The 261023-nt window shown below is 49.3% G+C and overlaps 8 protein-coding genes across 24 annotated transcripts; 3 read left to right on the forward strand and 5 right to left on the reverse strand.

The window, feature by feature from the left end:
- The first annotated feature begins 933 nt into the window (after positions 1 to 933).
- On the forward strand, positions 934 to 32250 carry NECAB2 (N-terminal EF-hand calcium binding protein 2). 2 transcript variants are annotated; one of them, XM_079800560.1, is made up of 13 exons: positions 934 to 1196; positions 3657 to 3681; positions 8517 to 8625; positions 11386 to 11411; positions 11553 to 11650; positions 21376 to 21512; positions 24015 to 24133; positions 24240 to 24319; positions 27419 to 27472; positions 28040 to 28152; positions 30633 to 30710; positions 31169 to 31260; positions 31813 to 32250. In XM_079800560.1, the coding sequence occupies exons 1-13, from the start codon at positions 951 to 953 to the stop codon at positions 31839 to 31841; spliced, it is 1206 nt and encodes a 401-aa protein (XP_079656686.1). In that variant the 5' UTR covers positions 934 to 950; the 3' UTR covers positions 31842 to 32250. The 2 variants fall into 2 exon arrangements, with proteins under 2 accessions (XP_079656686.1, XP_079656685.1); XM_079800559.1 differs by having other exon boundaries at positions 31169 to 32250.
- Positions 21610 to 59769, reverse strand: SLC38A8 (solute carrier family 38 member 8). Of its 8 annotated transcripts, XM_079800553.1 has the most exons (15): positions 58583 to 59769; positions 58043 to 58227; positions 54043 to 54241; positions 50861 to 51002; positions 49925 to 50026; positions 46660 to 46717; positions 42716 to 42830; positions 41270 to 41417; positions 40651 to 40844; positions 39346 to 39397; positions 36785 to 38005; positions 36303 to 36348; positions 35308 to 35429; positions 25070 to 25172; positions 21610 to 22770 (listed from the first exon to the last, which is right to left on the reverse strand). In XM_079800553.1, the coding sequence occupies exons 2-11, from the start codon at positions 58223 to 58225 to the stop codon at positions 37912 to 37914; spliced, it is 1287 nt and encodes a 428-aa protein (XP_079656679.1). In that variant the 5' UTR covers positions 58226 to 58227; positions 58583 to 59769; the 3' UTR covers positions 21610 to 22770; positions 25070 to 25172; positions 35308 to 35429; positions 36303 to 36348; positions 36785 to 37911. The 8 variants fall into 8 exon arrangements, with proteins under 8 accessions (XP_079656679.1, XP_079656681.1, XP_079656678.1 ...); XM_079800555.1 differs by lacking the exon at positions 25070 to 25172; XM_079800552.1 differs by lacking the exon at positions 21610 to 22770 and having other exon boundaries at positions 24383 to 25172.
- Positions 59770 to 67305: 7536 nt separating this feature from the next.
- Positions 67306 to 129960, reverse strand: MBTPS1 (membrane bound transcription factor peptidase, site 1). Its single transcript, XM_079800353.1, has 23 exons — positions 129741 to 129960; positions 115843 to 116327; positions 114611 to 114868; positions 111618 to 111821; positions 109831 to 109941; positions 109237 to 109346; positions 107826 to 107942; positions 107293 to 107360; positions 103433 to 103535; positions 101091 to 101242; positions 97093 to 97254; positions 90729 to 90873; positions 86531 to 86719; positions 85819 to 85991; positions 83387 to 83502; positions 82699 to 82855; positions 81834 to 81958; positions 80866 to 80943; positions 77137 to 77277; positions 74306 to 74437; positions 72732 to 72858; positions 69575 to 69705; positions 67306 to 68195 (listed from the first exon to the last, which is right to left on the reverse strand). The coding sequence occupies exons 2-23, from the start codon at positions 116009 to 116011 to the stop codon at positions 67999 to 68001; spliced, it is 3165 nt and encodes a 1054-aa protein (XP_079656479.1). The 5' UTR covers positions 116012 to 116327; positions 129741 to 129960; the 3' UTR covers positions 67306 to 67998.
- Positions 129961 to 131064: 1104 nt separating this feature from the next.
- HSDL1 (hydroxysteroid dehydrogenase like 1) lies at positions 131065 to 151930 on the reverse strand. The gene is made up of 5 exons (XM_079759575.1): positions 151836 to 151930; positions 141692 to 141917; positions 140636 to 141081; positions 140191 to 140418; positions 131065 to 134381 (listed from the first exon to the last, which is right to left on the reverse strand). The coding sequence occupies exons 2-5, from the start codon at positions 141909 to 141911 to the stop codon at positions 134283 to 134285; spliced, it is 993 nt and encodes a 330-aa protein (XP_079615701.1). The 5' UTR covers positions 141912 to 141917; positions 151836 to 151930; the 3' UTR covers positions 131065 to 134282.
- Positions 151931 to 152190: 260 nt separating this feature from the next.
- On the forward strand, positions 152191 to 177505 carry DNAAF1 (dynein axonemal assembly factor 1; the record flags this gene model as incomplete). Its single annotated transcript, XM_079759828.1, has 12 exons — positions 152191 to 152326; positions 155274 to 155409; positions 156213 to 156304; positions 157858 to 158079; positions 158221 to 158387; positions 161293 to 161414; positions 164627 to 164793; positions 169558 to 169824; positions 172997 to 173106; positions 174975 to 175031; positions 175938 to 176298; positions 177159 to 177505. 12 exons carry the CDS (start codon positions 152191 to 152193, stop codon positions 177260 to 177262), a joined length of 1941 nt encoding a protein of 646 aa, XP_079615954.1. The 3' UTR covers positions 177263 to 177505.
- A 296-nt stretch (positions 177506 to 177801) lies between these two features.
- On the reverse strand, positions 177802 to 187351 carry TAF1C (TATA-box binding protein associated factor, RNA polymerase I subunit C). 9 transcript variants are annotated; one of them, XM_079799965.1, is made up of 15 exons: positions 187211 to 187351; positions 186977 to 187053; positions 184556 to 184750; positions 183228 to 183309; positions 182757 to 183019; positions 182586 to 182659; positions 181738 to 181976; positions 181478 to 181594; positions 181290 to 181407; positions 181133 to 181204; positions 180844 to 180979; positions 180526 to 180669; positions 179649 to 179823; positions 179425 to 179562; positions 177802 to 179347 (listed from the first exon to the last, which is right to left on the reverse strand). In XM_079799965.1, exons 3-15 carry the CDS (start codon positions 184691 to 184693, stop codon positions 178356 to 178358), a joined length of 2688 nt encoding a protein of 895 aa, XP_079656091.1. In that variant the 5' UTR covers positions 184694 to 184750; positions 186977 to 187053; positions 187211 to 187351; the 3' UTR covers positions 177802 to 178355. The 9 variants fall into 9 exon arrangements, with proteins under 9 accessions (XP_079656091.1, XP_079656094.1, XP_079656093.1 ...); XM_079799968.1 differs by lacking the exons at positions 186977 to 187053; positions 187211 to 187351 and adding an exon at positions 186830 to 186944 and having other exon boundaries at positions 182757 to 182846; positions 182922 to 183019; positions 184556 to 184694; XM_079799967.1 differs by lacking the exon at positions 186977 to 187053 and having other exon boundaries at positions 184556 to 184694.
- A 3215-nt stretch (positions 187352 to 190566) lies between these two features.
- ADAD2 (adenosine deaminase domain containing 2) lies at positions 190567 to 196807 on the forward strand (the record flags this gene model as incomplete). Its single annotated transcript, XM_079759760.1, has 10 exons — positions 190567 to 191014; positions 194231 to 194371; positions 194708 to 194758; positions 194849 to 194974; positions 195091 to 195241; positions 195325 to 195492; positions 195616 to 195866; positions 195958 to 196201; positions 196496 to 196616; positions 196703 to 196807. 10 exons carry the CDS (start codon positions 190567 to 190569, stop codon positions 196805 to 196807), a joined length of 1806 nt encoding a protein of 601 aa, XP_079615886.1.
- Positions 196808 to 208438: 11631 nt separating this feature from the next.
- KCNG4 (potassium voltage-gated channel modifier subfamily G member 4) lies at positions 208439 to 221527 on the reverse strand (the record flags this gene model as incomplete). Its single annotated transcript, XM_079760029.1, has 2 exons — positions 208439 to 209209; positions 220775 to 221527. 2 exons carry the CDS (start codon positions 221525 to 221527, stop codon positions 208439 to 208441), a joined length of 1524 nt encoding a protein of 507 aa, XP_079616155.1.
- Positions 221528 to 261023: the final 39496 nt, after the last annotated feature.

Genomic DNA, 261023 nt, shown 5'->3' on the forward strand with positions numbered 1-261023 from the left:
AGCAGGTCTCCAGCCCACTTTCCCCTCCTTTCTTTAACCCTCCCTCTTCTTTCCACTCTCTCAGCCTGCGAATCACCTCCTCTTGGGAGCACGTTCTGATACAAACCCCTCCGTGGGCACCAGGGAAATTCCCAGCTCCTGGTCCAAGGTTCCACCACTTCATAGCAGTTCCGTTTTAATGGTTCATTTATTTGTGGAATCTGTCCAGCTTCTGTCTGCCCAGTCCGCCGTAAGCTCCAGGAGGCCGACGACTCCCATCCCTTTTGCCCATTACTGGGACCCCAGGCCTAGCACGTAGCTTTGGAGTATGAGGGGAAGAGGGTGTTCTGGCGGAAAGACTGGTTCTGGGAGGGGAGGTCTGCGGGAGCCTCATGCCCCCAGGAGGGAAGGATGGGTGCCCCAGAAGTGGTGGTGGAAGCCCGGGGAGTGGGCACCGAGTCTGGGAGCTGGAGCCAGCAGAGGGCGCTCGGGTCTCGTCGGACACCACGCTCCGGCCCCTGCGGCGGCGCCAAGAGGGGCGAGTAGGGGGACATGGGAGGAGGTGCAACGGGAGACTTTGCGGGGGGGGGGGGGGGAGAACCCCCTGCACCCAGACCCCCACCAACCCCGCGACCACTGGGCAGCCCCCCTCCCTGGCCCGGCCGGGATTCAGCCCCCAGATCGGCGACCCCGCGGGCAGCCCTCTGCCGCCGCGCCCGGCCGCTGGGGGGTGGGGGGTGGACACAGGGCACGTGGCTCGGGGTCCGGGCGGAGCGCACGCCCGTCCCCGCCCGGTCCCCCGGCGCCGGCCCGTCCCCGCGCTGGCCGCGGCCGCGGGGGCAGAGGGAGGGAGGGCGGGCGGGCGGTGCGGGCGGCGGCGGAGCCGGGGAGGGGGTCGCGCGGGGGCGGGCCGCGGCGGGAAGGCGGGGGTCGGCGGGCTTCCGGGCGGCGGCGGCGGCGGGCGCGGCGCGATGTGCGAGCGGGCGGCGCGCCTGTGCAGGGCCGGCGCGCACAGGCTGCTCCGGGAGCCGCCGCCGCAGGGCCGGGCGCTGGGCGGGCTGCTGCGCTGGGTGGGCGCCAGGATGGGGGAACCCCGGGTGCCGCTGGTCCCCGACGCCCCCGACGCCCCTGACGCCCTCGCTATGGACCCCGCCGTGGACCCCGGCCCCTGCCCGGGCCCCGCCTCGCTGCGCGGGGGCACCGCTGTCATCCTGGACGTGAGTACGCGCGGGCCGGGACCCCATGCCCCATCCTTCCATGGGGAGACCCCCAACGCCGCCCTCCTTCGTCGCCACCGGGACCCGCGGGGCCCCCTCTTCCTTGAACAGGGAACCCCCCCAGCCCATCCCCCTCGGCAGCGCGGAGCAGGTACCGGCCCTTCTGCGTCCCAGAGCGTGAGCCCCCAGCCCCTCCACATTCCCATCCGTCTCCATCCCGGTCCAGTCTCGTCCCTGGACCTGGACGCACCCCCTCCTTACGTCCCCTCCCTCAGCTTCTAGGGATTCCCATCTTCTCGGAGCCCGGATCCTGGAGCCCCCTCGACCTGACCACCATCCCCCTACTTTGTCTTGGCCAAATCCCCATCTTTCCCCAGCCCTGCCCATCATCCTTCACCACATTCCTTCCCAGGACGGGAGCCCCTGGCCGCCCCCAACCCCCTCCTGCTCTCCATCCTGGGTCCCTGCCTGAGTTGCTACTTTCCTGAGACCACCGTTCTCTTCCTCGCTAGACCCCGAGCCCCTGTGTTCTCACCCCCAAGCCCCTTTCACCCTGCACCCGCTCTTTGCAAGCACAGCCCACTCCCCACCTCTGTCTTTACTTCTCCTTTCCAGAGAGTTGGAACCACCCCCAGGAGCCCTGAGTCTGGACCCTTCTGAGCTCCATCACCACCCCCATGCCACTCTGAGTCCCCTCTGTCCACCCCCCCCACCCCCCCCACCCCGTCCTTTGACTTCCCCTCCCCCATCCTCTCTGGAACCCAAACTGCCTTCCTGCGGGAAGCCTGCCCCCACCTCCCACTCCCCAAATGGGAGGGAGATGCTGTAGGGTGGATGGCAGGGGATGGGGAGGTGGGGTGCCCGGAGGCGGTGGAGGGGCTTCCTGCCCATCCATACCCCCAGAGGTAGACGGCACCGCAGTGGGGAGTGCATGTCCCAGCGAGGGCCCCTGGCAGGGCGGGCGGGTGTTCTGGGAGGGTGTGTGTGTGTGTGTGTGTGTGTGTGTGTGTGTGTGCTTGCACTTGTGCACGTGAGCACGAGGGGATTTTCTCTCTCCTTTCCTGGAACCCACAGCTGGCTCTGGGCAGAGAGGGCTGGGCAGGGCGGGGAAGGTGGAGCTTTGCTGGGAGTGCTTGGGGTCCTGGTGCTGGCGCCCCCAAACACACTCCCACATGCACAGCCCGACACACCCTGGACCTTCTCTCGAGACCCCAGCAGAGTTGGAGGCTGAAAGCCCTGGGCCCGCCCTGCAGGGAAGAAATGTGCAGACCCCTCCCATTCTCTCCTCTAACAGTCCCGGGGGCGGGCTCCAGGGTCCTAGAGTGCTGCCTGTGGGCTCTGAGCCTCCATGTCCTCATCTATGAACTGGGGTGATGAGCAGATGGGGGGAGGGGCCGTGCTGGTGCCGACTCTGGAGCCACAGCAAGTGGTCAAGTCGTTCACTAACTCCCAGGCCCTGGGCAGGCACCTGAGGGTGGAACCCAGCCTCGGAGCAGGAGTGTGGGCTTTGAGGGGGGCCAGAGAGTGCTCCCTTTCTTCCCAGCCCCAGTGGCTCCTGCCCAGTCCCCTGGCATCAGGGTTCAGCTAAGGAAGGGGCTGATGTCCGAGAAGCCCTCCTGAGCCGCTGCTTCAGTGTGTCACGGCCTGGGGGGGGGATAATGGATGCCACCCCATTGCTTGCAGGGGGGCAGGGTCTCTGTCCTTTATCCCAGGGATGCACCAGAGGTGGGTGGTCCTCCACCTTCTCCTTCCATCAGCAGGGCTACCTGCCCCGAAATACCAGGAGGAGGAGTTATCTGGTCTCCAGGCTCAGGCTGGGGGTGGGGGTGGGGGTGGGGGTGGGAGCGTGGGTGGGCCCCTCCTCTTTCCTACCTGATGCGGCAACTGGTTTTCCGAGCTCCTGTCAACCTGCTTCTACTCACTCCCCCGCCCCAAAGTCCCCTCCTGCCTGTGGCTGGTCTAGTGGCCAAGCCTCGAGGTTCCTTTAGCAGACATCTCTGCTCAGAGTAACCCAACCTCCCTGGAGAGCTGTGAGGATGCAAGCCCTGTGGCTGTGGCCACGGGACACAAATTTGGGGTGTGCAACTAAGGGGGCGACTGTGGGTGAAGCCCCATGGACCGATGGCACTGGGAGTGCACCCCCAAGCTTGTGGACAGTGTGAGCCAGAGTGTCCACACGCGTGTGCATGTGTCTGTCGGCGTGGCTGTGGGCAGGCTGGCGGCACAGAAGGGAGAGTGGGCGGCTGCTTCCGCTAGGGAGGCTGGGCGGGTCTCTGCCTGTAACATCCCTCCCTCTCCCACCCTGGGTCCCAGCCGGCGGGGTCTCCTCCCTGGGGAGGGAGAAAGTGGGGGCCCAGTTTCCCAGGCCTCCTGGGGCGGAGGGGACATCTGTTCCAGGTCAGGAGCCGCTGAGGGGGCTCTCTGCCCAGGGCTGACTCACCCCGTCTCTCTTCCCTGCAGATTTTCCGCCGCGCGGACAAAAATGGTGAGTTCCCCTCCCGTGCTGGCCCCTGAGTGGGGACCGGGCCCTTTCTGTCCTGACGCCTCGAGGGAAAGGACCAGGGGTAGGGAGTGGACCTAAGGGTTAAGGGGACAGGTCTCTGAAATCTGAAGGCCAAGTCCCGGTTCTGCTCCGTGCCTCAGTTTCCCCTCTGTACAACGGGACTCCCGTGGTCCCCACCCAGCGGGGATGCCATGTGGATGCTGTGAGTTGATGTCTGTGACGCCAGGGTGTCTTGCCCATGGGAAATGCTTGGCGCTTTAACCCCTATGCAGCCGGGCTGGGCCACCCAGGAAGGAAGCCCCAGCCTCACTCTAGGCCCGTCCCAGGCCCCGGCACACTCCCTCCTCCGGCGGCCTGGTGCAGTGGGTGCAGCATGCTCTAGCCGCGCTGTCGTGGCTCAGAGAGGTTAAGTGACTTGCCCGGGGTAGCCCAGCTGCGTGGAGGCGGTCGCTCTGCTGCAGACTCCAGCCCTCTCCCCACATCACACAGCCTCCCCGACGTGAGAGCAGCACGTTGCTTTGCCATAGAACGCCTGGCTCCCCTCCTGACTGCTTGGTAGGCTCCCGCCTGCGCCAGGATAACCACGCTCCCCAAGGCCCGAACCTCGCCGGTGTGGCAAAGCGCGGGATAACTTCCTGTAAACGCTGCAGTCGTTATTCTCCGGCCCACAGCGGCTCTACGTGGCTTTAACCGAGGCAGTTCCCTCCCCAGGCCTCAGTTTCCCCATCTGTAAAGTGGGGTGACAACACTTCACCTGTCTGCTTGCCTAGGCTGGTGGGAAAACACAGGGAGGTGTGGGGATGGGTGTTTTTGGGGAAAATTAAGCAGTGCTCAGTGTTTGCTTGCTCATTCATTGAAAACAAGCTGATTGAGGATCAAGGTCTCTGCTGGGGGAAAGTGGGAACAGATGGTGCCTGCCCCTCAGGGCCCCGGGCATCAATCCCAGCCCCTCCCCTTCGTAGGCTGGAGTTCAAGGCCACAGCTCTAGCCTGGGTCCCAGCACCCCCTTTCTCCCTGCCCCTGGGAGTTGACCTGCCCCCCATGGTGTGGGGGATGGAACACGAGGCCTTGGGGGGGAGAGGGAGGTGGTGCGCAGGCCTGGCTGGAAGCCAGTGCCCGGGGTCTCCACCCCTTGACCCCCAACCCTGGGAGTGACGGCCCCTCCCGGGCCTCCTGGACCGAAGGACCATCAGAGCAATTGCACATGGAGCAAGGAGAAAGGAAAGAGATGGGGGGGGGGGTGGGCAGGGGCTTCAGTGGGGCTCAGGAAATGGTGGTGGCATCGTGGCCTGAGCAGTGTTAGAGATTAGAGAGGGGGGTTAGAGGCTTGTCCCTGTCGTGGGCCTGGCGCCCAGCACACAGTAGGTGCTTGGTAAGTGCCTGTAGATTTAGGTGATGGGTTTATTCATGGATGCGAGTGTGACGGTGTAGCCCTGGGGTGCAGCAGTGACTGGCTGTGGTCTCCAAGTGGATGTGGGTGTGCGTGCGTCCGTGCGTGCGTCCGTGCGTGCGTGGTGGGTGGCACCCTGGTCTCCAGGCACTGTCGGGCTGTCCTCGCCGTTACTTGTTCCCAGTCAGAGCCCACGGGCCCGCCCCTGAGCACAGCGGGGGGCTCCCAACGTCTCTCCTGCGGGCCCCGCACAGGCCCAGCCTGCTGCTCCTCTCGGGGCCTCGAGTCTTCCCAGCAGCCGAGTGGCCGTGGGGGTGTCCCCAGGGTTAAGGTGTGTGGGATGCGGAGCCTGTGGGAGGGAGGCGGGGCCCCTGCTCTGTCACAGAGACTGCCTGGGTTCAAGCCCTGGCTCGGCCACTTCCCAGCTTTGTGGCTTCAGGCCTGTCCCCAAACTCTCTGGCCTCAGTTTCCCCATCTGTAAGTGGGGGTGTGGAACCAGCCCCCAGCGCAGAGGGCTGCCGCGAGGGGCCTTGGTCTGCCCACAGGTGTTGGGTTCCCTCCTGTGCTGCACAGGCTGCCGACGCCACTGAGCGTCGGGCACGGAGACTTTCATGGACCTTCTCCCCTGGTCTTCTCTCTGCTCTGGCTTAGGAAGCACCGTACCCCTTGCCGCAGCTGACAACAGCAAGGCTTGGCGAGGGCAAGGGACAGACTGCAGGCCCTCAGTTTGGGGGAGGGGAGCAGATGGGTTCGGACTCAGCCCAGCACAGTTTGAAAACGTTGTGTGGGCAGGGATAGTGTGCTGTACGGTGAGTGTGGGTGCAGACCAGCGACACACAAAGGCTCACGCACACACCTGTTGATCACAGCCGCACGCGGGCCCTCCCTGGCTTCCAGCGGAGTAAGATGCCGGGGGCGAAGATGGAGTGTGGGCTGGGGCTGAGGCTGGGGCTGGAAGGGATGGGCCTCAGGATTACAGGAGCATGAGTGCCGTCTGGTCCGTCGGTGGCTCCGAGGACAGAGATCTCACAGAGATGGAGACGGGCAGGGCTGGGGGTGGAACCGGGGGGGGGGGCGGGGGGCAGGCGGCAGGTGCCGGACTGCACGTCTCTGCAGGGATGCAGACTCCTGGCATTTGAAAGGTCACTGTGACTGGAGGCTGAGCTCATGCTAATTGGGAGAGACACCTGCAAACGGCCCGCTGGTCTAATTGGGGGGGTGCCTGGGGGGAGAGGTTGCCTCCCTCGTTAGCTGATCTGGTTCATTAGGGCTGTGGGGGGCACTGAGGTAAATGTCAGCTGGGAGACTCTGTGCTCAGGAGGCCAGGGCCCTCCCTGCCGCTCTCCTGAGCGCAGACAACAGGGCACCTGACAGGCGGGAGGGTGTGAGGGCAGGGGGACCCCCAGCTGTGCCCATGGCAGACAGGACAAGTCAATCCCTCAGTCCATGTCGCCCTGTGGCTGGAGCTCTTGCCACAAGACCCTGCCCCACGTTGGGTGAGAGCGTGGCCTCAGGAGCCAGGTGGCCTGGGTTCGAGCTCCAGCTGTGGGGCCTGGGCAAGTCCCTTAACTGCTCTGTGCCTCGGTTTACAGCTCTGTGAAATGGGGGTGTGGTGGGGACTGAATGAGTGAATACGCAGCCAGAGCCCCACGGGTCTGCCCTGATTCTGCGCTGTGGCTCCTGGTTTTATCACCAATCTTGCCAAGCAGAACTTGGAACGTCTCCTCTCGCCCAGAGGACAAAGACCCGCCGCTTAGAGTTATTTCACAGCTGGCATCGTACGTGGTTGGTTTCTGAGCCTTCTGAGTGGGAGTGTTGGGGGACTCTTACGTTTTGAAAGTTACAAACTCATCCTCCCTCTTGGACACTGAAACCTGAGCCGGGATGGCAGAGGCATCGGGGACCTTGCCTTCCCCACCCCCCCAGGCACCCCAGGCCCCAGCGCTCACACAGCTCACACGTTGGTATCCTTACTCTCTCCGCCCCTGGCACTTGATGATGGGGAGGGAAGTGAGGACAAGTGGGAGGGTCTCCCTCTCCCCAGCTTGTCCTTTAGCCCCACGTTGAGCCCACACAGAGCTGCTGGGAGCAGAGACGGGAGCTCCGGTGCCTTTAAAATGTGAGAACAACTTTGCGCTGGGCTCACGTAGGCAAGCTGTGCCCTGCACGAGGGCAACTGCCTAAAGGAATCGAGAGCCTCAGACCCAGCCTGCATCCGTTCGCAACCATGTGCCCTGACGCTGGGCAAGTCCCTCACCCCCAACCAGGAAAGGGCATCTCTTCCTAGTCCACCCAGAGGTGCCAGGTGGGCCTGCTGGGCCTTGATGGCAGCCTGGCTGGCAGCCGTGGGAGGGGGTCTGCACAGGGGCTGGGGGCTGGGAAGGGTCGTGGGCCTGCCGTCCTCCCTGACCCACACGGCCGCCCACAGGCATGGCTCCTTTAAGAAGAGCAGGCTCCTTGAGGAGGGGTGCTGGCTCAGGGGGTGGAGAGCAGCTTTCAGGCCTTCTCTCAGCAGGTGTGCCCGGGTGGGAGGAGCTGAGGGGGGAACTTGAGGGCTGTTTCTCCTGGAGCCACAGGTCTGCTGTGAGCCCCTCCCTCTGCCCCCAACTCAGAGAGCTTCCCTGCCAGTGTGCCAGGGGGACTGCAGGTGAGAGCAAGGTGAGAGGGAGGGAGGGAAGCGGACAGGTGGCATGCCTCAGCCGTGGTGCCCCTCACAGAGCCCGATGCCCTCCGCACCCCCGAGCCACAGCTCCCGGCCCCAGGGCGGGCGGGCCAGCGCTGGGCCCAGGCCAGGCTCCTCCTTTCCTCGTGGTTTGGCACCTTTAAGGCAGCATCTGTGGCACCGGGAGAACTCCGTGCCAACTGTTGGCAGCCATCACACGTCAGCCCATTCAAAGGTTTGGGCTGGACGCTTGCCGAGTGGATGGGGCACCGTGGAGAGGGGTCTTTCCTCTCCCCAAATCAGGATGTGGGTGCTGGTTGTTGGAGATAATTTAAATGTGGGGAGATTATCGGGGTGTTTGGACGGGAGAGAGAGGGAGACCATCAGACTGCCCGCCTTTGGACCCACCTCTTACAGGTGTGGTAGGTGTGGCGAGACTGTAAACAGTGCCAGCCCAGGTGGTCAGGCGGATCGATTCGAGGAGAGTGCCTGGCGGGCAGGTGCTTGCTGTTGGTTGAATTCCTGCAGAGTGAGTCCCAGCAGACCAGCTGTTTCTTGCGTGTGCTGGATTGAGGATTATCTTAAATAGGTGTGGGTCTGCGGTTTGGGAATTTGCTGCATGAGTCAGTAATTCTCCCTGAACTGGCGCGTACTGGCTAATTTGGGATGCGCTGACCGGACTTCTCTGTGCGTTTGGGAATTGTCTGGATTTGGGGACGTCCCGTCGTCGCTCACACACCAGCTGCTCTCCTTCCTCCTTTGCAGACGATGGGAAGTTGTCCTTGGAGGAGTTCCAGCTCTTCTTTGCAGATGGCGTCCTCAACGAGACGGAGCTGGAGGGTCTCTTCCACACCATCGACTCCGACAACACCAAGTGAGCGGGTCCCCGTGCAGGAGCCGGCGCCCGGGGGCTGGGAGGAGGCACCTTCTGCCCGGGGCCCACCCCTGCAGCCCCCGAGCTCCTTAATCCAGAAGTCAGAGGCCCCGTTGGCAAGCTGGTCTTTTCTGAGCACATGTGGCTAAGCAAAGAGAGAGCCTAGATTTTGCAGAAATCACACTGGATGATGAAGGGAAGTTGGCGGCTCCGTTACCCTTCTGCTAATTCAGCCCAGCTCTGCCCGGACCTGGGGCTTTTTTCCCAACCCAACACAAACACTGTCATCTTGTTCTCTCCGGCTCCCATCTGAAACCAAACGCTAACCAAATGCTCATCCTAACTCTATTTATTTTATTTTATTTTATAAAATATATTTTTATTGATTTCAGAGAGGAAGAGAGAGAGATAGAAACATGATGAGAGAGAGCATCATTGATCAGCTGCCCCCTGCACACCCCCTACTGGGGATCGAGCCCGCAACCCGGGCATGTGCCCTTGGCCAGAATCAAACCTGGGACCCTTCAGTCCGCAGGCCGATGCTCTATCCACTGAGCCAAACTGGCTAGGGCTATTTCTTTTTTTTTAATCCAAACCCGAGGATATTTTTCCATTGTTTTCCTTTTTTAGAGAGCGGAAGAGAGGGAAAGACAGAGAGAATTATCGATGTGAGAGAAACACATTGATTGGTTGCCTCCTGCATGTGCCCCGATGAGGGTGGAGCCTGCAACCGAGGTACGTGCCCTTGACCGTAATCAAACCCGAGACCCTGCAGTCTGCAGGGCAGTGCTCTATCCACTGAGCCAAACCGGCTGGGGCCTAACTTTCTTTTCTTTTAATTACAGTTTACTTTCAATATTAGTTTGCATAAGTTTCAGGTGTACAGCGTAGTGGTTAGAAAATCATATACTTTACAAAATGTTCACCCCAATATTTCCAGTACCCAGCTGGCACCGTCCGTCGTTATCGCAGTGTGACTGATTATATTCCCTACGCTTCATCTCCCCATGACTCCACTTCCTCACCTGAACCCCACTTCTGACTCTGCCTAATTAAACCTCTTCATCAGCTCCGTCGTCATAACCCTAACCCACATCTCAGAATCCGTCTGAACCTCCCGGCCAAGCCATCCCTGAATCCAGAGCAAACGCTGCTGACCCTGCCCGCCCTTCCCGCCTCAAGCTTAATGCCACCTTCTCCTTTCCCTTGGGTTCCCCTTCACCCCACACCTGGTCACCTTCCCCAGGCCTCCTTCCGGGGATGAGGACCAGAGTTCCGGGGTGGGGGTGCTTGGGGCAGATTCGATAAGTTGGGGGCCCCGGAGACAGGCCAGAGATGTTGAAACAAGAAGCTGCCCCGGGGCTCATCATGGACCAGAGGTTGGGGCTGAGCGTCGTGAGGCGGAGGCCGGGACCGGGGCAGGTGGAGCCGGGGCAGGTGGAGCCGGGGCAGGTGGGACCGGGGCAGGTGGAGCCGGTGTCATGTCAAGGGAGGCACCTGAAGGAAACAGCTTCCTAGCAAGGACTCCAGAGAAGGGCGTTGTGCCTGGATCCAGGCGGGGGGGTCTGGGGGGGGGGGTCCCTTCCACCCGGGAGCTTGGAAGGGCTGAGACCCATTGCTGATGCATTCTCATTGGGTCCCCCTGTGTTGGGCCAGCTGGGTGGGGAGAAAGGGGTGCAGGTTTTGTGCATTTAACCTTGAGAGCACCTGAGTGGGGAGCGAGCGGGAGGTCTCACCGTTGGGGAAGGTCGGTCTCTCGAGGCCTCGGTATTTTCTCCAGCGCTCCCCAGAGCGGCAGCTGTGGGCTTTCCCTCCTGGGGGTGCTGGGTAGGCTGTCTGTCCGGAACGGTTCCCACAGGTCAGAAGGCTCGGGGAAATGCTAGTTTAAGCGCAAGTAATCTGGCTTCTTTTCTGCAAGACTTGTCAGCACTTTTACTAGGACAGCGAATCGGGGAACCTCCAGGACGGCTCACACAGCCTCTGACCCCGGGTCTAGCTGGTTTGGACCTGGGCCTTGCCTGAGCCCCATCCCGGTCCCCGCAGCAGGCAGGCGTGCACAGGCGCCTTTTCCCCGAGGCGTGTGGTGGAGCCTGGGTTGGGAGGACTCAGGTTCTAGGCCAGCCCCCCCCCTCAGTGAGGGAACTGGGGCCCAGAAAGTGAAGGTTTCCAAACTGCACCGACACTCGGGTCCCTGGGCGCCCACTGGGCACACTCCTGCGTCGCATCCGTGTTCCCAGGCTGCTTCGCTGGCTGCACCTGCACCCGCTCAGCCTCCTCCTGGAAGGACAGGACCCTTCTCCATCCAGGCTGTAGGAATGGGGTGTAGCCTGGGGTGTGGGGTTAGGGTGAGGACAGGACGCTGTCCCAGACCCAGGACCCAGCAGGCAGGAGTGCCCAGCCTGTAATAGCCCCCCCTCCCTTTCGCCTCCTCCCTTTTCCTGAGCCCCATCCCGGTCCCGTCTGCTCATGATGTGATCCGCAGACTGTGGGAGCGGAAACAGGGCGGGTGGGGTGGGGAGGGGGTCCGATAGACTGAGGTGCCGACGGAGCCCGGCTTGATCCTTCGGAGGGGTTGGTGCCATTGACCTGCTGCACCCTAACTGTAAAGTGGGGCTCGCAATGCCAGAGCATGGAATGAAGAGAGAAGGCACCAGGCCTTCTACCAGCTGCGTGGGCCGGGCACGCTGTGGAGGGAGGGCAGGAGGATGGGACCCGACAGGCCGGCTTCTGAGTCCCCCTTCCCCTGTTCTCTCTCTGCAGCCACGTGGACACCAAGGAGCTGTGTGGTAGGTACCGGGTTAGGCAATGCAGGGACCAAGAGGTGTGGAGGGAGGGGAACTGGGGAGCGGGAATGGGGGGCACAGGGGGAGTGGTGAAAGGGGCAGAATCTTCCTGTGACCCCTGACCTTTGCTCTCCCCTGCCCCAGATTACTTTGTGGACCACATGGGGGACTATGAGGACGTCTTGGCCTCCCTGGAGACCTTGAACCATTCTGTCCTGAAGGCCATGGGCTACACCAAGAAGGTCAGCAGGTGTGGGTGCCCCCGGGGGTCCAAGCTCTGGTTTCAGATGTTCTCTGGGGCATCCACACCCACGGGTGCCTGGGTTTGTGATGACGTGTTGGGCGGGCCTGGCTCTGGGCGGGCTCCGCCTGGGTCTCCTAGAGGGAGCTGCGGTGGGCTGTGAGGTGAGTAGAGCAGCTCCGAGAATGGCCCTGTCCACCCAGGGTCTCGTCTGTGGTTTGGAGGGTGAGACCCTTTCCCAGCATCGGGCGTGGCCCTCGGCTGGGGTCCCGGGAAGGCAGCAGCAGGCAGCCAGCCCTCGGGCCGTGGACAGCGTCACGCAGCAGGGTTACGAGAGGGGAAGGGGAAGGGCGGGTTCACATGTGACCTTGACCGAGGAACCGGATGGTGTCTGGTGTGAGAACACGTGCCCAGGCCTGAAGCCGTGAGCTGGGCAGAGGGACCACTGTGAGTGCAGACCCCGAGGTGGCTCCGAGGTGGCTCCGAAGTCTCTGCCTTTGGTCCTGTCTCCTCGTCTGGGTGTGTGACCTGGAGGAGGATAGGGGCAGGGAGGTCAGGCCAGGTGTGGGCTGGGGGGTCACTGCGCCTTCTCCACGTAGCTCAGATGGGGCCAGCAGCCCACCCCACCCCAACTGCATTTCCTGCCTGAGTCTGTACCTCCGCTGGCTGGCGGCTGGCAGCGGGGACAGGTGGGCGTGTTCTTTCTGCCTTCGCGGAGAAGAGACGCACGATGGCCAGGATTAAACGCTCAGTCTAATCCTCACAGCAGCCCCATGGGTGGCTGCTCTCACTCCCCCCATTTCATAGCTACGGAAACCGGCTCAGAAAGGTGAACCCAGCAGAGTGGCAGCCAGACAGCCAGGCCTGCTGGCTGAAATGAGAGGGGAAACTGAGTCAGGGACCTGTCAGGAGGTACAGAGCACAGCATGGGACTTCAGGCTGCCCACGGGGTGACTGGAGTGTTAGCCAGGGGTAGGGGTGGCCTCTGGGGTACACTGACCAAAGCACGCAGGGAGGGAGCTTGGAGCAGGCCATGCTCTGAGGGACACCTAGACACCCAAGGGCTTGCAGGACCCGTGGGACCTCAGAAAAGGCCAGCCCCATCTGCTGGGTGGGGACGGAGCTAGGCTGATAAAGTCGGCCAGACCTGCCTGAAGGACCTGGAGCCACTCACTTTCTTTTTTTTACAGAAAGAAAGAGATAGGGATAGAGAGTTAGAAACATCGATCAGCTGCCTCTTGCACCCCCCCTACTGGGGATGTGCCCGCAACCAAGGCACATGCCCTTGACCGGAATCGAACCTGGGACCCTTGAGTCCGCAGGCCGACGCTCTATCCACTGAGCCAAACCGGTTTCGGCAAGGAGCCACTCACTTTCTTTCTGAGCCTCAGTTTCTCCATCTGTGGAATGGGAGCATTCCCTTTGTAGGATCTTTATGAGGATTGCATGAAGGAAGGAAGGTCTCTAATTGCTTAGCATAGGGCCTGGCGCAGAGCAAAGGTGACTGGTTTTTATTATTAGGCTCCTGTTGTATGCCCAGGCACAGGTAAGACCATTCGGTACGTTCTTCAAATGCTGCTCCGTCTCTGCTCTGCAGAGTATTAGAGAATCCCTTTCTTCCCGGAGCCCGAAGTAGCCACGCCTAACCCCGGGCCTCCACCACCCACATCCCAAAGTCATGCTGTTTGAGTCTTGGTGTTTTAAAGTGTCTTTCAATGACACGTAGAAGCGACTCCTTTTCATTGTTTGTCGTGTAGACTGTGTGATATTTGAAGGTATCAGGGCGGGCGGTGGGTAATGGGGAGCATGGGAAGAGCCCAGACTCTAGAACCCGAGTCACCCAGACGAGGGCGTCGGCCCAGCCCTGCTCCCAGCAGGCTGTGTGAGGTGCGCCTGCGCCCAATGGGACTCCTGCCTGCAGCCCCCTCCTCCGGCCCAGCTTCCTCGCGTGAGGGGCCCGGTCTCCGCAGGGCTGCCGAGAGCTGTTGATGCATTCACAGCTGCTGCTTGTCCTTGGTCATAACTTCAGGGATGTGACCTGAGCCTCCACGCAGGGGAGGATTTTCGCGTAGACCTGGACCAGTTTGGAGATTTCACGCTCAGAAACCACGCGCTCTCGTGCAGTGCAGTCCTGGGACGCGCGGCGCGGCGTGGTGGTGGTGGTGGCAGCGGGTTGTTGCCGTGGTGACTGGCATTTCCTTTTCTTGTGCGTTTTCTAGCCGATTTGTGTGTAGAAATGCGGCTCACTATTTCAGATGCACCCGTTGAGTTTAGTTGGCTCGTTGGCTTTTGTTGCTACGCAGTGGGAGCATCAGCGTTCCTCCTGTGTCTCCGTGAGTCTCTTGCATTTGCCCCAAACCCTAAAACGTCCGAATGGTGCTACGTCAGGCACCCTCGTTTGGCTTCTGATTTCCACGTGCATCTCCCTCGTATTTCGCCACCAATTATTATATTAATACCAGCTCTTACTCTAGGATCCCTGCAGCCTGCTCAAAAATTATTTTTGCGTTCCCTTCGTTAAATGCTGTCTTCGGAGGTGGTAGTGAATTTTCTGAAATGCCTTTTTTGTCTTTTAAAAACGATGGTATGCGTTTTCTTAAGCTGTTGATGGTGTGGATTCTATTATTAGCTGCTCTCCTATTGAACAGCCCTTAGCTTCCTCTGATAAACCCTCAAAGAGGCATTATTCTTCTATCACATCGCTGGTCCTGTCACCAGCTGAGCGTTTATCTCTGTCTCTACTGGGACTTGAGAATCGATGATAGTTTGGAAATGAACTGTAGGTGGCTTTGAATCAGTTTCTCAACAGAATTATTTTTCTATTCGAAAATAGAATTTATCTGTGAGGCTTGGATCCAGGTACTGAACAGGAGAGGGGATTGTTTTAATAGTTAGGTTAAGGTCAATACTAGTTTTAGTTAAATTTTATTTCCATTGATTTTTAAAAAAATATCTTTATTGATTAAGGTGTTACATATGTGTCCTTATTCCCCCATTACCCCCCACTCATGCCCTCACCCCCCTCTTGTCTGTGTCCATTGGTTAGGCCCATATGCATGCATACAAGTCCTTTGGTAGATCATCCATTGATGTTTTTAGAGAGAGTGGAAGGGAGGGGGAGAGAGAGAGAAACATGGATGTTAGAGAGACACGTTGATTGATTGCCTCCCACACGCACCCCAACTGGGCTGGGAATCGAGCCTGCAACTGCGGTACATGCCCTTGACTGGAAATCGAACCCATGACCCTTTGGGGCCTGGGCCAGCACTCTAACCACTGAACCACACCAGGGCAATTTTTTTTTACTTTTTATGTCCATTTTAGTATAGACATGATCAGTTTTACACAAATTATGTGTTGTATATTCTTAGGATTTAAAAAAAAATCTAAAACATTGACACAAAATATCTAAAACATTGACACCAACTTAATGCAGAATAAGTTGAATAAAACATCTGATATAGCTCAGTTCTTGTTTCCATTTTTGTCCTATTTTGCTACATTTTAAAAACTTACATTTGACAGAGTTTTGCTCATTTTCATTAGTAATTTTAATAACCAGCCCCTGACACATTTATTTAAATTTCACGATGTTTTCTGCTGTATTTTCAGTTTTTATCATCATTTTCTTCTTTCTCCCATTTCCTTAGGTTTGTTGTTGCTATTCTTTTTTACATGTGAACTGCAATGCTTAAACTTTTTATAATAAAGTTTGAATTTGCACATTTACCTTTGAATGATATTTTCACTGCAACCATAGATTTTAATGTTATTCTCTAACAGGCTGCACCCTCACTTATTACATGGTGTTAGGATAAAACTGAGTGGTAAGGTTTCCACCCTATTTTTTTAAATGTGTTGTGATTTATTTTTATTTATTTTTTAATCCTCATCCATGGACATGTTTTTAATTGATTGAGAGAGAGAGAGAGAGAGAGAGAGAGAGAGAGAGAGAGAAACATCGACTGTAGTTTCCCGTAGGTGCCCCTACCAGGGATCAAACCCGAAGCCTAGGTGTGTGTCCTGACCGGGAATTGAACCCTCTGGTGTATGACGACACTCCAACCTACTGAGCCACCCAGCCAGGGCGTGCTGTGATGTCTTCATGGTGTATTATTTAATTTACTAGCGGCCTGGTGCACAGAATTCGTGCACGGAGGAGGGAGGGTCCCTCAGCCTGGCATGCATCCTCTCGCAATCTGGGGTCCCTTGGGGGATGTCCAACTGCCAGTTTAGGTCTGATTCCTGCGGGATCAGGCTTAAACTGGCAGTTGGACATCCCTCTCGCAATCCGGGACTGCTTGCTCCTAACCACTTGGCCTGCCTGATCGCCCCTAACTACTCGCCTGCCTACCTGATTGCCCCCAACCACCTCTGCCTCGGCCCCCGTGGCTTCGTCCGGAAGGACGTCTGGAAGGTCGTTTGGCTGTCTGGTCTAATTAGCATATTCTTTTATTATAGATTTTTATAAGTATCTTATGGATGCTTGAGAAGATGTGGCTCATACTTTCAGAATGTACAGTTTGAAAATAGCTATCCTTTCCTTGTTATGCTGTTAACGGACAACTTTGCAAAAAAAGTAAAATCTTGTTTCTGGGACAAATATAAAATGCACACATGTCCAAGATCTTATTTAACTCATTCATTAGTGTGAGAACCGGTAAGATGTTATGGCTCATTTAAAGGAAAATTCAAGCAGCACACACCGTGGGCAGCCAGGAGCTCTGAAGGAGCTGAGGAAGTGTGAGAGCGGTCAGTGTCCTAGGGCAGCGGCCATGATGTGCTGCAGACAATCATGCGTTTCTGTGGATGAGAACTTATGCATCATTATCACTTTTTTTTTTTGTCTTCAAGTTTTAAAAGTAGCTCCAACACAAGGAAGATATCGATAAGCCAGAGGGTGTATAGACGAGGAACCCAGTAATCTTTTCAGCCCATTTTAGAGACTTGTACCCTTTTTCCTGACTGTCTTTTGCATCCTATTTATTTTTGTCTAGTTTATTTGTCCTATGGGATAATGATGAGCTCATTTTTCACACTACATTGTGTTTTGTCATTTATCTTTATATGTTTAATGTTTTTGCCCATATTACTTGATACCTATAGAACTTTGGTACAATATTTTAATTATAAAAATGGTACATATTCAACAGGTACATTTTAGGAAGTAGAGGAAAGTATAAAGAAAAATTTCAAGTCACTTCTAATTCCCATTGTCCCTAATTATTATTAACACTTTTGTTTATTATCTTTGAGCCTTTTTCCCATGTGTATTTCTTCAATATATTTAATATTGTTCTGGGTATAAAAAATTTATTTTCTGCTTTTTTTAACCTAATATTTTTTTAACACTTTCCCCCTTAAAACTGTTCAGAAGCATCAATTTAAATATTCCTATTTAAATTTACTTACTATTCCTCTTTTGTTGGGCATCTTGGATTTCCAGGTTTTTGATATTATGAATAATACTAGAGGCCCGGTGCACAACATTCGTGCAAGAGTAGGCCTTCCTTCCCCCAGCTGCCAGCACCGGCTTCCCTCTGGCACCTGGGACCCGGGCTCCCCTCACAGCCCCGGCTTCGTCCGGAAGGTCGTCTGGTCTAATTAGCATATTACACTTTTATTAATACAGATTGGGACATAAATATTTGCATTATTTCTTAAGGATATATTATCAAAAGTGCAGAATCACTGGGTCAAAGATATGAGCAGTGTTGAGGCTCTTGATGCAAGGCAGAATTGCTTTATGAAGTGATGGTACCCGTCTGAATCCCCATGGCCAGCTGAGCGCCATCCTCTCCCACTGCTCAGAGGTTTGCTGCTGTGTCCTTGTTATGCGTCGTGCCTTTTGTGCTCATGTGCCTACCCTTCCGTGGGATCCTTTCTCACTTCCGTCCTACGGCACGGTGATGTCGCAACTCCTCATTCATCTCAGATTCGGTTGCAGCGTCTTAGCGCAGACTTCTCTTCCTGGATTCAGTGGCTTGCGGGTGCCTCCACCTGCGTCTCCTTGAATCAGATCTGGGGCTGAGTCTCCACAGGGGCATTCGGCTGCTTCTTTGTTATGATCTCTCTGGTCGGACTGCTGCCAGCATCCTTTATGCTTCCCGCGTTTTTATGCTTCCTTCTTCTCTGGCATTTTACCTTCCGATGGTCCGCTTTGTTTATAGCATTGATTACGATTTCAAAGGTGAACATTCTAGTTTTCATTTCCCTAGTGACTTCTAAAACACACAATTTTAACATTTGTAACTCTTTAAAAAATTTTAATCCTCGCTTGAGGATATGTTTTTATTAATTTTAGAGAGGGGGAAGGGAAAGAGAGAGAGTGAGAGAGAGAGATTCATGTGAGAGAAACATTAATCAGTTGCCTCCTGTATACACCCCGACCGGGAATGGAACCCACCACCTAGGTGTGTGCCCTCACTGGGAATTGAACCCGCAACCTTTTGGGGTACAGGACAGTGCTCCAACTGAGCCACCCAGCCAGGACTCTAATTCTGTCTTTAAACCTCACTGATAACAACACTTCCTATTCTCTTTTATGGAATTAGGGAGATTTTTGAGATGTTCCATTGTTTTTCCAGACTTTCACATTTTGTTGACTTAATCAGTGTAATTAAAATGTAATGATTAGTGATTACTGCTTTTACTTCATGACTTCTGTGACTTAACTGCTTCATTTGGGTGATCACCTTCACCTCACACCTTCCCTATTGCTGCATTCTATCTCTGATGCAACCTAGATGGTTTGGGAGAAATTCCTGGGCACTCTTTGCAGAAAATCTGGGCAGGTTTCATAGATCTGCAGATTTCTGAATTATCTCCCTATTACTCTGCAAATGAGGAATTTGTCCATGTGATGCAAAGTTCCTAGACCTGACCCTTCTCCTCTGGAATATGGAGCGGCCTCTCAGCTGAGACATCAGTTGTGGAGGAGAAATGTGTAAAAGCTGCATTCCTACTCCTTTGAAAATAACTTGTCTTTGGAATTCAGCTTCCCAGTTACACTTACTGGTCCCTGACCAGACACACCCTCAGCCCCTGGTCTGGGTGCTTCTCACCCACTCACTTCAGCTCGTTTTTCTGTTTGATGACTCTGGCAGCCTTTCTCTTTGTTTACACTTTTTACCACGGATCTTCTTGTTCGTTTGTCCAGAGCCCATTGATCACGGGGTTGGGAGTTCCCTGTCTGCCAGGAAGGATAATCAATCATTGCAATGCATTAGGCTACCAGAACTCACCTACTAGTACTTTCTGCCACAAATTCATTCTCTGTCGGGGCCTCTCTCCAGCGTGCCGGGTCTGGTGGTGGGCCCAGGATGTCCGCCCCCTCTCCTCCCCATCTGTGTGCCCCTCCTTTCGGCCGCCCTGCACCCCATTCCTCTTCCCCTGCTCCCTGCCTCCATTTCTCCGTCTGTCTCCAGCCCTGTTTCCCGTTGTGCAATTATTGCTAATTAATTCCACGTCAGAGTGATGGATGGTTTCATTTGCTTCCTTGTTTCCCTTGCCTTGCCCGAGGAGGCCGGGCAGAGTTCCAGGGTTCCCTGGGGCAGGTGGCTCTGGAAGGTCAGGTCTGCGGAGGCGGCGGGAGGGCAGCGCCGGGGCTCGGGGACCGGCGTCGCGCAGCACAGCGTCGTTTTGATTGTTACCGTCCTTGAGTGACCCGGCTGAACCAGAGTGCTCTCCCTGCCACTCTAAAGCCTTTGCAGCCAAAAGAAACTCAGCTGGTTCCAGAAACCTTGAGAAATGTCTTAGCTGCAGACTCTTAGCAAAAGTCTCACATTTCAGAGCAAAACTTGTAGAAAACCCTCCTCACCCACCTTTTCCCCGATGTCTCTCCTTGAGGCCTGTCTCCCTCCCTCAGCTCCCCCCAGACTCCCCTCTCGCCCTCCCTCTGAGACTGAGGCTCGGGCACCCTCTTTGGGGAGTCAGTTTAAGCTCTCTGGGTGCTTTTGATTCTCATCTATCATTTCTCTGATTAGCAGTGTGCAGGCCCAGGAGCCCAGAGTCCTTCTCGGAGAAGGAACGGGGAGAGGAGGTTGTGAGTTCTTCTCCCCTAATGCTTCATCTCTGTCAACAACAACATCAGGAACAATACCACTGTCACCATCACCACCACCATCATATCACCACAACCACCACTGTCACCATCATCACCATTATCACAACCATCACCCTCACCACTGTCACCATCATCACCATTATCACAACCATCACCCTCACCACTGTCACCATCATCACCATATCACCACAACCACCACTGTCACCATCACCATTATCACAACCATCACCCTCACCACTGTCACCATCATCACCATTATCACAACCATCACCCTCACCACTGTCACCATCATCACCATTATCACAACCATCACCCTCACCACTGTCACCATCATCACCATATCACCACAACCACCACTGTCACCATCACCATTATCACAACCATCACCCTCACCACTGTCACCATCATCACCATATCACCACAACCACCACTGTCACCATCACCATTATCACAATCATCACCCTCATCACTGTCACCATCATCACCATTATCACAACCATCACCCTCACCACTGTCACCATCATCACCATATCACCACAACCACCACTGTCACCATCACCATTATCACAACCATCACCCTCACCACTGTCACCATCATCACCATATCACCACAACCACCACTGTCACCATCACCATTATCACAATCATCACCCTCACCACTATCACCATCATCACCATATCACCACAACCACCACTGTCACCATCACCATTATCACAACCATCACCCTCATCACTGTCACCATCATCACCACCATCATATCACCACAACCATCACTGTCACCATCACCATTATCACAATCATCACCCTCATCACTGTCACCATCATCACCATTATCACAAACATCACCCTCACCACTGTCACCATCATCACCATATCACCACAACCACCACTGTCACATCACCATTATCACAACCATCACCCTCATCACTGTCACCATCATCACCATCATCACCACCATCATATCACCACAACCATCACTGTCACCATCACCATTATCACAACCATCACCCTCACCATCATCACCACCATAACCACCACCATCCCCACCATTATCATCACAACCATCACCATCACCACTGTCACTACCATCACCACCACCATTATCACAACCACCACCTTCACCACAGTCACCATCACCCTCAACATCATCACAACCATAACCACCACCATTATCATCACAACCATCACCACTATCACCATCACCACTGTCACCATCACCCTCACCGTCATCAGCACCACCATCATATCACCATCTTCACTAACATACCATCACCACCACCACCTTTATCATAGCAGCTACTGTTTATTGAGTCTTTGCTTCGTGCTGAGGCCTTGTGCTGAGCATTTTATGTACATGTTGTCACTTAATCTTCACCATGACCTTGTAAGATAGCTACTACAGTGACTGCTGGTATGGCCCTTGAGGTCACAGAGCGAGTAAGAGGTGAAGCCAGGGCTCAAACCTTGGCCTGAGTCCATGCCCCTGCCTTGATCCAGGAGCTCGACAGCCTCCCAGATACAGAAGGCGGCAGTGGCGTGGGCTTCCCCCTTCCCACTTAAGGCAAAACACGGACCCCAGGTGCCCCTCCAACTGGGCCAGACCCCACACCGAGTTCCTCCCGAGCGCTTAACCCTGGCTGTCTCTTCTCTCCCTCCACAGGTGTATGAGGGAGGAAGCAACGTGGACCAGTTTGTGACCCGCTTCCTCCTGAAGGAGACGGCCAGTCAGATCCAGTCGCTGCTGAGCTCCGTGGAGAGTGCAGTGGAGGCCATTGAAGAGCAGACCAGCCAGATCCGGTGCGTCCCGGGGCCCTCGCGGGGTCACATGGGGGTATGCCGTGCACGTACCAACTTGCGACTCGGGGTAGGGGTATTTGTGTACTTGAGAGCTGGGTGACTTTGGGCAAGCTGCTATACCTCCCTGTGCCTCTATTTCCATGACTGTAATGTGGGGACAATTATATACCCACCTCCTTAGTGCCTGTGAGGACTGAATGAGATATATATGCTTAGAAGAATGCCTGGTGTGCGTGCAGTACCTACATACAATACATACTACTGTTTCTCAGACTCTCGTCCATTTTGCCACGTCCCCACACCACTCACATTATTCTTTACCCAAGACTATTCTATTGCTTGACTTACTTTTGAAAACTGGAGGTAAATTTTGGAAACTGTATGTGGTTACCATAATTGGAGAATGTGCCATAAGCGAAGTCACTGTACAACAGCGCCTGCTGTCAGCTGGAATCCTGAGGCCGGCTCCCGCTTTGTCAGCAGCTGGGACACCGTCCAGGGCATGGGGACAGGGTGGCACCAAGTCACCTTCTCAGGAGGATTGAAAGAGAAATGGAGCGATGGTGTTATTGGAGTATCATGTAAGGCCTTGTTTGCGTGTCCTTGAAGCCATGGACAAGCTTCTGCCCCCCCCCCCCCCCCCGCTTTGCTGGGGACACTGTGAGGTGGTTCGCCTAGAGGAGGGGTGTCCTCCTGTCTGGGCAGTGCCAGTTCTGGGCCGTGAGTCCTTGCATTGACTGTCCCGAGTTGAGACAGACTTCTCTTTGCCTGCTCTTTCCCGAACAGCTGATGTGCCCGGCAAACGGGAAATAAAGGCAAACAGATGGACAGGAGAAGGGCCAGGTGTCTGGTCCAAGCATCACTGACCCTTGAATTTCCGTGTGTGGCCGCGGGTTTCCCGGGCCGAGGCCTGGCGTGGCAGGGTGTTGGTCGCTGTGTGGGGGTGGAGTGTGTCTTACAGTCGGTTGGTGAGGAGCTGGTCCCAGTCAGGTGTGACTGCAAAGCTGCTCAATAATACGGTTCCCGAACTGTGTCTGCTCGGAACACCTGCAGCCAGTCACCTGGGAAATGGGGACGTGCAGGTCCGGGGCCCCGACGGGCCCGCCGGAGTGGCATCCTGGGAGCTGAGCCCAGAGCTCTGCACTCGTGATCGTTCTTGTGCTTCTGAGGGTCCCGAGTTAGCCACACCCCTGGGCGCTGACACTGAGAGTTCCTTCGTTTTCTGTCACTGTCCTGATGAAAACTCGCCGTCTCTGTCCTGCTGGGGAACAGATACGATGGCTGCACTCTGCTCGTTCCATCTCGTCTGCCCCCATTGGGGCCTCACTGTGGAATGTCGGTGGTGGGGCTGACGCGTCTCGTTGGGAGACACATCTGCTCCACACGCGCTCCCACCTCCGGCCCCAAACCTCAGCTAGTTCAGCTCCCCTGGGCTGCAAGGCCCCATCCTGCTTCCGGCCCGGCATGTCAGGTTCCCGGCACAAGCTGCTGGTTCAAACCCTCCGCCCAGGGACTCCCGCTGCCCGGTTCAGGGTCCGAGGGCCCCATTTAATTGGCTGCTGGTTGTAGAGCCCCCAGGATCAGACCTCAGAGACTCCGCCAGTCTTTCTGGCACTGCAGCGAGGGGGTGGGGGGGAAGGTTGCCCTCTGCAGGGGGCTTGTGAGCTTGCAGGTTCACAAAGACTTGACCGCACAAGGCAGGCGCCGAAGAGCCGGGACCGCGCGTGGTGGCCGTCCACAGGGAGTGTGCGTGTGCTGTGTGTGGACACGCATGTCAGTGTGTATTTGTATGCCTGTGGTGAGTTTCCAGCATCTCTTCGCCCATGGGTGTTTGACCTTTGCCAAGCATTGGTTGAGTCCCTGCTGTTGTGCCAGGCACAGAGCTTGGTGAGCTGAGTGTGCCTGTCAGGGCATGCGGGGGCTGTGCACGTGTGGGCACGTGTGGGCGTGGTGGGGGTGGGGACAGGCGGTCAGGTCCCTCTGTAGGACCTGCTGTTCTGTCATATGCCTCCTCTCAGCCAGGTCGTAAGGCTCCCCTTTTCAGAGAGAGTACAAACCCAGCCCCCTCCCCCGCCACCCCCAACTCTCTTTCTCTCTCTCTCTCTCTCACTCTCTCACTCTCTCACTCTTACACACACACACACACACACACACACACACACACACACACGGCACCACATTGGCTCCTAGTGAAGCAGGCAGCGGGTGGGGAGCTGTGAGCCACTGGGTGGGGAGCAGGGGCCTGGAACCCAACCTCCTGGGAACGGGGCCTGGGCTGAGGCCTAGAATGGGGCTGAGTTCATATCTCGAGTCCCTCGGGCTGCGTGGTCTTGGCCAACTCCTTTCCTCCTAAAACAGAGGCATGAGGACCACCTCGGGGGTGCTCCCTGGGGCGAGCTGCGCGTCTCCGCCCACAGTGGGTGCCCGTTTGTCAGAGCTGCCCAAGGGCTCCGGGCCCTGCGGCCGCCCTCACCGTGTGTGTCTCTCCCACGCGCACTGCAGCCAGAACCACGGCAAGCCCGGCCCTGGCGTGGTGCAGGCCTGGTATGGAAGCCCCAGTGCCCCCTGCGTCCCCAGCCACAAGCTCATGGCCGCAGAACGAGAGAGGAGCGTGCCTTCTGGTGAGAGCAGGCGGTGGCCCCGACCGGGGCACTGGGTGGGGTCCTGGGGGCTCCCCTCCCCAGCCTGCCCCTGCCCAACATTGGTGTCTCTGTTCCTCTTTCTCAGTCACCTCGGACCCCAAGGAGGAGGGCCTGGGAGCCCAGATCAGCCGTTTGGCGGAGCTAATAGGACGGCTGGAGAGCAAGGTAAGGTCGCTGGCCCCCACCTCATCCCCCCATTCCCCAGCCCCCGGGAGGCCTGGGTGAGGCCGAGAGTTTGGGGCAGAAGTCAGGGAGCCTTGGAAAGGCATCACCCAGTGGAGCGTGGGGATGGAGACTGAGATGAGGACAGACCCCGGAGCTGCGCCCAGTGCGCAGGCTCAGGGAGAGGTGCCGGGGGCAGGAGGAGCTGGGGGGGGGGGGCGGGCACAGGAGGGGCATCGCAAGGAGCAGACCGTAGCCAGCAGCACCGTGGGTGGAGGGGACAGAGCTCCGAGGAGCTGTAAGGGCCTGAGGGATGGTGACGGCCCAGCAGAGATGAGCAGTCTGAATGGCCAGCAGCGGGCGAGCTTTCCAAGGCGATGTGGCACGTCCACGGATAATAGAAAAGACTCGGCCTCACAGAGCTGTGCTTCCAGAGACCAGGTCATGACTCAGTGGGCACTCACAATGCGCTGAGCCAGTTTCCCGGGCTGCCACCATCACGTACCATACACAGGCTGTGCTCAAACATTTATTCCCTGGCAGCTCAAGGCTAGAAGTCTGAGATGGGGGTGGAGGGGGGCAGGGCTGCTTCCTGCTGAGGCCTCTCTCCTTGGCGTGCAGACCGCTGTCTTCTCCCCAGAGGACACATGGAGTCCCCTCTGTGTTCCTCGATGTCCTAGTCTCCTCCTCTCGTAAGGACACCAGTCATACTGGATTGGGGTCCACCCCGTGACCTCATTGTTACTTAAATACCTCTGCGGTGACCCTGTCTCCACATGGAGTCACATTCTGAGGTGCTGGGGATTGGTCCTTCCATTTGGGGAAGACACCGTTCAGCCCATAACATTGACCATTCCTGGGAAGAAAGAAAACGGGTTGCCTTCAGGTTTACCAATGGACTCAGATATCAGACGGCCCTGTTTGAAGCCTGGCCACACCACTTAGCAGCTGTGTGACCTTGGGCCAGTGGCCTACCCTCTCTGAGACTCAGATTTCTCCTCTGACAACAGAGAAGAGAACTAGAATCGCACCCTCACAGGGTTGTCCTGAGGAGTAAAGATAACGGTGTCTTTAATGCCTTAGCACAGAGCCTGCCGTGAAGCTAGTATGTGACATTAGCAATGCTAGCGATTATTATTAGTCGTTCTGGTGCTAAAAACTATAGAGATGTACACACCACACCCGTCTATCTACATAACCCAATTATCTCAGAGCCCTGGGTTGCAGCCATTTTACATTTCCCTGACTTTTCTGAATTTCTTACATCTTTTGCAAAAGGGCAAAAAAAAAAAAAAGTACTTTGATGGGTTTGGGGGTTGGTTCTGAAGTATTCATGGGGGCAGGAGGAAGCCTTGGGGGGCAGAGGGAGGCCTAGGTGGGAGGCGGGGAGTTGGAGGGAAGTGGCAGCTACCCCACCTGCAGGGCTGAGGCCTAGGTGGGATCTCCCCCTCTTAGAGCGAGCTGCTGGGTGGGAGCCAGCGGTTCCGTGGACCCAGTGGCCCGGTTGTCATAACAACTCCTCAGGCGCCCCGAGCGGGAGGCTCTTTGAAGTTTATTTTTAGCGCCCTGGTCGCCTTAACAACAGGCAGGGGCAGGCTGGTAACCGCTGAGCACCTGGGCGTCCTGGAGATGGGGCGGGGCCCTGCTCGCCGGCCTCTGATTGGCCCAGGCCCCGAGTAGGGGCCAATCCAGGGCCGCCTCCGGGCCCCGCCCTCTATGGGCCAACCAGAGCCACTCCCGGTTCTGCCTGGGCCTGGAGGGTGGAGCGCTGGGGCGGCCGGTCTGGGAGAGGGTGGGGCAGACGTGGGTGCCACTGAACCTCCCCCACCCTCCCCTCTCCTCCTCCTGTGGCCCTGCCAGCTGGAAAAGCCACAAAGCCAGCTACAGCCCCTGCCCTCCAGGAGCCCATTACACGGTTGTAAAACAATGGAAACAGACTAGCCCCTGGCGGACACCTTGGCTGCCCACTAAGCCGGTGTACACGGCGTGTCCTGGAAAGTCAGCACCGTCTCCAGGGCACGCGGTGTGATTTACAGGGTCTCGTGCAAAACGAGCTCGCAGGGCCCCTTGTTCAATTAAGAATTTCAAGGTGGTACCTGCACAGGTCACGGGCCAACACATCTGCCAGTCTGCTTCCTCAAAAACCAGCGATGGGCACACACGTGCTCTGAGAGAGGAAGAACACAGGCTGTCCTCTGGGGAGGTGGATAGGGATAGGCACAGAGGTGGCGTTTATTGGGGTGCCCACGTTAAAGGGAGCAGAACCGGGATTCTGTGTCAGGAGGAGAGAGGCCCCAAGTTCAAATCCAGGCTCAGCCCCTAGCCAGCTTGTGTGGCCTCTGGAGCCCAGGGCTCTCTGCTAAGCAGTGACCACTGAGCATGCCTGAGCGTCCGGCCCTGCTCTGGACGCTAGCATGTGGCCATAAACAGCAGGCACGGGTTCTTGCTCTCCTGGAGCTTACAGTGCGGCGGGGAGTCTGGGAAGTTAAATACGGTGTATTTGTAAAGCATTTAGCCCAGGGCTGCGGAAGGCCAGTGAAAACAGACACCCCATTTAGACCATTCGATTCAAGGGGCATCAGGGGTTAAGATTGGGGGTGATTTGTAAGTTGATGGGAAATCTCAGGGCTGTTGCTGGCGATTATGGCAAAAGCCCGGCATCTTGGATTTGGGAATCTTGAGTCCCATTGCTCTCTCTCCCCCAAGACACCCTCCCCCATCCCCCCCACCCTGGGCCGGAAAATGGAGTCTCCTTCATGGCTTCTACAGTAGATCTGCTTGGTCTCTGTGGCTCCCAGTGCCCCCAGATGCCAGGGCCAGAAGGGATCTCCCCCACTTCCTGTGGCTGGCCTCCCAGCCTGGCTTCCTGGGTCCCCTCTGAGCCAGCATTGTGCATGGAGGGTGGAGTGAGCCCTGTCCAGTGAGGCCTGGCCCCTGGGAGCTCCCACTAGCCTGGGGACTCGAGCCCCTGGGACCTTGGTGTGGAGGGGCTGGAGCGCTGCGGTGGGCCTGGGTACTCTGGTATGATTGTGGAGATCCTGGAGGCCTCCCTGATGGAGGTGGCCTTTGTCTCCAGCATCATTTTAGGTTTTGTTGTTTCAGACCCTCTGGTTTGACCTGCAGCAGCGCCTCTCAGATGAAGAAGGCACTAACATGGTGAGGACCCCCTCCCCTGAGGCCTCCCTTCCCCACATGTGGCCCAATCCCTGCCTGAACCCAGGATTCAGGATACAAGCGGCTCAAAGGCCCTGCCACCCCACCCCCAGGGAGCAGATGTGGGGCGATGTGGCCCAGCACTTGGTCACCCTCTCCTTCCACGGGTGTTCCTTGAGATACCAGGGCTTTGGTAAAACCAAGTGGTCAACAGGACAGTGACATCAAAACACTGATTTGATTGGAAGTGAATGTTGCTGGTCACTGGTTTGTTGTGTCTCAGCCCTGGATGCCTTACAGGCAGCCCTGCACCTCGGCAGAGCCTCTTGACACACCCTGCCAGCTTTTCAGCATTTGTGGGCCTACTACCTGCATTTGGCATTTTAGAATTCTTGTTCCTTTTCAGCCAGTGTTCATGTGTAAGAATGGAAAGCGTGTGTGCATGGGGTTTTGTTTTATTTTGACCCAATTGTCCTGTCCTCTCAGGAGGGAGGTGTGGGGAGGCTGGGGTCCTGCGGGGAGAGGGCTGTTAGGGAGCCCGAGGAAGCTCACTCACCCTGCACCCCACAGCATCTGCAGCTGGTCCGGCAGGAGATGGCCGTGTGCCCTGAGCAGCTCAGCGAGTTCCTGGACTCGCTGCGACAGTACCTGCGGGGCACCGCTGGAGCCAGGAGCTGCTTCCAGTGAGTAAGCTGTGGGCGGGGTGGAGGACAGGGCAGGACCTCCGAGGACAACCCATACCCCCGGGAAGGCCTAGCAGGGCAGTTAGGAGAGCGGGTCAAGTCCTAGCTGAGGCTCTTCCCACTGTGCAAACGTGGCGAGTGACTTCGTCTCCCAGGCCTCAGCTTACTCATCTGTAGAATGGGAGCACTGACTGGACCCACTCCCTGTGGCTGTTGGAGGTGTAAATGGAATAAGGAATGGGAAGGGCTTAGGCCAGTGCCTGGTGAGCAGTTGGAGCTGCGTAATGTCAGCGGCTCCTCTTACTATGTGGCTGCCCCTCAAGGCCTCACCCTCTGGTCCCTGCTGCTGAGGCCTGCATTGCTGCTCGGCAAAGCTGAACCAGGTGGCCGTGGCCATATCAGATTGGGCCACAAAAGATGACAGCCCTCACCCTCACATGGGTTGGTCCCAGAGGGCTGTTGGCCCTCTCCTGGCCCAGGCCCACCCACCTGTGCCCAGGAAGTAGCCATGGCCTCTGTGCCACTCTCTGCCCCAATGCTCCCTGTCCAGTTTGCTTTCTGCACCCTGAGAGCACGCCCCTCCACCCTCTCCCTGGGGGGCCAGCTGGGGTACAGCGTGAATCAGGCGCTGCTCTTACTCGTCATGTCGTCTAGGTGGCGGGAGAGGGCAGAGGAAGAGGGGTGGTTCTGAAGGGTGATGGGTGCTGTGGAGGCCAGGAAGCAGGGTCCCTCCAGAGAAGGAAGGGGCTCTGGGGAGGGGAGAGGCTGCGTGTGCACCGAGGCATTCAGACGGCAGAGTCTGAGGAAGGGCAGTGTGGGCTGGAACCAGCTGGGGCCACTGCCTGGGAGGCAGCAAGGTGCCATGTTTGAGAACAAGCAGGTATGTCTGGACAAGGTGACAGGGCGAGGGCCGGGGGTGGCGGGCAGGATGCACTCCCGCGCTGCTCGTCTGGAGTACAATGGACCGTATTGGAGATGTGCCAGCAGGAGAGAGACTGGCCTCTTGTGTGCAGCAGGGGCCAGGGAGAGGCCCTGCGGTCACCCCGGGAGGGGCATGGCCTTGGTGACATGGTTAGAGCTGAGAGCTGTTTTGGAGAACAGTGAGGGGTGTGGGGCGGAGACAAGGCATCTGAGATTGTCTGGCTTCAGAAACCCGATAGAGGTTGGTGTCGTGTGATGACCTAGAGGAGTCAGGGAGGTCAGGCGTGCTGGTGTGGGGGAGTCACGTTAAATTCGAGATGCCGCGTAGGAGTGTGGAGATCCTGGAAGGGGGCGGGCTGGGAGTGGTGGGCGCGCAGATGGCACGAAAGCCACAGTAGCGCTGTGCTCACGGCGGGGGATCAAAGGGTCCAGGGCTGGGTGGGGTGGAGCGGAGAGGGGCCTAGCTGCCCCTCCTCTGCACACAGGCAGCATGCAGTAGGGCTTCACACTCTGTCCTTCCTGTACCCCATGCCAGCCTGCTGTGTTTTCCTGCCCATCCAGACACCCCACCCCCAAAACCCAATCAGTGCCTCATGCTGCTGCAGCTACAGACTTAGACCACCAAGCTGCTCCGATGACCTTCATCTGTCGCAAGGGCAGGCCCACAAGCAGCGCTTTCTGGATCTGGTGAAAGGCCAGGGCTCCATCTGATCAGTGGGCGGCACGCATCCCCGGTCCCCGATGCTCTCATCAAATTACAAGCCCGCAGGCACCTGTAATTTGAGCTGGAGCCTAATGAACTAATGATACTATTAGCAGCCTTGTTTCCCTCCCCGCGTCTGTCCTGGTGGCAAACCTGGGATTGCCTGTAATTACACAGCAGCCGCCACCAAGACAGCTCTCCTCCGAGGGCTGCGGGGTTCTGTTCTGCTGAGCGTGGGAAAAGAGAAGCCGCTGGGGGCAGGCGGGAGGCCAGAGGGGCGGCACTAGTGCTGATGTAATCAGCGGTCAGCCCTCCGGGCCCCCAGCTCTGCCTCGTTCTAGGGAGCACCCCCAGTCCTATGTAAATCAAGGTGAGTGGGCTGCTGCCCTCACAGAGGTAATGCGGGAGTGACCTGGACCTGCCCCAGCCTCAGCCGGCCAATTCTGACTCACAGGGTTAAGGATTTAAATGAAGGAGATTGTGAAGGAGAAAAATATTCAGCCTTTAAAATGACATCTCATTGTAATTCATTCAACAAACATGAATTGGCCACTGTCTGGGGCCAGGCCTTGCTCGGGTGGTGGGACAGGTGCTGGCCCGCAGGCGCTGGGCTGTTCCCGTCAGAAAGGCAGCAGCACTGTGGCTCACGGCCTTGGGCGGGTGGCAAACTGGGTGCCCCAGCTTCTGCCAGGCGCTCATTTCCAGGGTCTGAGGGTATCCCGTAGCCTGGCTCTGGGGGTGTCTTGCCCAGACTCGTTTGAGGGCAGTGGTGGGGGACAGCGGGATGAGGGAACCGAGTTCCAGAGGAGGGCAGCCCAGGCTAATCCTGCCTCCAACCTCGCCCCTCCCCTTGTAGCATCGCCGCTGGGAGGCTGTCGGACGGCTTCACCTTCGTGGTCTACGAGTTCTGGGAGACAGAGGAGGAGTGGAAGAGGTAAGCACGCAGGTCCCCTAACACCAGCCCCTTTCCTTGTCCCAGACAGTGTAGAGGGGAGGGGAATGGGAGCCCAGTCCCAGCAGCAGCACCACCCAGAAGGCTGGCCTCGTGGGCTTCCTGTGCCCTGGAGCCAGGGGGAGGCAGCATTTCTCAGTGTGGGTGTGACCCCCTCAGCTGGGTCCTGAATGCAGGTCCCTGGCCCTGGGATCTGAGGCCAAGGCCACTCCTGTTTGAAAGCTGCTGCCCCAGGGGATAAAAACCCAGGAAAGCTCTCATTAACGATGCTCACTGAAGCAAGAAACAGGCTCTTCTCCCTCCCAAACCTGCCCCACAGCTCAGCCTTCCTGGGGCCTCGCCTTCTTATCTTCACATGATGGCTAAACCCCAAGGCTAAGCCCACATCAGGTGGTTAAGCCCCCAGCCTCAAGGGCTCACCAGTGCCCCATGGGTTACAGGCACCTGCAGAGCCCCGTGTGCAAGGCGTTCCGGCACGTCAAGGTGGACACGCTGAGCCAGCCGGAGGCCCTCTCCAGGATCTCGGTGCCAGGTAGAGGGCAGGTTGGGGGAGGCCTGGGATAGCACTGGGGATGCCCCAGTGCCCACAGGAGCAGCAGCCTCCGCCAGGCACAGAGGGCCGAGTTAAGGGCAACGCCCAAATCTTCCAATGACCCTTTATTCTGCCCCCTTAGCTGCCAGGAGTTCTAGTCCACAAATGGGTGCTCAGCATCAGTGCCCGGTGTGCAGAGGGTCCGAGAGGTGAGGAGGGCAGGGCAGAGACACAGGTTGGCCTACAACCTTGGAACAACGGGAGAGGCCACAGGACAGGGCCTCAGGCAAGACCGGGGCCGAGGTCACAGGAGGTGGGCCCAGAGCCCGTGTGTTGTGGGTCTGTTCCAGAACCCTGGCATGGATCCCCCAGTCCAGGGCAGGCCCCCACCTTCACAGCCCAGCCCGCCCAGCGTGGGCCTGGGAGAAGGAGGGATGTGCTTGCCGGCGCTGCCCTCCTGCCCTTCACTGCAGCGCCCATGGGGCACGGGGGAGGGGCTACAGGTCCCCAACAGCCTTCTCTGCTTAATGTCTCTCTCCTGCCCCTCACTAGCTGCCTGGTGCACGGTGGGCCGAGACTGACCTGCTCCCCAACACCCTGCGGACGAGCCTGGCACCCTCCCTCTCTTCTTATAAAGGTCGCCCCCTCTTTTCTAGAAACTTTGGTATATGAGCGGTCTTTTCCATATACTTCCAAACAAGAATGTATTTTCCCACTGTTTGAAGTGAAGGCGAACTCCCTTTCCTGGCATTCTCAAATGCCCCCCCCCCCCCACCACCACCACCGGCCTCACTCCTCGCAGGCCACACCTCTCCCTCCACCTCTTCCACTCCTGGTCTACATTCCTCTACCTGGTAGGAGTCAACACCCTGTAGTGCCCAACCTAGGCCTGTGCCGAGTCTGCACACGGCAGTAGCACCCACACAGCCAGTGCCATACTAGGCCAACAGCCGCCGCTGGGATTAGCACAAAATAAACTCCCGTTGGGAACAGCCACGTGCCGTGCTTCTACTTGTTTTCCAGTGGTAACAGCTGGAGGAGTGAAGCCATGGGGATGCATGGGGCCCTCATTAGCCATGTCACCCTGAGCCTCCGTTTTCTTATCTGCGAAATAGAGGCACTAACCTTATTTTGACAAATAAGTCTGTGCCTGGCACCAAGTCAGGGTCCTCCAGACCATCCCCAGTGCCAGCCGTTCACTAGGACTCATCGAAGCCAGGAGACCACGGTCACAGATGATGGCAGCAAAGGGAAGCGTCAGGCGCGCGGGACAGGTCCAGGAGACACCAGGCGCAGAGCCCACACTATGTCCTCCCAGTGGCAGGTATAGAAAGCGACTTTCTCCCTCCCTAACGGGTGACGCTTTGCAGAGTATTGCCAACCAGGGATGCTCATGGAGCCGCGGTGATGGGAGCTCATTGGGTCCAGCCCCTCAGGCTGGTGGCACAAGGCCCCAGGTACACAGAGGCGTTCACATCAGGAAGGACATTCAAGGTCCAGAGGTGACCTCCCAGGAGCTGGGCACAAAGGTCAGACCTCAGGGCACAGTTAATCGTGCCCACCTATCCATCAGCTCTCCCAGCAAGACAGGAGACCAAGGCCCTGGATGTGAGATAACAGTTAAGTCCTATTCTGGAACCTCTGTGACACGCCTGCTTCTATTTCCCTGTCCTGGTTATCAGGAAAGGCTCATACACAACCTCAAGGCGCAAAGGAGGCAGAATGGAGAGCGGGCAGGTGGGGGACAGACACTATAAGAGCAGCAGAGGCCTGGGGAGGAGGGGGAGGGAGACAGGCCTTCACCTGGTAGCTGTGAGTTGGGCCCAGTGGGAGCCCTGGGGAGGTGGGACCACGGATGTGCGTCTTTCCACCTCCTGCTCCAGCCTGGAGCAGCCAGCCTGTGAAACGTGCTGTGATTAAAGCCATCACACTGGGCGAGGTCCCTGCCCACGCTGCCTCCTCTGGCTGCCTGGAACCTTGACACCCCTGCCACCTCCTCCTAAGGTTTGATGCTGACGGCTCACGCGATAGCAGTAACACAAAACACAACATGGGCTTGTAGGAAGAGTGAAATGCAAATTTAGGTCCCAGCGGCGCATCTCTGAGCCAACTTTTCCTTGCAACCAGCCCCTCAGAGCCTCTCTTCCTCATCTGTAAAGTGGGGAGAAGACCCCTAGTCTCAAGATAAGGAACTGCCTGGCTCATGATAATGCCACTGCACTAGGCCCTGCTGGCGGCATCGGCAGGCATAAGAGCTGCCCCCAGCCAGCCCACCTCACCCAGAAGCTGGGGCTGTTCCAATCAGCTCAGCTATTTAAAAAGTACTCTTCACAGGGGGCTGAGGCTCTTCGGGGTGCAACTGAGGAACACTGCCAGCTGGGCATGTTCCACTTCTTCCACACATCACACCGCCCGCCCGAGCTCTCCCCACGTTGTAGCATCTCTGTGATTGCAGCCCACAAGCAACTTGGAGCCTCCTTGATTCTGAGTGGGTGGAAACAGGCTCTGAAGAGAACAGATTTCAACCCTAAAAGGTATGAGAGCTCCCACTTAATTTACACTACGGAGTCAGGCACTTGGGCGGCAGTGACTCCCTCAGTGCTGCCTACGCCATCCTATGATCAGCAGGTGAGAACATGGAGTCAGAGAGGGCAAGCAACTCACCAGAGGTCACACAGCAGGTATATCCAAACCCAGAGCTATCTGTCCCCAATCAGGTATCCTAACCCCTGCACCACACAACATAGACATGTGGGGAGAAACAGCTCTAGATGAGTACATTAAAATCCCAGTCAGCTTCCTCAAACAGTTCGAGACAGAATTACTATATGACCCAGCAGTTCCACTCCTGGGTATGTCTGTATGTATGGTACCCAAGAGAATTGAAAAGACGCATTAAAGCAAACGTGCACAAATGTTCCTGGCAGCACTGTTCCCAACAGCCAAAAGGTGGAAACAACCCGAGGCCTCCAACTGCAGGAGGAGAAACAGACGGTGCTCAATCCGCACAATGGAATATTATTCCGTCATGAAGAGGAAGGCAGCTCTGACAAGCTGCAACACAGATGAGCCTTGGAAACATTCTAAGTGAAAGGAACCGGACACAATGGCCACAGATGTGTGATCCCATTCATACAAAATGTCTAGAAGACTTAAACCCAGAGAAACAGACTCTTGGTTGCCAGAGGCTGGGCGAAGAGGAAGTAGGGCGTGTGGCTTCTTTGGGATGGTGGAAATGTTTTGGAACTAGACACAGGTGGTGGTTACACAATGTTGTGAATGTACTAAATGCCACTGAATGGTACACTAAAGTGGTTAATTCTGTTACATGAATCTCATCCCAATTTAAAAAAAAAACCCCAATCAACTCACCTACCCAAACAGAGAAGTTTACCACCTGCATTCAGTGGCCGCTCTGCACCTTTCCCATGTCCAGGTCAAACCCCTAACCTTCCTCAGGAGGCACGAGGCAATCCTGGGTGGGAGGTGGGTACCCCGGGCTGCGTCCCTGCGCAGTTCCCGGGGCACCTGGGCCAGTGGAAAGGTGCTTCCCCAGGAGCCTCGGAGCCCCTGCAGCCCATGCCGTTCCGAGAGAACTAGTCAGCTAGACTACAAAACGCCCCTTGGCCACGTTCACATTCGTTATGAGACACGGAGGTCTCTCCCCTCAAGCACAGGTGTGACCACTGACCAGGAACTGTGACAGGCCAGGCTCTGTGCCATGGGCTTTGCAGGCATATCCCAGCTCCCCCTCATGGCCATCCTGGGCAGGTGTCAGAGGAGAATGAAGAGGACCTCAACCAAGGTTCCGGAAGGAAGAAGGGAAGAGGGGGGCTGCTCACCGGGGACTGAGGAAGGATGCTCAGGCTGAGGAGGAGGGGGACAGGCCTGGGAAGGGGCGGGCAGGCAGGCAGCTCAGGTCCTGGGCTCGGAGCCCATGCGTGAAGTCCATGGATGCCCTTCAGCCCTTCCTTCATCTGGCGGCTGTTGGAAACTTGGGGGCAGCACTTAGCATTGGAGCAGGACAGCCCACGGGAGAGCGCATACCTTCCTTTCCTAGGTCCGACATCAGAGGGGGACATCCCAGCATGCATTTCTTAGACTGCATTGTGTTTTTTGCATTATGATGGCTGATTTGAGGCTCAATCCTATGAGGATCACATCTGTACCTGTCACAGAAGGAGAAATGATTGTCCCCAGCAGTGATGTTTGTCACCCCTTAAACAGCATCACCTCATCTCTTTGTAGCAGTTAATGCCATTCCACTTCCTTCCTGATGTGCTTTCCTGCTTTTTGGATGAACTTAGTGTCCTCATGTTTCCCCTTTTCCCTTGGCTGCCAGGAAGCTCAGTGTTTACTTGCCAATGTCAACGTAGGTTTTCTGGAAATAAAACTATTGTTTGGCTTCCCCACTAGCTGCTGTAGATACAGTATCACCTTTAATCCTCACGATAAGCCCACATTGCATCATATACAATAAGCCTGTTCCATTTTGCTGGTGGAGAAACTGATTCTTAGGTTTGTAAACTTCCCAAATCTTGAGACATCAAATGTTTAAAACTTAGTAGTCTAACTCCAAAGCCAATTCATACACTGGCACAACCCATCCTGCTTTGATCTTCTCTATGACTCTGTGAATGGCCCCAGCACAGCCCAGCAGTGTGGCCAGCACCGAGGCACTTTTAGGAAGCACGCAGGGTGCAACCAGTAAGCGACTGGCCATCTGTTCTCACTGCCAGCACTGGGAGGCGAAATGCTCCTTTAAGCAGTTCTGCCCTGACACATGTCCTTGTCCGGGAGGCCGTGGTGGCCAATGAACACAGGCTGTGGCAGGGCGAGGTGGGATGGGCACAGGGTCCTGTGTCCCCCGCCCTGAGTCAGAGTCTCCACCAGCAGCCAGAGTGGAGGAGGGCAGAGGGCCCATCCCTGCCCATGGGGTCAGGCACAGCAGTCCCCACCCCCTTGGCCATTCGAGGAGTGAAGTGGAAAGGAAACAGATGAGGGAATTTAACCCCAAACTGGTCCCGACTCTAACTCTGTACCTTCAGGACAGGCAGCCTTGATTTTTCCAAGCCTCAGTTGCCTCACCTGTGAAATGGACAGGTTTGAAAACGTTATGCCAAGTCAAAGAAGCCAAACACAAAGGCCACATAGTACACAAGTCCATTGCATGAGGCGGCCAGACAGAAATCCGTGGAGACAGAGAGCAGATTTGTGGTTGCTGGGGACTGGAGGGGAGCGGAGCGGAGGGGGTGGGGTGGGGGGGTGGGGGGGGGTGGCTGCTGACAGTGCAGGGTTTCTTAGGGGTGATGGATTGGAATTAGACATCAGTGATGGCTACACAACTCTGCGTCAATTAACACCCACTGAATTCTACATTTCAAAAGGGTGACTATTTTAGTATGTGAATTATGTCTCAAAAAAATTAATGCAGGTGGACAAGCTGGAAAAACACAAAAAACGGTTCTATCACCACCACCCTCTCATGGTCACGTACACATTGCACGACACAAAGAGAACCTACCCTCGGGAGGTGTCCTGGGCCGGCAGCCCCGCACTGCTGGCTTCTGTCAGGCGTCCGAGGGGGAGGAGTGGCCTGAACCCAGCAACATGCTGGGCCCGTGCAGGGTCAGCGCCTGGGGGAGCCTCTGGACCTCCCCACCCGTCTCCTCTCCCCTCCCTGGCCCCAGGGCAGGCCCTCCGCCCCCATCTTCAGCCGCAGGTGTGGCTCCTCACTGCAGAGCTGGTCTGGGTCGGAAGGGAGCTATGGAGCAAACGGTCCGCTCGGCTTGTAGGCCCTTCAGGTCCAGCCAGTGGAGGAAAGGGCTCTCCCCATTGGAGCGTGGGCCAGGGGCAAGGCTGTGTGGCCAGTTCGGGGCACTCATCGCCTTGGGCATCTCCCACATTCCCTGTGCCCTGGCCGCGGACCAGCCTGAGTCCACCGCCATGTCCAGTGGATGCCACCGGAAATCCCTTTGGGGGCTCTCTGTGTGCTACCCTCACCCCATGTCTTTGATCCTGGTGCCCCAAAGCAGGGATGTCTGGGCCTCAGCCCCCTGAATTGAGTTGTGTACCCCAGAAATATTAAGTTCTATCCCTGGAACCTATGAATGTGACCTTATTTGGAAACAGGATCTTTGCAGACCATAATTAAGTAACTTAAGATGAATTAGGGTGGCCCTAATCCCATGACAGCATCCTTACAAGAGGAGGAAAATTTGGACACAGACACAGAGGGAAGAAGGCCATGTAGAGAGGAAAGCAGAGATAGAGGGATGCGTCTACAAGCCAAGGATTGCTGGCAACCCCTGGAGCTGGAAGAGGCAGGAAGGATCCTCCCCTGGAGCCTTCAGAGGGAGCGTGGCCCTGCCCACACCTTGACCTCTGGACTCTGAGAGAATAAATGCCTGCTCTTTCAAGCCACCAGCCTGTGGTCATTTGTTAGGGCAGCCCCGGAGACTGAAGCATGGACCAGAGACCAGAGACCAGAGACCCTCAGACAAGCAGAAGCCCCAATGAGCACCTGAGAAGGCAGAGGTACCAGTTTCTCCAGCATCTTTATGATGGGATTACATCGGTCGCATGCGGGGACCAGGGAGCGGCACCAGGGTGGCCCAGGGAAGCCCCCCGCCTGCCCAGGGTGGCCGCCCCTCATAGGAGCTCCAAGAGGGCTGCCACTGTGCTCTGCCCAAAGATGAAGGTGCCGATGAGCACGGACACTACTCCCCAGACCTCCAAGCAGCACCTGCCAAGTCAACAAATCCACGTCAGCACGCATGCCTCGGGAGTTTTGCATAGACAAGCCAAGCACACAGAGAAAACATTTTTTGAAGCCCAGTAGAGTCATCGATTTGGAAAAAAAGTCCGGGTATCCCTCCCCTGCCTGTAGGGATGGGTTCCTGAAACAACAGGAAAGAAAGAACCTGAGTCAATTAAAAAACCTCCACCTGTCCTCTCATAACCTCAGTCCTGTTCAGTTTTTTATCAAAGCCAAAGAAATAGGAAGAGAGAGACACTAGTCTCAAACTCCCTGCCCATCCCTGTTCCTTTTGGGGTGGGAGGGGCGAAGCCCCCAGAAATAAGGGAGACGAAGAAAGCCCCATGTCACACAGGATTGGAATAGTGGCGAGGTGGATGAGCGTGCAGGAGGCAGAGGTGGCTAGAACTGGCCGCCACCAAGGCCACATCTCGAGCTTCATAATGTAACCAAAAGAGAGGGCGCAACAATGAGATGAGAATGATGATAATAAGATCTCCACACAATGGCAGGGCCGCCAGAGATATTTCTGGCCCCATTAACAAAGGCCACGAGGACCCGTTGTCATGGAAAGACCATCTCTAGTCAAGCAGCATCTCAGAACGGCAATTTGGTGCCATAAACATCCACCCGTCAGAGCGGGAGAGCGAGGTGATGGTGACGGGGCCGCAGCGCTCTCAGAGCAGCTCTGATGGATCAGAAGGCCCTAAAGCGGTTCCAGAATTAACAATACCGTGAAAGCCCATCACTAAACTATTGTGAGCAGCAGGACTTCAAAGGGCGTAACAGGGAAGGGCCGTGCGGGGGCCACCAGACCATCAGGCCAGCCCTAAGCCCAGGCAGGTGTAGGCACATCCAGAAAAACCCTTCTCCACCCAGAAGGAAACAAGCCGAGCTAGGCTTTGGGACAGCCAAGCTTGGGGAGTGGGAGACAGAGCCCCGGCCTGCAGGTGGGACCCAAGGCCATGGCTGCTCTGACTTACGAGCGTCTGAACTGGGCTGAATGGTGGTCCCCAAATTCACATCTACCTGGAACCTGTGAATGTGACCTAGGGTCTTTGTCAGGAAGACCCCGAGTCCACATAAAGCTCCAACCACAGACCACAACCCTCAGAGCCGAAGGGAAAGATAACAGGCCATGTGCTGCTGGCCTGGGTTCGAGTCATGGCTCAGACTCCCTCTCCCTGTGTGCACAAGGCCCTAACCCCATGGCCAACAGTTTTCTCATCTGCAAGACGAGGGGTCTCCCTGGCCCCGGCAGCACTCACATTCTCCTCACTTGGGGCCCTTCCAATGCCCACGTTGCACCCTCATTGGGGGACACTTACTTGACTCGTGGTCCTATGGGCTCGGTGTCGATGGCACAGATGAGGCACAGACCTGCAAAGGAGACGGGTCCCCGGCTCTTCATTATGGAACCTAAAGCGGCCCTGAGCTCTCAGAACTCAGCCAACACCAACAGGGACCCGAGAGGCCAGCTAAACCGTTGCTCAAGGCCCCCTGGCTCACCCTGCTCGGGGTGAGGGGCACAGTGCAGTGGCTGAGGCCTGCTGTGCATCCCAGCTCAACATCTCCCTGAAACCTGGGCCCCTGAGCCTCAGTCTCACAGATGACACTGACGCACAGCTGCGTGCCAGGGTCTCTGTGAGATGTTCAGGGCCACACTCGGGCTGACACCTGGGATGAGTTCAACAACTGGCAGCTTTTCTTCCTTTCTCTCCTCCCCCCGCCCCCCCCCCCCCCCCCCGCTCCAAATAATTCTGCTGGGATTTGAAGCCAGACAGCTCTGCCTAAAGCTCCATGGCATGTCCCCATCCCAAACCTATCCCTGCCAGTCCTTCCCAGCACGAGCTAATGGCACCACCCAGGTCATGGGCACCGAGGCCGACGCGTGTATCTTTCAGACCCCAAATGAGCATGCCTGCGGCAGCAGCTGGACCAGGAGGCCAAGGGGGCACGCTGACCGCAGCACTGTCATGTGAAAGCGCTTCCCAGAGCCGGGGCAGCCGGGCTGGGTTTCCGCCTGAGACCGCAGCCCCTCCAGGGCTCCTCCTGGTAGGCAGAAGGGCTTTAAGGGCGATGCACGTGTGGCCCGGAGGCCTTGGCCTCCACGGTTCCCCCTCAGGACATTTCAACATTCACAAACATTGGGAAAGTTTCCTACGAAATTGTCAGAAACTGCCTTCCAGGTCGGGGGGGATAAGGTGGGACAAAGATTTCATGGGTGCCTTTGGACCTTATGAATGTCATGTAATTGAAGACATTTTTAAGAAATAAAATGAAGTCCTGCAGCGAGTGGCAGCAGTGGGAGGTGGACTGGGCCTGCTACACGCTCGCCATGCCACGGGGAGGCCCCCAGGCCTCGATCCCCATCTGCAGGTGGGAGTAACGGAGCCCCCATCAGGAGGTCAGGAGTGTCAAGGGCACAGAGGTGTTTAATGAGGGAAGTTCTATAAAGCCGCCAGCCCGTGCCTGGCCAGGAAACCGGGCTGGGAACCATCCTGTCTACACAGGGCTCCTGCCTCCAGACCCCTGACCCCCAACACAGGAACTCCCTGCTGAGAGGAGCGGGGTGGGGGTGGGGGGGGGGGACGGGGAGAGACAACAAGCAGCACCGAGAAGTGGCACCTCACCTGGGAAGATGAAGATGAAGAAGGAACTGATGCCGCCGATGATGCCGATGATCTCGCTGAGGTCCGGCAGGAACAGGGCCATGGCGAGCGTCACGGTGACCCACAGGACGGTCAGCAGCCCCGAGGGGTTGGCCAGGGCCCTGGGCCCACATGCCTGGCAACAGCTCCTCCTCCAGAAATCCTGCATCACTGACCTGGAGGCCACGCCAGCACAGGCACACACGGCTCCGGGCTCCAGCCCTCTCACCTGCCTGCCTTCGGGCGCCCTAGAGGCCCCACGCCATGCATGCCCTGCACACCTGGCCGGGCTCCGGTTCCACACCAGGCGCGACTATTCCCCAGGCACCGCGCCAGCCCTCGGGCGGTCAGTCCGGGTCAGGCAGCCGGCAGCGAGGGGCCACGCAGTGGGTGGTTAAGGGCCGGCTGGAGACCAGGCTCCAGTGCTGACGCTGCTCCCGGGTGATGCTGGGCCAGTGACCTAATTACCTGACCCGTTTACTCCTCTAAGAAGCAGAGATGGCGGCCGTCCCACAACACACTGGCTAGCAGTGCCTGGCACGGCTAAACCATGATCAGTATCAGTGCCCTGCGCTGAACACACCCACCCCGAGCCGCTCACCTCCCCAGGAAGAGCACAATGGGGTAGACGGTCACAATGGAGACGGCGAAGAGGACTCGGGCCACGATGATGACCCCGTCGTCACCCGGGTAGGACATCAGGATGTCGGCGGAGACTTCAGTCCCGAAGGTCAGGAAGCCATAAACGCCTGGGAGGGAGGGAGGTGGGGCAGGGAGCTGATTGGAAAAGGCTGGGCCCCTCCCAACTCTGACACACCCACCGGCTTCTACCAGCTGTAAGGCTTTTCCTAGGAGCCCACAGAAGGTTCTGGAAGAGTTCTCTGTTCTGCCATTTCCCAAGGTGTTCCCATCCTCAGCCTATGGGAGACTCTGTTCCTCCGACTCAAAACTCCCTCTGGGCAAAACTACTGCGAACCCTTCTTCCAAATAGCCCACCAGGGGCCTGGCCATGGAGTGGGCACTGCAGGGGCACACAGCGCTCTGAAAACGGTATCAGTGCCTTTCATGCCCGTCATCCCACTCCGACAGCACCTACAGAAAGCCGTTGGCAGTGCACCCATTTTCCTGATGGGGAAGACCAAGACCCCAGGTGTCAACAATCACACAGACAGCACAGAACTGGGTACAGGGCACCAGGCCCCTTGCTTGCAACCCAATGCTGCCTCTCTCAGCCTAGTCACCTGCCCTGCCCTGAGACACCCATCTCTGGCCGAGAGCTATGGCTCCCTTTAATCTCATGATCCTACTGGCCCTCGACCTGAGCCATCTGGATGTGACTCTTAGTGGCCAGGCCATGGCCCTCCTACGCAGGGGCCACAGCCTGACGGGGACCTCCCCTGCTTGGGGAGAGGTCGCCCAGCAAGTTTTTTGAAACCATGGTGTCCAAGGCTTCCCAAGTCAGAGGCCCCAACAGGCAGACGAAAAAGCCAGCCTCTGGGCTGGAGGAAGGCGCCCAGAAGCCAGCCTGAGCCTGGACCTGGGCTGTGCCGTGGGCATGCAGTGACCTTGGGCAAATCACAGCCCCTCTCTGAGCCACACTGCCGCCACCTTTGAAGACCCTTCTGCGTACATCACAGGTTTGTGAGCACCCGAATCCATCGAATCCATGAGAGCACTTTGCAAACCGCTACCCAGATGTAATGCGATGATACCATTGTTATCACTGTCCCATCAGGCAGCAGCAGGCGGGGCAGAGAGCAGGGAGGGGCCCTGGAGACAGCCGGGCCAGGGTTAGGGTCACAGCTTTGCCACATGGAGTTTGGAGACCTTGACCAACCCATGACCCTGCAGGCCCTGGACCTTCTGAGCCTCAGTTTGTTCATCTATGAAATGGGGACTTTCCTAGGGGGTGTTAAGGATTAAATGAGAGAAGGCACCCAAACTGCATAGTGCCGTGCTTTGCACACTGTAAGCTCTCTATAAATACTCATCATTATTCCCATTTCTCCTGCCAATCCCTACCCGGGTGCCCCAGGCAGGGCCTTACCTGTCAGCGAGTAGACAAGGCAGCAGGCCAGCAAGGACAGCACGGAGACCAGGGCCCAGTGGGACAGGCTCTGGTTGCGCATGCTGGAGTAGATGGAGACTGCAGCTTCGTGACACTAGAAGACAGGCGGGCGCAGTGGGTAGCTGGGCATTAGACTCACCCAGAACAATCTCAAAAGTGTCAGTGTCCCAAAATACAGGGAACCACCCAATGTCCACCAGCAGTAAGAGGCTTAAATAAATCACTAGATATTCATTTGGTGGAATATTACATGGCAACGAAAAAGGATGAACACACTATGCACCTCAACAAGAAAGGACCTCACAGCTTTGATGTTTTTGCAAAGGAAGCCAGACACGAAAGAACATTTTCCTGTACATGAAGTTCGAAGTACAAGCCAAACAAGCCCAAACAGGGGCCCTCCTGGGCATTGTAGGATATTGAGCAGCATCCCTGGCCTCGACCCACTAGATGCCAGGAACATCTGCCCCCAGTGTTACAACCAAAAATGTCTCCAGACAGTGCCAAATTTCCACTGGGGACGGGGCACAATCACCTCCACTGAGAACCACCACTTATGGCGACACAGGCAGAACAGTGGTGTGGGTGGGGTGGATGTCACTCGGTGGAAAATGTCTCGAGGGAGCCTTCCATAGGAGCTGGCAATGTTCTCTATCCTGACTGGGGTGGTGGCTGCACGGGAGCACACATACTTATGATTCGCGTATTTCATAGTATGACTATAGCGTCATAAATGCAATATAAAGTACATCTAGCCCATGCCAAGAGCCTCTGGGCAGGGGTGTCTTACAGGCAGCCAGGAGGCCCTGACGCGAAGGCAGGGCTGAGAGGCGCCGTTGTATCTGGATGTGCCCTGTGGGTTTGGGACCTTCCCAGGCTCCTGGGTCAGGGTTCCCACTGTCACGTCACACGCTCACTCACTTCTGATCAAAACCAAACATGCTGATCTACTCCTGCCCACTCTCCTGGCTCGGGCCCACCCCTCTCACTGAGCTAGGCCCACCTGTCCTGCGCGGCCACAGGGCCTTTTCTCCAGCCGTTTCCTCTCCCTGGGATTCTCTCCTGGCCTGGCAGCTCCTTCTCATGCCTTAGGCAAGCCTCCCAGGCAGTTCAAGTTCCTCTCTCATGTGTTCCCCCCACCCCGGCCAAGTTCCTCTCTCACGTGTTCCCACACAACCACCCCTGCCAAGTTCCTCTCCCCACCGCCCCACGTGAGCAACTTTGGGTTTGCTTGTTCAGCATCTACCATCAGCTCCCTGACATCAAGGACCACATCTGTCTTGCTCAAGCCAAGCAGGGAGCCTAGTCCACCGCTGAGGAATGCTCCAGGGGTTACTCGCTTACCCATCCCTTTATGTAATCCACCCGGCAACAGGGAGGCTGCCCCTCCCAGCCCAAGCTCTCCGGGACTCAAATCTTACAGTCTGACTCAGTGCAAGTCTGGGTACCACATAAACTAGCCCAACATGGTCCCCAGTGAGCTCACATGGACCTTCTAGGACAGACTAGCCTCGGGGCACCAGTGCATCTTCGGCTTTCTTTCCTGGGACTTCTCTGGCCTCACAGGAGCCCTCAATCCCTGGGGACCCTCAACCGCGGGGCAGGGAACTCCGTGGATCAATGCTCCCCCTGCCTGTCTCCCAAACTCAGAAATGGGGAAAATGCTTGGCGGGGTCTGGATGAGCCCTGCCCTTCTTTCTCTGTTTGTCCTAAAATTCCTGGGTCACGTTTCTCTTGGTTTCATAGGGAAGCTACAACAGGTCCCCCCGGGATGGGGAGGGGAGGCTGCCCTGCCGGCACCACCTGTGGGAGGGGCTGGCTGTGCGCAGGCTCGCTGAGACAGGATGCAGGGCAGAGGCGCCCACGGTGGCTAAGAAGTGGAAACTGCCTGGTGTGCATGGCTGAGGAATGGATAAGCAAACGGTGGAATATGCCTCAGCCATAAAAAGGAACAGAGCACTGACACATCCACCAGGTGGACACGACGCTGTGAGAGCTGTCTCAAAGGACCAGCGTCGTGGGATTCCATTTACGTGAACCGTCCACAGCAGGCAGGCAGAGACAGCAAGGAGACTCATGGTTGCAGGGGCTGAGGGAGGGATGAAGGGGGTAGGGTGACTGGTAACAGGTTCAGGGTTCTTGGGGAGATGAAATGGTCTAAAATCGACTGTGGTGATGGTCGCACAGCTCTGTGAACACACCACACCCCTGGATCTTACACTTCAGGTGGGTGAAATGCATGCTACGTGAGTTCTATCTCAAGAAAGCTGTTGTTTAAACAGCAATAGAGAAGTCCCCAGTGCAGCCGGGATGGCAGGAGCTGAGCCCGCACCCACTCTGCTCCCGCAGGCCCCTCTTACCAGCTCCGTGCAGCTGGTGGTGGGGCTGCTAAATGTGGGGGTGGTGTTCGAACCAGGCCAGGGCTCCTGAGGACAAGGAGACCTCCCCTCCTCGCACGGCCCTCCAGTCTTGCCCCCTCTCTTCCTATTTCCTGCCCTCATCCACACAGACCCTGACAGCCCCTGGCCTCTGGCCTCAGCCCCACCCACACCCTGCAATTCACATCTTTTCCCAAATCTCCATCCAGCATCCCTGTCCCTGGAAACCTCAGCCAGGCCTCGGTTGCTAGGAGAATGGAATGAGGGAGCTGAGGCAAAGGTGAGGGGAGCACCCCCGGGAAGCATCTGAAAAGCAGCCCCCAGTGGGAGCCTGCCACACCATATGGTGCTCAGACACTGGAGAGAGGGCGTTAAACCACATCCAGACAAACAGCTGACAGCAACATCACTGCTCTAGATCTTTCAAAATATTGGGCGTGCAAGAAAAAATGTGAGAATTTCTTATAAATGGCTTGCTAAGCCCCAGAAGTGATACCATCAACTCATTTATAAGAAAGAGAAATGGAAATGTTTCAAGATTTTTTTCAAAAATGTTTCTCAAAGAAAATGCAAGATGAAGAACAGCAACAGGAGCCAGTTGGTGGCTAAGGGAAGAAAAACCTCAGGGTAGGAAGCTGAGATGTTGTCACTCCTGAACCACCTCCCCTGCCAACTCGACTTGGCTTTGGGGTGGTTTTGCTGTTGGCGTGGTGGGTAGGTTGTTAGGAGAGGCAAATCTTTCCTAAAATAAACACTGAAGAATGGAGTCAGCTGCCACCTGCTAGGAGCCTGGAAAACCCAGAAGGCAGGGAGCAGAGCCCACGCTCTCCGCCGTACCCTCCAGCACCCCAGGGACCCCACCTAGCAGAGCCCTTTACAGCCCTGCAGCCCCACCAGGCATGCTCTTCCCCTCCCCCCTCTCCCCCCTCCCCCTCACCTGTGCTGTCTCCTCTAGCTGGACCGCCCTCCCCTTCACCTGGTGCCTCCCACACATTCTTCAAGATGCCTTTCAGACATCAGTGCCTGAAAGAGGGTGTCTCTGGCCCTGCCCACCCAGGGCTGTCAGAAGCCCCTCAGCTGGACTGCACACAGAGCCCACCCTCAGTCCATGACTCTTCAGACGTTCTGCCCCCACCACACAGCCCCCTGCACACCTTCCAGCCCCCGGCCTCCACGCCTCCAGAGGCAGGATGCTTCCTCACCGAGGCCCCTGGGACAGAGATCTGCTGAGGACATGGCCAACTCTGGGTGTCCTGGCGTGGCGACAGTCCTGCGAGGGTTTTACAGATGGAGGGACAGGTGCTCAATTCCCACTCTGCTGCTGCTGCTGGCTGCCAGTGGGGGCCGGGTTCCCCAGTTCAACAGCAAGTCACACCTCACTGAACCCAGATTCCAACACACAAGCAGTCTCTGGAAGACAGCCCATCACATCCTGGAACAAGCCTTCACCCCTCTCTCCTGCCAGGGAGGCCACGCTCTCCCACGGGAGCAGGGAGTCACCACAGCCCGCCAACGCTACGCTCGCCAACACAGAGCTGAGCTTACCTGAAATCCAAAGCAGATGGTGGGGAAGACACTAAACACAGAGGTCCAGGAGGAAGGACTGCAAACAGACAAGAACAGGTGTTTATTACAAAAAGCCAACTTCACAGCCACGTTCAACTTGAAGATGAGTTTTAAAGACCAGAAAGGTGTCACTGAGCATGACTGTAAAATGCATTTTTAATTATTGCGTCCACTCCCAGGTCTGGGAGATGGAAAGAGAGGCATGCTCTGTGTTGCACTTTCTAATTACATGTGAGCTGACATTTTGGTAACTTGACGTTCTCTGGGCTGGCAGAACTTGGAAAGGGCATGATGAGCAGGAACTCCCAGCCTCCCCCTGAGGCTGCTTGTTCCCACAAGGTTAGGGCTGGGGAGCACAGGCAGCCTCCATCAAACAGACCCCAAAAGTGCAGGGATGGTTTGACCTCCATCAAATAGACCCCAACAGTGCAGGGATGGTTTGACCTCCATCAAAAAGACCCCAACAGTGTAGGGATGGTTTGACGTCCATCAAACAGACGCCAACGGTGCAGGGATGGATTGACCTCTGCCCAAGTTCCAAAAAGGACAGAGGTGTGCATGGGCAGAATTTTCAGGACGGTGACCCTCAAGCTTCCTTTGGCAAGCAGCTCTATGTGCCAGCATCCAGCACCTTTAGGAACATATAGTGAAGTGGGGGTGTAAATAACACCTGCTACAGAATCAGGGTTTCCTGGTTGTGCCAGAATAATGGCCCCCAAAGAGGCCCATGTCCGAATCCCAGCAACCTGGGAATAAGTGAGCTGACAGGTGTGAGTAAGGGAAGGACTCGGGTGGGAGGTGATCCTGGTTATCTAGGCCCAAGGTGTCACAAGAATCCCTGAGATGAGAACCTTTCCTGGGGGTGGGCAGAGGGGGCTGTGACTACGGAGATAGGGTCAGAGAGAAGGAATGCTGCTGGCTTTAAAGACGGAGGCAGGGCCATGAGCCACGGAGAGTGAGTGTCCCCTAGAAGCTGGGCAAGGCCAGGAAACAGATTCTCGCCCAGAGCCTCCAAGAGGAATGCAGCCCTGCCAACACCTGGACTTTAGCCCCGTGAGGCCCGTTTTGGACTTCTGACCTCCAGAGATGAGAGAGTAAATCTGTGCTGTTTAAGCCCCCAGGGTGGTGGTAGTTCGTTACAGCAGCCACAGGACACTTGCTCAGTGGTGACTCCTGTTCTGGGCTGCACACGGTTGACTTAACTCTGAAGGCTGCTCATGGCACCTCCCCACCAGGCCGGGCTTCCCACACTTTCCTCAACACTTTCCTCAACAGCCAGGCTTCCTGTTCACCACCAGAGTGCCCATGTAGGCACGACCCCATCTGCCTGCCTGCATCCCCTGGGCCCACATGTGCAGGCCCCGGGAAAGAGACAGTCTGAGCTCTAGCCTGAGTCCCCAGAGCACAGGACCTCCCCTCCCCCTGATTCGAGGCTGCAGATTAGCAGTGAGCCTGGCCCTCTCCTCATTGGTTCTTCCTTCTCTAAGAGATGTCCATCAGCATAAAACAGGGGCTGGGGCCTCTGTCCCTTATAGCTCATGCCCATTCCTCTCCTCCCCTCCTCAGAAGAACTCTTTCCTGCCTCCTTCCTTCTCTCCTGAACCCAATCCACCTGGGCCTTCACTCCCTCTCCTGCCCTGACCAAGTAATGCCACCAGCAGCTTCCAAATCGATGTCCAGGGCTCAGTCCATTGTAACCAGGAGCAACATTTAGCAATGATCATACCAACTTCCTGAAATTTTGTCCACTGACACCTGCGACCCACCTACTATTATCCTCTATCCTGGTTGAATACTGTCCCCCCCCCAAATTTACATCCACTGGGAACCTCAGAGTGATGCCTCATTTGGAAATAGGTCTCTGTAGATGTAATTAGTTAAATTAAGATGAGGTCACAGAGGAGTAGGTTGGGAGCTAATGCAATGACAGGTGTCCTTATAGGAAGGGAAACAGACACCCAGGGAGAGGCCGCGTGACGATGGAGGCAGAGACTGGAGCGACGCGTCCACCTTTCAGCCAAGGACCACTGGCCACCCCAGGAGCTGGACGAGGTGGGCAGGGCCCTCCCCTGGAGCCTCCAGAGGAAGCCTGGCCTGCCCCACCTTGATTTTGGACTTCTGGCTTCCAGAACTGAGAGAGGACAAACTGATTTTGTGTTAAGCCATCAGGTTTGTGGTCATTTGTCACAGCAGCTCCAGAAGGCTAACACATCTGACTCCCCACCCCTCCGCAGCTCCTCCTCCTCCCCCGACCTCCCAGTGCCGGACAGGGCACTGTGGATTCTGAGTGCACCACCTTGCCCAGCTCCGGGCCTTACATGCCATCTCTGGGCTGACACCAGCCACATTGCTCCCTCCAGCCCAGCCTCTCTCTCCCTGAACTCCAGACGCAGGTCTGACAAGCTACCTGTACCTTCACTTAGGCATTCAAACCGACTCCAACCTCACACCTCCTGCCTCTCCCCCAGCCACCGGCTCCTCTCTCCTCCTCTGTCCTATGATACAGCACCGCCACCTTCCTGGTGCTCAGGCCAAAGCTCAGAGCCACCCTGGACTCCTCTCTCTCATGCTCCACTTCCAAGCTGTCGGCCAGGAGGGGCCACATAATTTGCGGGGCCCAGTGCAAAAGGAACATGGAGGCCCCTTGTTCAACAATGATTAAGAACGTTGGGATGGTGGCAGCAGGGCATTAAACCAAGTGCAAGGCCCTTCTGAGCGCAGCCCTGGGTAACTTCATAGGTCACATGCCTACGGAGCTGGCCTGTCACCCGAAGATCCGATTTCAAGCCCCTGCTGTGCTCACACCCTGAAGCAGCTGCCAGCAAAACCCTTCCTCAGTGAGGCTCCGCGTCCCCACAGGACACCCGCCCCCGCTCCTGGCCTTGCTCAGGCTGGTGGGGTCACACTGGCCTCTGTCACTCCTGCTCCCTCTGCCCAGGCGTCGGCATCTCGCTGGCCAGTTTCACTGGCTCCAGGCTGCGGGGACACTGCTGCGAAAGCCCAGGAGCCCCAGGGTGGAGCGGGCTTAGAGCTGTGCTCCTTGGCCGGCCCCTGGTTCTTACTAACCACAGCGTGTCCATTCCGGAGGGGAAAGGGGCCTTCGCTGGGACCTCAGGCATCAGAGACACCAAGGATTTCGCCGAGAGGAGCGGGGCTCTGTGCTAACAGTGGGGAGAGGTGTCCTTCCTGCAGGATCCCCTGCAGCACCCCGGGAAGCCATGGGAGGCCATCCCCTCAGACTCACCTCAGCGCAGGACGGGGCTCACGAGCAAGGCCCTGGGGCCCCAGGTAGTACTGTGCCACGATGACCAGGGCCAGGTAGCAGGCGGCCAGGGTGCCTAGGAAGCTAACACACAGACGATGCATGACCACCAACACAGTGGGGTCTGAATGCGGCTCTGCCCACACAGGCAAGGTACCAGGCAGTTCTCACGGCTCTGCACCTTGGATCCCTCATCTGCACGGTGGGGATGGTGGAAGATCTTTCAGGCAGGAGTGTGCCCAGGCCCAGGGTCAGATTGGGCCAGTTCCTAACTGGCCGCACCTGCGAGGCTGTGATGAGCACCGGCACCCTGTCTCTCCAACAGCCACACAGCCCCGGAAGTGGCATCTAAGTCAGGACACTGGCTATGGGGAGGAGGACCCCTGATTCAGTTGGGCGTGACAAGAGACTGGAGGGCTGGGGCACCTAGGGGCTCTAGTCCCCTACCCACTGTTTCTCCGTTTCCAAGGTAAGACGTCCATTGTTGCTCTGAACACAACAGGGAAACACAAGTTGCAAATTTGCATGAAAACTTTTGCCAGACTCTTTTCTTCAAAAATATACGTAAAGCCACGGACCACAAAACGAAAAACAGTATGTGTATGTCTGTCTCTGTGCCTGTGTGTACGCATGCGTGGGCATATGAAGTCTGTAATAGTGAAATAAAACAGCAGCAGCAGGTTATGCCATGATGGTAGTTTTCTCTCCTGCTTCTCTATATTTCCTATCACACACATATGTTACTTGCATAATTTTTAATGTTTTCCCCCTTCTCCAAATGGGAAGGCCAATGCTAACAGCTCCCCTAGCAGAGGCGGACAGAGCCCCCCCCCCCCCCCCCCTCCCAAATACCAACACCAACCACAGTGGGGAACCAGTCAAAGCCGCTGCCCTGCCAGGAAGCCTGCAGCTCCGTACCTCGTGACTTTCTGGAACCCGATCTCCCTCGGGGCAGACAGGGGCAGGATGACCAGCATGGAGAGCAGGGTCAAGGTGAAGCGCTGGTCCGCATACCACGGCGGCAGGGTGGGTGGCACACTGGGCAGGAGGAAGTCACACACTGGTGGGAAGGCGGGAGGAAGGGGGGGCCGCGGTGAGCCTGTGGCTCTCACCCAGCAGTCAGAGCCCTGCCCCGAGCTCCCAGCTCTCCATCCCTGGCAGGGGTTGCCATGGGCACTGTCAGCCCTGTGAGTCTAAAGGGATGGGACAAGCGTGATGGGGACCCCATCATGTGCCACCACAAAGGAAAGATCTGGCTGCAGAAACTCATTCGACAGATGCTCACTGGGCTCCTACCAGCCAGGCACTGCTCCCCGTGCTGGAATCCAGCCACAAGTGAGACAAATGACCTGCCCTGAGGCACCTGGGCCCTTATGTTCTTGTAACAGAACCTTTTGTTTCTGCTTAGGAGCTCAGTGGGTGTGTGGGTTTAGCAGGGGCCAGGGTGGCTTTTTGGTGCTGGGCAAAGCCATGTTCTCTGTCACCGCTGCACAACAAGCTACCCCAACATGGCCTGGTTCGTCCACTTGATTATCTGCCAGGAGCAGGATGTGAAGAATGAGATAGGGCTGAGCTGGCTACTTCTGCTCCATGTGCAACCCATGGGGGTCACTTGTGGGTATTTGGCTGGTGGGAGGGCTGGTCTGGAGGGTTCTCGATGGCTCTCCCCACATCAGGTGCCTGGTGGGGACACCTGGGCTCAGCTGGGCCTTCCCTGCAGTTTTTGGGCCTCTCCACATGGAACCCCTAGTCCATGGCAGCTGGGGGCTCCCGGAGACCCAGGGAGAAATTGCCCATCCTTTTAAAGGCCAGACCTGGAATTGGCATGGTGTCACATCTGCCATCCTCTACTGGGCCAAGACGCCACAGAGCCCACCCTGATTCAGGGAGGGGGCACAGACCCCACCCACCTCTCAGTGGAGGGAACACTAAGAACCTGGGACTGTTTTATTCCACCACATACGATGGAGAATTTGTAGTTGGTATCAGAGGCAAGACAGATGGGTGGGGGAAGGGAGAGCAAAGGGGAGATGGCAAGGTGGCTTGAGGCTGGAACCTGTGGGGTGAGAGGGCCCCGACAACCCCACTGGGGGTGGCTGAGAACTGACTACTCGCACTGCCCTTTCTTTGTCCTCCCCAAATGCTCAATAAAGCCAGCCATGCAAACAAATAAATGCCTTATGAGAATAGCTTACTCTACTGAAATGACGCAAGGGGACGGTTCCACATCGAGGTCACTGTACAGAGATGCCCATGCAGGAGGGGAGGCAGGTTTTCTGGGCCAGAGATGCCAAGAGAATGCATGCACCAAAGCTGCAGAGATCTGGGTGCGTGTCAGAGCCCGCGTGGGCGAGCCCTTCCACTCCACTGATCTCCTGCAGCCGGAACCCAGCTCTGACGCCATGGATACTGACTCCTGCCTGAACCTGCACGTCCTGGGTCATTCCTTGACGCCCTCAGTACCAGTCACTTAGAGTCAACTCATCTGTACCCAATACATTCAGTGACTTCCCCAACCTCTAGGTAGTCCTCCTCCTGAGAAGCCTGGACTTGCTCCAGAAAGACCCCCCCCCCCCCAAATACCTAACCAGAAACACACACAATGCCTCTCCTCTCCAGTCAAAACCTCCTCCCCCTCCCCCAGAACCAGGTGGCCTGTATCTAATCAACTCTAATCACTCTGGGCTCTACAGCTGAGCCTGCACGCAGCTTCAGAATCTTCCTCACACGCCAGTACGGCCGGTGACCCGAGGTGAAACTGATGTGGCCTCGACTTGCCACTTGGAAGCAGGGCATTTTGTACCCATTTACCCACCGTAGGCTCAGATCTACCAACCTCAATGCTTTCTGGGTAAGAGTGCAGCCCCAAACATAGAAGCCTCTAATCTCAGCACCCCAGAGCCAGGGGCCTTTTTATTCACGGTTAAAGTGACGGAGAAACATCAAAACGTCGGAGCGAAATCTAACCATATCAATAATTACATTCCAATTAGAAGTCTGTCTGAGATGTCAAGATGATTAAAAAAAAAAAAAAAAAAGTAAGATCCGACCATATGCTATCTACGAGAAATGCATTGAAAAGCCTACATCACAGTTTGGTTCACAGAGCATGAACGGGAAGAGAAATACTGCATAACCACTAATCTGAAGGCAGCTGGAGGGCCTACATTTATAGTAGAGAAGGGTGATTTAGTGACCAAGTATCACCAGAGACAAAAGCGGGTATTTCATAACAATAAAAGGGTAGTTCGTGGGTGGGTGCCTATGACGGACCTTCAAGGACCATGAGGTGAAAACTGGACAGTTAAAAATGAGAAAGATAAAATCTTCAACTGTGATTGCATGTTTAACACCCTCACTCAGACGAATAGAATAACTAGACCCAAAAAGTCAGCAAGGCTATGAAGACCTGTTCAAAGCTGTGGAGAACCTTGACTAGATGGAGATTTCCAGAACACTGCACCCCACACAAAATGCTCACCAACACAGAACATCTGGGGCCCACAGATAAGTCTCAAATACCAAGAAAATGGAAATCACCAAGTGTGTTGTCTGACCATGATGCAATGAAGATAGAACCCAAAAAGGGATCTAAAAAAAGTCCCAAATAATTAGAAATCAAACCACACAACGTTAAACATCCTGTAAGTCAAAGAAATCACAGCAAAATTTAACGAATGTTTTGAATGGAACAAATATGAAAATAGAACATATCAAAATTGATGGGGATGCAACTAAAGCTGTGCTTAGAGGGAAATTGTTAGTGGGGAACTAGAGGCCCAGGTGCATGGGGTTTAGTCTCCAACGTTCCAAAACTCAAGGTGTTATTGGTTCTCCCCCACAGGGGCTTCTTTGCAGTGGGCCCCACTAGACAGCCAGCCACAGCCTGCCCCTGCCCCCCACCAGGACTCTCCTTGTGCTGGTAATTACTAATTCCAAGTCTCCCTTCTCCAGGACGTTAGGAGCTCAGGGGTGGTCTCGGTCTCTGCTGTCCCTCAGGGTCCCGCTCGGTGTCCCCGTCCTGTTCAAAACCAGGAGCCTCAGGGGGCATAAGGAACACCGAACCCTGAGGCCACCCCACCTCCAGTGCAAGTACTTACGCTTCTCCAGCTGGTCCCCGATCACCCTGAGGAAGGCCACCGAGATCATGAGCAGGTTGACGATGAAGCAGGCCTCACACAGCTTCCCGACGGCAGGTCCACACAGCCGTCCAACCACACCCTGGTAGGTGGCCTGGCCACTGACGGAGGCGGCATAGCCCAGGATGACCAGCCCACTGATCAGGAAGACCAAGGAGACCTGCAGAGCAGGACTGTGGGCCAGGGTGCTCCCAAAGGCCACACCCAGCCAGCTGCCTCCACGGGGCCTCTCACCTGTAGAAGTCACGCTGCCTATGGCCTGGGGCCCCTCCCCTGCCCTGAAACTAGAGCTGCAGGGCAGGTGGACTGTTGAGGCCTTGCTGGCGGTCAGTCTGGGATTCATACCACTCTGCCCAGATGGACAAATGAGGTATCAGAAACCCAGATGGTGCTAAAACTGCATGGGCCACATGTATACAAGGGTCATCCCCTGAAGAGGCACAACAAATGCACCTCTATCAAGACACAGAACATTCTACCACCCTGACATGCCCTCCTGTCTGGTCCCAGTCACTTTATGCCCCAACCCTGTCCCCAGAAACCACTGATCTAATACTTTCCTACTTTAACGTATTTTGGTATCTGGCTTCTTCCTCAGTGTCATGCTTGTGAGATCCAGCCACACTGGTGGTCACATGTTGCTCCTATTTTTGCCGAGTGCCACCCCTCTGTATGGATGCAGTCACAGTTGCTTCTTCCAGCCTGCTGCTGACAGGCACCTGGTGGTTCTTAGTCTCTGGCTACTGTGAATAAAGCGCTGAGCAACCGGAACAAGGCCTTTTGAGGATGTGTGTTTTGTCTTCCTGGACATGCACTCAGGAGAATCGCTGGGTCATAGATTAGACCCGTTTTTAACTAAGAAATTGCCAAACTGCTTTCCCAAGTTGCCTGTGCCACTGGACACCCCCACTGGTGCATGGGAGCCCCACTTGCTGCATGGAGCTAAATGGTTTTGAGCCTCTGCAGGACCGATGGCTGCCTGCCCCAAACTGATCTTGGTCTCCAGGCCTCCACACCCCTGCCGGGAACTGGGGAAGAAGAATGCTGAGCTGGGACATGCTCAGAGAGCGCAGGGCCCTGACAAGCAGATTAATTCTGTGTTACTCCAGACGCCACAATACAGCTGCTGAGGAGGAGCATCTAATTGGACTGTGAGAGAGGAACTTGGAACTTCCAAGTTGGGAGGAACACACGGCTTCCCTTCGATCCCTGAACCTTGGCCCATGCCGGTTCCTCTGCCTGGAACACCCTCCCGCCTCCACCACTTCCCCTCACCTGGGGAACACCTAATCTTCCCCCTCCTCTCCAAGGCCATTTCCCCCAGAAAGCCTCCCAGACACTTTACCCTAAGGTGGACTCAGCCCCCCATCTTAGGCTCTCATAGAACTATGCTTTCTTGGGTACACTGTGCCTGCTGTGGGCTGAATGGTGGTCCCCAGAAGACAAGTCCACACCCTCACCTCCACCACCGGTGCAGGTGACTTACTGGGCAGTCTCTGCAGATGGAATTAAATAAAAAGGGATCTTTGCAGGTGTAATTAAGGACCTTGAGATGGGGTCATCCTGGACCGTCTGGGCGACCCTGAAATCCAATGACAAGTGCCTTAGACAAGACAGAAAACATAAAAAGAAGGCTCCGTGATGATGGAACAGAGGCTGGAGTGATGTGGCCACAAGCCAAGGGATGCCTGGGGCCACCAGGAGCTGGAAGAGGCAGGAAGGAGGGAGCAGAGCCCTGCTGACAGACTGCGTTCACAATTCTGTGTCCAGGATTGTGAGAGGATACATTTCTGCTGTTCTAATCCACTCAGTTTGTGGTCCTTGGTCTAGTAGCCCAAGGACATTTGCTTACAACTGAACATATACTACAGGGCAGGGGTCCTCAAACTTTTTAAACAGGGGGCCAGTTCACTGTCTTCAGACGGTTGGAGGGCCGGACTATAGTTTAAAAAAAAAAAACTATGAACAAATTCCTATGCACACTGCTAAGTCGGCTGCTAAGCAGGACAGGCAGCGGCGGCAAAAACACCCGGCGGGCCGGATAAATGTCCTCGACGGGCCGCATGTGGCCCCGCGGGCCGTAGTTTGAGGACCCCTGCTACAGGGTCTCCAACATCTCTCACCCAGAGCCTCTAAGCTCTGTGAACACGGGGGCTGTGGCATTTTTTGCTCACCATTTAGTCCCCAGAGAAGTGCTGACACATAGCAGGCACTCAGTAGACAGGCACTTGAGGATGAAGGGAAGGGGGGTGGGGAGAATGCCTCTGCCAGTGAGGCATTCCGGGAGGGACCCTGGCAGACAGCAAAGAGCCCTTATTGCTCATGCCCAGGCTCCGCCTCTGCAACTTCTGAGGGTCAGGTTCATTAAATCTTAGTAATCCTCCAATGCTAACGGGTCATGAGAGACCTACCACCTCTCGCACCACTGACCTCCTGGTGGTGGGAATGTTTAATTGCTCCCCAAGTCCAAGTTGGCCCCTTGCAGAGGGGATAGGGTAGAAGTCTCCCAAGAGGAGGGGAGAGGCGGGGAGGGTCTGAGTGCACATTACCAGTCTGATTCCTTCGCTTGTCCAGGGTTTCAATTTATTCAAGTCTTTAGACCACACTGTACAATGTGCAAGCCATACTAGCAGCCTCCACGTCACCAGGAGCTCATCAGGATGCACAGCCTCAGACCTGCCCAGCCCTGCTGAGTCAGCATCTGCATTTCAGCAAGGTGCCCAGGAGTGCTGCAGGGGTGTGAGGAGTGGGGGCCACAGCTCTGCTTCACAGCCCTGCCTGCCACGGAGACTGGGCACCTCTGTGCCCAACCACACCCCCTACATTAACTCCTCATTGTCTGAAAGGACAGCCTTTTGTTTTGTTAATCTTCACCCTAGGATATTGTTTTCCATTGTTGTTTTTTTAGGGAGAGTAGAAGGGGAGGGAGGGAAGGATGAGGGGGAGAAGAGTGAGAGAAAGAGAAAGAGAGAGGGAAAGAAACATTGATTGGTTGCCTCATGCACCAGCCCCAACCGGGCTGGGGATAGAACCTGCAACCCAGGCACCTGCCCTTGACCCTTCAGTGCGAAGGCTGGCGCTTTAACCACTGAGCCCACTGGCCAGAGCTGAAAGGCCAGCCTTTCTGTTGCACCCATCCAAACAGTTATGTTGCACCTCTCATGCACCTGGATAAGTCCTTCCATTTCCACTGGGGCACAGTGCAATGTCACCCCCTCAGAGTCCTCTAACCACCTGTCATGTTGCTCCACCCTCTGTCATGTGACCCTCCTAACACTACCCACTGTCTGAAATATCTTATTTGATATTTCAGGTATCTTGTCCCCAGCCCTGTGGCCTACACACAGAACAGGGCCAGTAAGAACAGGACCATTATCAGCTGGCTGCCATGGAAAAGCATTTGGGATACCTGTCAGAGCTTACCACAAAACACGGGCTCCTGGCAGCCAGGAAAAGAATCATTGCAAACAAGATAAAGCTGCGCTAATCAGTGGTTCTTCTCTGCTACAGCCGCTCAGCCCTGACTTCCTGGAAAGGGAGCTCAGCTGGAAGGCAGGCCCTGGAAGTGGCTGCCGGCCTCTGATACAGCAGAGGGCCTGGCCCAGCTCGGGTGGGGGTGTCCCAGCCAGTCCTGGTCCTGACCTGATCTGAACGTGGACCTGAGACCAGCGGACAAGTGAGGTCAACTGGCCAGGCGATTGCTCAGAGACCGAGTGTTCTCAGCGCTTTCCCAGCAGAGATGTCAGGTTCATTGGGTCCAGGTGCTGTGCCTGGCAGCAGATTGGGCAGGTAGAGGATGTTGTGTGCCCAGGTACAGTTATCTGCTCCCCTCCTGAGCTCAGCGGGCAGAAAATCAAACCCCACAGATGTACACAGTTTCTAAGACAGGCAGCTCTGCTACTGAGGATGCTACCTGGATCCTGCCCGGGGAGACCCCCCAAATAGCTTCCCAGGGGCTTACCAGCTCTACCAGGAAGGCGGGGACCACCCCACCGGCCTTGTGGAAGGCCCAGGGGAAGTTGAGCAGGCCGGCCCCCAGCGCAGATTTCAGGAGGATGAAGACAGCGCTCAGTGAGGACAGACCCCGGCTGGCGGTCACGGGCTTTTCCAAAAGGCCTCTTCCTCCAGGAGTCTGTCCCTCCATGGCTAGAAGCAGCAGAAGGGTGGAGAGAACAGTCTTCACACTTTCCCGTTCATAGCCAGTATCATTCTCCGTTGTCCCAGCTACCACATCTCCCTCTTCCTGCACCTCTGCTGCCCCTTTTCCTTGCTCACTCATTGGCCCATCACTTCTCTTCCTCTTTCCACCTCCAGAAATGTCGCCCCTGCCCCTCCCCCTCTAGCTTTCTACCAGCTTATCCTCACTCCTGCTCTCCAACTAAACTGAAGGACCCCTCCTCCCTCCCCCTTCCTCTTCTAAACCTTGAACTCCTTCCTGCCCATCACAGCCCTCGGCTCCCTCCCCCCATTTCCCCACCTCTCAGACAGCCCTAGTCCTTACCACCAAGTGCAAACTTCAAGGTGAGAGACAGGAGGGACGGAGACTCAGGCTCACTCCAGGTGGTTCCGCTGCATTTCTTGGGCCCAGAGGGGTGGAAGAAGGACGATTCCAGCTCTGCAAGGGCAAGTCTTGAGTGAGTCCTGAACTAAGGGAGCCCTAAAGAGCATGTGTTTGGGTCATGTCCCAAAACCTAGGGGAGGAGGGACTTGAAGTCAGGGCCATCTGTCCCAAGAACTTGCAGCTTCTGAGACTTCTGGCCTGAGGAAGTCTGAAGGCTCCCTCCCCTCCTCCCTGAAGGCGGGGCTTTACCGACTGCGGAGTGGGAGAGGGAGATCAGCTGGGAGAGATCAAGGGGCACACCTGATCTCATGCAGTGACCTGGGTCAGTTTCTCCAATGGCTCCTCCCTCCATGCCTGAGACCCCCAGTATGAGGGGGGAGGAAAGAGCTCGGAGTGCAGCATCTGTCACCTGTTAGCAGTGATCTCCCCAAGCCCATCTGCACAGGTCTGTGTGTCCGCCTCACCAGGGGGTGCAGGAAGCTGTAGAGGGAGGCAGGCAGAGGCCCAGGCAGGCAGCAGGTACTCCGTGGAGAAGCTCTCCACTGACCGTGCACAGAATCACCTGGGGGTCTTGTTAAAACGCAGATTCCTGTTCATCCCATCTTGAGAGGAGTGGAGAATCACGTTTCTCACAAGCTCCGGGAGGCAGGTGCTGCTGGTCCCCGGGCCACCCTTTGAGTAGAGACCACCAATCTGACCCCACACATTGTCAACTGATGGCAGAGTATAAAAAAACGGCCCTGTTCCAGAAAATGCAGGCCTAGGGAAGTCAGATCTTGAATTCAGATGTGACTGTTTATCCCTGGTACCCAAGGCTCAAAACCCTGTGTGAGGGTGTGTTAACACACAGATTGTGGGGCCCCATCCCTAGCGTTTCTGATTCAGTGGGTCTGAGAATCGCCTTTTCAACACCAGCTCCCAGATGGTGTTGATGCTGCTGGGCTGGGGACCCCACTTTGAGAACCGCTGCCTCATATTAGAAACATCTTCAATGCCCAGGGCCTCACCCAATCAGCCCTTATCTGTGGGACACCAGATCCGCCCCACACTTTTTCTCCATGAAGTTTCTAACTGTGTCACTTCCTTGGGGCCCACTCTCTTCATACCTTTTCAGGCTCCGCACAACAGGTGGTCAATAAACGCTTGACCTGCAGTGTGGCTGGCCTCCCAGCATGCACCAGTGAGAAGGGAGCAGGATCATGGCTGAGGAGCTCAGAGCTGGGCCATGTCTCTGGCAGTGTTTACACTGGCTCCAGGGGAGCTGCCTCAGCTCACAGAGCAGGAACTGGGCTCAGGCAGGGGAAGCCAGTGGCTCAAAAGGTCATCACTGGCGCCCTGGCTGGGTGGCTTGGTTGGTTGGAGCATCGTCTGTACACCAAAAGGTTGTGGGTTCAATCCCTGGTCAGAGTGCATAGGGGAGGCAACTGATGGACGTTTCTCTCTCTCTTCCTTCTTCTCTCTCTAAAACAAAAGTAAAAAATCAATGAAAGAAAAGGTCATCACTGCCAAGTGACAGGACAGGGTTTTGGCCCTGAGTGGGTGTCATCCCAGCCTGCAATGCCATGATGTCTCCCACACCATGCCCTGACCCTGACAGTGCCCTGGACAGGAAGGGGTGAAAGAGTGAGTGAGTGAATAGATGGCAGGATGAGAACACAGACTCCAGAAAAGACAAAAAGGAACATCACATACTTTCCCGGACAGGTTAATCTCCTGAGTCGGCTGTCACAAATAATTCTCACTGGTCTGGAGGCGAGAAGTCTGAAGTCCAGGTGTCAGCAGGGACACGCTCCCTCCAAAGGCTCTAGGGGAGGGACCTTCCTGTCTCCTCCAGCTTCTGGGGGCTCCACAGGTTCCTTAGCTCGTGGCCACATCACTCAAACCTCTGCCTCTCTCTTCAAATGGTCTTCTTCCTGTGTCTGTATCCGTCCTTTTTCTTATAAGGACAGTGGTGATTGGATTTAGGCTCCCTCAGATAGTCCAGGATGATCTCATCTCGACATCCTTAACTACACCTGCAAAGACCCTTTTTCTAAATAAGATCACATTCAGCCCTAGCCGGTTTGGCTCAGTGGACAGAGCATCAGCCTGCGGACTGAAGGGTCCTGGGTTAGATTCTGTTTAAGACCACATGCCTGGGTTGTGGGCTCGATCCCCAGGATGCGGCGTGCAGGAGGCAGCCGATCAAATGATTCTCTCTCATCATTGATATTTCTCTCTCTCTCCCCCTCTCCTTTCCTCTCTGAAATCAATACAAACATATTAAAAAAATAAATAAGATCATATTCATAGGCTCTGGGGCACGAATGTATCTTTTAGGGGTCACCATTCAGCACACCATACCCCACAGATCTGGGGTCTGATTGTGCTCGCAACCACTCAGTCAGACAGTAATTCGACAAACACGGATTGATTGATTGAGCACCTATGCATGCCAGGCTGGGAGAGGAGAAAGAGTGGACCATGAGACTCCAGGAGGGAGGGAAATCGGGAGGAGCTTCTTAGAGGAGGTGCCAGGAGGGAAGACATTGGCGGGGGGGGGGGGGGGGGTGGCGAGTGCCTGTTCGAAGGCTCAGCCCAGGGAATGAGCCAATGCTCCCAGGAAGGCCGAGGTGTTCTGAGGTTGGGGTTCCTTGGGTGGAGAGCCAGGTCAAGGCACCTGGGAAAGGACTTTCTTACTGCACCAGGGTCTGAGGCGGGCCTGGGGCATGGTGGGGAGGGAGAGGCTGTGGCAGCAGGTGGAGGCCTGCAGCAGCAAGGCTGATATAGGCTCTCCCAGGCCTTCCAATGTAGCCCCAACTTCTACTTTCCCTCCCAAAGCTGCCCCAAAGCAGAGAGAGAACAGCGGCTGTGGCTTTGTACTCCTTAATCTCAGCTCCCGCACCTGCCTGGGTCCCTCATTAGCTGCCCATTAATGTGCATGACTTAGAAATTGGCCACTGGGCTGTGAAATTCCACTCAATGGGAAAACCTCTTAATTCTGAGGGGCTTTGCTATGCTCTCTGCCAGCATCCCAGGGCTGGGTGACCTTTTCGTAGCAGCAGAGAAGCGCCCTGTGGGGCCCATCTGTGTGGGCGGCAGGTGCTCCCGGGCACAGGAAGGCAGTGAGGTGGCACTCGGGTGCCCTAGGATGAGGCAGGTGGTGGTTTAGCCCAGTGCCCGCCCACACTCAGGAGCCATCTTCCTTCTCCGGTGTCACCCTACCAGGGGAGCAACTGTCATCAAGGGTTGTTCCCTCGGTCCATCCTTTCCTACTCCTCAGAGTGCGATGGGTCAGAGACAGGTTAGAAAGTTCCAGGAGAAAGTGACCTCAGCTTGTTTCCCAAGAAGTGTGATAGAAAGTTCTGGAGACAGGTCTCAGGAGCCAGAGTGCCTGAGACTGAAGGGTGACCTTGTCACTCACTGACTGTGACCAGGGCCTCGCTGGTCACCTGTGAAGTGGGGTGATAACACTGCTACCCTGCAAAGCTGTGGGAGGGTTCCATGAGAACGCTCACGACCCAGAAGTGGGCATGCCTATTAGCTGTTGTTGAAGCAAGGGCACATCACATTCCATTTCTGACACTTATGTGTTTTCCCTCTGCCCGATTCTGAGCTTCGAGAGCAGCGTTCTGACCCCTGGCCACACAAGAATGCCCAAGGACGTCTTTAACTGCCAATGCCGGACCCACCATCAGGGCTGCAGATGAAGTTGGTTGGGCAGGTGGGCTTCGAGTTTCTGTGAAGCTCCCGGGACATGCTAACGTGCTGTGGAGCACGGCAGTTCTGAGCAGGTAGGGGCCCTGTCTGACCCTGTCCCTGAGCTCGCAGTCCCCTCTTTTCCCTGCAGCTTTCTGCCCAGCCGGCCCACTGAAGGCAGATTAATAAAATGCTGTTGGGAGTAAACCAGACACCGAAGGGGTAAAGCCTCAAGGTCTTCAGATGACAGGAACCGTGGACTTTTAAAGGCAGCTCGATCTGTGGCCGTTAACCAGGAGGGACACAAGTCCTCCTGCGAGAGACATGTGACAGCTAAGGGACAGGGAAACCCAGCGGGGTCAGCCCCTGGAGATGTCCTCGGCTGAATGGCCTGGCAAATGGGACTTGGTAAATGAGAGCAAGTTAAGGATCCTGAGATGGGACAAGTGTCCTGGATGATCCAAGTGGTCCTTAAAACAGGAATGTAGGAGAGGTCAGAGGTCAGAGAGGAAAAGGTGAAGTGATGACAAAAGCAGAGGTTGGAGTGATAATAAAGAAAGGGGTCACAAGCCAAGGCATTTGGGAAGCCTCCAGAAGCTGGAAAAGGCAAGAAAGCAGGTCTCCTTTGGAGCCTGCAGAGGAAGCATCCTTACTGACACCTGATTTTAGCCCAAGGAGAATTTTTGGACTTCCCACCTCTAGAACTGTAGGAGAATCCATGTGTCGTTTTATGCCACAAATTTGTGGTGATCTGTCTCAGCAGCAATTGGAAACGGACACACCAGCACCCTGAGCTCCCCACCCCGGGGACTCAACAGTAGGGGTCTCTTCTGCAGAGCCCAGTCTGGAGACTCCAGGTGAGACACGGCCAAGTCCTGCCGTCCCCTCCGTATAAAGAGGGGCTGGTGCCAGAGCTATGACCCGAGTCCTGCTCTGGATGAAAGGGTACTTGCACCGGGAAGGATAAGGCAGTGTCTTCAACATTGAGATGCTGACCTTCCTCCTGCTCACTGCATCCTGAGGACACTCCATGGAGGTTTCAGCGGCCAGAGAGAGGAGGAGTCACAGGCCTGGAGGAGGGCCAGCTCTGGGCGCAGAGCCCCTGCAAGGGCATCACCTGGGTCCTGACCCCCAGGAGCCTCTCCAGGTCTCCAAGCCCGGGGCTTCCATCCTGCCGGTTCACAGAATCCCCTGGGAAAACTTGGTGGCCAAATCCGTAGAACATAAAATTCACCATTTTAAAATGGACATTCAGTACATTTGCAATGTTGTGCAACCACCACCACTATCCAGTTCTAAAAATCTTCATCTCTCCCAGAGGAAACCCATACCTGTAGCTATTCTCATCACCCCCTCCCCCAACCCTGAACAACCACAGATATGCCTGTCCTCATAGATGGGCTCATACACTGTGTGGTCTTTTGTGTCTGGCTCCTTGCACTTGGCATGTTTTTAAACTGGTCCATTTGACAGGTGAGCAGACGCAGTGCAATGGTTGCTGGGCAGGTTCACCAATGGCAGGGACCATTCCCGCTCCCTCAGGTTCCTCGTGCACAGGGCTTGATCCTGTAAGAGCACAAGATGGACAAGTGCACGTACAGGGAAGGTCTCAGACCTGCGTGGTCCTGGCACTGGGTGGGGCTGAGGTGGTGCAACACCTTCAAGCTCCTGCAGTCAGAGCCCCTCCTAACTTTCCAGGAAGAGAGTGGTTAATGGTGAGTCCTGGGGCCCAACCTCACCCCCGGCCCCTCTTGGTTCCCAGGGCCCCCATGGTCTATCTATGATTGCTATGGGTTGGTTGCTTGTGTGTTGTTGTTTTTTGTTATTGTTGTTGTTTAAAATATAATTGTTCACTAGGACAATGAGAGGACACGCCGGAAGAAAAGGTTCCCTGAAGCAGAGAGTTGGCTTGGCCCAGGCCCACAGCCTTCAAGTCCATCTGTCACCAAGATCTACCACTGACAGGGCTGACATAACTGAGTGCTGGCGTGCCAGCACGTGGCTGTGGGATGGCACAGGGCCTGATCAGTGAAGGCCCACGAGCAGGAAGTGGCCAGGCTGGAACTGGACCCAGGGCCAGAGCCGCAGTTCAACACCTGTGCCCTGCCCGGTAACATCCTCTCTAGAACACTCCTCCCAGGTGGGCCAGGTATCCCATGGCAACCACCTGACAAGGCCTTTCTCCTTGGACAGCGCTCCCACAACTCTACTCTGTCCCAAGACCCCCTGTCCAGCCATCCTCCCAATGTGTCACTGTCCCTAAAATGAGGCAGACACGGACATCATGCAGATGCCAGAAGGAGGGACAGAGGTGGGCACTCAGGCTTTGTGCCCATCCTGCCTGCACTGCTCACTGTGGATTCTGGAAGGTACTGAGCCCAGCTGCCGCTTCCTCTGTGAATGGGGCAGTGATGCCTACTCGCCCGTGTTGGCGCACAGGTGAAATTAGTGCACATACTACACGTAGCGCAGTGAGTCTGGCTCCCAGCTCCTAACAGTACCAGACAGGGAAGGAGCCGCCTTCGGTTCTGTTACTCCTCTATTAACACAGCCTCTTTGGCAGGCACATCACACTGCTGCCCGTTCCAGGCACCCTTTCTTTGCCCCAGGGCTTCAATACTGCACAGAGCTGCTCTTTATTCAAAGACCAACCAGCCTTTACGTGTTGCTACTGAACTTCACCGTTAGATTATCCCTCATGCAGGTTCTCTTCTTGGAGCTGCAGTAACCACAGGTCCCTAAACATCTTGCTATCTTAACAACTCTTCTGTTCTTGACTTAGCCTTACTGTCTGGGTGTCTGTGCTTGTCCTTACCTGTCCTCTCCTGTCCCAACTACATGACCCTACAAATGTGCACCAAGACAAATACGCCCTGAGTGTGCTCGCTCCTGGGGTTGGCAGGGCCACCTCATCTAAAGAGCAGGACCCGTCTCTGCAGTGAGCAAGCAGGGCAGTGAGCGGCCTCGGCTCAGGGAAGCGGGGAGGCAGAAGAGCCAGTCCCGAAGGCAAGTGACACATGTAGACATACACCTCAGGCAGGAACAGGGGACACCCGGGTCCAAGCACCATCATTTGGAGGTGAGGCATCCAAGTTCGAGAGAGACTGGTGAGCCGGAGGCTGCAGCCAGCAGGGACTACAAACTCAGTGCTGCATGGGGACTAGAACTTCATTCCACAGTCACCCCGCTATGGTGTTTGGATAACTGTACGATAGAGATGGAGAAGCTTTGCCTAGTTTACATGAAACTTTCTCTAATTCAATCATTTGCCAACATTAAAATGGGAGGTTTCACAGATTTCAGGCTTCTCTAGAAAACTTAGGATGTGCTATCCCCGAGACAGGGCCTGGGCGCTCCAGCCTGTACCAACCCTGCAACCTGCTGTTTTATGCTGGGGCCATGTCCTCATTCCCCTGTGGGACAAGGATGGGCCATGACTCTGGCTGTGGAGGGTAGGCAGGGGGACCAGAAGGCTCCATAGCAAATAGTGAACAAGCCTTTGTTTTGATACGTGGGAGCGACACTCAGATCCACAGCCCATCTCTAAGGGCAGCATGCTGTTCTCAGGGGTGCTTGGGATGGGAAAGCTTTGTGGGGCCCTCGGCAATTTCTCCAAAGCCTCAAACCAATAGCAGCCACAGAGTGCACTTAAAAGTGCAAGATCACCAACGTGACTTGCTAAGGAGAACCCATCATAGGAGCTGAGCCTAATAGTTGCTCCCTTATCCCTGGGCCTTTTTCTCCCCAGAACTTCATCGGCACCTTGATCCCACATGGCCTCTACCACCTCCTTTCCAGTCCGTCTGTCCTCACCTGTGATGTGAAGGCTGATGTTCAGCTAGTCAACATAAAGACTGGTCAGGCAGGGGTTAAAAACAGGTTGCCTTAGACTGGTTTCTTAGAAATGCCACCTAGTAGATAAAATGGACTTCATCAAAATGAAAAAAATGTTATGCCTCAAATGATACCATCAGGAAAGTGAACAAAACAGACAGAATGAGAGAAAAGACTTGCAGTCATGTGTCTTTGGTAAGAGACTTGTATCTAGAAAATATAAAGAACTCTTACAAGTCACTAATAAAAGAGCAGCCCAATAAAAGAATGGGCAAAGGCTCTGAATAGACATTTCTCCAAAGAAGATATACAAATGGCCAGGAAGCACATGAAAAGATGCTCAACATCATTAGTCTTTAGAAAAATGCCAATCAAAACCACAATGAGATACCACTTCACACCACTAAGATGGCTAGAATAAAAAAGATGGACAATAACAAGTGTTGGTGAGGATGTTGAGAAACTGGAACCTTCATCCACACTGATGAAAATGTAAAAAGAGGCAGCCACTTTGGAAACAAAGAGTTGGGCAATTCCTCAGAAACACAGACACAGGAGCTATATGATTTTACTCCTAGGTATCTACCTAACAAAAATGAAAACTTACGTCCACACAAAAACTTGTACACAAATGCTCAGAGAAAGCGTTACTCACAATAGCCAACAAGTTGAAACAACTCAAATGTCCATCAACTGAGAAATGGATAAATAAAACGAGGTCTATCCATTCTGCCATAAAAAGGAACAAAGTACTGACTTGCTCTCATGAGTCTTGAAAACATGCTAAGTGAAAGAAGCCAGTCACAAAAGCTATATGTTGTATGGTTCCATTTATATGCAATGTTCAGAATAGGCAAGTCCGTAGACAGCAAATTAGTGGCTGCCATGGGCTTTGGGGGAGGGAATAGAGGTTGACTGCTAACAGGGTTTCCTGTGGGAGTGATGAATAGGTTCTAGAATTGTGGGGGTGTTGGTTGCATGACCTTGTGAATATACTAAAAACTACTGAATTGTATGTATACTTTAAAAAGGAGATTTTTATAGTACGTGAATTACATTCAACAAAAATTAACAGGCTAATACAGAACCCATTCCAGGCTATCATCCAAGAGAAATGGGACAGGAGAAAACAGAGCCCGTGACACAATCCCTTTTAGCTTCATACAGGTAATGCATATTTATTGAAAATTTTCTTCACCGACAATGGTGAAATCAAGACCCCAAATTACAAAACATGATGGCAGTTGAGACTTATAAAAATAAAGCGAAGGTCTATGTTTCACAGATCTGTGCAATTGCCTTCAAATCTCAGTCTGTCCTTTCATCAAAAAGGAGATCACGGAATCTGTGTTATTCCTCATGATGGAATAGTAAAAAACTGCATTCCGTTGACAAAAAAAATAGCTTTGCTTCCAAATAGCACAAGTCTTTAAAGTGACTTTTCTCCAACAATAAATATAGAAAATAGCCGTAATGAGCATTTCTTAGCTTGGTCAGAGTTGTGTCGTTGTTGAACAGTATATCCTCCCTCTTGGGCTTGAGACCCCGGACCGCCTTTGCTGTCCTCCAAGTCTTTGGTGCATGCAGCGGCTGGATGAAGTCCACCTGAGGCTGATCCACAGAATCCCTCCTGAGGGACCCTGGCCCTGGGACACATTGAGATGTACACGAGCCTCCATGCATCACAAGGGGAAGCCTGTTTAGACCAGCCTCTCAGACCCTTGCAGCTGAAGACTAAGGCCCTGTAAGCAGACGGCTCCTCTAGAAACATCCCAGCTCCGCCTGCCCACCAAGACTGTCAGGAAAGGCTCTCTCTGGCTCTCACAGTCAGTAGTCTGACGTCGTCACACAGAAGGGGTCTTTGGTGGGTGAACCTGCTGCATGAGCTGTGGGCGCTTCACCCTGGGTTTCCTCCGCTTCGGTCTGCTTTTGGCCTTGTTGATTTGTACCACAAAGAAGGCCAGGACCACCATGGCTCCCAGGAAGGCAAAGACGGGAATGGTCTGGCCCACCTCCTGATTGTAGCGGCCAGGCATGATCCCTGCAAGGGGACAGCGGTGAATGATCAGTAACACCACAGCCTCTTCTCCCAGGAGAGGCAGGCTCATCAGGAACAAAATGCTAACTAATTTCATTAGCTGGCCTTGCAGAGCAAACATAATTTTTAAACCTTAGCTAAAGTAACACAGGGAATTAGTAGAGAATGAATCAAAGCAACCTGCAGGTGCGTTCTCAGATTGGCAGCTTCTAAGTGTGGGTGTGGGTGTGGGTGTGCGTGTGCATGACTATGGGGGGGGTGTGTACAGGGAGGTCTGTGCTCACCTCAGACAGAGACCAGGACTGGCCTTTCTCCTGTCACAGACACTCTATAATAGGGCAGCCCAGAGCTGCTTTTTGTTCAAAAACAACGGAAGATGGGTAAGTATGGATGCTGGGGAGGAGAGAGGGTGCTTCCTTCCTAGCTGAGAGGAAGGAAGAGAGAGGAGGCCATGCAGGAAGTTAAGGATGGCTGGCTGTGCCCCAGCCTCCGGGGAAAGCCTTGCACAGATGGGACACGTGGTCAGAAACTAAGAGGGGCCACTGGAGAATCCTCTCTTTATAGTTAGAATGACTCTGTAACTCAGGAATGCTGGGGTTCAAAATTATTATCTTCAGTGCATCCCAGGACCTGCAGGCAAGGCCCTCCGAGGCTTGGCATCACCACACAAAGCTCCCAGAGTTGAACTGAATGGGCTGTGGTGCCCCTTTCGGATACCCAGAATTTCTGGCCAATTCCTGGAACCAGAAGAAACCCCGCGTGGGAGATGTAAACCCTTGGAGGAGCACAGGCATTTCCAGAGCGAGAGCGCCGCCTGCTCACTGCTGAAGTGACTTGGTACCAATTGTCCCAGGTAAGGGAGAACCTGTTCCAGACAGACCAGTCAGGCCAAAGCCATTATCTATAGTGGGTACACTGGATGTCACTTAGGGTGAGGGGACAAAATCAGCTCAGACCCAGTGAGGTCTGACCCAGGTGGAGTAGGGCAGAGAATTGGTAGAGACCTCTGGGCTGAGAGCTCAGGGGCCAGGGTGGCTACAGCCGCTGGCTTGGACAAAAAACCAGCTGATGACAGGCATCCCCTGTGGTATATTTTGTTTGTAGAATCTAAATAAGAATCTGCAAGTTACTCTATTGGAAAAATTTCAAGTGTAATACTGAACTATCATAAAAGAAATTCAAATCTGAAAATCCATGATAGAGTTTTCTGAGAGAGAGGATAGTGTGCTACTTTGTTAGGCCTGCGTATGGCCTTATTGATTCGTTCCACCATAGCTTTCAAGAAGGCAAAGAATGGAGCCATCCAGCCCACCGCCTGGAGGGAGAGCCTTTGAACAACTGCAGTGTGACTTAGCACAGTAAGGAAGCACCTGAGAACTGACCTCCAGGAATGTCCCAGGCACCACTTTCTCCGGGAGACAAGGGCCTCACTTGAGGACGATTCGATCGAAAGTTGGGTAATACCACTTTGTCCAGGTCGATGGAGAGTAACTTCTGATGTTTCCAAAGATTACTTCGGGAAAATGGATTAAAACAAAATAAAAATAAGCAACTGTACTACCCTAGGAAGCTTACCCAATACCTAAGAAACAAAAAGTGATTTAAAGAGAAATTTGAAATGATGTCCATCTACATCAACCTCAATGCAACTGCGTAACAGCTGTAGAGACAACTTCCAGGTTGAGACAGAAGTGTCAAAATCAAGTCCATGCCCATGAGGTTTTCATATCTGAGCAGGGAGCGTTTCTGCTGGGTTTGTAACACTGCAGCCTGGGAAATTCAGAGCACTGGGAGAGGAAGCACCATGTTAACCTCTGAAAGGTGCTCGTAGGGGGTAGGAGCTAAACCAGGGCTTCATGGCCACAGGCAGGACTACAGGCACCTGAAGGTCTCTGCCACGAGACACTGAAGGCGGGAGCTATTTTCAGATAAATGCAAACCAACGCAGCAAAGGTGGCTACACTGGTGCCGGAGCCAGACTCTGTCTCTTCTTTCAAGGGCCCCATCATCAGGAGGGAGAATAAGGCAGACACAGGAACCCAGGAGTTGAGAGAGGCGAATGGGGAGAGCACCTGCCTTGCCCCTGGACCAGGACAGCGAGGAAAGGAAGCACGGGCTGTGAAATGTGCTGGATTCGTTACAGCAGCGCTACTATTAATTCTGAGATCAGAAGGACTTGTTCAGGCCAATATAACTTAGACCTGAAGCACAGAGAGGCTGACATGCTGCCAAGAGCAGTAGAGAGCTTGGGAGGACACCCAGATATAAGAGCAAAGAGTGCCAACAGAAAAATGTGAAGACTGTTCTGGCCAAAGTGAGGGACAGAATGAAATATGTTCGTGAATTATGAATTCCTACTTTTCTGCTTCTTATTCATTCCTTTACTTTGGCCAAGTAAAAGCAAAGATGTTCAGTTCTATCAGCAATCACGGTGAGGTCAGCAGAAGCTGCAGACACTAGGTCTGTGGAGAGGGTTTCTGTATAGGAAAGAGATAAACTACTATCGTGTACTTCCACCTGGGCGGCTGCCTGGAAAATGCCAATGAGTATTACAACCTTTCTACTTTGTATGATTTAACTTTTCACTTCAGGCTCAATCAGTCTGAAAATTAAACTGACAGTGTTAAATTATAGAATCAATGACATTTAAGCTTTATGACTCTGTAGCTGAATATATATGGGGCTGTATTTTAATTCTCATTGGTGACATCCTGTTCTGGAATTTAATTATTTGGTGATGGCACTTTATAGTTATGCAACTGTGGTAACAGTACACGACGCTACCATTGAGAATTTTAGTGTTCTGATGGAGGGAGCTCCCAGTGGGTGTGACACGCATGCCACTGCTCTAAGAACCCCTATGCTCAGCAAAGATAAGGAGAAAAAGAGCTCACGTTTCAGTGATTGACCTGAAACAGGCACTCGGCATTGACAATGGACACTGGGCCTTCCAAGGGCTCTGGGCAGCTGTCTGACATTATCCAAATTTCTTCAGAGACTCAATGCAGGTCTATGTCTCTGAGGACTGAGACTAATATTCAACAAGATGTGAAATGTGAGCTAAAGGTGAAGCCTTGTGAGTGTGTGAGGAAGGAATTCCTGAGCGAGAAGGTGAAAATCACATTCTAGGAGCTGCACATTATTGGCACCCTTGATGGGCCAGGTTGGCGTTGATGGATGGGCAGAGACTAAGGATGTTGTTATCCATTTCTCAGAGCCAGCATCGTGAAGAATAATTGGGTTTTGGGAACTTTAGCCGACAACAACTGTCCAATGAGTATGAATTGCTGATCACAGCTGGAATTAAAGTCTGGTCAGAATGCTAGATAATGGTGCGTTATAAATAGATGACATGTAAAAATGGAATCTTTTCAGAAAATTTTAAATGACAGGGTGCTAACTAGAATGAAAAAGTACCAGTAATTACAGCTTCAGAAGGAAAACTGCTGATGGGAACACAAGGTGATGATGCTATCATCCCACTGTTTTCTATGGAGCACGCTTAACAAGGCCATATGGTCAGTGAGTGCTGAACCGTGCTGCTGCTCATGACAGCAGGAGAGCAGAGGCGGCTCCGAGGCCTTGTGCAGGCCTCCTCCTTTTGGTAGCTTGAAGCATAGATGGTGGTCCTCTGTCCCCTGCCACATGCCCCCTAGCCCCACCGACATCTGTATACACTGAGACCCAAGCAAAGTGGGCAGCCTGGTGGGTGAGAGAAGGCAGAAGCCTCCCTAGAGGGAGAAGCTGCCTGAAGGGTGTGGGGGAGCTCCAGCCGCCAATGTGCGTGCGGTGTGCTGCCTGTCAGGGGAAGACCGTTTCTCACGGCACCCCTCAAAGGAGAGGGAGGGGGAGGACTACCCCATGTCCTGTGCCCGGGACATGGGCCCCTTTCACTATGCCAGGATCCTCAGTCAGGAAAAGCCCCGTTCTCGTTGACAGAGCAAGATACTGTCCATGGATAACTCCAACTGGCTTCCAAAAAGAAATAACGCAAGGTCAAGTTCGATAGTAAGATAGAGAAGCAGGCAGATCAATGTCTGTGCATCACACACAGAAGTGTACCCACAATGACCCTGTTGTGGTAGGAGGTCACTTTACCAGGCAAAGGGAGAACGGCATAGATGCACATTCAGCCAAGCTACAACCAAGGACTGGATCTACCACAAGCTGTCCCAGCCCTTTGGGCATGACAAAAGAAAGGACCCGTCTGTATTTCAGAATCAACATCGCAAACAGGGAGGACTCACCCCCTGAACCCCAAACCCAGAGCTTCTATTCAAGTTAAATCACTATCGGATCCCAGCTTTTAGAGCAAGAATCTACCAAACCTAAGGAAAATGCTAATTACCCAAAGTACTTCTTTATGCAGATACCACCAGAGAGCACAATTCTAAAGGTCACTAATTTAAATAACTACCACAAAGCAACAAGCTAGAAGAGTTGACAAAAATGCCAGGAAAATTCCATTCTCTTATTTTAAAAAAGGTAATGAATCACAAATCCTGCAGAAGGGGTGGAAAAGCACAGGAAGACACTAACCTGGGAGCTGTCTCATTTAAAGGCTGTGGCTTGGCCCATGACAGGTGTGGGCAGGCAGGCAGAGCCCGAGGCTCCGGGCCTCCCAAACGGGCCTCCAGGACCTTGGAATACCGGTGCAGGTGGTTCCCTAGGCGGCGTCAACCAACAGCAGGAACCGATCGATGTTATGAAAATGCCAGGGGAAAAATGAAGCTTCATTACTTATCTGTCTGCTTTCCTGCCAACGTGCCCACGTGTGCTCTGTTAACCTGTCTTCCAGGTGCTTCAGAATTAAGACCTGACTGGGGCCACCCGGTGATGTGTGCTCATTGCTGAAGGGGAGTAAACAGAACAGCCGTTCCCTTTAAAGTGGCCACGCGGTACGCTTGCAGTGGCTGAGCAACATTTACTAACTGTAATTACATGTACCAGGCTATACTTGAGGAATCTAACCTACAGATATTCTTCATAGAAAATTCTTTCTCTTTTGAAGTATTTAATTTTCAGGCCAAAAAAATCTGCATCTTCAAAGTTCAAAACTACTTTTATCTGTGCTGTCCAATACTGTAGCCACTGGCTATATATGGCTACTGAGCAACTGAAATGGGGTGTCACATATTTAAATAATACTGTGGTGTACTAGGCTAAAGTATTTTATTAAAGTGAATTTCACCTGTTTCCTTTTACCTTTTTAATGTGGCCACTGGGGAATTCAGAATTACGCCTGTGGCTCACACTGCACTTCTGTGGACAGCGCTGCGAGGATCACAACATTCGGGCCATGAGAGCACGCAGATCAGCCCTGCCTGCTGTACACCACGCGGGCGAGGCCGCAGGTCCCACGGAACCTTCTCTTCAGGCTCCACTGCATAACCACTGGTGGCCTCGAGCAGTTACTTGAATTCCCTCAGCTCCTGTTTCTTCATTGGTGAACTGGAAAGAATACTATCTATTTTCACAGGGTTCTGAGAGGACCCACTGAGGGAATCTGTAAAGCACCCCAGGCCCGGTGCCTGCTACCTAGTGAGAGCTCAAAAACACTGGCTGTTGCCTGATTGGCGTGGCTCAGTGGTTGACCGTCAACCTATGAACCAGGAGGTCACGGTTCGATTCCTGGTTAGGACACATGCCCGGTTGTGGGCTCGATCCCCAGTGTGTGGTGTGTAGGAGGTAGCTGATTAATGATTCTCATCATTGATGTTTCTCTCTCTCTTTCCTTCCATCCTCTCTGAAATCAATAAAAAACAAAACAAAACAAAAATCGTTGGCTGTTCCTCCCTGGGGAGAAGCCAGGATCTTTGTCTGTGAGAGTGGGATGATAAACATCAACTTGGAGCACTGTGAGGACCCAGGAGTGAGCATGGGAAAGCACATGGCACCTGAGGGCCTCAGTCCATGTCCCTTCTGTTCACAGGAGAATGACCCTGCCCGCAAGTTAGAGCCACTGGCCCCTACTCCGTTCACAGTTGTTAAGAAAAACAACCAGAGGTACCCTTAACTGGCTCCATTTTCTGGCAGGCATGACTATTTCCTGAAACAGCCTGAGCCAAGCTTCACCCAATGCCCCCGCACTGAGCATCTGTCAGCCCACTCACCTTCCATCCTCTCTGGAGGGGTCGAGCCCGCCCCGCTGGGAGGGCGCTGCCGATTCCCAGAATGACTGAGGCTGGGAGGTGTCACCCCATACGACGTGTACTGAAGGAGCGCATCCAGGAGCCAAAAGCAGTCTGTGGGTTCAATAAGCATACTGCTTAGGAATTAGATTTTTTTTTAAAGGAATTTCTACAGGAAAATAAAAGCCCCCAAAATGAGGGGGTGGGGAATGAGAGGGGAGAAGATTAGATCAGAATAAGCCTTATACTTAAGAAACATGCATTCTCCACAGTCAGCGCCAGCCACAGAGGACAGCAAGAAACACGACCTGGCCGTGGGCTTCACGCCCTGCCCCAGGGCTTGGGCAGGGCAGCAACAACGGGCACTGGCTGGACAAACTGTTAGAGCACCACTGGGCTCCGGGCCCTCACGACGAGGACAGAACACAGCTCATTCAGGAATGGCGAGACCACATGACACCCACTGAGAGAAGAACCACCCAGAGTCTGGGCTCCAGGCAAGAGGAGAGGAGAGTAGGGTGCTGAAACTTGTCAATGCCTGAGGCTGTCCTGGGGGAAGGACCCTGATTGTGAGGGCAGAGCCAGGACCACCTGTGCACTCCACAGGGACGTGGGTTTAGAGACTGCACTATGAGTCAGTGGGCCCAAACCACCAAGTTTAAGAGCAGAAAGTGCTCAGTGATTCTGGGAGACACCACAGGGAGTCTAGGTGCTGGGCTGTGACCAACACTCCCATCAGAACCATGTGGATGGCTGCTGTCTATCTGGAAACTGAGATACTGCTGTCTCTACTCCTGGGATCACCACTTCCGCACTGTACTCCCCACAGCGGCCACTCCAAATCCCATCAACACCAGCTTGACCAGACAAGACTCACGAGATGACCCACCCAGGAAGCACTTCTCCCACTGAGAGCACTTCTGGTGGAGTGCTCAAAGCCCCGAGGGTCCCCTACGCTCCCTTCTGAAGTTTAAAGACCAGGACAGTTCTCCCAAGCATTGAACATTTTAATAAAGAGTCATACCAGGAGATTTCAGGTCTTAAAAAAGATCTCTGTGGAAATAAAACATTAATCTTCTTTTAACTGTGACTCTAATCTTCACTTTTGATTTTTAACAAGACCAATCTGATTCTAAGGGTTTACATAAAATGCTAAGAATTTAGTCAACTTCAATTTTAAGTCAGAGGAGAGGTGCACCACACAACTCCCAATTCATGCCCTCGTGGCCTCATTCTTCCCGGCTAAGCCTGTTCACTGTTCGCCAGTGTGACAGTGTACCTCCTCACCCTCCCCTCCGCCGGTTCTCCAGTCATAAGATTAGGTTTTAATCCTGGTTTTGTCATCATCCCACCAGGCAAAAAGATATAACATTTTCACCATTTCACTTCCTCCTTTACAAAAAGAGGAAAATAAACTGTGTTCAAGCTCGAAAACCCCAAATTTGGAGGATGCATAGAGAGATGCTGAAAAAGAGGAGGGCTACTAAGGATTACTCCCTGCCTCTCTGCCCTCAAACCACATACCTGCTAATGAACCCAACACTCCCCACTGGTGAAGACTCATAACAGCCAAAACGACCTGGTTTGGAGGAGAATCAAGTGCTGGCCCTCCAGAAAAAGTGGGTCCGATCCGAGAGGGGCACCTGCATGTCAGTGCCATTAACGTACAGACCCCAGAGGGGGAGCTAGTAGGGCAGGCCAGGTAAGCCAGCAAAGGGTCTCTCCACTGAAACTCAGTGGTCTTGGCACCTACTGGACCCAGGACAATTGACATGGAGGAGAAGGCAGTGAATGAATGTCATTTTGCTTATTAAATGCACCCAGACTTATATACTTACTAGAGGCCTGGTGCACAAAATTCGTGCACTGGAGGGGGGGTGTCCATCAGCCTGGCCTGCACCCTCTCCAATTTGGACCCCTCCAGGGATGTCCGAAACTGGCAGTCGGACATCCCTCTCACAATCCGGGACTGCTGGCTCCCAACAGCTCACCTGCCTGCCTGCCTGCCTGATTGCCCCCTAACCACTCCCCTGCCGGCCTGACTGACGCCTATCTGCTCCCCTGCTGGCCCGATTGCCCCCAACTGCCCTCCCCTGCAGGCCTGGTGACCTCCAACTGCCCTGCCCTGCTAGCCTGGTCGCCCCTAACTGCTCTCCCCTGTGGGCCTCGTCGCCCCTAACTGCCCTCCCCTGCAGGCCTAGCCCCCCCCCCCCCCCAACTGCCCTCCCCTGCTGGCCCGATTGCCCCCAACTGCCCTCCCCTGCAGGCCTGGTGACCTCCAACTGCCCCGCCCTGCTAGCCTGGTCACCACTAACTGCTCTCCCCTGTGGGCCTCGTCACCCCTAACTGCCCTCCCCTACAGGCCTAGCCCCCCCCCCCCCAACTGCCCTCCCCTGCAGGCCTGGTCACCCCCAACTGCCCTCCCCTGCAGGCCTGGTCCCCCCAACTGCCCTCCCCTGCCGATCGGGATGCCCCCAACTGCCCGCCCCTGCTGGCCTGGTCACCCCTAACTGCCCTCCCCTGCTGGCCTGATTGCCCACAACTGCCCTCCCCTGCCAGCCATCTTGTGGCGGCCATCTTGTGTGAGGGTGTGATGGTCAATTTGCATATCACCTCTTTATTATTTAGGATTAAAATAGTCCAAGCAATCAAAGCAGCAGGAACTTTCCCAACTGCACCTGTCTCTCATGAGCAGGTTTCTGTTAATTTAGCAGCATCTCATCTGTGCTTTTCCAGGGACAAGGAGGAGAAAGGATTTGAATATCAAAGTCATGAAGCACAATCTACTTTTCAGCCACACCACCAATTCTCACCCTTCTGTCGGTGACTGTCATCTAAGCAATTGGAGTCTCCATACAAGACAATCCGGCCTCCGCCCTCAACTGGAATCTGATAAAGCCCCAAAATGGGGACATTTTCAACAACTGCTGTTTCCTGCTTTAAAACCTCCAATCCTGAAACAACACAAAAACAGCAATGAAAAAATTTATTGAGGAATAAATTATTTTCCAGTTGCCACTTAACTTGATATGCGACAAAGAAATCACAGCAAAACCCACTCTTTAATCACAGCAGTGCAAACTTTCAGCATAGAAAAACAAGGCCTCAAGTGCCACTAATTTGGGTTTTAGCAAAACTCACTTATATGTGTATGTATGCATTTTGAATAATTATTCATTCCAATGAGTTAAATCTGAAAAGAAAGAAACATTGGAATTAATAATTATTCAAAGTGTGTATACATTTTTGGGGACACCCTATATATCCATATCCATCCTCTTTCATTTTCACTTGAAATGGTGGTAATAGTATTTATAATTTGAAAGGTTTCCCTTTTCCCTTCTTATATTAAAAGCACAAACTTTTGTCCTGTCTTCTCATGCTGAAAGGCTTATGTCCGTGGACCACATCCACTCGGGGCAGCTGGCCAGGCAGTTATAGATACATCTACAGACATTGTCAGACACTGATATCCAGTTTCATGTCTTACTATTGAAAGCTAGGACAAACATAACTAATTAAAAAATATATGCCCACAATATTTTAAATTTAGATTTAAGGTATTTGTTATATTAATCCATAAATACAAATGTTCCAGAACAGAGCCTTCTTATCTCTGACCAAACAGATGGCACAATTTACAATGTTTAATGAACCAAAAAGTCAAAAATGCATAAAATGCCACAGGCAGCAACTGCCAGTGACATCATCGCATAATCTAGGAGTCTCTAACCCTGAAGCAAACACGTTCCCTGGCACTAGATGATGCACATCTTCATCAAAAGCCTGTATTTACCACGTTGGTAACATCGAAAATGTCTGTGGCTACAAAAGCGCAGCATTTCCTGCTCTCTGTGTGTAACTCCACGAGGAACTGAGTGGGAGACAGCAAGGTGTTCTTGGGGGAGAGGGAGACAGCACAGTACAACAGATGAGACGGGGGGGTACACTGTGTGGCCTCTGGGTTTCACAGTTTTGTTTCTCACAATAAGATCCTTTGTGATCCAGCATAACCCAGATTTTCAAATTCCTTTTGTGTCCAAAAGATTATTCAACCTAAAGCCTGTGTGAAGATAAAAATCTCCTTAAAAAGGATTTCAAGGCAATTTTTATTTTCAGGCCACCAGAACCCCAAAATGAAGTACGTGCCCTTAAATCTACTTTTGATTCCTCTCCAACAAAACAAGGCACGAGCAGCCGACCACAAGACCACTGCTGTCCTCCCTGTTTGACCCCTACCAGAAATGACACTGCCCTGTGAGAAGCTGATTTCAGAAAGAATCACTAACCCATGGTAAACTGTGCCAAGTGACTGGGAGACATGATTATTTATGAGCTTAAAGTTAAAATAGAACCCTATGAACACAGACCTATTGATTGATCTAGCCTGGATGAAGGGGAAAAGCCCTTCTAGGTAAGACAAAAATAAATTTTACCTTGCAGTTGCAAATAAGATGAGTGAGAAATACTTCCTGCCTTCTCATCATTTTCAATTAATGAAACTGTTCCTAACTTCCAATTACAGAAAATGGCAAACTTTACAATGAAGGGGCTTTCCATTCTGGAATTTAAAAAAATATCAACTCGCGTGAGAAAATGAATCCTTCCTGTAAATTTCCATAAGCCTGTCCTGTTGGGTACAGAACAGTCTCAAACTCTTGACTGAGGTGAGAGAGACTGGAGTGCGGGGCTGCAGGAAGACTGCTGGACACCAGGGCAAGTAGATGGCTTCCCGCCTTTGGGAAGGTCAAGGCAGTCCAGGTTGCTCTGGCTCCTCCCTGGTATGCTCAGGGCACTAACACAGTGTCTCAGATACTAAAGTGAGGGGAGTGCTCGCTTCGGCAGCACATATACTAAAATTGGAACGATACAGAGAAGATTAGCATGGCCCCTGCGCAAGGATGACACGCAAATTCGTGAAGCGTTCCTTATTTTTAAAAAAAGTAATAATAAAAAAAAAATAAAGTGAGGGGAACTGTATCATTTGCCTTCTTCGGTGATGCCTGGCTACAATTAAAGAAAAAAACTGAACTCCCCTGGCAATGGGCAAGAAGACACCTGATTGGTGGTGTTGCTCTTTTATCAATCAGAGGCAAAGCAGACGTACAGTCCTTAGTTCATCCTTGCTTGATGTTTGTGTCAGTGGCCAGAGCTGTTTTATGCCTGAGGCACATAAAATTATAATTCCTAGGTCTTGGAGGGGAAAAGATCAGAAACACTGGTATCATAATAAGTAGATTATTGTTTTTTTGTTAATATATCTATTTGCTTTGCTTTAATTGTGGATTACCTATAGCTAAAGCACTTTCCCCCCCATTTTATTTATTTTTTAATTGTTTAAAATATTACAAATAGCAGTACATATGTCTCCTTTTTTTCCCCATTGACCTTCCCCCAGCCTCCTAAGTAGATTATTAATATTAACTGAGAATTAGGAGGGGATGTAGTTTTAAAGTTTGTGGAGATGTGATTATTCTAGTAACTTCTAGATAACAGTAAATAGGTAGTTCTAGCACAACTCCATTAAGAGTGAACATGTCACCTAACAGCTTTTGTGGACATGGATATATGTCACTCTGCACATAAAACTGGATGCTATGAGAATAATAAATGGGTCACAATTGGCTTTCAGAAAATTGGGAGGGGGTCTAGTATGGTAATACTGGAATTATTTCAGAGGGCAGTTACTGTGAATCATATATTCTCAGGAGCCAGAATGTGTTCAAATCCTGAGTCTCTGCCATTTAACTCTCACTGTGGCCTTAGATGCATTTACCCTGCCTGTTCTCGCCTGAAAAGGGAGTTTTAATGATAGTGCATGAGTTGTTGCAAAAAAGTAAAACACGAAAAGCACATAAAATGGGGCCTGGCACAGTGTAGCTAATAATATACATGAGCATTTATCTTTTTCTGGGTTCAGGAAAAAAAAAAAAAAGAAAGAAAGAAAGCTGAAAAGGAAGATCTTTTTTCTCTTCAAATTCTTAAGGGAATTGTAAGAGAAGACCCTGTAATTAATATTCCTTACCTTCATACAGTTAAAAACATCAAAACATGGTCAACATTTTTCTAAATTTCAGTAATCTGGCAATCACAGAATGCTTTATAAATGGTAACACAAATTTTAAGCAATTTTAAAAGTGGTTTTAAAGAATATCTACAAATATTCAACAGCCCCTCTCCTATGGGAAATTCAATTTATTTTGTAGTGGTCAGTATACATATATTCAAATTATCAGCAAGAGGATGTCTTATCATATCTTTGCATCTCCCAGAGCCTCTACCCAGAAGTTTTGCTTAAAGTAGGTACCACACAAAATAATAAATTATAAAAACAAAACAAAACTGCTAATGGGTATATGGATTTCTTTCCGGGGTGATGAAAATATTCTGGAAGTAGATAGTGGTGATGAATGCACAACTGTGTGAATACACTAAAAATCACTGAATTGCACACTTTAAAAGGGTAAGTTATAGGCAATAAAACTGTTAATTAAAATAAAAAGAGAAAGAAGGAAACCAAAGAGCATGTGAACATTCCTTACCTTGGTCTTTAAAAGTGTGTGTTATCACTATGCCATCTTCTGGAAATTTAGCGATGCTGCACCCTGATGCATAATACACTAGAAAATAGTTGTTCAAAGTTGTGTGAACATAGAAACATGGAGCATTTTATTAACAGCTATTCATTTACCTAAAATGCATTCTTTAGACATTATATGTTTCCTAAACTTGTTTTTAATCTTAGGAGAAGAATTGCTATTATTGCCTGGTGATACTTAAACTAAAAGGAATGACCTTAAAATTGAACTGAAAAAAAAAAAATACTATTAATATAAAGTTTCTGAATAGATTTCAGAAGTCAGAGTTGTCACAGACTTGAAACAACTAAGACAGGATGAGCAGAATCAGTAACCATAGTGCTCAACATATTGTTCTAGCCCAGCTGGTGTGCTCAGTGGTTGAGCATTAACCCATGAACCAGGAGGTCAAGGTTTGATTCCTGGTCAGGGCATATGCCTAGGGTGCGGGCTTGATCCCCAGTGGGGTGCATGCAGGAGGCAGCCGATCAATGCTTCTCTCAGCATTGATGTTTCTATCTCTCCTTCTCCCTTCCTCTCTCTGAAATAAATAAAAAACTTTTTTTAATAAAAAGATAATGTTCTAGAAACTAGCTCCCAAAACTAATCTATGAGGAAACGTCTTACATGAGATTTGCAAAGTTATGTCATAAACAGAATTGTATAAATAATCAGGAACCTATGAGGTATTCCCTATTTGGCAAAATACAGGCTATAGAGCACCTTACAGGTGGCACTAAAACTAGCGGTACTTGCATAAAATATTTCATTTTGAACATTTGGGCAGAACTAGAGTAGCTAACACCTCTGGGAAGACACTGAAGCATTCTCTCCACAGAGCCTCCCTGCTTCAGGAACCACACCACCTCTCTCTGAAACATAGGCTCTCCTAGAATAATGTGGCCTATGAAAACACAAACACAGAACCTTACTGTCATGGCTCGCCAGGGTAAAATCCCCTTCGTAGAGGCCATCGCTGAACCCCATATTCCAGACAGACAGAAGTTCATTCAGAGCTGGGATATTGGCTCCCCCAGTGTCCGGCATCCACCACTGCCTGTGAAAGTGACAAGGAGGCGCCAAGAAGGAAGGAACTGAAACACTGTGTATACACTTTCTCTCCTCCCAACAAAACTGAACATGCCAGATCCAGCCCAGCCACACTAAGGGTGCAGCTGAAACTATGCCTGGGTCTGAGCAATACCATAACATAAATGCTTCAGCCAGTGTGCAGAGGAAATTTATTTCATAAAATGCAGTCCACATGACATAAAGGCACTGCATATAAAGACCAGACCTCGAGGGGTCTGTGAAGGAAAAAGAGGTGACAAGCTTATAAAATTCATCACAGACTGAAGAAAAAATTCAAACTTTATCACAGGAGTGACATATTCATAATACTTTGGGAATCTTTGATTAATAACTAATTTAATATGTTTTTTTTTTAATAACAGGTGCTTTTGTGCATTTAAATTCATACAGATTCAGTAACAGAGCAACAGAAGAATGGAAAAGAACTAAACAGAAATTTAAAGCTCAAGTATCTATGATCAACAAGGAATGACGAAGCCTTTAAATTAGTACCTGGAATCAATGAGCATTTTACTGACTTTACAAGCAGCTTTCAGGAACATCGCTAGTATGTGAAGAGAAAGCTTTCTCTAACCAAGTGTCTGAACCTGCCTCTGACATCTGAAAAGACCACCAATGGGCCAAAGGCACTTGAAGTATTTGCTAGGAGGAACTTAATTCCCCAAAAGTGAAATTTCTTATCCAAATACCAACTCATATCAGTACCTCGTGTTTTCATCGTAAAACTTGACTTTTCTCATAACAGACGTGTTGTACCAATCACTGAAGACAATGATTGAAAGGCCATTGTCTACATCCCGCCGCAGTTTGGCAACCTCCTCGGGGAAGTACTCCTCTTCACTGTCCACCATGAGCAAAGTTCCTGAGGGACAAAATGCCAAGCTCTGAGAAATTTCACCTCTGGACGACAGGATGTCACTGTTTCAGAAACACAGTAGTTTACTGGCATCCATGCCGCAAGTTACTAGCTTCTAACATTTTAGTTTGTAGCCTCTGATCCATTTTAGAAGAGGGTGAAAAAGAAAGGATCGGGGCCCTGCAGTACACAGACACCAGCTAGCAGTGGCCTCTGTTTCATCTGTGATGTCCAACACAAAGGTATTTCCCTTACTGGAGAAGAAGCCAAATACAGTGCTAGAGCTTCTTTTAATTAAAATATAAATAAAATAATAAAAGTACATTCTGACAGTATCGCATTTTAGCTGAACGTGACCACCATCACCACTAAGTAGGAATGTGTACCGCTCTGCTTGGTGCCTCTACTGGGACCAGGAGACCCCACACATGTTCCCTTTGCTGGCCTCTCATTTAAACCGTAATTCGCCTTTCAAACGTTTCACAAACACCCCACAGAGAGGAAAGAACATGTGGCTGGCACCCCGTTGTTGCTCACCATATTGGTTAGCGTCAAAGCACGTGAAGGGGGAGCCGAGGACTTCGACAAAGTAGCCCATGCTTCTCAAGTGTTGGTACATGTCCCTGAAATTGGTGTGGATGTGGTCGCCATTCCTGAAAAACAGCAAGCCCCAGCACTAAAATGATCAATTCTCCTTGTCATAAAGGTAGCCACAGGTTAATTCCTGAACCCCTCGCCTCTGCAGGAGCACAGCTCCATCCCCAGCAGAAGTAACAGGAAATTGTGCTCAAGGCACAGGCACGAAGGGATAAAACAAGAAGAAGGAACGCACTGCCCAGCTGGCGTAGCTGAGGTTGAACATCAACCCAGGAACCAAAAGACCGCTGGTTCGATTCCCAGTCAGGACACATGCCCAGGTTGCGGGCTTCATCCCCTGTAGGGGATGTGCAGGAGGCAGCCGATCAATATGTTTCTCTCCCATAACTGATGTTCCTAACTCTCTCTCCCTCTCCCTTCCTCTCTGAAATCAATAAAAATATATTTAAAAAGAAGAAATGCACTGAGGCATCACCTTAGCGGTGGCATACATGTGAATGGTCAGCAACCACCAGCATTTGACAAATTCGGCATGGGAACGCAGACATGCTGGGCCACACCACACAGAGCAAATGAACTAAGACGGTGACAAACAGTTAATCTTACATCACTACTACTGCTTACCTTTCCATCCTTCATCCTCCTCAATGTGCTCATTTCCCTACTGTGTACTCCGTCAGCCGCCTACCCAAATGCCCCAAGAAACACCCAGGGTCATTCTACCTCCCACCCCGCACCTCACAGCCTGACAGTCTGCCTCCTCAGCAGGGCGGAACCCATGCGTTCCTCTCCAGGACCATGGCCATTGCCCTGGTCTACCAACTTCTCTTCATTTCTTGTCTACTTGCCTCTGGTCTGAGCCCCTCCAATCTACCTTCCAGAGACATCTTTATAAAGAGCAGCACTGATCTTATGTGGGAACCATGCCAGGTCCCCGGATAGTCAGGCCCATGGGAGCACAGAGGCCTTGTTATCAATAGAGCAGAATGGCCAAAGGCCACTCTGGCCATGTGCCTAAATGAGATGTTCAAGGACTCTGAGCCTGAGACTCCTAATCAGGCCAAGATACCATGAGCAGGCGCAAGGACACATGGTACACTGTGCCCTTCAGTAGCCATATGATTGATGTAACTATTGGCATGAAGCCTTCATTGTCTAAATAGTGTAAAAGTAGGTTACTGACCAGCTAGTTGGCTGGAGTATGTGAAGAAGTCTGCTACAGAGAGCCGGGGGGGGGGGGGGGGGGGGGAGGAAGACAGGAGAAGCTGCTGAGCCAGAGAGCTTAGGTACCGCTATGACACAAGGCAGTGAGTCTAGGGCATCATGTGGCTGCTCAGATACTGTGGGTACAGAGACTGATGCTACTTTATAGAAAAGATATGTATTAACCAGCCGGTGTCCAGCTGCCTTCTGCATAGACTTTGCTAGGAGGACTGTCTTGTCTGATGGCTATGTGGCCACAGGCTTCTGCAATAAAGACTCGTTCTTATACACCCACAACTTCTCATGGCTTCTCTGTCTGCCCCGCCACCGGGAATTGACCTGTGTCTCTGACACTTGGCAAGCAGAGGTAAAGAAGGAACTTGAACTAAGTTCCCAACAGTTAGTACAGTGGGCAGGGTTCAAGGAAGAACCAGCCTGGTGTGGTTGGGAAGAATTTAGAAGAATACATGGACTCAGAACAACTCAAAGTCACTTGGAGCTCGTGCAGGGCTCTGGCTATGCTCTGACACCTTATAAGTGTTCTCCTCGAATCTTTCAATCATTGTTGCTCACCATTTTCAGGGTCAGCCCAGCTGCCCTGGAGGGGCTGTGAGGGGCAGGGCCTGGAGGCCTGAGGAGGACACATCAGGAAGTCTGGCATGTGAAGAAGTATGAATAGGCAGCCACGGGAGTTTTAAGCAAACCGTGATAGAATTTATGTTTTTAGGTGACCAGGGCTGCTGAGTGGACAAAGGGATTTAAGGGAGCAAAAATGGTAGCAGTCAATCAGGAGGTGACGGATGCAGTCCAGAGGTAAGAGATGGTGGCCTGAACAAGAGTGGGAGCAGAGGTGGCGGCCAGACAGGGAGGAGTCAGGACATGTCTGGAAAGAGGACTAACAGGATTTGCTTAATGATTCAACAGAGGGGAAGAGAGCAATTAAGGATGAGTTCAAGGTTTTTTACTGCACAGTTGTGCAAATCTGCAGGGAGACTCACAGGATGCCCTAAGACTGTGATGAGGACCTGCAAAGTCTGAGGGTCGAGGAAGTCAGGCTCAGTGAGGAGTGACGTCTGCTTCCCGCAGGGACAGCGACCTCTAGGCCTGCTGTGGAAGGACGGGGGAGGGGGGGGGCGCGGTGATGAGGGTTGCGTCTGGTGGCTGCTTACCAGTCCAAAGGGTCATTTTTCATTCTCAGATTATCCCTGGGGAAGTAGCCGGGCGGATAGCGGAGGTTGTGGTACTGGTCCCAGAGAACTCTCTTGCTTCGAGGAGGAGCAGGAATTATCTTCACCTTAATTGGGAGCTTCACTGTTGAAGTCTGTTCTGCACCATTTTTTGACTAAAAAAAATACAAGAAATTTGAAGTGCCCCTTTGGCTCAGAAGAAACTTTCAGGTTTGGGGATTTAGTTAAAAAGTCCATTCTATTTATCATTTTAACCCTAACAATTTGAATACAAAAAATTCCAATAACAAATGTAGAAAGGAACCTTCATGTATCACAATTAATTCCATTCAAGACCTTGAGTTTGAGACTTAAAATCTAAATCACCCTGTTTCTGAAGCTACACAGGATTAACCCCTGCATTCCCTTTCAGAGAACACATATTTTCTATAATCATTCTGAGCTTGAAATTTGGCATGAAATAGTCCTATGTCCTGTTGCTCAGCAACACGACTGAAGGCACCATCACTCATTAGTGAGCTGGCTTTTAAACTCCAGCTGCTGTACAGGCCCTGGAATCACTGATCCTGGCCTTCAAGCCTAATCACACCAACTGTGCTTCCAATCTGAGCCCATGGGCATTGAGCCTGTGCCCCTTCCTGGCAGGCGAAGGTGAAAGGTTAAGAAACACAAGCCCCTCTCTGCACGCACTTACTTCTACCTCTGCTGGGGAAGCTACCGTGATCATGACGTGCCCCTGTGCAATGCCTTCCCAGGAAGCCGCTTTCTTGGTGACAGAAATGGAAATGGCCAGGTAGCCTGACCAAGGCCATAACACCGAGGAGTAAGAGAAAGCCACTTCGATGTTGTCTCCATTCTGTGGCAAATAGGGCTGCCAGTCAGGCTGCAGGAGAAAAACAAGCCAAGGCTAAGGTGAAATGCTCAATTCCTAAATTATCTACAGCAGTTTTTTTGTTTTTTTAAAATATACTTTGATTTTTTACAGAGAGGAAGAGAGAGGGATAGAGAGTTAGAAACATCGATCAGCTGCCTCCTACACACCCCCTACTGGGGATGTGCCCGCAACCAATGTACATGCCCTTGACCGGAATCGAACCTGGGACCCTTGAGTCCGCAGGCCGACGCTCTATCCACTGAGCCAAACCGGTTTCGGCGATCTACAGCAGTTTTTGAAAAATACTTCATATTTTAAAAAAGGCAAAATGAAATTTGTATACAGACACTAAGCAACCTATAACCAAAGTAGCCTATAGAATGTCTAGAACATCACCCACTAGAAATGTATAGAATCCATTATTTCTGACAGCCTCCAATTTTTTTTCTCTTTTTCTGACAGCCTCCAATTTTAAAGAGAATTTTTCCCCAACCTTAAAAAAGAAATAAGGGACACATATTTCTATCACATAAAAGTTGACGTACAGGTTTAGTGAATTTAAATAAATTAAAACTCTCAGGTTGGAGGTTAGATCCCAATTAGTTGTATGCTTAAAGAATCACATTAGCCCTAGCTGGTTTAGCTCAGTGGATAGAGCATCAGCCTCCGGACTGAAGGGTCCCGGGTTCAATTCTGGTCAAGGGCACATGCCCGGGGTTTTGGGCTCGATCCCCAGTAGGGGATGGGCAGGAGGCAGCCAATCAATGATTCTCTCTCATCACTGATGTTTCTCTCTCTCCCTCTCCCTTCCACTCTGAAATCAATAAAAAAATATTTTTTTAAAAAAGAATCACATTAACTTAAAGGAACCAAATAATAAAACGACATGGATGCAAACTGTCCCCAAATTCTGAAGCCAATGATTGGGGAGGTGAAGTTTATGGGACGCCCAGAGGAAGAGCTGGCTTGTTGTCAGAATGCCTGCCCCTTTAGTCTCTTCCAGGTATGAGGAAAGTGAAAAGGGAAGCATGAGAGAGACCATCTGGAAGAAACATAAATGAGCTCTAACATTCTAATATTTCAAAATTTCAATAACCAATATTTCAAACTAACCACAATTACTCATTTCCCTCACAAGCCAGATAGTAACAATACTCCCCAAATGAGTCAGCATATTTAAAAAAATCTGAAAAAGGAGAAAAATATTTATAGGGTACAGCATGCAAATAATAAGAAAAGGGATTTTTAATAAATGCTCTTGAGATGACTGGTTAGCAATTGAGAAAAAAGTTAATTTTCATCTATCTCTTATATCACATATCAAATTAACACAGATTTAAAAGCTACATGTCTAACAAGCATAAAAGTCAGTAGAAAACGAAATTGAAAATTTTAATTATATCTGTGGAAACATGTTTCTAATGTTTGAAACAAAAGAAAAGATAAAAATTCAACTGAATGGAAACGTGAAACCTTTACAGAATTTCCATCCCAAAATAAAACCACCACTCACATTAAAAAGAAAATTAAACAATAATTTGTGTAACTTTTTGCATAAAATACAACAGTGGTTAATTTCTCTATGATATGAAGGTCTTCTTGCTCAGATGCATAGGGAAAATCTAAATTCCAGTACAAAAATGGGCCAAGGCAATAAAAAGCTAATTCACACAAGAAAAAATAGAATTAGCATTTTCCAGGTTTACTACCTGGAGATATTCACCTCACAAACGTAAAGTTAAAAGATGAACCACCTAGAACCAAACCAAATATCCATAAAACAAATTGAGATCCATCCACACAATGGACTATTATTCAGCCATAGAAAGGAGTGTCGCATTGATACATGCTGCCACACCAATGAACCTTAAAGGCATCATGCCAGGTGAAAGGCCAGTCACAAAAGACCACATATTGTCGGATGCCATTTAAATAAACTATCTAGAATAGATAAACCCAACGAGACAGAAAGGGTATTAGTGGTTGCCAGGGGCCAAGGGCAAGGAGAATGGGGAGTGACTACAAATAGATGTTTCTTTTTGGGGTGATGAAAATGTTCTAGAATTATATAGTAGTGATAATTGCATTACTACTTGTGAATACACTAAAAACTGAATTGCGCACTTTAAAAGGGTAAATTTTATGCTATGCAAATTTTATTCCATTTTAAAAAAATCTCATGGAATTAAAAAAAAAAAGTACCACCCAGTGCGGACATGGTGGAGACAGCGCCCTCTACAGTCTGAGATGATGTATCTCCTCTTGGAAAGAATTTGGTAGTATGTACCAAGAGCCATAATAATGTCCATGCCCTCTAGATTCCAACCCAGGGAGATTACATTAAGGAAATAATTCAGAAGAAAGGGAAATCACATATACAAAGATATTCAGTGAAATGCTTATATTGGAAAACCACCTATTTTTTGTTCATGCAGGGGGAAATAGTAAGCAAATTATGACTTCGTAGTTCTATGTAATATTAAACAACCACTATAAGTACATGGGTATCTATATACATTTTTTAATGTTTTCAACATAATGAAAACTGAAAAAAAGGATTAAATTTTTGCCTAGTGCACAATGATAACAAAAAATATGTATTTCAGGTAAGAGCTGGAAAAGAGTATTAAAAAAAATAGTGGCTATGACCACTATGCTGTGCACCTGAAACTAATCTATATATATAAAGAGCCAGAGGCCATCACATCTGAAACAACCGAACGGACAACCGAACAGGCTGAGTGGAGTGATAAAGCCAGCAGGGGGTTTAGTGAGGGATGACCAAACAACTGAGCATCAGGCTGTGTGGGGCGACCAGGCCAGCAGGAGGGTTAGTGAGGGACGACCAAATGACTGAACAGCAGGCTGTATGGGGCAACCAGGCCGGCAGAGGGGGGCAGTGAGGGGCGACCAGGCTGGCAGGGGGGGCAGTTGGGGGCAACCAGGCCAGTTGGGGGGCTGCAGGTGGGGGCAACCAGGCCAGCAGGAGGGCAGTTGGGGGTGACTAGGCTGTTAGGGGGGGCCAGTGAAGGGCGACCAGGCCGGCTAGGGGTGCAATTGGGGGCAACTAGGCTGGTAGGGGGTCAGTTAGGGGTGACCAGGTCGGCAGAGGGGGGCTGTTGGGGGCGACCAGGCCGGCAGGGGTGGCAGTAAGGGGCGACCATGCGGCAGGGGGGTGGGGGAGGCAGTTAGCCGTGACCATGCTGGCAGCGGGGGGTGGGGGGGCAGTTAGAGGCAATCAGGTCGGCAGGCAGAGGTGGTTAGGGGTGATCAGGCTGGCAGGGGGGCCAGTTAAGGGCGATCAGGCAGGCAGGCAGGTGAGCAGTTAGGAACCAGCGGTCCTGGATTGTGAGAAGTATGTCCGACTGCCGGTTTAAGCCCGATCCCTGTCAGACATCCCCCGAGGGTTCCTGGATTAGAGAGGATGCAGGCTGGGCTGAAAGAACCCACCCCCACCCCTACCCCGTGCACAAAGTTTGTGCACCGGGCCTCTAGTACAAAATAATACTGAATGTAAATGGTAACTGAAAAACAAACAAACCAGCTGGTATGCAAAATTTTTTTTAAATGCCTATGTTACTGTGCTGGGGCTGAAAGTTATTTATCTGTTCTCTTTCCCTATCCTTTACTGTTAAGATAATGTTTATGCAGTAAGTATAAAAAAATGATAAAAACAAAATTGAAAAAAGGCCATACTTTCTAGATCTTAAGGCCCATTTGTGCTTATTCTCACAAGTGAGCCTTTAATTATAGGTGGGAAGTAATAAAGATAAAGGATCATATGTAATTAGTCGATTCAGAAGCTAAACTCAAGATGTCAAAGTAAAAAAATAGCAAATGGGTTTTACTAATTTATCCCTGGACTTGTGTATAAAAGACTTAGGGGAAAATAAATTACTGCTTCCAATACCCTGGCACTCGACAAGAGAATCTTTCCTGTTTATTTTCAGGAGAAAATGCTAAGGCACAAAGGTCTGGGCCAGGTCCAAGTTCACTACAAGCCAGAGAGCAATTTCACCTTGTCTACAATTCTTCCGGTGACACCCATGCCGTTGAGGATCGTGACATTGACGATGGTCGGCATTCCTCCATAGTAGATGGGCTGGGAGCAGTAGGGCCACATGTAGGGACACTCAGTCAGATCTATGTAGCTGGGGCTCAAACTGAAACAAAGAACATGGTGTCAGAGTAGGACATGTTAGAAAACAACACTGAAGCGACACACTGTAGGAAGAGGCGACAAGGCCCTTAGAAGGGCCACAGCAGGCATCTGGGAACTTGGCTTTGAAATGCTCCCTGTGCTGAGCAGGCCTCTGGGCCAGCTTGCCCAGACCGTCTGCACAAACAACGGATGGAGCGGAACATTTTCTTCCTTCTGCAAGTCGAGAACTCCAGTGGCAGTGGCTGTGGCTGGCAGCCCCAGTGAATGTGTTGGACTCAAGCATCTCAAATCACTGGGGCAAAGACGAACTTTTAAATAAATGCAGCTGTGACAAATGGGTGGTCACTTGGCAAAAGATAAAATTAGATTCATACCTCACACCACACACAAGAATAAACACCAATGGATTACACCACACACAATGGATCAGGGAGTCTCAAGTAAATAAAAGAAAGCAAACAAGTATTAAAAGAAAACCTGGGTAAATTCTTTCACCCCAGTGCAGAAAATGGCTTTCTGTGACTCAAAATCCAAGGACAACAACAACAACAGACTAATAAAGTTGGCTATTTAAAAAAAAACTGCCTGGCAAAACACTTCACACAAAATTGTAAGACAACCGACAAACTGTAAAACACCTGCAAATATGTATCACCAACAAATGGTTACTAACCTTAATATATAAAAAACCCTTAACAACTGAGGGACAAAACCCCCCGAGAAAAAAAGAGGAAAAGTGAACACACACTTAACAAGAAAAGTGTAAATATGGCTGTTAACCATAAACAAAAGAGTTCAAATTCACTCATAATTAGAGAAGATATGGAAATTACAACAATATTGAGAGAGCATTTCTCACTGATCAGGTAAAGTAACCAGCATGACACAACATTGTGCTGGTGAGGCTCTGGGGAAACAGGCACTCATGCCTCGCTGTGAATACACACAGACACAACCCTCTGGATAGGAATGGAGTGACACCTCACAAAGCTCCTTAACCCAGAAATCCCACTTGTAGGCATTTTCTCCAAAAACACAACCTTCAGCAAAGCTAAAATACTAGACACAAGGTTATTCAAAGCAATAATTTACAAATGCAAAATATTGGGAACAATGTAAATGCCCAAATATAAATAAGTGGGTGAATAAACAATGGTACATCCACACTATGCAGCTGTAAAAAGACAATCTCTATAAATCAATACAGAGCTATTTTCAGGTGCTATTAAGTGACAAAAACAAAGTGCAAAAGAATATTTGTAGTAATGCTCTCCTTCCTGTAAGAAAGGGTGGGCAAAGTAGGTTTATAGTTGTGAGTGTGCAAAACAGTCTATTCCTACATTATTTATTATTGTATTACTTCCTATAAGGACAAGTGTAAACCTACTTTTCCCCACCCCTGCATATATGTATCTGCTCATTTATGCAAAGAGAAATACAAGACAAACCAACATCTGAGACTGTTACCCACACGGATGGGTGGGGACAACGTGGAGAAAATGGAACAGAGGTTATAAAGGAAAGTGACATTTGTGTGCAGTTCTGACTTTAGAGTCATGGTAATACATCACATACTCAATCCATAAATAGCTGAAATCAATCAGGAAGTGGGGGGGATCAAAAAAGAGATACAAACACTAACAGATGAACTCAACTATATTAAAACTGAAAAGCAAAATTAACCTAACTTTGGAAAATAATATGACTATATTCTGTAAAGCTAGATAAAAAAACCAAAAAACAAAACAAAAAACTACACATAAATACTGTACTCTGGTTAATAAATTTGTTTTTTGCAAGGGCAAATACTAGGATTGAGCCAGTAAGTAAACATATGGATAATGAGAGCCACGTTTCTTGCTGTTGGAGAGGACTTACAAATCAGGAGAGGAGACTATACTGAGAACCGTGGTGCTGGCTGGGGCCAGAAGAAAGATGAACTCATGTTTTTAGTATATCTACAGATAGCTATATCAAGAAACAGGCACAGATGTGTGAGTACATACAGACATTTCTTATCTCTGCTGGAAAGGCCTAGAAACAACTATGAGCACAGCTGAGAGGAGCACACCTAGTGCCCAGGTCTTGGTTTCTAAATACCACTCTTCAATGAAAGGACCCAGGCTGCTTGGAGAGAGAACTGAGACTGAGGCTGATATGGAAATGCTATGCTGCCAAAAAGTAAAAAAAAAAAAAAAGAAGAAGAAAAAAAGTGCTCAAAAAAATGATAGAGACATCGAAAAAGACACAGGAGCCAACTAGAAGATGCTCCCAATAGCCAAATCTGGGACAATTTAAACAAGAAAATGTACAATGATACTGGACTGTAACCCACAGAGTCAAATAAATATCTGTGTTTCCATACTGATATAAATAATTGAATAAATAAATGGGAAAGAAGAGATAGTTCTTCCTTATAGCAGAATTCCATTTAATGAATGAGAGAAATAAAGTCACCATGAGGCAATTTCATAATAATCACTGCAGCAAGAACCATCAATGGATGTTAAAACTAGTGAGCGAAGTATGTTAAGAAACAAGGTCATCTGAAAGCGCAGGCCCTTAGTAGTTCCAAAGCAACAACAAATAGTAACTGCAGTGGAGAAACCCAGCAGTCGCCACCTAAGGCAGACACTGTGAGCCATGCTGTTGGATCTCCTGCCCCCGAAGCACAGCTAGGACAGCTCCAGTTGCCGCCCCTCTAGATCCTCCACCACCTCTGTGCCAAGGCCCTACTTCCCCAATGACTGGGTGGGACTAGTGAAGTCCATCCCTGTGGGACACACGTTCCTCTAACAGGTGACTTTGGTTCAAGGACTCCCATCAGGAGAAACATTTTAGACCTGTGCTGCAGTCTGAGGGTCTTTCTCTGTAATCCTCCTTCCTCCCACCTCCTTTCACAGGTGTCAGTCAGCATGGCAGCCCAAGACTCTTCCTGCCGATTCCTGCCTCCTTCCCTTTATCCTTCATAGGCCCTCACCCCAATGGGTCTCCTGGACAGCTAACCCCATCTTGGGGTCTGCTTCCTGGAGGGCCTGGACAGACACATCACCTAAATTAAATCATGCAAATGTACTCCACCAGAAATAAGAGGAAGAAAACCGAGGAAGTGTCCCTGAATGGAGGAGACCAAGGGGACGTGACAACTAAATACAATGTGGGATGCTAGACTGGATCCTGGGCCAGCAAAAGGACAGCAGTGGGACAATGGAGAAAACTGAATGCAGTTTATACGTTAATCAATGGTAATATATCTTTTAATTTCCAGGCTTTGAGGCTTATACTACAGGGTGGGGCAAAAGTTGTTATAGTTGTTCAGATGGAAAATATAATAATGTATAAACCCCATCTAATAAAAGAGTAATATGCAAATTGACTGTCACTCTAACACACAAGATGGCTGCCCCCATGTGGTCAAAGATGGCTGCCCCCATGTGGACACAAGATGGCCTGCAAGGGAGGGCAGTTGGGGGCGATCAAGCCTGCAGGGGAGGGCAGTTAGGGGTGACCAGGCCGGCAGAGGAGGGAAGTTGGGGGCAACCGGGCCTGCAGGGAAGGGCAGTTGGGGGGGACTCAGGCCTGCAGAGGAGGGCAGTTAGGGGCAATCAGGCTGGCAGGAAAGCAGTTTGGCATCAATCAGGCTGGCAGGGGAATGGTTAGGGGGTGATCAGGCTGGCAGGCAGAAGTAGTTAGGGGCAATCAGGAAGGCAGGCAGGCAAGCAGTTGGGAGCCAGCAGTCCTGGATTGTGAGAGGGATGTCCGACTGCCCGTTTAGGCCCGATCCTACTGGGATCGGGCCTAAACGGGCAGTCGGACATCCCTCGAGGGGTCCCAGATTGGAGAGGGTGCAGGACACCCTCCCCCCACCCCGTACACAAATTTCATGCACCAGGTCTCTAATACAATAATGAACTGCTTCACATACTCACAAATATAAACATACTTTTGCCCCAACCTATATGGCTATATAAGACTAGAGGCCCGGTGCATGGATTCGTGCACCAGTGGGGGTCCCTCAGCCTGGCCTGTGCCCTCTCATAATCCAGCACCCCTTGGGGGATGCTGGAGAGCCGGTTTTGGCCCAATCCCGCAGGCCAGGCTAAGGGACCCCACTGGTGCATGAATCCGTGCACCGAGCCTCTAGTCTTATCTAATAAAGATGGAATATGCAAATTGACCGTCACTCCACAACAAAGCTGGCAGCGCCCACAGCCAATAAGGAGGGAATATGCAAATTGACACGACAAAGATGGCAGTGGCCAGGCTGGGCCACTTGTGTTGTCGCCATGGGCAGTGCATGCACGCAGGTGTGGAGTGGCCGGGGCAGGATGCTTGCTATGGACGGGGTGGGGGGGCCGGGGGGTGGAGGGAGCTACAAGAGGGCGGCAGGGCCGGAGCAAAGGCGGAAGGTGGCGGCCAGAGCTAAGGCCCAGGTCCCAGAGGGAAGCCAGTGCCGGCAGCCAGGGGAAGGAAGGCCTATTCTTGCACAAATCTTCATGCATCGGGCCTCTAGCATGCATATAAGATCTTTGGTTAATCCCGGTTGCTTAGGCTTTTATATATAGAGACTAGAGGCCTGGTGCACAAAACTCATGATGCTGGGTGGGGGGGAGCCTTCAGCCCGGCCTGCACCCTCTCCAATTGGGATCCTTCTCATAATCCGGGACCACTGGCTCCTAACCGCTCACCTGCTTGCCTGCCTGATTGGCCCTGACCCCTCTGCCTGCCTGCCTCTCTGATTGCCCTAACTGCTCTCCCCTGCCAGCCTGATAGCCCCTAACTGCCCTCCCCTGCTGGCCTGATCGCCCCTAACCGCCTCTGCCTCGGCCCTCGCCACTTTGGCTTTGTCCGGAAGATGTCCAGTCTATCCAGTCTAATTAGCATATTACCCTTTTATTAGTATAGATGTTTAACATTAAGGAGAGTTGGGTGAAGGATTTATGGATCCTCATATACTATTTTTGGAACTTTGTTGTAAATCTAAAATCATGTTAAAATAAAAAGTAAAATTTCTTTACCAAAAACACATAACCTCAAGCTAATCATGAAAAAGTATCAAATAAACCCACATTAAGAGACTGTCTATAAAATAAGTAACCACACTCCCAAAGGAGTTAGAATCATGAATGACCAAACTGTTAGAGGCCAGAGGAAACCAAGGAGACATGACCACTAAATGCAATGTGGGGAACAAAGAACACAAGAGAAAACCAGCGAACTGTGAACAAAGCCTGCAGGTTAATGACAGGACAGCATCAGTGCTCATTTACCAGTTAAATTATGGTCACCTAAGATGCTGGCATTAGAGGAAGCTCAGCAAATAGTATATGAGAACTCTGTATATTATTTTTGCAAATTTCTATAAACCTATGGTTATTTCAAAAAAAAAGTTTGAATTGGAAACCATTGTTTTAAATCATTCACATTAAAAATAACAGAACAGCCTTGGCTGGTGTTGTTTAGTGGTTAGTGTTGGCCCATGCACCGAGAAGGGTTGCAGGTTTGCTCCCCACCCCTCGTCAGGGTGTGTGCAGGAGGCAACCAATCAACATGTCTCTCTCACATCAATGTTTCTTCAATGTTTTTCTCTCTCTCTCTCCCCGTCCCTCTCTCACTGAAAAAAATATCCTCATACAACAACAAATACACTGAGTAGCCAGATTATTATGATCTCTGAACGCATAATAATCTGGCCACTCAGTGTGTGTGTGTGTGTGTGTGTGTGTGTGTGTGTGTGTGTGTATGAGGCCCAGTGCATGAATTCGTGCATGGGTGGGGTCCAGCCAGCCTGGCCAGGGGGAGGAGACATGGGTGGTTGGCTGGCCTGCCTGCTGGTTGAACTCCTGGTTGAGGGGACAATTTGCATATTAGCCTTTTATTATATAGGAATACACTGAGTGGTCAGATTATTATGCATTCAGAGATCATAATAATCTGGCCACTCAGTGTACATATATATGTATATGTATATACACACACATGCACACACACACACAATAAATGAATAAATAAATAAATAAATAAATAAACAGAACATCAGGAAGTGGACAGCAGTTCAAGTTTTGGCAGCTGACACCAAGTAGAAGTGGCACAGTGAAGCTCTCCATGGACTGACTGTTGTGTGTGGTTCCGGTTTGGAGGCTAATATTTAGTGTAAAGGGAAAAACACCCTCAGGACCCAGCGAGGAGAAAGGCCTATTCAAAAATTAAACATACTGACCTTGCCTGTGGTTTGTAACTGTTGAGGATTTGATAGGCTCTAAGGAGATCCAGCTTGCCATGGCCTTGCTCAAACATATTGACCCCAGGAAGTCTCCGGGCTGATGCAATCAGGGCCTGCTTCATACTGGCTGGATTCACCAGTTCACGTTTCTGGACTGTGCTGAGGAGGAAAATCATGTATTTGCTCATTTTCTCATAAAAGAGTAAAAATCTGATTACTCCTAATTTGCAAATGTGCAAATGTGACCTCCAATCTTGTTCTGTCTATAATGAAAGTTTCTTTGGTAGGGCCCATGCTAAGATGAGGATACTGTGTGATCATTTCTGTACCAGACTTGGGAGTGACCAGTTATTAGCCTTCCACATGGCTTGTGAGAGCAGTGACTCATGGGGCTAGTACCTGTTTATACTAAATGGATCAGAAAAACATATTTTTCCTACTAAGTCGACCTTACAAATTATAGGAGGCAAGACTAGGTAAGAGGTAGTGGCTCCTCAGGTGAAGCTAGGAGGAAGAGGACAAGCTGGGAAAATGAAAGGAAAACATACAGGTCCTAGGAAGGGAAGTTAATGCAGGATGGGCAAGAAGCACAGCAACTGAGTGAAGCCCACTGCCTCCACAGCGAAACCCTGCCTATTTTGTTTTGGAAGCCACCATGTGATGCATCACTCTGGTGGATAAAACCTGATAGGAACATGCAGACCGGAGGCCACCTTGAGAGTTTCATCATCAGGATGCATCTGGACACAATGAAACTCAGCTCTATTTGGCTAGAAGCTTAGCGACACCTAAGCAGCATCAACCTCTTAAGAATGCTGGCACTAAGACATTCATTGTTGTATACCTATGTATTATAAACACAAGTGAATTTTAACTTCTAAATGTAGGTAAGAAAAAAGAAAAACTTACTCTAAGTTCCTAAATCTTTTTATATGGTGGTTGGTCTTGGAGTATAGGCAGGTTTTTCTAACAGGTTTAGAGAGGAAATCTGACATAATGAGAAGAGGACATAAAGTAGGACCGATTCTCAACAACAATAAAAGAACTACTAAGAGCTCAGCTATAGGTCAACAACCTTCCCCTCTTCCTGCTGATAGAGCAAGACCAAAGGTTAGGCTCTCGTTCTTTACGGAGCACCAGGGAGGCCGGAGCAGCAGGAGGCCGGAAGCTGAGGAAGCGCTTCCTTGTTGCTCAGTATCTGTTCTGAGCTATTAGTCAGGCCATAAAAATATTTCTGAACCGTCACAGTGGCATTTTCATCTGCTGCAGGGAGATGAGGGAAGTGAAAGCTTTCCTTGACGCTGAAAATATCTGCACTTAGAGATGCCACTGGAAATGGAAAACACATCCTCCTCATCTCCCCACTCATTTCACAGGAGGGGGATTTGACAGACTGAATAGTGGAGCCCAGAACCACGTTCCTGTTAACCATCATGGCAAGTGGGAGCCATACATTAGTTTCATAATCAACAGGAGTGGAAACAAGAGCCCTAGCTAGCGAATCCAGAAGCCTAAGGGAGCCAGGTAAATCCACAGTTGGCATGCCCTTCCCTCTTCTTTCACTGTATGTAACACGAGGGTGAGAAAAACAACTAGAAGAGAAAGAGAATGTTTCCAACAGGCATGTGGTTATTTTCCAGGACTACTCTCACCAATGTCAACAATCTCAAGAATGTGGCTCTGAACTATAAGGGAAGGATGGGAAAAGGAAGAAAGAGATAAAGACCTACTTTTTATGAAGGATTATTAATAAAACACATCTCCGGCATTAGAAGCTAAAATCAACATAAATTTACTTGCTTTTAAAGAGAATTTTAAATATAAAAACATTTAGTATCCTTTGCCTGTTTTAATTTTAAAATCAACAGAGTATAACTTTGAAAACTGCGGAGTTTTGTGTTATTGCAACACAAAAGCTCAACTAATGCCTCACCTAGATAGAAAAAAAATTTTTTTTGGGTGGGCGTGAAGGTGGGGAGGTAAAATACAAAATAAGTCCTAGCTCCTAAGACATCTTCTTATAATTTTGAGAGTAAGCGTATCTGACTAAGTTAGAGCACGTGAGCATCAATTCTAGTCGATTATCTTTGAGAACTTTCAGTTTCATGAACTACAAAATGAAGGGTCGATCATTAAGCTCCATCCCAACCATAGATGGGATTCAACAAGACAAAGAGCATAAGTCAATTACACAGAGAATCTTGTCTCTCCCAAAGGAGTGGTGACTGCCAGTCCCACTGCCTGGTTTGACAGCTCCTTAGCTAACAGAGAACATTAAAAAGTGAATCTCCAGGAAATGGAGGATATGGCACGAAAATACCTCACTTTTTGATCCCTGCCTGATATACACACTTGTTTGGATATACTAGGTATACCAGTTAATAATGCAGATTTTGTAATCAAAGAAAACACAATAATTTCAAGAGAAACATCAAAAGTGCTTTATTCAAAGTAATGTCCATCACTAGCTACACATTTCCCCCATCTTTAGGTAATTTGTTGACACTGTCCCAATAGAACTTTCCTTGTTTTGAGGCAAACCATTCAGAGACCCAATTTTCCACTTCTTCGTATGTTTTGAAGTGCTGCTCAGAAAGTGCGTGTGCCATCGATTGAACAAGTGGTAATCTGAAGGAGCAAAGTCTGGTGAATACAACGGGTGGGTTAATACTTCCCAGGCAAGATCTCTTAATGTGTCTTTAACTGGTTTTGAAGTGTGTGATGGTGCGTTACCATGAAGCAAAATTACTTTGCCGTGTCTTCTGGCACATTCTGGTCATTTCACATTCAAAGCGTGGTTCAAATTGATTATTTGTTGTCAGCAGTGATCAGTATTAACGGTTTCACCTGGTTTTAGAAGCTCATAATACACCACACCTTCCTGATCCCACCGAACGCAGAGCTTTGTCTTCTTTCTGAAGCGATTTGGCCTTGTAGTCAATGTTGATGGTTGACCTGGATCAACCCATGATTTTGTGCATTTGGGATTCTCAAAATAAATCCACTTTTCATTGCCAGTCACAATTCGATGCAAAAAAGACTTTCTTTCGTGCTGTTGAAGCAACATTTTACTGATGACTTTTCGGTTTTCCATTTGTCTTTCGTTCAGTTGATGCGGCACCCATTTTTCTTCCTTTAAAATCTTTCCCATTGCTTGTAAATGATCTTTCTGCAAATAGTTTTTGAGTTTGACACGCATCTTCATCCAATAATGCTTGTAATTGTTGGTCTTCAAACTTTTTTGGTTGACCTGGACGTTCTTTGTCTTTCACATCGAAATCATCACTTTTAAAAGAGTTTAAACTAGCATTCACAAGTATCTTCAGATGGAGCATGTTCACCATAAGGTTCCCAAAGTATACGATAACTTCTTCTTCAAAATAATGAATTAAAACTTCCCACAAATGCTCTCTTTTGGCATGAAATTCGACATTTTTTAAGCATAAAAATATTTATGATCTTAACACCTTCAGCAAATTTGACATATGAAGTTTTGAAGCTTGTTGTCAATACAACAAAATAGCATACATATCAAATCGCATATATATCAGCATATGTGTAACTCCATCTATTGAAAAAATCTGCATTATTAACTGGTACACCTAGTAACAAGTACAGATGTAGCACAAAAATAGTATAAAAGCAAACAAAATGACACTGTACTTTCCTCTCAATTTTGCCGTGAACCTAAAACTGCTCTTAAAAAAAAAGTCTTCAAAAAACAAACAAAACAGACTTCAAACATAAAAAAAGTAACAGGTATTACTAGTATGTCCTTATGTATTGCTTTATGGTTTAGCATTTACAGTGTGTTCCTACGTATGTCCACTAACTCACAAGAATCCTCCCTCAAAGAATAAATCCTGACCTCTTTTGTGGAGATGAAGAAACAGATGGAGCAAGGTCACATGATATGCTCTAAAATTCTAAGTTGGTGACAAGCAAGACTCAGCTGGTCTGCTGGCACCACCTTCTCTTTGCTAGGCAACTCTCACCTTACTAGCAAGGTGACAGCTCCGGCAACCACTGGAGAAGCCACGCTAGTCCCGGAAAGGGCCCGGCAGCCCCCTTTCATACCGGAGCCCCTCACTCCAGCACCATAGGTGACAATATCAGGTTTCACACGGCCATAGCCTCCTGGTAGCTCCTAGAAAAAAAAGGAGGCTGATTTCTACCACAGCATACACACTGGCACATAGAACAGAAATAAGGGTTACTTAAATGGAGTGTAACCTTAGTAAGATACTGGTTTTAGTCTGAAATTCACTGCAATACAGAAAACAAGCTTAAATGATAATGAAGAAAATACAATTATTTTTGGAGTGTTTTATAATAACCAGGGTAATAGTAATGCCATAGAGCAATTAAAAAGTAAATATTTTAAATTTTGTTAGCACGCAAAACTAGAAACTGAAAACTGATTTATTGCTAAATAACTTAAAAATTAGAAATATCTTAGAAAAATCAGACAATCAATACTAAAAATTAAAAGAAAAATTTTCTTTATAAGAAAAATGTACATAATATAACTGAAGATTTTAATCTTCCACCAGAGGGGAAAGAAGAAACCATTCAGAATGATAAATGTAACTGTACGAGAAACAGATAAGATTTTAATGGAATATCCTGAAATTTCATAGAAACAAAGGCAAAATGAGAATTACAATAGGATCTTATATTCTGTAGAAAGAAGTAATCCAACTGAAGTGAAAATAGCTTTCATGGCAGTGAAACATAAATGGACTTACATCCAGCTATGTGGGACACTGTGTAAAGATACCTTCAACTACAGCTCTGTAAGTAAGTGACTGAGGAACATTTCTAAGGGCATGACAATGCATTATAATTCCATGAAAACATTTCCGAGAGAGCCAAAGAGACATCAACTGGTGGAGGCGTTGTTTCCAAGTATTTAGCCATACAAAGAAAGTGCTGAGGGAGTACAGATGAATGAATATGAAACATATCCCTGACTTTCTCAGGGTGGGGTCCACCCGACTGGTGACAACTGAACGTCATCAAGAAGAAGGCATCCGCCGAAACCGGTTTGGCTCAGTGGATAGAGCGTCGGCCTGCGGACTGAAAGGTCCCAGGTTCGATTCCGGTCAAGGGCATGTACCTTGGTTGCGGGCACATCCCCAGTAGGGGTTGTGCAAGAGGCAGCTGATCGATGTTTCTCTCTCATCGATGTTTCTAACTCTCTATCCCTCTCTCTTCCTCTCTGTGAAAAATCAATAAAATATATTTAAAAAAAAAAGAAAAAAGAAGAAGGCATCCAAGTGCATATGGCATGGGCCCACTGTGGGGCCAACTGAAAATGGTGCCAGGAGAGGTGATGCTATAGAGCAGTGATGGGCAACCTTTTGAGCTTGGTGTGTCAAACTTAGCCAAAAAAACTGAGCATATCTCGGGTATTGTGTCACTTTGAGGAAAAAACATTATTTCGCAAATGTTTCATCCTCAGGAGCAGCAAATGTTTCATCCTCGGCATGCGGCAGCCTCAGCAGCCGCGTGTCATCAGAAATGGCTACGCGTGTCAGTGCTGACACGCGTGTCATAGGTTCACCATCACTGCTATAGAGGGAGAAGGCTACCCCATAAAGTGGCGCCAGTGCAGACAAGGCCACCATGTTCTCAGGAGGCTGCGAGTCTTTTCTGGGACTTCCCAAGACCTCAAAGCTTGGCACCCTTGAGCTAAGAGCACCCAGAGTGATGTGACCCTGAAGACCCTGTGAGGCAGGCAAGAGTGCCTATTGCTGCCTGAGGAAGCATCTTACATCGACTCCACCACCGTTCTGATGGGTAAAGGAGGACGGATTAGATGCATGATTAAACCCAGAGTAACTGAATTAATTAACTTGGAGTTATTTCCATTTTGTCCAGCTAAATACAATTACTTCTGCATTAGCAGAGTTGATATTAAATTCTTCTCACTGGCTTCTCGTTTCTTAAGGCCAAAAAAAATCATCTCACCTAGCACCAAGGAGGACTGCTCACCTTCCTATTACTTAGGACAAGTGGGCATGAATCCAATTGACCTACAAAGTGAGTCACTCAGAAATAGTAAAACTGAAGGAAAACCAGGAAACACCATTCAGAACCTGTCCCTGCCTGCTGCACCATAGTCAAGTGGCAGGCCAGATCAACGGGGCCAGGTCTCTTGTTCTCATGGCTGACAAGTATATATATCAGCATATGTGTAACTCCATCTATTGAAAAAATATGCCATCCATGCACGTGAGTGTTGGGCTTACAAGCTTTTCTACCTGTGCACTTACAAATACACCCAAAGGCTCTGAGACAAACAGTTCCTTTAGGCACATGAAACAAAGCCTACCCAGGTAGTCATTCCCCTTGAAGAGAAGCGGGCGATGTTATCCTCAAAGTCAATGCCACCTACTCCAATCACATCCATTTGATCAGCAGGGTTATTCAGAGTGCTAAATTGAGGCACAAAAACACAAGGAAAGAAAAATAATTTTAAGTGAATAATTCAAAGGCAAATCCTCCCAGAAAAATCTAAGATGGTATAAGACTCTTCTGTGTCAAGACTCGCGGCTGCGTTGGACTGCTGCTACTTACAGCTGTCCGGTGGAAGGCCAGGCTCACTGCCACCCTCACAATGACCACCCTTTCTTCCTTTCCTCCCTGTCAACGTATCATACTTTGGCCCAAGGCTTTCTTTTTCCTTCACGACTTCTGACTTGAAGGAATCCCCCTTCTCTAATTTCACAAGATTTAACACTATGATCATTCATCACCTACTTATACATTCTCACATCACTTTCAAATTGTTCCAAGCGTATTCATCAGCCTCCCCAGTTAGATCCCACATTCCTCTGGGAAGGAGCTGTAATCACACATTTGCACCTGCCACGGTCAGGAAGTTAGTTTTCAACTGATCGTTTACAGGGTGTTCCCCTTTCCTCACTGGGAATTGTGGAAATGATAACCATTACTCCATAATCTTGAGCTCCTCAAAGGGAAGAGGCAGAGAAAAACCGTGTAATTCTCTTCCATACCTCAGGTGTACTAGATCTGCAAAGAAATTATAATGAAATTGATAACGACAAAAATGTTTAAACTATTAAATCCAGATGCAACTAAACTATTTGAAAATATAAAACAACCACTTATGAAAATGCATTTCCGAGCTTTATCTATTTGGTAGTTCTGCTACCAAAAAAACAAACTCTGACAATTCAATAACCAAAACTGATTCCAAGTGGCTTCACTGAAATTAGTAATAAGATTTTAGGGCATGTGCTTTTGACCAGTTATTTAAACCACACTGAATCAACCCTGGCACTGCCTTTTAGCCCACTGGCCAATGACATGCTATCAAGTGGTTGTTCAGAGGCACCAACAGTGATATTTTACTGTCTGATGCTAAAAATTTATAATTTCTATGAAATCAAGGAGCAAAGCTTAGAAGTCACTGACAAAACTTCCCACTGTAGTTGACGCAAAAAAAGCCACCCTCTGACCCTCCCTCTACCTGTCAATCCCTATAATACTTAGTGTGCTTTATTTAAACCCTTAAACTAGAAGGGAAAACTTCAAGAAATCTTAGTTGGTGATGAAAGGGGAAGCTGCAGCTGCAGACCCCTGCACCGTGAAGTTTAGGTGTCAAGGGTGCAGGACCCTGAGAGAGCTCACAGCAAGGGGATCTGGAGATGCGAGCATTATTTGCAGAGTGACTGGCAGCTCCATGCCTGCAATAAGTGACCCAACAATTTGCGTACAATACCGTCATCGAACTACCCGATGCCCAAGCAGTAAGCCAGAACCACACAAGCTATGCTACCCTGATTACATGCCATTCCCATCACTACTAAGCAGCTGGCAGATCCGGATCTGTGCAGCTCTATGGGCAGACACAATGAGCAACACAGGGCCCTCCTCTCCAGGGTTCTTCTCTAATACATTGGAAACTAACAACTCCTTGATTACAAGCTACTGAGTGTGTGTGACTGTCCAGAGAAGTCACAGGATTTCAGAAGAGCGATTTGTGTCTGGCAAAGTAGTCAGAATGGCATGTGGAGGAGCTGGGAGCCCACAGGTGTGAATAGAAGTAAGGCAAGCTAGGAAGCTCAGCAGCAGGAACAGGTGATGGAGACTGGAAAAAACATGGTCTCTAGGGAGACCCAGGAGGAGACTGGAGCTGAGGAAGGTGTACACACAGTAATGGAAAATAAAGCTGAGCCCATAACTTCAGGTGACAATGGCGAACTATGCCAGAGGGTCACAACAGGCCCACCACCTGTTCTTATAAGTAAAGTTTTACTGGAACACAACCACAACCTTTCATTTACACATTCCAAGGCTGCCTTCACACTACAAGGGCCACACTACATGCCCGCAAAGCCTAAGTATTGATTATCTGATCCTTTACAGAAAAAGTTTGACGACTGCAGTCTAGAATACTGAGGACCTTGAAAATCAAGAAGAAAAATTCAGATTTGATTAGGCAATAATCCACTGCAAAATCTGGGATAAGAAAACTGCCAGAACATGGATTTTAACAGTAGAAACACACAAAAAAGGAAGAAAAAAAAGAGCCACTACTTATAGAGGCCCAGTATTTGTGGTACTTTCCCTGTCTAATTTTACCCTCCAAACCACCAACTGGTTCGGGTGTCATGCCCTCCTGTGACAGGTGAGGAGTCTGAGGCTCCAAGAGTGAAGGTCCCATAGCCTACAAGGGGCAGGTGGGACTAGTCTGGCTCCACACCTGCACTCTTCCCACAACCCACGTCACCCATGCAGGAAGAGCTGTGGTGGGAATAGACTGAAAGGCAGGAAGACAGGCTAGGACCCCACCTTATAACCGGATGGGGATGACTCTGAACTGATAAGGGCTGGCCTTGGGGGGAGACATCAGAAATGGGAGAAGTGGCAAACTTGAGAAACATTTGAAAGGAAAAACAAGAAAACTTGATGAGATTACTTAGAAATTGGTGTTTTTCATGGTAAAATTATAGTTACGCCACCTATGACTCAAATATTACTGATGACAAAGAAAAATCCAATACCCTGGACCCTTTACAAGAAGATCACTGACTAAAGAACTATTGGGTCAGAAACATGACTGCAAATATGCATGGTTTTTGGCCTATAAAAACATTAATTTCACATATTCAGCCTAACCCTATGCCCTGAACCCCTTGCATAAGCTCAGCCAGTCCTCAAGGCCACCTGCTCTCCCAGCAGCACTCCCAGGGATGTGGCTGCGAGGCAGTGAGTGAGTGTTTCTGAGGCCCAGGCACACATCCTCGCTGTGTGCACCATAGACACACACGCATTCGGGAAGGAACACACACATTCGTCTCTACTTCTACCGGGTTATGACACACTAAGGGCAGACTCTTTTCCCTTTGTGGTGATCTTTCTGTGTTTTCTTTTCCCTTTGTGCTGATCTCAAACTCTTTTTCGCTGCACCGAACCATACACATCTTAGTAACCAATAAAAGTGGGTGACAAATCCTACTGCAAAAGAATTTCAGCACAAGAAATTATTTATATACATTACCAAGAGAATAAAAATTGGAGCAAGAGATAAAAATAAAATTGGGATCTCTAAGCCAAAGTTTTCTGCTTGTGATTCAGTGACTAATGTTCTGTATCTCGTGCTGCTTCGGTTCACCACGCCAGCACAGCACAAAGGGACTTTTCCGTGACACTGTTCTCTGCTCTCCCCATCTGATCCCTCTTGTCAACCCCAAGAGCACCACCATCTGTGTCTATTATGTTGTTTTCTCCCATGTGAGTTTCGTTTATTCCTTATCTTTCCTAGAGAGGCAGACCTCTCATCTATCTACCTCCTCACCCCTGTGCCTCCTACGGAGTGGGTCTCCATAAATACTGCAAATTCCTTTCATTTTCTAACAGAATGACTTTCCTGATTTTGAAGAAAAAAAGTAAAATAAAAACATTAGGCTTCCAAGGTTCTATTTATCGCAAAGTAAAAGAGAAATTAAACAGAAACAAGACTGGCCTAGAGTTGATAACTACTGAAGCAAGTGGTGGGAACCTGAGGGTCATTACGCAGCCTGTTTTTTTGGTATGCTGAAAATTTCCATATGCAGTTTTAGATAGATATAAAAAGGTACAAATACAAAAACAGACAGACAACAGTTTTTCAGTTATTTCAGAAGGGGAACCACCTCTAAATTCATCCCTATTGGGGATACTTACCCATAAAGAGGCCCATCATTGCCGATAGCAGAAACCATGATTACGTTGTTAGCTGTTAATTCCCACACCTACAAAATTAGCAAGCATTTATTTATGAAAGAACACCACTTTTAAACAATCAATGGATAACTATCAAAAAAATAACCACAACTTTGAAAATTCGTCCTAAGAAAAGAAGGGTTCCCCCTGAAAATGTACCAATAGACCCTTATAGGCATGAATGTGTTTGGTAACTGGTATGTTAGCAAGAATAAGAGCCAGGACATAGGACTATGCAGCACATGGAGCAGACACCGGCTTTCCAGGCATGTTCAGAAAACATGAGTTATGTGTTTAACTGAGGAGTCAACAACACACCATGTCCTACTATCCAATGCAAGTCACTAAACCTCACGTCATCAGCCATCTGTCCTTACAAGGCAGTCACCTTGTGGGTGGCAAACCAGCAGCACACCAGGGATAAAGCATTCAGAGTTGGGTTTGTGAAGGGAGCCATTACCAAGTGCAACGTTCTATGCAGTGATATGACCAACCTTGTCGACAAAGGGATGGTCCATGAAGTCAGGGCCGCCGATGCTGAGGTTGAGCACGTCGATCTTCTTTAAAATGGCGTAGTTGAAGGCATCCAGGAACCAGGATGTGTAGGACACCTGGTTAATGTTAAGACAGTCTTTCAGGTGTTTCAGTGAAAGTGTCAAAGTGTACAACAGAGTTTTTAATTTTAAGGGTCAAGTATAAATTCTTAGCAGCATGAAGTATTAACTTAAATTGCAGAAGTAAATCCCAAGAATAAATAATGCTCCGAAATATAAACTTCTACATCCAGAAACTCTAAGACTTCAGCGAGAGAGCATGTTCTGAGGGCACCTACCTCTCCAGGTCTAAGGTACAGCTCCTTACCTTCAAGTACACCTCCCGAGGCAAAACCCCAAACTTTTAACTGCCCCTCTTACAAAACGAATGATCCTAAGACACTTGTATTAAGTCAAGTTTATTAAACTAAATAGTTTAATGTATTTGTCTACTAATCTTTATTGCTAAATATGTTGAAGGATAAATGGCATCAACAGAAGTTATTTCATAGAACTATTTATTTGATGTTCAATTCCTCCTAGTTCCCTGACAGAAGTTAAATTACTTTGTGTATCACCATTTAGGTGTTTCTATAAAATACAAAATTAAACTTACAATAAAAAGAATGAGTGTAATAATTATCATGTTTTCTAAAGGCTTTTAAAAATAAGACTACATATTTGTATTTGCTCGTATATGCAAAAGAAATTCTAGGAGGAGGGGTATAAGAAATTAAGAAATCCTCACATGAGAGACGGGGAAGTAAGGGGAGCACCTGCTGGATGGGGACAGGGTTGGGAGATTTCCCCTGCATTGCCTTTACACAAATATATAAAACTATGTGCTACCTAACAGAAATTAAATGTTAAAAATAAATACTAGGACCCTCTCCCTTTCCTAGAAATCGTTTCCTAATGAAGGGTAAGGGGGAAGGCTGGTAAATCCACATTGCTCAACATGATGCCAAATGTTGGGCTACACAGGTGACCCTCAAGGTCACATCCAGTAGGGATGAAACACACAAACGTGATTATTCTCTCATGTAGAAAGTACTAGAAATGTGCCCAAGATGCAGTGGCACAGGAGCCGTAGCCAGGCCCAAAGGAGAGGAAGAAACAGGCAGTCAAGGAATCCCTCATGCACAGGTGCCTGAAGCAGGGTCTTCAGGGTTCCAGTGAGGCCATGAAGGGGTGGTGCAGAAGGGCAAAGCCATACCAAAGGGACAGTGGAGAGACAACATGGCACACGTGGAACGTCTGCAGCAGCTCAGCTCGCTGATGTGTTCAATTAAACCAGTATGTGTTTTCTGGAGTTTTAAATTTTTACATTTTAATATCAATTCCTTAAGTTTCAGGGGTCTTCAACACCTACCTGGTTGTTGGTAAAGACCCTGAAAATATGAAGTTCAGCATCTGGAGCAAATCCCTGGCATTCCCTCATGCTGGCTATCACACCTGCCACAAAAGTGCCGTGGCCCAGCCCTGTTGCCCATAAGAAAAAAAAGTCAAATAAAAAATAAAGGAAAAAAAAGTCATAAAATTGCTGGTAATGTGTGACAACGTGCAATATTTCAAACCAATTCAAAGAGGCTCATTCTCCAAGTCCTAGTATAGAACCTCTGTCCCTCGGTACTGTCTTCCACTCAGAGGCCACACCGTACCTGTCTCACTTCTGGATCTAGACAGTCCCGCTCTTTCCCCAACAGGGAGCTTCTCCTCCACCAGGCACCCCTCTCTCTCCTCAAATACCACCTCCCAACATCCTAAGACGTTTAGAAAAGTTTCCTCTAAAAGGCACAGTAACAACTTGAGTTTGTCTGAATAACTATTGCACACAAACTGTTAAATCATTGACACTCAGAAAAAAATACTTAACTGCTAAAATGGGGGATGGGAGTCCTGCATGAAGCCCACATGTGACCAGAAAATGCCTCACGCATGCTCTCACCACTGTGTGGCCACCTACCATCGTCCAGCGTTCGCTCGTTGGTCCAGTTGGTCCTCTCCTTCACATTTTTGAAGTGGGGATGCTTCTCACTTAGGCCAGTGTCAAAAACAGCAACCCTTACGTTAGCACCTTATCCCAAAAAGCAAGCAAGCACAATCAGGTTTGAGAAATCATCATTTGAATTTTTGTCTATAACACACATCCCTCCTTGTGACCCATGGAGAGCATGTCATCAAGGGCCAAAGTTGGCCCAGAATCCACAAGGTAGGGTAGATGCCCCCAGGGTCCTGGCTGGGGAACACCATCATCTGCTGCCAAACAAGACTTGAGAATAAACAAAAATATCTCGCTGGACACTCAACTGTCACCAGTGCTCAGGAATGAACCACTTCTCCCCGCTCCTCCTCCGATGATGGATTTCCCCTTGCGGTAATTCCCTCCAAGTCTGTCCCCTCACCTCTTTAGAGAGGCACTCACAAAGCACACACCTCTAGGAGCGGGGGAACTATCCTGACTCTTGACAAGGAAGTGACTTATTCACTGCTGCTCACTCATGAGAACAAACTCTGCAGAGAGGAGCTGTGAACACGCATGGGTAATCCCGTTTCAAGAAAAAAACACGTTTTTATAATAGTGAGTTTATTTCAGATACTGGCCAAAAGCCATCTGCACCCATGTGAAATAATAGATGCTATCAGATTAAGAAATTCTAGAGAACATATAGAAAAAAAAAAAGATAATTCTATTGTTTAACAGCTAACAGCTGTAATGAAAGCAATGTCTTTCTGGAATGAAAGTTGTGTTTATGTATCAATACTACCTTAAATAATCAATTATAGTGAGATAACCATCAAAATGCATTGCTTACTTTTAAAAAAGGCACACATAAAATTGGAAATGATTTGGTTTGGGGAATAAAAAATGTGTTCTGAAGATTAGAGAATTTCTTTTGTGAAGGAGTTTTCACCCTCAAAAGATAAAACCAAGCGAACACAATCATTTTAATAAAATGTCAGTCCACCAGGTGTTAAAAGTTTAAGTGTCTCAGGCATTCTGAAAGGCAGGAGGCTGAGGAAATCAGAGGGGAGGTAAGGGTCTCCCAGTCTAGGAGATATGGGGAAAGACACCTAGGCAAACTGTGCTGTGCTGGGGGCTAGGGAAATGGGCTTACATTTAAAAGTTACGGTCCAAAGCTTCACATTAATTGAAATAGAAATTTTCTGCCATGATGAATCAGTAAGAAAAAAAAATCTTGTTGGATGTAAAGGATGTGAGTTTCTTTCATAAAATATGGTCATTATTATTGTTTCCTGTTCTGAAATAAACGATCAAGTGCGACAGCCAATTACTTAGCCATTCTGCACATAGGGCACCACACTGGAATGATAAACTCCTTTTCATGAAATCGTACAAATCATGAAAAGTTAGCTATCTTAAATCTCATCTCTTTCCCCGAGAGATTATAGAACTTTGCTGAACTACCAGTCAGCTCCAACAGTGGACAGTGCTGTGTTTGTTCACGGATCTGTCATGAGAAAAGAAATGCTTTGCAATCTACCCCGTCTAACCTCAGAAATGGTACAGGAAAATAAGACACAAAAAGTGAACAGAATCAAACAATTATAAAAGCAACAGCAACAGATGCCCAGCACAACAGGAGTCAAAGATGAGGGGCAGCTATGTCCAGCTCAACAAATAATGAGATGCATAGGTGCATGAGGCCACCTGGCTTCTGCGCTAGGCACTCGAGAGGGGGGCCTCCTGGACACCAGACCCTACCCTGCTTCCAGCTTCATGGCACACACCTGTATATCCCATCTGCCAAAGCACGTCTGCCTGCAGTGTCTGGGCAACCTGGCGTGGGATGGCTCTTAGCAACCGTCGACTCGAATGTCTTCCAGTAGCATGCCAGAACCCAGAGCCCAGGGAGAGACTGGCTCTTCGCAGGGGACGGGACGACTGCCACTTCTGGCTCCATCGGGTTTCATTACAGGGCACTGTGGGGTCAGCTAGAGCCAAGAAAAGAAAAACACTGAAATGACACGATACTTCAGAGAAAACAATCATTCTAAACAGCAATGATTACCTTCTGAAATCCTCTTTGAAGGAAAATGGGGTTCTCTCCCTTTGCTAGAAGGATTTTCTCAATGCAGTTATATTTATAGCCTCTTATTGGCCATCATTTGGTTCCCAAATAGTTTTTTTACCTAACATTTTCTAACCAATGTAAAGCAGAAAGATTGATAAAATAATCAATTTTTAAGCAATAAAGTTAATTGTGATACTAACACTGAAGATTTTTCATCAGCAACTTGTTCTCGCTGAACCAGAAAAAGGGGGAAAGTTGAAGAGAATGGCCACTACTCAATCGTGAAGTTTTACAGCACTTGATTTCTGGGACAGGAAAGAGCCATGTTACCTCATTACACCCATCTCTGGCCAAACATCAATAGGACCTTCTTCCATCTGTATATTTCTCGATATTCTCAGTATGCTTACCTACTAGAATGCCACCTTTCAAAAAGCAAAGAACTATAAAGGAGTCAGGCGCATTTCTGAGGGTGATGGAACTAAATTATATCTTGATTTTGTTGCTGGGTACCTGACTGTACACGTTCATCAAAACTTGCCAAATTGTTAACTAAAAAGCAAGGACTTGACTATCTGTAAATACTTTGTTTTTTAATGCTATAATGAAGAAAAAAAAAATGTACTTCAACTCAGTCTTAAGAAGAGCAAATCTATAAGACTCCTGAAGTTCTGTTTCTAAAGCAAATTACTATAATTTTTATCCTGGTCTTACCAGGCTACACCCAAGAAAGTATAGGGGAACTGGAAAAATATATAGTCATGTCAATTCCACTAAGTAATTATTTGCACAGTCCAACTGCAATTATTCTGTACTAAACCTCCTGTGTTGATTCTGTTCTCTAAGTCAACAGCACAGGACAATACCGGAGGTACTCACTGAAGAAGAATATTTAGGACAAGGGAGGGGCCTCTTCTGTGTTATGTTAAGTACTGAATTCAGTTTGGCTTTACTCTTTTGAGTACAATTTAGAAAAACTGAAAAATACTCAAAAGAAAGCAATTCAAATGATGAGGGACTTGAAATCATGTCATATGAGTAAGTGTTGAAGGAAGTGGAGATTTTTATTATCCTGTACAGAGGCAATTCTCAAGAGGAGATAGCATGAATATCTTCAAAATACATCTTTAAGTTCTATCTGGTAGAAAACAGATTAGCTCTGTCTTAGGGTTCATGGGATAGAGCCAGGGATGAGATCCAGAGTAAGACAGGTGTCAGCCTAAAATAAAGCAAAGCCTTCTAACAACAGAGCCAGATGAATAATTAACATTTAATGTCTACTTACAATACCCTAAAACCTGATGAGGTCTGTTCACATCCACTATTGCATTTCAGCTTCATAAGAACCCTATGAGGTAGACAGTATTATGTCCTTTTTTAGGATAAGAAAAGTTGAAACAAAGAAAAACTGGTCACTGCACAAAGTCACGAATAGCACTAAGAGAGTGGGCCCATGGGGAAGTAAGTTTTCTCCTAAGTCAAGGATAGTTAAGCACAGCATTAGACAGCCACGGTGGAGAGGCTATAAAGAAGCCTAACGATCACATTCTATGATTACTGTGCTAAAATTGGGCATTCCCATGTTTCCTAAAATATTCCGAAGCTTTTTAAGATAAAATAAAAAGAAACAACATACAATATTTAGCTAATTGTACAAGGTTTGATTTGTTTTTATCTTCCTGGATTGTTTTGAGGCTATTGCTTTTTAAAGAGAAAAAGCACCACAAAACATCTGGACTAATAGAAAGAGCTCTGAAGAAGTCAGACACCTGAGACTGGGATGTGGCTGGTCAGACTATGCAAATTAGTTAGCCTTCTCTCCCCTGTGTGTTTTTTTAAAACTCAGAGGCTCTCAGGCCCATTATATGGCAAAGGAACAAAAGCAAAATTTCATTTATTTTTCCTCTCAATGAAAGAAATATTAATAGAACTAGACATTTGTTACTTCAGTTTATAACAGGAAAAACACACACCTTTTCTTTGCTAATACACATGCTTTGAAAAATATTATGTAATAAACAGGCAATTAATTTTTGAGGATAAACTGTACCTTGACAAGCCCAAGTTGTAAAGGTGTAGGAAAGAATAAGCCCTCGAACTGAAAAGGAAATAACTGAATTCCTTCCATCTTCACACCTGCACAACTTAGGACTGAAATAAACTCAGCTAAGGCAGGATCATGCATGGTCAGGAGGCTCTGAGAAAACCAAATGAAACCCAAGGAAAAGACATTTTGCGAGATGCCATGAAAGAAATGAAAACATACTGACAGAAGCAAAATGCAAGCAAGGAGGAGACTCATAAAGGCACCAACTTTCATTTCAGAGTGTGAAAGGACATCGCGGCCTCAATGTCTGAAGGCTCTGAGACAAACCTGGGTGAAAAATTACTCCCAACAGAAACAAAAATCACTATCATCCTCTACTGTAAACTTTGATTTTTTTCTTTTCCTACCAGAACAACATGAAAGTCTCTTTTTTGTTTTTTAAATTCCTGCCAAGAAAATGTTCACAATTGAGGAAACTAGATTAGATGACATGGGTGTTCACTATACTATTTTTCAGCTATTCTACCAGTTGAGTTTTCAAAATAAATTCGAGGTTGGGGAGTGGGGGAGGTGGAGCACAACATGGGGGAATATGTACATTCTCTTTCTAAATCCAAGTGAAACAGAAATTAATACACATTAGCCTGGATCTCAGTACTCACACTCTGTGTACTTGAGGGAACGAAAGACTTTCCGTTGGGGTGTTACCCGTTTGATGTTTGGATGATCTTCAAGTGTTAACAGCCCCGCTCTCTGTTTTTCTTTTATCTGAATCACCTCAAAATCACTAGGGTAGTCACTGGATGGATTATTTCGAGGAATAATTCTCCAATTGTTTATTTCACTGCTCTTCAGGGCACTTGAAATAAATGAATTTCTAGCTTTGGCTGTAAAGTATCCATTGAAAGCCACAATATATTCTGAAATCAATGACCACAAATAAATATAAGAATTTATGTACACATATAAGATTATATCTAATCTAAAATGTCCCTGGTAAAAGAAAACTTACATATTTTAAAACCAACAGTAAAAAGAGCAGTAAACAAAAAGACTGGTTTAAATGTTCTGGACAGCAGTTTCTAGAACTTTATATTAAAATAATCTGTATGAATCCCCTGATTACAGACTACATTACTCAAAATCAGATACCTGTGCTATTTTTTAAAAAGCAAATATTAACAGAAGTTTGAATATACAGCAAAGAAATACATGTAAGTTTTTCCAAACAAGCAAAAGGAACCCAGAGAAGTGAAGGTTCAATTTTATTTTACTGAAAACAATAACAAAATTTGGAGATTATACAAGACTATTTGCTAGTTATCACATCTGCTCACTTGTACTTCAGTACATTAAACATTTGGCACCTCCAAACTCCCAACCCTCACCAGTTACAATGGCACCTGTTCCATGGAATCAAGGTTTAGGAAAAGAATTCAGAACATCCATTTTCTTGCTTCATATAAGCTAACTACACTGCGGAAGGAAACTTCAGGAGAGTGTATATAATATCCAAGTGCTATGCACTCACCCTATCTGACCTTTATTGTGAAAAGAAATGTGTGTTTTTTAATGTTTTTTGTGTGTGTTTTGCCATAAAAGCTAATGTTTAAAGTAAGTTTGAAACAAATAGCATAGATGGAATCCCTAACATTTAAAAGAATATCATGCCCGGCTGGCGTGGCTCAGTGGTTCAGTATCAACCTATGAACCAGGAGCTCCTGGTTTGATTCCTGGTCAGGGCACATGCCCAGGTTGTGGGCTCAATGCCCAGTGTGGGGTGTGCAGGAGGCAGCTGATCAATGATTCTCTCTCATCATTGATGTTTCTATCTCTCTCCCCCTCTCCTTTCCTCTCTGAAATCAATAAAAAATATTAAAAAGAATATCATTACCAGATTCCACAACTGTTGAAGAGAATTCCACCTTCAATGTCAGGTGGGAACAGCCAGGACACGGGGCCTTTTCAAAAGATCTCTTTTCCAGTCTGTCACCCAGATGTTTCTTCCCACAAAGCAAAACCACTAGCAGAAGCAGCCAGATGTTGACAAGCTTCATGGTCATAAGTGAATATGGTCATAAAATCGCATAAATTCAAATTACACTTTTTTCTTCCTTGATTATAAGTTAATTTTTGTTTCAGCTAAAAGCTGAAACATTACTGATCAGCCATTTTACAGTCTTGTCCAATGTAAATAAAAGTTAAATTTCATGGCCTTTTGTGATTTGGCCTGAAAAGAGGCTTTCATTTCTTTCTTCGTTTCTTCTCCATCTTGGACATTAGGCTTCTGTCATTCTAGCCCAGACAACTGAGTCCTACACTCCATTGGCACCACAGAACCAAAGTCCAAGGGGATGAGCAATCACTCTGCGAGCCAATCTACAAAACAAAACAAGCACAGAGACATTAGTAGCAAACTGACAGACTAGTTAGGATTTAGTTATAGGTGCAATTTAGATAAGAGGGTCAGAAAGATATCCCAGTTATAAGGCAAGATAAATGTATGACACAACCACAAAACACATTACTTCACTTTTAGTTACTTCTCATCTCTTTCAGTTTCAAAACAAGAAAGGATAAAATAAGTGAGAAAAATGAAGAAAATTAAGGATAAGAAATAACAACAGGAATATTAAGCATATTGGCCCTGATCATCCTGGCAACCAAAGAGAAGTAGAATCATGATACTTTGCTTATCATGTTTTATTTTGCTTCTTTTTAAGATTCTGTATTTTCCTATCATTTGCAACTCTTCAACAGGCATTTTCCTAATCAACACTTTAATTCGCCATGAATTTCAGTAATTTTTCAGGCAAAAGCTTGGTATCCTTACTTTCTAGTGTAAAATTAATACCTAAGAACAAACTAATTTTCATTCTTAACACTTTTAAGAGACATTGTGCTTTAAAAGTACTCAAGTTACACTTCTTCAGATTTTGAAATATTTTCTGCTAATTCTATGAAAGGAGGATCGAAGGGTTTTTACTATCATTTAATTTATTTTACTTAATACCTCAACTTAAAGAAATTTAACCTGCTAAATATGTTATAAAACCAGATTATCTTTTCATTAGAAGTAATATGAGTGGACAGTTAGTGAAGTAAGCTGTTGCCAAAGAAAATGTTATGTGAGTGTTAAATTACAAATACCTTTCAAAATATTTGAATGGTTAAAAAAAGATCATTCTTCACAATAAAAATAGAGCAGCAGTAAAAAACAATGCTGGCTGTAGCATGCCCAGAAAAATCAGTTGCATCGATCACACCAGAAACATAAATAGCCCAGCAAGGGGAAGACAAATGAATGAGACAAGATAGGCCTTATGTTGTTACTTGAAGACTTAGGACAAGGAGTTAGCCCCCTTTCAAGAGAGGTCCGTCTAGCTATTAAACCCATCTTCTATCAGACACTGGTGCTACTGAGTAACAAGGAGTTTGTAGTTTCTGGGACTATCCATATGTGCTTCTATAAACAGGTAAACACTGAGCAAGGAGCAAGAGTCTAAAGAATTTTGATAAGGTCAATAATTAGTATTTTCACTGCTGTAATAACAAATGATCCTGAAAAGGTCTATCTCTGAAACTAAAGACTAATCTTGGTGACAATGAGCTCATCAGATAGAAATGAAACTTTAAAAGTTATTTCCGTATCAACAGTTAGAACAAGTATGCCAACCACAAGAACAAAGAAATTAAAAACAGACAAGAATAAAAAGACCAAAGAAAAGAAGTAGGGGACACCAAAAGCCACTCTAACATGTTTCATAGTAATATGCTTGGGAGTGAGCCCCAACTGCTTTTGTTTATACTAGTATTAGACTAGTGGCCCAGTGCACGGATTTGTGCACATTGAAAGGAAATTAATTAGAAGAAATATTTTAATATCGCTATTCACCCTTTCTCTATAATGGAAGTGTCAGAGATGAAAGAAAATTAGTAAAATGTATGAAAATAATATATAAATTGATTAGTAAACAATAACAAAATGATATAACAAAGACATGATATAAAAACAAAAACATGATATAAAAACATTGGTAAAAAAAAGACTGATAAATTGATTAAAGTTATTCTAATATCTCCCTGTATACCACATTAAGAGTAAAAACACTTTCAGAGCGCTTGACTAATTTCCCTTGTGATGAAGTACTTACAACTTTAACATCACATGCTCTTTGAACTCAAGAGAAAGCAACATATAACTGACCATGTTCGAAAACAGGTTCAGGTAGGAATATTCCTATTCTGTCTAGAGTTTGTCCTTGTGATTTATTAATAGTCATCACAAATGCTGGCATCACGGGAAATTGTCTTTGAATTAATTTAAATGGGAGGCCAGTGTCAGACGGGGACACCGGCTTCTTTTGGCTTCAGAGGTACGTTGTGCCTAGTTGTTCTTCAGACATATTCTGTCCATGCCGCTGCTTTCTTTCAGCTTCAGAATGTCAACAAAAACAACCAAATTCACAATCAACAATGACAAATCAAAATACACATGTGCGATTGGTGCCAGCAAGAGCTTTATATGTATTGTGCATGCAAGAGTCAACCTTTATTTTTAAATTGCCAGTGTGTGTCATATGTACTGGCTGGCTGGTCGGACAGATGATAGGTGACTTAGCCTTTTATATATATAGAATAGATATTTGTAGTGATGGAGTATCACAGAATATAACTACATTGAGCATATGTTGCACCTAATTATAGTATTACTGGTCAAAGAAACTGAAGCTAATAATCACTGGTGATGAGTGTTCATATCATATTAAATTACCTTATAGTTAAAAGATTTAAATGGGTCTCTCACTTAAATAAACAAATCTATTAAAACTCTTCTGCCTCAAGCTAAAGAATGTATGACCTATTTGGGCTATATATAACACAAGTATTAATTAGTGATAATAGAAGCAAGTCTTAGACCTAACTGTGTCAGATCCACTGTAATTAAATCTGTTCCCCCCAAATTCAATGCAGCCTTATGCAGAAGAGATGGCTGATGTTCTCTTACAACTGAGGCAGGAGCCTGACTTTAAAAAAAATGTCTAAGGTAATCAGTTCTCCCCCAAATAGAAAACAAAACTTTTTAGGCTTTTGGAAAACAGGACATTGTAATAGCATAAGGCAGTCTACCTTAATTTATTCATTCAATCATACAAGTTTATAGAGTGTTAAGCAGTTTTAAGACACCGCCTTGCAGAATAAACAAGTATTGTTAGTAAGTGAAGGACACAGTCCTCCAGGCATGACCCACCAAATAGGCCAACCATAACTGCAAACAGCTAAACATGGCATAGGAAAGTAAAGTGTCCAAGTTGAAGCACACGGAGAGTGCCAGGGACACTGGATTGAGGTTCTTCCTCGTGTACAGGAGGCTTCTGTTGATGAAGAGGATGGCAGCTGGCTCTGATGGAATCTGAACTGGTAGGGCTGGAAGTAGGGAAATAAGGAGGGGCAAGGGGCATCCTGAGCAGAGCTCCATCACAGGAGAGGAAAACACAAGCCATGCACAGAATCAACAGGTCATCTGCATGAGGGGGAGGCAATGAGATGCCAGTCTGGAGAAGCTGAAAGATGAGGGGCAAGGACCTCAAGCAGGTATGAAGTCCGAGCCAGAACATCCAGCAAACAACTGGAAATATAGTCCCTCTGCATCCAATGGGGGTGAACTAGCAGAGATAAAACAGAGCCAGGTGGGACTGCTGAGCAATTTTGTTCACTCATCCAACGCATTTACTGAGCAACTCTGAGGAGCCCGGCACTGTTCCAGACGGTAGGAATAGAGCAGCAAACACAATAAACAAAAACATCTGACCTCATGGAGCTGACCTTCCATTGAAGGGAAACGGGCAATATACAAGATAATTAAAACATACAGTAATAAGCTAGTAATAAATACTGTACTATATTTTAAAGGAGAAAAAAAGAAAGAAGGGGATATGACATTATGGCATGTCAAAGGAGGGGCTGAACTTTTAGACAGAGTGCTCCAGAAACCTCTGAGCCTCTGATGGAAGCGGGAAGCTCATCAAGCCCCGGGAGAAAGAGAACTGCAGGCACCGGGAAAGCAAGTGCAAAACCATGGGGCAAGGAGCATGCCCAGCTTGTGTAAAGAAAGGCAAAGAGGCCAGTGTGGTTGGAGCAGCATAAAGGAAGGGCAATCAGAAGATGAAACGAGATGACAGGAAGGCAGACTAAGGAGGGCCTCGTGGGTCAGAGAAAGGCCTCAGTTTTCACCACGAATGGGAAGAGAACACATGATCAGAGCAGGGAAGTGACACAGGCAGGAGCAGGGAAACAAATGGAAGATGCCTGTAAAGATGGTTGCTTGGGCCACGGGGGGGCAGGAGAGGTGATGAAGATGATGAAGGTGGTCACATTACAGATGTGACAGCAAAGTTGACAGAATCTGCTGACAACCAGATGTGGCAGGTGTGCAAGTAAGGAGCCAAGGGCAAGACCAAGGCCTCTTGCCCCTAATTGAACCTGAGATGGAGAAGGCTGCAGGAAAGCTGGTTTGGGAAATACTAGTAGGAGGTGAGTTCTGAACATATGAAATTTCAGGAGCATTAGAGTTGTGCTCTAATGGCTTAGGGCAGAAGGGAACAGGGAGGTAAAAAAAAAAAAAAATTCAGTGAAAAAAACTTTCTATATGAAGAGTGGTCAAAAAGGGCCACACTAGTGAAAGCCAGCCTACTCTAGTCTTCAAACCCACCAGGGCTGGAAGGAAGATAGCCTCAAGTAGAAAAACCCTGTGGGATAAATGATATGGTTGGGAATGACAGGGACAAGGATACACCTGTGTGGTTTTTTTTTTTTATCTAGCTGATCTGCTTATGTACGTTAAAGGTGAACTAAAATCTGGGTTTTAAGGAGACACTCTCTTCAAAGAGCTATAGATCTTAAGTTATGAGAGATACCAAGGTTTCTATGGTCTCCTAATCCCAGAATAAGAGGGCTTCAAAATTTAAATTTGCTTTGAGGAAAACAAAAAACACCACCAGGGAGCTAAAGGCATGGGCACTAGGGTTGCAACACAGGCCACTTACAACCAACATCTGTGCCTTTGGCCTGTTTGTTTTAAAGATGGCCAGTCTCTAATGACTCCTCTACTGGGCCTTTAAAGGCACAGACTGCACTTTCCCATATCTAAAGCACCTATTCACATGTTTCTATGATGGATCCTTCCTGGCTCTCATATATAATGCAAACGCGGTGAGCACTCTCCCCAAGGCAGGCTCCCCATCTACTGGCAAGCAAATAAGGAGCAACAAGTACATATAAGGCAGGGGTTCTCAAACTTTTTAAACAGGGGGCCAGTTCACTGTCCCTCAGACCATTGGAGGGCCGGACTATAGTTTAAAAAAAAAACAACAATGAGCAAATTCCTATGCATACTGCTAAGTCGCTGCTAAGCAGGACAGGCAGCGGTGGCAAAAACACCCAGCGGGCCGGATAAGTGTCCTCGGTGGGCTGCATGTGGCCCGCGGACCATAGTTTGAGGACCCCTGATATATAAGGTAAGCATAGAGTATATAAACAGAGACACATTCAATATGGGGGGGAAACACTCTTTAAAAAAGACTTCTAACTTTTCCTTTTCTTCCCTTTCTGAATAATTCAGCTGAGGACAAGAAGGTTGGCACTGGTAGAAGTGCAACAGTGGCCAGTGTGGGAAAATGGAGTCTAAGAGGATCAGAAAGGTGCGTGTGGGGGAGAGGCACCTGGTAAGGGTTGTCAGAGCCTGAATGGGGTGATGGCAACAACAAAAGGAAATTGATTTGATCAAATAAATAATTTACAGGTAGTGGGAGGCAGCTTTCTCAGTCAAAGAATAAAGTCACAAATATGAAAAGGAGTGAAACTTGAATGAACCACGCAGGATCAGACTAAAACTGGAAGTACTGGTATGAACTCAAAAGGTTTTCAATATATAGACAGATGTAGAAGCAAACATATGCAAATGTGTGTTTGCATGTGTACACACACATACATTCCCTAGCTTTGTCTCCTGAAAGGACACTGGAGCAGTGACATCCCAATAGGAGGGAGCCCACCTAGTGCCCAGCACTGGTCTTCTAAACACCATTCTCACTAAAAGAAACCAGGCTCTCTGGAGGAGGAGCTAGTACCAGACTAGGCAGGTTAAGAACAGATGAGTCTGGAACATCTTATTCTTGCAGAAAGGAAGAAAGTGCTCAAAGAATTATGGGGATGTGTCAATGGGATACAGAAGCCAGCTTGGGATAATCTGAGCATCAAAATAAATAATGAATGTAACAGATCCTAACCACTGAGTAAAACAGGAAAACATGAGTCCACAATGACATATATTAATAAAATAAATTGAAAATTTAAATGATGAGATATTCACATAAACTCAGAATGCCTCCCAACAAAATTCTCATTTACAAAGGGAAAAAGGGTAAGTTTATGTGGAGAAACTTCATCAAGTTAACCAGCAATGGGACACAAGGAACAGGGGCCACTGAGCAGATGCGCTCAAGAGCCCTGTGGCCAAATATGCACAACCTCAATCGGATCATGAGGAAGTATCAGAACCCACACCAAGGGACAGTCTTCAAAATAACTGGCCTAGAATATTCCTAAGTACCAAGGTAATGAAAGCCAAGGAATGGCTTAGATATGGCTCCAGATTGAAGGAAAGTCAAGAAACATGACCCCTAACTACAACTTAAAGATTCAGAAATGGGCCTCTTTGCTGTATGGACATTATTGGAACAAATAGCAAAACCTGAATGGGGCCTGCCTATGATTAGATAGCAGTGCTGAATCAAGACTAATTTCCTGCCCTGTAGGCGTGGCTCAGTTGTTGAGTGTCAACCCATGAACCAGGTCAGGGCACATACTGGGTTGTGGACTCGATCCCCAGTAGGGGGTGTGCAGGAGGCAGTAGATGGATGATTGTCTCTTATCATTGATGTTTCTATCTCTCTTTCCCTCTCTCTTAAATCAATAAAAACATTTTAAAAAGACTAATTTCCTGATTTTGAAGGCTGTGCTATGATTATGTAATAAGGTCCAAGCAATCGCAGGAAATGCCCACTAAAGTATGTGGGGATAATGGGCACCAGGCCTGCAACTTACTTTCAAATGGTTCAAAGAGGAAAGGTTTTATACTGTTCTTGGAAACTTTACATTGTTTCCAAAATATGCAAATAAGTTCTATATTTAGTCTCAGGTGCTAGAAATGCACTGAGAAGGGTGGGAGTACCAAATTTTAAAATGTGGGGAGTGCACTTACAAGCTTCTTATATTAGACCAGACCATATACCATGTTAAAGAGATTAACACACACATCAACCGTTACACAGAATGATATCTAACAGATGGGATTGAGCTAATCAAAGTGAAATTAAAAGTATTTCTCAATCTAAGGAATTGAGAGAACTCCTGAAAAGATCCATCATAAAGTAAATTTCTGTTAAAGTGAACCTCAATGTTTCTATAATCCTATATAATAAAAGCCTAATATGCTAAGTATCCAACTGTTCGTTTGACCATTCAACCAGTCACTATGACACGCACTGACCACCAGGAGGCAGATGCTCCGACTGGTAGGTTAGCTTGCTGCTGGGGTCTGGCAGATCAGGACTGGGCAAGAGGGGCCCTGAAGCCCTTCCGTGGTCCCTCCCCTGCCCCGATGGTGCACTGGTGGGGTCCCTCAGCCTGGCCTGAGGAGGATTGGGCTGAAACTGGCTCTCCGACATCCCGAGGGGTCCCGGATTGTGAGAGCTCACAGGCCAGGCCAAGGGACCCCACCAGTGCACAAATCCGTGCACCGGGCCTCTAGTCCTATATAGTAAAGAGCTAATATGCAAATGGTCATCATGCTCTCACACCGTAACGGCTCAGACACTCAACACTGGGGAGAGAGGAATGGGGACCAGCCAGGCACAAATGAGCTCGCAAGAGAGGAATGGGGACCAGCCAGGCTGCGGCTCGGGAGAGGAACAAGCCACCTGCCCTGCAGTCCCGGGTGCCAGAGCCTGCACCTGTGGCCCGGGAGAGGAACAAGCCGCCCGCCCTGTGGTCCTGGGTGCCAGCACCTGCGGCCCAGGAGAGGAACAAGCCGCCCACCCCGTGATCCTGGGCGCCAGCGCCAGTGGCTGCAGCCCAGGAGAGGGACAAGCCACCTGCCCCGTGGTCCCAGGTGCCAGTGCCTGTGGCCTGGATGAAGCCACCCACCCACCCAAGGTCCCCTGCGGCTGCGGCTGGCCTAGGCAAAGCTGGCCTGGGTCCTGGGTGCCTGTGGCCAGCCAGAGGGAGGGAAGCCCGGGTCCCGGGTGCCTGCGATCAGCTGGAGGAGAGAATTCTGGGTCCCGGGTGCAGGGCAAGGCAGAGGCAGTTAAGGGCGATCAGGCCAGCAGGGGAGCAGTTAGAAATGATCAGGCCGGTAGGGGAGCAGTTAGGGGCGATCAGGCAGGCAGAGGTGGGTAGGGGAGATCAGGCAGGCAGGCAGGCAGAGGGGTTAGGGGTGATCAGGCAGGCAGGCAGGCGAGTGGTTAGGAGCCAGCGGTCCCGGATTGTGAGAGGGTGCAGACATCCCCCAAGGGGCCCTGAATTGGAGAGGGTGCAGGCCGGGCTGAGGGACGCCCCCCCTCCCCCACCCCTGTGCAAGAATTTCGTGCACCGGGCCTCGAGTTTCCTTTATAAAACTCTAATAACATTTTAACAGACATAAATTGAGACAATCAGTATAAAATATAATCATGTTGAAGAACTCAACCCAATAAAATGTGTACTCTCATATGTTGCTAGTGAATGTAAAAAAGTTCTTACTACCTTTTAGAATGATATTTTGCCAGTGTGTATTTAAAAGTCTTAAAGACGAATGTAAAAAATGTTGGTCTAATAAATCCAGTAATAATAAAAAGGAATACTTACTGAGCTTTTCTAAGTAATTTGCATGTATTAACTCATTTAATTCTCACAACAGCCTGTTACTACCCTCATTCTCAGATGAGAAAACTGAGGCCCAAGGTAGCTCAAAACCTTGCCTGGAGTCACATGGCCAGTGAATGGGAAAGCAGGGCTAGGAACTGGGGAAATCTGGCTTCAGAGGCCACACTCTTAAGAGGTAGGCTACAGTGCTTTTCTAAAATCTCCTTTAGAAATTCATTCCATATATGTGTGAATCTGAAAGCATACAATGATTTATGTCCAAGGATTATAACTGGGGGAAATTAGAGACCACTTAAAAGTATAATAGGGGACTAGCTAAATAATTATGGTTCATCCATATGATAGAACTAGAGGGCCAGTGCATGAAAATCATGCACTGAGGGGGAGGGGTCCCCTCAGCCCGGCCTGCACCCTCTCGCAGTCAGGGACCCCTCGGGGGATGTCTGCCTGCCAACTCCCTGGGCATCAGGCCGAAGTCGGCAGTCAGACATCCCTTTTGCAGTCCGGGGCTCTCCCCTCGTTCCTTATCGCCTGCCTGCAGCAGAGGCCGGAGAGGCTCTCGCTACCACAGCTGCGCTGGCCAGCCATGAGCCCGGCTTCTGGCTGAGCGGCGCTCCCCCTGTGGGTGCGCACTGACCACCAAGGGGCAGCTACTGGTGTTCAGTGTGCATCATAGCGACCAGTCATTCTGCCATTTGGTCAGTTTGCATATTAGGGTTTTATTATATAGGATGTTATGCAGCAATTTCCAATTATGTTCCTTAATTATATTCCTTGGGAAAGCTGAATAATGATCCCCCAAAGATGTCCATATCTTAATCCCCAGGACCTGTAAATGTTACTTTATATGACCAAAGGGAGTTTGCTGGTATAATGAAACAAAGGATCTTGAGATGGGGAGATGAATCTGGATTATCCAGGTGGGTCCATGTAATTACAAGAGTCTTCGTAAGAGGGAGGCAGGAGCTCTGAGCTGGCAGTAGATGTGATGATGAATGAGGCTGAAGTAATCAGAGGAAGAGGTTAGGAGCCAAGGAATGCAAGTGCTTCCAGAGGCTAGAGCCAAGGAATGCAGGTGCCTACAGAAACTGAAAAAGGAATGAAGCCCTGCTGACATCTTGAAGTTAGCCCAGTGAGACTGACTTCGAACTACTAACCTCCAGAACTGTAAGATATTAAGTTTGAGTTGTTTTAAGACACTAAGTCGGTAGAAATCTGTTATAGCAGCAAAAGGAAACTAATATATTTTCCAAAGAATATAGGAAAATACTCATTAAATAAAACTGTTAATGTACAATGTGATCCACACTTTGATTTTTATATATGTATCTATGTGCACAGGAAAAAAGAACATGAAAAGAGGTCTACCAAAGTGGTAACACAGGTTCTACATTTCAATGATATGATACAGGTAGTTATTTTCTTCTTAAATTCTATTCATTCATATTTTTACAAAAAGTGTATGTTACACATTTATAATTAGATAAAATATATTACTTAAATACCTTATAAACCTCATAAGATAGAGGTTTATAAGGTAAATATTATCTAGAAAAATATTTTCTGGTAAAGACAGTGGCACAAAGATTTAAAACATTTAAATTTTAATTTTACATGTAATAGAGTAAAGCTTAAAAGGGATCTATTTCCTATGAATTGTTTACTAAAATCTGTGTCTCCTTCCTAAAGTAAGGCTAAGCTTTTAGCTAGTTCATTCTGAACCGGCTTACCATCTGTAGTATCACTTACTCCTAGGGCCTAATTAATTAGGGCTGTTACTGGATCCACTAAATGTTTATTGGATTTAATATCTATCAGTTCTATATATAGAAGATCTGGTTACCTTTCCATACAAAGGTAAACTCTAAAAGATGGTATTTACATAATAATGGGTTTCCATAATTAAGTATAATTATGCCTCTAATACAGGTATAATCAAAATATATTGGACATCAAATACTGAATGCAAACAAAACAGTTCAAATAATACATGCCAAGAATTAGACTTAATGATATATTTTTAAAGGGAGACAAAGTAGAGGAAATGCATTACTTGGACAAGCAATTGATCTTGCTGACAGCTAACATTCCATGAAACTCTGAGATTCTTCTACTCTGCATTACAAAAGAATATAGCTAAGATTATAATTCTGGGTATAGCTAAAGTACATCTGAAATTATTTGTTTACAAATAATTAAAAAACACAATTCAGATTAGAGGAAATTACTTGTATCACCCAATAGTCATCTAAGTATGTAGATATACCTTGCTTTTAATAAATCTTTACTGAATAAACTCCAGAGAAAACGGAATTATGATTAGGCCATTGAAAGGGTACCATTCAGTTAAATTAAAATTTATCTGTAAAAATACCACTTTTGTAACTAATTGCATAGTTGGCTGTATTAGCATTGTTTAATAGGCTAGCATTTAAGTGATGCCAGACCATACTGTCTTTAAAAAGGTGTGTTCTTATGCCTGATAGAACTGGTTCCTCCTAGCTGCTAGGACCTAGCACATTCTGTCCACTAGTAAAGGGTGGAGGGGGGAAGAACACATATAATTCAGCCCAGAGTCAATAGTGCCCAAGTTAAAAAAATCTGGTCTACACCGTCTTTATTGCCTATTCTTTCACACATGTTGCTCCCGTGTACTATTTATTCTCTTTATCCTCATTCCTCTAGTACTGGCTAGCCACATATGAGGCACCCCCAAACTCAGTACTTTTCTCATTTTACTTTAAACTCATTTCTTAAGCAAAAAGACATTGTCAAGATTAATAAATCTAGTTAACAGATTTCTGCAGCACATCAAAACTGATGAGGAAAACAGAGAAGGAAAAATCAACTTAAGTGTCTCTTAACCACCTCCTCAGGCAAAACACTGTAAGAGACCAAGGTCCCCTACCCAAACACCAAATAAAGGTCTAGCTTCACATTCTTAATATTTCAAGTCACCAAGAGTTGGAGTTGTCAAGCCTTTCCAATAAAATATAACCAATGTCTCAACTCTCTCCTAGTGCAAAGAGGTAGTTGCAAATCCCCCCGCCCCCAAACCCTGCTTAAAGCACTAATGGGAGTCTTGCGCAGTTCACCTAAGTCTTCAGCCCTCCTAGTTCTTGTTACTTTAATTATTTATGCCACAAAAATAAAGAGGTAGCAGGCAAGAACTACCTACAACCAGAATGATAGAAAACGGAATTTTTTTAAAAATGTGAATTTGAAGGGAATGATAAAAACCTCTAGACTAGAAGAGAACCCCTGGGTGCTTCAAAGCTCTTCAAGCACTTAATTAGAATTTCTTTTTTTTTTTTTCTCATAGATTTGATAACAGTTGCTTGGGGAATGCAATGGAGACAACTAGTTGGCAAGAGTCACGCCCCCCACACACACCCCTTCCAATGAAGGCCTCTGGCCATGTGCATCATACACGAGAACATGAAATAAAATTTTATTTGCAAAAGGTGTTCTGCATGAATGAATAAACAAAATGTTTTGTATCCATAAAAAAAAGATTATTACTGTGCCATAAAAAGGAATGGTGACACAAGCTACAACATGGATGAACCTTGAAAACATTATGCTAAATTAAAGAAGCCAGACACAAGGGCCATGTATGATTCCACCTGAATCAATTAAATATTTGGAAAAGAAAAATCTAGAGAAACAGAAAGATTAGTGGTGGATCTGGGGCTCGTTATAAATGAGTAGTGACTACAAACGGGCACCAGGGATCTTTTTGGGGTGATAGAAATGTCCTAAAAATGGATTGTGGTTATGATTACACAACTTAAAATTTGATTTTTTTAAAAAAATCGATGAATCAGTACCTTAAAACAGGTGAATTTTGCGGGATGTAAATTTTACCTTAACAAAGCTCTTACATTAAAAGATAAAAAAAAAGTTTGGAAGAATCACTGTTCTCCAGCCCCCCCCCCCCCCCGTTTTTATACATATACAAAATCAGACCTTGAAGTCAGAGAGCTACTTACTAGCACAGTTAAGACTAAAGGACCATAGGAAACTAAATTCTCCAGAGTTCAACTAAGATCTTATGTCACTCTATCTCTTGGAAGTTCCTTAAGGTAAATGTAAATATTGAACTTAATTTGCATACACAAATAGGCCAAGATTCTCAGTGGCTCTAACAAAAACAAGGGGTAAACACCTTAATAAAAATGATGTTGATCTGTAACAGTCATAGGAAGCACATCATGACAGGGCATGGCAAGACCTGAAGATCCGACAGGTCTGAAAGGCATTCTGGTTCTGAGTAAACCAAAGAACCTCAGGGGCCCCCTTGCCGACGAGCTTCTTACACTGCATTTTTTGAAAATCAGTGGAGCAGTGTGCACAGACTCAGCTAGGGCAAAGAACTGAGGTCACTGAAAATCTGATACCAGAACCCTTCAGGAGTATACCTAGCACTCGGGTATGTTCGGAGGCTGAGGGTCAGAGCCAGAGCCCGGCACAGTTTCACTCCGTTAAAGCTTATTCCACATAAAGAAAATGAAATTGAGCCAGCTACCACACCGTGGAAACACGCAGAAGAGGCCGGGCAGGGAGAACAGCCGTGTAAGTCCAGGCGGGGTCTGGCGAGCGGAGGGGACTGTTCATTTTCTACCGCCAAGCACGCTGTGTAGCCGGTGTGTCTAAATGCCTAGCTTTACCGCACGCCCCAGGCCTGCGCCCCACAACCCGGGTCCGCTCCCTGCCGGTCCAGGGTCGCAGGGAGGCCCCAGCCACCGCCACACCGCCAGCGCAGACCCCCATCCTCGGGGCCTCGGGCGCAAGGAGCACCTCAGAACGCGCGGACAGCCGCGCAGATCGGGAGATGCGGTGACTCAGAGAGCGGGCCTCCTGACGTACCTGCTGCTGCCTCACACTCGGGTCCGGGGGGCCCAGGATAACGGCTTCTCCGCGGCGAACACACCTCGAGTCTCCATTCGGGGCTGTTTACTCCCAACTCTCGCGAGAAGGCGCCATGGGACGGGGAGACCCACGGCTGAGAACACCAGCCCCGCCGGCTGTGCGTACCCTGCGTGAGGCCTGCGTGCGCACTCAGAACGCGGAGGGCCGCTGGGTCTGGGCCGGAAGACGAACGACAGTCTCGCGACGTTTGCGGCCCTGGGGAAGGGGCGGGGCTGTAGGCCGTTTGTCTTGCTCTGCCCTAGTAGCAGTACCTGCCGTGGGATGTGCTGGGCTTTGGGGCCAGGATCTTAAGAGAACAGGCACAGGCACGAAAGCAGCCACGCTGGCCCATGTCCTGCGGACAACAAACCTGACGGAACGGCCCCCGTGGCCAGCATTTGCTATAAACGCCTGAAACGGTATCCAGCGCTCTCCTCCTGGGGCCTATAGGTGTCCGGATCCAGAGCCCAGGCCCGGGCGGCACCAACTCTGCAAACCCCTACCTGTTCACCGACAAGGCAGCTGAGAGCAGTCACCTGTGAGTCAGTCAGTTACCTGTCTCACTCCCACCCTGACAGGCGAACCCCCTGCCCCCAATCTTGTCTGCACCACTCCGGTCTCCTCTCCGCCTTGCCTGGACCAACAATACCTAGTGTTCCCCCCTTCAAAGAAACAAGTATCAAAAGTTTGCCTCTCCCAAAATGCGTGGGTGACTTCAATACTAGGGATCACAGGCTGTTTTCTGTAGAAATGCTGAAGTGGCCCACACTTGGCTTGGGCACAACTGGGGAAGGGAAAACATATTTTAGGTAATGTTTATGAAAAGTGATGTGCTATGTAGTCAGATAAAACTGCTTATGTTTTAACTTTCCACCGCAACATGATAATGCTGCATAGGACCAATATGACCAGAAATATCACAGCATTTCATCTTCCCTTTAACAAACTGTTTTAATATAGTGGATACAGAATCACCTGCTAGCTTTTGATCTTGGGCAAGTTGTACCTCTGTTCTTTATATCTCACCTTCCTACACCCCCCCCTCCCCACCAAGATATTAATACCTACCTCATAGAAGGAGGGTTAAATAAAACATACAAAGCTTGAGTCATAATATGTTCAGTAAACAGTGGTGGTTACATCTAGACCAATCCACACCTGGTGAAACAGTCTCCCCCGTTTTGAGATCCTCAAAGTTAAGCAGAACTCCCTGCTGCCATGATTAATGCACTTGATCTTAAACTTAACTGTTCTAATTTGAGGTAAATTGATTTTGGCCAGGGTTCTTTTTAAGGGCCCTTTAAGTCACTGTACCATTGAATACATAGCCCAGGTGTCAGGGGCTAAGGTAGGCTAGTGCATTGCAAACATCCTTGTCATGTGACAGTGAAGCCCAAAAACAGGGAAGTGAAGAATGCTGCCAGCTCCTTAGAACCCTGTAAACTGAAGGGGACTCAGCCATGAGACAGATGGCTGAGAAATATACCAAGAAAGGATGAGAACCACAGTATCCTGGTCTCCTGGTTTTCCACCACTCCAGGGTTCTAACTTCCGAAACCCATGCTTCAGGTGTGTAATAAAGCATTCGAAATTCCGTGGAAGGTAAATCTTTATTTAAACTAAATGTTATTTTAAAGAATAACAGCTTAGCCAATACTGAGACAGAGACATGGTGAGACTGGTCTTTGTTTCGGAGGGCACACACAAAGACAGAGGACACCACCTAAACGCTCTGGTTCCCAAATGTGACAAGATTTTAAGTAACTTGAGGTTAAAACAAAACAAAAACACTTATCAATAGAGTTGTCTCTCCTTGCTCTCTTCCTGTCCTTCCCACTCTTTCTTGAACTCACTACAATCTCCCTTTCATCCCCACCAATCGATCTCCATGTTGCTTGATATGAAGTGTGTTCATTTGCCAAAGTCAACGGTCAAAATCAACCTTCATCTTACCTTATCAGAAGAATGAGATGAAGAAACCAACCTAATAGTTTCAAAAGACATGCACATGTACAATTTCCTTGCTTAATTACCTGCTCTTACTGAATTGCATCCATAAATTAAGTTCATAAATTAAGCTTTTGCAATTTTTAGATAATTGTTCCTATGGGGGGAAATGTATCCCTCATTCCAGACGATACATTTACAAATACATGGAGCAAAACCTCTTCCAAAGGAAGCAGCAACCACTTCCACTGTTAAATGTTCAGTTCACAGGTTGTTTCAAAGGTTATTTCCCCCATTCTTTTTTTTTTTTATTTCCCCCATTCTTAGTAAGAAAATCCATCTAGGTCTGGCCAGCATGGTTCGGTGGTTGAGCGCTGACCTAGGAACCAGGAGGTCATGATTCAGTTCCCGGGAGGGGCACATGCCTGGGTTGTGGGCTCAATCCCCAGTGTGGGGTGTGCAGGAGGCAGCTGATCAATGATTCTCTCTCATCACTGATGTTTCTATCTCTCTCCCTCTCCCTTCCTCTCTGAAATCAATAAAAAAATTTTTTAGAAAAGAAAAGAAAAAAAAAACCCATCTACAGTGGTCCAATTATTACTCTAAAATGAGCTCTGGGAAAAAGTATTTTAGGAAACATAAAACCTAAGGAAGATTCTTGGTTTTGATCTTTCACTAACTTTGCACCAACAAGCTTATTTACATATGTCCTGCCAAGTAAAGAATTTTTAAAACATCACTGACATGGTTTATTTATTCTCATCATGTAACAATGATTCAATACCTAATCTATAAATATAAGACATTGCTATAACACATAACACAGGTATAAATATGGTACTTTTTACATAACATTGCTGCTGCTTATTACATGTCAAAGTTCAGGTCAATGTGGCAGGAAATCAAATTTTTCCTAGTCTTAATGACCATAATTGTTGGGTGAGGGAAAAAGTCAAATGTAACCAAATAAAGGCTCCTAAACTAACTCCATCAATACCTTTAGTGTTATGTAGTGCCATTAGTGTGTACGTTTTCACATCTGAATGTCTTCCTCTTATGTGATGAAGGCCTGATCTGTAAGTGGAAGAGTTCTGAACTGAGTCCAAGTCACATCTGGAAATACTGAAGCAATGTCACTGGCTAAACATGAGAGCATGCTTAGACCTACTCATAATGGAGCATCATCTCAGGAGAAATCAATTCCATAAAAGTCCTGATTTCAAAAATTTACTAGCTTCTGCATCAGTGTCCCAATATTAAACTCCAAATTTTTACTTTGCACACACTGTCATATTCATAAAGTGATTTACAACTGTCAAGCACTACATATGTGGTCCTCAAAATGTTTGGCTTTATAGGACCTGAACCAAAGACATTTCACAATAGCTTTCAATGCTAACCCATATTGTGTGTGTGTGTGGGGAGGGGGGGGGAGTATGCATAATTATTTTCACACCAATAAAACTATTCACTATAATGCATAAAGTAATTACAAGAACCAAGAATGAGCTTCTAACTTATTTCAACAGATACAATACATATCACACACATTTGTCCATATTTTAACTACTAATTTCATAAATACTTGATGTTTACACCAATAATGCTACTGGAATTAAATAATATTACATAGAAAAGTATATGAAAACCAGATATAACAAGCTCTAAAGGGCTAAATTTTAGTTATAAAATGGGTCATAGGCTAAGAAATCACTACTAATCCACAATAACTATAAATCAACAGATTACTGAAAGTCAGTCATTACACCTCCAAATCTAGGTTAAAAAAACAGAATGTTGTAAGTAATATACTTGGCAAGCCAATAGCACAAAATTGGGTAAGATTGTTTAGTATGAAGAGAAATAATCTAGAATTTTAATACCCTGTAAGGTTCCACATTAAACCATCCTGACAAAAAAAATTTTTTTAAGTAACTTACCCATAAAGTTGCCCAGATACACACATCCATACACATATGGTTCTCTAATGAAATATCAATTGAAAAGCAGCATTTTCATACACAGATTGTAGACAAACAACTAGAGCTACACAATATTAACACACACAGGTTTCTACTGCTAATCATACCAGCCACCTTGTAAAATAATACTTTTAAATAGTCTTTCCTGATGAACATTTGAAAACCAATACTATAGTTCACCTACTGAAATAATTTCCCTTAAAAAAAATCTGAAATTGTAAGAGGTCACAAGTCACGTTATATTTCAGTACCAGATTTGCTGTAGCTCCTAGAACAACATAAACCACACAACTTTTGAATAATTTAGGGGAAAAAGCATTGAAATTTGAGTTTCCTCAATCAGTTCTTGTGCCTCAGTCATTATTTACTCTGTGCCATCCATTTGGCCCTTGAGTTTTTCCACAACATTCTCTACAAGTATTATGTTTGCTTTGCAAATGATGAGCCAACAATATGCTAAGTCATCAGTAATAAAAGAAAATACCGAAGATAAATTAAATGTGTCCTTCCAAATGTCTGAATACTGTAGGTTCCCATGACTTGGCAAAGCTTCCCAAACAATCATCCAGTTTCATGGTTTGCAGGATAAGGCCTCCTTACGTAAAGAACGATTGAGAATATTTGCTCCCCACACCCAGAGCCATTCAGGCATGTACTGTGCAAAAAGAAACTAAAAATGGAAGAAAAAAAGGTTAAAAGATTAGAACCCAAAGTCACTGACACTGAAATGTACAGATCAGCATCTTACTTAATCCAACAAATATCACTGATCACTTTAAATACTAAAAAGGAAAAAGACTTTAGGTACTACTGTACTTAGCACCTCTTTTGCATAAGACCATATGTTAGACTTATGGGAACAGAAACATGATCACCACCCATCCATCCCCTTTCTCTAATGAGGATGGACAGACCTACATGCAGTAATAGGATTCCATCATTACTTGATATGAAGTGTGTTAATTTGCTTAATTTGCTTAAGAATTATAAACTCTTTCCAGAAGGAAAGTAGCTGAAATAGATAAACGCATGTGTGGTTAGTACTATGTGAGAAAACAGGTTTGAGAGGCAAGTTAAATAATGGAGCCAAGTTAAATAAGAAAACTGAATAAAAAAACACTAGGATCCTAGTACACCGTCTTGAGATGTGATGAGGATGGCTTGGGGATCCAGGGAGTCCAGCTGATGTTGTTCTGCTACCAGGTTCTCAACCAGGGCCAATTTGCCCCCCTCCCCCAGGGTTATAAGATTACTGGTTGTCACAACTGGAGTGGTGGTGCTACTGGCATCCAGTGGGCAGACGTCAAGGATGGGCTGAACATCCTATAATGCGTAGGACAGCTCCACAACAATTATCCAACCCCAAATGCCAATAGTGCTGAGGTGGAGATTTGTCAGTATAGAAGTTATACTGCATGAAAGTTCTAACACTTTGCATGTTAAGGAAGAGAGATGGGCAGGCCCCCAGCAAGTGCTGAAATTCTAGTCTAGGTTACCCTGCAGCTCCTGGGAACCACACCAAATAAGGAGGGGGTCCCAGTATGGTGAACTGCAGGAAGACAGTCGGGAACCACAGCTGCTCACAGCAGATTCCACAGAAGCTCCAACCCACCACCTCACAAACAGGAGCCCAGTATTTGGCCTGGAGCCATGGGTAACTTTCTGGGAGAAGGACTAAGGTCTCTTTGGACTTCTTTAAACAGCTAGGATTTCGTGGGGGGGAAATACTTGGATATTCCTCCTTGGAGCTGCTGTCCTAAAGCAAAAGATTCTGAATCCAAGGAGATGAAAGAAGTCAGCTTTTGGTCTCAGAGAAGGATCTAGTAAGTAGTGTCGCAAACACATAGACACCTGAGACAGACTAGATAACTGGATCCCCCTTCAAAGTACATTTTTTTTCAGTCTTTATTCAGTGGAGAAAGAATAAGCATCTAAAAATCTGCTTGTTTTCAATGTCCATCCATTGCCACTGTCTATTGCAAGGGGACCAGCATCAAGGTGTTTTTTGACAGTTTCCTAAGGTGCTGCACTTGGAGATGTCACTGGCTCATCTTGTCTAGCTCATCCCAATGAGGTTTTTAGCATCCTGGGAAGCAGGTGGAAAGAGCTTGGTGGAAAGAGCTAATGGAAGAGAAGGGGAGAATTTCATCCCCTGGGTACTGACAGACAGACTAAAGGGGCTGACTCGTCGCCTATTTCGAGAACAACGGTCACAGGAAAGAATGCCAAGTCTCTGGCACTCCAAACTGCAGAAGAATGCCACAGTGAAGAGGAGGAGGGTGCGAGTGTGAGTGTGTATATGAGAGAGAGGAGGGGTGGATTTCGGGTTCTGTAAGGCTTCGTGCCTGCTCAGGACTCCTGACCAGTCTGTCCAGGCCTAAGAGTGGAGCTGGTCCTCCTCTGCAACAAAACCCAAAGGGCTCTAACCTCTGACACAGTTGTCAGCCTGGCTGCTGGACCCTCACCCACATCTCACTATGCAGCCTCAGGGCCTTCTCATTTCCACTGAGCTCCACCACTACCCTCAATGCCATGTGTTCTCTTCCCAACAGCAACACACAGCGCATGTGTGAACAAACACATCAAAAGTGGGTAGAAATTCAGAAAAGACCATGACCCAGAGAGCTCAGATTCTCCACTCTACTCCCTTTCCCCGGAGCTTTCCTATCACCTGGAACACAGTCTCCATGTTCATAGGCAAGAAACTCACTGCTCAAGTTGTCAAATGAATTGTTTTTTCAGCCACACACACACACCAGCATGTTTCTGGCCTATATGTCAAGGATCACAAACAGAAAGCTATAAAGAAAAGCCCTCCATTTTCTGTCCAGCTTACTATGTGTTCCAAAGGTGACAATTTAATATTGCCTAATGCCACTTCTGGAAATAAGAAATGCTCCCCAATAAACATTAATAACTAGTTAGCAATGAAAACAAATACATTTGACTCCTTTCTAGCTGTTTTTAAAGCCCAAACCATTTTTTTTAACTTTTTGCTTGCAAATCTTTATTAAGACAACTAGCATAATACATAAGATGCAACTGCTACATTATATGAGAAAGCAAATATGTCATGGTTGTGAGTCGGTTCTAACTGCTCCTGTTCAGAAATGCTGTTTCACAGGCATGTAAGGAAATGAAGACTTGTGTAAGGAAGGCTGAGGCAGGGGTCAGGAGTGAGAAAACCTGCTCCCTAACCTCTGTGCAAGCTTTCAAACATAACCTCTTTTCACACAAACTTAGAAATGTTCTCCGTAAAATTACTTTTGATGCCCTCTTTGAAGTGGCTTCAAAGTGGGTAATAGATTCGTAATAGGTGCATATGAATGTGCTGAGTGCTGCTAGAGAAAAGCCACATAGCTGAAGGCACCATAGATTCTCAGGCCCGCCATCACTCGGGCCTCCTCTCTGCTCAGCCATCCACTGATGGGTCCCCAGGCACCTCCCTCCCCTTCCTTCACAAGTATTATTTCAAACCTTACTCTCTCAGCCTTGCACTCCCTCCACCTCACCCTCACCTCACAGGAGCCATCAGACTGGGTTCCTCAACTGCTAAGTGGACTCCCGGCCTCTCCTCTCTCCTTCTTCACTTTCTAGTTGTTTCCAAAGTTCACATCACTTCCCCTCTACTTGTGCTTTCAGCCTTATTCCCCCACTTCCAGGAATCATACCTCCTTTCTCCCATCTTTAAGCTTTCTTCTCCACATACCCCATTCCTCCAGCATTAAATTACAGTCAAGTCACTGCTGATTTGCATAGATTAAATAGCAAACAGAATTCCTTCCTTTGGATCTAATTCACTGCCTGTAGAGCCTTTAAACCCCCCCCCACCAAAAAAATATGTTTATTGATTTTAGAGAGAGAAAAAGAGAGAGGGATATAGAGATAGAAATATCAATGATGAGAGAGAATCATTGATTGGCTGCCTCCTGCACGCCCCCTACTGGGGGTCAAGCCCACAACCTGGGCATGTGTCCTGACTGATGATCAACCACTGAGCCACACCAGCCAGGCTATAGCCTTGTATCTTGAGCACACTGTCTCCATGTCCTCATCTTCTCTATACTCACCTACCCACTGCAGTGCAGCTGCTCCCTAAAATGCCTCCAAAACTGCTTTCATCAATGTCACCGAGGATTTCCAAGATTCTAAACCCAACAGACATGTGTTGGTCCTTACGCCATGGGCCAGATGGCACCACGTGACACTGATGACTATGCCTTCCACCTGAAAACTCTCTCTCTCCCTGGCGTCCATATTCCACTCTCCTCCTCTCCTACTGACCTCGCTGGCTGCCCTTCTCAGTCCACCTTCCCTGGAATGCTGGAGTTCCTTGAGTCTCTGACCAGGCCATCTTTTCTTCTCTACACACTCTCCTTGGATAATATCACTGACCCCATAGCGTATCATCCAGCTTAATGCTGATGACCAGTAAGCCTATACCTCTGTACAAACCTCTCACCTGAGCTCCCACCTATGCAGCTGCCAACTCCACTTCTCTTAACTATTTCCCAGACCCTCCAAACCCAGCATGTGTAAAACTCTTATTTTTTCTCCAAAACCTGATCTCTTCCTCTCATGCTACCCGAGTTAAGTGTCACCACTGAGGTTCTGAAGCCAAAAACCTGAGAATGTGTTTTGTTTCTTCCTTTCCCTCAACCTATCATGTTCAATCTATCGCCTATCTGGTCAAGAAATATGGTCAGTCCATCATTCTTATTTAATTCATAACATATAAGACTAACTGGAATAAACAGCACAAAACAAACTTTACACAGTATGTTTAGCATATTAAACTTCACACAGTAAATTTTTTATAAGCTAAAGACAGAAATTGAAACCTTGACAAAATTTAGCTCTTTGCAATCTGAGAAAAATGAAGTCAGAGGAAATAATTATAAAAGCAAAGTCACGCTCTAGCCGGTTTGGCTCAGTGGACAGAGCGTCAACCTGAGGACTGAAGGGTCCTGGTTTCGATTCTGGTCAAAGGCACATGCCCAGGTTGCAGACTCGATCCCCAGTGTGGGGCGTGAAAGAGGCACCAGATCAATGATTCTCTCTCATCACTGATGTTTCTATCTCTCCTCTCCCTTCCTCTCTGAAATCAATAAAAACATTTTTAAGAGAAAAAAAGAAAAAGAAAAGGTCACAACAGCGGAAGCTACCAGAGGAAACTGCTATGGACAAAACAGCTACTAATGAATCAAATATTTGTTGTAAAACTGGGGGAAAAAATTGATAATGTTGAAAGTAATTTGAGTAAAATAAAAATGAAAATAGAAAAAATTGGAAAATTTTAAGTTTTCTATAGAAAACTATTCTAGGAATTAAATTAGCTTAATAGGATTTCTTGACAGAAAAAAACTCTACATTCTCCAGAAAAGCCCATCAATGTGAATACAGTATAATTGCAATTAAAATGTTAGTGTTTTATAAATGCAGTCAAAATATCTACTGCATCTAAACATCATCTTTATTGTATCTTCATTTCGCAGGAAACTTCATGGTCAGTGGCTTGGAAAATTATTTTAGGTTTCTCTGCTTTTCTCCAGTAATTAAGGACCTGGAAATAACCACTTAAATAAAAATGCTTCTTATTAAAAAAACAAACTTATAGCCAAAACTTTTGAGAAAAGTAAAAATTCACTCTTGATTTGCTTATCTATTTATTTGGTATTGGTAAAGTTCATAATCTTTATTACAGTCCCTCAAATATCTGCTGATAATTTAAGAAAATTCTACATATTAAAGAAAAAAGAATTCTAAACTAGGGTACATCTACTTATTATGCCAGATAAAGAGACAGGTGTCTATTACAATAAATCATTATGAGTTCTCTAATACTTAGAATCAAATTTTCAAATATTTAACAAAGTTATTCTTTAAAACACTAACGACCCAAGTCTTTGTCATGCCTGAAGAAAAAAAAAAAATCTACACTTCTTAAACAAATGAGTCCAAGAATATACTGAGATTACTGAGATGTGACAACTATGTTACATGCAATAGACTTTTGTGGTTTTATGTCTTCTGATCATACTGTTGACTTAGAGGTTCCCACTCAAGCATTACTAGAATGTTTGCATTTTTAAATTCCCATCTAAATTCTTAGTATTTTATACGGCTACCATCTACTTATATTAAAGGAGCACATTTCATCTCTTAGGTATCAAGTAGGTTAAACGTGAATGCTCTAAATAATCCCACAAAAGAAAATCTAGTGACTTAACCAGAACCATTAACAGTATCAGGTTTGGAGCCAGGTCTTTGAGCATTAGGTCACCTGTCTTTAGGCATGGGCCACTTCCTAAAAATAAACCCTTACTTTCTTTGCTGAGGAAAAAAAAAGTGTCAGGTTTAAGAATCAGAATTTGCAATTCTCATCTTTCAGCCGTAGGCTTCAGTCAGATTCCCACGTATCATTTAGGAAGGTTTAAGATTGCATTAACCTAATTACAAAAGTGAAGGCATATTGTTACCTGAATAGAATGGGACCAATATCCTGTGGTCCTCTTCGAAATGCCAAGGGTAGAAACGGCATGATGTGCATATACTTTTGGTGAAGGCACCAACCACGGGCACTTGTGCAGAAAACTGCCAGGGGCAGTCATGTGGGTAGCCACGCAGAATGGGATTAGACTCTGCACAAAGATTCCTTTAGAAGCATATTCATACTGTAATGCTCTGCTGAAGTGGTCTAAATAAGCCTGTTAAAATGGAGCAGAGGGAAAGACTTTTCATTTTATGGAACTTGGAAGAAAATTCAGGAGAAAACGACGCTTGCTTATCATCATTTCAGGAAAAAAAAAAAATACAGCATTAGCAAACATGAGTTGCTGACAAAGAGCTCAACAGATTGGGCCAAACCATTGTAATAAATGTCCTATTGCATTAAGATCTCATTTCTAATCAGGAATACATTACCTTTGAAGCAGAAAAGGCAGCCAGCTGGGGAGTTGGTTTGCAGCAGGAGCCAGAAGAGATGGTGACAACAGCGCCTTTCTTTCTCTCCACCATCCCCGGTAACACTATGTGGGCCATCAGACTAGCCGCAGCAATGTTTACATTTATGATGTCCCAGAGTTTGTCCTCGGAGACCTGAGTGAAATACTGGGGGTAGGGATAAAACACGCCCACATTATTGACCAAGATGCCAATGTCTTTGTCTTTCAAGGCTTCTCGAATCGGGTCGTAGATCTCACGGCCGCTGCTGAAATCTGCCACTATGATATCGGTCTCCACTTTGTAGGTGTCAGCGATGTCTTTAGCAACCATCTGCAACTTCTCTTGGTTCCGACTAATCAGGATAATATTGAGACCACGGCTTGCTAACTCTTCTGCGTAGGCTCTTCCAATCCCATCTGTTGCACCTACAATACAACCAGGAAAAGTGAGCATACTCATTTCATGGTGAGGTTTTTTTAAATACTCCATTTAGCATTTCTGCTTAATCAGAGAAAGAATCACACTAGAAGTAAAGCAAGTTCTAATACTGATCAGTCAAGAACAATGTCATAATATGAATAATACATATTATGTATCAAACACTCTCCCAGACACCCTGACAGGTAGATGAAAAGTTATTTTACATTCACCAAGTTGATGAGAAACAGTAGAAAACTGTTTTCAAACATATATCTGGCTTGAATATGTGCCAGGAAATGATAAATTACAATGATATTTAAAACAAGGAAAGCTTTTCTGAACGTGGTAACTGAGAGCAAAAAGGAAAGCAAGGAGTAGGAAGGTGGGGCTGGAGCAATATGGGGAATAAGAGCAGAATAAGGACAAAAATCAAAGGAAAATTCTTCCAAGGTGATGGCAGTAAGAAAATGTGAACATAATCATAAAAGAGTAAGTTTTGTTTTTTTTAAATCAGCAAGTTCCCAAGACCGGTAGTAACTCCTGGAATAATACACACAACCTAAAACACAAACAGGAGATTTTAGATTAGACAAGGATTGAAATCCCTTTTCTTACCACTCACAACTGCCCATCTTCCATATTGCTTGATCAGATCTGCTCTGCTCACCAGGCGAGGGACAAAGTGCAGCCTGATCAGGCTGTAAAAGTCACAGATGACGGTGATGCTTTTTCTGGCTGTGTACCAGGCTCCCACCAAGGCTAGAGCTTCCACGTAGCAATTACACGACCTGGCGATTTCCCTATACAAGAGGTAGAAGCTGTCAACGGCAGCCATGGCAGCCTGCAGGGAAGGGAAACAGAGTTCTGTGCTTAATAAGTTAAAGGAACGTGCATAGTCTGAGTGAAGAAAAAGAGCTGAGGACATCAGAACTGAATAATTTTGCATTCAAATAACAGTAATAGTTCAAATCCATGTTGCCCATGGATCCAGGCAAGTTATGATCTCATTAACATTTATAGTTTATAAACTTCTCTTCCAAGGAGATTAGTCAACACAACTACAAAGAGTTACCAAATTCCTACTAAAATTCAGGCACTGTGCTGCATGTTGTGGATACAGAGATAAACACAATATGCTCTGTGCCCTAAAAAAGCTTCAAGCTCAGTATGATGACATGCCCAGACTTTAATTCATATAACAGATGAGAAGGATGTTTATTTCTTTGCTTTATTCATAATCAGCAGGTGAAGAGGGCCTACTGCCCATGTAGACACGAAGAAGAAGAAATAGAAGTAAAATTAAGACATGGCCTTGGCTGCAAGAAGTTTACAATCCAGGTGAGGCAAAACTAAGCTTTAATAAACTTGCATATAAATAATATCCAAAAGTGTGTATTTGAAAAGAAATACTCCCCCAACTTAAAGAAGTGGTTTTCTCAAATGAGAATGGGGTAAGCACTTCTCCATCTTACCAGGCTAATTTGTAAACCATTATCTTTGACTGCTCCTTATATTTGAGGAAAGAAAAGTCCAATATAACTCTTACAAGTATCCACATAGCAAACATTGATAGCGCACCTACTATATTCCATGTACTATGACAGATGCTAAGGACTCAAAGATGAGTTAACTGATTGTACCTAGGAGAAGAGATAGACATTTAACGAAACAGTTTTAAATGCCATATGAACTGATATACATATGGCTGCAATTAGAGACAACCTGCAGAGGTAGACAAAGGCAGGCATGACCAAGGTTGATGAACTTCATCCTCTACTCAACCTGTGGAGCCACTGATCCAACTGCACTATCAATGAGGGACAAAATATCAAACAGTCTAGAAGAGACTACAATGAAATTACAGAGAACTCAGATATACACAAGTATAAGAATACAGCATATATTAATACAAGATATATTAATATATCTATAGCAATAAAAGCATAATATGCAAATTGACCAAACAGCCATCTAGACGTCCTTCCAGATGACCTTCCAGACGAAGCTAGGGCTGCAGCCACGGGATCCAGGCAGCCACCCCGGCTGCGAGGGAGGGATCGAGGTAGCCGCCGTGGCTGCGAAGGCCTACTCTTGCACAAATTTCATGCATCGGGCCTCTAGTATTATATAAAAGAAAACTGATTTTAAGCCAGTGTATATGTACATAAAACTTCTGAGTTTAATCTCTTTTATAGAAATCCCATTAAAATAGAAAAAACAAATCCTGAAACTAAGAAAATACCCCAAAATAGCAGCATAACTTGCCATAAGTATAAGGAATAATGAGTGAATTCCCTCCCTTTTTATTACAATGTGAGCTCAACCAAGTTCTCAACTAAGCAGGAGAAAATAACCACAAATAGAATGTGTTTATATAAGAATAACACTGTATTGTGATTAAAAGGCACATAAAATAGTTTAAAATTATTGAATATACCTTAGAACATATATGTTGAATATTAACAGTTCTAGTCCAAATTACAAACCAATAGAACATACAAAGGAAATATGACAGAAAACTGAAGAAATAGATAAGCAATAGGGTTCTTAAATGCCCCACAATAAGGGTATAATCTCTTATCAAATAAAGAGATTTGTCAAAACTAATCAAATACTAGGCCATGAATTGCAAAAAATAAATGCAAAAAAAAATCACTTGTACGCACTAGTACTTTTCAAACAAAATGTAATAAAATTAGAAATAACAAAGCTATGACAAAAAGCTATATACTTGGAATATTAAATCTTTTCTTCTAGGTAACAGGTGGGCATATATCTAAGATGTTAAAACAATGTTTCCAGTGAAAAATTAAATACCACATATCTAGATCTAATGGGTTATAAGCAAAGCAATACTTGTGGGAAAGGTAATTGTACAAAGTGTACATAACAAGGTTCTAACTAAAAAGAAGGTCTGATATGCCTCATGCAATGACCTCATACTAATGGGAAACTGAATTTCTTCCCCTAAAATACAATTTTTTTTTTCAAGAATTTTAAAGATGCCTGACTACAAAGGACTTTCCCAATTTTTTCTGCTCTACTCATTAACAACTCTGGTTTTCGTCTTACCTCCTTCCTCCAGTTCTGGGCCTTCTTACGGCTCAGTCTCTTCTTAAGGCCAATGTGCAAACAAAAAACAACACAAAACAAATTCCTTTCTTTTGCCCTCATAGCTCAGCTGGGAAAACGTTATATAAAACTAATACCAAAGATTTTTAAAATTAAGAAAATGCAAAAATTCTTATGCCATGAATCCCTGTGTGTGTGTGTGTATACAGAAAAATATTTCCTCATCTAAGAATAAGGAAGGCCAAAAGCGTCTGTCTGGTGAAAGGCTTGGCTGGAATGGCAACCAGCTCCTGCACCGTTTTTCTTAAGGAACATTCATCAAATGGGACAAACCTGCTCAATAGCTTAGAGAGAGATGGCACTCTGCTCAGACACCAGGAGCTCAGGACACAATATGCAGGAAGAGGCTGACCGCCCAGGAAAGCAGGCAGACCCGGCCATCCTCTCCCCCTGGTGTCCCCCTGGGCCTCATCTTTCTCTCTGCAAACCACCTTGCTGTGTTCCACCTGCAGAGCACTTGAACTTCCACACGACTGCAGCCACTTGGCATCTCTATTTCAAATTCCTGGCAGAGAGTCTGGCTGGCAGCACTTGTCTTATCAGCTGGCAGAGGTGGCAGGGAGGAAGTATCCTGCGGTATTTGGAAGAGCCCCTTCTAGCCTGTGGTGGGGTAGGTGCTGTAAGAACGAGGAAATGAAAAGAAACTCTGGTACACCTTTCCCCTGTCCTTCCACCCTAGACACTGCGTTATAACGTTCTGTTTTTGAACTACCCCCAGGAGGCCGAATTCCTCTAGGGCGGAGGCCAAATCTTACTCCTCTGTTTCTCCAGCACCTTCCACAACCTCTGGCACAGAGCAGGAGCTCAACACATGTTTGTTGCATTAGACTTTACTACCCAGTCTCAGCTCAGCTCCCAGGCTGTTTTTCCATCTAGCTCTCAGTCTCCACACACCATCTTGTTCCCCAACTCCAGAGGGCACCACCAAACAAACTCCCTTGATCCTTTACAGAAAGAAAAGCCTCATGTGCAAAATCCACCAGAGACCCCCCCCCCCCCCTCAGGTCCAGCAGGAGAGACGCACCCGCATCAGGAGTGAGTTGAGAACAGCGGTGTCAAGGGGCTTCAACCCCAGGTTGGCTCCACTTCTCAACTCTACCTATTCCCATTGTAGCTCCACCATAGACAAATACCTTAAACATCTATTATCATTGTCGTATTTTTTAAAAATCACAGAGAATCAGAGGGCTGACAGCATTCTAGGTCTGGTCTTCAGCCCTGAGGTACAGAAAGGCAACTTGATCATTCCCCAGAGGATAGCTCAAATTGGAAAGATCTGACTCACACCAACCAAATTCACAGAAGACTGATAAATTCAAACACCAATGTATGTATGAGTAATAGACAATAGAAACCTAGACACACAGTCACTGATCTATAGGAAAGTCCATGTGGAATCAAACTACGTGTGGGATGCTGAGGACCTGCCCAAGTAAGCCAGGAGTCCTGCCACCCTGTGTACAGAATTCATTGAAAGATGAACGAAGTGATTCAATGACATGTGGCCGGGTGCTGCTGAAGAAGGTGTAAGACTCTCCTGGGCAGAGAGGAGGAAAGGCCTAGCACCGTAAAAGGTCCAGCCTGCCAGGAAACGGTGACAAGTTCAATGTGCTTACAGCACAGGATGTGCACCTAGGGCTAGCGAGGGGGGTTTGAGGGGGGACCAGATGGTGAAATGCCTTTATGCCAAATGGAAGTGTTTGGCCTTACTCTTTGAGTAAGTCGCTTGGGCCAAAGGAAGGAGCTGATTGGGTTTGCTGTGGAATGTACTGGCAGCAGTGGAGGTGGCTGTAGTAGTGTGGGCAGGACGTGAGGAGTCCTGAACGCTGGTCCATCCAACAGGGATGAAGCAAGGCTGGACTGAGAGCACATGCCATTGTGACTGGTTCCTTTCTGCTCCTCAGACACACCATTTTCATACATTTGTTCACACCTTGATAGACCATAAATGGAAAATAACAGGAAATTATAAATTCCTTATAATCCCTCACTCTTCTTCCCCACCCTTAAGTACATGATGGAAAATAATGTCTTTTTAATAAAAGAAGAAATCAGGACTTCCCCCCAACGCCACTAAATTCCAGGAAAGCTCATGGAAACACAGTTTTAAAGGAGTATATTACACATTTAAGTCTAGAAGCCGATCAAGAAATGTACAGCTGCATATAACTTGCTTTGGGGGTTTGACTAGTTAATTTCTCTATGGATATTTAGTCTAAAACTTTGAGAAATCTGTTACTTAGAAAGCAATACTAAATCACAGGAAAATTCTGGTCCCTTTACAACCTACCTTAAAAGTTATTATAAAGCTTTGTTTTCTTATCTCTACAGAAAACCAAAACATCAAGTGAGAAACAGTAAAATAATAAGGAAAACAGAATGGTCCCAAAATAGGAAAAGAAGGGCAATTCCCTGTTATCTGTCAGGCACTTTTTACTTGGATAAGCGGATACTCATCAGGGCTAGTTCATCACACACTTAAGGGTCTCTAGGTAAACTGTGGACTTTGGGTGATGATATCAAATGTAGATGTTTATCTTTGGTAAAAAGGTGGCATTCTCGAACTAGCCTGTTTTGCTCAATGGTTGGAGCATCGGCCCATGGACTGAAGGGTCCTGGGGTTCAATTACAGTTGGGGGCATGTACTTCGGTTGTAGGCTCGATCCCGTCCAGGGGTGTGCCAGAGGCAACTGGTCGATGTGTCTCTCTCACATCAATGTTTCTCTGTCTCTCCCCTTACACTTTCACAACTATAAAAGTGTCATGGGAAAATTATGGCCAAAACTCCAAGGAGCAAAGTCACCTCCTCAAAACACAACTGCTGTGGCCTGTAACATTAGCTTGGCAATCGAATCCACTAAGGCACACCTTGGAATATTGTGGGTTCGGGTCCACCATATGCCTGTATAAGAACCTTCAGGAATCATGAGTTCTGGGAAAAGTGTCCTGGCTGAGACACAGACATCACCAGGCTATCCAAAGGAATGACACCTGGGGAGGATAGTAAAAGAACCTAAGACAGATTGGCCAAAATATTTCAAAGAAAATAAAGCAAGTATCATGGGAAGAAGACAAAGCAGCACCAGCGAGGTGTTGTGGTCCTCTGAACAATGGCCCTCAAGATGCCCACAGTCTAATGCTCAAACCTCGTAAACAAGCCACCTAATGTAGCAAAGGGGACTCTGCAGGTGTGATTAAGTTAAGGATCTTGAGATGGGGAGATGATCCTGGATTATCCAGGTGGGTCTAATGTGATCACACTTACCCTTATTAAAAGGAGGAAGAATGGTTAGAGTCAGAGATGTGACCACAAGCAGAAGTCAGGGAGAGAGAGATTGATTTAAAGATGCTGGCTGCAGGATTTGAAGGTGGAGAGAGGGGTCCACAGGTCAAGGAATGCAGGCACCTCTAGAATCTGACAAAGGCAAAGACATGATTCTCCCCTGGAGCCTCCAAAGTGACACAGCCCTGCTGACACCTTGATTTTAGCGACGTGAAAGTGATTTCAGGCTTCTGACTCCAGAACTCTAAAAGAAGAAATCTGTGTTGTTCTAAGCCACTAAGTGTGTGGTTATCTGTTACAGTGCCATCAGATGGATGGATGGAATAGGCAAAAAGATGGATGGATGAACGGTCAGTCTAATTTTTAGGACAATAAAGAGACAAGCTGAAAATCCTGCAATACCCTTTAACTCAAAACCTTCAAGGGTATTTAGGAACCAGAAAGTAGCCTCAGAGATTCCTATGATCTTCAATGACTGGGGTAGACCTGAGGTGGTCCTGGCCATGCTCATCAGCAGCCGGTACTGTAAAACTTTCTAGTAAGGCTGCAGGGCTTGGACTTTATTTTCATTAACATTTTGTAAAGGAATCTTACTTCCTTCACGAGTCTGAATCTGCCTTGCTCTCAGCACTCAAATCCTATCTGTCCTTCTAAGAACAGCTCAAGTCCCATTCCTTCTCCCCAGTTCAATCCTAGCACTCACTGACAAGCACCAATGACCCGCCAGGCCCTGAGGGTAAACCTGAGGTCCACACACACGTCTTTCCTTTCCTTCCCAGCTCATCGCAGGAACCCCACCTCTGAGTTCTGTCTCTCTCACCCACATGGCACTTACCACACTGCTCTGCATTCTACTCATTCTACTTGTCTCTATCTTGGTTCCCCAACTAGAGTATAGGACTTTTGAGAACAGGAAATGTTAACTAAAATTAACTTTTCTGTAATTTAGAAAAATTGAAAAACACACACAAAAGTTGTAAAACATTATGCACAGTTCAAAGAACAATAAAACAAAACTCCCACGTAGAACCCTACTTTACAAATAAAGCCCCATCTGCTTCTGCCCTGATCATATAGCCCCTCCTACCATCCTGGGGGTGGGGGGGGGGGTTGGCAAGCACTTGCCAAATTCCGACATAATCATTGCCATGTTGTTGTTGTTTAATAGTTGTACTATTACCCAGCTCGGATTCGATTCTGAAATAATTGTATTCAGTTCTGCCTGGTTTTGAACTTTATACAAAGGAATCCCACTGCATGTATCCTTTGGTGACTTGTTTCTTTCACTCGGCACTGTTTTCGAGATTCATCCTGGAGCTGTTAGGTTACACTCTCACTGCCGCACACCATCTCCTGGTACAAACACATGATATTCACACATCCATTCTATTGCTGACAGGCATTTGGGTTGTTTTGCTGGTTTTTATTTTACAATTATAAGCAGAGGTGCCATGGACATGTTTATGCACATCTCCTGAGCACATGTGTCAGTTTCTCGAAGAGATAAGCCGAAGAGTCAAATTGCTAGGTCATAAGCCATCCATGTAGTCAAGGAGACACTGCGCCAGGGGCTGAACAATCTGCACACCCACCAACAGCATGTTCACACTGCCTCTTCCTCAAAGGCTGCAATGTCCCACGGTTCACCTTGCCTTATTTCTATTACGTTGTCTTTTTGTTTCAGAATTGTAAGAATTCTTTCTATATTCTAGTTACCAGTTCTCTGTATGTTTTGTCTCTTTGTAGCGCATGCAATAAACTGAACGTCTTAATTGTAATGCAGTCAAATGTATCAATCTTTTTTCTGTATGGTTTGTGCTTGTGTTTGACTTCAGAAATCCTGTCTTCGCCCCGGGTTATAAAGGTATTTTCCTATATTATTTTCTAAATGCTTTCACATTTTTGTTCTTCTGATTTTTAAGTCTGTAATCCTCCTGCAGCTTTATGAAGGTGTGAAGCTGGGATCAGACCCATCTTTAATATTCCTCCTCAGGACCTGGCATGGTGCTATTATACAATATTTAATAAATACTGCCTTATATTAAAAGCTCAAATCTCATTCCTGAGGAGAAAAAAACGTAGTAAGTTTCTCAAACTTTGTGTCAGCACTGTGACCAAGTTGGTGTATCATGACGTTTTGGAATTTCCTTACCTTCCTTTGCCAATTTTTAGTAGACCACTAAACTGAATTAACGGGAAACAGAGTAGAAGCTGAGTTAAGTGCTCATTCAAGATCCAATACTCCTCAGTTTCAGGTTTCCACTTGTGAAGTAGGAATTAAAATGATAGCATCTATTCCTAGGTGTGTACCTAAGATAACTAACAACTCATGCTCACACAAAACTTGCAGAGCCACGTTCATAGCAGCACCATTCACTGTAACTAAAAAGTGAAAACAACCCAAATGTCCATCAACAGATGAATGGATAAAGGAAATGTGGTCTGTACACACAATGGATAAAAGAATGAAGTACTGACACATGCTACAACCTGGACAAACCTTTAAAATATTATGCTGAGTGGAAGAAGCCAGACAGAAAAGGCCAAATACCATGATTCCATTTATATGAAATGTTCAGAACAGGCAAATCCACAGAGACAGAAAGTAGATTAGGGTTGCCAGGGCACAGTGAAATGGAAAATAGGGAGTGCCCACTAATGGGGTGCAATTTCTTTGAGGGATGGGAATGTTCTAGAATTAAATGGTGATGGTTGCACACTGAATATGCTTCTATGAAAAGTATACCTACTTTTAAGTGGCTAAAATGGTAAATCTTATGCTATTAACTTTTATCTCAATTAAAAAAACAATACCATGCCCCTAGGCCATTATTGTAGAGATTAAAACCACAAACAACTGAAGACTTCCTGGATTCGAATCGGGGTTCCCAAGCTGGGTGTCTTGAGTGAAGGTGAAGTTACTTCACTTCTGAGCTTTCCTGACATCACCTATAAAAAAGGGGGTAATAGTTCCTGCCTAAGCTTATAACGAGAATTAAATAAGGTCATAGACATAAACCACTTAGAACCGTGACTGAGACACAAGTGATCAATAAGCTTTAGCTATTGGCCACTATAATTAAGTGTTCAATGTTAGCTATTGGCTACTTATGGTGGTCAGGGTTAAAACTGAGAGCTGGGCCTGGCAAGTGTGGCTCAGTGGTTGAGCATGGGCCTATGAACCAGGAGGTCCTGGTTGGATTCCTGGTCAGGCCTCACGCTCAGATTGTGGGCTCGATTCTCATTGGGAGCTTGCAGGAGGCAGCCGATCAATGATATTCTTTCTTTCTCTCTCTCTCTCTCTCTCTCTCTCTCTCTCTCTCTCTCTCTCTCCCCCCTTACTCTCTGAAATCAATTAAAATATATTATTTAAAAAACTGAGAGCTGCCTTTATGCAGAAAGACTCTTAAGTGCTTTATTCCTGTCAGCTCACTTTTTCTCTCATCAACCATATAAGGCAGTGTTATAATCATCCCCAGTTTACAGATGGGAAAACTGAGGCATACAGAGGTAAAGTGACATACCAGGAGCTCTCAGCTAAGAACGGGGCGGTGGGAATTCAGATCAAGGTCTATGAAAGTCCAAAACTCTGGCTGGCTGGCCGCCCCACTGAGAGACCCCCAGGTGGGCATCCTGCTGGCATCACCAGGGCTGCAGGGTTTGCTGGGGCTGTGTGGGGGCTGCAGGTTCCTTTGGGCAAGGGCGGCCTCACTGGTCTCCAGAAACCCTCCTCTCCAGCACCAGTCGGTCAAGCAAGCCTGAGCAAAGGACCACCGCTTTGGGAACTGATGGTGCCCTTTCTTCCAGCGCTACCTTATTCTGAATTACTTCTAACTCAGAACAAAGACAACAAATCCCACTCAAACCAAATCCTTTGGTAATGAGAATAAAGAAGCACGTACAAAGGGGATGATTTTTCAGAGCCTTGTGGGAAGCACCCGTGTCAAGGTCTGGGGGAGATGGGGTGCCCAGCGCTTGAGGTGGGTGGGGCCCTAGATTTGCGGGGGAGCGGGGGAGCGGGGGAGCGGGGGAGGGGTGGGAGGGACGGGCCCAGCAGAGAGGGACCTCTGGAGTGCAACGCCGGGGTGGAGTTGGGGAAGGGCGCTGCGTGGCTGGGGACACGGGTCTGGAGGCAGAGGTGCTGGGGCGAAGGTTTAAGGTCCGCGAGGGACGAAGGGGCCCGAGGTGCGGGCGACGCACAGAGCACGGGTCCCGGGGGGCGTGGTGGGGAGCGGAGGGAGAAGAGGGCCAAGGCCCTGCAGGCGTCCAGGGGCACGAGGCGAATCTGGGGTACGGGCACGGGCGCGGGGTGGGTGGGAGGGGGCGTAGAAGGGGTTGCGGTACCTGCACAGGTGGCGCAGTCTCCGAGCCGCTCCCACCAGACGCGCGTGAACTCCGCCCCCGTCACAGCCACCGCAGCTGCCGCGGGCCGCGCTCCCACGTGACCCGCGCAGGCGCCGGAGGGGAGGGGCAGAGCCGTCAGGAGGTCCGCCCTAGGCGTCCGGGTGTGCGGATCCGTCCGAGTGCGCATGTGCAGCGGTTGCCGTGGAGACCAAGGATGCGTTGGGCTGCCAACGACGCGGGCGCGAGTGCAGGCGGGGAAGGAAAGCCGGACCTCTCAGGTCCAGCTGGGGCCGTAGCGACCCGGTCAAACGGGACTGCCCATTGCTACGGGGTGTTCGGTGTTTCCGGAATAGACATGCACCCCGAGGTCTTGGAGCCCACGGCGGACGAGGGAGAGAAACAGGACTGCACGCAGGAACCGGCTGCGGTGCCTGGCGTGGAGGAGTCTGCGGGTGACCACGGGAACGCAGGCCAAGGAAGCCGCAAGGAAGGTGCTGACCGCTGCTCCAGGGAGGAGAGGGGGGCGACGGGCTGCGCCCAACACCACATACCTGATCTTTACAGCCAGCAATAACAATAATAGTAATAGCAGCTCACACTTATTAAAGGATGCGTGCCAAGCATTCACTGCATTTAAGCCATACACCCGCCCTCTGCAATAGGCACTCCTTTCCCCATTTCATACAGATGAGGAAAACTGGGACTTAAAGAGTTTATAAAACTTGCTTCAAACAGATTACCCTCAGTCAGAATAACAGAATAGACTCAGGCGACAATCTGACGCCAGAGCCCAAGTCCTTACCCAACATACCATTCTCTCCCCTCCTAACTTTTTGTGTTTTGAATGTATCCCTTCATTGCTATCACCATTTAAGATCAAAAGATGCCAGAGCAGGACATCTTAATTGAACTCACAGTGTCCATTCCAGTGCCTGGCTCATGATAGAACCAGTGAACCAAGAGCTGACGGTTCTGGGGTTAGCAGGCGACTCCTTGCCAGTTTCCCAGAATGGGCAGAGAAAACAGGTTTCAGCCTCTGCTCTCTCTTGGGTTGGGGCCCTCAGGGAAACCTATTAGTGACTAGATAAAGAGACCACTTGATTTATGTTTCTTTTTTCCAATAATCGTGTCTCAGATAAACCTCATTGGCTAAGATATTGCTACTGCACAAAGCTTGTTTCATTTTTTTTAATTATCCCAATTCTTTTTTTAAAAATATATTTTATTGATATTTTACAGAGAGGAAGGGAGAGGGATAGAAAGTTAGAAACATCGATGAGAGAGAAACATCGATCAGCTGCCTCCTGCACACCCCCTACTGGGGATGTGCCCGCAACCAAGGTACGTGCCCTTTGATGGGAATCGAACCTGGGACCTCTCAGTCAGAAGGCTGACGCTCTATCCACTGAGCCAAACCGGTTTCGGCTTGTTTCATTTTTTGAACCCAGTCAACAAATACCCTGAGTGGCCAGATTATTATGATCTCTGAACACATAATAGTCTGGCCACTCAGTGTGTATGTGTGTGTGTGTGTGTGTATATATATATATATGGGGTGATATATATGTGGCATATATATGTGGGGTACAGCCAGCCTGGCCAGGGGGAGGGGACTTGGGCAGTTGGCCGGCCTGCCTGCTAGTCGAACTTCTGGTCGAGGGGACAATTTGCATATTAGCCTTTTATTATATAGGATATACACTGAGTGGCCAGATTATTATGCGTTCAGAGATCATAATAATCTGGCCACTCAGTGTATATCTTGAGCATCAACTGTCCAGGCAAGCCCTGTACAAGGAGCTGTTGGAAAGCCATGTTGCTCTGTGGCAAGCCACGTGAGTGGCTTCATATTGCAGCTCTGCAACTGACCAGCTTTATGGCTCTTGGCCCAGATCTTAATCTCTCTGTGAAGCAGTCTCCTTATCTGCAAGCAGAGATATTATTACAAGGATAATTATAATTAGAGGTTCTGTCATAACAGTGGGTCATTAATAAATCATAGCTCTTGTTATTAATATAATCAAGCAATTATGTATTCTTTATTTCACAAACCTTTATCTGATGTTTTATTGTGGCTAAGCATTGTATGCAGTGGGAAATGGGGAAGTGTGAGACCCAGTCCCATGCGTGGAGGATAGGTCCTCATTCAATAGACTTCACAAACACACAGTAGAAGCCAGCGACCCTTAAGATTAAGTGTATTTGAACTGGCCAATTTTGATTGGCCTTTAAAAATATTAAGTGCTCATTTGAATGTGCTCATTTCCACTATTTTTGTTACTTTTTATGTTTGTTACTTTTTATATTTTTTCTTTTGAGAACTTTTTAAAAATTACAGAGAACATTATACCAAACACTCATGTATTATTACCACTAGGAACTGAAAATGATTAATATTTTTATCAATTCACTTAAAGTCTTTTTAAATTAAAAAAAACTCAGATAATTTTCTTTTTTAAAATATATTTTTAATGATTTCAGAGAGGAAGGGAAAGGAAGAGAGAGATAGAAACATCAATGATGAAAGAGAATCATTGATTGGCTGCCTCCTGCACGCCCCATACTGGGAATCGAGCCTGCAACATGGGTATATGCCCTGACCGGGAATTGAACCGGTGAACTCTTGGTTCCTGGGTCAACTCTCAACTGCTGAGCCACACCCAGCTGGGCTCAGATAATTTTCATTAAATTAATTGAGGGGACATTGTTTAATAAGATCATATAGGCTTCAAGTAAACAATTCTATAAGACATGATATATGATTCTATAATACATGATCTGTATATTGCATTGTGTGCCCACCACCCAAAGTCAAATCATCTTCTGTCTCTATATATTTCAGATTGACATTACCAGCCCCCAATCCTAGTCTCATTCCTTTATCCCCTTCTCCAGAATTTTGTATGGATTCCTTAATTTAATACCTCTCTCTCTCTCTCCCTCCCTCTACTATATGTGTGTGTGTGTGTGTAATGTTCTTAATGCATAGCATTGGTTTGTGTGTTTTTAATTTATATAGTGGTATTCTGTGCTTATTATTAAACTTGCTTTTTTTTCATTCCGCAGATGTTTCTGAGAATTAAACCATACTGGTGATGTAACTAACTGCAGTGCATTATTTGCAAGGCAGAATAATAATCCATTGTTTTATTTTAACTAGTTCCTATGGATGGACATTTGCACTGTTAACAGTTTTGGGCTGTTACAAATAATGCAGAAATGAATATCTTTGTACATGTCTCCTTGTTCATCTGTATAAGAGCTTTTACCGAGGACCTACCTAGAAGCAAATATTCCACGATCCTTTAAAGATTGTTATACATTTAATGAGCACTAGTGTTCCATACTGTAAGCAGACAGTTATTAATGATGTTGAAATTGGGAGAACTTTTAAATACATTTCTTGATCTCCATAGACCCAATCACTTAATTTTACAGAAATTAATGATCCTAAGGAAACATGTGCGGGTCCTTCTGACACATCCTACAAAAGTGAGCAGAAACAAAGCGGTGACAGTTGGTCAGACGGTTGCTTAGCACACCAAAGAAATGACAAGGAAGATCATGGCCCCAGGTATGTGGGCACGGTGCTGTCACTTATAGCACACAGTTCCCAAGTAAGAGAGATGGTGTAATCACCCCATTGTTCAGGTAAGAAAATAAGGCTCAGCCCTGGTCCATGTTGCTCAGTGGTTAGAGCATTGGCCCTTGCACTGAAGGGTCTCGAGCTTGATTCCTGGTCATGGGCGCGTACCTGGGTTGCAGGTTCGATCCCTGGTCCCTGGGCGGGGTGCATGCGGGTGGTAACCAATTGATGTGTCTCTCTCACATCGATTTCTCTCTGGCTGTCGCTCCCGCTCTCACTCTCTCTTCCTCCCACACTCCCTACCTTCCTTCCTTCCACTCTCTCTGGGTAAAAAAAAAAAAAATCAGTGGGAAAAAATATCCTTGGGTGAGGAGGAGGAGGAGGAGGAGGGGAGGAAAAGGAAGAGGAGAAAGAAAATGAGACTCATGGCGATTAAATAGCGCAATATCTGTAGTGCTGGAGTCAGGATGGCCTGCCTCTGGGGCACAACTAACCACGATCTATCAGACTTTAATGCCAGACCTGGAGAAAGAAACATCAGTAGTCATGGATGACACAATATTAAAAGTATTTTTATTAGAGCACATGTTTCAGTTTTTAAGAATGCTGAAAGTAATATTAGATGAGGCCTTGAAAGCTATACAAAAAAAAAAAAAAACTTAAAATAGCTATCAGGCTTACAGGATGTTGTGGATTTGGGGGAAGGCATGGATGTGGTAAACAATTTTTGGAATATGTTCCAGAGCTGATAAACTCAGATAAGTGGCTTGTCCGTGTTTCCCATTTAACAGAATGACTAAACACTTCCTGCAGAAGCTCTGCAAGCAGCACAAGCTGTACATCACCCCAGCGCTGAACGATACGCTGTATTTACACTTTAAAGGTAAAGCTTGGGAGAGGCGGAGAGACGCTGGAGGCATGAACAATTACCTGCAGGGATCCTCTGGCGTTCTCAAATTACATTTCAGTAGAAATTTCAGAGGGTTCAGTGGAGATTTATGGAAACGCAATAATATTTCTTTGAAGAAAAAGTCTTACCTTAGAGTTTATAAAGGGCCCACGGGTTCTATGGATACAAAGGAAACACATGGATATCTTTTAAGTTTTCCAAAGACTTAATAATTTTTTTCAAGCCAGAAGCTAGTTGGGTTTGGGAGAGAGATGGTGTGCAGGATCGAAGACTGGCACGGAAAACAAAGGGTGAGGGTCAGGGGGTGCCTCTCAGAATGGAGAGGTATAACTAGAGGCATCCCCAAGGGCTCAGGGTTGGTTCCAGTATCTTCTATAAACCTAACTTTGGGTTCAGAGACAGGGATGTTCCTTGCATTGCTCAAGAGTGATAACTCCCAGGCAGGGCTGAATTGGGGATGGCCCACCGGCCTCATCAGACCTCCGTGTTACTCAGTAAATGTACTGAGGGCTTCCTGTGTGCCTGGCGTTGCTCAGTTCTAGAGACACACAGAGATGGGTGGGCAAAGGTGCCTTTGGTGTCCTGGGGGATGGTGCAGCCACTGTGAGGAGTGCGGGCCAGGGAGGATCACCAAGGGCCCCCGCAGCGCAAATGCCTTCACTGTTTGGAACAACCCCCAGCTAGTTTCCTCACCTCCACATTGTCCCCTCCAAAACTCTCTGTGCTTCGGGGGGGGGGGGGGGGGGGGGGACAGGTCCCAGGGGACCAATATTTAAGAGGAAGGAAGAAGAAGGGGACCCAGTAGGTTGGACCAAGTAGAAGGAGTCAGAGAGGTAGAAAGCTGGGGAGAGATGTGCCCATGTTAACAACTTATCCCCAAACTTAGCAACTTCAATTCATCATCTCACATGTTTCCGGGGGCCAGGAATCTGGGCATGACTTAGCTGGGTGGTTCTTTGCTCACTCTCTCAGGAGGTCACACTCAAGCTGACTGCTGTTTGTTTTGCTAATCTTCAATTGGGCTCATCAAACTGAAAAATGAATGAAAACAAGACCCACAGTTTGCACTAGCTTCAGGCTTAGCCACATCCTGGTGCTCGTAATGTGTCTTCACCAGGATCTCTCTCTCCTTTTCTTGGCCCTGCTCCCCTCTGACCCATTTCGGGCAACTCATCCCTCACCTCCGCCCACTCCCAGCCATGAAGGTGGCTGCTGCAGTGCCCGGCTCCCCTTGCCAAGCCGGCCACTCCAACGTAAAGACTGCCTTTTCCCAGTGGAGCCAGCCACACCCCACCCCAGGATTCATCTACGTTGCCCCGTGTGTCTAAGCATGGCCAGCCCAGCGTGAATCATCACGACTCTGAGAGCCAGGGGGTGGTGACAAGGAGGGATGTTCCTCAAAGCAAAGTAGCAGTACTGTCCTTAGAGGAAGGAGGGTGGATGCTGGGCAGGGAGGCAAAAACAAGGGCGACGCCTGCGTCTCCTATGTGCATGGAGGAGCTTAATGGACACCCCCTTCTCGCCAGGTTTCGATCGCATCGAGAACTTGGAAGAGTACACGGGCCTGCGCTGTCTCTGGCTGGAGTCCAATGGAATACAGAAAATCGAGAACCTGGAGGCCCAAACCGAATTGCGTTGCCTCTTCTTGCAAATGAACTTGCTTCATAAAATCGAGAACCTAGAACCTCTGCAGAAACTGGATGCTCTGAACCTCAGCAACAATTACATCAAGACCATTGAAAACCTCTGTGAGGACGCCCCACGCAGGGTCTTTCCAAATGCCATTATGTCCACCGCTTTCCCTGTGGGGGGGTTCTAAAGTTGTATACTTGTGGGCAAGAAACCGTTTTGTACCATTGTTGTTTACTTCTGCTGACCTCGCCTTCCAGCCTGTCTGCCAGTCCTGAGCACGCTCCAGATAGCCCACAATCACCTGGAGACGGCGGAAGACATCCGGCACCTGAAGGAGTGCCTGAAACTTTGCGTCCTTGATCTTTCCCACAATCGGCTGAGTGACCCAGAGATCCTGAGCATCCTGGAGAGCATGCCTGATTTGGTAAAACACACCAACCTTGCATACCTTAATGTTCTTTAGATGTTAAATCTCTTCTCCTCTCCATCCTTCCCGCCCTCCTTTCCCTTTTCCCTCTCTCCTTTCACACTTTTTTCTTCCTTTTTTTTTTTTTTTTTACTATTTTTATTGATTGATTTCAGAGAGGAAGGGAGAGGAAGAAAGAGATATAAACATCAATGATGAGAGAAAATCACCGCTGTCTCCTGCATGCCCCCTACTGGGGATCGAGCCCACAACCAAGGCATGTGCCCAGGATGGAGCCAAGACCTCCTGGTTCATAGGTCGATCCTCAACCACTGAGCCATGCTGGCCCGGCCGCATTCTTTCCTTCTTTGTGTTTTTAGCTGGAGTATCTTAAACGCCAGAAGCTATATCATTTCACCCACAAATATTTTAGTGTGTATCTCTGACAGATAAGGACCTTTTTTTTTTTTTTTTTTAGCACAAAGTACTGTTATTATATCTAAAATAATGTAATAACTACATTTAAAATGCAGGCCATGTTCATTTTTTCCCATTTGTCTCAAAAATGCATTTTGACCATTGGGTTGTTCAAATCCAAACCAGAACCATGCATCACGTTTGGATTATTTGTCTCTCAAATCTCCTGATCTCTCACTTCTCACTGTTTCCTTTCCCTGTTTCCCCCACCCCCAACCCATTACTCTGTCAAAGAAACCGGCTCCTTCCCCTGCCATGGGCCACATTCTGGGCTTGGTGGATCGCATCCTCGTGGTGTTGTTTAACATGTACTGCTGTACCCAGTATTTCTTGGAGAATGATAATGGAGCCAGAGGCGTCATCATATCCAGATTCAATATTTAACCTTGGGTGTGCTGTTGCATCGCATCATGGGGCATGGCATGTCTGATGGCTTCTCTTTTTGTAATTTTAATATTGATTAATGGGTTCATGTATTGTCAGCCTGACCGAGCCATTATACAGTCCCCATCGGTCTTTCTCCCGATTGTCTCAGCAGCCGCTGATGGGCATTGCCTAGACGCGCTACTTCATCAGGAGTCCGCGATGGTCATTTTCTACTTCCCTTATTCCTTCTGCCTTTTTTATTAGCTGGGATGCTTCTACAAAGAAGAACCTTCCCTCATCAACTAGTGGTTCCCTAATACTATACAGTTCGTACAGAAAAAGCGGGAAAAGTGTCTGCTTCTTTTTTATTGGTTGATTGATTTTCAGAGAAGTGAGTCAAGAACCTAGCAACCATTAAAGGTGACATTGAAGGGTTTTTCTTTTTCAGGATCGTTATGAGCTCATGGATTTATATATACAGTAGTTGATATGATTTAACCCTTGCTATCATTTTAATTTTGGATCTTCAAATGGTCCCATCTTCTGGCCCGGGACAACCTGACCAGGTAGCACCTGTGTCCTTTTGACTCAACCTCAGTGGCCTTTGATGGCTCCCTTGCTTTTTGGGGTGTATGCGTTGCCATGTGTACTAGGAAAAATATTTAAAGTAGCTCAGAAAGCCCTCGAGCTCACTGCTTACTGCTTAGGGCATGGGTAAGTCTGGAAAAGGCGAGTCAATTAAAAGAAAAATAGGTCAGGAATAATTACAGAGGGGACTATTAAAAAGAACTAGTTTAGAATTACTAGCACATGGTGTTAATATAAAGCTGTATTACATTATAATATTTTTTCTCACTTAGCTGCCATAACAGATTATCGTGGACTTGGGGGCTTAAACAACAGAAATTTATTTTCTCATGATTTTAGAGGTTGGAAGTTCAAGATTAAGGTGTCAGCAGGGTTAGTTTCATTCTGAGGCCTCTCTCTTTGGTGTCTTCTCCCCGTGACCTCACATGGTCTTTCCTCTGTGCATGTCTGTGTCCCAGTCTCTTCTTTTTATAAGGATCCAGTCATATTGGATTAGGACCATCGCTGTGGCCTCATTTCATCTTAGTTGACCTCTTGAAAGACCCTATCTCCAAATACAGTCACATTCTAAGGTGCTGGGGGTTAGGACTTCAATATATGAGGCCCATAAGAAAAGCAGTCTGCCTTATAGTTTGTGTTAGGATTGGTTCAAAATATCTGCACCCCATGCAGCTGGAGCATACTGCTCCCACCACCCCACTCCCACAGGAGAGGTCACTTGGAATATGACAAGAACGTGAAGGCAGTATGAGAATGAAGTTGGGGAAAGGCTAAACTAACTAGTATTTACTTTCTCCAACAAAACCCACTTTAGATATGAAAAATATTTCATCAATTTAAGCAATTTTAAATGGTTCACTCATCAAATTAAGCAATTTTAATAGGTTCTCCTTACCTATTTACCTTCTTTGAGTTTCATGGGCAGAAGAGAAGGTGACCGTCTTTAAGGATGGGGATGGCATGCTGTCACTGCACATTTCCTTCTCTCTCGTGGTCCCAACATGACATCCCGGAGACCTGTAGGCCTGTCGAGCAAGGCCCTCGCAGTAAATAAGTGGGCACTTTCCATCCCGTCCCCTTATTCACTGCTCCTTATCTGTCTAGCCGCTGTGTACGTTTCTTAAAATGGGCCCTGGCTGGGAAGGAGAAAAACAATCAATTAGACTGAGATAAATTTCAGTGGAAGAGACTGTGTGAGCAAAGCTAATGTAGTCACCACTCTTGGAAAGGGGCTTAGGAAATGTTTTATAATATTGTTCTGGAAGGACCCTGAGACTGAGGATCTGAAGTTCAAGAAAAGAAAGGGCTGCCCGTTAATCAGGACAGTTCTGATGGCACAACAACGACGACACGCCCTGGCTTCGCTAATACAGTCAGCAGGACATAATGTTGGCACTTCCTTTTTGTTCATTCTTAGAGCACAGCACATATAAAATATTAAAACCACATCCACTTTTTAGCAATTAATTCGGTTCTGCCTGTTTGCTTACAGCGTGTCCTGAATTTGATGGGAAACCCAGTTATTAGGAACATCCCTAACTATCGAAGGACAGTCACCATTCGACTAAAACACTTAACATTCCTGGATGACAGACCAGTTTTTCCAAAGGACAGGTAAGGAAGAGAAAAGCCTTGTGATCACATGTTAATATGTAATAGTTACACATGCTTATTAAACTTCTTAAAAATTGTGACTTTTGAGCATTTTCACCCATCATTAAATTCCTTGGAAATAGGTTTAATAGTTACATAATTATTTATAATAGAAAATTCTCTATTTTTGAGCATTTATTCATAGGTGTGTTTTTTTATAATCCTTTGATAAATATAGTTGCATATAAGTCTCTGGCCTCATTTCTGATTATTTCCTTAAAATGGAATTCAAGGAGTTGTATTATTGGATCAAAGAATGTGGTCTGAGCCTTTTTTAAAGTGCTTATATTTTTAATTGTTTTCTAGAAAGTTTGTAACAACTTACAGCGTCACCAGACATTGCCATGTAAAGGGAATCTTTGCCAGGTGAATTGATGAGTGAAGATGGTGTCTCCTTTTAAATTTGTATTTTTAGACAACTGACGAGGTTGGTTACATTTACCATCTTTGTCAGACACTGATGTTGCCTCCTCTAGGAGCATTCCATTCCTGGCTTCCTCCCAGTTTCCTTTATTCTGGGAGGGATTTTTCTGATTGACTCCTAAGAGCTCTTTTTATATGAAGAATAATAAATTCAGGACTGCCATGTAGATTGTCACCCCTGTCACCTGTGTTTTTAACTGAGATCACTATTCATTCTAACTTAGAATAAAACCTCAGTCAAATGGACAGCTAGAGGGAAGTGCCATCTGAATTTTGAATGACACGACATTTTAAAAGAAATGTAGCTGGTGAAATGTTTTTAAACTCATAAATGTAAGTCAAACCAACAAGTATTTCAAGTAGAAGTGAGAGCCTCCACTCCAATTAGATGAGACAACAAGAAGACCTGCTTCTGGGGAGTTGGGCAGAGATGTGCCCAGTTCCCCAGCCCCCAGCCCTGGGGGTGATGGGGGACACCGAGTGGAGCCCGCGTGCAGACTTGGAAGCCCAGCTCTGCAGCCAAGAGTCATTGTCCCCTTAGGTGCGCTCACTAACCTCCCGAGCCTCCTGTTCCTCCTCTGGAAAACGGGGACATTACCGACCACAGGGTCCGCGTGAGTACCTGTGAGTAACACCTGGGACTTGAGCAGGTACTGGGCGCACAGGAGGGAACCGATGGGCTCAGCTGTTGTGAGGATTCTCAGCCCCACCCTGAAGTAGCACTGACCAGCGGAGAGTGTAAACAGGGGTGCGGGACAAACCTTCACAGTGAGATCCCGCCCCCTGAACAGTGTAGCGTGACTCCAGTTCCGGAGTCAGCCCACCTGCGTTTGAGTCCTATCGCCACCACTCCCAGCTGGTCCTGTTGGGCACTTGCTCTTCCCTCTGCCTGGGACCCGCATCACAGGTGTTGGCAGGTGCCTGCTTGCCTGGGATCTTATTAACATCTCCCATGACCCACAACCCTGTCTAATAGCACCTTTCCTCCTGGTGTGTCTTCAGCCTGGTTTCTTTCCTTAGGACACAGCAGCCTTTGACCTGCTGGTTCCCTTGTTAAGGGTCTGTCTTTCCCCATACAAGGGCAGCTCTAACAGAGAGCAATATCAAATCCTATGTTACTGCTGTAACCCCAGCCCCTAGAACAGTTCATCCATTTAAAGTGTACAATTTGGTGGCTTTGAGTATATTCACACAGTTGTGTCACCACCACAATTGAATCTAGAATATTTTCATTCCCCTAAAAAGGAACCCTTATCCATTAGCAGTCATTCCCCATTCCCCCTCTCCAAGCTCTTGGCAATCACAAATCTACTTTCTATCTCTGTAGATGTGCCTATTTTAGGCATTTCCTGGAAATGGAATCATACACCATGTGGCCTTTTTCGATTGGCTTTTTTCACATGGCAATAATGTTTTCAAGGTTCACCCACATTGTAGCAGGTGTCATTAATTCATTCCAAAATAATACTGGAAGATAATATTCTATTTGGATGGGCCACCTTTTACATATCCATCAGTTAATGGCCACGGGGGTCGTTTCCATTTTTGGGCTCTTGTGACTAGTGCTGCTATGAATTTGTGTGTACAGGATTGTGTGGACATTTGTTCTCAGCTCACAGGGGTAAACACGTGGGAGGAGGATTGCTGGATTATATGGTAAACTATGTGGAGCGTCGTCATTTCCAAACTGTCTTCCCCAGGGGCTGCGCCATCTTGCATGCCCACCAGCGGTGAACGAGAGCAGCTGTTGCTCCACATCCCCACCAGCATTTGGTGCTGACCGTGTTTTGGATTTTAGCTATTGTAATAGGTGTGTGGCGGTATCTCCTTTTAATTTGTGTTTTTCTAATCTCATATGATATGGACATGCTTATTCGTCATCTATATATCTTTTTTGGTGAGGTGTCCAGATCTTTAGGCCTGTCCCCCTTTTTTTTAAGTTTCAAAGTTTAATAGTTCTTTGTATGTTTTGGATACAAGTCATTATTCAGTTATCTTTCTTGCAAATATTTTCTCCCAGTCAGTGTTTTATCTTCTCATTCTTTTAACTTTTGCCAATTGTTATTATTTGTTTATTGATTGATTTAAATCCTCGCCCAAGGTTATGGTTTTTTTTTAAATTGATTTTACAGAAAAGGAGGGAGGAGAGGGAGAGAGAGAGAGAGAGAGAGAGAGAGAGAGAGAACATCAATGATCAATGTGAGAGAGAAACATCAATTGGTTGCCTCCCATATGTGCCCTGATCGGGAATCGAACCCACAACCTTTTGGTGCATGGGACCGCGCTCCAACCAACTGAGCCACACCAACCAAGGCAACCTTTGACCATTTTAAAATTGTGTTATCTTTGTATTAATGAGCTGTAAGTTTCTTTATATATCCTAGGTACAAGTCCCTATCAGGTATCTGATTTGCAAATATCTTCTCATGTTCCGTGGGTGGTGGTTTTACTTTATTTGTGGTATTCTTTACATTACAAACATTTTAATGTTGATGGAGACCAATCTCTCTCTTTTTTCTTCTGTCAATTGTGCTTTGGCATCCTATCTAGAAGGCTGGCAAACCATTCGACTTTAAGGATTAAAATGTACATATGTTAACTTCTGTCCTATGGTCACAGGTCCCATGTGGCTTTGGTGTGACTTTGGGGAAAATAAACGAGTTTGGTGAAACAGTGTTTTGAATTTGCCCTGAACCTATGAAAATTCAAACCTCGCTGATTTCCGCTTCTTTTTCAAATCCTCTAAACAGAGCTTGTGCAGAGGCCTGGGCTAGGGGAGGGTACGAGGCCGAGAAAGAGGAGAGACAGCAGTGGGAGAACCGGGAGCGGAAGAAGATCACAGACAGCATCGAAGCCTTGGCGAGGATCAAGCGGCGGGCCGAGGAGAGGAAGCGGCAGATGGAGAGCCAAGAGAAAGGTATGCGTCCACCCCGAGACGGCCCGGAGCTCTGCTGAGATTGGCAATCCGTGCTGTCCGACTCGCAGTCTTTCATCGCTGGGATTTGGGGGTGGTGGATTTTTGACCATTTACTCACAGACCTGCTGATCCATCTGCACTTGTTCTCCCCCCACCCCCCCACCCCCGCCTGGGGCAGTGAAAAACCCCACCATTCATGTGCAGTTTCAAACCACTTTTAGTGATTAAAACTCAATTTGTTAAACTAGCCCCAGTTTTCCAAATTAAATGATGTATGAGTTTTCTATGACTGCCTTAACTGGGCAGGTGACAGGAAGTCCCGGGCTATGAAGACGTCTGTCTGTCATGGAAGCCTTAGGAGGGCATGAGCTTGGTGGGGGCGGTGGGGGGGGGGGGTTGTAGGGTAAGTGCAGAGAGCTGCTGCCCCAGTGTTGGACAGACCTTCTGTGCGAATCACCTTTTTAAAAACTGAGTTGAAATTCACATAACATCAAATTAGGCATTTAAAATTTTTTTATTGATTTATTTGAGAGAGATATATAGATATAGATATATCAATTTATTGTTCCATTTATTTATGCATTCATTGGTTGATTCTTGTATGTGCCCTGACCGGAGATGGAACCTGCAACCTTGGCGTGCCAGGACAACACTCTAACCAACTGAGTAATCCCGTCAGGGCCAAAATTAACCATTTAAAAATGGCATTTAGTACATTCACAATGTTGCACAGCCAGCTCCTCTGTCTAGTTCCAGAACATTTTCTTCACCTCAGAATAAAACCCTGAACCCATTAGAAGTGATTCCTACTCCCCTCTCCCCCAGCCCCTGACAGCCACCCATCTGTCCAGACATTTCATATCCATGAAACCATACCGCATGTAGCCTTTTGCACCTGGCTTCTTTCTTTCTTTTTTTTTTCTTGTCATTGTTTCGTTTAACTTTTTTTTAAAATAAATCTTTATTGTTCAGATTATTACAATTGTTTCTCCTTTTTTCCCCCCATATCTCCCCATCACCCGGTTCCCTCCCCCCCCCCCCCCCCCCCGCCGTTGTCCTTATCCATAGGTGTATGATTTTTGTCCAGTCTCTTCCCATACCCCCCACACAGACACCCCTTTCCCCCTGAGAATTATCAATCCACTCCCATTCTATGCCTCTGATTCTATTATGTTCACCAGTTTATTCTGTTCCTCAGATTTTGAATTCACTTGATTTTTAGAATCACTTGTTGATAGATATTTGTTGTTCATAATTTTTATCTTTACTTTTTTCTTCTTTTTCCTCTTTTTAAAGAATACCTTTCAGCATTTCATATAATACTGGTTTGGTGGTGATGAACTCCTTTAGCTTTTTCTTATCTGTGAAGCTCTTTATCTGCCCTTCAATTCTGAATGATAACTTTGCTGGGTAGAGTAGTCTTGGTTGTAGGTTCTTGCTATTCATCACTTTGAATATTTCTTGCCATTCCCGTCTGGCCTGCATAGTTTCTGTTGAGAAATCAGCTGACAGTCGTATGGGTGCTCCCTTGTAGGTAACTAACTGTTTTTCTCTTGCTGCTTGTAAGATTCTCTCTTTGTCTTTTGCCCTTGGCATTTTAATTATGATGTGTCTTGGTGTGGTCCTCTTTGGATTCCTCTTGTTTGGGGTTCTGTGCGCTTCCTGAACTTGTAAGTCTATTTCTTTCACCAGGTGGGGGAAGTTTTCTGTCATTATTTCTTCAAATAGGTTTTCAGTATCTTGCTCTCTCTCTTCTGGCACCCCAAAAATTCGGATATTGGTACTCTTAAAGCCATCCCGGAGGCTCCTTATGTTATCCTCACACTTTTGGATTCTTCTTTCTTTCCGCCTCTCTGGTTGGGTGTTTTTTTCTTCCTCATATTCCAGATCTTTGGTTTGACTCTTCGGGTGCGGTGGTCTACTCTGTATATTCTTTATTTCAGACAATGTATGCATAATTTCTGACTGGTCCTTTTCCATTTTTTTGGTATTCTCATTAAGGTCCTTGAAGGTCTCTTCAAGTTTCTCAGCGGTTTTTAGAAGATTCTTGAGTAACCTTATAAATATGGTTCTGAACACTGTGTCGTCCATTAGTTTGCCTTCATCTATCTCTCCTACTTGTGACATACTTTGATGTCTCCACCTTTTGGCTGCCTCCCTATGTTGATGGAGTGGCTTTGTGTGGTCGGTGACCTATAGGGGCCGGTAGCTCAGCTTCCCCAATCACCCTAGGTGGTCGCTCTTGGTACTCCCCTTTGTGGGCTGAGTGGAAAGTCTTGGTGTAGTTAAAAGCCCTGATTGCTGTTGGTACACTGGGAGGAATTGACCTCCGGTCCAATTGGTTGTGAGGGCCTGCTGTGTCTATAACGGAAGAATTGCTGTTCTGGAGACACAGTAGGGCTTTGGTGCTCACTGAGTCTGCCTCTTGAATGTGTCCCTTATGAGAGTGGTTGAAATCTGGTGTTGTCCACACCGACAGAAAAGTCACTCTCACTCTCCGACCGATGGCCGAGAGTCCCGTAGGCATCTGGGTCCCCCGTGTGTCCCCAGAAACTGGAGTTCAGAGTGGTTGGGATTGTTGGTATCACTGGCGGGAATTGATCTCCAAGCCAGTTGGCTGTGAGGATCAGCAGTGTCTCCGCTGGGAGAGCTTCTGTGCTCAGCTTGGATGGGGCAGAGTCTCAGGGTGGCGCAGACAAGCTTTGGTTTCCCGTCTGCTCCGCCCTAAGAGGGGCGGTTTCTCCGTGCCCAAATTAATGGCTGCGCGCCTCTGAGAGAAGGCAGCTTTCGAGCCTCTCCCGCTGCCTAACAGACCAGTTTCTCCCCAGATGGGGCTGGATTTCAGTGCAGACCGGAGGTTTTGTTTTTCTCCCGAACGAGAAATCCAGTCACTGGGAGGGCTGTGCTCAGCTTGGATGGGGCGGAGTCTCAGAATGGCGCAGACAAACTTGGTTTCCGTCCGCGCAGCCCTAAGAGGGTCGGTTTCTCCGTGCCCTAATCAATGGCTGCGCGCCTCTGAGAGAAGGCAGCTTTTGAGCCTTGTCCGCTGCCAAACAGACCAGTTTCTCCCTGACCGCAGCTGGATTTCAGTGCAGTCGGGAGGTTTTGTTTTTCTCCCAAACGAGAAAGCTAGCCACGCAGCGTCTGCTGCCCTCCCTCTCCGCGCGCTGCACTGCGAGCAAGCCTGCCGCATATTCAGCCGCCCGCCCTTTCTGCGCTCACGGATCTCCGCACCTCCACAGCTCCTGAGGCTCAGCGTCCCCCTCTCTTTTTTTTCTCTAGTTGTAGGTTTTCCACTCTGCCAGCTTTCCGGTGGTTCTAGACCGTGTGCACTCTGTTTTCCAATTGTAGTTTCAAAATAGTTGTGGTAGGCAACAGTTAGGTGTTTACCTTATGCCGCCATCTTGGTTTCTCTCTGGCTTCTTTCACTTAGCATGATGTTTCTGAGGTTCCTGCACATTGTAGCATGATTAGCGCTACATTCCTTTTTACGGCTTCACCTTGACAATTCAATTCTGTCCCTTTTGAAGGGTGGCTGACTGCACTGCCTCCCAGATCATTTTCCCTCTGTTTAGCTGGATGATTGTATGAAACATGCTAGACCCTTGAAAGATTCAGGACCACCCTACTCCTGGCTTGGTGGGACCAGGGTAGGCCTGGGAAATGTTCTTGGCCCCCACAGACTCTCTTCTAAGATGCTGGATCCTCTCCCTGCCTTGCCTTCACCCTTACCCTCATTTCAAGATTCTATCCGCTCTTAGGTTTGGTGTAAATGAACCCCCCTCCCTGGCCCACCCAACCTACTGCCCCTAGTCCAGGGCTCAGCGCCCCCTGCCCACACCAAATGCCCCTGGCCAGCATTTGGTGGAGGCTTTTAACAAGTGAGTGAGTCCTGGGTGTGTCCCGGCCCAGCCCCTGGGCAAGCCTGCGGGACCCTGGGGATGGTGCTCGGAGCACCTTAACGAGTAAGCAGCCCCTTCCTTGTCCTATGCCCAGTAGAAGAGCAAGAGTCTCCATGTATGTTTCTAAATGGCATGTATTGTTTTTCATGTAATTACAAAATGTGAGTGCACTACATGAAGAAAAGCACAAGAACAACACAATCTCAGCAAGAATCACTCAGTACCTAGTGTGGGTAGTTCCTGGCTTCCCCCCAGGCATGTAACATATGTGTTTTATAGAAAATTGCATAATTATATTGCTTTCTGCCTACTCGTTTGAATTAGCATAATATATTTTCCATAAAATATACTCTCTCCTACAGCATGTTATTTTTTTCTTTTCTCAACTTTTTAATGTAGATTTTTTTTTTTCCATAAAAGCTTGAAGAATAGTAAAGTGAACAGCTATATTGTATCTTTAGGTCAGATGGTTTTTAACATTTACACACACACACATACACACACACACACACACACACACACACATTTTTCTGTTCTGATGAACCATTTGAAAGTAAAGGCAGACACAGTGACCCTTAAATCCATGTACTTCCGCGTGCATCTCCTAAGAACCTCCTGCACTCTTTCCTTAATGCCTGTGTCCTATTCCGTTGGATGGCTGAGCTAAGTGATCTCGCTCATAGACATTCAGCTCTATTTAGCAATCAAGAAAACCATGAACACCCTGCAGGCAACTCTTTACTGGTCCCTGGCGGTTTCCTGGGCTCACTCTCAGCAGTTCACTGCATGTCCCCAGGAGACGTGCAGACACCCTGTCCTCCCAGGACATTTCCCAGTTCACCTTTGGACTTCTGTTGTCCAGGGGAGGTGCCAGTGCCAGACAAGAATGAGGACGTGGATGCCGATGAGAAAGGGAAGGAAGAGCCTCATGAGGATGGGGAAAGGCAGCAGAAAATGGAGCTGTTTGTCAAGACAAGCTTTGAGGCCAAGGATGAGCTCTTCCCAGAAAAGGTGAATGTGTTAGAGGAGCGGCCTGCAGATGTCAACACAGAGATTGAAGACCAGGACCCAGAGGGGGTGCTCCCAGCCGAGCCCCCCGAGCCAGCAACGCTTGTAGCTACCTTGGAAGGTAATGTTGTTATAGGACACCAGAAACACCAGAAAAGATGTTACTAGACAGCCCCCTGAGTCAAAGGTTCTTGTCATGCTCATGAGAAAGAATTCCAAAGAGTGACAGCAGCGCAGTAGTAAAACAAGCTAATGTGTTAATGAAGCAAAGCAAGCAAATTTATTAAAGAATCAAGGCAAGCAAATTTATCAAAATACACCTGGCATAATGCACAGGTGGGCGCTCAGCTAATCTGAGTGTGAACTTGGTGTGGGTTCAAGGGGTTTATACCCTTCTGTCTAAAGGTTTCAAGGTTCCTCTGCTGGATATCTTGGGCACAGACTAGATTTCAAGGTCCCCTTTTACGTTGTTGTGGCTTTTCCCAGAATTTATGAGAACACCTGGCAAGTCCTGAGACTGCTGACTTCTTTGTTCAGTGAGGGAGATAAGCTCTCCCCCCACCCCCCCACCCCCACCTTAGCAGTTCCAGGGTGATTTAAGCTCTGTATTCTCTGGTTAGGGAGGGCAGGTATTAACCATTTATTCTCATGTCCTTGGTGAGGATGATAAGGTCTTACTGCAAGCTGGCTGCAAGCTGCCCAAACTGTTTGGCCTTGTTTAATTTTCTTGTCTCAGTTTCCCTATTCCCGTGGTTGGCAAACTGCGGCTCGCGAGCCACATGCGGCTCTCTGGCCCCTTGAGTGTGGCTCTTCCACAAAATACCACGGCCTGGGCGAGTCTATTTTGAAGAAGTGGCGTTAGAAGAAGTTCAAGTTTAAAAAATGTGGCTCTCAAAAGAAATTTCAATCGTTGTACTGTTGATATTTGGCTCTGTTGACTAATGAGTTTGCCGACCACTGCCCTATTCCACTAGCCCAGGAATATTCCTAGCTTCTTGCTATCCCATTACAATGTGATCAGAACAATCCAGATGCTGGCTCGGGGCAGCACTCCCAGAATCGCAGCCTCTGAGTCATGCATCTGTGGGATCAGGGCAGGTTTCCGCTGCTGGTTGCTGTTTCTATAAGATAAAGTACACACGTTGTCCCGTTATCTACAGCAGTGCTGTTCATAGACGTGTAACAGGAGCCGTGACTACATTTCCTAGTAGTCACATTAGACAAAGTAAAAAGAAATGGGCGAAACACTAACAATATAGTTTATTTAACCCATTATATCTAAGATATAGTAATTTAAATCAATATAACATTATTTATGAGATACTTTACTTTTGGGGAGCACTAGGTCTCCAAGTCCAATATGTTTTTGACACTTACACAGCACATTGTAATTCAAATGCTAACTTTTCAACGGTTAAAGTGAAAGGAAGTCCTACTAATAGAAGGGGGTTGTTTTCTACTGCTTCAGCTTTTAAATTTAATTGAAAGTACAATGAAATAAAATGTAAAATACAGTTCCTCAGGAGTACTGGCCACATTCAAGCACTCAGTAGCCATATGCTCTGGCTACATCGTGTGTGATGCAAGTCTAAGGAAAGGAACCCCTGGCAGGTTCTAGCCAAGATCCCCGGGCCCTTCCGACTACCAGATAAACCCAAGACTCGTCTGGGATGCCATCCTATTGCTGTGGTGTCAGTAAGGTTGAGCCAGACCTGGAACTTGTCCAGTCCACAGGGCCTTGAGGGACGGGTCATTCTGTCCCCAGCCTGTGCAGTACTGGAGGTCTGTTTGGGGACTTTGGCGGGTCTGGCCCAGAATAGACGTTCCCCCCAAACAAAGGTCCCCACTGTCTGGGGGAGGCCTAGAACGGCAGATTTAGGTGTTGTCGTACACATACTCCTGCGTCATCACTGCCCGGCCTGTGATTTTTCACAGTGAAACGGTGCCTAGCCTAGCGGCAGAGTTTTCTGTGCGTGAAGCCAGCCTTTGCCTCACCGAACAAAGGATACATTTCAAAAGGAGTGGGCTAACTGCAGCATCTGTAATTAGCAGTTAAGACAAAAGCCAGTTCTTTATTTATCCCACACGTTTGGGCACTCACTCGGTCAAGGCCACAGCTTCACAGGCCGGCTTGTTTAATCTTCTGAACCACCTTAGGAGCCAGGTGCTATGACCATGACTGCATTTTTTTTTGGGGGGGGGGGGGGCTGGAAACTGAGGCTCAGAGAGGTGAAGTAACTCGCTCCAAGTTGCAAAGCAAGGAAATGGTGGAGCCATGTTGTGAGCCTGGGGTCATCCACAGCAGCCACCACGGAGCCCTCGACCTGCTTCCTTGTTTCATCCTAACCTGGCGTCCCAAAGTGGCTCTTCAAATCCAGCTGGACATAGCTAGTGCTCAGGTGGACACATGGGACCTATGTGTAATGAGAAAGTCGGGCCATTAGTCTTTAATGTAATGACTGAAGCCATGAGATTGACGAGAAAGCAGAGAGCAGGGCCCAAAAATATAGTAGCCTTCCTCTGCCCCTGGAGAGGAAGAGGAGCCCCGCCTGGATTCCATGTTTATTCCCAGGCAATCTTTTTTTTTTTTTAATTGATTTTTTACAGAGAGGAAGGGAGAGGGATAGAGAGCTAGAAACATCAATGAGAGAGAAACATCGACCAGCTGCCTCCTGCACACCCCCTACTGGGGATGTGCCCGCAACCAAGGTACATGCCCTTGACCGGAATCGAACCTGGGACCCTTGAGTCCGCAGACCGACGCTCTATCCACTGAGCCAAACCGCTTTCGGCTATTCCCAGGCAATCTTGAGACCATGTAACAGGTCTCCCTAACACGGGTGGGGGGTGTGCCCTGAGGGACAGGCAGTCCAAGAGGGTGGTGGGTTCAGCCCTTTTAGACAGGGCTATGAAACTTGCCTCTCCAGCTTGCCTCTGCTCTGGCTCCCCAGTTGGCCTCTGATGCTATTGCCTTTCTCATTGCCCATCAATCTCGCCTCTTCCAAGGTTCCTGTGTATTTATTCTGCATTGATTCCTGGCTGGCACTTCCATCTCATCGAGTCATCTCCAGGCTCCAGCAGGGGGCAGCTCTCTCCTTTTCACTTCCCTTTCCTAGACATACCCTCTCCTCATCTGGGGATTCTCTCAGCTTCGGTCACAGGGGCTGGCCTTTCAGACCAAGGTTTTGTCTTTCCTCTGCTCTTGAAATCCACCTTGACCTTGGCCTTGTCGCTCTGACTGCTGCGTATAAAACTAACTCCAAGATTAATAACTCTTTATTGTTGTTCCTTAGAATCAGCTCCCCAGAGTGTGGCCACCGAGAATGCTTTGGGTACCGAGCCTGTTGAACATGGAGATTTGGAAACCATCACGCTGAAGATAGAGGAGAAGCTCTTCATCGCTGTATGTAAATAGTTGCCTGTGGAGATAAGTATCTGTTTTACAGCCAGTGAAGCAGGTGATCAGCTACAAACCCTTCAAAATTCCCACTCCCCTAAGTGTGGTCCTTGGACCGACCAGCAGGCTTAGCACCGCCTGGGAGCTGGTTAGAATGCAGAATCCCAGGCCCCACCCAGACCTACTGATTTGAATCTGCATTTTAAAAAGATCTTCCCTAGGGAGTTCACACATTGCACATTCAAGACTGAGAAGTGCTGGCCCAAATGATTTCCCTTGATTTGTTTTCCCCAGAGAAGTTACACTGCAAAGCCATTCCGTCCAGCTAGCCTTATACATAATGGCTGAGGAAGTTACATTTATCATCAGCGCCTCTAATCTCCTTGGACAGCTGCCCAGCTAGTGGCTGATGCCATCTTCCTGTCCTGTGGCTGCTCCAGCTTATGATGTGGCTGGTTGTCCAGTGTCCGATCCCCTGATGCCTGTTCAGTGAGGGGCAGTCTGACCTTCTGATTATCTCAGCCTCATGAACCCTCTCTTTCCCGAAGCTCTGTTCTGATAAGTCTCAAATGCTCCGGCCCAAGGAATGAGCACCATGAAAACACACACATTTTGTCACCCGCCCTCCCCCCTTCCCCTCCCCGCCAGGAACTGGAGTTTGGTGGGGCAAGTAGTGGGGAGGCATTTCTTGAGCCTTTAGCCTCACACCTGCCTCACCCTCTTGGACTGCCTGTCCCTCAGGGCACACGCCCCGCCCACTGCACAAGTGTTAGGGAGACCTGTTACATGGTCTCAAGATTGCCTGGGAAAGAACATGGAATCCAGGTGGGGCTCCTCTCCCTCCTCCAGAAGCCAATTTTCAAGCTCCCCAAGGCTACTATATACTGGTGCTCGCTGTGCTCACCCGGAAGGACAGCATGCTTCTCTGCCCACGAGTGAGCTCCTCCGTTTAAACCCCTGGGCACAGCTTTGCCCCCTGCCCATTCTCTTGATACATTCCTAAGCTGTGTTTCATTTCTAACTGCACAGCTGCACGTGGCTCAATAAGACAAACCTAGTGGGTTTCTAGTTTTCTGAGCCGATGTATACTAAGAAACAAAACTGGGCATTAATCTCTAGCATTTGAGAACCGACTGTATACAGGGCAACTAATAGCTAACACTTACTGTTCTTACCATTTATCTGGCACTGCTCTAAATACATCTTGTATTGACTGATTTACCCTTCCAGTAACTCTGAGAGATAGGTACTATTCTCATCCCTATTTTACAGATGAGGAAATTGAGGAACAGAGAGGTTAAGCAACCTGCCCATGGCTACACGGCTAGGCAACAGTAGAGGAGAATACCAGCCCAGGCGCAGTCTGGCTCCAGAGTTCAGGAATGCAACACACGGTGCTGCCTGCCTCACATGCTGGACCGGTTGCTAGAGATAAAGACACCAGAAACACAACACAACACAACACAAAACACAAAAGCCCTTCTAGTTTGGGGGAGGTCCAAAATATACTCTTTTTACAGCAGAGCCCTGAGACTAATTTGTACATAGCAGGTGCACTCGGTTTGGGCTCCGTCATAACCTGGCTGTATCTCTAATGACAAAGTCGAGTGAAGAAAGATGTGGAAATTCTTCAAACATGTCACACCTTGTAAATCTCATTCATGGATCAGGTCCCCATACTTGAAGTAGCCACACAAGTGTGTTTTGTGAGCGTGCACGGGGCTGCCTGAGGCGTTGGTCATTCCCCACTTGCCCTCCATGCTTTGCTTGCACCTGACTCAGGTTCACTGCACTATGTGGCTGCACCCGCCTCACCTACCAGCGTTCAGAGTGGGTATGCCCTCCTGGTGACACGGGCTCATTTGCTCTTTCAGGACCTGCCCGACTTGGAAGATGTTGATCCAGGCGAATCTTTGGAAGACAAGGACAAGGTTATAACACAGGTTTTCCCCAAATCAGCATAATTCCACTTTCCCTCCCGGTCTTGCCATTTACAAAGCATATCACTTTAATTCAAAAGTAAGATGCTTTCTGTGCTTAAATCATTGCACACCTGCTCTATTTTCACCTTTCAAAAGGAAATGCAGCTCTTGGCCGTTGCCCCCCTTCTTTTAAGGTTTTATTAACCACTGGGGTTTTCTTGAACATATTTCATTACTGATCTTTAATAACTATGTGCTCCCTGACATTTTTCTGCTCTTCTGACGTACTTCTATGTCCACCTTATATAGCACTACTACAGCAATACATAGCGAGAGAAGGAGAGAAGTGGGGAAGGAGGCGTGTATAAGGCACAATGGGGAGATCTCCCAATCTGACCTGACTCTCCTCCCTTTAGCGTTACTGAGAGCCTGTGTGTGCCAGGTCCTGGCCCCACGGGAGAGGAAAGGAAGGATAAGATGGAATTTGTGTAGGACCTCATCACTGAGGAAGGGACCAGACACGAGACACAGTTCCCATGGGGCCTGACCTCTAGGGGGCTAAGCCTGGGTGGTGGGGTTAGGTGTGTCAGAGGCCAAGACTCAGAGATGAGCCCATTCAGGGCCCTGGGAGGGTGTGGGTGTAGCCGGAACAGAGTGGGCAGCGTGGAGACCATCAGAGGATGAGAAGGAAATGTGGACATGGTTGTAGAGCTCACCATGACTTGGGGGCTCAAAATAGTTGGCTAAGAATGTCCATCCAGAGACCCAACTTTCCAAGGGGCGGGACTCTGCTCCCGTGGCCCTTTCTGTGGCAATCGAGTATTTTGTGCTGGATAAAAGTGGAATTAGCACTGGGCATTTTAGAGTGATTCCAGTGACAGCAGAAATGTTCAAAGACATCTTTTTTAAAAACAGATGTGCTTTCCAAAGATCACAACCATCTCGGGCTTGAGTGACGACAGTGATCCTGAACTGGACTACACCTCACTCCCCGTGCTGGAAAGCACGTCCACACACACCCTTTCAAACATATTCGCAATCTCCAAGGACACTGCCAAGAAGGCTGAGGCGCCCTTTACACGCATATTTAACGCAGCAGCAGAGAGGGACTTGGAGACCCAAAGTAGGGACACCAAGTCCTCACGCCCGCTGATTCAGGAGCTCAACAATGACGAGCCTTCGGACCAACCACCGACACCCCCAACCTGCAAAAGGGACGCTGCACCACCCCCTTCCAGTGACGGGTACGATGACCTACCTTCGGCCTCTCCTCCAGGTAATGCTGCCCAACTCTCAAAAGCGCAGGGCTGACAGCTTTGTCAGCGAGGAGATGAACTGTTGCCCACTCCAACCCTGTGGGAGATAGCCCACAGGCCTTTGCCACAATCCCGTGTTCTTGGAGAGGGTCACTCTCAACTGAACAGGAAGTGGCTGTGATCACATTCCTAACTCTATGCCTCTTTGAAGCTACCCCTTTTCGGTTGCTGGCCTGGGCCGAGAAGCTGCGGAGCCAAGGCATTCCCAGGCGGGTGGCATTTCCAGGCTCCTTAGGGGCATGTAGATCTTGGCAGTCATGTTCAGCAGGTGCAGATGGGGTTGGGGAGCCTGTTTTCACCTTTCCTCACCATCCCCATCCCCAGCCTTTCCAGACCACGACTTCTAAGGGAAGGAGGGGACCGGTGACACTACAGCTGGGAGTGTGGCCTGACTGTGGCCCCTCCATGGTGAAGGTCCAGAATCGGGCAGGATGGGCGAAGACAGTGCTGGGCGGGAAGGGAGGTTGTCCAGGCAGGGACAGTGTTGAGCAGCTGACTGGGTGGCACAAATGAAGCCACAATCTGACATATTAGCCTGGCCTGGTCCTGGGGCCCGAGCCTGTGACCAGGGAGATGCAGTTGTGGGGGTGCTGGCCGGTGCTTACTGATCACAAACTGGTGGGTATTTATTCAGCAACTGCCTTGGGAACACAAATCAGGGCGTCTGTTGAACCTAGACAATTCCTGCTCTTGCTCGACACTCTCAGGAGCCAGGTTTCTCTGTGGACGCCAGCTTGCGTGGCTGCCTCTAGGCCTGCCTGTGGGAAAAATGAAGGGGTGGCCCTATTTCCCAGGAGCACTGAGCAGCCTTTCCTCTTAGGAAACAGCACTGAAAAGGAGGAGGTGCAGTCTGAGATGCAGCCTGAGGAGCCTGCAGTGCCCGAGGCAGGGGAAGACCAGGACATCGAATTTGGCTTGGACTGAACCCCAAGGCGGCCCCTCTGCCCTTGCACTAACAGGGAGCCAGCAGCGAGGTGCAGGTCACCCCCTGGGCTGGGCTCCCCTTCCTTCCTGCAATTCCTGAAAGTGCTCTGGGGCCTGGGCTGCAGCGTGTACTGTTGCACGACTCATCCCTTATGCTCCCCCGCTGCAGTGTTGGGCAGCACCATGTTCCTTGTTCTCAAAGCATAACTCATTTCCCCCGTTACTTGTGGTATAAGTTGTACAACCGTCAATGTCTCATTTAAACATTAGAAACATTTGAGTATTCACGTGAAGTAATGTGTTGTCAAATTATTCAGTATCTGCGCGAGTGACGTGAGCCATTTCATCAGATACCCCAAGATAAGGCCATTCCTCTCTCCACGTGTGATTAATCTGGAGCAGATCCGAGTCCTGTGAAATCTCAGGTGGGTGTTTTCCTCACAGCACAATCTCCCACGAGCTACAGAGCTTTGGGGAAATAAACATTATACATTAGACATAAAAGGCAACATAAGTGAATACCTCCAAGTCCTACAAACTTTATCATTCAAAACTCAGGCGACAAGTTTATTCAATCCCTAAAGATGGGTCCAAAGTGTCTCCCTCTACAAAACATCAGCTCCTGGGAGCAACTGCGTAGCACACACAACCGAGCCCACAGCAGCTGCCCACACCCACTGAACACCAGGCACCAGCAGCTCCTCAGTGTCTTGTTTCACTATCCTGACCACGGCGAGGAGCTGACTAGGGGACACGGGACACAGCCTGCATGAGGTGGAGTCCAGGGCCTGACTGGAGCCCCCGCATTAAGCACAGTGCTGCCTCCTGACAACAGACCCTCAGGACAGGACCGCTGGGGCCGTCAACCCGGCTCTGGAAGTGTCCCCAGGAAAAGGAGAAACTGGTTTTGTTGTTCCTATTCCTCCTACTTGGCTCCAAGTCACGTTTGGATGTCTCCCATCACAGTGGCAGTCAGGAAGCAGGACTGCACCCTGAGACTGTTCCCTCTCCATTCCCAAAGTTTCAGTCACAGAAGGCACAGCTGGTCTGGGACCAGGGGCTCCCCAGAGGTGGGGTGCAGCTTCCTGGGCCCTCAGAAGCCCATACGCGGCTTCTTCCGGTGTGGCTGAGAGCCAGAGAGGATGCGCACCTGCTGCCTGGAGGGGGTGGCCCAGATGCTGGAGGTTTGGGAGGAGGGCACAGTGGCACCTTCTGGGGTGTCCCTGTGGGGTGGCAGCTCAGCTGTGCAGTCCCGGAGGGTCCGCTGTGTGGAGGGAGTGGCCTGGGTACTGGAGGTCTGGGAGAGGGATGCGGAGGCACCTTCTGGGGTGTTCCCTTGAAGAGGTAGCTTGGCCATATAGTCCCGAAGGGTCTGCTGCCGCTCTGAGGGGATGCCGTGGGCCCACAGATCCTGGGTCAACTCCTGGGAGGGCAAGGTCACTGGGGACTGAGGCCTCGACACAGGGGACATCCAGTCTGGGCTGTGAGGGGGGCTGGTGGCACCTGAGAGGTCCAGGTGGCCGCTGAGCGAGGAGAAGGTATTGGACAGCTGCATTCGACGCTTGGGCCGCTTCAGCTGCCTCCCGGGCCTGGAGGTCCTGTCCTGCTGCTGCTCCCACCAGGCAGTCACCGGGCCTTCCCAGGCTGCCTCCAATCGCTCACTGAGTTCATCCTTGGGGCCCGGCTTAGGGCCCGGCGGTGGCTCTGCTGTGGGAAGCGAGCCCAGGTCCCTCTGCTGCAGGAGCCGCCCTTGGGCCATGGCCGCCCGGAGACCCTCTAGCACTTTCCCTTCAACCTTCGGCTGCTCCTTGAAGCCCAGCAGACGGCGGTGGGAAAAGGTGGGTGCGGCCCACACAGGGGGAGCCGGTGGCACCTTCAGCAGGGCCTTCAGCCACCTGTGACAGCAAGCAGTGGCCTGGGGGCTCCAGGAAGCCGTGGGGGCATGGCAGTTGGGCCCGGGGTCACTGGGAGGCCCAGGGTCTTCCCGGAGGTGGAGGCGCTGGTGGAAGACATCTCCAGCCGCTGAGAGTTGGAAGAGCGACAGGACTGGTGTGGGGGAAGAGGGTAGGATGGTGGCAGCCAGACCTGAAGACAGAAATGACAGTGACTCCAAGGCCTGGCAGGGGTGCAGCCCCCAGACTCACTCCCTCAGCCCAGCACACCTATGGTTGGCGCTTGTAGACGTTCCTGCAGCTGCCACTGACTCCTGGGCTCCAGCAGGGGGAATGCGGAGAGGGAGTCGCTCCTGGAAGGGAGAGACTGGGGGGGCCCTGCCAGCCGGGGCGTGGAGGCCCCCTCCCCTGGAAGAAGGACAGGCAGCTGAGGTCCTGTCCAGGCTCCAGCCCTGCCCATCTTCCACGCCCCTCCTGCCCTCACTGGACCTCACCTGTGATGTGCAGCAGCTGCAGCTGCCCGCCCTGGCCTCCGAGGAGCAGCGGCCGGGCGCAGCCAGGGCGGGGTGGAGGCAGCAGCCGGGCCAGCAAGGGGGCCGAGGGGAGGTTGTGGTCCCACTTCAGCATGGGCACCAAGGGGAGGCGTTCATCCATCAGGTAGAGTGAGAACTGGAGGCCCAAGCAGAAACGAGACAGAGGGACATAACTGAGATGGAAAAGAGGGTCTGATGTGGCTCCATGTGGCTCTCAGGATGAGTGCGAACCCCCAAGTGGTCATGGACTGTGTCTGGCCCTGACCACCTCTCCACCTTCATGTGCCCAGACCCACATAGGAGCATTTCCCAAGTGGGCAGCACCATCTTTCATCCTGATGGCACAGCTGGGAGAAGGGATCTCAGGAGAGGTGTGGAGGAATCTCGTCACATAGAAACCACCTGACTTTCACCCAGCCTTCTCCTGACTCACCAGACCCTGGAACCCATGCTTGACACACCTACTAACGCCGGGTGTGTGTGTGTGTGGGGGGGGGGGGGGGGGGGGGGGGCACGCAGTGTGGTGGGGGCCAGACCCTCAGGAACCCCCGGACCTCCTCCCCCTTTCCTGAGCACAGGGGGAATTGTCCAGCTTTGCAAAGACTGCTCCCCACTCCATGCCTTTCCTCCTCACCTGGCCCATCTCCACCGGCCCCTCAAAGCCCTGCCCAGATGTCACCCCCGGGAGGCTGTACCCACCCGCCAGTTAGCATGTCTCAGCCACAGACTCATTAGGGTTTGTGATTCTTACTTCACCTGCAGTTAGTTGTCCCAGGACCCTCTCTAGTAACTGGCTGAGACAGTGCACGAGGGACAGGAGGGGGAAGGTGGCACTCACCTGGGTACAAATGAGATGGAGTGTAGGCTGCAGAGAATCGGGGCCGCACTCCCTCAGGTACTGGGTTAGCAGGACACGTTCCCCTTTCTGGCATGATGCTTCTGCACCCACACGGAAAAGCAGCAAACCACAGCCTGGCGGGCCCTGGGGAGAAAGCCAGGTCAGCCCTCCCACAGTCCGAGGCTTACGGCACGACCAGTCTATTGGATTCCCTGGCCCTGCTGCTTTTCATGCCCGGGGGGAGGTCCCCTGCCAGCCCCCACCCCATGTATTTGCACTATCCCACTGCTGAGCCTGTGACAATCTCCCAGCCCTCACCTGAGTGTCGATAATTTTCACTCCAGTGCGGTCACCCACAGTTAGAACCCGAGGGTGGGCGGTGAAGTCTGCCCAACGCCAAGGAGACGGGTCCCGAAACACAAGGGTCTCAGGATCCTTGTAGATTTGCCGAAGCCTTGGGGAGACATGGGTGGGGGGATAGACTGGTGGGGTTGGGAGATGCGTGGCAACCTGGCCCTGGGTCCAGGATATAGTGTGTGGGAAGTATGGGTTGCAGTTCAGGGGGAGCTGTGTGTGGGGTGGAAGGTTTCTGGGGAAAGTGCATTACCCGTCGTGGGGTGTCCACAGACAGACGGCTCCCGAACGGCTGCAGACAACCAACTCCCCGGGCAGGTGAGGGCTACAGGGAATAAGTGTGATTAATGCTATGCCACCCCCTTCTCCCATGCCTATCTCTTTGCCAACAGCCCAATTCAGCTCCCTACCTGAGGTTGATCCCCGTGGCCCCCTTCTCAACCTTTAGCACCTGGAGGGGGGCTGGCTGCCCCTGCCTGCTGACCTTCCACAGGGCACAGTGGTAATCAGAACGGACAGCCAACAGAGCTGAGGAGGGATGGAGAGGGTCAGGGTCAGGCAGCAGGTCAGCGGGGAGGGAAGTAGCTAAGGGTCTTACATTCTCCCTGCACGGTGCAGGTCACTGCCTGCCGGACAGGTCCCCGGAGCTGAATGTGGCCAGGGTTCCCAAGGATCCGAGGGTCGCTGCCTGGGGTCAGACGGACCTCTTGGAAATCTGGGCCTCTTGCTAAGGAAAGTGCTATGAGCTTGGGTCACTGCAGGGCCCCCCCAACTCCTTGCCCTTCCCCTGGACCATGCCAAGAGCACCTCCTCCATCAGAGGGAGCCGGCTGGGATCCTGCCCAGCAAGAAAGGATACACAGCTTGTCCAAGGCACCTCCTGCAGGGTAGACCAGCTGCCTGACCCGGGGTGTCCTTCCGGGCAGCCAGGCCAATGCGCCTCCAGTGAAAGCATCATCTAGGAGCAGCTGCTCCCACCGCATCGCCAGCTCCTCATATAGCAGTTCTCCCAGGAGGTTCGACACTGACTTGCCCAGGATTGGGTCCCCGAGGATGGAGAACCGGCGCTGTCGGTGGCTGAAGCAAGCCCAGGGACACCTGGGGACAAGAGGATGGCAGGAGGATCAGGCTGTAGCGGTGATGAGGAGGACTGGGTACCATCCCCAGAGAGGTCAGGTGCAGCAGACACATTTTTAATCTACCGAGAATTTCTTCCTATAGGAACCAACCCACCCTATTCCTGTGCCCTGGCCACTCGAGTACTCCATCACCCCAGCCATAGCGATTGGCTCACAGATGGGCACAACACCCAAGCCAACCAGCAACACCCTTCCTGGGACGTCTAATGATGCCTCGGGAAAAGTCACTGGCTCTTTCCTTGGAATCATAAGCCATCTTGCTGCACTTGGAAACCGCCTAGGAATTAAGCCAGGCGGAGGCAAGAGGATGAGAAAATAAAGAGACAGAGCCCCGTTTCAAACATTATTTGAAACTTTGGATGCAGCCATGCCTGCAGCCCATGAATTTAAATTCCCATATCCCCTTAGGCTAGTGGAATTGGGAGTTTTGTATGAGTATCATGGCTCCTGATTACACAGGGTGGGGAGCAACTGTGATGGAAACTTGGATCCCTCTATGTCTAGTACCTTCCATAGCCTCACCACCAGCTACGTCTACCCACCCCATCCTTTCTCACTAGCCACTTGCCCCCAGGGCTGGTGTCCACCGAGGTCCTCGAGGATCCTCTTCACACTGACCACTGTCTTCTTCTTAGAGTAGCTCTGCATGGAAAGGCCTTGTCAAGCTTGCACCCTAGGGCTCACCCTGATGTGAGATGTGAAATGGGAGCCCCTCTCCTGGCCGACCAGGGTTACTCACCCGTGCTCCCTCCAGTTTGAAATTCTTCAGCATCAGTTTCCCCAGGGAGGCAAAGGCTATGTCACCATGGTCCCACAGGAACCGGCTGAACTGCGGGAGGAGAGGACACCAGGTCATTAGGCACAGCTCCAGCCACACAGCACTGTCCACTGTGGGGCCACTCACCTGTTCAGTAACGTCTAGCACAGCCTGGGGCTGTCTCCGGAACTTGGGACCTCCCCGGAAAAGCAGGTCCTGGGCAGTCAGGCCAGGGTCCCAGGGATCTGAGAGAAGAGTAAGGTTGGGGAAGGGGTCAGTCCTGGGGACTGGGAAGAGCCCAGAAGTGGGGCCACATGTCCCAGGTGACTGGAGGTACCCAAGGGTGGAGGGCATTAGCGGGGAGAGGGAAGGCTCAGGGAGGAGGGAGGAATGGAGGACAGAAGCGACAGGGGAGCAGCTTGGGAGAGGACCCTCAAGGACCAACATCCTTACCTGGACCAGGAGGCAGCAAGGGAAGGGGTCCAGGGGTGTCCGGCTCCCAGAGCAGACCCTTGGCCAAGTGTGGCGCCCCATTCTGTGGAAACGCGACCATGACAACAATATAGCAGTGAGTGCGCTCCCAGGACAGGCACTGTCGCCAGCACTTGTCTCTTATTAACACAATCTTCACAAGGAGCCTGCCGAGTTGGTACAATGATCATCATCACTTTACTGATGAAGAAATGGAGGCACAGGGAGGCTGTCACTTGTCCCAGACAACAGCCAGTAAAGAGAAGGGCTGTGTTTGAACCCAGAAAGCCTGACTACAGTCTGTGCCTTTGACCTCCAGGCTGCACTGGCTCTCAAAGGCGCCCCCTGAACCATTTACTGGCTGACCTGAATCCTACCTGATTCTCATTTCCACTGAGGACATCTCATCGACTTAGTTCAGACACCCACAGGCCACCCCATTCCCCATTGCAGGGCTGGGGGTGGCTCAGCTCACACACACAGGAGATGGAAGAGTTGACAAGCCTTGACCGGGAATCAAACCGGCAACCTTTAGGTGCACGGGACAATGCCCAACCAACTGAGCCACACTGGTCAGGCTGGCTAGTGGTTTTAATTTAATACTTATTATCTGGCAATAGGATACCAGATAGTAAGTGTTATTATCTGACTTAAGCCCTTCCTTGTCGAGGAAGTCCCACTATACCCTCCCCAGACCCCCACCATCCCTTAATTTTCATACCCACTTGCTTCTGCTTGGAGTAAGCCTTGGCTGGCCTGCCTCCAAGTAGCAGCCAGGTGGTTTAGGCTTCCAGGGAAAGAGCTGGTGCCCTTGCTGTCCCAGAAGGTCTCCCCTCCCCTCCCTACTTCATCCCCACTGTGCTGTCTCAGCATATTTTTGGTTTCGTTCAAAGCTTTTGTCACACTTCGTAATGATTTTGTCCTGTGGACTGCTCACTTGTCTATTCTTCCTCCATCTAACCTGAAGTTGCACTGGGGCAGGGATAACATCCGACTTACTCATGTTGGATTCCTAGGGCCTAATGAGGTATGTGGCACATTGTGGCAGCTGTTCAATGAGTATGTGTTGAGCAAATAGGGGAAGGAGAGTCTGGGGAGAGGTAGGAAAGAGCAAGCCAACAGCTCCTGCTCGGTAAGCCCTCTGTAGACGGTAGGTCATCCCATAGACCCCAAAGGAGGGGATTCCGGCTCAGCCTGTGTCTTGGCAGACATGCCACTCTATACTCCTGCCAACTGGTGTAAATGCTAGAAAACAGAGGCCAAGTGAAGGTACCCACCCTGGAGCCGCAGGGCTCTCCACCCCTCCTCACCTCGGAGTTCTGGGGCAGGGACTCTGGCAGGGTCAGGGCATCTCTCCAGCTGCACATGAAGGACGTATCAGGGACATCGCTCAGACCAAGGGGGCCCGTCATAAACAACGTGGGGCGGAGGGAGCTGGGGAAGTCCATCCTGGAAGACACGGGCCTTCTCAAAGGCCTGAATCTGACCGACGGCCTCCAGGGTTCCTGGGAGAGTGAAAAGGTTGCCAGTATGATTCCTAGTCAAGGGCACATGCCTGGGTTGTGGGCTTAATCCCTGGTAGGGGGCATGCAGGAGACAGCTCTCACATCATCGATGTTTCTTTCCGTCTCTCCCTCTCCCTTCCTCTCTCTCTAAAAATCAGTAACTATTCTTTAAAAAATAAAACCAACTAACCAACCATGAGGGAGGGGATAGCAATGGGCCAAGGATGTGGATTTAGCCACAGTAGCTAGCAAAAGCCTTGTCGAGAGGGCGGCATTTGGCACAGCCTGAACAAAATGAGGGAGAACCTCAACTAGGAAGACGGTTCCTGGCAGAATAGCAAGTGCAAACGTCCTGGGGCAGAAAGTGTTTGAGAAATAACTAGGAGGCCATTGAACGAACAAGAAGAGTGGTAGGGGATAAAGTCAACTTCTATCATCGCTGTTGGTTTTCTAATTACATATTTGTAGACTACCCACACCCCATCCTCCACACTACACTCTTAATACTAACTCAAGTTCCCTAAAGCCAGGGACTGAGACTTATTTCTCTGTCAAATACAGTTCCTTCCAGAAAATGTACTATGTGTTGAATAAAAATAAACTTAGTGAAAGAGCTTTGCTAAATACAAAGTGCTCTAGAAGTATAAGTAGCCACATCATCCCTCTTTTTTTAATTAACATAAAAAATAATAGTAGTGCTTCCTTACTGACTGCAAATGTCTGCCAGACAGGACACTACATATTTTATTCTTCTATTTGCCCTATTTTGGAGTTCAGGAAACTGAGGCTCAGGAAAGAGCCACTTGCCCGGGGCCAACAGCTTGATCCCCTATCCAGTGGTCGGCAAACCGCGGCTCGTGAGCCACATGAGGCTTTTTGGCCCCTTGAGTGTGGCTCTTCCACAAAGTACCACGGCCTGGGCGAGTCTATTTTGAAGAAGTGGCGTTAGAAGAAGTTTAAGTTTAAAAAACTTGGCTCTCAAAAGAAATGTCAATCGTTGTACTGTTGATACTTGGCTCTGTTGACTAATGAGTTTGCCGACCACTGCCCCATCCAATTCAAAGTCCAGGTTCTGCCCCGCTACCCTCTGGTGTGTCCAAAAGCAAACACTAGCCTTGCGGTCTTAGGAAGCACAGATCTTTCCCCTTGGAACTGCCACTGCATTTTGTCAATGTAGCTCCGTGCACCCACGAATCCTCGTGACCATGCAAAATACCTGGCACAGTAAATACTTGTCAAATGAATGAATATGTTTCTCTGGCATATCAGCCCCACTCTAACTGTGGCTTATATGTAACGTCTTATCCCTTCCACTAGACTGCAAGCTCCCTGAGGGCCAGATCCGTCTCTGATTCATTCCTGAATTACCGATTCATTCCTGAATGACTGGTGTCGGGTTGCTGCTGTCATTCAGTGGCAGGAACCCAAGAGGTGCGCAGTGAGTCCTTGTGAAAAAACACTGGCTTCCATAGGACTGACTGTACCAACGGCAAGTTAAGGAGCAACCAAGCCTCCCAGAGATAGATGGCTGCACCCCTGATAAACCAGCACACACACCACGTCTCTAGCTCCTCTCTAGTTCCTGGGCTCCAGTCACCCCCACCTCCTCTCGGTTCTCCCTCACCTGGCTTCTTTTCACCACAGGGCCTCTCGGCACACCATCTGCTTCCAATGAGTGCCAGCGCCCTTCCTACCCACCTACAAAACCCCGCTCACCCTTAGGTTTCAAGTCAGGAAGCCTCTCCCAGCTCCCCCAACCCTATCCTCCCACAACACCCTGCATGCTTCCCCAGAACACGCTGGCTATGGGCAACTGCATAGTTAAAGATGAAGCTGTCTGATTAAAAGCTGCTCTAATAGTCCCCACGGGAAAGGGACTTATTTATCCCCAGTGTCTTGGTACTTGCTACATGGTAACCACCCGCACAAGTAAGATGAAGGAACAAACCCAGGAATAAATGAACGAGAGGAGCAAGGGGCCTAACCGCTTCAAACAAGCCCGGGCAGTCTGAGGGCGTCGGTGGAGCCTGCGACCTCAGAAAAGCCCCCAGACAAGGCAGCCCCGCTTCCCAACCTCACCGTGGCTCTCGGGTCCCTTCGGACCTCCAAGGCTGCATCACTGCCACGCGGGACGCGGCAAAAAGTGAGCCCGTCGCAGGGGATGGGTGCGGGGACCCGGGCGGTCCATCCCCTCACACCCCTACTCGGCCCGTCCTCCCAACCCACCTCTCCCCCTCCTCCACCACCAGGCCTCGGAATTTCCACAGCCAGCGCAGCCTGCCGGCTCCTGCCACGCTTTACATCTGCAGGAGGTAAAGCCAGCGGCTAATAACCCACTCGGCAGAGGTCGGGGGACTCGCCCCAAAGCCACACCGCCCCCGGCGGTGGACTCCCCGCAGAGGGGACCGAGCTCTCCGGGGGCCCCCCTCTCCCTGCCGTCCCCGCGGCGCGCGCACTCACGTGGCCCCGACTTCGCCGCGCCCGTCTGGGAAATGGGCTTCCACGTGACGCTCACTCGACCCTCGTGACACAAAGGAGCCCAAAAGCAGCACCGTAGCTCGGGCAACCCTCCCAGGATCACACCCACAGCAGCGCTCAATGGTCTTCCGGGCCGGGACGGAAGAGCTCCCTGCGAGGCAGAAAGTCCCGCCTCCCAGCCTGACCTCACGGGCGCCCCAGAGCGCCACCTCCCGGGCGGAGGGGGAATGGGAGTGCCAGCAGTGCCCTGGGCAGTAGAAATACCTAATCTTAAGGCCCAATAGTGAAGGCCATTCCACCTCCGCTTAACTAACCTCCTATTCCTCAGGATTCTTGTGAGTATTAAATCAGTTCACTCAGAAAACACTTTCTACGCACCTACTGTGAGCCAGGCACTGGATTACTCAGTAGGAATCTTAATGATTGTCCTTCTACCCTATGAAGCAGGCTTTACAAGTAGGGAAGTCATTTGGAGCCAATGGAATAAGCTCAGTCTGCATCTCCATGGTTTTGGTGAAAATGTAGTGGAAGGATATTTAAACTTTTGACTAAAAAATTTTTGGACATATAGTTTTTCAAAAATTTTCAGGTATGTATACAAAAATATTGAAGGCTATTTTTATTAGTTTCCCTTTGCTGCTGTAACAAATTACCACAAATTTAGTGGCTTAAAACAATACAATATCGTAAGGTTCTGGAGGTCAGAAGCCTGAAATGGGTCTCACTGGGCTAGTGGTCGGCAAACTCATTAGTCAACAGAGCAGCAAACCGCGGCTCGCTAGCCGCATGTGGCTCGCGAGCCTCGGTTTGCCGACCACTGTACTGGGCTAACATCAAGGTGTCAGCACAGCTGTGTTCCTTGCTGGAGGCTCCAGGGTAGAATCTGTGTTTTTTTGTTGTTGTTGTTTTTTGTTTTTGCCTTTTCCTTCTGCAAGCTGCCTGCATTCCTTGGTTCATAGCCCCCATCCATCTTCAAAGCCAGCAATGGCCAGTTGAGGCTTTTTCATGATGCCATCTCTGATTCGGACTCTTCTGTCTCCTTCTCCCCCATTTAAGGATCCTGGTGATTACACTGGACCTACCCAGATAATTCAGGATAATTTCCTTATCTTAAACTCAGCCTATTAGAAACCTTAATTCCATCTGCAAGCTTAATTCCCCCTTACCATAAATATAACCTTTATAGGCTGTGGAGATCAGGTCCTGGACATCTTTGAGGAACCAGTATTTTGCTTACCATTCTTCTAAGACACCCATCCAGCTTCTGCACTGGGAGGCCCAATCCATTTCTTCCTCTCCTCCTTCTTTTCTTTCTCTAAACAAGCTGTTATGTCTCCTTTTGTTACTTATACACTGTATACTTAACATCCAGTAAAGTGCACAAGTCTTAAGTGTACAGCTCACTGAGTTTTTACATACATAACAAACCCATGTAACCATCAAGACAGAGAGCATTTCCATTACTACAGAAAATTCCCTGGGGCCATGTCCCAGTCAATAGCCCCTTCAAGAAGTGACCTCAATTCTGACTTTTATCACTATAGATTAATTTTGTTTCAAGAAATTAATACAAATACAATCATGCAGAAGTTACTCTTTTTAGTCTGGCTTTTTTTCCCATTCAACATGCCAATGAGATTTACCCAAGTCGGGCACACAATGGTATTTTGTTTCTTTTTATTTTATTTTATTTACTGCCATTGTATGAATATATCGCCATTTGTTCATGCAATTTCCCGTTGGTGATATTTCTGGGTTTGGAAACTGTTCAAATCTTTTCGGGTAGCCATCATTCCATTTCTGAATACCTGCTGTGATGTGGTGTCCTATCTCCTAGGCCTAATTCTTCACTCTGAACCCCACCCCAAAACCAGAACTGTTCTTCCTGGTGCCAATCCCTGAACTGTAGGAGGTTGAATCTACCCAGCCCCCCACCTCTGCTCTCCCCAGGCTGGCATTCCTGGTTCCACCAGGAACTGTTTCTCATACCCCCCAGTATCCACACCACCACAATCCTGTTAGCACTGTCAGTCCCAAAGGTGGCAATCCTCAGCAACAAGGCGACAAGTCTTACAGACTGTGAACCGAGTACTGTTTCCCCATTCACCAGCTCCTGTAAGACTCAGTTAAATTTTCGGCTCCCTTCAAGCAATTGTGTTGCATCATAGCAGGCCATATGTAAATTGTCTTCATCCCTAATTTCACCTTATTTTTGTTATTTCTCCTTCACCCCTAGTCCTCATCTTAAAGGATTACTGCCTATGGCATTTTTATAAGCCAACTCAAAATCCCTTTGGAAGGAAAAAAGGGTAGGGTACCAAATGTTTAATTTTGGCTAGAGAGCACTTACGGTTGGCTGCAGGAAGGCGTACAGGTCACAGTTTAAAAATGTAGATCCTAGCTCTAGCCAGTTTGGCTCAGTGGGTAGAGCGGCAGCCTGCGGACTGAAGGGTCCTGGATTTGATTGCCATCAAGGGCACATGCCCCGTTGGTCGGGCTTGACCCCCAGTGGCAGGGGTGGGGGGTGGGAGGGGAGGGGGTATGGGGGGGCGGGTGGGGGGTGGGGGGAAGGCGTGTGTGGGAGGCAGCTGGTCTCTCTCCTCTCTTCCTCTCTGAAATCAATAAAAAATATATAAAAGTAAAATAACATAAAAATGTACATTCTAGCCCTAGCTGGTTTGGCTCTGTGGATAGAGCATCGGCCTGTGGACTAAAGGGTCCCAGGTTCGATTCCCGCCAAGGGCACATGCTGGGATTGCGGACTCGATCCCCCCAGTAGGAGTGTGCAGGAGGCAGCCAATCAATGATTCTCTCTCATCATTGATGTTTCTATCTCTCTATCCCTCTCCCTTCCTCTCTGAAATCAATAAAAATATATTTTTAAAAAATGTACATTCTAAAGATGCCCCAGGACTGCTTCAATTGAGAACACCTTCATTTATCTGACGAGGACCTCCAGGCTCAGCTAAGTGGCTCGGGGGCGGGCTGCTGTGATGGCTTTGGTTTCAGGACATTCTTGCGCAGGAGCCAGGTGGGACACTGGACTTGGGGGGGGGGGGGCAGGACCACCCCAGAGCAGAGTGCACCCAGACCCCGCCCCAAGCTCTGTCCCGAAGTGGAATCCACATCCAGGCCACGACTGCCCAGGAGCCTGGCTAGGCCTCTAGCTGGGAGCACTGTCCGCCTCAGCTCTGTGGGCTCTCATTGGCCAGCAGCAGGCGGGGCTCTCGCCGCGCAGGCGCACTGTACGCTGCATCACGTGCCCCACACGTGGGTGGCGCCTGGGTCGTGTAAAAGGGCGCGAGCGGCAAAATCGGCCCACTGTCCTCGCATCCGGCATGGCCTCCGCGGCCAGCACCGCACCAGGCGCTGATGACGGGGGCCGCAGGAAGCTCCGCCTGGCAGCTTCGTTGCAGATCAGCCCCAGGCGTCCTTCCGCCAGCCGGGGCCAAGACTCCTGGGAGCCGCCGCCTGTCCCCAGCATGGAGGACAATGAGGGGGGTGGGCAGGCCCAGGCCTCCGCGGCGGGGGTCGGTGGGCCCTTAGGAAGGGCCGGAGTCGGAGGGCTGGGGACAGCTCAGGCACCGGAAGACTTGGGGGGACAGATGGGAAGTTTCCCGAGGGTCTCTGTCCCCCCTGCAGGGCTCGCTGGGGACTTAGCGAAGGCGGCCCAACAGCTGGGCCTGCAGCTCAAAGACCTGCCGCCTGGCCAGGCCGTGGCCTTGCTCACACAGTACGCGGCCAACCTGGGAGTCTCCCTGATCTTCCGAGAGGACCAGACGGCAGGTGAGGCCCGGTGGCCTGGGAGGGCAGCACGTCCGAGGCCAACTCCAGATGAAGCAAGGGGAACCTTGAGCCTGAGCCTGAGACCTGAGACCGAACCCTGATCCCCACCCCCATCCCCTCCATCCCCTACCCCTCGCCTCCCACCTACACACAGGGCTGTGAGCAGCATGGTGCTAGGACCACCAGCTACATTGAACATCTAACTGGCAGGTCTCGGCAGGGTGAACATTATCCCCATCTGAAGCTTGTGGAGGTTAATGGACGTGCCTCAAGCTACCTAGCCTTTGAGCACACTTTTTTTGAAGGCCAATTACATGCAATTACAGTTGCCATTCCAGCATTGGAGATACATTGGAGGCCAGCCCCTGACTTAAAGACGTTATCAAACAGCTTGGTAATGGGAACACTGCATAGGGATATAATCATTACTACGTCATTTTTTCTTCCTCAGTGCATCCGCCTACTCCTGAATCAAACAGACACACAGAACAATACGCCAGCTCCCAAGTTCAGGTTCCCAACCTTAAGCCAGTGCATTCTTAGGAGATAGCAAAAGAATCATTCCTCAAACTGTTGGAACCTCTTGTAAAACTAAGAGAACCCCAAATGAACAGCTCAGAAAGAGATAAGGTATTAAAAATGTATCTGGGATTTGTTTTAATCAGGTATGGTAGGATGGCAGACAGGAAAATAATTGTCATGAAAGAAGTAAATACAGATCCTGGAAATGCGAGGCACAGCTCACTACACAGGGTTATGTGGGAAGGGATCAGGATGGGTCAGGAGGCAGAAGAGGGAAGGGAAGAGCAGGGCCCAGCGCCTTTACTGGAGTTTTTCTGGAAGGAATGGTCGAGGCAATGTAGGTATGCTAAGTAAGCTTAGGATTGAGTAAGGAGGCGAGACCCTAAGTTTACGGGTTCTAGTGGTCCCTAGTTGTGTGGTGTCTGGCCCTGGGTGATTTAGAGAATGAGGACTATTAGCTCGAGGAGGCGTTTGATGGTTGGGGTGTGAGGTCTGGATTGGTTAGTTTCTCTATCAGAGGTGTGCTCGAAGGGGAGTCATTTGCTATCTTTAGGATTTGGTAGCCCTAGAAGGGGAGGTCTCTATCGGATCAAGGGTCCAACTGCCAGAGCATCAAGAATACAGAAGATAGATTCAACACAGATGATAATAGCTAACATTCATGAGTTCTGGATGGTGGCCCAGGCACCTTAACTCACTGAGTCCTCACACTATGTAAGGGCGGTACAGTACTGTTACCACCATTCTACAGGTGGGCAGACAGGCCAGAGGCTGTAGCTGCAGGGCACAGTGTGAACCCAGGAAGCCTGTTTTCAGAGCCTGAGTCCTTCCCTTCCCTTCTGCTTAAGGTCCCCTGTCCATTGTTTACATGCTTAGGCACGGTTTTTAGTCAGTTATTTTTATTTTCTATTTTGACAGAATTTCAAAGAATAGTATAAAAGAACTCCTGTAAACTCTTCACCCAGCTTCTCTACCTTTGTTTGTGTATGTCTCTTTCTCTCTTTTCTATATATTTCTTTACATAGAAATATCCACATTGATTTTTTTCTGAACAATCTGAAAGTTAATTCACCCTCTAAATACTACAGTATGTATTTCCCAAGAATAAGGACATTATAACTACAGTACAGTGATCTAACTCTAGAAATTTAACGTTGATAAAATACCATTACCTGACTACCATTCAGATTTTTCCACTTGTCCCAAAAATGGCCTCCCCCCCCCCCCCGCCCACAAACCAGCATGAACTATCATATGTAGCTGTCACGCCTCTTGAATCTCCTTTGATCTGAAACAGTTCCTCAGTCTCTTTGTCTTCAGGGCGTTGATGTTTTGAGGAGTCTGGGCCAGTTGTTCTGTAGAATTGGGTTTGTCTTTTTCCTCAGGATTGGGTTGAAGCTACACATTGTAGGCAGGTGCGCATGGGCCGGACATCCCATCAGGAGGCCTGTGATCTGTTTGTTCTACCACTGGCAGTGTTAGCTGGTAGGGCCTGACTCGGGTAGTGTCCAACAGGTGTCTTCACTTTCCCTTTGTGCTTAACCAGTCATGGGGGGTGAGGGGAGTGGGGTATGAGGGGCAGTATCTGGAGATGATTTGAATATCTCATTCCCTATAACACTGTCACCTCATCCTACCTAATAATAGACAAATATGCAAATTGACCGTACCTTCGCTATGCCCGCTATTGGAGGAGGCGCGGGGGGGCGGGACTCAGGGTGGCCGGGGTGGCCGATTGGGCTGGCGGTATGCTGAGCTCGTGTCGCCAGCGGCGGCTGGAGCTCAGCATCTGCACCATGGCTGTGCTGCGGCACAGAAGGGGCCTCTGGGGCAGTGAGCTCACGTCCCACAGCGGACCATCAAAAGCGGGGGAGTTGGGTGCCTGTCCGCTCAGGCCCCAGGCCTTTCAGAAGCCTCTGCCATGCTGGAGGCTTCTGAAAGGCCTGGTGCACCAGCGGACAGGCACCCAGCTTCCCCCCTACACGTGCATGATTCAATCATGCACTGGGTCTCTAGTTTTTAATAATGATTGTTGCCAGGTTTGTTTACTACTGTGCTGGCTGCTGTGTGTTGGTTTTCTGATGCCAGCCTTCCTTCTGCATCTACCAGTTGCATGCCTGATGCCCTTTTAAAGTAGGTGAATCTGAGGCTAGTGAGCAGTGCTGAGATGGGGTTCTCTTCTAAAACAGCAGTCCTTTTGGGAATCAGTTTAGCAGCGAGTACCAGCAACCACCATGAACTGACATACGTTTATGCCCTTTAACCAAGTGATCCCAGTTCTAGGATTTTCATGTCTCTTTTGTGTCATAAGTAACACCTGAAATGATAGGGTTTGCTACTTGAAACTTTCAAATGTAGAAGAAAACTAGAGCCATGTGTCTGCAGAAAGGCAGCGGGTGCTCTGTGCTCAGGCCATCATCCGAGAGCAGCACGGCCCTGGATTTGGGTCCTGGCACACGGCCTGCCCTTCGTAAAACGGGGTCTTACAGACTTGTTTCAGAGGGGCTGTGAGGATCCTCTGAGTGATGATGGCCCATCACACCAAGGCACGCAGGAGTCGGCAGCCTGTCTCCTCGGCTGGCCACCAGGGTGTCTGATGTCAGAGCTGCGGCTCAGGTGGGGCAGGTGTCCCAGAAAGGGCCCAGGATAGACATGAAGTGCAGGGCACCACTTCACAGCCGCCTCCTTCCCTAGACCCCTGCTTCTCCTTCTCTGTGTGTGCGGAACTGGATGGGGTGGCCTGCCCCGTGGGCATTGCCAACAACAAGGAGGCGGCCAAGCAGCAGGCAGCTCTCTCTGCCCTCAACTACATCCAGAGCCAGCTGGAGGGCCCAGGTAAGGGGTCAGTAACTGAGTGACTGAGTGACTGAGCCCCGGCTGGGGGTGGGGGCTGAAACCCTGTGTGTGGGTAGGCTGGGTTGCTGCAGAGGCCATTGGGCATTAGGATCAGGCCAGTAGGGAGCTGGGGAGGGGCATGTGAACGGATCCTTGCACTAATGTCCTTTGAAGCCTGCCCATCCAGGGGGCAGGGCCTGCTAGAGGGGCAGCCAGGAATTGGTTTCAGGAAGATGACCCCACCCAACAATGGAGCCCCTTGGCTTCCTGAAGGACAAAGGAGAAGAGGGCAGACCCTGACACCCATGGCGACCCATCCCCTTGTCTCTCTTCCAGAGTCCCCAAAGGCCCCCAGCAAGCCTTCACCACCCAGCGACCTGAGTGTAGGTAGGTGGGCCCCTGTTGACCTGACCCCTGTGGTGAGGGGAGGGGCATGGCCTGTGGGGCCCCCACCTCTGCCCTCTCCCCCGTGTGCAGAGAACATCCTGACCCACGAGCAGCGCTGCGCAGCTGTGGTCAGCGCTGGCTTCGACCGCCTGGTGAATGAGACCTCACCATACTGGGCCTGTAAGGGGACTGTGGCTGCTGTCATCCTGGAGAAAGGTAGGGGTTGCCCTGCCACCCCCCTCCCGTTCCTCCCTTAACCTCCCCCCGCCACCTCAGGTCCCATGGGCCCTTGCCTTGCTTAGGCCGACTGTCTCTGCTTTCTCCTCTCGCAGAGGTCCCGGGTGCCAGGAGCCATACCAAGGAGATCTACAAGCTGGTGGCACTGGGCACGGGCAGCAGCAGCTGCGCTGGCTGGCTGGAGTTCTCAGGCCGGCAGCTCCACGACTGCCATGGCCTGGTCATCGCCCGCCGGGCCCTGCTGAGGTGAAGGATGGGCCAGGGGGACACCCTGCAGCGGCCCGGTCAGGAGCGGCATCTCCCAGCTGCGCCTTTACTGTCTCTTCCAGATTCTTGTATCGGCAGCTCTTGCTGGCGACACAGGGTGGTCCCAAGGGCAGGGAGCAGTCTGTGCTGACCCCCCAGCCCGGGCCTGGGTTCCCCTTTGTCCTCAAGCCCAGGATCTTCATACACTTCTACATCAGCAATACCCCCAAGGGAGCTGCTCACGACATCTAGTATGTGGGAGCCCCCATGGGGTCCCTTGGGGTAATGGGTTGGGAAGGGCAGTGCTGGGTGGGGTCAGAAGAGCGGTCCTGACTGTGGTGTCCAACGTCCTGTTTCCTCCCCTGCCTCTGCAGCCTCCCCCCACCGCCAACGCCACCATCACGGTCCTTTGAGAGCGGCCTGCTGCACAGCGCCCCCTTCCGCCTGCAGGCCCACATCCGAGGGGAGCTGAAGCCTGTGTGCTACTTGTCCCCCACGGTCCGGGACACCCACGTAGGCTGCCTCTCCGCCAGCGACAAGCTGTCACGCTGGACCGTGCTGGGGGTGGGTGGTGCCCTGTTGGCCCACTTCCTGCCTCCCCTCTATGCCACCAGCCTAGTCCTGGGTGAGCACCCTGAGGGGCCTGAAGGTGGAAGGTGGGTTCTGGGTGGGGAGGGTGGTGACTCAGACCCTGTCTGTGCCTTCTGCTTCCTCAGCTGACCCCTGCCATGACCCCCCAACTCTGAGCAGTGCCATCCACACCCGGCCCAACCTGGACAGGGTCTCGGGGTCACGCCTGCCACCTCCCTACACCCGTACCATGCTACACCTGTTTGCGGGCCCCCCTGTGGCTCCTTTGAACCCCACCTCCAACACCTGCCATGACTTAAGCCTCAACTGGTGCCTGGGGGACCCTGATGTCGAGGTTGTGGATGTGACTACCGGACGTGTGAAAGCTGAGTGAGAAGGGCCTGTGGGGGGGAGGGGGGCGATGAAAAGGCCTGGTGGGGAGGGATCCCCATCCCCCTGCTGTGGGATAAGAGCACGCATCTAGTTACAGGTTGGGTTCTAATCCCAGCGCAGCCTCTTACAGCAGTGTGACCACGCGGGGCTTCTGTCACCCACCCCGTGCCACCCCCTGACACCCCTGAGATTATCATCACATGAAAGATGGCGTGAGGGCCATGGTGCAGACCTGCTAGTTCAGTCCATCTTTCCCCCCTCTGACCTCACGTCCTTTCTCTCCACCCCCAGTGCTGCCCGAGGGCCTCCCTCTCGCCTCTGCAAGGCAGCCTTTCTCCGGGCCTTCCGCCAGGCTGCCCAAGCTCTCGGCAAGTCCCACCTCCTGGCCTTGAAGACCTATGAAGAGGCTAAGGTCAGCTCCTTCCCTGCCCCCCAGCCCTCTTTCTCCTGCACCCCTAACAAGCACCCTCTCTCCACCGCTCTCATCTCCCACCCTAGGCTGGGCCCTACCAGGAAGCGCGCCAGCAGCTGTCCCTCCTCCTGGAACAGCAGGGCCTGGGGGCTTGGCCCTCAAAGCCATTGGTGGGCAAATTCAGGAATTGAAACAGACTTCCCCGGGGTGAGGTCCTGAGCTGAGCTGGACACCACTGGAGGAATGCTATTTCTGGGGGAGGGGGATGGTTGGGGGAGAATGGTGGGTGCACCGCGTGAAGTTGGGATTGGAGGGAGGGGCCTGCCTGGTAGGGCGGAGCAGTGGGGACTGCTGCAGATTTGGCCTTGAATAAAGAAGCTCTTTCTTGAATAAAGAAGCTGTTTCTGGTCCTCCCATGTGTTGTTGGCTCTTTTGGAGGGAGGGGTAGCCTTCTTTTACTTGTGAAGAGAGAAGCCCATGGGATCTCCTCCTCACAGAACTGCCTTTTCGGCCGTGGCTCCCCCTGCCTCCGGCCTGCGTGCTTGGGAGGCTGAGGCTGTGCTGTGTGGTCCGGACTGTCGGCAGAGGTGTGGGAGCATATCCTCTTCAGGTGTGATGGAGGCTGCCCCTCCCTCCCTTCCCCAGGGCTTGACCTGAGACAAGTGCTAGAGAAGGGAGGTGCCTACTCCTGGGCCCCCCGCCTCTGGTGGAGCAAGCCTCGTGGGTATGAGCACCCGTGTTGAAGGGTGCCTGGATGGTGTGGGCAATTAGTCCCCAGTCAGCGGGGGAGGCGGGGCCCTGGGCAGAGAGCAGCCCTAGTCCCTGCCCTTAAGGTCCCCTGGGTTTCTGCAAGTGGGTAGAGCCTGGAGCCCTGCGGGTGTACTGGAGTGAAGAGTGTCCCCCAAATTCGTGTTTACTTGAAACCTGTAAAAGTGACCTGACTGAGAAACAAGGTTTTTGCAGGTGTAATTGGTTAAGGTGAGGTCATACTGGATTAGGGTGGGCCCTGAATCCAATGACAGGGGCCCTTAGAAGAGGAGACACACAGACACATGGCCATGTGAAGCGGGAGGCGGAGATGGAAGTGATGCTGTCAAAGCCAAGGAATGCCTGGAGACACAGGAAGCTGGGGCAGAGGCATGGAATGGCTGTTCCTCGTCACCAGCCCTTCCAGCACTTTGACTTCAGACTTCTGGCCTCCAGAGCTGTGGGAAAAGAAATGTCTTGTTTGGCCTGGGGCCCCCCTCCAGGATGCTGCCAGGTGTCCCTCTCCTCCCCCTGGGACACAGAGATATATTATATATAAAGTCTTGAAATTTGGTGTGTCTTGGGGGGCACCACTGCTTGCCCCTGGGGTCCTTTTTTATTTTCTGAAAATCACTCTTGGGACTGCCGTCCTCGCTGCTGGGGGCATATGCCCCAGCCCCTGCACCACCCCTGCTGCTGCCTGGGCAGGGGGAAGAGGGGGCACGGTGCCTGTAATTATTAAACATGAATTCAATTAAAAAAAAAAAAGAAATGTCTTGTTTGAAGGCACCCAGATTGCGAGACCTTGTATGGCAGCTCTGAGAAGCAAAGCCTCCCACCAACTCTGCAGGGTAGCTGCATTTCACAGCTGAGGAGACACAGGGCAGCAGAGACTTCCAGAAGAGCACGGGTCAGGTGGGGCTGCAGTTCCCACGCAGGCATCTACTTCCAGCCCTGGTCCCATCACTGCCTGGGCTGCTGCTGGGTTTGCTTCTGTGACCTTGGACAGAACCCCAACCTCTTTTGTAAAATGAGAACTGGATGCTGGTTCCTAAAGTTCCCTTCTAGCCTTGATGTTCTCACTTCTGCTCTTTCCTGACCAGAGGTGGGAGATGCAGCGGGTGAGGAAGTGGCCAGTGGGAGGGCGGGAGAGGGGAGTCCAGGCCGGAGGAGCAAGATGGGTGTTGGGGAGTGTGCATGTGCAAAGGCCTGGAGGAGGAGCAGGGGGAGGGAAGTTTGAACCAGGAGGGAGGGTCTCAAAAGCCAGGTGAGCACTGGTTTTCTGTTTGAACAGCTATTTACTATTTACTGTTTAAAACAACTTCTAAGGCCAACCTTGAAATGATGTTTCTTATGGTTATGTTTTTCAGGGATGGAGAGGATTTTTAAAACTCCCAAACCTATTGATTAGCTCATTTATTACACATTATTTTCCCCAGGAGATAATTTAAGTTGATTTACTTTTTGTGCTGCAAGGGTGACTACAACTGAATCTAGAAATATAACAGCCATTCAAACTGTACTTTTATGCAATGAGCCTTTTGATATTCATTAATCACATAATCACTGGGTAAACAAGTTTTTCAAAATGACATAAACTCTGCTGTGTTCTGCCAAGGAAGTTATATTTGTCCCCACTTTGCATAAATCTGCCCGTCCATTCCTTTCCTCCCCAGACAGTCCCCATTACACAGTATTTGCTCAGTTCCCTTGACTCAGCTTATTTCCTCCTGCAGAGTGATGCTGAGCACCGCTTTTGAAGTGGAGAGTCTGTTAGTGTCTCCTGGCCTGATCCTGTCTGGGTGAAGTGTTGCCAACACTGGCATATCTAAATCAAGAGGAGATGCAATCTGGCTGGGCACAACTCAAATGCTGCTTCCTCCAGGAAGCCTGTGCCAGCACTCCCCTGTTCTGTTCCCTGCAGCGCTGAGCCCTGGGGATCTCTCCTGGGCCCCGGGCACCCGCTGCACCATGCAGTCCCTCTGCCGTGTGTGGTCTTCACTGCTGAGCAGCATTGTCTACCCAGGAGCCCCAGGGACCACTCCACCTTTCCCAGCCTCAGTTTTCCCATCTGGCAAATGTGAGTCTGTCACAAATGCGTAGCCACAGCATTATGGACAGATGAGCTGGTCCGTGGGCCCAGCACTGTTCCCGGCTCTTGGCAGTCCTCAGTCAGTGACTGCCATAGTCCTGTGTGCTCTCAGCTCCCATCCCCTCCTGTGGGGTCTGAGAGCACACAGGACTATGCCAGTCTTCAAGCAATGAATGGGAATGGGAGCTGAGAGCACACAGGACTATGGCAGACAAGCGATGAATGGGAAAGTAGTGGTTTATAGGATTTCCTCTTTACAGGAGGGGGTTAGAGGGAGAAAAGAGTAACCCTGTTCTAAAATTCGAGTTTTAGAAGACATTTTGAAAATTTCCATTTTATTGTGCCCTTTTTTCTCTGCCCTGTAGAAGCAGTCAGTAAGACCTAGGGAAAACGTAGTGAGAGTCTGGAGAGAGAAGGTCTGCTCTGTAAATTGTCCCTCTGCTTCATGTTCCGTGGTGAAATGACAGTTTAAAAAACCTTTGGGTATGCCCTGGCCAGCCGCTCAGTTGGTTAGAACATTGTCCCCATACACCCAGGTTGTGTTTCAGTCCCCTGTCAGGGCACATACAAGAATCAACCAATGAATGCATGAATAAGTGGAACAACAAATGGATGTTTCTCTAAAATACACACACACACACACACACACACACACACACACACTGGCCAGTGTGGTTCAGTTGGTTGGGTGTTGTCTCATACACTGAAAGGTTGCCCGTTTGATTCCCAGTCAGGGCACATGCCTGCGTTGCATGTTCGATCCCCAGTGGGGGGGGGGCATGCAGGAGGCAGCCCATCAATGTTTCGCTCTGATGTGGATGTTTCTCTCACCTTCCCTCCCTCTCCCTTTCTCTCCATAAACCAATAAAAAAACACAACAACATTGGGTACATGCTAAGATGCTGTGACAAAGCCACATACTCTGGCTTTCATTAGAATTTATTCTTCACAATGGTCCAGAGGTGATCAGCCCTTGGATGACTGTCCACCATCCTCACCTCAAGAGAAGGTGGCCTCCACTCGAAGGACATGACCCAGAGGTTCCCACATCTCTCTGCTTACGTGCCCATCAGTCCACACTTGGTTACACACCACACCTAGCTGCAGCAGTGGCTGGGAAATGGAACCTAGCTGCAATCTGGGTGGGTTCTATTACCAAAAGGACGGAGGTGAGAATGGCGTTAGCAGTGGTCAGTGGGCTTTCCCACATGGAGCCGGGAAGGACCGGGCACTGCAGGGAGCACCACACAGCCAGGAGGGGAGCACAAGCAGACACCACACAGGCTGCATGTCTGGCACCATGTTAGGGAGCCCTGCCCTCTGTCTCCTATTGGTCCCTGACCTCACCTCCTTCTCACTCCATCAATTCCCCTACACCAGATGTGTTGTACCCCAAACCATCCGTTAAAGGACCACATTCCTGCTCAGGACCTTTGCACTTGCTCTTCCTTCTTTCCCAAAGCATTTCCTCCAGAGACCCACAGGCCTCACTCCCTTCACTCTTTCAGGATTTACTCAAATGTCATGGCTTTAGAAAAGCCTTCCAGGCCACCTTTGACAAAATTGCAACCCCTCACTCTGGCAGTCCCACCCCTACCCTGCCTATTCCTTTATTCCTTGTCTGTTTTGCTCCCTGCCTAACCCCCCATGCCTGAAAAAGTGTCTAGCATAATAAAGACTTGTTGATGAGTGAATGAAGAATGAATTTGGGAAAACGTCAGCATGCCCTGCTGTCACTGTGGGACCCGGCAGCCCAGTGGATCACAGCCTCGACACCCCATCCCCTTTCCGCAGCCTCACCCTGCCCAGTGTCCCCCTCTGACTCCCTAGATTTATCTTGCTGGCTTATCCTAGTGCTCTCCAGGGTGAGCCTGGAGTTGGTTACTTCACTTTCTAAAGACCCCAGTGTCTTTAGCTCAGACACAGGAATTAAATGCGAGCGTTTGTGTATGCATCTGAGAAGTTTGATGGGCAGGCAGGCACAGCCTCCTTGTGGATGAAACTGTCAGCTTTGCTGTTCACCACCTTGCCCTGGGACTGACATGGTGGCTGGCACGCGGGGGGCACTTGGTGAGATGAGGGGAAAGGAACCTTCCTGGGAAGGGAGGGGCACTTGCATTTACTGCCCACCTACTGTGTCCCCGGCCCTGCCACTGAAGGTAGAAATGGGCTGGGGGTGGAGGCTGGTGACTTTTAGACACGTTTATAGGACTGAACAGTGATGGTTCTGGGTCATCATGAAAAGAAAATAGCTCATTGCCTGGAGCAAGTGTCTGCTGACAAGACGTCACACATGGACGTTGGCTCTGCTCTGGGTGAGCTGGTAATGGGTTTGGTGCACGTTTTCCCCATGGAGATTTGCTGTTGTACTTTGGGTACAGATTGGCTCTCCCCAAGATGGTGGGAGAGCCAGGCTTTTCATCCCACCAGGGCTAGTGGCCAGGGGATGTCTGGCCCAAGAAGGACTTTGGAAGCTTCTACAGGAAACGAGCACTTTGTGGGGTGCAGGTGGGGGGGTGGACCAACTGCTGTGACACACAATCCCCCAGTGTCAGTGGCTTACACAGGAGAAGGGTTCTCTTGCTTGTACAATCCACTGATGCAGGTGATCAGCATGCGGAAGTTCGGGATGCAGCTACTTGCATGTTGTGGCTCCATTGCTCTTAGGGCTGGGCCGGCAAACTTGTGCAAAGCACCAGAGTAAGTATCTCCAGCTTGAAGGCCGTGACAGTCTCTGTTGCACGACTCAGCTGTACCGGTGCAGCCCAAAAGCTCCATAGGCAATATCCGCATGAGTGGGCCTGGCTGTGTTTCAGGAACACTTCACTTACAACCCAGGCACCGGGCTGGATGTGGTTCACTAGCCCTGCCTTTGGGCTTTGAGTATTCCTTGAGTCTGCATGCAACTTGCAGGAGGGAGAGTGTAGAGCAGTGGTTCTCAACCTTCCTAATGCCGCGACCCTTTAATACAGTTCCTCATGTTGTGGTGACCCCCAACCATAAAATTATTTTCGTTGCTACTTCATAACTGTAATTTTGCTACTGTTACGAATCGTAATGTAAATATCTGTGTTTTCCGATGATCTTAGGCTCTACAGCAGCGGTTCTCAACCTGTGGGTCGCTAGCAGGTTGAGAGACCATCGGAAAACACAGATATTTACATTACGATTCATAACAGTAGCAAAATTACAGTTATGAAGTAGCAACCAAAATAATTTTATGGTTGGGGGTCACCACAACATGAGGAACTGTATTAAAGGTTCGCGGCATTAGGAAGGTTGAGAACCACTGGTGTAGAGGATCATGCAGGGGTGTTTCCACATCCCCATGACCAGAACTTCGGCCCTGCCTCCCCTACCTGCAGGGAGACTGGAAGAGGAACTAGATGTTGGCAAATCCATTGCAACCTCAGAAGCCTGTTCAAATTCGGCTTCCACGTATGGCTACTCCCACGCTGCCCTCTTCCTTCCTAGGACTTACCTGTTTATTTCCTTCTGGACTTCTCTGTGGTCTGCCTGCGGATCTCCCTCCTCCCATGCCCCTCACGGCAAAGGTGAGTCATGACAGTGGCCCATTCTCCCCGTGACATCTAGAGCAGACCGCCAGGGGCAGGGCTGGGCTGGGCTCTGTGCAGCCTCAGCCAAGCTAGTTAGCATCTGTCTTGCTAACTACTGTCTCCCTGAGCTAGAACAAGGTCTGGCACATGGCAGGCACTTAAGAAATACTGCCCCAGAACCCAACAACTGCCCCTCCTGACTTCTGACTTGGCGGTGGCCCTGGGATAGGAGACCCCTGACCCCTGCCACCTCTCATTTGGGGGATCCTCTCACCCCCTCCCACATCCCAAGGTCAGCCCCAGCAGGCCCTGCCATTAGACCTGCCCCAATATACCAGAGAGGCCACAACATCACTTCTTAATATTGTTTAATGTTCTCTTGGTGTCGGGGAGAGGGGGTGCTCTCCAGCAGATTAGTTAGGAAGGTGCCAGGTGAAACTGAACTTTCCAGGGGATCTTATTTCAAGCTGGTCGTTGGCAGAGAACCAGGGAAGCCTTCAGAACAGCAAGATTGGCTAATTTTAGCTCAGGGCGCCCAAATTTGTTCCCTTTTCCTTGGCTCCATCCCCCTTACAGCAAAGGTGAATGACTGTCACACATTCTCCATGTGACCTCTAGAGCAGGCTGCGCTGAGGCAGGGCCCGGCTCTGTGCAGCCTCAGCCAAAGTTGCTTCAGATAACAGAGGAGCCACAGGGCCCGGGAGACAGCCTGCCGCGTCCTTGGTTTCATTCTCTTTTTAACCGACATTGTGTTCCTGGAGGTGCCCCTGGGGTAGATGTCAAATGCTGGGTGAGTCCTGGCTTTGACCCTGGCTGTGTGACTTGCCACATTAAGTCCCCTCCCTGGGCCTCTGTGTCCACAACTGTAAAATGGGCAGATTGGGTCTGGTGACCCTAACGGTACTCTTAGCTCTAAGAATCTATGAGGCAGGGTCCTGAGCTGGCAGGGTCCCCTCCTGGTGGCAGGTGGAAAGAGGTCACCTGCTCTGAGTCTCAGGGACTAGCTCACCTTCCGGGCAGACACTCTCTTCTCACAGAGGCTGCCCGAGGTGACTGACCTGCACACACCCGGCCTTCAGTCAGGTTCTGTGTGGCCTGCACAGGAGCAGAAGTTAATTTTGTTTCTTATTGGAATGCCAGCTCTCCCTCCCTTTCTCGCTCTCCACTCCCTGCCAGAGTCTCCTGGGGTTACCTCCTAAATAAGGGGCTCATCTGTCACTGGAGAGAGCATGGTGTCCCCAGTTGTGATACCCAGAGAGGGACACAACCTCACGAATGCAGCGCCTGTCCGGGAATGCACAGTCTCGATCCACGCACGAGGAATCACGGAGCAGTTCTATTACTAAGGAGGGTGTATATGCATCCAGAAGCTCAATGTCATCTACGTCAAAGAAAGGGGGACAGGTTTAGATCACAGGAGACTAAAGAGACAGGACACGTAAATGCAATATCCAATCCTACGCTGGACCCTGTCCTGCCGGGGAAAGGCTAGCGAGGATATTATTAGGTAAGCTGACAACATTGGAACAGACAGTAGATTAGATTAAACTATTGCATCCAAGTTAAATGCGCTGACGTGGATGACTGCACGTCGTTTTACAAGAGAATCTCCTTAGGATCGGGCTTTCCTGGGCTCCCCATCTTATAAAGAAGGGCCTGGTTTACTTCAGAGCTTCCTATCCTTCATTCTGAGGGAGAATCATGCATTCCTTTGAGAATCCGATGAAATCTCTGGACACTGCACTTTGAAACAACGTCACATACACATTCTTTGTTGCAGGTCATCTCCAGAGGTCACAGAACCTCATGGGAACTCTCAGCTGAGAAGCCTTGGACGGGTGGTCTGAGAGGCCTTCAGTTACCACGTCCTAAAGTTCTGAAAGCAAAGGGCATGACGCAGTCAACTTACTCTCACATGGTCCACAAAAGCATGCCCTGTGTGTCTAATAAAAAATAGAGAAAATGATAAAGCAAATGAGGCAACACCTTTTAAAAAGATGTGTATTCAAGTGTTCTATGTACTATTTTTGTTCTTGCAACATTTTTGTGTGTGTGAGTTTAACATCTTTTTCCAAATAAGATGTTAAAAAAATCACTTGCCTTCCTGGCCAGTGTGGGTCCATGGTTGAGTGTCAAGTTATGAACGAGGTCACAGTTCAATTCCTTGTCAGGGCACATGCCCGTATTGCAGGCTGGATCCCAGTAGGGGGCGTGCAGGAGGCAGCCGAGCAATGAGTCTCTCTCATCATTGATGTTTCTGTCTCTGTCTCCCTCTCCCTTCCTCTCTGAAATCAATAAAAATATTTTTAAAAAATCACTTGCCCGGTGCCTAAATATCATTCAATAAGTGGTGCCCATTATTAGCATTTCAGTGTGAGGATGAGGCAGGGAGTTTAATGCTGGTGAGAGGGGCAGGCAGCTGGGGCAGGAACAGCCATGTAGCCAGGTGCTGAGGGGCATAGGGCGGCGGGGGTGGGGGGTGGGGAGGCGGGGGTGAGGAGCTCAGGTGGGTGGGTAGCAACGTGGCAGGCAGCTGTTTTACAGAGATGTCAGTGAACTATTTAAAGTAGAACTACTCACTGATTTTTGCTAAGGGAGCAAGTCTATGGATAGTCAGTGGCTATGGTCTGTTTTTCCTAACCTTTCTCCTTGTTTCTTACCTGCCCCTCCATGGTATAAAATGCTGCAATGAACTGTACTTCCCAGAATCATGGACTGTCCATGCTGGGAGGGACTTTAACCACCACCTCATCCACCCTTTTCATGGGATCAGTAAGAAGAAGAAGTGAAATAAATTTCCAGGTCCACCGTTATACAATGAAGGAAGGGGGAGAGTTGGTACCCAAGATATCCCAAGACAACCTTATTTACTCTGCTCAGGAAGGCATGGCAGAGTGTTGTTATAATCTTGTCTTGACTATTTTCTTTGAGGGCTTGGGTACGGTGTCATACGAGCCTCAGAGCTGCAGCATGATATACTACAAGGAGTGTCCCGCTGGGAACCAGGGGACTTGGACTAACTAATTGAACTGGCTGTGTGGCCTCGGGCAGGTGGCTTTTTCTCTCTGAGCCTTGGTCTCTCCATCTTAAAATGCAAGAGATGATCTACGTACGAACTTTTTTATTCTTTTTGTGGGATCATGGATTCCTTTGAGGAGATGACTAAATCAATGGACCCTATTTCAAAGCTGTGCACTTGAAATGCATCATCTCCAGAGGTTCACCGATCCTCTCAGGGAAACTGTCTGCTCAGACTGTCTTCTGACAGGCCTTCCAGTTACCAATTTCTCAAGTCCTAAAGGCCGTCAAAATAGAGTCAGTGGGTAGAGCCCCACTTGCATTTCATTGAAGAATTAACCCATCCATTCCCAAGTCACTCTTTAGGCTCAACTCTGGCTAGAGAGATGTTGAATAAACATTTTAAAGTTATCTCTTAGAGATGTATCAATGCAACATGAAATGGCTTGAAGAAAAGGCCATCTGCTCTTTGCCTACAGCTGGCAAATTTCTCCCTTTGGTTATAGTCACACCCATTGGCCTCAGTTAAAACAAGCCCTTCTGGCAATCACAGACTCCTTGCAGCCAATAGGGGTAAAGAGACCACCTAGCAACTCGCTTGTCATCCCTTCAACATCCAATCAGCATGAAGGAAAGTCTGCTCCATGAGGCTAGACTAGCCCCCCCAGAACATCGCTGGGAGAAAAAATAGACCATTTAATTAAGCCCCACATACGAGCAATTGGTTCCAATTTTCCACTTCTAATTTAGTAGATAATGTCCACTGGGTGTGTACTAAGAAACTATAGAACCTCGTAATGTTGGTGATGAGCTCACCTATTTTTCTTTCAGTCCCTGCACATTTTTGTTAAGATACTGGTATGGTGAAAAAAAAAAAAAAAAGCCTGGTATGTGGCACAGAGGAAAATGGAGATGCCTGGGTGGAAGCCAGTCCCAGTGACAGGCAGAGCTGGAGCGAGAAGTGGCCGAGTCACTCATGGGAGGTGCCATTGAGATCTCTCCCAGGTGTGCTTTGCTGGGAAACAATAGACAAGATGCCAGGATTTTCATCCCCCTGTACCATGAAGAACTCATAGGAGGTGGGCCCTCTGATATCACCTGAATTACTCAATTGTTCTCTGTTCCAAACTGGTTTTCCCACATCCCATTCGATCATCTTCATCCACCCCTGCAGTCCACTCACATCACTTCTTCCTCCAGCATTTCCAACATCTCCTTTCCATTACCAAAACTTCCAAATCCTCTGCACAGCACCCACAGCCCACCACCTTCTCACCCCACCCCACCTTTCCAGCGTTTTCTCCCAACATCCCTCCATACTCAACCCTTCCTGTGTCTCTGTGAAGGACCTCTGTGAGCCCGATGCTCAGAATTCATTGCTCTTTCCTCTCTGGTCTCACTCAGCGTGCACTGCTTTTATCTCGAATGACTTGGTCCTACATCTGCCTCCTAACTGGATGTAAAGGGCCAAATTTGTTAGTGAATGAATGGATAAATCAATAGATACATTTAAATATAAGCTGAGGATGCCTGTTCTCTGGCATCAAGGGCTTGGTCCAGGGTGCCGGCAAGGGGCAGATCCTAAGGCTGCCCTTGTTTCCACGCTGTGTCCATGGTGGCTTAGCGGAGGGTGGAGAACCTAGGTCCCACAGTGCTGGAGGAACCAGCAGCAGGAACAGACCTCTCGAGGGACAATGCAGAGCCCTACAAGAGTTCGCCTTTGAGGCCAAGGACTGGATAGTTGGAGAATGTCCCACCAGGAGTCCAGTTGGCCAAGGAGGTCCTGCTGTGCTGACAAGTGGCACTCCTGCCCAGGTCCCAGGCAACTCAGGAAGGATGGCAGGCTTGCAGCCACGGTGCCATTAACTCAAAGAGGCCAGTCTGTCCTCTTGGATAAGAGCTTCCAGAGCCGGGGGAAGGTGGCTACACTAGGAAACCATTGGTAGCCATGAGCGGAAGAACTGGTTTGCAGTGACTGGACTCTCCACTTCAGTTCCTGGTGCTGGGGTGGCCCAGGAAAGAGGGTCTTTGGGGATGGATGGATGGAGCTCTGTAGGCTCAGTTCACAGGAGTCTGGAACCCAGCGTGGGATACTGGAGACTGCTAGGGAAGGAAATGAGAATATAGACTGACTTAACCTAGCAAAACTAGATGTGCTGAGGGAGGGGTAGGGAGAGGAGGAAAGACAAGTGACCTGGATAAGGTCAGCCTGGATCGTGGTGGCCAGGAGGCTCAGGAATCACAACCACCCCAATTTTGGCCTTGAGCCCCTCTTAGCTTCAGGAGCTGCCCCCGAGCTCTGGAAACGTACCACCATATGGTCTATGGCTGCTTCCGGCCCATGTCAGCCGAGGCCCACGGAATGAAGTCCTGGATTGAAGTCCTGGCGTGTTCATGGGGGTTTGGAGCTAAATGTATTTGATGGGGGAGGTGGGTCCCTCCAGGATCAGGTCGTCCACGTCACTCAGGAGTTCGCGCTCGCTGGCTGTGGCGGCATTTTGCAGGTGGCGGAGGCGGGCCTGCAGCTGCTCTTGCTCCTTCTTGAGCTCCAAGTAGGAGTGCGAGAAGGTGTGGAAGATGGACGTGGCTGGGAAGGCCATGATGAGGATCCCACTCAGGATGCTGCTGAGGGCCACCATCTGGCCCGGCACGCTGCGCGGGACCATGTCTCCGTAGCCTACCGTCGTCATGGAGATGATGGCCCACCAGTAGGAGGCCGGGATGCTGGTGAACTCCAGGACCCGCCCGGACTCGTTCTCGGCCACGTAGACCAGAGGGGAGAAGAGGGTGATGGCCACGCAGAGGAAAAGGAGGAGCAGGCCGAACTCGCGCGTGCAGCGGCGCACGGTGAGGCCCAGCGTCTGCAGCCCCAGCGAGTGGCGGGCCAGGCGCATCACGTAGAGGATGCGCAGCGCCCGCAGCACGCGCAGCAGCAGCCCCACCTTCTCCAGGTAGAAGCTCCCGCCGGGCCGCTCGTCGTCCTCCCGGGGCTCCTCGGACACCACCAGGGACACGTAGTAGGGGGAGAGGGCCAGGATGTCGATGATGTTCAAGGGCCCTTGGAAGAACTGGCACTTGTTGCGGGCCTGGACAAACCGCAGACAGAACTCCAGGGAAAACCACGCCACACAGATGGTCTCCACGATGAAAATGTAGTAGCACTTCTGAGAGCACTCCCCCTGGAGAAGCGACAGAACGCAGGGTAGAGCGGACCGCAACAGCACCGGACATGGGGGAAATGACCACGCCGAAAGGCGATTCCATATATCTATATGGACAGCAATATACATAGATATATATGGAATATTGATATGTTGAATGTTGATATAGATATCGGTTCCACATATAGATTCTACATATTAAATATATTCTATATGTACTATGTACTCTCTCTTTATTCTCTTTTGTTATTGTTGTTGTTAATCCTACCCAAAGGTATTTTTCCACTGCTTTTTTAAAAAAATATATTTTTATTGATTTTTTACAGAGAGGAAGAGAGAGGGATAGAGAGTTAGAAACATCGATGAGAGAGAAACATCGATCAGCTGCCTCTTGCACACCCCCTACTGGGGATGTGCCCGCAACCAAGGTACATGCCCTTGACCGGAATCGAACCTGGGACTCTTGAGTCCGCAGACCGACGCTCTATCCACTGAGCCAAACCGGTTTCGGCTCCACTGCTTTTTAGAGAGAGTGGAAGAGAGAGGGAAAGACAGAGAAACATTGATGTGAGAGAAGCACATCAATTGGTTACCTCCTGAACGAGCCCCGACCAGGGCCTGGGCCAGGGAGGAGCCTGCAACTGAGGTGCATGCCCTTGACCGGAATCAAACCCAGGAGTCTTCAGTCCGTAGGTCAATGCTCTATCCACTGAGCCAAACCAGCTAGGACTTTATTCTATACTAGAGGCCCGTTGCACGACATTCATGCAAGAATAGGCCTTCCTTCCCTGGCTTCACTCCCAGCCGCTTGGGAGCCAGCAAGTCCTCGCTTCTGACCAGAGCACCGCTCCTGTAGCTCCCTCCGCTCCTCCCACCTCTCCCCCTCATAGAAGGCATCCTGCCCCTCCCGGCCGCTCAGTGCCTGCATATGCAAATTAACCTGCCATCTTTGTTGGGTTAATTGGCATACTCACTCTGATTGGCTGTGGGCATAGCGGAGGTATGGTCAATTTACATGTTTGTCTATTATTAGGTAAGATAGTATCTGTTTATCTTGATTGAGCTGTGCTGTAGACTCTTAGTTGTCCACCAAAGCCCTCTTTTTACATAGTTATCAAGTTGCGGCTGGGTGCATGGCTGCTCAGCTGGACCAGAGACTATCTTTCCAATCTCCCTTGCAGCTAGGTGTTGCCAAAGAAGTAAGTCCCCACCTGTGGGATGTGAACAGAAGTGAGGCATGCCACCTCTGGTTCCAGAACTTAATATGTTGGTGTGAATTCCTGAACATGCTTTCTGCCTGTGAGCCAGGACAACCCATTTGGCCCTGCAACCTAGCTTGGAACCAGTAGATTGGACCATTGCCCCACGGAGGATGGAGTACCAGGGCTGGCAAAAAGAAATCTGGGTCTCCGAATGAGAGCTGCCCACTCACCTCGATCCCTCTTTGTGAGAGAAATCAACTTCTATTTTGTTTAAAGCCATTCCATCTTGGGGCCTCTTTGTTATAGCAGCCAACCTTCACCTTTCCCTGTATAAGCCCCTCTTGTGCACAAGTGCTGTCCCTTAAGCCCCACAATGATGCTGTGAGCAGGCAGCACAACCTCATTTTATGGCCCAGGACATGGTTCTGAGCAGTGAAATGACTCCCTTACATAGTAGATGGTCTCTTAGCCCGTACACTCTATTTTGTAACTCCTTTGCCTGTCATCCCTCATTCATTCATCCAACAAAACTGTCTAAAGGGTTCACCTTGTGCCAGGCCCTGAGCTAGTCTCTGGGTGGGGTAAAGTACTAGGGAAGCAGATGTTGTTTCTGGGGGGTTGGGGGTATGGGGCAGAGAGGACTCCCGTGTCCCTAGAACCACCCTGGTGACATGGATTGCAACTGTTCACACAATTGTCTAGAGATCCCAGCTAGGTGGGGGCTGTTGTGGCTTCATTGGTGGGCCATTCACACTCCCTACCTTTGGCTTCTAACAGAGTCCCACCAGCCCCCCTGCTACTCCAAGTGTGGTCCTCTAACCAGAAACATCCCCTCCCCTGGGAGCTCATTAGAAACACAGAATTGTGGGCCCTTCTCCATCCCTGAGGAATCAGAATCTGCATTTTAACAAGACCCCGGAGTGATTTGTACGCACATTAAATTTGGTCCCGTGCAGTGGTTCCTAACCTAGGCTGCAGAGCAGAATCACCTGGGGAGCTTTGAAAAGAATCCTGACGTCTGGGCTGGGACCTCAGAGATTCTGTAATTGGTCTAGGTTTGAGCCTGAGCAGTAGAATTTTCCAGTAGCCCCATAGATGATTCTAATGTGAAGCCAGAGTTGAGAACCTGACTCTAAATTATATATACTTATGATGGATGAGTAAACGAATGACAAAGCCAGTTGCCTGAGTGAAAAGCAAAATGTTGACAACCACAGTTTTATTTGGACTAAAAAGCTCTGAAGTGGAAAAAGAAATTATTTCCAGTGCCTGGGCCCACAGGACAACTAAATTGAAATGTCCTTTATGTCTGGCCGCTGGAGAAAGAAAAACAGGCTGGTCTGTTCCGCTCTTTGTCTGCCTGTCCAAGGCTGGGCAACTTTCTCTTCACTTGTACCTGGTCTACTGAAGGGGTGGGAGGTGGTGGGAATGCTGTTGAGGGTGTGGGATCCAGAGTGTCTGTGACCAGGTTCAAATCCCTCACTTCCGCTTACTCGGGCATGTCATTTAGTCCCTCTGGACTTACTGTTCTCTGCTCCAGAAGTTGTGATGAATGGAAATGATGCGTGTAAAGCAGGTAGCAGGCTGTGGCACCTGCAGACACACTATACTACCTTTATGAGATGAGTGACTGGGCACAGACATAGCCTGACTGGTCAGTTTAAGGTAGCCATATCCTCCTCCTATTGCTGGATTCTACGGGAACCTGAGGACATTCTCCAACATATTGGGAGGCCTTTGCCATGACTGCCCAGTTTCTTTAGGATCCTGGAGGGCACAGGAGTTTAAGGATCCTGATTCATCAATCCTGCTACAAATTTGCTGTGTGACCAAACAGCAGTCACTGCCCCTCTCTGTGCTCCAGTTTCCAACGAAGAGGTTGGAACAGAAGCAGTATCTATCAAAGCTGAATTAGAACCCCATGCATCAGAATCCCCAGGGTGCTTGTTATAAATGCAGATTCTTAGGGCCCCATCACAAAAGCCAAACCCTGGGTTGGGGTCCAGGAAGCTGAATTTTGGCAAAACCCACTGTTGACTCAGAGGCACCTGGATGTTTTTCAGACTCCGGGCCAGTTTCTCCCTACAAGGCCTCTTCCGTCACTGACAGTCTGGGATTTTTCCTTCTGGCTTAAGAGCCTGCGGCAGCTGGGAATAACTAAGTGTTCCAGGCCAGTGACCCAAAGCTCAGGAAGGTGACTCCTGAGAAGGCTCTGTGGGTCCTCTCTCTGCCCTGTGCTGGCGTTTGGATATTCAAGGCACGCACCAGCCACTTCCTTCCCGCGGCCTGGCCCTGCTGTGCTGGCCACCTCCCCGCACTGCAGCAAGTGCTTGCTCTGCCCAGTCACCCCCTGCATTGCCGCTCTGCTCCGCATCCTTAAACCAACCTCCCAGCCCTGGTCCCAGAGAAACGCCCGGTTAGCAGCCAGCGGAGGGGCAGCAGGGATTTGTGGGGCTCCAGCTCAGGAAATTATTCCCAGGCCAGTCAATATTGGAAGAAAAATAGAAAGGGGGAAAAAATGTTACTTTTTTCTCTCTGAGGAAGTTTCCACTGTGTGTGTGGGTTTTTCTTTATAATAAATATTTTAATTGATTTTTAGAAAGGGAGGGAGGGAGAGGGAGAAAGGGAAAAAATGTTACTTTTTTTCTCTCTGAGGAAGTTTCCATTGTGGGTTGTTTTGTTTTTGTTTTTTTACAATAAATATTTTAATTGATTTTAGAGAGGGAGGGAGAGGGAGAGAGAGAAACATCGATGTGAGAGCAAAACATCAATCGGCTGCCTCCAGGGATTGAGCCCGAAACCCAGGCGTGTGCCCTGACCAGGAGTGGAACTGGCAACCTTTCAGGGTATGGGACGACACCCAACCAACTGAGCCACACCGGCCAGGGCTCTGGTTGTCTTTTGGAGGTGAGGCGAACAACTCATCCTGGATTGCCCAGAACTTTCTGGATTTGAGCACGGAAAGTCCTAGGTCACCAGAACCCCCTCAGTCCTTGGCAAACCAAAATGGCTGGTCACCCTCTGGGGGGGTCTTGCCACCAGCAGGAGTGAGGAGTGCTCTGCTTCCCTCACGCAGTGAAGGAGAGCGTGAGTCCGCCTGAGAAGGCTGGAGGTGTGAGCAATGCAACCACGTGGGCGAATCTCACAGACAGGATGTCGGGCAAGACAAGCCAGATGTATACCTCCATTTACGTGAAGTTCAAGGACAGGCAAAACTCATCTAGGGTGGGCAACATCACCCAAACAGTAGCTGCCTCTGGGTGGGTAGCGATTGACTGTAAAGGGACATGAGAGAATTTTCTGGGGCGATGGGGCTATTGAATTGTTAAGTTGTACAGCTAAATACATTGTGCATTTTAATGCATATGCATTTTACTTATAAGACTGTAAAATAATAACATGAATGATAATAAGCAACTGGGAGTGGGGGGGGATGGAAAGAAAGAGAACAAGGGTGGAGATGTGTTGCTGGTTCAGTGTGGCTCAGTGGTAGAACATCAACTTATGCACCAGGAGGTCAGTTAGATTCCCAGTCAGGGCACATGCCCAGGTTGCAGGCCTGGTCCCCAGTAGAGGGCGTGCCAATCAATGATTCTCTCTCATCACTGATGTTTCTCTCTTTCCCTCTCTCTTACTCTCTCTGAAATCAATAAAAACATTTTTTTTTTAAAAAAGAAAAGAATGGCAGCTGTGGACAATTGTGGAAGCTGAGTTATTGATACTTGGGTGCATTATATTATTCGGTTTACTCTGCAAATGCCTAAAATTTTCCATCATGAAAAGTTTAATAAAACCCAAACTGGGTCAGAAATCAAAACTACAATGAGATACCTACCACTCCGCACTCATGAGGATGGCTAGGATTCTAAAGACAAAATATAACAAGTATTGGAGAGGATGGAGAAATGAGAACCCCAAACATTGCTGGTGGGAATGTAAAATGGTACAGCTGCTGTGGAAAACAGACTGGTGGTTCCTCAAAAGGTTAAGCATGCATTTGCTATCTGGCCCAGCAATTCCACTCCCAGGTATATACTTGAAGGAATTGAAAAGAGGCATCCACACCAAAACTTGTACACGAACATCCATCGCAGCATTATTCATAACAACCCCAAAGTGGAAACAACCTAAACGCCCATCAACTGAAGAATGAATAAACAACATTTGGTGTCATCCATGCACCGGGCCTCTAGTTCAGCCATAAAAATGGATGAAGTACTGATCATGCTTTAACTTGGATGAACCTTGAAACCCTTATGCTCAGTGTAAGAAGCCAGACACAAAAGGCCAGATATTGATTGTATGGTCCTATTCATAGGAAACGTCCAGAAAAGGCAAATCCATGGAGACAAAAAGTATGGTTGTGGTGGCCTGGGCCTGGGGGGTGGGAGGATGGGAAATAGCTGGTGCGTGTAGAGTTCCTTTTTGGGATGATGAAAATGTTCTGAAATGAGATAGCGGTGACGATTGCACAACTGTACACTAAAACCCTCTGATGGCACTTTAAAAGGATGAATGTTGTAGGATGCGAATTTAACTTAAAAAAGAAACCAGGGTCAGGCCTGGGTGAGGAGGCAGTAGGCAGGGGTCCCTCAGCCTTGCCCCGATTTCTTGGCTCCAGAGTCGAGCTGCGCTGAAGGACTCCGGGTCAGAGGGTGGGCAGGGCTTTCTGAGGGCAAAGCCACTGTCCCTGGGGTCCATCTGGGCAGGCTGCCCGGCAGACTGCCACAGGATCAGTGAGGGCCGGTTCTAGAAGTTCCATCTGGGAGGGACCCGGGCTGAATTCTTGACCTTGGAGCTTCCCCCTCGCCCTCTGCCTCTCATGGCGATGCCTGCCAGCTCCCCTTGGGAGCACGGCCAGATCCAGGCAGTTCTCACCTCCTCTTTAGCTCAGTGCTGGTCCCACAGCTTCTTCCGCAGCTCAGACCTCCCTCCTTCCTGCCCGTGATCACCGCCCCCTCTTTGCCTCCGGCCCTGGCCTCAAGTCTGGGCTGATTCCTTTGACACTTTTCTGGGTCTGGCTGTGCTGATTCATTCCTCTCCCTTCCTCTTTGCCATCGCTTGCCTCCTTTACAAGCCTTCCAGAACACTCTCCTTACTCTCCCTTTGCCTTGAGCCAAAAACCCCCTCCCCAGGTCCTCCCCATCCCCTGTATTCCCTCCTCCCAGCTGCCCCCACTCCCCAACCCTGGGAAGGGGCTCTGGGAGTGTGTGGAGCTAAGCAGATGGGGACTAGGAACTGGGCACCGAGGGGGGAGCATGACCAGGCAGGAGGAGCAGCGTGAACTACAGACTCAGGAAAGGTGGGCCCCGTCCAGAAAACGGAGACACTCAACGGGGAGAAGACAGAGAGCTGCGATTGTTGTGGAGCTGGGGAGGAGACGCTGGCTCCAGCGCGAGGCTTTTTATTAATTGCAGCCCCAAAGTCGAGCTGCACCCACAGGAGGAGGGCGCTGGCCATATTCCCAATGGGACCGGCAGGCATCGCTGTGAGAGACAGAGGGTGAGGGGAAGGCTCCAAAGTCAAGAACTGGGCCCGGAACCCCTCCCAGAAGGAACCTCTAGAACCGGCCCTCTCTGACCCTGCAGCAGTCTCTCAGCTGCCCTTGGGAACATGGCCAGATTCAGCCACTTCTCCCTCCTCTTCAGATCAGTGCTGGTCCCTCCTCTTCAGCTCAGGCCGCCCTCCCTGCCGCCCTCCCTCCTTCTGCCCGTGATTTCCCCCACCTGTGCCTCTGGGCAGCCTGCTGCAGGTTCACTGGGTCCCCAGTAGTTCCACCTGGTCTTTTTTTTAAAAAATATATTTTATTGATTTTTTACAGAGAGGAAGAAAGAGGGATAGAGAGTTAGAAACATCGATGAGAGAGAAGCATCGATCAGCTGCCTCCTGCACACCCCCTACTGGGGATTGCCCGCAACCAAGGTACATGCCCCTGACCAGAATCGAACCCGGGACCTTTCAGTCCACAGGCCGACGCTCTATCCACTGAGCCAAACCGGTCCTGGCTCCACCTGGTCTTTTAAAACATCTCTGTGCCTCCTTCCCCGGCCCTGTACCTTAGCGAGAGGCCTGAGCCACAGCGCAGGATGTGAGGGCCAGTGAGAAGCAGAGCCCCCGGGGTCCCACCCTAAGCCCCACCTGAGACCTGGGACCCAGGGCACTGTGCGCAGCTGCAATCCGGTGTGTGCACCAAGCAGACCTCGGGCACAGGAGCAGATCCAAGGTGGGAGGAGAAATGAGCAAAGGCTGCCAGGCAGGTAGAGAGAGCAGGTTTGTGCCTGTCACCACTGCGCACCCCAGCACACTGTGTCCCCAGCACTGAGTAGGCCCTCAGGGAAGATCCACGATTGCATGAAGGATGGCAATGGGCACTGGAAACAGAAGATATTTGAGTCACCTGGCCGCTGACTTGGCCGCCGCCATTTGGGTTCCGTGGAGCTGGGAGAGAAGTTGATGAGCAAAGCAAATGAGCAGGTGGAAGGGGTGTGAGCTGAGTCCCAAACGGTGGGCAAGAACAGTGGGGTTCGCTCTGTGCCAGCACATGATAAATAGGATGGTGCAATCCTATCGCCACCCTCTGAGTAGGTGTTATTGTTATCCACTCTGACAGGTGAGGAAACACAGGCACAGAGAAACAGAGGGACTCGTCCAAGGGCAGAGCCAGGGCGCGGCCCAGCTGGGATGTGAACCCAGGACTAGCAAAACAGAGACCTGGCTCCTTTCCATGATGAGATACTCTCTGTCTGCAGCTGTTGGGATGTCTCAGGAACAGCACAGAGGAAGAAAGAGGTGGAGAGAGGAGGAATGAGTGTTCGACTGCAGCTGACAGTGACCTTCAGCTCCCCCAGAGGGAGGGAGGGTGCTCTGACCTGCAGACCTGCCCGGCGAGGGCTGAGGCCATGTGGAAGGGCGCTAAGTGAATGACAGAGTTGACAGTCTTTGCAGAGGTCATGGGCAGAGGGAAGCAGAGAACCGGGGAAGCTGCAGCATTCATCACCAAATGGATGGATAAGCAAATCGTGACGTAACAGTGAAGTATTATTCAGCTACAAAAAGGAGTGAGGTACCGACATGCTACATATTATGCTAAGTGAATGAAGCCAGACACAAAAGGCCACGGATTACATGATTCCATGTAAATGAAATGTCTGGAATAGGGAAATCCATGGAGACAGAAAGCAGATTGGTGGTTGCCGGGGCTGGGGGTGTGGTGGGGGTGGGGTAGAGGGATGGGGAGTGACTGCCTAATGGGTACAGGGGTTTCTTTTGGAATTTGATTGCACAACATTGTGACTGTACTTAATTGCCACTGTATTAATTGTTCACTTTCAGATGCTTAATTTTGCCTGGCCCGTGGTTGAGCATTGCCGACCCATGAACCAAGAGGTCGATTCCTGGTTAGGTCACATGCCTCGATTGCAGGTTTGATCCCCCAGTGGGGGATGTGCAGGAGGCAGCTGGTCGATGTTTCTCTCTCTCTCCCTCTCCTTTCCTCTCTCTCTAAAAATCAATAAAACTTGTGATTTCCTATTAACTAGTACTGAATAAGTGAATAATGATGATGACAGCTACCTTTTATTGACCACTTCTTATGTGTCAGCATCGTTCCAACTGCTTACACAAATAACTCACCGTCACCCCTTGAGGAAAGGGCTAATCACATCCCCATTTTACAGATGTGGAAACTGAGGCTCAACAAGGTTGACTTTTCTGGGGTCAATGAGGTCGTAAAGGGGCGGGGCTAAGATTCAATCCCAGAGTGTCTGTGGTCTGAACCATCACACCAGACAGAGAAGCACTTCCCAAGGTCTGGCTGCCTCCGAAACGCTACGTGCTACGGAGGCCAAGGATCCGGACTACAGGCAGCGTGGCCCAGCGGTGGAAGCCGGTTTTAGAGCCAAGCAGAGGCGATGCAAGTCCGGTTCTGCTACATACTGTGACCTTCAGAAAGTGATCAAACTTCCCCGAGCCTCAGTTTCCTCACCTGTAAAATGGGGGCAGCCACGTATCCACTTTCCAAAGCTGCCGCCAGGACTCAGTTTGTTCTGTCAAAGGCCAGCCTCATGAGGGGTGACTAACAAGCATCGTTCTTTCATCCCCTCAGAGATGAGCTCCCCGGGGGAACCCAGCAAGGCCTGAATGCTCCCAGAGGTGCTTAGGCACTCGGCTTGGTCCTTTCTGTCTATCCTGCCTCCTCCCTCCTCCTTTTGCAATTTGGGGCACAGACCGTTTTACCCCAACTGCGGAGTTTTCTCTAAGGGACGTTGCTGCGAGAAGTTAGAAGAGAAGGGAAGAGGCAGACTGCTTTCTTCGGGTGTCTTCTAACTCTCCATCCAACCCAGCGTTCTGCTTCTTTAGAGTCTGATGGGGGGTCCTGTGGGTCATAGCCAGGTGGCATTAATTCATCTGAGCGGGCGGTGCTGGGGCCCCTGGGGACCGCTGGGGCCCCGGGCCTCCCTGCACAGCCTGTCCCCAGAAGCAGCCTGCCAGCATGGCCAGCACCGCCCTCAGCTCACCAGGCGTTCAGACTGACATCCTTGGTGGCAAAAATGAAAAGCCAGGAATGTGTGGCAGGGAGAGAACATCATCTTTTTATGTAAATGTAAGAACATAAGAGCCCCGTCCTCGGCGTTCCGGCTCTCTACATGGTTATTATTATCAAAGCAGGGAAACAGGCACACTTCTTTGGAGGGCCGCGCCTCCCAGCCTCTCTGGGGGCAGCACACGGCAAGGCGGCTTCCCAAGGTGACACCCTGTAACCAGGAGCAGAAATGGCAGCCTGATTGCCCCGCTCCGACTCGGGGCTGCCTGGGGCTGCGGCCTCTCGCCCACCTCTCATTTGATTTTCCGAGTTTCCATTAAACTAAGCTTGGGTTCACAGCCTGGGTGATGTTCAGAGCAGTGGGCGTTGAAAAGACCTTGTCCCCCTGCACCGTCTAAATCCTGGCGCCCTGGCACCCCCGAAGAGGAACCGGCTGGTGGAAATCCAGGGGCCCTCCTCCGCTACTGGGATCAAGGGCACCCTCTGGGAATGGGGGACAAAGGCCAGTTATCTTGTCCCGATCTCTCACGGCAGTGTTCTGTGAACGGGCAGGATCTTAAATCACATGATACCGTGCTGAAGAATGAAAAAATGCCTACGATTGGAGCTATAGTCCCCTGTTGGGGGGAGGGGGACGGGGAGCTGTTAGAAAGTCGAACATTTTGGTTAGTTTTCTTTAGGACTAAACATGTCTAAGTTGAATAAGATACATTTTATTAAACAAGTAATTGCTGAGAGCCTCCTCTGTGCGAGGAACCGGCTGGTTCTCCATCTAAGTCCTCTCTCTCTGGAAAGTTCTCTGACCCTACCATATTGCCATGGAATATATCTTTAAGGGAAGGGAAGTCACATCGACTAATTACAGTTGTGAGTCATATATAGGGTGCACTGTCTTATGTCTGTATTTCCTCCATCTACTATAATGTAAGCTCTGTAAGTTAGGGTGATGGGGAGCCATGGAGGAGTATAGAGCTGGGCAGGAGCAACATTTTAAATTAGGAATCAACCCAGACCTCAGTTTGAAGCTCGCCAATACCTTCCCAGCAACACGTTAGATTCTTATCTCATTTCTCAGACCATCTGACCCCCTGGGGGGCTTGGAATCCCTGTGGCTCCTGGAAAGAGAGTGCAGGAGTAGGCAAGAGAGTTTTTTGCCCTGGCCTCCTGGGGCAGACCCAAACGTTAGCTCATCTCCCAGTTCCCCACTCAGCAAGAGTGACTGAGAGCGCGGGAGTGAAGTACCAAGCAGGGAGACTGAGGGCGGACTAGCTCTACCGCCATTGGCATATTTACTCTGCAACTCTGAGCAAGCTAAGTGCCCTGTGCCTCCGTTTCTTCACCTGAAAATGCAGTTGGGATGCCCACTGAATGATGGCTCGGGAAGGCAGGGGTGTGTGGCCTGGCATAGTACGTGGCACAGAATAGCTGCTCAATAAGTCCATGAGAGCCCAGAATGTGTAAAACTTCACAGAAATGTTACCCATTTTACGGAGAAGGAAACCGAGGCTGGGAGAAATGAAGCTGTTTGCTAGCGGTCACAGAGTCAGGAGCCGTGAGAACCGGGGTGGCTTTGTCCATGTCCAGGGTTCACTATCAGAAGCAGGGCCACCTCATGACTTCCGTGGCCCAAGGTACCGTGGCCTTCGTGGGCCTCTTCCTCCAAAAAATACCTGAAAGGTTCTCTTTTACAACCGCGCTGGTCTAAACACGAATATATCCCTGCTGGATAATAGTCACTTCCCCCCTTATTTTCAGAGACATTAAAACGTTTTCATGAGCCCCATGTCTCGTGGGCCCCGGGCCTGAAGGAGAAAGGGACCCTGGTCAGAAGCCACTCACCTTGTCCTCCTCGGCCCTCATGTCGGGCATGGTGCTGACACACAGGCTGACGGCCGTGGTGGCCACGAAGAGGATGGACAGACAGGCAAAGACCTTCCCGGGCAGCCCCGACTGCGGGTTTTCCACCATCTCCCGCAGCCAGTTCATGCAGAGCCCGCAGCGCGAGGTGTCCACGGCGGGGCCGCACGCCTCCCGCTGGCGCTGCAGGGACGCCTCCTCCCGGCGCAGCTCGGCCAGCTCCTCCAGCGTCTTGAGCAGCTTCCGCAGGCAGCACTTCTCCAGGTTGGCCTCCTCGATGCCCCAGTAGGCCAGCTCCTCCTGGAAGGACAGCACGCACATCTCCCGCAGGAGGGCCAGCTTGCCGGCCGCCAGGAAGCTCACGATCATCCCGAAGGCGCTGGGGCTCCTGTCGAAGAAGAACTCCTGGTTGTCCTCGTCGTAGTCGTCGCAGAGCTGCGCGATCTCCTCCTGATTCCGGCAGAACTTGAGCTTGCTCAGGCGGCTCAGGGGAAACTCGTCCAGCGTGCTCCAGGGGAGCACATACCGCCTGCCCCCCACGTTCACCAGGATCTCCTTCTTGAGGTCCGCCGTGGGGGAGGCGTCCAGCGCGCCCACCTTCCGGGCCCTGCGGTAGTACAGGCCCTTGATGGACGGGGGCTCCGCGGAGCCAGGCAAGAGCTGGCTCAAAGGGCTGCAGGAGCTGGAGCGACGGTGTCGGGGATGCAGGCCCCGGACTCTGGAAGTGATGGGCATCGCTGGAGATGTCCTGGCACCCAAAGGGGCAAGAGCAAGAAGGCGAGAGAAATCAGTCACCAGGCAGAGCCCTAGTTGGTACAGACATTGTCTCAGGCTTACTTTCCTGCCACTGTATCTGCATTTTTTCATTCTTTTCATCTGCCATCTAACACAGATTTGTTGGGCTCACTGGGGATCTTTCTGTGAACAAAGGGAGACAATGCCATCCCCTCCTGGTGGAGCATATATGTATCTTTCAGAAAAAAAATCTCCCTGGAGTACACATTACACCGACTGGGACTTGAGGAGCTGGGTCCTGAGCTGGACAAGTCAGGACTGTGCCACTTCTAGGCTGTGTGGTCCCGGGCATGTGCCTTAACCTCTCTGATCTTAGCATCGCCCATTCCATGACAAAACTTGCATCAGCCTTGCAAGGTGCAGTTGGTAAAAACAGAGCTTAAGTGTGTAAGAGGTTCTCAAGTTCACTGCCAGGTTCTGACCCCTGGTGGACGGCCACCACAGGTGGACTACTCAGGCACTCTAAGCCCTTGGCTTCGTCTACGCAGCCAGGGAAGGTTGAGTGCCCACCTCATGGGGCACGATGAGGGTTACATGCAATGATATACAGGAAGTGTATATTAAGAACAGTTCCAGAGGCTTCGGAGAAGCCAGGCACCTTGTACATGCTTCCCTCTATTAACCCATCTCAACAACCCCATGAGGTCGACATTACTATTTCCATTTTATATACAAAGAAACAGAGGCACAGAAGGGTGTATGGAAGAAGGAATGTGACCGTGGTTAACGTGGCATCTGACTCTCAGGGGAAGCTCTACGATGTCACCTTGTCCCTCTTGCCTGCCTCCTCGTTTGGAGGACTGGACACTCCATGATGGTGCTCCTCCATGTAGGTTGGGTGCTTATCTCAGCTACTCCTGTGTGTGACCTTGAGCCAGTTACTCCCCCTCTCTGGGCCTCGGTCTTGTCATCTGCAAAATGAGGGGCCTCTAATGCTCTCTCCATTTCAGACCTATGTGGGGCACTTGATTTAGAATAGAGTTTTAGATTTAGCCCATGCCTTTGTAAAAATCACCCCCATAATAGTGATCCTCAGCATCCTGCAACCGTTTCCTATGCTTTTCATTGCATCTATAACCTTACATTCCAAGATGCACTCCAATCAAGAGAAACACTCGGCCGCTGAATGGAAATAAAAGTTCCTCTCCATTTCAGAGCCAGTTGGATCCCGGCGGACGGCGAAGAGTTGAATCACAGCCTATGCATTTCACACTTGCTCCCCACACCACATTAGGCTATTCTGCATGCATTACTTCGTTTACAACGTATGGCCAGAGGAAGATGAGCAGCCTGCAGAGAGAAGAGTATTCTGAAATCCAGGGAGCCCTTCCCAAGTGCTTTCCTTTTCCTGTTGCAAAAACCAAGCCCCAGAGAGCTGAAGTGACTCATCCAAGGTCACACAACGAATCCAAACCCAGCCCAGGACTCTACCTCTCAACCTGGGGCTCTTTCTAGAACCCCCAAAACTGCACTTTCTGCATTCACGGCACAACCCCAACTTTGCAATCCACTGCTCCCCGACACAGCCGGCACACAGAGCTCCTTCCAGAGCCCGGGAAAGGTGGTCACTCGCACAGCACTCTGGCCAAGGATGTTTCAATGTCCCGTCAACGCCCACCCCTGCAGCAAGCAATAACTTCTTCCCCCAAAGTTTAACTCACCCTCCTGTCTCAGGGAGCCGGTTCCCAGCTGTTTCTCTGCCCAGCAAGAGGAGCCCATGTCTCCATGTCCCGGGAAGAGACAGGCTCGTGGTGGAAATGAAGGGAAAGAAAAGAAAAATCCCAAGCACGGCAGTTTCTGGCAGAGTTTAGTTTCCAACCTTCTTCCCTTGTCTCGTCCAGAAACCCGGAGTCCGTTCATTCTGCATCTCTCTCTCCAGCAGCTGCAGAACAACCCTGGGGGTGTGGGGTGGGGATTTTAAGAGGACACAGGAGCCCCTCTCCCCGGGAGAGGTAAAAGTCTGAGGGGTTCATGCTGTGGGGGAGCTGGTCCGGCTGTCCTGCTTCAGCGGCGGGCTCTGCACTCCGGGTCCCACCGGACAGACAGCCAGTGTGGTCCTGCAAGGGGCGGGGGGCGGGGGTGGAGAATGGGAAGGGCTTAGGAATAATCTCTTCATCAGCCAGGCAGCAGGCTGGAGCTGGAGCAGCAGCAGCCGCTGCTCTGCCAACCGCCTGGAAAGCTAGGAGAGCTGTCCTCCCTCCCCTCCAAGGAGGAGCGTAACTCGGAGGGAGCAGAGGACAACTTGGGGCTGAGACATCTGCGGCTACCTGTCCCTGGCACCCTGGAGGCTCCTTGGGGGTTCCGGGGGCGGGGGGGGGGGGGTTTCTGCTGATGGGCAGGTGCTCAGCTAGAAGCTGCAGGAGGAACTTTTTGCTGCTTTGAACCAGCCCGGGTCTGGGACAGAGAAGCCCAGCCTCCCACCGCTGGGAGTTCAGGAGGATGCATGATGGACCGGGAAGCGGTGTGAGTCTGGCATCACATACACCTGTATCCCTGGCTCCAACGTGAATGGCTGGGTGACCTTGGGCAGGTGACTGAATACCTCTGAGCCTCATTTTCTTGTTTGCAAAAAAAAATATGAGAATGAGAGGGGTTTGGGGAGGGTCACGCAGAAGCACGGAGCAGGCCCCTCTGTGGGTTTGGCGGGTGTGCTCGTGGGGAGGAGGAAGAGGAATGGTCTCTAGGGTCTGGGTCCTGGCCTCGGCTCTGCACTACTTTGCTGTGTGTCCTTGGTCTGTCACTGTACTTTTCTGGGCCTCAGTTTTCTCACTGGTCAAGTGAGGACAGTGAAGAGAAGTGATGGATGAAATGGCCAAAACCATCTTCTCATGTAGGTGCTCCCTGTACAGTGGCTCTTCTTAATTTTCTTAAGAGGTTCTGAGGCCCAGACTCTTGGCTTCCAAAGGTAAGTTATCATGATTGGCTTTGCTTTGCGGACAAGGCCTGGAGGCCTAGGGAAAAGGCCTGCTCAGGGTCACCTTGCCGGTTGGAATCTGTACTTAAAGAGACTTCGCGTTCTGATGCAAGGATCCGGGAGGAAAGGCTGAGCTTGAGCCTGCCACGGCCTCCTGGAGAGGGTCACAGGAGCTGCTGGCCTCACTGGGCAACCTGTGACCTGGGCTATGGGGACAGACCCACACGCGATCAGAGAAGCTGATGGAATGGAGCTGGTCTTGGGCAGTGGTTCCTTGAAACCCGAGGGCTCTGCAACAATGATGGAGGAACTGGGATGGAGGATGACAGAAGGGAGGACGCAGGCGCGAGCCTCCCTGCCTCCCTATGTCGGCTCCACGCTGGCCAGTTTCCCATAGCAGGTCCATCAGTGTAACCCAACACATTTTAGTAAATGCTGTGGCCCAGGCTCTGCATTCAGCCCATCCAGAGACCCCAGCGCACCTGTTAGGAAGGGAGCCGCTCTTCCTCCTCCCCCTGACTCCCCGTTTTTCTCAGCACCCACAGCTGTGAAAACAGCGACCAGACTCCAAAATGATCTTTCCAGCTCATGCTGTTCCCCACTCCCTCTCTGTCCTCCCACGTTTCTCAGCTCCTTACTGTTTATCTCGACTTGACCTCTGGCTAAATCTCCCCCAACCTGTCCCCCTCCTCTTTGGATCTGGAGTGCATGGGCTCAAATCAAGAATTCACCACGCCCCGGCTGGGTGACCTTCAGCAAATTCCTTAACCTTTCTGTGTCTCAATTCCCTCATTTGTGAAATGAAGATGATAGAATGTACCTATTGATTTGTTATGAGTATTAAACATTCAAATCAATTTGTATTTATAAGGTGCTTAGAAGAGTGTCTGGGATGAAGCAAGTCCAGATTAATTGCTTGCTGTTATTATGAATATTCATTATAACAAATTTAAGTCACACAAGAAAGGTTTTGTTTGAAGAAAGGAGTCTGCTTAAAAAAAAAAAAAAGTGTTTTAAGCCCCTGATAACTCACTGAGGAACTGAGACCCAGAGGAGTGTGGAGAATTGTCTGAGCTCTCCTGGCCAGTCAATGGCAGGGCCAGGCTCAGGTAGGACTCACAGTCCAGTGCTCTTTCCCCAGTCCCAATGCCTTCTATTAGCACTGTCACTTTGCCCAGCTATAGGACCTTGGACTTTAGCCTGGGGTCCAGCCCCTGACCCAAGCATTCACTGAGTCCTTCCACGGGGTTTGGTAAAGTTCCAGTCACCTTTAAGCTTAAGGCCACTGCCTTCTTGTGTTCCTTTTGTCTGCACTTGACCTCATCTAATCAGGGAAAGGAGCCCAGCCTCTGGCCCTTTCCAGCATCCTGGGAGTCCGGGATACAGGCCAGCCCAGGCCAGCCCAGGCCAGCCCATCCTTGCTCTCTTCTGAAGGACTGCTGCTTGCCATGCATTTCTGATAAAGGGCCGGGCCACAGTGACCATGTATGAGTTTCCTAAGGCTGTTGTAACAAATCACACAGATGTATCGTATTGCAGTTCTGGAGGTCAGGAGTCCAAAATGGGTCTTAAGGGGCTAAAATCAAAGTGTTGTAAAGGCTGCATTCCTCTTATGGAGGCTCTAGGGCAGAATCCATTGCCAGCTTTTAGGGGCCGCTTGCATTCTTTGGCTTGTGGCTGCATTCCTCTAACTTCTGCTTCTGTCCTCGCCTCTCCTTCTCTGACCCTCTTGCCTCTCTCTTATAAGAACCCTTGTGATTACATTGAGCCCACTGGACAATCCAGGATAATCTCTGAATGGTAAAATCCTTAATTTAATCACATCTGCAAAGTTCCTTTTGCCATGTCAGTAATATTTGCAGGTCCCAGAGATTAAGATTTGGACATTTTTTAGCCCAGTGAGATCCATTTTAGTCTCCAGAACTGTAAAAAAATAAATTTGTGCTGTTTTAAACTAATCTGTGATATTTATTATGGCAGCAATACAAGTTATGACTGGGTGTGGGACAGGCAGGTCACACATCAACCATCAGAGGTGCTTGCAATTTGTTGAGGAGAAAGCCCTGCCTTGTATATATAGTCAGGCCTTCAACACCTGCTTCTAGAAGTTGGGATCCATCCATGCATCCAACAGACATGTATTGCGCATCCACTCTGCTGTGGCTATTGCTCACTGGCTGTGTGACCTTGGGCAAGTCACCCTTCCTCTGTTTGCCTCAGGAACAATGGAGTAATGATAGTCCTTATTTGTAAGGAGTAAATGAGTTAATGTGTGGAAAGCACTGATTTCAGTGCCTGGCACCTGGTAAATGCTCAATTAGAAATTACTATTTTAAAAAATAAAATAAAATAAATTACTATTTTCATCATCACTGTCATTTATTTATTTTTAAACCTTTATTGAGAGACTTTTTATTTTATTTTATTGATTTTTTTACAGAGAGGAAGGGAGAGGGATAGAGAGTTAGAAACATCGATGATAGAGAAACATCGATCAGCTGCCTCCTGCACACCCCCTACTGGGGATGTGCCCGCAACCAAGGTACATGCCCTTGACCGGAATCGAACCTGGGACCCTTCAGTCTGCAGGCCGACGTTCTATCCACTGAGCCAAACCGGTTTTGGCCACTGTCATTTATTATTCTAGGAGCTCAAGTCTCCTGGTAATGGAGATGAGAAGAGCTGGAGTAGATCCCAGGGTGCTGTGAGTGAGTAGAGGAGGCAGTAAATGATGGTGCGCTGTTAAATGACAACAATGGGCTTTCTGGGGAAGAAAAAAAGCCCTGATTGTAGTGTTTGCCAATTACTGTGGTGTAAATACTCCTACCACAACCAGTTTCATGCTAACAACATAACACCCCGAATGCTGAGCAGGGAAGAGATGCTAGCGATTGGCTCTTGCAAGCCTGTGCCAGGCAGCTCCATATATTACTGCACACGAGGGAAGCCAGGGCAATGCTCCCCAAGGCGGGACCCTGGGTAAACCTTGGTGTGTGAGTAGTGGGTACGTGAAGCAAGGAGCAGAGATGCAGATGGAAATAAAAAATGATGGGCTTCTCTACCTTGCTAAGAACGGTGGACTTTACACTGGTCTGGGAGAGCCACTGGTGATTAAAGCTGTAGTTCTCCACCCTGGAACCTTCTAGCATCACCCTGGGAGCTGTTTTTTTAAAAAAACTCTAATGACTGGGCCACATTTAGATCAATGAAATTAGGTTTGGGGTTTGGGGACCCACACATAGGATTGCTTTGAAATTTCCCCAGGTGATTCTAACATGCAGCCGAGGTTGGCAATGGGTGTTTGGAGTCAGGAGTGATGTGACCAGGTATGCGTTTTCCAGAGCTCACTTTAGCCCGTTCAGACACTGCTGGAGGCGGTGTCAATTGGCACAACCCTTTCAAAGGGCAATTTGGCACTATTGATCCACAAACGATAGGCAGACGCCCCCTGGTTCACAATCACATGGCTAGGAATTGATCCTGCAGGCATGCTTGTGCGTGTGCACAGACATATGTATAAAGATGTTAATTGCAGCATTGTTTGTGATAGCAGCAGACTGGAAATGGCTGAAATATGGTTGAATAAAGGCTGGTCATAAAGGAGAGAGAAAACTGCAGCTATGAAAAAGGAGCAGGGAGTCTCTACATACTGATGAGGAAGGGCCAGCAAGATGCCTGAAGTGCAAGGAGCAGAACAGATCACATTGAATGAGCTGGTTTGTGTAAAAATAGGCGGGAGGTATGTGTGTGTGTATGTGTGTGTGTGTGTGTGGCGGGGGGAGGTGCATGAAATATTCATTTCTGAAAAACGTAAAAAACTAGAAACTGTGGTTGCCTCTGGGGAGGGAAACTGAGGAGTTTGGGAAGAGGTAAGAGGGAGAGGGAAATTTCCTTTTCTCTATCATTTTATATTGTTTAATTTTAAAAAAACTGGGGCATGTATTGATTCAAAACTATTTTCAAAGTTAAATTAAAAGGCATCCTGGTGCCAGGGCAGAGGAGGAGCCAGCCTTGAAGGAAGAGATGAGTTATCAGACCTGGCTGAAGGTGATATGGGCGTGAAGAAGGCAGTGGTTTGGGGGGTGCTGGGGAGGATGGGAATGAAGCCGAATAGACAGAAGGAATCACATGGAAGGTGCTAGACAAACAGCGTTGTGGACCCTGCCCTGCCTTTAGTGTTTTAAGACTTAACCACATCCCTTCAGGGAGATTTGGTTAGTGGCCAAGGCCACAGACTCCACGGGAGTGACCTGATCACAGTCCTTGGGCCCCGGGGGGTCATTTAACATGAACTCATTGGGGAAACCAAGGCAGCTCAGTAATTTTTATGGATTGAAAGGAAAAGCACACTTGGATCATTTACCATCGAGAGCCTTAAAGTCAAGGTGCCTCCAGGAGCCAGGCAGATGATGCAAGACAGACAGGTGGGGGTTGTGGCAAAATGGGGAGCCCAAACCCCAGACTCACAAAGGTGGAATATGGGTCCAATGTTGTGGCATCTTTACATTTTGAAAAAAGAGCTTATTTTATGCTAAGTCTCTCAAATTCTAAATGTTGCCAACTAACTCAGAAATTTATAAAGCACCACAGGGCTGAACATGTGCATATTTGATGACCCAGCAATTCCGCTCCTAGGTGTATACCCACGAGAAATGTGCTCATATATGCACCAGAAGGCACAGTTAAAAGGCTGGCCACAGCACTGTTTCCTAACAGCCACATATTGGAATGGTAAACAAACTGTGTATATTCACACAATGGAATATTATTCAGTAGCGAGAATACATACACTACAACCATTTGCAACAACATGGAAGAATCTCATAGTCATGTTGAGTGAAAGAAGCCAGATATAAAAGAGCAGATAGGGGATTCCATTGATGTACAATTCAAAAGCAGGCAAAACTAATCTATAGAGATAAAAGGCAGAAAAACGATTATTTGGGGGGTTGCATAGTGAGTTCTGGGGGCTGGTTGTGCTGTTTGATCTATGTCATGGGGAGGCTGATTACCCAGTGTGTTGAATTTGTGGAAGTGACATGTACTTTAGTATGTATGTTGTATTTAAAAATTTAAAGTGGGTTTTTATTGTTTTGTTTTAAACAATGAATGCCATGGAGGTCCAAATAAGATGTACCAGAGGTCCGGATTCAGTCCTGGGCTCCCAGTTATGATCAAGTTAAACCAGTGAATGGCTTTGAAGTGGCCAGGCTTTCAAAGAGCCTCCTTTTTTTAAATTTTTTATTTTTTTGGTCAGATACCACTGAAGCCTGAAGTTACATGCAGCTCTGTGTCTTTACCTGGACCGTGGCCCCCTCTTTCCTCCCTCACTCCCTCTTGGAAGCCCGAGGACAGAGAAAGGTCAGAGGTGAAGGTTTGCCCTACCATCTCCCATTTCCTTTCTACCTTCCTTTTCTGGGGGAGAGAGATGGTTGGGTCACTTGCAGGTGCTTCAGCTTTCTGATAAAATATATTGCCCAAGATGTAATTACCCCCAGTGAAAGAGGCAAGCTCCTTCTGAAAACGAGTCTGTTCCTCGGGGCAGCTCGCAGAGGCTGTGAGCTGTCAGGGACAGCCGCCGCTGCAAAGGGGTGTCTTGTGTGTGAATGCCTGGCAGCTGAGCTCTGGAAGTGGAGTCCCTTCATTGGAGGAGGGATCACCTTCCAAGGAGACCAGCATTTTATATTCTGATTGGGGGATTACAGAGTGGAACACACACTGGGGTCTCAGCTGCCCCCACCCCAAGGTGCTTGTAGCTTTTTAGTATGACTTTTAAAAATATATATATGTTTTTATTGAAACATCAATCGGCTTCCTCCTGCATGCCCCCTACTGGGGATTGAGCCCTGAAACCCTTGACTGAGAATCAAACCAGCAACCTTTTGGTGCATGAGACGATGCTCAACCAACCGAGCCACACCAGCCAGAGCGATCATACAGTTTTTTAAACAAGCAGAAAAATTACAAGATTAGTAAGACGAATATCTCTATTCACTGCCTAGGCTCATAATTACTGGCATTTTTTCATATTGACTTTATATATGAATATACATATTTTTTTCTGAAACATATCAGTAAACTGCAGACACTGACAATTCTTCAGCAAGGACATCCAGAAAAATAAATATACTTCTCCACATAACCACAAAACCATTATCACATATAACGCAATTAACAATAATCCCCTAATATCCTCTAATACCCAGTCCATAATAAAATTTTCCTGTCTCCAAAATGTCTTTTATAGTTTTGTTTGTTTTTTCCCCCCAAAAAACCAAGGTCCAAATAAGGACCACATAGGACATTTGGTGACTATGTTTCTTTACTCTCCAACAGCCCTCTGCCCCCTCCCAGCACCTCCTCTCCCCACCTCCACTCCATGGCATTGGCTTTTAAAGCGATCAGGGCGGCTGTCTTACAGACTGTCCTCCTTCTAGATTTATCCCGTTGCTCCCAGGTCCCCCTCTCTCCCCTCTATTTTTGGAAATTAGGTCTGAAGTATTGAACATACTCAAGTTAAACAGTCTGGACAAGGTTGCTTCGTAGGGGAGGATGCTGGGAGCTCACGATGCTTGGCTGTCCCCAGGGTAGGACACTGAGATGCATGGCTGGGTTGTGGTGGCCACAGCAGATGTGTCGTGTTAAGCATGGGTGAGGAACCTTTTTTCTGCCAAGGGCCATTTGGATGTTTATAACATCAGTCGAGGGCCATACAAAATGATCAACTTAGAAACTAGCCTGCCAAATGTGGTCAAACATTTAATTAACTCACCCCTAATGCCTTGGCAGGTTCAGACCAAATGATTTCTCGGGCCTTCTACGGCCCCGCGGGCTGGACATTCCCCATCGCTTCGCAATTAGCCGATATGAGTAGGAGTTTGAGCAGCGCGACACGGACCAAGGCATTGGGGACTAAGAGGAGTGCAGGGCTGAGAGCTGAAGGGTCCAGGCTGGGGCACATCTGGTCAGTAGGGGAAGGCTATGGTGACCCCGAGATTTCTGGTTTATGTGGCAGAGCAGGAAGAGGGCAGTAACCTTAATGGAAAGCAAGGGAGGAGGAGAGGTTTGGGGAAAGAGGATGTCTCCCGCTGCAGGCATTTGGGAATCTGAGTCTGGAGCCCAGAGAAGAGCTCACGCGTGAGTCTCCTTATTATTTTTCATTGAATGTAATGGGGGTGACGCTGGTTCATAAAATTGCATAGGTTCCAGGTGTACCGCATGTCCTTGCAATGCCACACTGCTGCCTTGGCTAACAGGCCTGCCCGGAGTCATTTATATTCAGTTCTCCAAGGAGTTGTGCTTTTGTGCGATTCATTTGACTCTTCATTAGGGCCCAGATTCTGAAGTGAGCATGTTGCCTTGCAAATTCGTGGCTGGTGCAGACGAATAGGATTTCTGGGAGGAAAGACACGTTATAGTTTTGCTGTCCTGCAGAGCATTCACCGGGTTTGTGTCTCCCCCAGCGATCTCACCCGACTCCCTTTGGTGCCTGTAAACATGGGGTCCTCAGTGCTTCTGGGACCAGCTTCCCCATCCTGTCAGCTCCCTCATTAGGGATCACACATTAGGTTTTCACTTGTGTTCATCCCATATTGGTATGCGAGGCCTTTTTTAAAACTTTGAAAATTGTATTTTGATGCCCTGTCCTAGCTAAACACGCCTCCTGGAGACCTAGCAGGAAGGTCAGTGGTACTGTCGGTATCTTTGGGGGATTTTTTGTTTCAAGATTCATGTGGGGTCTCAGATACAAGCAGAGAAACCCATGAGCTCAGCTCAAAACCTATTAAGGTCAGTCCCCATTCCCAGGTACCAAATTCTGTTCCAGGAATCTGTTGCTATGAAACAAACCATCCCGAACTTAGCAGCATAAAATAATGACCACTTATTATGAATGGAAGAAAAGAAGACTCGTGGGTTCTGTGGGACAGGGATTTGAGCAGGGCACAGCAAGGAGCGTGTGTGGCCGCTCTGTGATGTCGGGGGTCTCTGCTGGAAGACCCAGAAGCTGGGGTGGCTCAGACATCTGGGGCTGGAGGGGCCACTTCCAAGATGGTCTCTTCAGCCACAGGTCCGGCACCTTGGCAGGGATGGTGGAAGGCTGGGCTCAATGGGCCAGTTGGCCGGAGCGCCTCTCGCTGGCCTCTCCGGCATGGTGGCCTGAGCAGGTGGTTGGACTTAAAACATAGTGGCCAAGTGGGAGCTGTGTGGTCCTTTATGGCTCAGCCTCAGAAGTCACATGGTGTCCCTTCTGCTGCCCTCTATTGGTCAAAGCAGTCAGAGGCCTGCCTATGATACTCAAAGCAGGAGGATACAGCCCCACCTCTCAATGGGAAGAGTGTCAAAGAGTTTGGGGTCATGTTAAAGCTGCGACTGCTCCTTTACAATTCCCTTCCTCTTTGGCCATTTCTGATGGTTTATAACAACCCACATTTTATAAACCATGAGGCTTTGTCAGAACCAGGGGAAGAGCAGACCTTCAAATCCAATCTTTGTCTCCAGTTCCAACCGTCATCTTTGGGATTTTTTTTATCTAGTCATGATATCTTCTTTTTCTTGGGGGTGGAGCTTCCAGTAGGGTATGCCCAGGGAATAAACACAACAGGAAATATGCCTGTTGACATGAGAGAATGTTCGTGCTATATTTGGTCAGTGAAGAAAGCAAAGGAAAAACAGCAGGGAGGAGTATCTGTGAAGGGGCTAAGTGGTTGCCTCTGAATGGAAGGTTTAAGATCTGAGTTCTATTTTGTTGTTGCACGTATACCTTCTTTCTCTTTTATATACAAAGCTCAGGCATCATGTAGAGATTAAGCTTGCAGGTTCTGGAGTCAGTCAGAAACGTCCATTCTTTCAGTGTCTAGCTTTGTAACCTTGGGCAAATAACTTGGACTCTCTGAAACTCAGTTTCCTCATCTGTAAAATGGGGCTAATCATAGTCCAATAGTACCTACCTCACAGGTGGGATTGTTGTAAGGATTAAATAGCACAGTGCATGTAAAACACTTAGCATAGTGTTCAGCATAAAGCAAGCAGTCAAGGTTAGGGATTAGTCTTAGTGGTATTATTAATAACGTTAAAAAATTATTGTTTCTAATATTCTGATAATAGCATCGTGTGTGGTGTGTGTGTGTGTGTGTGTGTGTGTGTGTGTGTGTGTGTGTGTTTTATCAGGAATATAAACCCAGTTTTATTGCTAGAAAAATCTCATAATTTGCTTTCACACCTTTTAAAAGCTGTTTGTTCCAGATATATTCCGCCTTTATGAAAGTTTTGAAAATCTAGGGCAGCAATTTCCTTAGAGGTAGCGAGAAGGTCACCAGGAAAGTGTGCTGTCCTATAGATCTTCAGTCTTCTAGTGTAAGCATTTAATCAGGCAAGACTGAGAAGCTAAAAGCAATAGAATAATTGACCTGATTTCTTTTTAATGCAGAAGCTTCGTCCTCTGCTGGAACTCAAAAACATTCGTTATCCTAAAGGAAAATGTGTGACTTGTTTTGCTGTCAGCAGAACTTTTGTTTTTGGCGCTCAATAGCTTCCTAGCTAAAAAATAGGAAGGACAGGCGGGACTGTCGGCTGTGTATTTAGAGCAACGCGGACGAGGGAACAGTGGAGAAGTGGGGTGATGGTCTTATCATTGCAGACAGCGTGGAAGCCCAAGAGCGGGCAGCGCTGTGTTGTGGGAGCAGGGCTGCCCTGGGCAGAGGAGGGCTCCAATCTCGCTCGGTGGCGGGGTGTAAGGTGGGGCCAGAGCGGGGAGTTTGTCAGTTATGCTCCTGACATACAGGCTGGCATGGAATGGGCAGACAGGAAGCACTGGACGGATGGATAAACAGGGGAATTGTATGGAATGGAAGACACTTTCCTGACCTCCGATCTCCTGGGGACTGTGCTGGAAGCTATGACCAGAACCCCAAGGAAAGGACACAATGTGTTCGTTTTTCTGCATCCGATGGAGGGCTCACCCGGACAATCACCAGACTGTTTATTAATGACGTACCATCTCTCACTTGGGGTTATAGAACATAAGATTTTTTTTTCCCCAAATAATGTTCCCCATTTCCTAAATCTCCTACAATGAACATGTGTTGTTTTCATGTATTTGTACAAAATGTATGTCTATGTAAAAAGATTCCAAATGCATACTCTCCTCAACCAAGAATTGCCGTTTCCATCTTGTCGTGCATATTTTTCAACATCTTTCCTAGGAAATGCTTGAGGACTTGCCGTATTCTTTTCATCATGACCTCAGTTAGCCCTCCTAACAGCTTTGAGATGGTGGCTCTTATATTGTCTCTCTCCCCGCCCCCTCCCACCCCCTTCATATTGTCTTTTTACAGATGAGAAAGCAGAAGCTCAGAGAGGTGAATCAACTTGTCCAAGGTCACACAGCAATGAGGGGGAGGGATGTGGGTCAAACACCTGAGTCCATGCCCTTAAACACTCTGCTGTACATCTTTGGAAATATAACGTAACAAAATTAATTTGAAAATATATTTTCTGTGACCTATAAGGTGAATTTAGTTTTCTTTTCTTCTTTTTTATTTATTTATTTATTATTATTATTTTTTTTTATGAGCAACGGTGCAGAGGACCTGATGACTTCTGCTTCCTGTGGCTGAAAAGATGGCAGAAGTGAGACCACCGGCCCGGAGGGGCCTTCTGAAACCTGATGGGAAGCAGGCTTTTTTATTTTAAACAAAAAGAGGGCAAGATTCCTTTGTTTTGTTTGTTAATCCTCACCCAAGGGAACCTGGCTTTTATGATCACCATGGAAAACACAGGCCTGGTGGATCAAAAGGATCCCCGCGTAGAGGATATGCTAAGTGTGGAAGTAAACGTACCGGTGGGCTTTGGGGGCAGGGATGGCCTTCTCCCCCTGGCACAGCAGGCTGCCCTTTGTCACCGTGAGGCCCATGTCAGAGGAACTCTCCAGGCCTTCCTTTGCCCCTGTTTGCCGGATCAGCCCTGGTGCACTCTGTGGCCCCCACCACAAAGCACATGCCACAGAGTGCCCTTGGGCAGGGCTCTCTCCAGTGGCAATGCAAGTGGTGAAGAAAGGATAGTAGCCTCTAGCGAGGTGTGCATGCCGCCCGCTCGGCCACGACCCTGCTGCCCTGGCCGAGTTCTGCTCCAACTGCTCAAGTGTGAGAGGAGGCGAAAAGGCACGTCCTTCAGTCTCAGACCCCAGTGCCCAGCCTGTCCTGTCTTTGTCATTAGGAACGCCTTTCCAGGGGGTCACAATCATGTTGATACCTTCGGGCTCTGTTCTTCAAGCTGTGAGGACAGAATCTAATTTCTCTGTAGTCAGAGTTTAATTGCTTTCTGTTGTACCTCCTTACTCTGACTGCAGGTGTTGAGGTCTTTGAAGATTAAAATATGAAAAGAAATTAATTATTTAAAGGAAGGCATTTGAACTTGAGACAGAATAAATGTAGATTAAAATCCAGGAGGTCCAAATTGTTAGGTACCGGTGGCACGGTCTTCATTCCAGAGGAAAGGCCAACAGCAGCGAAGCCTGACACGTTCTAACTTACAAACGTGCACCATGTGTTTCCCTCTTACTTGATTGGGCAGGTCTCTGATACGGGTGTGTCACTCTAATCACACAGATAAGGACACCAACAAGGCCCAGAGAGGTTGAGTGCCTAGTCCAGGGACACACAGCTTCAAAAAAAAAAAAAAAAAATTAGAGCAGGAATGAACCCAAGTTCAAAGTCTATGACTTTTAGGTCCACTATTCCTCTGGATCTGGTTCGATGGATATCTTTGTTCATGTAGAAAGTGTCCATGAGGCTCTGTGACTCTGGTTTGTTCTATTAACGATGTAATGATTTGAGGCTGAGAAACAGCCATTTGCAAATGTATTTAGAAAGAAAAATAAGTCCCATTGTGTCAATGGGGGTACTTAAGCTATCAGAAATTACACAGAAGATGCACTATTGCTTTGGGCAGAGTGCGGGCTATTAGTTATTGAATCCATTGGTGATGACAGCACTATAATGAGGCAATTGAATGGGTTTCCACAGCTTAATTCTGATCCTTGTGAATGCAGAGAAGCCAGATTTCCATTTGAGGGCAATATCATCAAGCCTGATTGTCTCCCCAGCTCACAGTTATTAAACGCCTGGGGTTGATGTACTTTTAGAGGATGAGATGGTAAGTGTCGCTTAATGGGGTAGAGTTTGCAATTGTGGTTAAGCACAGGGTAATTGGATAGACCCAGCTCAGCCTCCTGCGAGCGGAGTGACTTTCGGCATAACGTCTCTCTTCTTGCTCCGCCACCTTGTCATCCCCACAGGAAAAGAGTCGTGTCTGCAACATAGCAGTGTGGTTGGTATGGTCTGCTGGGTGCCTCCTGGGTTCCTAACAAACAATCAGTAAAACATCCACCGCTATTACTACGGCAAAGTGTAGTGGGTTGTGCGCAGGTGTGCGCGCACGTGTACGTGCACGTGTGCACTTTAAGGCCATGGGAATGGCTAGAAAGAAGAAATGGGACCCAGAGACCTCATTTCTTGTTTCAATGCATCTCTTTGATGACTTGGAAATTCTGGGTAAGTTGTTTAATTCCTTTGAGACTCAGTTTCCCCATCTATAAAATGGGCTTAATCTAGATTATCTGTATGTAAACTTCTTGTTTGTATAAGCAGCAATTTTCAACCTTTTCCATCTCGTGGCACATATAAAGTAAACACTAAGATTCTGCGGCACACCAACAGTATATTTTTTGCCAATTTGAAAAAAAAATAGGTCTAATTTTGATTCATTCACACTGGATGGCTATTGTTGTATTGGCTGTTGTCATATTTTTTATTTGACAATCTAAGGGGAAAGAGGTCAGAGTCAGGTATTGCATGTTTTAAAAATTCTTGTGGCACACCGGTTGAAAATCGTTGGTATAAGACATTCTTAGAATCTGTAAGATGGCAAAACCTCACCAGTGGGGAAGGCACTGGTTGGTTGGCTGGGTGGGAGTGGAAGGCAATAGGGATCGGTGGGGATTGTGGTGAACTGAGCTCCTTTTGAAGGGGTCCCCAATTCTCAGGAACAGCTGATTACTGCCATGTAGGAGAGCAGGCTCCACATGGCCAGCTTTCACTGTTTGCTCAGGAGAAGCTGGAAATATAGATTTTCATATAAAACGTTGCCATTTTAAAATGTTAGCAGCTAATTAAAAATAAAATTGTCTGAGTGTCAGATTCAGACATGGTCTGCTTTTGTGGCCTCTGAACCAGCCATATCACCAGGCCAGCATCACTCCCGGGTGAGATCACCCTGAGGACTGGGTGAACATGGTTTTATTTTAACACTTTCTTTTTAACACTAAGACCAATATACTAGTAGTTTTTTTAAATATATATATATTTTATTGATTTTTTACAGAGAGGAAGAGAGAGGGATAGAGAGTTAGAAACATCGATGAGAGAGAAACATCGATCAGCTGCCTCCTGCACACCCCCGACCGGGGATGTGCCCGCAACCAAGGCACATGCCCCTGACCGGAATTGAACCTGGGACCCTTGAGTCCGCAGGCTGACGCTCTATCCACTGAGCCAAACCGGTTTCGGCATACTAGTAGTTTTGAGAGCACCAAGGAGGAGATGGAAAAAGTCCCTGTTCTGAAAGTGATTTTATATGTTTTTATAGCTCCCTGTGCGCAACATAGTTAATCACATCATCCTGCAGGGCCCTCTGCCAGGCAACTGAAAGGTCCTGGTGCCCCAAATCTTTCTCAGACACCTGAACCCCACCAGTTGTGCTGGAGGCTCCACCCTCCTTGGATCCAAGCATAAAATTTACCATTTTAAGTGTGCAGTTTCGTAGCACTAAGTACATTAACATCATTGCACTACCATCACCATCATCCAGTTCCAGATTTTTCTCACTTATAAAACTGAACCTCTGTCCCCATTAAATGACAACTTCTCATTTTCCCCTCCTCCCAGCCCCTGGCAATCACCATTCTATTTTCTGTCTCTATGGATTTGACTACTCTAAGTATCTCATGTGAGTGGAATCATACAGTATTTGTCTTTTTGTGACTGATTTATTTCACTTAGCACCATGTCTTCAAGTTTTATTTGTGTTGTAGCACGTGAATTTCCTTCCTTTTTAAGGCTGAATAACAGTCTATTGTGTATAGACCACATTTTATTTATCCATTCATTCATCAATGGACAGTCGGATTGCTTCTACCTTTGAGGCTATTGTGAATAATGCTGCTATGGACATGGGTGTGTAAATATCAATTTGTGTTCTTGCTTTTAGTTCTCTTTGGTATATACCTAGAAGTGGAATTGCTGGGACATATGGTAATTCTATTTTGAATTTTTTAGGAATATCCATACTATTTTCCATAGCAGCTGCAACATTTTCACATTATTTCTAGCAATGCACAAGGTTCCAGTTTTTCTGAATGGTCCCATCTTCACCAATACTTGTTACTTTCTGTTTTTTGCTTTTGTAATGGGTGTAATGGGGTATTTTTTAGGGCTCAAGTAAGGTGAAGAGGGAGATAACATGAGGGGCCTGGGATATATGAAGGAGTCCTTGAGGGGAAGCAATGTAAGCCACTCCGTCACACAGAGCTGCGCTGCCCAATGAATGCAATTAAAATTCCAGTTCCTCTATTGCACCAGCACATTACAAGTGCTCAGTAGCCGCATGTATTGGCAGGTGGCTGCCATATTGGACAGTGCCGATCTAGAACATTCCATCGTGACCAAAGGTTGCATAAGACAATGCTGCTGTGGAGTTTACAAAATGCGTGCACACAAATATATCTACTTTTATATTTGAGACTCCAATATTGGCCCTAGAGGCCTAGAGGGCACAGTGAATTGATTTGTCCTGCAGCCTCTGGGCGGCAGAATTGAAAGCAGAGCCCCCCAGATTCCTGGGCCAGTGTCCCATCCCATGTTCCCTTCCTCTCACCACAGGTGCATATGGAACATGAAGGGCAGGTGGTGGGTGGGGGTGGGTGGTGGGAATTGATTACAAAGGGTTCCAGCTCACAGCATTTCCCAGAATTCTTTTTAAAAATGAGTCGTGTGTTTATTTCCTGTGCGCTCTGCTAGTATTTCTTGCCTAGTGGTTTATTAAAGGTAATGGACCAGATGCCCTAAGGATTGTCTCGCCCTCATGCCTGGCGGCTGACAGCCTTTGGCTTTAATCAAGTTCCTGACGGCAGCGGGCCCAGGAGATTCCATGACCTCCTCTAGCCAATTCTCTCTTCTTCCACAGTAATATAGTGTCAGCTGGGCACATGGCCACTCAGAGTAAACACTACCTTTCCCACCTCTCTTGCAGCTAGCTGTGGCCATGTGACCAAGTTCTGGCCAACAGGATGTTAGTGGATGGTCATCTATTTTAAGAGATGACTGGCAGGCATATGCCCTCTGCCTTTCCTTTCTTCCTTCTCCCTTCCTTCATACTGTTGTCTGCAGCTGCCGCTGGGAACCCTGTGCACAAGGTCAAATGTTAGGGATGAAGGAGTGGAGCAGAGCCACCACGTAGCTCTGAACTACTACTGTTTGGCTTTTTCTGTGAACGTAAACCAAGCTGCTGTCTAATTGAAGTCAGTGTTATTTTGGGGTCACTGTTACTTGCGGGCAAACCCAAGCCTAGCTGATAAGCCAGGTGCTGACAGTGGCTAACTCTATGTCCGGCCCTCTCTATGAACCACTGACGCTCAGAACAACCTTCATCAATTAGGGGTTCTCAGCTGGGTATGATTTTGCCTCCCAAGGGATATAGGCAATGTCTGGAGACATTTTTGATTGTCCTGACCAAGGGGAGTGAGTGTGTGTGTGTGTGTGTGTGTGTGTGTGTTACTCATATCTAGTGGGTCAAGGCCAGGGATGCTGCTAAACATCCTACAATGCACAGGACAGCCTCCACGACAAGAATTATCTGATTCCAAATGCCAGTAGTATTGAGGTTGCACAGCTGGTGTTTGTTTTGTTTTGTTACAAATAAGAAAATTGAAGTCAAAGGGCATGTTACTTGCCTGAGGTGACACAGCTTATACGTGGCAGTCAGGACTCGGACCCAGGCGGTCTCAGTACGGAGGTGGGGGTTCGTGCGCACAGGAGACAAGGCATGGGAGGCATTCAACGTGTCCCCCAAACACCCTGCACTCTCTGAGGAAATGACATTTGAGCTGAAACTTTAATAAGGGGACAGACATGCAAACTTTTTATTTTTATTTTGCATTGGAAGAAGAGCATTCTAGGCGGAGGGAATAACAAGTGAAAAGGTTTTGTACAGGAATGAGTTTGGTGTGTTTGAGGGGCAGCAAGACCAGTGGGGCTGGGAAGAGGAGGGAGGGAGAGAGCAGTGGGTGATGAGCTGAGGAGGGTGGAGCCAGGACTGAGGGCCTTGTTCCCACCTCATCTCCAGGAGTCCAGCAGCTCCTGGCTCTGCCCCTCACTGTAAGAGGGACCTTGAGACTGGTCTCCTCCCCTTTGGGCGCCCCAGTTTCTTCCACTGTACGAATGGGGGGTGGTAAAGCCCACATGCCAGTGGTGAGCCCAGCGCAGCACAGCACTGACCAATCAGGGTCCCATACGCCCTGCTGTCCAGATTGAACCCGTTAGTTGCCAAACCATGGGGAATGGCAGGGAGAGATCATGGAAGCTGGGGGGGGGGGGGGGGGCGCGGGGAGGATTTGGGAGGCTGCGGGGGAGGGACTGTATGCTCATTGGTATGGAAAGACCAATGCGTCAACAACCTGCATGGCCTTTCTGGTGCACATCGGCCACCTTTCAGCTTGAGTAGATGTCGAGATTGCTCAGGTCTGGAGGGAAATGGGGCCTCCTTCGGAAGAAGGGCTCAGAAGAGCTAGTCTCCTTTAACTTGCAAGTTATCCCACCCACTTTTATCCAAGTGGGTTTAAGGAAATTAAAACACATCCACCATTCAGATGAAAGGCTAAAGGTGGGAGGTGATGCCTCATGAGCTCCACCTAAGGCCAGGAGCTTTGCCGGAGCTCTCATTTCATTCCCACAGCTGTCCTGGGAGGTGGGCTTAGCATTGGCCCCCATTTTACAGATGAGGAAACGGAGACCCAGAGAGACTTGGTGCCACTTTCAGGGTTTTGCAGCAGGAAGTGAACTCAGGAGTTTGTTTACACGACCGTCCCATGGGGTCGGGGGAGAGATCTGGCCTTCAACAGCATTCGGCTCACGAATGTTGCTCTGTCGGCCTCAGCACCTAAAGTTCACCAGGGCAGCGACAGACACATTGCATTTGTTTCCCGCTGACTTGCACCTGGACTCCAGGGCCCTGCCAACCCATTTGCACTCCCTGGCTGGGTCCCTAAGTCAGCGCTAGCCCCAGGGTCTCTGTGCCCCTCCTCCACCCGCCCTGGCAGGGCTGAGCTGCCTCTGGATTAGGGAGGTGCTGATGATTTGATATCTCAACCTAGGGATTTAATTGATCCCCCAGCTCAGCTGGAAAAATTTCCTCCCTCTCATAGCTGTTTTATCTTTCAGCCCCTGGCACCACTTTAATTATACTTAGGTCTCATCCGATACCTCAAAGGAGAGAGAATTAAAAAAAAAAAAAAAAAAAAAAAGTCAAGACATCAGGACCAGGATGAGTTTCCTTCCTAGACCATTTGGAAGGCAATTGCTGGTTATCGCCTCGAATCATCAGCTTTCACCTGGAGACGGGCAGGTGTCCTCTGAGACCCCGGAAATGAACAATGAGGCGCCCAGAAGCTTAATCTTCTCAATGGTCATAAGCCTGGGTTTATGGGCTATGACAGCCTCCAGCCTCCTCCTATTTCTCCTCTCGGGCCATCGGGCCGTCCGAGGAAACGGTGCCCTGGGAATAGTCACGCCTCCACAGCGTGGTTAATGGAGCGTGAGACCATTTCACCATTTAACTGGAAGAAAGTTAGCCTTAGGCAGAAGGACGCCGCCAGCATGGCACCGGCTTTGTGAGTTTCAGAAGCTCGCAGGGTGAAAGCTATTTTATTTTTTTACTTTTAATATAAACCACTTCGATAAAGTAAAAGACTTCTTTACGTTTTGCTTGTAACATGAAATATAAATGTTAAAGCTTGACCTTAGCAAAATTGGAAAACCATTAAGTCAAAACAGCATAAGAATCAAAGAGAGTTTCAAGAGGGAACACAGTCCTACAGCTGTTTCGTCGCTGGCGTGGTATCCCAGAGCCCAGCCATCCCCACGCAGCGTCTCAGCGTTTGGACGAACACAATAGGCCTTGACATTTCCTGGGTTGATGTTACAGCTTAGCCATCTGAGTTCCAGGATAAGAAACCGTCAGTGCTAAGCAACTGACCTCTTGAGCAGTCGATGTTTACCAATGCGAAGGGCTTTGGCGAAAGGGGGTGGGCCCAGGGAGCTAAGTCTGATCAGAAACAAGATCAGCAGCAGTGATAACGCACATCACATCGACTGTGCCCTCCGAGGCCAGCCTCCTGCTGCTTCCCAGGCAGTATTTCCCTGATCCTCCCCACAGCCCAAAGTGAGAGAGACTATTGTTGCCCCATTTTACAGATGAGGACATTGAGGTTTGGAGGGTCCAACAACTTACCCACCAAAATACACTCTGCCATGACGTTGCTCTGTGACCTTCCTTCGTGGAGTTCCTACGTGGCTGTAAAATATAGTGGCCAGATGTGGCCTTGCTCCCAGGTAGAATATAGCCTGCAGGAGTGTTTTCAGTTGGCCCTTGCAGTGCTAGCTACCCACCAATCCTTGTCACAAGCTCCAGACGAGGCTCTACCTTGGAGAGGTGAAGAAAGGATTTGGGATTTTATCCTGAGGGTAGCAGAGGCCCACAGGGCAGAGGCCTGCTAGAACCAGGTTCATGCTCAGCTGAGCTCTGGCTGGCCACAGTGGGGATGAGTGGAAGGAGCAAGGATGGGGAGGGGGCAGTGAGTATAAGGGCCTTTTGCCTCCTTCGTGGTAGTAAGAAAGGGTGGGAGGGGGGCCTGGGAGGGCTTGATGCTGCAGGAACAGGAGTTCTTGGCACTTGGCATTCGATGAGGTGTGAAGGCTGAGGGAGAGGGCACCTCCTGGATTCCTCCCAGGTCTCTGGTCTGGTGATGGGGTGGACCCTTCAAGGACATGGATAACATAGAAGGGCCAGCTTCGGGCAGGATGTGATGAGGGCTCCAGCTGTGAGGACACTGTCTTTGAGGGACCAGTGGAACTTCCATGCCATGACAACTGAGCTTCAAGAATGAGGGACATTCCCTAAATGGAGAGAAGGTATGAGAGTGTGCTAGGGCTAGAGAACAGCATGTATGGAGGCCTGGAGGCCTGGGAGACCAGGATCTCTTAGAATAGGGAGGAACTTCATATGATGGCAACACGGGGCGGGGCGTTTAAGTGACAGAGGAAGGATGAGAAATGAGGCTGGTGAGTTAGTTGAGGGGCCAGGATGTGAAGAACTTTGAGTGGCCTGGAATTTGCACCTTTTCTGTGAGTCACAAATTGCTCCCTGAGGGTTTTAAACAGGTAAGTGATATGAGCAAGTTTCCTTTTTTGTTGTTGTTGTTTTTTTAGAGGAAGACTAGAGCACAGAGGGACCCCACTGGTGGTGGGAGACGTGAATGCTAGCGCTTTGACCTGGGATTACCAAGCCCTGCGATAAAGCTGCTAAGTCAGTATCAGGGTGTGGGGAGCCTGCATCAGGTGGGGAGTTCATTAAATATAGATATTTGGTGATGAGTTAAGAAGATTATGGAGTCTGGTTCCCAGGATTAGAGGCACAGACAGCCTGTTGATTTCTGTCACTGGGCAACAAAAGTCCTCGTCAGAAAGATGTAGAGCAGCCAGGCCGCTTCAAACACAGATGGGACGGGTTTAACCTCAGCACTATTTATCCAGCTTAACCTGGGAGCCGCCTCTTAGAGCATTCTTACATCTGTCCTTCCTCCCTTCCATCTACTCACTCACCATGCACGCATCCATTCATCTCTGTCTTTCCTTCCATCTCCATCCTTCCATCCACCCATCCTTCCATCCACCCTCCTTTCATCCACCCATCCTTCCACCCACCCATCCTTCCATCCACCCTCCTTTCATCCACCCATCCTTCCACCCACCCATCCTTCCATCCACCCATCCACCCATCCTTCCATCCACCCTCCTTCCATCCACCCATCCTTTCACCCATCTATTCTTTCATCCATCCATCCTTTCATCCAACCGTAAATATTTGAATACCTGCTGTATTGCGGGTTCTGTCTTAGCACTTGGGAGACATCATCGTATAAGATAGGGAAGGTCTCTTCTCTCGTGCAGGTGACCTTCTTGAGCAGGAGACAGGCAATAAGGTAAATAAGAAAATATGAGTGATAGGTGCCGCAGAGAGAATTAAAATCGGGCGATGAGAGTGGCCGAGCGGCTGCTTTAGCTAAAGTAATTGGAATGCCTCTCTCTGAGGAAGTGACATTTGAGCTGAAACTTTAATAAGGGGACAGACATGCAAACTTTTTTTTTTTTTTTTTGCATTGGAAGAAGAGCATTCTCAGCAGAGGGAATAACAAGTGAAAAGGTTTTGTACAGGAATGAGTTTGGTGTGTTTGAGGGGCAGCAAAACCAGTGGGGCTGGGAAGAGGAGGGAGGGAGAGAGCAGTGGGTGATGAGCTGAGCAGTGGGTGAAGCCAGGACTGTGTGTAGTCAAGGTGGGAAATACACAGAGTGAGTACCAGTGCGGGAAAGTGGCGTGGTCTGACTAGATGAGTGTCTCCAGGCCCACCTCCTTCCCAGTCCCATCTTTTCTTCCTCAGTCGTGTATTATTTTCCTATTGTTGCTGTAACAAATTACACAAATGCAGCGGCTTAAAACAACATAAATTTATTATCTTACAGTTCTGGAGGCCATAAACCTGAAAAGGGTCTCACTGGGCTAAAATCAGGGTGTCACCTGGGCTGGGTTCCTTTCGGAGGCTCTAGTGGAGAATCTGTTTGTCTTTTTGGGTTTCTAGCGGTCACCCATATTCTTTGGTTCATGGCCCCTTCCTCCACCTTCAAAGCCAGCAGCATGGCATCTTCTAGTCTCTCTCTCTCTCTCTCTCTCTCTCTCTCTCTCTCTCTCTCTCTCTCTCTCTCTCTCTCCTTTTACTGTCACGTCTCCTAACTCTGACCCTCCTGCCTTTCTCTTATAAGGACCCTTATGATGACATTGGGTCACCCAGATAATCCAGAATAACCTTCCCATCTCAAGATCTTTAACTGAATCGCACCTACAAAGTCCCTTTTGCCATGAAAGGGACATATCCACAGGTTCTGGGGATCAGGATGTAGACAATTTTGGGGGCCATCATTCTGCTGACCACAGTTGGAATCCCATCCTGGCTCTCCCTGCCTTCTGCCACCATGTTCCGGTCCATTGTCCACGGAGTTATTGGGATTGCTTTTCTGGGAAGTAGATTTGATCAACTTCTGGCTTAAATTCCTCCAAGAGCTTCCTCTTGACCCCAGGATCAAGTCCCAGCTCTTTAGCACCTGCCTGAGCACAAAGTTCAAATCCTTGCCTGACTCCTTGTTAGCTGGTGACCCAGGCAAAGCGATGGAAACCCCTGAGCCTCGGTTTCTGTAGTAGGTGCTCTGCCACCCAGACCCCCTCCACTTAAAGGACTTAGTCTCTCAGCTACGGCGCTGAGCCCCCAGCCCCCTGGGAAACTCTTAGCTGAGGTTATGAGTTAAATTGTGTCCTCCTCCCCTCCCCCACTGCCTAAAACACATGTTGAAGTTCCGACTCCCGGCACCTGTGAATGTGGCCTTACTTGGAAATTGGGTTGTCGCAGATGTGGTTAGTTAAGATGAGGTCATCCCGGAATTGGTTGGGCCCCTAACCCAATATAATTAGTGTCCTTGAAGAGAAGAGAGACCCACAGGGAGAAGGCCACGTGAAGACAGAGGCAGAGATCGGAGTGATGTGTCCATAAGCCTAAGAACACCGAGGACGGCCATTTATTACCAGAAACTGAGAGAGAGGCGTGGAGCCAGCTCTCCCTCAGAATCCGCAGAAGGAACCCACCCCGCTGGCACCTTGATTACAGGATTCTGGCCTCCAGAACTATGAGAGAATAAAACAGCCTGTATCCCACGGCTGGTCGACGGGGAGGGCATCCCCTTGCCCTAACCCAGGACGCATCCTGAGCTCCTCGGGGTTGGCCGAGGCCTTGGCTGAGACTGCGTCCCTGCCAACACCCGCTCCGCCAGCCCTGCCTTCTACCTCCCCCTTCCACGGGCGCGGTTCCTACGGACACACCTCGGGCTGCAGAGCTCCATCAGCCTCGGCTTCCCAGAGCCTGACCCAGAGCTGCTTCTTCCTAGGAGGCTTCCCCAGTCTCTGTTTTTTCATTTGCAAAATGGAACTCATGCAGGAGCTGGCCTCACAGAGGCACCGGCTGTGAGGGTTAAATGAGACACTATAAGATTAAACACCCTTTACTCCATAAGTGGTCTGTGAATAGTAGAGTGCCAGGTAAATGCTCCGGTAATTCTGACTCACTCCTGCCCGCCCCCCGGCCCAGACCAGAATTGCCTCATGGTCAGCAACCATGTCTTCTTGTGTTCATTCATTAGTTTATTATTTCATTCTATCCCCCTTGTCCCATTCATTTATTCCATTTGCTCATTCTAGTTAATGCATTCTATTCTATCATTCCATCCATTTATTCATTCGTACCAGTTCACTTTGCTTTAGTTTATTCACCCCATTGCATGTCATTTCATTCACTCCCTGTATTTCATGTGTTCAGATGTTTCTTCCAGTCCATCTTCTCATTGACTTATTTTCAGCTCTTACTGTTTGCCTGTGGTGTGCCAGGCACTGGTCCTCAAACTGGATTGTTGTGGGGCTGCATCCCTGGCATTTAGAGCAGAAGGTGGCACCTGGCCCACCTGTCCTGGTGTGTGTGCAGGTGTGTGTGCAGGTGTACATATGTGTGCATGTGTGTGGGTAGGTGATGTTGCTCTCCCAGGACAAGGAGTCATGCTGGCCTTCCCCCACTCTTTCTTGGTCTCTGACACTTTAGGGGCAGCCGAGTGTTTATGAGGCAGGAGGTTGGGTAAGATGGCCAGCCCACATGGGGATCTGATTCTAGACCTTGACCTACCTAGGGCTGAGTAAATGGGATCTCTGAATTGCCTCAGAACAAAGAATTTTGCAAAATCTTAGAAAATAGTTTTTGTAGGTTAAGCAATCCTACCACAGTTTCTTTTCAATACCAAAGAGTTGCTTTATTATTTCATATACATAACATATGTCATTTGTTTAAAAATGGGAACACATAGGAGGGAAAGAAAGGGGGGAGTCATAATGCCATTCCCAGAGAAAATCAATATTGATATATTAGTGTGTATTCTTCCACATTTTCCTATGCACACATACATAAACTACACCTTTTTGCAAAAATTGAAATATGCTACACATTTGGCTGTAGGCTTTATTTTTATTTCTTAGCAATATGTTATGAACATTTCCCCCAAGTCAGTAGAGTTATACACCGTTTCCATAGGGGCATGTTATGCTGGTGCTACATCTATCTGACTCTTCAATCAATTCCTTGCACTTGGATATCTGTGCCCCTCCCCCGTGTCTTACTGTTATACGTGATGGGGGTGGGGGTGGGATGGGCCTCCTGGACAGTTCATCTTTCCCTGGAGTCGTCTTTGTTGTTACTTTGCTTAACAAATCAAATCAGATTAAAGCCAGACCAACTCTAATCAAATTAGGACAAATTTCATTTTAATAAAGTAGGAGATCAGCAAAGCCATCTAGCTTGAAAGTAGACAGTTACTCTTCCTTGAGTTAAATCACTTCTTTCCTCAGCAGCAGCTGGCAACTTCCAGCAGGGGGCATCATGAGCCAGCCCTACATCCGTCCTTGACACTGACATTGCCTTCGTAATGAAAGGTCCTTCCAGTCCCCACTGAATGTTCCCCGGGCCCTAGTTTTCTGGGTGTCTGTTGGCAACTTCAAGTCAGATCAATCTCCCCCCCACTTTCTCCCTTCTTCCCACCCTCCTCCTCTCTTCCTTTTCCTGCCCTTTGATAAGCCGGGAAGTGAGGCTCAGAGAGTTTAAACACTTGTGCCCCAGGGACATTTCTGGGACTTGGCAGAGCTGGGATTTGAACCCAGAGCCATGTTCTGAGTAATATGTGATCCTGTAGACAAACTAGAAACTTTAGGTAAGTAAACATTAAATTCACCTTAATTCTACCATCCAGAGAAAGCAACCATGAACATTGGTGATGGGAGAGCCAAGGATTTAAAGGTTGTCTGCTATTCACCTGGGCTTGGAGCCTGCTTCCCGCCCATTGAATGTGTCACAGGTTGTCCTGTCTGGTGTAGCTGTGTGCCCCCTAACACCACAACTCTCAAGCCCACCCTCTATCTGTTTGCATTTAATTAATATGCTTTCCAGGGCTTTGCTATTTTTGTCGAAAGAAAAGGGACAAGAATCTCTGGGAGGAAGAGTCATTCCCAGAGGACAAAGGCCTGAGTTGCCTGGGGCGGCCAGGGGGATCAAGCCTGGTGTGTGGTCCCTTTGAGCCTCAAACTTAGCTTCCTCTCTAAGAGAACTCTGAATTAGATATGAGCTTGGAGTTTGCACAGCACTGGACTAGATTTCATAACAGGGTGTCCTGGTGGATATTTCCTACAGGTAAGAAACTGCTTCTCATTTCTTATGTGATTCTTGCAACAAGTCAAGATGGTGTTCACCCCAGGGCCTTTGCACCTGCTACGCCCCCTGCCTAGAATGTGCCTTGACCTTCTCTCTCTGCACAAGTGATTCCTTTTCATCACTCCAGTCTTGACTAGGATGTCAGGTAGTCAGAGAGGACTTCCCTGACCACCACCCTACACAACTCATTCTCACTGCTCATCACTGTTTTACTTTCTTCATACACCACTACTTTGGGATTATCTTGTTCATTCATTTCTTGTTTGTGGGGGGGGCATTCCCCACTCCCCCATTAGAATGCAAGCTCTGCACATTACAGGGCCTAGGATAATGCCCGGCATGTAGTAGTAGATGCTCAGTAAATATCTGTTTGCAAATGAATAGGAAAATTTTTGCCATCACTTTGGGTTCTACCAGCTTTTGATCTGGTTAGAGGAGGTAAAGAGGAGGAAGGGAAGGGAGAAAATGTAGAAGTCACCTTGTGCGCGCTCATGTGTGTGTGTGTGTGTGTGTGTGAGGGGGGTTGGGTTGTGTGTGGGGGGGGGGTTGGGCTGTGTGTGTGGGGGGGTTGGGTTGTGTGTGGGGGGGTTGGGTTGTGTGTGTGTGGGGGGGAGTTGGGTTGTGTGTGTTGGGGGGAGTTGGGTTGTGTGTGGGGGAGTTGGGTTGTGTATATGCAGGGGGTGTTGGGTTGTGTGGGGGAGTTGGGTTGTGTGTGGGGGGTATGTGGGAGGATGGGGGGTTGTGTTGTGTTTGGGGGGTGAGGGGTGGGTTGTGTGTGTGTGAGGGGGGAGGGGTTGGGTTGTTTTGCAATGACTACCTGTCTGGTCCTGGGCCTGTCTGCCCCTAGATCACCCTCCCCTCCCATTCTGCAAGACATTTCCAAGGGACTGACTCCTGCAGACAGCATGTTCCCAGCTCTTGGTGACCCCAGATCCTGAACCTGAAAAACAGCAGCCTCTCTCTGTGTCCCCACCACCTTGGGGCTGGGGCAGCTACTTCTTGCTGTTATTAGCCTCTGGGTCATCTCGTTATCCCCTGCTTGGTTTCTTAGCCTTTCTGTAGCCTGTATCACCACATCCCTGCTTTAATCCCCTCTGTTTTATTTTATTTTTTAAAAAATATATTTTATTGATTTTTTACAGAGAGAAAGGGAGAGGGATAGAGAGTCAGAAACATCGATGGGAGAGAAACATCGATCAGCTGCCTCCTGCACAACTCCTACTGGGGATGTGCCCGCAACCAAGGTACATGCCCTTGACTGGAATCAAACCTGGGACCCTTCAGTCCGCAGGCCGATGCTCTATCCACTGAGCCAAGCCGGTCAGGGCAAATCCCCTCTGTTTTAAATATCCATCATTGTTTCCACGGTTCCTTCTGATACAAATCCTGTGCCTTTGTAATAAGAAACATAAATAAATGTTAGAATAATATTTGGGGGCTGATGCTTGAGGGGCAGATGAAGAGGAGAGTAGGCCAGGGGTCTGGGCAGCCAGCTGTCACCTTCCTGACCTGCCCGCCAGGGCTATGGCCCTGCATGCCCAGCAGGCAGAGATCACTTTCTGCGTTTATGTCCCCGCACCCTGTGATTTACGACGGGACAGACTGTGTTTGCCAAGTGACAGATTTATGTGCACCGGGCACTGCACAGCAAGGTCAAGGATTCTTTCTCTCCCTCTTTTGTCAACTCTTGCCAAGGAAAAGTGTTCATGGAGGACCTGCCGGGAAGGGCAGCCGGAAGCTCAAAGTGCCCTGCTGTCCCGTGGACCACTCTCGCGCAGTGGCTGCTGGCATCACTGTCCGCCAGGAAGGAAGAAGGAGGCTCCAGTGGGATTATCCTGCGGGTTGACAAGGGTTTCCCCACAGTCCAATGGAACCCAGGCAGGCTCCCAGTCTCTCTGGGGTGGGCTCTTGGCCCTGCTCTTAGGCGATGATGGATGTTTGCAGAGAATGGTGGCTCAGCTTAGCTGAGGCAAACTCCTGCCAGGCAGCACCATCATACCCCATCCCCCCCCCTCCTTACCCCCCCCCCCCCCCCCGGGTAGCAGGCCGGTCAAGTGCCACCACAGACCTGGGTTCACATCCTGGTCCCGCCAATTGGGATCAGACAAGTGTCTTCACCTCTCGGCCACAATTTGCTCTTCTGTTAAGTGGAGGAATTGTAGTAGCTGCCTCAAAGGGCTGGTCTGAGAGTTCAGGAGAGACCTATGTAAAATGCCTAGTGCAAAGTGTGGGTCTAGCGGGTGCTCAAGAAATGTGAGTCTCCCACCATCTTTCCCCTTTGGCCTCTGGTTTCATAGATGTTCATTAGCCAGGCTGGACAAACTTGTTGTGTACAGGCAGGATGTGTTTGGTGGTCAGTAACAAAAAGCTCCAGCTCAAGTGGCTTAACCCTAAGAAGATTCATTGTCCTGTGTATCAAGAAGCCCCGAGATAGGATGGCTCTCAGGGGACTAAATTTAATAGCTCAGCAATGTCACCAAGGACTCGGGTGTTATTTTCCACGCTGCCATTTCATCGATGGCCTCACTCTCCTACTGGCCCTCTTCATGGGGGCAAATGGCTGCTGCACACCCTGGCATCCATCCTGATGCTCAGAGGAACCACCACTTTCCAGCGTGTCTCTCAGGAGTGAGGACCACTTTCCCAGAAGCACCTCCCCTGACTTCCCCTCACACTTCACTGGTTCAGATCAGATGACAGACCCATTTTTGAGCCAATCACCAGTGAGGGGGGAGGTGGGGATACATGATTGGCTTGTCAATCCTTGGATGGCTAGAGCTGTGGGGGAATCAGCCACCCTCAACACTCCTGATGGCTCTTTAAAGTCCTGTTCCCACCACCCTTTGCTCCAACTCCTCGCTTCTCCTCTGGATGCAGCGAGAGCCTTCTTTCTCCCCCTCCAGACCCTTCTGGCTCTGGTCCAGCAGGGATTGGGGGCAGTCAGTGGCCCTGCCCGGAAGGTTCTCCCCACCACGCCCTCCCCCTAGCTTGTTGGGCTTCTTCTCATCTCTGAGTTTAGTGGTCACCCCCTGGTCACTCTCTCTCTAAAAGGGGTTCTCTTCCAACATGAATAAAAAAAGAAAAGAAAGGAAAATGAAAAAAAAAACAGAACATAACATTAACCATTTTAATTGCGAGGATGTGGAAAAATTAAGCAGCAGATTCTTCTAGAGCCACGTCGTAGAATTAGCTATACAAGGGAATGAAAAACTACTTCATGCCACAGCACAGATGAACCTTAAAAATATAATCACTCTCTCAGACTTTTGTGACAGCATTTAGCACAATTTGTCTTTTTTTGGTCTGTCTACCCCCACTACCCCTTCCCCTAAACATCCCCTTTGTGACAGAGGGGATCTCTCTCCCATGTTGTCCAGGTCCCACTGTGTATGGAACCTGTGCCAGGCCCAGGACCCCTGTCCCCACCACCACAGGGCCTTCTGTGATCCCCGGTATTCCAGGAAAACACGCGATGAGGAGTGTGGGAAGCGCTCACTTCCCTGCAAAGTTAAGACATGCCTCTGGGAAAGATTGTGAAATCTCCAGCTCACCTCCCAGGCAGACATCAGCGGAGGGGAATGCTCTCACACCCAACTTTGCTGGAGTCAGAGGTTTGTTTTTGTTTGTGTGGCTTTTATTTTTATTTGTTTACTTATAAGGAAGAGGGAGAAAGAGAAACATCAATGATGAGAGAGAATCATTGATCGGCTGCCTCCTGCGCATCCCCGGACTGGGGATTGAGCCCGCCACCCGGGGCATGTGCCCTGACTGGGAATCCCACCGTGACCCCCTGGTACATAGGTCGACACTCAACCAATGAGCCACGCCAGCCGGGCTGTTTGTGTGTTTTTAAATGTCGTTCTAGGCAGATGACGTCTTGGATGGTTTCCCTGTGAGGCTTTGTGGAGCCCTCGTCAGCATCGCCCTCGCCTGCCTGACACTGACGCCCGTGGGCCTGACTGTGAGGCAGCATCTGGGCCTCAGAGGCAGGGAGGAATGACGGAGCGATCTGAGGGCCCAGCAATCAGCCAGAAGAAGCAGCGAAGCAGGCGTCTTGGCGGTCAAAACTCCAGTCGGTTTCTCCTCACCTTTCATTTTTTTCTACTTTATTTTTATTGAGCTAAAACTCACATAAAATTAACCATTTGAAAGTGTTCAGTTCAGTGGCATTTAGTACGTTCACAGTGTTGTGCAGGCACCACCTCTATCTCGTTCCAGAACATTTTCATCACCCCCAAAGGAAACCCCGTACTCACTATCAATCACTCTCCCTTCCCTTATCCCCTTGTCCCCTGAAACCTCGCCTCTACTTTTTGTCTCTATGGATTTGCCCATCCTGGCATTTCACGTGTGTCTGAGTTCTTTCACTTCTCATGTTTTTGAGGTCCATCTGCGCTGTGGCATGAATTCGTTTTTCATTCCTTTTTATAGCTAATTCTACGACATGGCTCTATAAGAATCTGCTGGTTCCTTTCCCCACATCCTCGCAATTAAAATGGTTAATTTTATGTTCTGTTTCTTCATTTTCTTCCTTTTTAAAAAAATTCTAGCCATCCGGGTAGGCGGAAGGTGGCTCGCACTGTGGTTTTAATTTCCATTTCTCTAACAACTGGGATGTGGAGCATCGTCTCCTGTTATTGATTGCTTCTGTGTGTCGTCTTTGGAGAAATGCCTACTCAAGTCCTTTGCTCGTTTTTAAAATGGGTTCTTTGTCTTTTTGCTGTTGAGGCGCAAGAATTCTCTATCTATTCTGCCCTTCACTTCTTATGCCTCTATGTTGGTATAAAGCAAACTGGCCCTAGCTGGTTTGGCTCAGTGGATAGAGCGTTGGCTTGCGAACTGAAAGGTCCCAGGTTCAATTCCAGTCAAGGGCGCATGCCTGGGTTGTGGGCTCGATCCCCAGTGGGGGACTTGCAGGAGGCAGCCGATCCATAATTCTCTCCCATCATGGATGTTTCTATCTCTCTCTCCCTCTTCCTTCCTCTCTGAAATCAATAAAAATATATTTTAATAAATAAATAAAGCAAACCGAAAACGCTGCAAGGAACTCTGAGCTGCTCTGTCCCCGAGTCCCCCGACGGATACATTTGCCCCATCTGCTTGTCGCCTGCTCTGCTTGAATGGCAGTCTCTCCAGTTGCACCACGGGCAGCACTGGATGGCTCGGGGGATGCTGGCGACACTGATGGTAAGTCACACTTGCCCAGTGTGAGCGCAGTCACCCTGCGAGCAAGGGGCTGCTGTGGTCTCCGCTTCGCCGAGGAGCAGCAGAGGCCGTGGGAAGCCAGGGGAAAGGGGAATGGACCTTGGACTCCCGAGCCCCTGACCCCGGGTTCGTGCTTCCTGGCGGAGTTTATTACAGTCTGGTGCATATTTTTGTGATATTACACGTTCAGAAAGGGACATGGCACAGATATGGACAGTTTAACAATAACTGTCAGCCAACATCCTGACTCCACCCTGTTTTACTGCGGGGTGTCAGCTTCCTGACCCCAGTGCAGGACTCTCAGCTGCAGGGGGCGGTTTGGCCCCCTCACTAGGGGACATTGGCAATGTCTGGCATTTTTGGTCGTCGCACTGGGGAGGTAGGAGTGTGGGATAATACTTCTGGCATCTCTTGGGTAGACACTACGGATGCTGCTAAACGTCCTACAGTTCACAGGGCAGCCCCACGACAGAGGATGATCCAGCCCCGAATATCCAGGGGCCGGAGGGAAGACCTTGGGTACAGCATGCTAGCAGAAAGGAGCGGGGGGTTGGGGCGGGGGTGTCCCCAGCGCCCAGGACGCTGTCTAGCACAGGTGTGGCCGGGGGATGATAACACCGCAGGGGCAGGTGCTCCCATCGGTTCAGCCAGGTCAGGAGACTTGGTGCCGGCAGCGGGCGACTCGAGGACCACTGGCTGGCATTAGGAAGGTCTAGCAAAGCCATCTGGGCAGGAGCTCTGGTGGGGGTGCGGGCGCAGCCATTTAGCCACGCGAGGAATGTCCCCGAGCTCCTACTACGTTTCAGGTGCTTGGTAGGTGAGAAAGAAGAAACAGAATCAACAGGCACAGACTTGCCCTTAGAACGCTTCCCTTCGTTGGAGAGTCAGGCTCTGTGAGAAAGGCGTGTCACTCCCACTGGGGGGTGGTGGGTGTCCTCTAAGTGGAGGCCCTGGGGCCCTGAAGGCCTGACCTCAGGGCACTGAGTGGGTCTGGAGGACAGGGAACATTCCTGGGAGGGAGGGGCTGCTATGCAAAGTGCCGAGGTCCCAGAAAGCCTCAGTGTATTGTTCTTGGGAAATTCCCAAAGAAATAACCCAGAGGACTGGCTGTGAACGCCATGGGTTGTTAGGATTCACCTGGCACCGGTGGGGGCCGACCCATGAAGTCGAACCGCTAAGTCCCATCCGGCCTGCGGATGGCCACACCGGGGCGGCTGGCTGGTGCTATTGTTTCGCTGCCACCCAGATGTTCCAAACACAAGGTTTTATAGAGAACAGAAAACAGATAAACAGGGCGTGCGGGGGGAGGGGGACGGGGGGGGGGGGAAGCTCTGTGAGGTCAAAATGCTGTTTTCTTGACGGAGGAGCTGGCCACCCTCCCAAGGTCTCACAGTGTATGGCCTTCAGTGTATCTCCCACAGGGTGGGCGGGGGCGTTGGAGCATGGGAAGGGGTCCATGTTCCCATTTACCATACAGGGGCCGACTGTTTTGCTGAGAGTGAGAAAGCCTGAACAGGTTCACTCAGAAAACAGGGAAGAGTGTCCGGGAGAGGGAACAGCATATGGCAAAGGGTGCATGGTGAGTATGTACACGGGCAGGCGAGTCCAGCATGCTGCCCCAGGGAGAGCGAGAGGGAGCTGGAGGGACGTGAGGCCAGGAGAGGGGCTGTGGGGGAAGGGGTCAGGAGAGAGGCCAGATTTGTCAGAGCTCATTAGGATCAGCTGGGGAACTTTGGCAACCACCAGAGTGTGACGTCATTGATCTGGCTTCTGATTCATTCCATCTGAGCGTTTGCCCTGGCACAGGTGTTGTTGAAAGTCCTGCAGGCAGTGCTAACAGTGAAGCCCAGTTACCTAAAGCTGGGCTGACCTGCAAGGCCCGTAGGTTGCACATTTTTACCTTTGTCCCAACAGGACCACGGTAAGGTTATCAGCTTCGGAGGTGGAACAGGGAGGGGTTTCACAATCAGATTTGCTTTGGGAGAAAAAGCAAAAATGAGTGGCCTACTTGCAAACTCTACTTTTGGGAGGTGGGTTCGAATCCCAGAGAGAAAAAAACAAGAGAAGCCCATTCAAGTCCTGGCCCGGCTGCTGCAGAGGAGCTGAGTCTGCTGACAGGGTGGGGCCTCAGCTGGGAGAAGAGCCAGGTAACCTTCAAACCTGACCTTTCCCCCCTGGAGGTCAGTCACATGGGTCAGAGCTAAGATGTCAGTTTCCCAGGCATTTGGCCTCGGCTGGTCAGGGCAGGAGCAGGCCTGCAGGCTCATTGGGGTTGTAATTGGGAATCAGAGAGATAAGCTGGGAGTTCCCTGGCGGGGAGGACATCAGCTATGAGTTAAGGGGGAGCCGGACACTGGTGGAGGTCAGTGATAGGATGGCGGGGTGAACTGAGGTCAGCGTCTGGCTTTCCAAGAACAAGGCGACCCAGGGGACATCTGTTTTCATTCACAGCCTGGAGCAGAGCTGGGCTGTGGGTTCTGAAGGCTGATTGTGCAACGCGAGGGCCTTTTCCACCAGCCTTCCCTGCCCTCGCAGAGGACACAGGGAGGAGGGGACTGCAGAGAACAGCACTTCCCATGTGCCCAGTAGGCTTATCCGTCCATTTATTCAGTACCTCCCGCCCGGCTTATTGGCTCAGAGAGTGCAGAGGCTTGCCTGAAGTCACACAGCAGTATTGGACCCAGAGCTGTCTCCTCCCACAGGCACAGCAGGCACAGTGCCAGGGCCCACAAGACTTGTAGGGGCTCAGGAAGGTGTTTTCATTTCTCTTAAAATAAGAAGGAAAAACATAGTTCAGCTTGTATTGTTACCAGAAAGGAGACTTGGCCCTCAGTGGGTCTGCGTAGGGCCTGTGGTCATGTGTGGGTTCTTAACTTCGTGCAGGAAAAATTTCACAATGCAAGCCCGGGTGATTTTGAGAGTACTTTATTAAAGCGGGGGACAGCCCTAGCCGGTTTGGCTCAGTGGATAGAGCCTCGGCCTGGGGACTGAAGGGTCCCGGGTTCGATTCCGGTCAAGGGCATATACCTTGGTTGCGGGCACATCCCCAGTGGGGGGTGTGCAGGAGGCAGCTGATCGATGTTTCTCTCTCATCGATGTCTCTAGCTCTCTATCCCTCTCCCTTCCTCTCTGTAAAAAAATCAATAAAATATATATATTTTTAAAAAGCGGGGACCGTGGAACAAGGAGTGGCTGAGGATACAGGAGCACCGGGAGAGAGCTGGCTCACTGAGAAATCAAAGGACAGCCAAGGCGGCGGAAAGCCAGAGAAAAGGGGGCCTTGGAGACAGGGTCAGGGGGTTAGCCTGCTGCCCGGTGCTCCCCTGGTTGCAGGCCTGTGGGGCCCTTTAGGGTTCGGGGGATGCATGCCTGTGGGGGCAGAAGAGGGGGAGGGGAAGGCTCAGGCTGCTCCCTGGAGGGAGATTGAGCTCAGGTCCTTTGTTTCCTTCTTGGGAGGGGTTTTAAAGGCCGGGAACTTAGGGGCGGTCTTAGGGGACGTTTCAGTAGGATATTCCTCAGTCCCAGCTGTGTCCTCTCAGGGTCCTGGGCTCACCGACTGGTCCGTGCCAGGGCAGGGGGTCATATGTTGCGGTTTGGTTTTGCTGCTTTTCTGGGCCTGGAGCTGAAATACAAGCGAGGCCCAGATGTCATGTCTGGGGAGGGAAGGTCAGGAGGTCCAAACCTCATGAGCAGCGATATGCCAGGGGAGGAGAGGCCACCCTGAGGGGAGGTCCAGCACCAGCTTTGCCCACTGCTCGGCACCGGGGCTTTCCACCCTGGGGGCCTTCTGTGCCTGGCTGTAAATCGCTCGGCCAGTTTGTTCAGCTAACTGTCTCGGTTCCCTCACTCCACTTGCCGAGGAGTTTTCCTGGCTTCTTACTCTTCTGCCTCAGTATTACTTTTTAAAAAATTGACTTCAGAGAGGAAGGGAGAGGGAGAGAGAGAAACATCCATGATGAGAGAGAATCATTGATTGGCTGCCTCCTGCACGGCCCCCTATTAGGGATCGAGCCCACAACCGGGGCATGTGCCCTGACCGGGAATTGAACCGTGACCTCCTGGTTCATCGGTAGAAGCTCAACCACTGAACTACACTGGCCAGGCTTAATTTTGTCTTTTTATCTATGAACTATATTGATCATTTAAAAATATCGTGTGATATTCTGTAATAGAGGAAGGAGTCCAGGTCGGCAGCAGTGCCGAGGGCCTGTAGAAAGAAGTGGCTCTGTTTGGATGGTGGTGCTACCGAGCCACCATCTAGGGTTAGCGGCCTGCCTCCCTCACATTCCCCCACAGCGGGGTGTTCTGCCCTGGTCTGTCAGAATCTAAAACCCATTCTCTTTTCAGCCTGGTCCTTCAGTGCTCAGGTATGCACCTCCCCAGGGAGACCTCTGTTGGCCCCCCTGACTAGGTCCGCTCCCCGCTTATATGTCCTTGTCGGGACTCAGCTGCCCTGTGAACTCATGGTGCAATGACTTTCAAACAGGTTCTGAAAGCGGAGGTCTGGGTTTGAATCCCAGCTCTGCCAATTATCAGCTATGCAGTTGGGCAGGTTGTTCATCTCTCTGACCCTCAGTGTCCCTGTCTGTGAAATAGGGTAGTAAGAGTATCTACCTAACAGAGATGTGACAGGTGAGATAAGTGAATATTTTTAAAGCACTCACAGCTGTGCCTGGCACCAAAAAAGTGCCACCTAAATGTTTATTAAACACGTTTGAAGCCCCACGAGTACAGAGGCTGGGCCTGGTTTTGCTCTCTCTGGTATCTCCAGGCCTTGCACATAGTAGGCGTTCAAATGTTGGAATGAATGAATAAATGGGTGTACTCTGGTCCTCCTTCTTTTGTCTGTATGCTTCTTTCTGCTGGAAGTCATTCACACCTTAGTGTGAACTATGAATCGATGCCACCCTGCCCCTTTCCTAGAGCACCATGGGAGAAAATGATTTGCCTTCCTGGAGCAGGCCTTAGCGACCAGGTGGGGAGTTTTATCAGGCGAGTGGAGGGGCAGGCTTTATTCTCAGGGCCTGTGACTGGGAGCCATGTCCTCTGCTCCATGGAGTGAAGCCCTAAGCACTTGTGCCCTTTACGTTTTTCAAGGAGACATTTTCCTCCCCTTTGAGGGCGGGACGCCTTCGGCAGGCTGCAGCTGTCAGACCCCAGCAGGCAGGCCTCACCAGCAGCACCCCCCCCCCCCAGGCCAGCGGGGAATGAAAGGCCTCGCCAGCCCAAGGCTTTTCCCGGAGGAAACCTCGCCCACAGATCTGCAGGAAGCCCCATTCACGGGAGGACAGCCCACTACGCTTGGGATCAAGCCCAGGTCACCAGAGCTCAGATAAAATAGGACCTTTGCTACTGGGAACGTATAGTTCTGAGGCCTGGCGGGAACCTGGGAGGAGCTGCTGGCCCTGGAATTTGGCCCTGATATCGGGCTGGGCCCCAGGCCTGGGCTGCCCACTCGGCCCCTGCTGGGAACCCCCAGGCTGGCTGTCTGACCCGATCCTGCTGGTCCCTGATCAGAGGAAAGAGGCTGCTTTTGCCGGTACATTTGTTCCGGGGAGTCCTGGGGTGTTAATGTCTCCTCTCAGAGCTTTTTCATTTTCCACATAAAACCTGTAGTGTTGGTGTGTTCCTGGAGTAGTCACCCTTGCTGTCCTCAGAACTTTGAAGGCTCATTTTTATAAGTTAATGTTTGCAAGAAATTAACTGACGGGTCACTGCTTGGCACCTGGGTCCGTGTGGTCCAAATACTGCTGCGGAACTGATATCTCAATTGGAGGACATTTATTGGGCACCTACTGTATTCCACGCCCCGTGCCACGCACTGAGGAAAGCCCGTGCATCTCGTCAGTGATTACTGGGTGCTGATGCGGGCCAGGCCGTGTGGAAGGCGCAGGGAGGCAGGTACTAAGGCTCAATACTTGACCTTGTAGAGCCAGTCCCCGACTCCGGGGTGCATGAGCTTCCTACTGCCCCTGTGACACATGACCACGACGTAGTGTCCCCAGGGAAAGAACTGAGAGGCAGCGGCCGAAGAGGATTTCCCAGCATCGCAGACAGAAGCTGAGCGGGGACCTGGCCCAGGTGCATCCAAGTCTGGAGCTTGGGTCCCTTGCACTTCCCCTGGTGGTGTGTCATGGTGGTCAGACGGGGCTGGGGCTGAGCCCCAGCTCTGCTCTCTGCCTGACCTCAGGCAAGTATTAGACCGCCGCCTCCCATCTGTGACTCGGGCATCAAAACAATACCTGTCTTGGGGTTGCTGTGAACAGGTGATGGAATATAAGGCTTGTGAAATATTGGTCCCTGCATAAAACACACACACGCTGACCTTTCAGCACACTGAGGATGTATGTTGGAACGCTTCACACACAGTTTCACTGAATTCTCCCAAGAAACACACGGTCACTGTTCACACGCCCACATCGGAGAGGAGGACACCCAGGTTCAAGGGCATGAGTCATCTCCCCACGGCCACGTGCTCAGCCAGCCCCCACTCAGCAATGTCTTCCGGAGAAGCTTTTCTGGGCAGACAGAGTTTGTCAGCCCAGCTCAAAATTTGGATGAGGTAGCAGCTGGAATCCCCACCCATCCTACTGGGCTGCTTTGTCTGTGCCGGCCCCCACCCACCCCAGCCCTCTGGCCAC

This window comes from Cnephaeus nilssonii (assembly GCF_951640355.1).
Source record: "Cnephaeus nilssonii genome assembly, chromosome: 20".
Lineage (NCBI taxonomy): Eukaryota > Metazoa > Chordata > Mammalia > Chiroptera > Vespertilionidae > Cnephaeus > Cnephaeus nilssonii.

Coding starts and splice junctions, on each gene's coding strand:
- HSDL1 (XM_079759575.1), bottom strand. CDS start 141,911: ATGGCTGCCGTTGACAGCTTCTACCTCTTGTATAGGGAAATCGCCAGG. Junction 140,419..140,635: donor CTGCCTTTTCTGCTTCAAAG/GTAATGTATTCC, acceptor CCATTTTAACAG/GCTTATTTAGACCACTTCAG. Junction 134,382..140,190: donor ATTGGTCCCATTCTATTCAG/GTAACAATATGC, acceptor TTCCATTTTTAG/TTTCTTTTTGCACAGTACAT.
- TAF1C (XM_079799963.1), bottom strand. Junction 182,660..182,756: donor TCAAACTGGAGGGAGCACGG/GTGAGTAACCCT, acceptor CTTTCCATGCAG/AGCTACTCTAAGAAGAAGAC. Junction 180,980..181,132: donor CTGTGGACACCCCACGACGG/GTAATGCACTTT, acceptor TGTCTCCCCAAG/GCTTCGGCAAATCTACAAGG.
- NECAB2 (XM_079800559.1), top strand. CDS start 951: ATGTGCGAGCGGGCGGCGCGCCTGTGCAGGGCCGGCGCGCACAGGCTG. Junction 27,473..28,039: donor ATGAAGAAGGCACTAACATG/GTGAGGACCCCC, acceptor TGCACCCCACAG/CATCTGCAGCTGGTCCGGCA. Junction 30,711..31,168: donor ACAGAGGAGGAGTGGAAGAG/GTAAGCACGCAG, acceptor CATGGGTTACAG/GCACCTGCAGAGCCCCGTGT.
- SLC38A8 (XM_079800555.1), bottom strand. CDS start 58,225: ATGGAGGGACAGACTCCTGGAGGAAGAGGCCTTTTGGAAAAGCCCGTG. Junction 54,242..58,042: donor CCGCCTTCCTGGTAGAGCTG/GTAAGCCCCTGG, acceptor CCTGCTCTGCAG/GTCTCCTTGGTCTTCCTGAT. Junction 41,418..42,715: donor CCTTGTCTACTCGCTGACAG/GTAAGGCCCTGC, acceptor CCTCCCTCCCAG/GCGTTTATGGCTTCCTGACC.
- MBTPS1 (XM_079800353.1), bottom strand. CDS start 116,011: ATGACCATGAAGCTTGTCAACATCTGGCTGCTTCTGCTAGTGGTTTTG. Junction 90,874..97,092: donor AGTTACAAACCACAGGCAAG/GTCAGTATGTTT, acceptor TCTTTGTTTCAG/TTTGAGCCCCAGCTACATAG. Junction 77,278..80,865: donor ACACACTTTTAAAGACCAAG/GTAAGGAATGTT, acceptor GTGTTGTTTCAG/GATTGGAGGTTTTAAAGCAG.